This window comes from Salvelinus alpinus, chromosome 4, assembly GCF_045679555.1.
Source record: "Salvelinus alpinus chromosome 4, SLU_Salpinus.1, whole genome shotgun sequence".
NCBI lineage: Eukaryota > Metazoa > Chordata > Actinopteri > Salmoniformes > Salmonidae > Salvelinus > Salvelinus alpinus.
The window spans coordinates 35,269,266-35,541,600 of NC_092089.1; the positions used below are offsets into that span (position 1 = coordinate 35,269,266).

Here is a 272,335-nt window from a genome sequence, read left to right on the forward strand (position 1 = left end):
GAATAGGGGCGTGTTCGGCCATCCTTCTCCTGTAGTCCCCGATCATCTCCTTTGTCTTGCTCACGTTGAGGGACAGGTTGTTGTCCTGACACCACACTGCCAAGTCTCTGACCTCCTCCCTATAGACTGTCTCATCGTTGTCGTTGATCAGCCCTACCACTGTTGTGTCATCAGCAAACTTAATGATGGTGTTGGATTCGTGCTTGGCAACGCAGTCATGGGTGAATCTTGACCAGGACTCAGTCTACGGGGAGTGGACTACGCACGCACTTCTGATGGGCCCCCGTGTTGAGGATCAGCGTGGCAGATGTGTTGTTGCCTACCCTTACCACCTGGAGGGGGCCCGTTGGGAAGTCCAGGATCCAGCTGCAGAGGGAGGTGTTTAGTCCCAGGGTCCTTAGCTTAGTGAATAGCTTCGTAGGCACTATGGTGTTGAACGCTGAGCTGTAGTCAATGAACAACATTCTCACATAGGTGTTCCTTTTGTCCAGGTGGGAAAGGGCAATGTGAAGTGCGATTGAGATTGCATCATCTGTGGATCTGTTGGGGCGTTATACGAATTGGAAGGTGTCTAGTGTTTCCGGGATGATGGTGTTGATGTGAGCCATGACCAGCCTTTCAAAGCACTTCATGGCTACCGACGTGAATATAATTCGGCCTCACTGCTGTCCAAGGTGCTGAATCTGAATATGCAATCCTGCTACAGGAAGGCCCACACAGGAAGAACCTAATAAGAAGCCTGATAGACTGCTTCCGCCATACTTTATTTCAAACTGTTAGATTTAGTTTAGTAAATAATAAGTCACATATCTGTAAAAAACTCAAATAAACTTCTTCAGTGATTCCTTGAAACGACAATCCCGAGTGGTCGATGTATCAGGGTGGGGGTCAATTCAGTTTTCAAATCAGAAAGTGAATTAAATAAATAAAAAATGAATGAATACATGGAATTTTAATTCACTTACAAATTGACTGCATTCTATGATCAGAACCCTGGTAAGCTACAGAGTAGACTGAGTCCTGGTCAAGATGTTAACCTACAGAGTAGACTGGGTCCTGGTCAAGATGTTAACCTACAGAGTAGACTGAGTCCTGGTCAAGATGTTAACCTACAGAGTAGACTGAGTCCTGGTCAAGATGTTAACCTACAGAGTAGACTGGGTCCTGGTCAAGATGTTAACCTACAGAGTAGACTGGGTCCTGGTCAAGATGTTAACCTACAGAGTAGACTGGGTCCTGGTCAAGATGTTAACCTACAGAGTAGACTCGGTCCTGGTCAAGAGGTTAACCTACAGAGTAGACTGGGTCCTGGTCAAGATGTTAACCTACAGAGTAGACTGGGTCCTGGTCAAGATGTTAACCTACAGAGTAGACTCAGTCCTGGTCAAGATGTTAACCTACAGAGTAGACTGGGTCCTGGTCAAGATGTTAACCTACAGAGTAGACTGGGTCCTGGTCAAGATGTTAACCTACAGAGTAGACTGGGTCCTGGTCAAGATGTTAACCTACAGAGTAGACTGGGTCCTGGTCAAGATGTTAACCTACAGAGTAGACTGGGTCCTCGTCAAGATGTTAACCTACAGAGTAGACTGGGTCCTGGTCAAGATGTTAACCTACAGAGTAGACTGGGTCCTGGTCAAGATGTTAACCTACAGAGTAGACTGGGCCCTCGTCAAGATGTTGGTTTCCCTATAGAAGACCAAGCTCTTCACAACTGTCAATCATATTAAAGTCAGTATGTGTACCTGTGGTCTGTCTGTGTGTGTCTGTCTGTGTGTGTGTGTGTATGGCTCCCTTTACCCTAACCCTCCACCTATTCCTATAGCCAACGCTACCCCCACAAACACACAATAGCACACACTCCGATAAGTGGTGTGTGTTTACAGCTTGTTCATTTCCACTCTGCAACTCTCAGCTGAGAAAAGAGTGAGGGAGAGAGCGCAGGAAAGAGAGAGGGATAGAGAAAAGGAGAGCAGTAGAGAGAGAGGGATAGAGAAAAGGAGAGCAGGAGAGAGAGGGAGGGTTTATGGCAATGTTTTTGTCCTGGAGAGAAATAGCCCTCTAGATTGTAATTGGAGGCAGAGAAAGAGAGAAAGAGGAGGGAGGGAGAGACAGCAGAAATTGCTTGGCTGGGGCTGTGTGGGATGATAGTGTTTTTGACAGGTAAATAAGGCTGTGATTGTGGACAGTTACACTGCACCTCGCTGACCCTCACACACGCTGGCCTCCTCCATCTATATTTCACTCTGACACGCATGCTGACTCCCTCTCTCTACTACACACACCCTCACACACAACCTCACATACTGTACACACAGATACATATACACTCTCACACACAACCTCACATACTCTACACACTGATACATATACACACTCGGACACACAACCTCACATACACACAGACACAGATACACACTCGGACACACGACCTCACATACACACAGACACAGATACACATTCAGACACACAACCACACACACACACAAACGTACACATGTGATAACATAGACAAAAACATGCATGCCCACACACACCGTGTACACTATAGCACACTCATTGATTCTACCAATAGCTACAGCACATCATGCTCAGGTAAACACACCTGTTGTATAAATACATACATGTACCTTATAGGACAATCTGCCTTGGATATCAGGGTAACTTTCTAATGAAACTAGTCTGCAACTCCCACATGTACCAACCCCACTGCCTGACACAATCACATACTGTATAGCATATGCTAACATGACAGTGGGCTAAATACGTCATCCCTATAGGCCTATACTGCCCTACCAAGCAAAAAAGCAGAAACTGCTCATAGTTTGGAACTGAGAAAAATGGCTTTTATTTACCTTGGTTTCACAGTAACTTTATGCAGTTACTGCTAACATGTCCCCCATTTTCTCCAAAACACAATACAATAGAGGCAGAATACTTCTCCACATGATTAAGCATGTATTTAATGTAGCAAAAATGACATTAACTCATTTTCGACCAAATGTGCAGTATACTGCCTTTTTGCTTGGTAGGGCAGTATACTGCTCAAACATTCACTGACCACCATTCATTTACTAACCCTATTTATTTATTACTGTCCCCCTCAAACGATGTATTTTATTTTTGAATTTTTATTTTTGAAGATAGATTTTCTCTATAGGACTATAGTGGTATCTCTTCTTCCTACACGTTTTCCCCTTCCTTCCATCTTCCCATCCTCCTTTATCAAGTCAACAACCGTCTCCCCCCTCCCCTCCTGCCTGCCCTTGCCTCCCTCGCTCCCTCCCTCTCTCACTTCAATCTCAAGTGTTTTCAATTTTATTCTAGAGTGGAATTAACTACCCCCGATGTCAAATTGCCGACGAAATCGATAATAATATCTTTACAAAAGAGGATATTCCAGTCTCTCGCGTCGGCTTTTGAAAAATGGAAAATTTAGCCGAGATTGATTCATTAGTTGACACGTTATAGGACGGTATAAGTATTGATCGCGGCCTGTCATGTCCCATCTCGGCTAATCGAAGCTGAGGCGCTCTGTCGATGGGCGCATTTTTCATAATTCCAACGCCGGGGAGAGAGACTAGCCGGCGCAGGCGACTGCTCGGCTCTGAGAGAAAAGGGGAGAGTGTAAAGGGGGGGGGGGGGGGGGGGGCAGAAGGCAGAAGAACGATAGACGGGAAGAGATGACTGGGGGGAAATAGGTAGGGGGCAAAGAGTGGAAGACCGAGAAATAGAGTGAAAAATAGGCATTGGGTAAAAGGGAAAAATAAAGGGAAAAGAACGGGGATTTTTTCTGTGTGCACGGACACAGCTACACAGCTAGCCTGGAGGCCTGAGGGGTGAGAGGGCTATGGGGAAGGTATTGGGACGTAGATAATTAATGCATTAACAAATTAAATCCTAACGGTGAGATAACGAGGTGGAGGGAAGAACGGAGGGGAAGCCAGTGGGATGGCGAAAGAGAGAAATAGGGCGACAATGGGGAGGGATGGATTTTAATTGGGGACGAAGATGCGGAGAGGTGTGAAAACGGCTAGATCGGATGAGGAGAGAGAAAAGGTGGAGTGCTGAGGGGGGAGATTGGGGTGGGGGGGGGGGGTGAAATAAATAGAAATCGAATGACTTGGGTGCGAAGAGAAAGAAGTTCTGAGGCGGAAAAAAATATAAAGAGTAGCGAAAAGACACAACGACAATGATGGAGAAACTTTTGATAGCTGTGCAATTCGTTTGGAAAGTTGGTATTGCTCGCGCTCAAGAATTCAGTCCAACATAATGCCACCGCTCTCACATTCTTGTCACGAGTTCCATGAATCTAGGGGACACGTCAATCAACTAAAGAACGCTGTTGGAAGGGAATGGAGTCTACCTGTTTTTTGCCGCTCTTTTACTGGCCCCTGCATTGGCCCTTTAGGCCCTCTGGCCCATGTCCTAGATATACCTGTTTTCCTTCCTGTATATATAACATAATAGGCATACTGTAGTAGGCTACAGTGTGAAACCATAAATGTTGTCCAAATGAAGACAATGTTTAAGTTGGATGAAATGGGCCAATAGATCCACAGATCCCTTTCTAAAAGGGGACTATATTGTAAATATGGTGCTGTGTGTTCGCACTTGCAAGACAAGGTTGTGGTTTCGATTCCCACGGGGGAACAGTAAAAACAAATGTGAAAATGTATGCATGCTCTGGATAAGAGCACCTGCTAAATGACTCAGATCAAAATGTAGACATACTATAAGCGGTTTAGAGAGGGAGATGCTGAGCTGGAGATGGTCCCCTATGTTCTACTATTCATATGCCAAAATATAACCACTATTCCATGTGGCAACCTTTATGAATCTCAGTTCATTATATATGATTTGAATAAAGTCACAGGCATATTTTGTTGTGTTGAGAGAAAAGCAGAGGTTGGGCCAAGGGCTACCACCCAAAAACTATGATAAGAGTGCTGCAGCTGATGACAAATGGTGGGAGGAGGGATGGAAAGCATCAAGACAAATGAGATACACAAAATTAGAAGAGATTGAGTTGATGGAGTTGGATTAGAAGGAGAGAGGGATGACTAGAAAAGGAGCAGAGTGAGTGCATATGAGCAAGACGGAGAAATAGAGGGGAGGGGGTGCGCGCGGGGGTCTCGGTACTTGGCAGTCTCTGGGTATCTCAGGTTCTCTCCGGCCGGGAAAGCGGTCGATATTTAATTGTTATTGCTAGCATGAAACGCACGGAAGCGGGGCCTGTACGAAAATTTCTCATTTATTTGGTATTCTTGTTTTCTCCCCCCCCCCTCTTTGTGGAACGCCGGGGGTGTGCGGGGTTAGAAGCGAGGGTCTGTTACCGCGCTATGGGGGTAGAAATAGAGGGATGAGGATGGGATAAGCTCTAAGGGAAGAAATACACCGTTTTCTTCTCCCAAGTTTAGTTTCTGTCCCTAGACACATCGGATCCCCCCTCTATCACCTGCACGTAGTCTCACTCCCACTGTCACCCGCCCCTGGACCCCCCCCCCCTGTTCCTCCATCACCCCTCTCTACCCCCACCTGTCCAAAATGAAAAATCTGTCATTTTCATCAAACGTCCAACCAAATATTATCTACACTCCATTCCAAGAGATCGAATCTTATTTAAGGCGACGAGATTCGCCATCTGTTTTCAAATTTCATTCCTCCATGAACTTTATTTTCCCCGACTTTGGGCAAAATTATAACCTGATCGATCCTCTATCTGGCCACCGTCTACATATATTTTCATTTTCATTGGCGCTCTCCCACTTTGCTTTCAGTCGGCTGGTCAATTTTCTGTCTCGTGGACACACATGAACACGCGCAGAACACATTTTACAGAGTAGATAGAAACTCAAGTGCAGCCAGCTTGGGTGTAGAGGGCTAGACCCATGAGCTTCTCAATCTCTTTCTCTCCACCCCCTCTCTGCTCTGCTCTTTCCCCGCGTCCTGGACCTCTCTGTCATGCTCGCTTGCTCTCCCCCTAGCAAGCGCTGTCAACCTGCCTCGCCCTCTCATATAGCATTGTTTCTCGTGTTTCTCGTCATGTCTCCATCTGGTTCGCAGCTTCTTCATCCTGTCCCATCTCTTACGCACCGCGGACGCAGTTGGAAGTGACATAGGAAACGTTTAGAGCGGACAACTTTTTTTTGTTGCATTTGTCCTCTTTTCTTTTAGCAAACTAGCCTATTTATTTTTACGCAGGACATTTCAACAGAGTTTTGTTTGTTTTCTTTACCAGCCTGGTTGTCTACACTTTAGGCTACTCATACTAGGTCCGCTTTTCTTTAACCTAATACTCAATATTCAGATTATTTTCTGTTTATCAATAACTTTTCAATAGGCTGTAGCCTACCCTATTTATTAGCCTATTTATATTTCTTTGAGTTGCTTTAGCCTACTATTATGCACACGTGGAGGATGGGCAGTGAAACGTGTTCATGAGTTGATTCCCAGTCGTCAGAAAGCTCTGTCTATGTCAGTTACGTCGACCGGGCCCCGGAAACTCAAGTGGGACCTACTGCCAAGTCGATGAGAGCGCATCGGAGAAGGTAAGCATGCTCTCTTCCCATTGCCTCTGGATAGACACGTTAGACTAAGTGAGAGGACTACTAAAAGAAGACGTCGGAGTGCTCTGGAAACAGAGAGCTCAAGAGATTGAGGGGAAAACACGGGGGTCCTTCAGAAATGGATTGATCTACAGAATGCGCACGGGAGTGTATTGTACTGCGCTCAATGCGTCTCCAAATACATCTACGCTGGTTCCTTTGCTATTAAGCAGTATTGCGATGCTTATCTGACGAGAAATTGAGATGCTTCTTTGATGATAACGTGTTACGTTACATTTGTAATGTAGGCCTACACTGAGTGTACACAACATTATGGACACCTGCTCTTTCAATGACAGACTAACCAGTGGAATCCAGGTGAAAGCTATGATCCCTTATTGATGTCACTTGTTAAATCCACTTCAATCTCTGCAGATGAAGGGGAGGAGACAGGTTAAAGAAGGATTTTTGAGACAATTGAGACATGGATTGTGTATGTGTGCCATTCAGAGGGTGAATGGGCAAGACAAAAGATGTAAGTGCCTTTGAACAGGGTATGGTAGTAGGTTCCAGGCGCACGGTTTGTGTCAAGAAATGCAATGCTGCTGTTTTTTTAACGCTCAACAGTTTCCCCATGTGTATCAAGGATGGTCCATCACCCAAATGACATCCAGCCAACTTTGGGAAGCATTGGAGTCAATATGGGCCAGCATCCCTGTGGAACGCTTTCGACACCTTGTAGAGTCCATGCCCAGACGAATTGAGGCTGTTCTGAGGATAAAAGGGGGGGGGGGGCTGCAACTCAATATAAGGAAGGTGTCCTCAATGTTTAGTACATATATCTTCGCTTTAAAGAGCGGAAGGGTGAGATGTTAGCCGTGTATCTAAGTGGCGAGAGAGTGTGGAAGGAGAGGAAGTGAGGAGGCAAGGGAGCTTTAGTACATGGGTAAACAAATGGGGGATTCGCTTGAGAAGTTGTAGGTACAGAATGTGTGTGTGTGTGTGTGTGTGTGTGTGTGTGTGTGTGTGTGTGTGTGTGTGTGTGTGTGTGTGTGTGTGTGTGTGTGTGTGTGTGTGTGTGTGTGTGTGTGTGTGTCTGTGTGTGTGTGTGTGTCTGTGTGCATGAATGTGCAAGGAAAGCCTCAAACTCATACAGTGTGTGGCTGGCCTTCGTTAATGCTTGCAGCAGTTATAATGTCAGTAGGTTTAAATGGTGTATATTTGAGGGGGGAAGTTACCTGTAGAGTGTCAGGCCCCTGTGAGGTGTATCTCTGTAGCAGTGTCAGTGCTGTATCTAGATGGGCCACAGTGTGATCAGTCAGGCCCCTGTGAGGTGTATCTCTGTAGCAGTGTCAGTGCTGTATCTAGATGGGCCACAGTGTGATCAGTCAGGCCCCTGTGAGGTGTATCTCTGTAGCAGTGTCAGTGCTGTATCTAGATGGGCCACAGTGTGATCAGTCAGGGTAAAGCATTAGGCATGAGACACCGGCTGGGCCAGAGGTAAAGGCCAAGCAAGCATAGGATTTTTTTCCACTGATATCAGTGGTATCAATCACAGGTATATTTTTGTTATTCGGTATGTCTGGCTGGAAAAGCAACAAGCTCTCAGTCTCACTGCAGAATTAGATGTTCATCCACGTTCTCCAAACGTCACATTTTGATGCTCTTGCTGCTCTGTGTTGTTCCATTTTCCCGAAGGTCAAATGTCGAAGTTAAAGGTCAAGTTTAGTCACTCATTCTGAATGGTTAAGGTAAGGTTTATGGTTTGGGATAGGGTTAAAACATTAAGTTTGGTCACTCATTCTGAATGGTTAAAGTAAGGGTTATGGTTTGGGATAGGTTAAAACCAAAAATAAAAAACAGTGTCCACGACTGGGACTGAACACACAACCTTCTAATCCAGAGTCATGGGATTACGCACATGCCAGCACCCTGTCCACAACACCCCATCAAAACCCAAGCCTACTTGATGGTAATAGCGCTCACTGTTGCCCCTAGTGGCCGGTTTTGAAGGAATTTCCCAACGTTCTCAGGACACGGAAAGACGTACAATTTCGATGTCAATCTTGAATAACCTGGCTGGTTGATCAGTGGCTTTGAGACTCATCCATTGATTAGGTCGGCTACATCAACATCCACACCTCTCAGAAACACAGCCGTTCAGTTATTTGTCTTGTACGTTGGTCGACTGAGGTGATATTTATGTTGACTTTAACAGGTTGATTATTGTCAGGTTGAAGGGTTCCATGAGAGATAAACCAGTCATAAAGGCAGGTCCAGAGTCAGTCCCCCAGCACTGAGACGATGACAGTACAGTCAATGGCTCCAATCATTCCTCATCTGCTTTATGGCTCTTCCGACTTTTATAGCCGTTAGGCGGGCTTACGGAAATGCATTAACGGATGTGAAGGGCACGGGGGCTTTATTCAGCTGGGTACTACATTTAATCAAGGGTCACTCCCAGTTCATAAAGTCAGTAATCCACTCCATGTCAGCTAGATCCACTTCAGAGTTTGGCTGAGACATGGCAGAGGACTGTTGCATGGATGTTTGTCTATAGGTAATCTTATTAGATGACTGCACTCCATAAAGAGATCATGATACTAGATGTGTTATCTGTTTATTCATTCAACCAAATGATAGTAAAATAGATAGAAAAACATTGTTCCTGCTTTATACAGTCTTGCTTTATATTCCCTCTTATCAGTGCCTGTGAATCTGTCCTTACTGTTATCCTTCCCTTTTCCTCTGTCCTTACTGTTATCCTTCCCTCTTCCTCTGTCCTTACTGTTATCCTTCCCTTTTCCTCTGTCCTTACTGTTATCCTTCCCTTTTCCTCTGTCCTTGCTGTTATCCTTCCCTCTTCCTCTGTCCTTACTGTTATCCTTCCCTTTTCCTCTGTCCTTACTGTTATCCTTCCCACTTCCTCTGCCCTTACTGTTATCCTTCCCTTTTCCTCTGTCCTTGCTGTTATCCTTCCCTCTTCCTCTGTCCTTACTGTTATCCTTCCCTTTTCCTCTGTCCTTACTGTTATCCTTCCCACTTCCTCTGCCCTTACTGTTATCCTTCCCTTTTCCTCTGTCCTTACTGTTATCCTTCCCTTTCCTCTGTCCTTACTGTTATCCTTCCCTCTTCCTCCGTCCTTACTGTTATCCTTCCCTTTTCCTCCGTTCTTACTGTTATCCTTCCCTTGCTCTTCAGTAAATCATTATTTCTTCCTCCTCACTCAATTCTTCCTCAAACTTTTCCATCTCTTCCACATTGTCTCTCTGATTCACCCCTCTCTTTCTATCCACCCTCCCGTCCCACCTACCCTACCTACCCCCAAGTTGGCCTGCCCCATGTTTGGGAGTCGCTTACCCCCTCTCCTTCTCTCACTTAACCCCATATTTCACAGCTGAACTGAGGCTAATTTTCCCCTAGTCGGCCGAGCAGCGCTCCCTCCACCACACCACCACACTTAATTACCCACAATTAAAGACCAACGCTAACGAGTAAATTACTCTGTTATGAAATGACTTCAAAAGGGGACTGGAGGAAGTAGAATGGATTCGAGGAAAAGTTGGGCACTAGCCTTGGGGGAGACTGGGAGGGAAGAGGAGAGTTATCATGAAGTGTTTCCTTTTACCCCCAAGGATGTTTCCTTAGGCTGGATGTGCAAAGACCTATAGGCCACACCCGGGGCTGTAGACACTAAAATTGTGTCCAAAATAACACCCTATTCCCCATATAGTATCAGTCCCGTGTACAGCATGCAGTATGCAGTATGTGGCTCTGACCAAAATTACTATATTGTGAAAAGCCTGTCATTTGAGGTTTGCTCTACTATTTTATATTGAGTTCAATTTGATGTAGGTTCTTCAATTGAACATAGCTACCGCCCTAGCTAATTTTTTTATTTAACCAGGCAAGTCAGTAAAGAGCTAATTCTTAATTACAATGACGGCCTAGGAACAGTGGGTTAACTGCCTTGTTCAGGGGCAGAACGACAGATTTTTACCTTGACAGTTCGGGGATTCGATTTAGCAACCTTTCGGATACTGGCCCAACGCTCTAATCACTAGGCTACCTGCCACCCCTAATGAAACATATGGTGTGGCAGAGGGATAGTAAAGGCAAGTCTGATGTAGGGGGACTTCTTTGATGCTGGACCCCACAGAAAAGCCAGAATGTCGGTATAGTATATAGAATATTGTATTCTACTCACGGATCATTTTATAAGTTATTTTGTTAATTTTCTGGATTATGTGTGTATAGTTTTTTTATTGCTAGGTATTATTACACTGTTGGATCTAGAAACACTGCATTTCGCTGCACCTGCAATACCATATTCAAATCTGTGTATGCGACCAATAAACTTTGATTTGATTTTGTAAAATTATCTTGGATACTTAACATAACACAGTTTAGTATTTGTCAGTCTAAGGAAGAGCAGGCTTCCCAACCCCCCCCCCCCATCTAAAACCTGGAAAATGAAACAAATAAACTCTAATTCAGATTATTTTCGTCCAGTTTGCACCCTAATACACAGACTAATGGGGGAAAGAAGAGCTATATGCTGGGGATAATTGTAGCAGTGGTAGTAATAACGTCAGACCCGACACTGATAACAATTAGATTTGATTTCATTTGAGAATGCCTCCACAGCTGCTCCCTTCTCACCCCCTTAACCCCCCTGCCCCACTCCCCCAGACCTGTCTCCCCCCTCTAGATTAAAGTGGGTGTGTTAATTCCCTGGTGTAGCGATCGAAGGGCTCTGGCAACAATGGGAAATGGGCTATTGATTAGAACAGCTCAGATTAAGACTAGGCAGTGGAGCTCTTTCTTGCTCTCTTTCCCCCCCTTTTCTCTCCATTTCCCACCTTCTTCTTTCTGTCTTCCTGTCTGTCCTGCTTGTGTCACCTCCCTCTATCTATCCCCCTCTTTCTTTCTTTTTCCTACCTGACTCTTCCCCTCTCTCTCTCTCACACACACACACACACACACACACACACACACACACACACACACACACACACACACTTTGTCAATGTCTGAGGATTTCCGTGTCTGTCTGCCCCCCCCCTCTTCTCTCCCTACATCCTCTCTCTTCTTCTTTCCCTTTCCCAATCTCTGTCTGTACCTATTAGGCCTATCTATTTGCTCTCTCTCTCTCTCTCTCTCTCTCTCTCTCTCTCTCTCTCTCTCTCTCTCTCTCTCTCTCTCTCTCTCTCTCTCTCTCTCTCATGCACTCGTCTCCTTTGGAAACAAGGTAAAAATGTCTGCCAATACCACTGTTGATGTAGTAAAGTCTAGAAATGTAGAAATAGAACTGTATAGTAAATGTACAGTAGTATAGACTTAAACAACTAAATAACTAGATTCTAAACCACTCACTCCAAAGCAGTCTGACACCCACACTGCTGTGAGGTTATATATCAATCAATCAAGCCACGTCTTTGTTGTACCACAATTAAAACCTCCCCTATCAAAATCTCTCTTATACCAAATTAGCTGTCATGATCTGACGGGGGACAAAATACATTGGATTTGCATTGAAAAGACATAAAACATACAAAATATAAGGAGACAGCAAATCTATACAGTGAAAAGTGAGCTAAAATTTCCCTGCTCTACTTATATTAATTACCTCAATCAATGGGAATGCTGTAGGTCAGTTATCCATCCTCCCCCTCCACCACTACTCTCTGGCAGAATGCCTACCAGGCGCCGGAACCACATCCAAGCACAGATCTAGGATCTGTGGCCACACCACTGCTTCAACCTTGTTGGTGTTATAAGGCGCCTGGGATTGGTCTTGGGTCAGTGGTTAGGAGGTACTGTATTGTCCACTGCTTCCACCCTTTCGGCTGTGAAACACACGCACGCACACGCACACGCGTAGACAGACACAAACACACATGTGTCCACATCAATATTCCTATGATCCTTAGGGACTATGAGAGTATTGGCGGAGCTTTCATCTGCTGAGTATATGACCGTGTGTCTGATATCCCCTTCTCTAGGATACACACACACACACTTATCCCTCCCCCAGACACGTGTGTAAACACTATGATACACACACACTTAGTCCCCCTCCCAGACACGTGTGTAAACACTATGATACACACACACTTATCCCTCCCCCAGACACGTGTGTAAAAACTATGATACACACTAACTTATCCCCCCTCCCAGACACGTGTGTAAACACTAAGATACACACACACTTATCCCCCCTCCCAGACACGTGTGTAAACACTAAGATACACACACACTTATCCCCCCTCCCAGACAGGTGTGTAAACACTATGATACACACACACTTATCCCCCCTCCCAGACAGGTGTGTAAACACTATGATACACACACACTTAGTCCCCCTCCCAGACACGTGTGTAAACACTATGATACACACACACTTAGCCCCACTCCCAGACAGGTGTGTAAACACTATGATACACACACACTTAGTCCCCCTCCCAGACACGTGTGTAAACACTATGATACACACACACTTATCCCCCCTCCCAGACACGTGTGTAAACACTATGATACACACACACTTAGTTCCCCTCCCAGACAGGTGTGTAAACACTATGATACACACACACTTAGTCCCCCTCCCAGACAGGTGTGTAAACACTATGATACACACACACTTATCCCCCCTCCCAGACACGTGTGTAAACACTATGATACACACACACTTAGTGCCCCTCCCAGACACGTGTGTAAACACTATGATACACACACACTTAGTCCCCCTCCCAGACACGTGTGTAAACACTATGATACACACACACTTAGTCCCCCTCCCAGACACGTGTGTAAACACTATGATACACACACACTTATCCCCCCTCCCAGACACGTGTGTAAACACTATGATACACACACACTTAGTCCCCCTCCCAGACACGTGTGTAAACACTATGATACACACACACTTAGTCCCCCTCCCAGACACGTGTGTAAACACTATGATACACACACACTTAGTCCCCCTCCCAGACAGGTGTGTAAACACTATGATACACACACACTTAGTCCCCCTCCCAGACACGTGTGTAAACACTATGATACACACACACTTAGTCCCACTCCCAGACAGGTGTGTAAACACTATGATACACACACATCAAATCAAATTTTATTTGTCACATACACACGTAAAAAAACAAAATACTGCATAGTTTCCTAGGAACGCGAAGCGAGGCGGCCATCTCTGTCGGCGCCGGGAGAATGTAAACAGACATGGGTTAATGTCAAGGACTTATAATTGCATGCTTCAGCACAGTATCATGATAGGTTTGGTGTTATAGGGGAAACTTGACAGGAAACTCAAGGGAACATGGAGGGGGAAAATGAACAGAAAGATTAGATGGACATAGAAGGGGTCGTAGGGAGGAGAAAGGATGGGGACGGCATGCAGAATATGCACAAGTATCTTCAGAGGTTAATTAACAAGCCCAGACAGTCAGATCAGCACAGGACACACTAGAGGGCAGTAAAGAGGTATGTGTGCGTGTGTGCGCGTGTGCGTGCGAGTGTGTGCACGTGTGCGCGTGTGTGTGCACGCGTGTGCGTGCGTGTGTGTGCGCGTGTGTGTGTGTGTGTGTGTGTGTGTGTGTGTGTGTGTGTGTGTGTGTGTGTGTGTGTGCGCGTGTGTGTGCGCGTGTGTGTGCGTGTTTGTCTTGATGTCTTGTTCTTGTTTGACCCAAAAGTTCTTTATCTGAATATCCACTGTGGACTTACAGGTAACTGCCAAAATAAGGAAACACCAACATAAAGATTCTTAATAGGGTGTTGGGCCACCACAAGCCAAAACAGCTTCAATGCACCTTGGCATAGATTCTACAGGTGTCTGGAACTCTATTGGAGGGATGCGACATCATGGGGGCATAGCCATGGTAGCCAAAATAATGACCTGGCCAACATTTTTATACATGACCCCAACCATGATGGGACGTTAATTGCTTAATTAACTCAGGAACCACACCTGTGTGGAAGCACCTGCTTTCAATATACTTTGTATCTCTCATTTACTCAAGTGTTTCCTTTATTTTGACAATTACCTGTATCTCTCTCTATCCTCACTAACTGTATGGTGTTTTCTATCTCACCTGCCGTACTCCCATACTCCCATCTCTCTACTTCATCCCTGTCTATACGCCAGTGGAGGCTGCTGGGGGGAGGACGGCTCATAATAATGACTGCCATGGAGCGAATGGAATGGCATCAAACGCATCAAACACATGGAAACCATGGAAACCATGTGTTTGATGTATTTGATACTTATTCTGCACCAGCCATTACCACGAGCCCGTCCTCCCCAATTAAGGTGTCACCAACCTCCTGTGATACACACACTCTATCTCTTGCTACCCATGCATGCACCCCATCACCACATCCCTCTCCATCTTCTCCTCTGTCTCGGTGACTCCCTTGTCAGATACTGCACCTCTCTGCACTCGAGTGAGTTCCATAGGTTTACCTAATTGATTATTAAGTAGCTGATTGGGGATCAATTAAGTAATTAAAGTTGGTTAGGGCAGGGTCGATTGCTGGCATGGGACTGAGGACGTGCATTGAAGTGTGTGTGTGGTATAGCATAGCGCTACAGCCTTGCTTTTGCAGCCCTACATGTCTTTTTACTCTTGTTAGTAATTGTGGTGTATACAGTGATATTTAGGGAAGTATGTCCCATAGAGACATTTAACTACGCCCTTAATTGAATGTTGGATGTGCGGTAAGAGGAAATAAATGGCCCTTGACTGTGAAAGTGAATGATACTGTATCTTCTTAATATCTTCACCTTTTCTTTGACCTATTATGTTGAATTGCCTCTGGAAATATGGCAGTGGCTGTGGCGGTGGCTTATGCGTTTTTAACCTAGGCATCATCTGGCATGAAATCTATACAGGAGTAGTGAGGATTCAGTCTGAAAGAATAGTGAGGATTCAGTCTGAAAGAATAGTGAGGGGAGCGAATATGTGAAGGGATAGAATAACGACCGAGAACGATGATTGACGGTGTCACTTTGAGTGCACAATAGTACATTTGGGGGGTTTATTCTACGTCTTCCCACTGGGCACACACTGGTTGAATCAACGTTGTTTCCACGTAATTTCAAAGAAATTGCGTTGAACCAACGTGGAATAGATGTTGAATTGACGACAATGGGTTATGCCTATTCTGAAATATGTTAGCGGTGCAAAATGGCCCAATACTTTGTTAATTGAAGCATAATTGCACGGTTGAGTAGAAAAAATTGACAAAGATTTTGGTAAAACAGAGGAAGGGTGAGAAAGTATATGTGACTAACCAGTGAGGAGGCGAGACATAGGGGCTCCTCTTGTGGCGGCGCGACTGAAAAGAAGAGCGTGAAAGGAAAAACACACACATACACACAGTCAAACTCGTGCACACACACAAAGACACACACACACACACACAAACCTCATATACGAAACACAGGAGCGGAAACGGGTCGAATCCTACTTCAAATTCTCTTTCCTCTCGGCTTGTCGACCGGGGAAAACAAACCGACCCGAGGCACAGCGAATGGGGATTTACTAATTAACTACTTACACACAGAGAGATGCACACCTCCTCCGCTCCCTCCCTCCCTCTGTCAGTTCCCTCCGTCGAGGTTGTTAGTGTAGTGCTGCTTCCACGGTCCCCGGCTCGGTGCGCTACTGGAACAAACGCCTGGAGAGTGATCTCAGACCTAGGTAGACTGCTCACGCTTTGGCTGTTGAAAGAATACTGAACCACTGGACAAAGACACTTGAGGTATGTCATCGTCTTTATAACGCCATATCTTTGGCCGTCAAATGCTTTAGTTTTAGAAAAAGTATATGATTGTTTGTTAGATTTTGGATACGTGTTTTCTTTTATGAGTTTACTTTTTGTTATGTTATCAAGGGACTGAAACCAATATTATTGGGATTTTATTATTAGTATTATTATTGTTATTAGGCTGAGCTTTTAAATGCTACTTTAGATTCGATTCGATTAACTATCCTATATCACTTTTTATTTTAGTTTAGAAAATTAGTTGTTGGTTTCCAGTCTGCATATAGTAGCCTACCTGAAATAGTGAACAATCATAAATAGGCTAGATTTTGGGGGGTCATATTTGAGTCTCCCGTCTTGCCCAGCCCAGCATGCATGTTAGACCACTGCTGCTCTCCCGTCACGCGGACGGGGAAGTTGTCTCCCGCGCAGAGCTGTCTGTGCTGGCCCGGATTAGCCGTTAAGTGTCTCTATTTGTTAACGCTTTACGTCTAACCCTCACCTCCACACCACAGTATCAATCAGTCAATTAAACAGCCACTCACACGGCTAGCAAGAGGCGTCCAATGTCGGCTATGCGCCGCCTGGGCTGTGTGTGTGCATCTCTCTATCTGTCTGTATGAGTGACCCAGCCTAATTTACCTTCACAAAGTGTATGTAATGTTTGGCCGCGGATGCATTCATCTTTGTGTCATCTTTTTCACGCTCTGGTGAGCCAGGATGCAAATACATGTAACATGCAAGGGAAACAGTGCTTTTGGCAGACCCATTCATCATTGCGCGAGTAGAAGTTTGCGGATGATTGTAACAAAACGGTTGGGTATCCAAAATCAGACATAAAGTTTGTGTTTTAGGCTTTAGATAATACCCCCACATGTTTACAATGCGGTTATTTGTTGTGATAGGGACACCATACAGTTGGAAATAGGCTAGGCAAATTTGGATGTTCACATGATTTTTTTGAAAAAAAATAAAACATGTTTATTAGAATATAATCAACTATAATATTATTTTATGAGTATCACAGGTAGTTCAAAGTCGTCTTGTGCGGAAACACAAACAGTTTCAATAAGTGGTATTGTGACTTTATTTGCTTTTCTAATTCAGTTGTGAGTGTGTGTGAGTGTATGTGAGAGTTCTGTTTGTGTGTGTGTGTGCGCGCGCTTTCATGTTAGCCTAGATGGGAGTTGGAGATGCTGATCACGGGTGACCTGGCTGCGATATAGACGCAGAGAAAACCCTCAAATCTTTTGGAATAATCTAGCCTCTGCTTGACTTGACTTGGTCCCCCCCTCCAAAAAAAAGTTGTTTACCCTAGTGAAACGTTGATGCATATTTATGGGCGCCGTGTGTTACCTTATCAATTATTTGTGCCAGTACATTTCTAGATAAACAGTGTTTATAAATCAATAGATGCATGTAACTATTCCAGATTAAGAGATAGATCAATAGGTCCACCTAACCCGACCGAATGTTTATTTTTTTCTCTGTTCAATTATTCAGAATATCATCTAACTTTGCACAACTTTGCCACTGCTCACAAGCATCTACTGTGAGTTGCTGAGTTCAAGGCTTAAATTAAAGTTGTCTTCATTTTAATAGACTATAGGCCTACTCTTCTAATCGTCTATTCGTTTGCATTGCTATTACTATGATATAGACCTAACAATGGTGACGAGAATGACAATGCTCTGCATATTGAATAATCATAATAATAATGATAAGAGCTGAATAATAATAATCTATTTCATTTAATTCAGCGTCAATTACGAAATATAGTGTACAGAAAGAGTTATAACAGTGCAGATTTTTATCCATGAAAAAAGGAAGTCAGAAAGCTTTGTTAATGATATATTTTTGAAGGACTAAATGCCCGAAATTGTGAAACTAAAAAATAACAAAAAATTCCCCTGCACTTTCACTCACTGTATTCCACTTTTTTTTTTTAATATTCAATGTATATTGTTCACTTAGAAAGTTACATTCTTTCTGTACATTTTTGTTTTGTCTTGGTTTAGTTTTTGCAGTGCTTAGGTGGAAGTCTCAAACCTCATTTTCTCTCATCTCCAAAACTGACCATTCATTTAATTATTTCCGCGGTTTGTGCCGCCTCTTCCCGGCTGCCTCTATCTTTCTCTTATCAATATTTGGTAGAAATACTTTCGACATTAAATGGCATTTGGGGAAATCTCTCCCCACATCCCTCACCCTGCCCTCCCTCCCTCCCCCTCGTTTTGAATTTGGGCTAGAAGTTCTTCGCCAGTCCAATTAGGCTACATTTGTTATAAGCTATCGGTGATTTTAGTTTAGGTTGTTTCTAACTTAATTCGAATCGATTAAATAAATTAATAATAAATTAAAATTGCTCACATTTTGGTAGGCCTATTTGTGTGCCGTTTTGGCAAACACGTAGGCTATTATTATTATTATTATTATTGGTATTAGTAGAAGGCTAGTATTATTAGTAGTATTATTAGTATTATTCAATTTTAATATATTGCAATAATGACAGATGTAATTGTTACAACGTTAAAACGGTATCTTACAAAATAATCAATTCTAATCCCATAATTTTCTGGTACAAAACTAAAATGTAAAGGCATACAACAATATAATATGTCGACAATGAACTCCAAAATAAACTATTACATTTTAAATATATTATATTCTTCAATTATCAATTTAAAGTATGTCGCCTACAAAATGCCTGCACATGCAGTTGTCCAAGAAGTCTGTCATATCGAGCTGCCGTCTCGCCTGGCTTTAACGTGACCTGTTGAGGTCAATGTCGTCAAGTTAATCAATCCACTGAGGAAAATGCATAATCTGACATTTCTCCACTTCTAAAGGCTGAATTCTCCTCTAATATTCCTGGATAATCTCTTGATAATGTTTCCATACGCCCCGTAACACCTTACATATAGGAGCCATTTTACATATATGAACCTTTGGATACACAAAGGGGAAGGATAATATATTTAAATTCAGGAAATGCATTTGTAGAATTATAGCAAATTTTGAAGGTCAAACATTTGCCCATGCATGGCACCGCTATTCACCTTCTCATTTAGTTCAGGCTCGGTACCAGTGTTTTGAATGCCTCGTAGTTGAATGTTGCTTCTCAGCCACAATCAACGTTCTAATGCTAATAGCACCATCAAATATTCGAGGTAAAACGCCTAGGCCTACTTTGAAATGAGCACCGTGTGGTTTGATTTCTGAAAACGTTATTATCCTTAATGTCTTGCATCTGAAGCTAATTTGGTATGATCAAAGTGCAGCTAGTTAGTGCGGTCAATACAGTTTCAAGGAAGGCAAGCGCCCTATCGATAGTGTATGAGACGCTAGGAGGCCCACTTCAGTGATGATGCGCGGCATTCAATTCCAGGGAATACTCGTTGCCTGAGCCAGTAGTCTACCCCTGTCTCATCTCACCAGTCCACCCGTCTCCTCTCCTCTCGCCATGACAGTCAAGAGTAAATAAGGTGATTGATCGGATGGGTGGAGTGGTTCCACCTGTCATTGTGCTCTTCTGTGATGTAGAGGCTGAAGTGGCCCTCCCGGACACAAGTCAAGTCCCAGGGACGGTTCTGTTCAACTGGAAGAAAGCACGAATCTCTTCCACTTTGTCGTGTGTTTGATTATTTCTTCCCCAAGAGTGTCTTCTCTTTTGGGGAAGCACTAGGCCATGATGAGGCAAATTCATAGCCAACATGACGTGGGGTTGGTGTTGGACGTGGTTATAGGGCCAACAATAGGCTACATACGGAATTAGCCTTATCTCGTTTATTAACTAAAATACATGTATTATTTAAATGGGTTGAATCACAAATAAGTTGAACGAAACAATTTATTTTTTAGTGTACCATCACTTATAGTGCGACGCGGGACTTCCCTCGTCTCTCCGTCCAGAATCAGCGCGAGGTCCAGCGAGAGGTCCAGTTCAGTGCGGTGTTTGGAATTCGGGCTTCGGCCTCAGGTGCATCTCTGAGGTGGGGCGACGCGGGAGTCCAGGTTGGTGGCAGCCCGCTCCATTGATGACATTACCCCTTCTATCTTTTCAGTTAGGACTACTGTCTCTCACTAACTGAATGTATTTACCAATGTTTATCTGAAAGGAATCATGTTTTTGATGTTTCATCTTTTTGGTCTATTGTTAAACTATATGACCAAAATAGACCTATTGACAATACTTGTTATCATGTCAATAAAACATTATAGTTAAGCATTGCAAAAAGGGAAAGTACAATTATTTTCTCATTATAATTGAACCAATGTGACTGCACCTCATACTGAATGGGTTTCACAATGCCTTTTGAGCTTTGATCAGCACTGTCTGTCTCAAGTGATAAGCTCAATAGTGAATAAAAGCAAAGATATCGAAGCCATTTTGTTTCATATGTTATAAGAGAAAAACGTAGTTCTCTTGACCTGATTGTATAATGCAATTAGGGTAGCAAAGCTCAAAATACCTATAACCTCTCTTTAATGCATACAGTTATCCCTGTACATACTGCACCTATAGGACAATTGGAGGACTATTCAGTCCCTCTCCCTGTGTCTATCTCTTCCTACCCCCCCTGTCTCCTCTACCCCCTCCCTTTCCCTCATCTCTTTCTCCTCGCCCCCTACCCATGTCCCCTCTCCCCGGCACACCTGGTAACTACAAACTTGTACACAATAATAACAGCGAGATGTATCCATCTATCTCTCCATCTGGCCTGTCTGCAGTTAGTGGAGTGGCTGAGAGACTCGCAGGCGTGAAAGGTCAGTTAATCGATGGCGCACAATTTGACAAATCCCAGCGACTCTTATCATCCACACGGCGTTTAGGGCCAAAGGAGAGGAGAACCGCAGAGATAAATGTTTAATCCTGACTGGAGAAAGAGAGAAAGAAGAGAGCGAGGAGAGAGCGAGTGAGGGAGGCAGAGAGAAAGAAAGGGGGGAGGAGAGGGAGAGAGAAAGCAGGAGGCAGAAAGAGAGGGAGAGATAGGGAAGGAGGGATGTAGAGACAGAGAGAGAGAAAGAGAGAGGGGGAGAAAGAGAGAGGGAGAGAAAGAGAGGGGGAGAGAGAGAGGTAGAGATAAAGGGAGAGAGGGAGAGAGAGAGAGAAAATAGGAAAGTAAATGGGTTACAGCCAAATGAGCGTTGAAGTTGTAACTGGAGGGACATAGCAACATGGACATAGCAACATGGACATAGCATCATGGACATAGCAACAGGGCCATCTCTACTTCTACATTATATTCACTCAGAGAAAGATAATCGATTCATGCTCTTTCTATATGTTTCTTGGATTAATTCTGGACAGGAAGAGTATACTTAGCAGTTATGGTTTTGACCTTATTTTTGGCAGCTTGTGTAAACTTAGTAGAGAGTTAACGTGTAAAGTTGAGAAAAACAAACCTTGTATGATTGGCAGATTTCTGAAGCACTCATGAGGCAGTAGGATGTTAGTCCCACAATAAGACCAAGCAACAAAGAGGAAAATGAGCTTTAGAACACAAAGCTAGTCTGAGACTTTTCTTCATAAAAAAAAAGTGGCAGTGGTTTAGAAATGGACCCACTTTCTCTGTCCTCGCGCCCTTCAGAAGAATGTCTAAACTATAGCCTGGCCTCAGTTGATAAACCTTCTGCTCTTTGAAAGGACTTAATGACAATGCTCAACCCAAGTTCATTTTATTTAGTGGGTTTCTTTCGCTGAGTCATAATTATCGCTTTGACAGTGATGTCAAAAAATGTTAATGCTTTAGTGGACTTTTATAATGACTAATCCTTATGCGTGAAATGCATACTGCTCTTTCTATCCAGACATTGACACAGATGGACTGATGGTGGAGAGAATACAGTAAGAGACTGAGAGATGACATAGAAAGACAGATGGTTGGAAAGGAAAGAACAAGAGACAGTGGATAGAAAGACAGACGGACGGACACAGAGACAGACAAAGGGCAGACCATCCACCAGATAGAAGGACTTCCAGACTGTGCTACTGTGTGTGACTGCTGCTTGGCTGAGCATCCAGACACACGCTCATGTCCCTTCCCGCCGTCTCAATACGAGCTCAATGTAATTCGATTGAGATTAGTCGCACTGGCATGACAGCAGATCCCTAGTATTGCCAAAGCACTTAGGAGGCAATGACAGGCCCACATCGATGGGTGCTAACACACACACACACACACACACACACACACACACACACACACACACACACACACACACACACACACACACACACACACACACACACACACACACACACACACACACACACACACACACACACACACACACACACACACACACACACACACACACACACACACACACACACACACTCCAACATGCCATGCAGGCAAGACAGAGAGACAGTGAGAGAGAAGGAAAAAGAAGGAGAGAGGGAAAGAGGGAGAGAGAGCTCATAACTGGCAAAACATCAACGACTGTCAAGAAGAAGCAGTGGGCAAGAACTGTAAAGAGTGCAAAAGAAATGGTAAGGGTGTCTGGGGAAGAAAGAAAAGAAAGAGGAGTGGAGAAAATATGAGGTGGGTGGGGTAAGATGGGTGACTCAGACAGAGAGAGATGAGGTGGGTAGGGTAAGATGGGTGACTCAGACAGAGAGAGGTGAGGTGGGTTGGGTAAGATGGGTGACTCAGACAGAGAGAGATGAGGTGGGTTGGGTAAGATGGGTGACTCAGACAGAGAGAGGTGAGGTGGGTTGGGTAAGATGGGTGACTCAGACAGAGAGAGATGAGGTGGGTGGGGTAAGATGGGTGACTCAGACAGAGAGAGGTGAGATGGGTGGGGTAAGATGGGTGACTCAGACAGAGAGAGATGAGGTGAGTGGGGTAAGATGGGTGACTCAGACAGAGAGAGGTGAGGTGGGTGGGGTAAGATGGGTGACTCAGACAGAGAGAGATGAGGTGGGTGGGGTAAGATGGGTGACTCAGACAGAGAGAGGTGAGGTGGGTGGGGTAAGATGGATGACTCAGACAGAGAGAGATGAGGTGGGTGAGGTAAAATGGGTGACTCAGACAGAGAGATGAGGTGGGTGGGGTAAGATGGGTGACACAGACAGACAGACAGATAGAGTGACTCAGAGGGAGAGAGGATGAAGACGAGTGTATACAAGTGATGTACGGGAAGAGGGGAGATTTACTAGAAGAGAGATTGTTAAATCAACATGTCCTGGGTCAGTCATTAATCCGATTTAACAGCAATTAAGGTGAGACTGATTCCTTCCTAGAGAGGAGGGGGAATCAGAGAGAGAGAAAGGAAGAGAGGGAGGAGAATGAGAGGTGGTAGGTGGGAACCACCACACCCCACATAATACAGCTCTATTCTCAATAGCCAGCTATAATCAAAACTATGACCTTGTAAACAGGCGGTAGACATAGGCCGGGATTCAACCAGATCACGCTTTGTCATCAATGCACGTTGTAAAGGCAATGTCCCCGCGTAAGCAAAGACCACATTCACGGTAAACTCTGCATACGTTGAATCTCGGTCTTCCGTTGTCACGACTTCTACCGAAGTCGGTGCCTCTCCTTGTTCGGGCGGTGTTCGGCGGTCGACGTCGCCGGTCTTCTAGCCATCGCCGATCCATTTTTCATTTTCCATTTATCTTGTCTTGTTTTCCCACACATCTGGTTCTCATTTCCCTCATTATGTGTTGTGTATTTAACCCTCTGTTTCCTCCATGTCTTTGTGTGGTATTGTTTATTCAGTTTCATGTTATGCACACGTTAGTCTGTTGCGCTGGGTTATGTTAACCCGTATTGTTATTTCGTGTTCACTTTGCCGTGTGCTTTTGGTTCGCCTAAATAAAAGGCTCCGTTGGCTACCCAATATCTGCTCTCCTGCACCTGACTCTCTTACAGCCATTTACGCATACCTGACATCCATCTAATACAGTGATGTAGACTGTAGGAGGTGGAGGGGCAATCTCTTTCCACTGAAGGTGAGAAAGAGGAGAGGAGAGAGGAGGGTAACTCTGGTGCATTTAAATGAAAAGTAGGCCCTTTTCCCCCTCTCCTTCCTTCTTCCCCCTCTCCACCCTCAGCCCCCAGCCGCCGTGCTCTGCTCTCTGGGTTCGGTTGTTCCAGATGTGTATCGGGGTCCTGGGGTGGACAGAGGGCCCCGTCGTCCCTGTAGCATTGGTGCGTCTATTGGGAGATTGTGGTCCTGATAGCTCTCCCGCCTGACATGTACACAACAGAACATAAATCACACACACACAGAGACACATAGACGCACACTCACGCTTTATCTCTCACTCAGCACACCTCAGATAGGAGCCAGCTCTGCAGAGAGGGAGAGAGAGAACAGGGTTGGGTTTGAGATGATCTGTGTTGCTCGGCTCCTTGTTCTCCTTGTGTCTATCTACTGTAACTGGTGTTTACTCACAGTCTTAATGAGAAAATTGTTGGCTTGAATTGGATTCGGTTGCATGATGTTTGAGATTTAAATGAAGTTGTACCATTATTTACCATCCTTAAAACAACCGTAACACACCATTAGGGCTCCACAGAATGGCCAGCCCATTGAGATATACAGGGTTCTCATTCCCATTCTATGGGTATACATTCTATCCTATGGGTCAAGTCCATGTATGATACCCCCAGTAGCAGTGCGTGGGTAAAATCACTGGAGAAGCCAATCCAGAAAAAAAGTAATATTACAACCTATGTGTTGTGATAATTGTGTTGTTTGCTCTATAACCCGTTAGTTCATGTGCCTTGACACCGTGATATACAATATAGGCCTAAGGCCGAGACAATAGGAAGACACAGTGGCAGAATAAATTCAACCACACATTTGTCTCATCACAAAACCAGAGAGCAACATCTGTCTGGTGAGGTCCACGAAACAAATTGCATGCAACAAAGTTACATGACCTACAGCATGGTCAAGCAAGGTAATGTTTCCGACATTTTTGGACTACTGAACAACTATTGATTTAGAACAGGGGAGAGTTACTGCAGGTCCCAAAGAAAACAGGAGCTGCCTCCACTATTCCAGCACCATTTCAACTTAGACATTTCAACATCATCAAATCATCTCTGCTTAATCTAATACAGTTACAACTAAAAGATACCAAAAACAATTTAGTCCAATAACATAAGCTAAATATCATGTGGCTGTCCATGGTACTGATTTCTCTCTCTCTCTGTGTGTGTGTGCAAGTAGAAAAAAACATGTTGACTGACTCTACTTGTAGAGAAACACCAATGCCATCCTCCTCTTTCATGTTGCCTAAAGGGTCTATGACTGTCATACAGTACATGCTTTTAGTTGTTGTTGTTCTAGGCTACCTGGCTAAAATACTTGCTTGCTAGCCTAACTTCCTTTCATGGGCTACGATGTGGCAGGCCAGCTAGTTAACATTAGCATACAACATCTAGTTACATGTTGAATTTCCATCCTCTCAGGCCAGGAGTGCAATGTATGAATTTATGGTTGGATCAGAATCACCGTTATAATCATTAGCCAGTACGGATAATTTAAGTAAAACCACGAGTCCAAATACATATCTCCATCCATGGCTAATTTAGGAAAGGGTCGATTTTAGCTAGCTAGCTAGCTAGCCACCGGAGGACAACAACACAATGAGATGCAACAATTCAACTTTTTTCTGTCAATGCGGTCTAAGGCACTGCATCTCAGTGCAAGAGGCGTCACTACAGTCCCTGGCTGTATCACAGTCCTGGCTGTATCACATCCGGCCGTGATTGGGAGTCCCATAGATTGGGAGTCCCATAGGGCGGCGCGCAATTGGCCGAACGTCGTCCAGGTTTGGCCGGGGTAGGCTGTCATTGTAAATAAGAATTTGTTCTTAACTGACTTGCCTAGTTAAATAAAGGTTAAATAAAATAATAATAATTCCCTTGACACTTTTTTTCTGGTGCACCAGGACCATTCTCAGTTGAGCTCACTTAGTTTAGCTAAACGCTGGTTGGCCTAATATTTTATCTATTTTTTATCAAGGTTTACTGGCTTCCCTTTCTTGTTACAATGTCATAGTCTTTCTGACCAGACAGCATCAGATAGATACGCTACACATACTGAGACAGAGGAGCGCTGTTTCGTTCGCTCGGATGCTTTCTCTGGTGAGATACATTCAGTCTCTTGCGAATTGAAGGACATGTATGCAACACAGAGAGACGAAAGATAAATTATTATTTTGTATGTTTTTTCTTTTTTGGGGAAGCCTGGCTTCCCTTGACATCCATGAATACACGCCACTGGATACCCCAGATAGAGAGAGCATTACATTTGGCCTGTGTTGACAGAGGGAGGTTGTATTGACTGGCTCTTGCAGGGGAGGCGTGTCCCCAGCCCTGTCGCCAAACCATTTGTGGCGTTTAATACACTGTAGCAGAGGTCTCCCTAACCTGTACACTGCATGCAGCAGCTGTAGGAATCAATATGCACTAGTCTAGACTGAAACGGAGCATCTGACACAGAGTGAAAGAGGGAGTGAGGATGAGAAAGAACGAGGGAGGAAGAGGGAGAGAGAAATAGGAAAGGATATAGAGGGAAACATAGGAAAGGTCAGAATGAGGGATCCAGGGAGATACAGAAAGGAGACAAAAGGAGAGGAAATGATCAGAGACATGGTTTGAAAAGCATGGAACCAAAGAGAGGAGAGAGAGGGATGGAGAGAGGGGGGGTGGGGGGTGGAGTTAGAGAGAGGTAGATGGTGAAAGAGAGCACGCGATAGAGAGATAACAAGAGAGCGTGGTCAGTGGCTGAAAGAGACATTAAGCCAAGAGAAAACAGGGATGGAGACACCGAAAAGAGGAAGACATGGACACAGAAGAGGATACACACAGGGAGAAAAAAAGACATAAGAGAAAGAGAAGGGCGGGAGAGAAATAGAGACAGAGGGAGAGGAAGAGAGTGAGAGAGCAGAGGAAGAGAGCGAGAGAGAGGGAAGAAAAACAGAGAGGGGGGTAAAATTTCCATCAGGTTTTCAATTGGGGCGGATCAATAGTGTATTAGAGCTCACCTTGACCCTGTCTCTCCCCCTTCTCCCTGGCCCCCTTCTCCCTGGGCCAGCACACAGGCCAAGCTACTCTCCCTCACAGCAGGGGGCGGAGAAGGGGAGAGATTGCATTACGGCCTCCTTTTCTTGGACCAAAGTGGCAGAAAATGGCACAATAAAAAGAGGGATAGAGGACAGAACGAAAGAGAAATAGAAAGAGGAAAAGTGAGAGTGAGGGAGAGAGAAAGAGAGTTGTGAGGTGGAGGTGGTCCATACTGGATGTTGTGTTGTTGTGTGTGTTGGCAGATAGTGACTATACATGAGGAGATCTGACTGAGGGACATATAGGCAACAGAGACTATGCATGGGAAATGAAAGCACTGTGGCCCTATAGGCTGCAGCTGGTTCTATTTAGGAAAACAGATATATGTGTACTCTGATGCACTCTTCTTTACATTGGGACTGTACAACCTTCACTATATGGCACCATTCTGTTGTATAGGGGTCTGTCTTTACTCTTTTGGACCTCCTGTTGTATTGTGTCTCATAGGTTGATTTATTACATATGGTCTCCATGACATAAATGTAATGTTGAGCCAAAAAGCAGTTGATTTGTTGTCTAGACATTATTTTCTGTCTTTACATTGTGAGTTTCTGAATCTCGATAGGACACACTACATCACAACACGAGGACACAGTACTTCACACCATTTCAGGGGACAGAAGCAGGGGCAGAGGGAGCGAGGGGATGGGGAGCGATTGAATGAAAAAAATTGATCCGGGAATTTAGCATTTAGACACAGTTTACAAAGCGATATAGAGGGGAGGCGCGGGAGCAGAGGGGAATATAGGGGGAGGACACTTAACTTTACAATAGGTCAGCTTTGCCCAATTGACTAACTGTAACCCCGGCGTAGGTTAGGGTGTACTGTAAATACCTGCGTGGTGTAAATTAATTTCACAATAGTGTTTTTGTTTTATAGAATTTAACTAAAATTACAGAATTGTTGGAGGAAGTTGGCAGGTTTTTTTGTAGAATCTCAGATTATGTTCACGTTACCTTGCCCATATGGAAACTAGCCTTTTTCACTCGTTCCCGTTCAAACTATTCCATTATATATATGTGTTGTTATTGTAAATAGATGCACAACCACGTCTCAATAAAGGTTTATAAGGAGAAACACTAATGCCGCCACTAACCTCCCCACATTTCCTAATGTTGTTCCCATTGTCACCCATCCACACTTGGGCGCACATGTACATGCAGGGAATCTCAACAACACACTGTCCCTCTTGCTGAGGGGGAAAATAGAAGAAAAAAGGAGAGAAAAGAAATCGATCGCCGGGGATAGCGGTGCACGTCGGAGGATCGTATCTTGTCAAAATAATATATTACCCTCTTCCCCGGCTGATCGATGCGGTGGATTAGGGACGGAGGGCTCCCTCTCCCCTCTTTCTCCCTCTCTTCCTCCCTGGCGCTCCGTGCAGTTTAATATTTACCTTCGTGAAAGAGCGGCCGTGACGGCGCTCACTCCTAATTGATTCCGACACTTGGGGCTCTCTGTTTGGGCTGCGGATGAGAGAGGGAGGGGTTTGTGGAATGCAAAGAGAGAGAGAGAGAGAGAGAGAGAGAGAGAGAGGGAAAGAAGGAAACAGTGTCGAAGAAAAGTGTGTAAACAGCGAATGGACAAAAAATGAAATGAAAATGCCTACAACGAGACAAAAAACATTCTGAAGATTGTGAGCGCAGTGACCGAATGGAGAATGAGAAATGATGTATTTAGGGAGATGGATGAAGTGAGTAAGAGAAGGATAAAGGGCAGAAATGAAAAGGTTAGGATAAGTCTGTGTTAATGATGTGGAGGTAGATTGATAGAGAGATGGAGTAGCCTAACAGATGGATTGAAAAGAGAGAAGGAAAGTAAAAGGAAATAAGGGTGAGAAGTGTAAGAAGAGAGATGGCGTAATAGAAAAGGATGGATAGCACGGCATGGATAGAGGGATGAATAATACGACAAGGATGGAGGAAATTAATGTGGAAGAGAATGGGAAATGGAGAAAAGCAGGGGGAAATGGGAGAGAGTGGAAAATTGGACAGGAGGAGAGGAAGAGAAATAGAAGCATAGGGAACAAGGAGAGCAAACGAGAGGGATTAAGAGAGCGACAGAAAGATACATGACAGGAGGGGTGGACATAGAAAAACTATAAAATAGAGCGTAGGGGGAAAATAGGGGATGAGGGAAAAAAGCGAGAGAGGTGACAGGATGATATCGAGGGGGATAGACAGAAAACAGGAGTTATAGGGAAGGAGTGAGGGGGCAAGAGAGGGACATTTTTTTCAATGAAGGAACTGGCCTGTCATCTTGTTCTGCCAGCACAGAGCGCTCCTATAAAATACGGGGAGCAGGCAGGCCAAACAGGGTGACTTATGTGCATATGTAGGCTTTGTCAATATATCTTTCTGTCTTCCTTCCTCTGTGCTCCCCTTTTGCTCCCTTGCTGGCTCTTTCCAGCTCTCTCTCGCTCTCTCTCTCTCTCTCTCTCGCTCTCTCTCTCTCTCTCTCTCTCTCTCTCTCTCTCTCTCTCTCTCTCTCTCTCTCTCTCTCTCTCTGTTTCTCTCCAGCTCTCTCTCTCGCTCTCTCTCTCTCTCTGTTTCTCTCTCTGTTTCTCTCCAGCTCTCTCTCTCTCTCTCTCTCTCTCTCTCTCTCTCTCTCTTTCTCTCCAGCTCTCTCTCTCTCTCTCTCTCTCTCTCTCTCTCTCTCTCTCTCTCTCTCTCTCTCTCTCTCTCTCTCTCTCTCTCTCTCTCTCTCTCTCTCTCTCTCTCTCTCTCTCTCTCTCTCTCTCTCAGTCTTTCTCTCTCTCAGTCCCAGTTGAGTAATCTCCCTTTCACTCAGACCAGCACATCTCTTTATATCTCTCCTTGTCTCTCTGTGTAGTTCCCACACAGATTCACAGGCCATGGGAAGGTTTTAATCCCGTGAGGATTTATACATGAAAAATAACCAGAGGAACATTAACTTGAGCACACATTCAGTTGCCTCTGTAAATTCTCCAGGTCTGTATCCCACAATGATGACACAGTATTATTATGAGAGTCTGCAGGGGAGAGGGATAACCGAATGAACAGTGTAGTGTTCCAAGGTGTTTCTGTCCTGTATATCTCTATAGGAAGATCTAGATACAGTGCTCATCAGCCTCTATTACTTTCCATATTAGCCATTCTCACACAAGTAGTCACTGAACTTGAAGCGTTGATGATGAGCGTGTGTGTGTGTGTGTGTGTGTGTGTGTGTGTGTGTGTGTGTGTGTGTGTGTGTGTGTGTGTGTGTGTGTGTGTGTGTGTGTGTGTGTGTGTGTGTGTGTGTGTGTGTGTGTGTGTGTGTGTGTGTGTGTGTGTGTGTGTGTGTGTGTGTGTTAATTTGAATTGTAGGAGTTCATCATCACATCCTCATGGAGCATCTTTAGCTTGTTCAGCTGAGACCTGGTGTGGGGCTAGGCATGGGGCTGGGCGTGGGGCTGGGTTTGGGGCTGGGCGTGGGGAGCTATGGGGGGTTGGCGTCCTGCACTCTATGAGGTTGGAGGGGAAGCCTACTAAGAGCACTCATGAACTATTTCTAAACACATAGAGCTTTATTGAAGGGGTATTCTGAGTTATGACAGCTCATGCTTTCAGACAGGACAGGCCCCGTTTAGATCCATTTCTTCTGGATTCAGTCAATTCAAAATAAGTATTGAAATTAATTTAATGGATCATCAATTTTTTATTTTGTCTCTCTCTCACTTTTCAGTTCATAAATTGGATTTCAATGTATCTCATTTGAACTGACTGAATTCAAATGTAATTGACCCCCCAGCCCTGCAATATGGGACAACTCTTGCCTCACCCTCCTCCTCCACAAATGGCAGGCAGGTTTGGGGGGAGGATGGGTGAGTGCGAGACAGCGGGAGGAGAGTTCCCCTGGAACGAGCCATAACTTATTTATTTTACTGAACAACACAGAAATAGAATCCCAAATCCATCCGTGACTTCCTCTGTTCCTGTTTCATTCTGTCTTTCATTCCCTTTCCCTGTGTGTGTTATTTATTTATCTCTCTCTCTCTCTCTGTCCTCCCCCTCTCTCTCTGTCTCTCCCTCTCTCAGTCTGTGTATTTCTCCCTCTCTGCTCTCTGCTCTTTATTTACCTCTCTCTCCTGCTCTCTGCGGTGGCTCAGGGAGCGGTAACAGAAGTGTCAGTTGTCATTATTGGTCTAATTCAGTAATCCGTCATCGAGGCTCACTGTATGCAGCGGATTATACGCCGGCACAGCAGGTGTACTACGCACTGAGGTGGAGATTCCATTTGACACGCACAGAGGCGAGGGCCGACGGGGGCCAGGCTGGCGGGCACACTGTGTGTGTGTGTGTGTGTGTGTGTGTGTGTGTGTGTGTGTGTGTGTGTGTGTGTGTGTGTGTGTGTGTGTGTGTGTGTGTGTGTGTGTGTGTGTGTGTGTGTGTGTGTGTGTGTGTGTGTGTGTGTGTGTGTGTGTGTGTGTGTGTGTGTGAGAGTAGTAAAGGTCTTTTGATTTCACTGGAAACAAAGAGTTCTGAGCGGTATCAGTACAGAGAGTACACAGTCACATAGGAGTTCAGAGGGACAGGGTTAACACACACAGTTACACAAACACACTCAGTTACACAAACACACTCAGTTACACAAACACACACAGTTACACAAACACACACAGTTACACAACCACACTCAGTTACACAACCACACTCAGTTACACCAATACACACACAGTTACACGAACACACTTAGTTACACCAACACACTCACACAGTTACACAAACATACTCTGTTACACAAACACACACAGTTACACCAACACACACAGTTACACCAATACACACAGTTACACCAACACACACTCACAAAGTTACACAAACACACTCAGTTACACCACACCCACAGCCAGACACAAAGCCAGTTGGTCAATGAATAGTCAGTAGTGCACTGAGAGAAGGAAAGGCTATCATACCTATAGCTATCAAAATGACTTCTAACAGAGGTTTCATTTCTTTGCTGATATCGATGAATGAATATGCAATGTAGAAATGAATGATTTGTCTCCCATGATAGGATTATGAATATGATGAATGGTACTAGATTCATTGTGATAGTGATGATCTGGGTATTATACATCGTGATTGTATTAGGAATTTCTGCTCTCCACAACATTGATTGTGTTCCCATGTTTTTTTTTACTGTTCACGATGTTTCATCATTTATTGACGTTATGAATACACATGTTGTCATTTTTACATTACACGCTTTCCATGTTCATCAACGAGTTTGTCCTATTACCATATATTGAAGTCCATTTAGAAAGTGTCCAGGTTGAATCAAGATGACCCTAAAACTACAACTCCCATCTCATAGCACTGCAGTCCTAGTTCCCCCGGGGGGTCTCAAATGGAGCAAAAGAAGACTGCGTAAATCTTCTTTAGTAAGTGTATTGTGAATTGTGAGGACAGCGTATCTCTCCTTTCGCTCTCTTACTTTTATCAATTTGTATGGGAGCTCCCACCTCTCGGTTCCCCACGGGTATGGTGGGTTTGATCACGTTCTCAACCCCACAAGGCTGCAAATCCAGTAACCACTGTAAGTGTTTTAAACAGTTTAAACTATCAACATACTTCACGCTGTGTCTAGAACCCCTATACGTGTCTCAGACCACACCCTTTCGCTTCCCGTAGGCTACTTTACTTTGAGGTTGTTTATTAGGCACATGGTCACGTTCAATGGCATCAAGTACAGTCTTATGTGGATATTCAGCTGGTGAATTTTTCAATTGTTTTTAAATTAAGAAAGTTTTAAGAAACAATTTCGCAAGATTCGTACTTGCGTTTCTGTAGCCTACCAATTATAATGTATCCAATTTTATCTTCCCATGGTCGTTTTTCTAGTCTACTGTTTCGATAGAATTACGAATTGTACATGTCATTGTAATCCAGGCCAGTAAAATATAACCAAGAAGCAAACATATTTATGCCTGTAATATTGTCCATAGAATAACTGAATAGCTTAACCATCACTAGGCAGACAAGGAACGAAAATAAATTAGGGGTTGGCCTATAATAATAATAGTAATAAGAATTATTAATATTACTACTACTACTACTACTACTATTAATAATAATAACAACAGTAATAATGATAATAATAACAATAATAATAATAATGTCAAAAAAGAGAACATTTATTCATAAATGGTGAAAATGCACATGATTCGTTGACTAATTACTTTTCAGTAGGCTACTTATCAAACATCATGCCTATAAATCAAACACACACAAAAAAACGAAATGTTACCACTATTTTTGTATCCGTTCAATAATTGATATACTGATATACAAGCTCATACTGATGTTATGAGCTTGTTGTTTCAACATTCAGACATGTAGGCTATTCAAATTTCCCTTCTTATTCATCTGTAGAGTGCTACTTTCGGTAAACATGAACGATCGAGTCAAGGCGTAGAGACAGGAGGCGATGGAAGGGGGGGGGGGGGGGGGGGGTAATGAAGAGGAAAAGCACCTGTCTGCACGGTTCTGGGGGGAGTTCAACCCGCCGTTTCCGTTTTGCAAAAGCTGCGGTAGTGAGACAAGACTAAGAACTAAGAACAAACGGATAGCCCAAACCGGCGGCGGCCAATCCGGATGAGGACAGGAAGAAATGAACAACTAACGGTTCATTACCGTCCGACTCTCTTTCTGAAAAAAAACAACACTCTTTCCCTCTCTCGTACTTTTTTAGATCGAAATCTTTACGAATTTTAAAAGGACTGTTATATTCTAGATATTGTTTGCATTGCGACAAATCTCAACATTCGTCACATGTTTTACTATGAAATAATGGACACGAGAGGGATATGGATGGGCTGCGAATTAAATGAAGGAGTAATAGCCTAGAATTTAGAAAAAAACGTAGAAAAGTATACAGGAAACGAAGAGGCAACTTGAAATAAAGGAGGAGAGGAGTATGTATGGAGACCGACAGAGGGAGAGAAAGAGAGAGGACTTGGGCAGAAGGAGGGAGTGTGTTAGACAGAGTTGGGAGGTGATGGCAGAGAGATTAATGGTCTGTGTTGATGTTTGGGGCAGGGCACTCACTGCTTTGGCCCTCTTTGTAATTCTGTACTTAATCACCATCATTATGACACAGGGAGCGGACGGAGGAGAGAGGGAAGGAGGGAGATAGAGAGAAAGAGGAAAGGGGGGAAACCGAGGACAGATAGAGAACAAGGTGATCAAGGAGGTTGATGATGGAGAGGGGACACTCGGAGGGAAAGAGAGAGCAAAGTAGAGGAGGAAGAGAGGAGACAGAGGAGAGATGAAGGAAAAGAGTGGGTACTGGATGTGTGCTTGAAATATTACTGTATGCTTGAGTGAGCAGGAGATGGAAGATAAGAAAAAAAAGGAGGGAGAGAGGGGAAGAAAGAGCTATGACAGCAAGATGTAAAATAAAAGAGAGAGAGAGAGAGAGAGAGAGAGAGAGAGAGAGAGAGAGAGAGAGAGAGAGAGAGAGAGAGAGAGAGAGAGAGAGAGAGAGAGAGAGAGAGAGAGAGAGAGATGAATGGATAGAAAACAGGATGAGAGAGGGAGCAGCATGAAAGAGTACGTGTTGAAGAGTAGGGGGCTGATGATGAAACGCTAATTAAAGTAAACGAGCTACCTGAGCCCTTCGACTAACCCCTTGTCACACTCTGTCAAGAGCAGAAGAGAGTGAATGAACTAGGGAGGGTGGGAGGGGAAGATGTAGTGGGAAGACGAGACAGAGATTTATGGAAGACGGAAGTTCTTGATGTTCAATAGTTGTTCCTTTAGGTCCAAGTTTAGTTTCCCATGTTGACTTTTCATATGAACCATTATGAACTAAACAACTAAGTTTACCCAATAACTCTTGTTATGGGTATTTTCTATACTTTACATGGCATCGGCATTGTTTATGTGTAATCTGAATAATTTATGTTCTGTATGACCTTGTACCAGTGATGGACAGTTGTCACTGTTCATTTTGGTATCCAAGGATAAGAATTTGTTCTTAACTGACTTGCCTAGTTAAATAAAGGTTAAATAAAAAATAAATAAAAAATGTATTGAATGGGTGAAAGTACCACTGTTGAGAGCCAGTGGTCCAGTGTTGCACCGAGGTTGGGCTGTAGTACATATCCTCTCCTTTTCCAACATGTGCACAACATGGGCTTGAAAATGTCCACCACTATCCAAAGATGAGCTCTCATGTCAAGTAGAGAACAGTAACAGCAGTTGGCATGACTCGTGGACTTATTTGCCAAGTGCCCGAATTCAAATAACTTGGGTGATTTGGAAATAAATAGCTACCATTATCATATACTGTATGTTTGATGTCATGCCTCTTCCACTGTATGGGTTGGGGTGGTTTAACAACATGTCATTGTAACCACGGTGTTCTTTTTACGGACCAGTCATTTTCAGGGTTCACATGTTTTACCATAGCTAGTTTTTTGTATGTAGATAGCCATGAAAACATATCAGTGAACCGCGTTAATAAAGATACTTTGTTGTCATCCTGTCATTATTACAATTGGTCCCTTGGTTGTTACCCCTTCATGATATTTCCTTAGTCCATCAAGCATTTTGTTATCTAACTGGCGAGCTATATATAAATCCACCATTCTTTATTTCTTAATGCTCATATTCATTCAATTAATCCCGCGTCTAATTCGTTTATATATTTATTTAGCCCATCTCGCTATTCCTCTTTACTTTTTTCGTCTCTCTCTCCAACGATTATCCTGGCGTCTAATTAGAAATCGATGCTGTTGGGGCCGGCGGGTATTTGCGATGTGTTTGTGGACATTGAGAACAATTCCCCCGACAGAGACAGGGATAGAAAGAGCGAGAAGAAAGAAAGTAAATATGAGGAAAAAACACACACACCTCCTCAATTTACCATACTGACAAGCAACTTCACTCCTTCCAGCTATTCTTCTTTTTAAAAAGCAGTAAAAAGCATGTAACGGAGAAATGAAAATAATATCATTTTAACCACTGGCGCCAGGGATTTGAGCGGGGAGTGTTTTTAGAATAAATAAACGATGAGGGGTATTTCAAACGCTTGAAATGAATGAGCATAGCTCAACACTAAAATACAAACAAATGTTACCACCAACTATTTAGAAATAAATGGTATCGGCTGGGTCACCAAGGCAGTATGGAGGAGACCATTGGCCTTCTCAGTTTTAGTCTTTCTGCTTAATGTAGGTAATTATAGCCATAAAAAACTATTTTTGGGATACCGGTATTAGCCTATTTATTTACTTATAATTTCCTTATTATTTGTATTATTATATTAATAGCTTACTATTATCATTATTATTATTATCATTATCGTTATGATTGGTTATTATACCTGTATTTAATATTCATATAATTTGCTGAATGTAATTTTTAAATAGATATGTAATGCATTGCTGAATTTTTGTGTCTGTGCCTCTGCGCCTGTCTGCTCTATTCTGATACCGATCCAAAGTCTCTTCCGGTCGGCGCGTCCCGTGGAGAGGAGTCGGTAGAGGCGACGGGTTAGCACGATTACTGCCGGAGCAATCGAACCTAAACAAATTAGGAACCCCAGATGCCGGTCTGGGAGAACATTTTAAAACGAAGTGAAAAAGGAATGAGAGTGCGCCCTTTTATTAGTTAAGCTCACACCGGCACCGTCTGTGTTCAGCTTCATTTCTCTACCCATAATCAGTTTTAGCTGTTTTTTGTTGTTGTTGACCCTTACAACGAAATCTCTCTCTCCTGCTTTATTCGGACTTTGTTGAATTCAGTGTCAGGAAATGTCAAATTGGGGAATATATTGTCATCTTTTAGCGATAAGGAAAAATAAAATAAGTAGTTTTTCTCGGTGTTGCCTCACATTTCGTCAGCCCCTCTGATGCTTTACTTGGCAAAGGCAATCTGCTGGTGTGTGTGTGCCTCTGTTCGTTGGTTTGGTATTTGAGTCAGTCAGTGCATGTCTGTCAGTCCATCTCTCCATCTCGCGCGCTCATTAAACGTCCCTCTCTCCCCTTCCCGGCGTGTTTGTGCTCCCACTCCCGCCCTCCTTCCTCCTCGCCTCGCTCTCCACTTGCCCATGGCTATATGATCGTGAAAAATGTGTTTACAAAACTAGCTCTCTCACAGATCAAACCACACGCGAATCAAAGACTTGGAGAGAGAAAGAGAGAGGAGGGAAGAGAGGGGTGTGTGTAATTTAAAAATTCGTTGTTTTTTTTCCTTGTGCATGTGGATGTGTGCACATGGCTCCTTTGGCAATACAATATCTTTAAGCCCAAAACAACTGTTTGTGTTTCATAGTTAAACATGAGACATAATGTAATATTGATGGCTCCTTGACACACTAACACGGTGAAACACGGCCTGCCTCAGTTCAGTTGATCATTAGTGTGTATTACACTCCCGTACAATACTGTGCTAACAAGCACCGCACCTGAGATAAGTTGTCATCTGTAGTTGAGCTTTCAGAAGTGTGACACGAATTGGTTTAATTGACAGTTAGAGAAGCATTTGCTGTTGTGTTTTATTTCTTATGTTGCTTTTTCTCAAAGTCCATTTTAGGCCAGTCATTTTTGTGATGATGATGATGATGATGGTGGTGGTGTGTGTGTGTGTGTGTGTGTGTGTGTGTGTGTGTGTGTGTGTGTGTGTGTGTGTGTGTGTGTGTGTGTGTGTGTCTGTGTGTGGTGCTCAGGTATGTATCAGAATATGGTGGGAGATGGAGGGAGGGAGAGTAGGGGTCTTTAGATTCATCATAACAAATCAGGGGACTGAATATAGAAGTGGGTAATACAATACAGTATTGATGGAACAATAGAGAGAGGAAGAGGAGGAAGAGGAAGAAATAAAGAGAGTGACTTGGCGAGACACAGAAGGGGATGAGAAAGAGAAGAGTGCCAGAGGAGAGAGTGAAGGGGTAAAGAGAGGGGGATGAGAGACAGGGAGGGAGGGGCAGACAGACAAGTGGGGGAGTGATTATAGCAGGGTTTATGTATGAGCTATTGATTTAGTCGGTGGTGACTTCTTGAGTGGTTAATTCGGGAAGTGAGAGCGATAGAGAGAGTAACTCACTGACCAGGGAGGAGGAGGGATAAATAGAGAGGGGGGTAGAGAGCAGGGAAGGGAAGGATAAGGAGGAGAGAAGGGTCTGTAACAAGTGCATCTCCTCATGAGGTGAAATCATCGCTTTTATCACCATGCATCTAAAGACAGGTGTTGAAATCAGGGCGGTACAGTGTTGGTCTCCGCAGGATGAAGTTAAAGATGTCATTTTTCTGCTAACCTTTGACCTCTGAATCCCATAACCTCTGCGTCCAAAATGTGACAATTTTTCCTTTGAAGTGCACTACCTTCAACCAGGCACTGCTGAAACTAGTGCACACTATAGGAAATAGAATGCCATTTTAATCCCCTGATCTGACAAACCACCATGCAGGGTTTAAGTAGACTACATTCTGGTCAACGAAGAAAATATTATGTTCAAATGTCTGATTTTTCCATAAAACAGTTGTCTTTCATGAACAAGTTTGATAGCTTTTGGTATCTTTTAAATCTCATGCTCTCACTTTCTCTACAACTTTGCCTTTCTGAGCTCTCTCTTGTGCATCTGGTCTCTCTCTCTCTCTCTCTCACACACACACACACACACACACACACACACACACACACACACAGACACACACACACACACACACACACACACACACACACATTCCCTGTTTACCTTTATGATAGGGTGTTGAGCCCATATTCACGTATGTGTGTATTAGACGTGAATGTGTGTGTATTTTCCCACACACACAAACTCCTCCTCTCCTGTTACTGGGATGAAGGCTGTCTGAGGGTATTGACAGATGGATGATGGGACACACACACACACACACACACACACACACACACACACACACACACACACACACACACACACACACACACACACACACACACACACACACACACACACACACACACACACACACACACCTTCTCTGTTCACCTTTATGATAGGGTGAAGTTGAGCCCATAGGTCACTCATATGCTCCATAGAAACAACAGATGGTTCTCCCCTTCTCACTGTCTTACCCTGTCTGAAGGAGTCAACATCAACCCTAACCCCAAATCCCTAACCCTAAATTTAAACCTAACCGTAAACCTAACCTTTATTGTAACACTAACCCTAATTGTAACCCAGCGAAATGTTAGCTTTTGTCTGGTCCCCACAAGGATAGTAAAACAAAACCACACCCACACACCTTGCATCTGGAAGTAGTCATTTGCAGTTAATCAAACTCTGTGAAATTGCCTGATCATGAAATATATTTCGTATATATGTTTGTAGATGTAATCATGTATGTGCGTGTGTCTCTTTGTGTGTATTAGACGTGAATATGCGTGTCTCCGCTTGTGTGAAGTTTAAGGTCCGATCGCCAGAGCAGTTTCTTTTCCTCTTTCTCTTCCCCTCTCTTCCCTCTCGCGAAGGTTTTGATCTCTCAGCCGCGAGATCAAAGGCGCTCTCTGGCTATTAGTCAGCGCGAGCCATTGATCCCTCATCGATCCACGCGAGACACAGCCGCCCCGTGAACACCGTACTAGGCTCCCCAAAGCTCTCCCGCACGTCGGGAGAGAGAGAGAGCAAGCAAGGAGAGAGGGGAAACGCAAAGGGGGGCAATGTGTGTGTGCGTCTGTGTGGATTTTTCACTGGCACCGGTAGAGCCAAGCTCGAGCTTTTTCTTTGCCGCGGGACATGAAACAATGAGGCTCGAGCCGGTTTTAATAAAGCGCGCTTTCCCTCCTTTCAACTCTGGCGCTCGGCGGACGAGCCGGCAGCGGAGAGCGATCGATAATTAATGACGATGAATAATTTAACCCTATCGATTGATACTTTTTCTTCCTCTTTTTTTCTTCGTATTTTCCTCCTTATATCTTAAGGCCGGTATTCTGTAAGGTGGTGATACCATATCACATGCAACCCTCTCCCATCACCATCTCCTTAACTTGAGCAAGTTTTCCAAACATTCGCTTCCTCATTCACATGCCAATCTACTGTATATTTATTCATAATTTAGCTTCATAACTAAACACACTTTTCATAATAAAATCGTCATCATTAGGGTTCACATACAAAACGTTACCCCATTTATTTCCCCTGGTTGAGTCAACGTTGATTCCACGTAATTTCAATGAAATTAAGTTGAACCAATGTGAAATAGGGCCTAGACTTGACGTCTTTTCCCAGAATTGACGCCTTTTCCCAGTGGGATGGTTGTTTGGTGATGTCGATTCACATACACACATATCTCCAAAAGGCCCATAGTTTTCAAGCACCCAATGCTTATAGGCCTAAATTGTATGGTCTTTTTTGTTGTTGTTGATCAAATTACATGTTGTTTCTGAAGTGGTTTAGCAGTTTTGGGATTATAGTCAATTTTACAGGCTCATTTCAAGTTCTCCATAATTTTATCTTCTTGACCTGTTCCTCTTTTGACTTTTGTTTATTTATTTTCCTTCCCCATTTCTCCCACCATTGATCCTAGTAGTATTGTTGTCTGTTCCATAGACCTCTCCACCTTCCAGTTTAACATTTGGACAGCCAGCAGGTCCTGTCTTCCATCCCCCTGCACTTCTTCCCCCTGCCCCTCTGCCCCTCTGCCTCCCTCCCTCCCTCCTCTCATATCCCCCCTCCTTCTCCTCTTACAAACCCATACCACAGTCCCTCTGTTCTTCCACCCCGAGGCTGACCAGAGTGTCAGAGCTAACCAGAGAGGGAACAGAGAAAGAGGGAGAGGGGGTAGAAGGATAGGGAGAGGGTGTTCAGTTGGGCATTTTCAGGGGCAACCAAAAAAGAAAGATGAGATAGATGTACAGAGTTAGTTTCATCTGTTGGAGACAGAGAGCGAGAGAGGCCAGACTCATATCTCTTCTCTTTTTTTTGAGACCCTACACTTTTTCCATCTTTAGACACCACTGGAGACAAAATGTTGCCAGAATGTCAGTCTGTCCAACTTCCATATCTGGCTGTTACTCTTCACTCTGCTCCCTCTCTGTCCACAGTCTCTCCATTACCAGTCTTTCTTCTGTTCCAAGTCCTCACTCTACCGCAAGTCCCCACTTTACCCCTGTTCCAAGTCCCTGTTTTACCCCAAGTCCCCACTTTACCCCTGTTCCAAGTCCCCACTCTACCGCAAGTCCCCACTTTACCCCTTTCCAAAGTCCCCATTCTACCTCAAGTCCCCACTTTACCCCTGTTCCAAGTCCCCACTACCACAAGTCCCCACTTTACACCTTTCTCAAGTCCCCATTCTACTCCAAGTCCCCACTCTACCCCTGTTCCAAGTCCCCACTCAACCCCAAGTCCCCACTTTACCTCTGTTCCAAGTCCCCACTCTACCGCAAGTCCCCACTTTATCCCTTTCCCAAGTCCCCATTCTACTCCAAGTCCCCACTTTACCCCTGTTCCAAGTATCCACTCTACTGCATATCCCCACTCTACCCCTGTTACAAAGTCCCCACTTTACCCCTGTTCCAAGTATCCACTCTACTGCATATCCCCACTCTACCCCTGTTACAAAGTCCCCACTTTACCCCTGTTCCAAGTCCCCACTCATCTGTCAGACCTGATTTCGTGAACTGCAGTTCATTACCATATAGAATCTGATTCTACATTTCCATCCACAGAAAAGCTCAATAGTGAACTCCAAGGCAGGTGCAGGTGTACTATGGGGTTCCAGGACACATGTTATAGGTGTATTAGTGTAACAGTGGAACAATAGTTGCCAGTGTAAAACTGGGACAATATGTCTCGCACTCTGCCTTTTTTGTTATTGGTGATTAGAGTAATCCTTCATCTATACTGTTGTATTGGGTGGCCATCAGTTACTGTGTGAGACTGGTCTTTTCTTTGGTCCATTATAGGCTCGTCCCCAATGCTACGTGCAAACCTCTTTGTGAGTATCTTTTAGCCTTTGTTTATGCACTGTGTGTGTGTAGTCTGCATCTTTGGTAAACAATGAACATTACATTTTTCAGCCCTGCGATAAATATGTGTGTGTGTGTGTGTATTGATTCAGTTAGTATCCACGGTTTCAACAACGCCTCATTGTGTGTGCTATTACTATCACTATCAGTCTCTACCTGTACACTGGTGTTGGTATGTGTGAGTAGAGTATTTACCTGTGACTCGGTGTGTCTGTGTGTGTATACACTCCATTAGTCTATCAGTGTGCCTCTGTATCTGGCAGTGTGTGTGCATGAGGAGCAGTATTCCCTGTGCTGCTAGTTATAATGTTTCTGGGGGTGATAGGGGGAACTTGAAAGCCCTGTGCTGCCCAAATCAAAACTAACAAGGAAATGATGGGGGCTCCTTTATCTCTTCTCTGGCCTAGGGGGCCAGAGAGGAGGGAGGGAGATTGGGAGTCGGGTGGGGAGGGGGCCTGGCTTCCTCTTTGATTTGTAAAAAATGCATTACCTCCGAAATCAAACAGAAAATTACTGCGCCGAAGCATAACACACAGAGCAGGAGAGGGAGGGAGAGAGAGAAGACAGTGGACAGGTGGGAAAGGGAAGGGAGGAGTCAACTGTGGAGATAGGCTGGCAGATAGATAGGAGATGGGTGCGTATAGATTTTGAGGAGGTGCATAGAAGGAAAGAGAGGTAGACCTTGTCCGGTACTAAAGCACCCATATTGTGTATCCTCTGAGAGTACAGACTGGGGTTTAGGAGTCTATGGTAAATGATAGGATGATGTGCTATTGATGGCCCAAAGCTCAAGGGAATAGGGAGAGGCATAGATTGTTGCAAACATAGAATTACATATGGAATCATAGACATATAGGAGCTCTATGGCTGTAAAGATCAAATAAATAGACAAGTTGAAATTCAGTGCAGTGCCTGTCAGGTCTCAAATATGCTTAAATACTGCTGAAATATTGTACATATAGCCTCTAAATGTGTGGAAATAATTCCACAACAATCTCTGGAAAATTGTTTTGAATGTACAGCTTCCCAGAATGCATAGTTATCTTAGTAAATAATTGAACAGGGAGTAGTTACAGGTGAAGATAATTACTTGTGACAGACAGAGTTTGCACTCAAGGAGGGACAGTAAAAGAGGGACAGTAAACAAGGCACAGTAAAGGAGGAGCAGGGAGAACAGGAAAATGAGGAAGAGAGGAAAAAGAAGAAGGGATATATGCACTCAGACGATGGATTCTGAGAAAGAAACAGAGGTCTGAAAACACAAAGATGAAGCGAACGGGAGGAGCCACAGTCCAAAGACTAAAAAGAGCAAGAGGGTGAGAGTGGGTGAGTGAGAGGGTGAGAGTGGGTGAGTGAGAGGATGAGAGTGAGTGAGTGAGAGGGTGAGAGTGAGTGAGTAAGAGGGTGAGAGTGTGAGAGGGTGCGTGTGAGTGAGAGAGAAATGCCTGGAGTTAGTAATAATAATTTATACAAACACACCTCAATAATTCACGTACCATTTCAATGCTGGAGGGAAAATCCACATTTCACAGAGCATAATTAAATAGAGGCAGAGAGTGGAAAGAGAGAGAGAGAGAGAGATGGAGAGATAGATGGAGAGACCAGCATTAAAGATACTTTTGCAGTGGCAGGGTTTCTTTACCATTTGAGGTTTGTAAAGCAACCAAGATGAAATTGTAATATCCAAACTATATCCAATCTCTTGAACTCGTCTCACTTCTCTTCATCCTAACATTGACAGGTGCTCATCCTTAGTATTTCACCATTCACCTTCACAGTTGTCTAATATGCACAGTAGAATTACAACTCTGTCTTTAGTCATATTCACTCATATTACAGGGTCAGCCATAGTAGTATGGCACCCCTGGAGCAAATGAGAGTTAAGTGCCTTGCTCAAGGGCACGTCGACAGATTTTTCATCTTGTCAGCTCGGGTATTTAGAGCCCACCGCTCCAACCACTAGGCTACCTGCCGCCCTAATTCACAGTTTAATTTCTATTTTCAGAGGTTATTTTCTCAGAAATAAAATGATGTGAATGTTCAGACAGAAAGACTGTGCTGATCAACAGTTTGCTGGCCAATAAACATGTCTGGATCTATTTATTCTGTACATTTACCTGTTGTGCTTTTCACTAGCTAACCCAATTCCAATTTTGGGCATTTATTTGGCATATTCGATACAGATCTTATCTTAGGTATTGATAATGTGAAAATATGAAAATACTTCAGCTTTATTTGTTTTTACACACCTGGCCTTGGTTCTCATTTTAGTTTCTATTTTTGTAATTTTCTCCTCATTGTATTACAAAATATGAATTATTTTAAATGATTGTAAATTGAATATATCAGTCTTTCATGTAACATCTTTGTCAATAAAGCCGTTATAACCACTAAACCACTAACCATTTTGGAATGAATCACTACTCCCTACTCCCACTTTTTGATCAAAACAGCTTCTATCTATCACCTCATTATCCTGCGCCTTCTTCAAGTTTAAAGAGATTAATTTCTCATATTCTTTAAACATACTGTAGGGATGTCCTCCACATTGCATCAGTTACTGCTCTCTGACCCTGCTAGATCGCGCCATCAACACATGATCTACAAAAGCTCTTGATATATACTGTATGTAACGTTGATATGAGGGACTCAAAACCACGGTGAAAAAACATCCCCTGCCCTTTGCCCTGCAGGTCATCTCTCATCTCCGACTTGGTTAACTCATCCCTCTCTCCCACCTTTCTTTTTCTCCCAGGAAATAAAAGTAATTTGAATTCAATTATAATTTTTCCCTCTCTCCCCTTCTCTCCCTCTGTCTCCCCATCTCTCAGGTGTAGTGGAGGCATGGACTGTAACTGCGTCAGTGATCTGTTGCTCACCCCCCCTGTCCCTGCCCTCTGGACTCCAGGTGAGGCAAGCAGGATGGGGGCACTTTTTTGCGGAAGCCGGGGTACGTGGTTTGGGGAGTTGGGGATTTTATTAGGGTTGTGGAGGAACATTTGATTAACTTTTGGGGGAGGGCAGATACCAGTTATACACTAGGGGGAGATGTACAAAGTGCTTGTACCTGTGCAATGTTTGGTGTTAGATGTTATTATCAGCAGGAATAAAATAGACAACAAAAAACCTTGATGCTAATTTACCAAACTGTCTTTATTTACACTTCAACTAAATGCATTATTCCTACCTCTTAACCTTTATGTACCTATTTGTAGTAGGTTTACCTGTATTCCCTTGCATACTTTTCCCCTGTGTTACTGCTTAGTACACCAGGCCTTGATAGCTAGTGTTTTCTAATGGTCAGTATGTATACTCCAACAAGTCTGCATTATAAAGATAATTTGTTATTTATGAATAACCAAAAACTTACCACACACATCAGTGAACAAATAACGTTTCTAATTTGTTAGGATTCATGTTTCTTTACTTATTCTGCAAGGGCTAATTAGCCAGAATTTTTTGTTCAATTGATGAGCTATTAATTATATTAGAAGTGTATGGCAGCAGGCAGTTATAATTCAAGTATTATCAAATTGTAAGTAGCATCCATCAACTCTGAAAGAGAGCTGAAATCTAACTGACCAGCTAGTGGGTCCAAGCTAGAGGGCATTAGTAGTACCACAGAGCAACATTGCTGTAAGCATGCTCTATGATATTAAACACATCATCCCTGAACTGCATCACTCCATCAGTCATCCAGACAGCTAGCCCCTTTGGCCAGCACTCACCATTCACAGACCAATAGGCCTCAATCTCATCCTCCCACTCTCCTGCTCCTCCTCCTCAGGCATCGCCTTCCCAGACTGGGCCTACAAGCCTGAGTCGAGCCCCGGCTCGCGACAGATTCAGCTTTGGCACTTCATCCTGGAGCTGCTGCAGAAGGAGGAGTACCAGAGTGTGATTTCCTGGCAGGGGGAATATGGAGAGTTTGTCATCAAGGATCCTGACGAGGTGGCCAAATTGTGGGGCCTCCGGAAATGCAAACCCCACATGAACTACGATAAGCTGAGCAGGGCGCTAAGGTAGGAACTGTGCGTCTGTGGGTATGTGCCTGTGTGTGTGTGCGTCGTGTGTGTGTGTGTGTGTTTGTTTGTTTGTTTGTTTGTTTGTTTGTACTTTATCTGATATTTTTCAGTAAAAGAAGACAGAAAAAGTAGCAGTATTTATTTTTTGTGGATTTAAGTCCTATGTGTCTCATTCACCTTCTCCCTCCATGTCAGCAAAAATGGAAAGAAAAATATTATGTTTTTTCCTTAAAAATGTCAATACCTCGATTTCACCTTATTTTCCAATGTCCAAATGGAAAAGTTCACTCTTTAACCTCCGTATAAAAAATGAAATAAGAATTTTGCAATTAATCCCCCATATAAAATAGCTTGGATTTAGACCTACTGAGAATAAATCAACTCCTTCTGCCTTCTCAGAAATACTTGGCTCAAAACTCTACGCATTGCTATGTGATTTAAGCTATAGCCCTGCTACCTATTCTGCTATACATCATTCTATTGAGTTTACCCCGCACCCCACCGCTACTCGTTGCTTGCTTATGCAAATGACAACACACACACACACACACACACACACACCCTGTTACCGCCCTCCCTGGTTTCCCCTGCCCTCTCGTTAATGGGGGCTGTCGTAGGGGTCTAATTGTTATGAATTGGCTGGGGCCATAATTAGCCTTCTTGATTAGCCTAGCTTAATTGCTCAATTAAGGGCCACGGCACAATTGCCACGCAAAGCAAAAGTGTACAAATTATTGCGAGGGCCCCAACCGTTTGTGGTGGATACATACTGATATACATTGTATTTGGAAAGTATTCAGACCCCTTCACTTTTCCCACGTTATTCTAAAATTGATTTTTTTTTAAATTACCTCATCAATCTACACACAATAACCTATCATAATGACAAAGCGAAAACAGTTTTTTGGAAATTGTTGCTAACTTATAAAAAATATAAGTTGTCCCCAAGAACAAAGTGGCCTCCATCATTTTTAAATGGAAGAAGTTTGGATCCACTCTTCCTAGAGTTGTCCGCCTGGCCAAACTGAGCAATCAAGGGAGAAGGGCCTTGGTCAGGAAGGTGACCAAGAACCCAATGGTCATTCTGACAGAGTTCCAGAGTTCCTCTGTGGAGATGGGAGAACCTTCCAGAAGGACAACCATCTCTGCAGCAGTCCAACAATCATGTGCCTTTTACTCCTCAGTAAAATGCACATGACAGCCCGCTTGAAGTTTGTCAAAAGGCTCCTAAGGACTCTCAGTCCATGAGAAATAAGATTCTCTAGTCTGATTAAACCAAGATGGCTCTCTTTGGCCTGAATGCCAAGCATCACGTCTGGAGGAAACCTGGCACCATCCCTATGGTGAAGCATGGTGGTGGCAGCATCATGCTGTGGGGATGTTTTCAGAGGCAGGAACTGGAGGACTAGTCAAGATCGAGGGAAAGATGAATGGAGCAAAGTACAGAGAGATCCTTGATGAAAACTCAACTGCTCAGGACCTCAGACTGGGGTGAAGGTTCACCTTCCAACAGGACAACGACCCTAAGCACACAGCCAAGACAACGCAGGACTGGCTTCGGGACAAGTCTCTGAATGTCCTTGAGTGGCCCAGCCAGAGCCCGGACTTGAACCCGATCGAACAGCTCTGGAGAGACCTGAAAATAGCTGTGCAGTCCCATCCAACCTAACAGAGCTTGAGAGGATCTGCAGAGAAGAATGGGAGAAACTCCCCAAATACAGGTGTGCCAAGCTTGTATTGTCATACCCGAGATGACTCAAGGCTGTAATCGCTGCCAAAGGTGCTTCAACCAAGTACTGAGTAAGGGGTCTGAATACTTACGTAAATGTGATATTTCAGTTTGAGAATTTTTATAAATTTGCAAAAATTCTAAAAAAATGTTTTTGCTTTGTCATTATGGGGTATTGTGTGTAGATTGATGAGGAATAAAACAAATGTTATCAATTTTAGAATAAGGCTGTAACGTAACAACATATGGAAAAAGTGAAGGGGTCTGAATACTTTCCGAATGCACTGTATACAGGTCTGTATGCCTGTGAAGTTGTTACCTTAAATCTACAGTGTAGCTATACAGGATTTTTACTTTGTCACTGGCCTATTTTAAATGACTTACATGCTTAAAATAGTAAATTAAAGTCTAAGAATGTATCAGGACAGTCACCAGCTTAATATAATATGTTTTTTCTTTATTCAGTTTTGAGAACACCTCCCACCCCGCCTCACCTCTGTACCAACCCTCTCATCTGAACCATATGGCAGTATGTAGTATCTGACAGTGTAGGATTCTGACAGGTACTGTAGCCTGTGACACCTCAGTAGGTGGCACAGGAAACAAGCACTGTAAGGTTGGAGTGACTGGCACCTGAGGTTGTTTCCATAGAGACACCACTCACATTGTAGTCCCGCCCTCAAAGAGGCACTTCAGTTGTGAATGATGCCAGAAGCGCTGACAGCAAGAGTTGATGTATATCTATTATGCATATTTCTGTACATATACTGTACATGTCATAAATTATATTTATGTACGTATACTGTACATGTAATAAATAATATTTATGTACATATACTGTACATGTAATGAATAATATTTATGTACGTATACTGTACATGTAATAAATAATATTTCTGTACATATACTGTACATGTAATGAATAATATTTCTGTACATATACTGTACATGTAATGAATAATATTTCTGTACATATACTGTACATGTAATGGATAATATTTCTGTACATATACTGTACATGTAAGGAATTATATTTCTGTACATATACTGTACATGTAATTAATAATATTTCGGTACATATACTGTACATGTAATAAATACTATTTCGGTACATATACTGTACATGTAAGAAATCAAATGTATTCATCACATGCTTCGTAAACAACAGGTGTGGATAAACAGTGAAATGCTTACTTTACGGGCCCTTCCCAAATATATTTAATATTTACATAATAATTGCTGTATGTCAACGGTGCACAGCAGGTCAGATCAGGCTCTGGAGGGATGTTGTTTATGTGCTTGTTTTTGGTTTTACTCAGGGACCTAATTAGTCCTGCCTAACAAGGTGTGTGGAGACTTTATCAAATCAAAACATGAATTGATCAGTGAGATGCCAGGGAGAAACAAACCCAGCAGGAGTTCAGCCCTGGAGGACCAGTGTTGTCCCCCCTGCTGTTAAGGGAACACATTACTGTTGACCAGGGCTCTCCAACCTTGTTCCTGGAGAGCTACCCTCCTGTAGGTTTTTGCTCCAACCCCAGGTGTAACTAACCTGATTCATTTTACCAACCAGCTTATTATTAGAATCGGGTGTGCTAGATTAGGGTTGGAGGGAAAACCTACAGGATGATAGCTCTCCAGGAAGCAGGTTGGAGGGAAAACCTACAGGATGATAGCTCTCCAGGAAGCAGGTTGGAGGGAAAACCTACAGGATGATAGCTCTCCAGGATGCAGGTTGGAGGAAAACCTACAGGATGATAGCTCTCCAGGAACCAGGTTAAAGGGAAAACCTACAGGATGATAGCTCTCCAGGAAGCAGATTGGAGGGAAAACCTACAGGATGATAGCTCTCCAGGAAGTAGGTTAGAGGGAAAACCTACAGGATGATAGCTCTCCAGGAAGCAGGTTGGAGGGGAAACCTACAGGATGATAGCTCTCCAGGAAGCAGGTTGAAGGGAAAACCTACAGGATGATAGCTCTCCAGGAAGCAGGTTGGAGGGAAAACCTACAGGATGATAGCTCTCCAGGAAGCAGGTTGGAGGGAAAACCTACAGGATGATAGCTCTCCAGGACGCAGGTTGAAGGGAAAACCTACAGGATGATAGCTCTCCAGGAAGCAGGTTGGAGGGAAAACCTACGGGATGAGAGCTCTCCAGGAAGCAGATTGGAGGGAAAACCTACAGGATGAGAGCTCTCTAGGAAGCAGGTTGGAGGGAAAACCTACAGGATGAGAGCTCTCTAGGAAGCAGGTTGGAGAGCCCTGCTGTGAACCATCGATGAAAACATGGATATTTGTTTCTAACTCTTCCTATTTTTTTCTCTCCTTTCTCCATTCCCTCTTTCCTAATCTCTTCCCTTTCACCTTCTCTCCATCCTCCCCCACCCAGGTACTACTATAATAAGCGTATTTTGCACAAAACCAAAGGGAAGCGTTTCACCTACAAGTTTAACTTCAGTAAGGTGGTGCTGGTGAACTATCCTCTGCTGGACATGGCCAGCTCCCCCTTCCTGCTCCAGAACCACTTCAATGGGGGCTCCGCCGCGCCCGACTGCAGCCCTCTCACACCCGAGGTACGGAGGGAGGAACGGAGGAAGTGAGGGAGGGAAGGTGGGTGGGAGGGAGGGAGGGTGAGAGGAACGAATGGAGTTTAGGACAGAGGGAGGGACGGAGAGAAATGGTAATGGATGGAGGAGGGTATGAAGGGAAAAGAGAAAGAGAGGATTACTAGGATTGTAAGGACAGGAATTAAAGCTATTCCAGAATAGGCAGCTACTCCAAGTTATTCCCCGCTATTATCACAATCCATCACATTGTCTAAAGTGAGCTGTCATTTGAACAGTACATGTTTGAATTCACCAAAATTAAAGGACAAGTTGGATAGAAGACCAGCAGATTCCTGAGAACCATCAACAACAAACATTGGGGAAAAGAAGAGAGAAATAAAGGGAGGAAAATGAGACTGAGAGATGGAAATATGGTTGCCACAACTCCATACCTGATTGTTTATTAATGTTTATTTGATTCAGCGGGTCTAGCTAAAATCCATTTCGTCTCAGGGAACTGCAGATTGTACTGTACAGACTCCTGCTGTGTATTCATTCTTCAGTTACGGGAGGATCAATTGTATTCCGCGTGTCTTATCATACATATTTTATTCACTGTCTCTAATAGCAGCAGTCCTGATCATGATAAAATGGTCTTCACTTATTATTTGCCCAGAGACATCTTGAAATTTTTACAGAGATAAATGTTCTTGGACCCCCAGAGGGGTTGTATGAATAAAACTGTCCTGTTAGAGTTTGTAATGAAACAATAGATACACGTATTGAAGTAATGGTCTGTGTTCAGGGTGCATATTTCTGATGGATCCATTTAGGTGGGGATATATGCAAATGAAACACTAACTGGTTCATACTTTCTCATTTGCTTGGATATAGAAATTGCTATGACAATTATGTTTTACAGATTCTTTACAAATACAAAAAACTGACATTGCGATACTAGTGCAAATAGTATTTTATCTTTATTCATTTAATTCATGAAATGTATTTAAAAGGGAATAGAGTTAACTTTAAATGACTAGAAGAGTCGTTGATTGTCCTGAAAGATAGAAACAGAAACAGAGAGTCACAAAGAGAGTGAAGGAGAAACTGGAGAGATGGTTTTAACTTGTCCTTAAAACAAAAGAAGACGTTATCCACCCTTCTCACATTCCCGTCTCGGATGGCCTATCCCTCTGTCATCGATTGAAAATGAAAGAAATAAAAGACAAGTAGATACGTCAGATCAGATCAATGTTCGGTCATTAATGCAGGTTTGGTTAAGCAATCCAGATCATGCAGCTTGGAAGTACAGTCTCGCTTTTCAAACTTGGAGCTGAGGGGTGACAGAAATTATTGATCCCAGCTCTTCTAAAAAAAGAGAAATCCTCCCTCTGTCTCCCTCTCTCTCTCTCTGTCTCCCTCGACTCTGTGTGACTTAACCATTTCGTTTGTTTGGCCTCTTTTCTCTTTCCTGTTTTAAAGCACCTCTACACACACACACACACACACACACACACACACACACACACACACACACACACACACACACACACACACACACACACACACACACACACACACACACACACACACACACACACACACACACACACACACACACACACACACACACACACACACACACACACACACACACACACACACACACACACACACACACACACACACACACACACACACACACACACACACACACACACACACACACACACACACACACACACACACACACACACACACACACACACACACACACACACACACACACACACACACACACACACACACACACACACACACACACACACACACACACACACACACACACACACACACACACACACACACACACACACACACACACACACACACACACACACACACACACACACACACACACACACACACACACACACACACACACACACACACACACACACACACACACACACACACACACACACACACACACACACACACACACACACACACACACACACACACACACACACACACACACACACACACACACACACACACACACACACACACACACACACACACACACACACACACACACACACACACACACACACACACACACACACACACACACACACACACACACACACACACACACACACACACACACACACACACACACACACACACACACACACACACACACACACACACACACACACACACACACACACACACACACACACACACACACACACACACACACACACACACACACACACACACACACACACACACACACACACACACACACACACACACACACACACACACACACACACACACACACACACACACACACACACACACACACACACACACACACACACACACACCTCATGCACACACACACCTCATGCACACACACACCTCATGCACACACACACACGCATACATTCTCCTCTCTCTCTCTCTCTCTCTCTCTCTCTCTCTCTCTCTCTCTCTCTCTCTCTCTCTCTCTCTCTCTCTCTCTCTCTCTCTCTCTCTCACCCCACAGCTATTATGTTGTTTAGTCTCTCTCTCTCTCCCTTCCATCAATCCTTTCCCTCCTTTGTCCCCTCACACTCTTCCCTCCTTGAAGGGCGCCCAATCCCTCTATCTCTCGTCGTTTATCCTTTGTGCCCACTTAATCGTTGGCCTCCATTTGACTCTGTACTTCTCCTGGCTTTGAGTCTTTGAGCCTCTGCGTCCTCCTACCTCCTCTCCTCATCTTCTCCTCTCCTCTCCCTCTCAGTCCCCTGGCACTTCCTTTTATCCTGTCCTTGCTGTGACTGTTGGTGTGATTGCACCACACACTACAGGGTGCCATCTCCATCAAATGACTTACCCTAAATACATGCTGATTTAAAGAGGAGGTTGAGGATCCTATAGACAAGTCTAGTTTTTATTTGCTGATGAAATGAATTGCTATTGATTACTTAACTGACATGAGCAGATTCTAATGTTTTTTTCTGTCTCTCTCTCTTTCTCCCAGGCCCTGCAGTCACTGTTCCCTCGTTTGCCAGAGTCAGGGAGAGGAACCTCCCTGTTTGATCGAGTGGCCACAGCCCCGGGACCAGAGGGAGACAAACTGAGACTGGACACATTCCCATTCCTCAGCTCAGGTGAGAGAGAGAGAAGAGGAGAGATGAGAGGCGAGAGGGAGAGGGGTGACAGCGGTAAAAATAAGGTAGAAGATGATTGAGAAATGCGGGACGGTGAAGAACAGAGGAGAGAGGGAAGGTAAAGAACAGAAGAGAGAGGGAAGGTAAAGAACAGAGGAGAGAGGGAAGGTAAAGAACAGAGGAGAGAGTGAAGGTAAAGAACAGAGGAGAGAGGGAAGGTAAAGAACAGAGGAGAGAGGGGAGGTAAAGAACAGAGAGAGGGGAGGTAAAGAACAGAGGAGAGAGGGAAGGTAAAGAACAGAGGAGAGAGGGAAGGTAAAGAACAGAGGAGAGAGGGAAAAAGAGGCGAGGAGGAGAGAGGGAAGGTAAAGAACAGATGAGAGAGGGAAGGTAAAGAACAGAGGAGAGAGGGAAGGAAGGAAGGAAGGTGGAAAGTGGAGATTGAGGAAATGAGGAGAGCATAAGGAGAGAGATAACAAGATCAAATCCATGTTCACTGCAGTACTTTACACAGCAGAGATCTGTCCCTTTACTGCCTCCAATTCATACTCTCCTTCAGGTGACAGGAACGGTTAGACGGGAGTGATCTACAGTATATACTATCGTATTATTACAGTGATATGAGGCAGTTGCTCAATTAAGGTTTTTGGAATTAATGTCAGTGTAATCATGTGCATTTTCCCTTTATATAATCCCTCAGTTTGTATGTGTGTGTTTTATTTGTGTGCTTGCGTGCGCGAATGTGTGCATGTATGTGTGTGTTTTTTGTGTGTGCATTTGTGTGTGGGTGAGCGTGCGGGCGTATGTGTTTGTGCGTGTGTGTGTACAGATGCCTTTGTCTGTCTGGATACTCCATGTGTGCTTTTCAGCCCTGCTGCTGCATCAGAATGTGTTGCCTTACTGTACAGTGAATATGTGTGTGTGAGTTAGTGTGTGTTCACTGTGAATACACTCCCCTTCACATCACAACCTGGCCCCACTGTTTTGTTTGTCCTCAGGTCCTATTCCCCCCTCCTTCCCTCCTCACCCACCTCTCCCTCCCATGTGTCCCCCCTGTCCTAATCCCTTCCTAGGCAGGAAGGCCCTAATTGAGGGTGCAGGCTTCAGTTTGTGGCCTGTGGGCGCCCATTACTGTGTTTTCATAAGCAAGTGAGGCCTGCCTGACTGATTCAATATTCATGTGTCTGCCAGCTACTTCTGGCCCAGCACACAGAGACTCAAGCACTGTCAAATTAGCCCTGCATAGCAAATGAGAGAGAGAGAGAGAGAGAGAGAGAGAGAGAGAGAGAGAGAGAGAGAGAGAGAGAGAGAGAGAGAGAGAGAGAGAGAGAGAGAGAGAGAGAGAGAGAGAGAGAGAGAGAGAGAGAGAGAGAGAGAGAGAGAGAGAGAGAGAGAGAGAGAGAGAGAGAGAGAGAGCTGGAAAGAGAGAGAGAGAGCTGGAAAGAGAGAGAGAGAGCTGGAAAGAGAGAGAGAGAGATGTTTATGCTTTTGTCTAATAGAAGAAGAAAAAAAGTCCCACATTGGTTTTAAGTGATACAGTTGAAGTCGGAAGTTTACATACACTTAGGTTAGAGTCATTAAAACGTGTTTTTCATCCACTCCACAAATTTCTTGTTAATAAACTATAGTTTGGGCAAGTCGGTTAGGATATCTACTTTGTGCATGACACAAGTAACTTTTCCAACAATTGTTTACAGACAGATTATTTCACTTAGAATTCACTGTATCACAATTCCAGTGGGTCAGAAGTTTACATACACTAAGTTGACTGTGCCTTTAATGGGCTTGGAAAATTAGGTCATGGCTTCAGAAGCTTCTGATAGGCTAATTGACATAAGAGTTTGAGTCAATTGGAGGTGTACCTGGGGATGTATTTCAAGGCCTACCTTCAAACTCAGTGCCTCTTTGCTTGACATCATGGGAAAATCAAAAGAAATCAGCCAAGACCTCAGAATAAAAATTGTAGACATCCACAAGTCTGGTTCATCCTTGGGAGCAATTTCCAAATGCCTGAAGGTACCACGTTCATCTGTACAAACAATAGTACGCAAGTTTAAACACCATGGGACCACGCAGCCATCATACCGTTCAGGAAGGAGATGCGTTCTGTCTCCTAGAGATGAACGTGCTTTGGTGAAAAAAGTGCAAATCAATCCCAGAATAACAGCAAAGTACCTTGTGAAGATGCTGGAGGAAACAGGTACAAAAGTATCTATATCCACAGTAAAACGAGTCCTATATAGACATAATCTGAATGGCCGTTCAGCAAGGAAGAAGCCACTGCCCTGAACCCTGACCTGTCCACCGGACGTGCTACCTGTCCCAGACCTGCTGTTTTCAACTCTCTAGAGACCACAGGAGCGGTAGAGATACTCTTAATGATCGGCTATGAAAAGCCAACTGACATTTACTCCTGAGGTGGTGACTTGCTACACCCTCGATAACTACTGTGATTATTATTATTTGACCATGCTTGTCATTTATGAACATTTGAACATCTTGGCCATGTTCTGTTATAATCTCCACCCGGCACAGCCAGAAGAGGACTGGCCACCCCTCATAGCCTGGTTCCTCTCTAGGTTTCTTCCTAGGTTTTGGCCTTTCTAGGGAGTTTTTCCTAGCCACCGTGCTTCTACACCTGCATTGCTTGCTGTTTGGGGTTTTAGGCTGGGTTTCTGTACAGCACTTCGAGATATTAGCTGATGTACGAAGGGCTATATAAAATAAACTTGATTTGATTTGACTGATCCAAAACCGCCATAAAAAAGCCAGACTACGGTTTGCAACTGCACATGGGGACAAAGATCGTACTTTTTGGAGAAATGTCCTCTGGTCTGATGAAACAAAAATAGAACTGTTTTGCCATAATGACCATCGTTATGTTTGGAGGAAAAGGGGGAGGCTTGCAAGCCGAAGAACACCATCCCAACCGTGAAGCACAGTGGTGGCAGCATCATGTTGTGGGGGTGCTTTGCTGCAGGAGGGACTGGTGCACTTCACAAAATAGATGGCATCATGAGGCAGGAAAATTATGTGGATATATTGAAGCAACATCTCAAGACATCAGTCAGGAAGTTAAAGCTTGGTCGCAAATGGGTCTTCCAAATTGACAATGACCCCAAGCATACTTCCGCAAAATGGCTTAAGGACAACAAAGTCAAGTTATTGGAGTGGCCATCACAAAGCCCTGACCTCAATTCTATAGAAAATGTGTGGGCAGAAATGAAAAAGTGTGTGCGAGCAAGGAGGCCTACAAATCTGACTCGGTTACACCAGCTCTGTCAGGAGGAATGGGCCGAAATTCACCCAACTTATTGTTGAAGCTTGCTACCTGAAACGTTTGACCCAAGTTAAACAATTTAAAGGCAATGCTACCAAATACTAATTGAGTGTATGTAAACTTCTGACCCACTGGGAATGTGATGAAAGAAAGAAAAGCTGAAATAAATCATTCTCTCTACTAATATTCTGACATTTCACATTCTTAAAATAAAGTGGTGATCCTAACTGACCTAAGGGATTTTTTACTAGGATTAAATGTCAGGAATTGTGAATAACAGAGTTTAAATGTATTTGGCTAAGGCGTATGTAAACTTCCGAATTCAACTGTATATTCAAGTATGATGGAGCCAACTAGAGTACCAGGGTGTGCGGGTTGCGTTTTTCTATTATTTAGTTGACTTCACCAAGCACCTGGACTATACACACGGCCAAAACAGACATATTTTCTAAATAACTGGATTTCTCTTACCACAGTCCATTTCCTTTTTTCATGGACAGTATTATTTTATTACAGTGGCATAACTATTCTGTTATTAACAGGATATTTGAATTTGCCAGAGAGCATATCTCTCATCATGTTCATATTTGTTGTGAACCAGTTGAATGTGTGAATAGGTCTGGCAGGCATATAGTCTAAGATCAGGGTTCTATTCAAATCAACAGCGCTCTCATTTTGCCCCAGCGCATAGCTGTGGATTTGCATTGCTAATTATTGCAGAGCATAATTAGTGAACATGCTTAGATGTGGTTTGTCAGGAGACCTTTACCCCTTCAGAGAGCTAACCTCTGTCTCTGTGTCTCTGTTCTCTTCCAGCCGCTCCCTGTTACTCCAAGCCCCCGTCCCTGTTGGGTCCTTACCCCCGCAACCCTCCCTTCGATTACCCCTGGGGCTTCAATCCCTACCTCTCAGGGGCCTTCTCCCTCAACAACTGCCCCAAACTGCCCCCCGGCTCCCTCTACCCCTCCCACTTCTACCCCAACCCGCTGCAGACCAGCCTGGGCCAGCTGCCTCACCCCTTCTCCTCCCTACTCCCCCCGGGGGAGGTGGCAGGAGGGGGGGAGAGAGGAGCAGCAGGCCAGACCGGGGTTACTAACGGCACGGCAGGTGGGCAGCCCAGACTCTGCTTGCCTCCTTACCCTGGTGCTCTGTCGCTGGGCCGGACGGACATTGGCAACGGAGGCTCTGTGGGTGAGAGGGAGAGAAGGGAGACCAATACCCCAGGCACGGGGCTTGGGTTGGGGATAGGGCTAGGGTTAGGGCTGGGTCTGGGAGGGATGGGTCTTGGTGGTGGTGCTGGGGGGCGACAGAGCCCATTGGAGCGGCGAGGCGGGGTGAAGCAGGACCCAGAGTCAGACTCAGACCTGGAGATCACAGATCTGAGTGACTGCAGCTCAGACAACGAGCCTGACTTCAGCATCACCAAGGAGACCAGGCTGAGCGTCCGATCACAGATCCTGGTCCAGGGGAAGAAAGGGGGAGCACTGCCACCTCTCTCCTCCCTCCCTCCCCCCGTGTCCCCCCATCCCCTCAAGAGCCTGGTGCCCCTCACCCCTCCCCCTCCGTCCCTCCCTCTATCCCTCTCTCCCTCCATGGCTCTGGTTGAACGGCACAGGGAGACAGAGACTCTAAAATTGATCCACAGCTAATAGATTCTAATAGATAACTCTCTTTCTCGTTCCCTCCTCTCTCCTCTTCTCTCTTCTCTCTCCCTTCATGTTATGTTGTCCTTTATTTGAGCCATCTTGCCCCGTCTCTCTGTTTTTTCTTCCTCTCTCTCTCCACCCTTCTGCTCTCTCTTTACATGTTGACTTGTCCAACATAGCTGAGATGGTGAGCTTGCTGATTTTGACATTACTGAGAGTCTACCATGTTTCAGATGTATGTGTACTACTTATTCATCATGTGCTCCCACACATGTTATTGTCTCATGGTTTCAGTGATATTTTGAGCTTTAACAGCATTGCACGTTGTTCTGTGCTATTCATATGTTACCGTGTTACTGCAATGGGTCCATCAAACTGCATAAATATAACTCAATGTATAATGAATTACATGAAAATATAATACTAGAACAATAATAAACAACACTACAATACACACACATAAGATTAATTGCAATAATGGCCACATGAAATTATATCTGACAGAGATATTACTTTAGTTTTTTGGGGATTCCTTTTCTTGGGATCGGTATGTATTTTTCTGTTCAAAACATAGTCAAACATTGCCAGCTGGTGGTCTTTATAGGAGGCTGCTACAGTTCATTGTTTGTTGGGAAAAATGATCATCCCCAAATTCAAACAATTAGTCATTTTGCTCTGCTAATGTAATGCTCTGGTATTGTAATGTACATTTCTAACTCCATACTTGTTTGTTTGTTTTTGTTTAATGCCAAGTTCAATTGCTTAACTTTCTTCAGTGAGAGGGAGCGAAAGAGAGAGAGAAAGAGAGAGCAAAAGAGAGAGCTGGACAAATCTAGAATTTGTATCAATATTTCATTGTATATATTTTATTATGGTGTACATTACATTTAATTATTATCAACATTATAAAAGTTAGCTGTGTTGGTGTGATTTGATTATGTATTTAAATAATGTTGGGAAATTGACAAGTATAGGTGTATTAAAGTTTTAAATAATTAACAGCAGTCAGAGTATCTGCGCTGGAAAGGTGTTTTTTCTATGAGGAGGACTCATATATGGGGAATTGTCTCATATTTTCTCCACCCCAGATAATTGTGTCCCTTGGTCATTTTCCAAGATGCCCTTTGGGTTTAAATATTCTGGTCGTCTTATTTTTATAGTTAGCATTCACCCAGTGTAACTGTTCTGTAATTTCTCAAATGTGAGTAATATTGGTTTCAGCACATTCTTTCAACTACAACAAAAAAATATGTAGATTATTTTTGAGTCTAAGCTTTTTATCCATGGCAACAGTTAGGAAATAGGTCCCCTTGTAGAAATTAAAGCAAGAGGTACAAAGTATCTCAATACCAACTAGAGACACAGACCAACTTCTCCATTCCATGTTGCTCACTTTGAAGCACAGAGTGCATACTAACTACCCCACATTGTACAGATTCATATGGTATGGTTTGTAACAGGTGGCGGTATAACATTAGGTGTGAAAGCCCTATTGTAAAGGTCATGTAATTCTATATTTGTTGGATTCTACCAGAAATCTCTGTTTCATGATCTCTGTGTGGCATTCACCAACACCGCTGTAAATACTCTTTCCTTTGTGAATGTATGTGTAAACACATCCAAAATGATCATGCCGTGAAATATTAAGTCACATTTCTTTGTTTTATTGTAAAGAGAAAAAATGGAAAGAGCGAAAATAAGAAAAAAATATGAATAACTTCTAAAGCAATAAACATTATTCTGGAGATGGGACTGTTGTTGGCACTGAACTCATTGTGTGAATGTGTGCATTACACAGGAAGAGGCTCCTATAGGCCTGCTTGAGACCCCTGGTGTAGAGCATCCTTTCTCCACAGGGTGGCGAACCTGGACCTATATTACAATGTATTGACCTTATCTAGTCTACAAGAAAAGTTTGCATTATATCATGGAAGGGTTTGATTTCATGAGCATGAGTAAAAATTGGCCATGGTTTCCCTTAGTCTTATTTTCCTTGCATGTGTAATTGACTGATTGAGTTCAATGAGTTGTAATAGTCAGGGTAATGGGACAGCATATACCATATGGCCTCCTCTCCCAAGGATATGATGACATGAAAATCTGCCGCCTACCTTTATTAAACGTGTTGATTAAAAAGTCTGAAAATGGCATAGTTTTCCCTACATAGTGTGCACTACATTTGACCAGTGCACTATAACATGAATAGGGTGCAATTTCGGATGCAACTGGAAGCAGAGCCACAGTAGTAAAGGCCGGATATGAAGAAGGGAAATGAAGATGACAAACCAAGATAGGTGCATGCCCTAAAACCTTCACAAACAGCCAACACTACCTAAATCGGAATTACTTTGTGTGATAGCCTATTTGTGGATTGTGAAACATATGAGATCATATTTCTAAGTGAAACAGAAGTTTAAGGGAAAAAAGCATTGCCTCTACTGGATATACCTACATGTATTTATGGATGCACTAGTTCAGTGTTCCATACCAAACTGTTCAGTAATTAACATATTGTGTTCAATTCCATAAATAATATTTTAACACAGATTACCTTATGCGTGGAAAGATTAGCAGTGAACTAAAATGTTGCTACATAAACACATTGAAGATGCATTGAATAACTGTTGATACGGTTGACTCCCATGGGTGAACGAGGGGAACGAATACCGTGTAACACAATATTGTATGGAAGCCCAACAGGAAACAACTGGGGATGGAAAAAGTTACACGAAAACCAGATTTTGCATAACTAGATCATATTGAAAACTGTATGATTACATCAAAGTAATATATTTTGACATCGTCATGCATAACTTTGCCTGTGGTTTATGCAGATAAAAAAATAAGTCAAGGGGAAATTGTGCACTTGAATTTGTACTTCCGCGTACAATGTTTTTTTCCAGCGACATACGACAACTTTCGAACAGCAAACCATATTAGACGTTTGTCAGTCTTTTTTTGTTGTTGCTGTATTTTGAGGTGAGTACCACGTTAACATTTTTGCTAATCTATTTAACACGCACATACGTTCGATGCTTAGTTACTTATGAAAAAAACTTGGGAATTAATTAGGTTATTCCGCGAGTAAAGGCTTGTCTCTCGCTAGCCAGCTCACCAGACAGCCTTTAGTTAGCGTCTAGCTAAAGGAATGTTGTGTTTGGCTACAATCTAGCGGAACATCTCGTTCTCTCGAGTACCAAAATCAGGTGTTTTAGAGTTAATTAAAAACTATTTTATTACAAAGCAAGACTTGCTGAAGCATACTGGTATTTCAAGGGTACGTGTCAGGTCGCTAGCTAATTTTTTCAATCAAGTGATATCCGTAATGTTATAAAAATGTTGCAAGGAGCGGAATTTGTAAAATGACTCGCGACATTGTAGCCTATTATTTAATGTAACTCTGTAACTATAGCAGTTATTGCCAGCAATGCGGCCAGGCCTACGTGCGATAATTTGCTTGCCTATGTATTTTTTCCCTGGTATTTCAATGTGACATTTAAAACCTAAAAAGTATACTTTATCAAATAACATTAATAGCGGCATGTTTGATTTAGTTGTTAAACCAGCCTAAAGTCTGAGTGTTATTTAGACATAATTTCACACATTATAATGATTAGATTGTTAATCATTATCAAAAGTAGATAGCCTACTGTGAGATTGTACCAGTAGATTTATCATACACTGTAGCATATTTCTCCTGCACTCCAGTTGATCACACTATTTTGTATTTCTATATGAAAAGTACAGCAGCTATACAAACACACATCTGTCACTGGAGTCCATCCCACTTTTGGCCTCTCCCCTCCCCCTTTGTCTCACTCCCCCCCCCCCCCCCCCCCCCCCATCGTTCTGTTTTATCCTCTACAAATCAAATCAAAATGTATTGATTGCATACACAGATATGCAGATGTTATCGCAGGTGCAGCGAAATGCTTGTGTTTCTAGCTCCAACAATGTGGTATTAGTACCTAGCAATAATCCACAATATGTGCATAATCCAATAAGTACAAATAAATAAATAAAAAATATCAGAATGAGCAATGTCAAAGTCCGGAATATATATAAACTGGTATAGACAGTATGTTCATAGAAAAGGCTGGTACAGCAGTAGTTATATAGGATAAGCCATGACTAGAATACAGTATATACATATGAATTGGGTAAAACAGTATGTAAACATGATTAAGGTGACCAGTGTTCAATCACTATGTACATAGGGCAAAGCAGTCTGTAAGGTGCAGGGTAAAGTACCAGGTGTTAGCCAGCTGCTGTAGTAACAGTGACTAAGGTGACTTAGAAAGACCTAGAGGGTTTGGCCTATATAGTTTAGTTTCGCAGCCTCAGTTGAACTCCAAAAAGAATCTTGTCTATGTGTTACTAAGAGACTGAATAAGGCCTACAACACATCACCATCGTGAATGCTGAATCAGTAAAAATGTTGCTTTAGGTGCTATGTATGACCTTTGCTCAAAATATGAACAACACTGTCTCAAATTCAGCCACGGTCTGTTGTTATGGGCCTGTGGGTTGACCCGTAGTTGTTTTGGAATGGTTCTGTAGCTGAACTGATCAGATGAGACGTGATGCTGAAATGGCGGTTGGGCTTGGAGCGTTGTGATGTGTCAGCGGCGACCACTGAACTACAGAGGCTTCCTGTCTCTGTTAGAGGAACAACAACATTTTGCTGTCATCTTTCTTTCTTTCTTTCTTTCTTTCTTTCTTTCTTTCTTTCTTTCTCTACCTCTGCAAATGCAGTCTTGCCTGAAGCTCAAAGGGTTGTTCATTTGTTCAGTCGTTTCATTCTCAACCTGGATTTCTATGGAATGCCGTTTGGGTCTTTGCTTGTCAAAAAAGATGCACGGTAAATAACACTTTGACGTGGCAAATAACATTTTTGACGTGGCAAATAAGCTTGTTGACCAATCAGGACCTGAATATGACTGCATGTCACGTGGATGTTTTGGAGTCTGATAACTCTGAGGAGGACGTTGGGAAAAAATAGCTTGGGTATTGAGCAGACTGATACCCCATTTCATTGATCCCCGATCCTTTGGTAAAGCTGTACAGTGCAATATGAATGTCAATACACACAATAGCCTGACTGGGGAGGTGATTTCACACAGTCACAGTCCTGCGATAAGAGCTACAACGCTAATATTTGCATAAACTCTACACACTTGTGTTCTGTGGGTGTCACAGAGTAGACTGATACCCCATTTCATTGCTTCACATTCTAACCTTGTTTAACAGTCTCGTCTAAATATGGCATGATTCCACCAATTGCAACCTTCTGCATCACTTTCAAAGAGGTACTTTTATTTTGAAGGCAAACCACTATTGTTCCTAATCCTTATTGTGGCTAGCTTCACAACACATAACCCGGTCAGGTCGAGCCTCACTAGCCAGATGAAGCTAGCTGGCTGCTTATAACATTAGCTTTGAGCAACAGGGTTAAGTAGCTGGCTAGCTATTTATTTTCATGAACTGAAGTTCAATTTCAATAGGCGAACAACAAGTGGCTACCTAGCTAATACTCACAAGGATTCCTAAATCATTGCTAAGAATAATGAAAATGACTGCAGTTTCTACTGGTCATTGTTTTCATGAATGTTGTATTGGTGCTAGCTAGGTACCAAGCTAAAGCTAGCTAGCTACCCCGGAAGTTGCTGTCGAACAAATAATGCTTTATTACCAACGTGGTATTGTAAACACATTGTTTGTGGCCGGTGTTTGCAGACTTTTTTTTGTACAGCTTTGACTGTGCTACTGATAGTAGTGGTGGCGCTTGGCTTGCACGTGCAAATTCAGAACACACAACATTCTATAATAGAACTGTGTTATTTGACGTGTCAAGTGAAAAGCTTATTTAACGCATGAAATAGTGTTATTTGACGTATCTTTTTTGACACGCAAAAACCCAAACGGCATTCCATAGTATGTCGTAAAGCTAATAGCAGTGACGCTATTACTGTGTAACTCCGGTAGGGCAACATCTGAAAAATAGCGCACTTAGTAGTGTGTAACGGTGCTTGACCAGTCGCCGAAAGCCAACATCACCCACGACAGAGAAGGGTTGATTGTCAAGGGCAATGAATTCTATTATCTTGGCGTTAACGGATTTTGCCTTTGAGTTGTCTCGCTGAAATTTTCTTACTCTTTCAAATGACTGTTCGACTTGTTCATTGCTCGATCCACACAGCAGACATTGTGGGCTAGGTTAGGAAGGCTGTGTTGCGCAACATTTTACGTGGCGTCATTACTTCATGTACCTACGTTATATAGGTATGCACGGTAGCTTTGACATCGGTTTTGCACATCAGCGTTAAACTAGACATCGGGCTGATACCGATGTTGGCATTTTTAGCTGATATCGGCCGATTCCGATATATTGTGCATCCCTAGTATTTGACCTTTAATTGTACAACAAAGCCTATTTAGAGAAACTATATATTGTGAATCGCCCTTTAAGTTAGAAAAAATGTAAATGATTTTTAGGTCATATTGCCCAGCCCTAACGAATGCACACTCCCCACCCTCCGCCAATCCCTCTCTCAGGTACACAATCCTATTCTCTCAGGTACACAATCCTATTCTCTCAAGTACACAATCCTATTCTCTCAGGTACACAATCCTATTCTCTCAGGTACACAATCCTATTCTCTCAGGTACACAATCCTATTCTCTCAGGTACACAATCCTATTCTCTCAGGTACACAATCCTATTCTCTCAGGTACACAATCCTATTCTCTCAGGTACACAATCCTATTCTCTCAGGTACACAATCCTATTCTCTCAGGTACACAATCCTATTCTCTCAGGTACACAATCCTATTCTCTCAAGGCATTAATAGAGGAATCCCAGTGCTTTATTAGGCCTAGTGTAGTTGCAGCTGAGGTACACTGAGCTCAGTAACTAGGCTATAGGGTTACGACCAGACAACCAGCAGATGGTAGAATATAGCCTACTACCCACAATGCAACAGCCAGGGGGCTGTCCTTCTGGACAAAGGGTAAACTACTAGCGATTCCCTATAGGCCTACTTGTCTGGCTTACAAAATAAACATCTAAACATGTCAGCTATTCAGTTTTGCTATAAAGGCATGTTGAGAAGAGTAATCTGTGTAGATTCTTATGTTAATCAAGTGAAGTGAAGAGTGCCGTGTGTGTGTGTGTGTGTGTGTGTGTGTGTGTGTGTGTGTGTGTGTGTGTGTGCGCGTGCTAACCAAGAACCCTGTGTGTTCATCAGTGTGTGCATACTGTATGTCCGTTTGCAATTAGCCTAGTGTGCATTCCAGACGACAGTTAAATGAGCCGTATATTTGTAATAAGTGGAGATTGTAACGGCAGGGTGGGTGATGGTTCTCAGTTAGCCTAGCTCATGGGTATTCTCAGGTGAACACAGGTAACCCTGGTTTACTGTCAGCTTGTACAGTAGAAGTGCTTATCTCTCTCTCCTGTATGTCAGTGTGCTGTGTCAGCCCTGTAGCACAGCCATGTAGTTCAGAACAGTCCAGGACCAACCCACTGTCCTCTGATACACTATGTAGAGGCGGGAATGGAGCTGAACATGTGTGAAGGAGATGTGTGCAAGGTGGTGACATCCCCAAGCCCTGAAAGAGTATTTTAGTAGAGAGAAGATGTGTGTGCACATACAGTATGTACAATTGGACTGTGTTTGTGGTATACAGTTGTCTGTGTGTATTATGTCTTTGTGTTAGACCTTGTGTGTTGGCAGACAGACAGACAGGCAGGCAGACAGACCGGTGTGACATGGAAACAGCTCTGCCCCTCAGTCAGAATGTGAGTCAGACTGGTAGAGAACAGGAGAGAAGGAGCTCTTTCATTCCCGGGGTCAGGCTGGAAAAAACTAGACTGGGCTTCATGGACCGTGTTTACTCTTGGGGATGGATGGATGGATGGAGAGAGCGGGATAGGGGTGGGTGGGATAAGTGGAGGTTTAGACACACACACCACCATCACGAGAGCAAGCAGCCTCAAATGACCATCCATGTTGACAGTACAGCAGGGCTGATGAGGTTTCTAATGTAAACAACGAGAGGGGGCCCTAGGACACGACACTATCTTAACATTTACAACTCTGAATGAGTTGTATACACATTATTTTCTAAAAGTCTGGTTAGAAAAGGGGGAGACAGAGCTGTATGACTAAATCTGAAGATATTAATTATTAGGCCATTTTCACAGAGAAATTTAACAGAAATGTCCAATAATGATGCTAGCTGCAGTATGTGGTTTATGGTTCCTCAGTAATAGAGCTAAGTTAAGATGGAGGATATGAATGCAGCAGGACTGGGTTGCATGGTTGGTGCGTTATGTGGGCCGTAACGTCATGGAGGGGTGTGTCTGTTGGGCGGCGGTATTGCTACCTCCATGTTCAGAGCCAGCCCAGATTGGGATTCTGGGAAAGCTCTTTCAACTCTGGGCGGACATAGCTGCTTTATGTGCTGCAGTCCTCAAGTCATCATCAGCCACCACTAGACATGGTGGTAAAACGTGGCCTGTCAACACACACACACACACACACACACACACACACACACACACACACACACACACACACACACACACACACACACATCCCTTCTGAATGAATGAGAATGTTTCTCCACGACCCAAATGGTAATCAAAGGCCTCTGTGTTTGGCCTGCGCAATTACCCTACTATCCAGACACACACACACATTTGGAAGCAGTTAAATAGTCGGGAGGCTCACTGCGAACCCATTCCATGACAGTCGATTGGCCCTCGTCTATCCAATGTTTCCATAAAGCATGAAAGAGTGACCACTTACATGGAGAGTGCGAGAGAAAAAGAGGGGGTAGGGAAAGTAATGCCAAGGAGTTGTTAGGTATGGAAGTATATTTTGGCTCTAACGGATAGGCAATCGGGACAGAAAGAGATGCAGGGGATTTAACACACCACTGGTGTTCTAGGGGTTAGGACTTTTTTGAGTTGCTAGTCTTATGTTAGCCAGTGCATAATTGGCTCTACTGTTCAGGTCATGTGTGGCTTAGTTGTATTGGAGTGGCAATACCAACCAAGATTATTGAGTTGAAGGTGGAGAGAGAGGGGAGAACAGAGTACGGGGAGGGAAGGAAGAGAGCGAGAGAAGCGGACAAAGAGGGGTTGGTAGAGAGGATGGGGTATGAGGGCATATTCACACCACCTTCAGCACAGCTGTTTCTATCACACATCCTCCTGACACTTCTCCCCCCTCTCATTTTGCTCTTTCATTCTCATCTCCTTTGCCTCTCTAGGTTCTTTCTTCTGTCTTATATCTCTCTCTTTTGGAACGTCCATCCATTTAGGTCCAGAGTCTGCTACTATAGTATGTTGAGTTGTGAATGACAATCTCTGTTTACCCAATACTATTTTCTGCTATGTAAACAAATGTACTGATTAACCCTACAAATACTTACAAGGCCAGGCAGTAAACTGTTCTAGTAGCTAGCTATCTTAGGTGCCTGGCCGTGTAAGTATTTGTAGGGTTAATCAGTACATTTGTTTACATATACCCTTATATTGAGTAATATACACTACCGTTCAAAAGTTTGGGGTCACTTAGAAATGTCCTTGTTTTTGAAAGAAAATTACTTTTTTTGTCAATTAAAATAACATCAAATTGATCAGAAGTACCGTGTAGACATTGTTAATGTTGTAAATGACTATTGTAGCTGGAAACTGCTTTTAATTTTTTTTATTATGGGCCTCGTACAGAGGCAACCATCACTCCTGTGTTCCAATGGCACGTTGTGTTAGGAAATCCAAGTTTATCATTTTAAAAGGCTAATTGATCATTAGAAAATGCCTTTGCAATTATGTTAGCACAGCTGAAAACTGTTGTTCTGATTAAAGAAGCAAGAAAACTGTTCTTCTTTAGACTAGTTGAGTATCTGGAGCATCAGCATTTGTGGGTTCGATTACAGGCTCAAGATGGCCAGAAACAAAGAACGTTCTTCTGAAACTCCTGTCTACTCTTGTTCTGAGAATTGAAGTCTATTCCATGCGAGAAATTGCCAAGAAACTGAAGATCTCGTACAACGCTGTGTGCTAATCCCTTCACAGAACAGCGCAAACTGGCTCTAACCAGAATAGAAAGAGGAGTGGGAGGCCCTGGTGCCAACTGAGCAAGAGGACAAGTACATTAGTGTCTAGTTTGAGAAACAGATGCCTCACAAGTCCCCAACTGGCAGGTTCATTAAATAGTACCCACAAAACACCAGTCTCAACGTCAACAGTGAAGAGGCGACTCCGGGATGCTGGCCTTCTAGGCAGAGTTGCAAAGAAAAAGCCATATCTCAGACATTTGCCAATAAAAATAAAAGATTAAGATGGGAAAAAGAAAACAGACACTGGACAGAGGAACTCTTCCTAGAAGGCCAGCATCCCGGAGTCGCCTTTCCATCGTTGACGTTGCATTGTTGGGAAGGGCCCGTAAGTAAGCATTTCACTGTTAGTCTACACCTGTTGTTTGCGAAGCATGTGACAAATAACATTTGATTTGATACGCATACCCCCCCCCCCACACACATGATGGCAGTGAGCAGTACTAGGGTCTCACTGTGCTTCTCAGACCTTATCTCAGTTTTACCCACGTGACCTCGACTCTCTCTGTTTCTCAATCATCTTTCTTCGGTTGGTTTCGTTAATGTAATATTTGCCAACTTCCTCTTCTGAGTGACAGAGGTGATGAGCACAGGTCAAATAAAGAAAAGGGTGTCACTTCTTAATCGGACCCCTGACCTTGTTCTCCTCTGCCATGATCCATCCTTCTTTCTAGCTTTCTTTCTCTTTTTTTGTGCCCCATTCCTCCTCTCTCTCCCCCCCTCTTCTTCATCTCTCGTCTTCGATCTCTCGACGTGACTCTTGCAGACAGGTCAAACAGGAAATGGCTATGATCGCTTCCTGAGGAAATTACACCCACTTCCTGTCTGTGTGCCTCCTGCTACTCAGGCGCCTCTGGGGACACCCCCTCGGAGCCAGGCCAGGGCCGTAGGACCCCAGAGAAGCTCGGATTCATTCAGTGTAATGAAGCCTTGCCTGATGAGAAGGCCAGATAAAAAGAGCACAAACACAGCTAGCTTCCATTAGGGCTCTGCTCTATTTCAGGGCCATGCTGTCATAGTGGCACAGGAGACCAGACACAGGCTATTGTGTGGGACCGGGTGTTTGGGGTGAAGAGTGACCTAAGCTGACACAATGAATGGATGTTTGGTACTTAGAAATGAACCCTCGTTCTCTTTGTTGCTTTCATTTTTACAGTATTATATGACTCACCAGTCACATAAGGGCAGTGGTGTAAAGTACTTAAGTAAAAATACTTTAAAGTACTACTTAAGTAGTTTTTTGGAGGTATTTACTTTACTATTTAGATTTTTGCAACTTTTACTTCACCACATTCCTGAAGAAAATAATGTACTTTTCCCATACATTTTCCCTGACACCTAAAAGTACTCGCTACGTTTTGACAGGAAAATGGTCCAATTCACACACTTATCAAGAGAACATCCTTGGTTCCTGGTACTGCCTCTGATCTGGCGGATCAAATCAAATTTTATTTGTCACATACGCATGATTAGCTGATGTTAATGCGAGTGTAGCGAAATGCTTGTGCTTCTAGTTCCGACAGTGCAGTAATATCTAACAAGTAATCTAACAATTTCACAACTACCTAATACACACAAATCTAAAGGGATGGAATAAATATATGTACATATAAATATATGGATGAGCGATGGCTGTGCGGCATAGGCAAGATGCAGTAGATGGTATAGAATACAGTATTAACATATGAGATGAGTAATGTAGGATATGTAGACTTTTTTTAAAGTGCCGTTATTTAAAGTGACTAGTGATACCTTTTATTAAATCCATGTATTCCATTTTTTTAAGTGGCCAGAGATTTGAGTCTGTATGTAGGCAGCAGCCTCTCTATGTTAGTGATGGCTGTTTAACAGTCTGATGGCCTTGAGATAGAAGCTGTTTTTCAGTCTCTCGGGCCCCGCTTTGATGCACCTGTACTGACCTCGCCTTCTGGATGATAGCGGGGTGAACAGGCAGTGGCTCGGGTGGTTGTTGTCCTTGATAATCTTTTTGGCCTTCCTGTAGGTGCTGTAGGTGTCCTGGAGGGCAGGTAGTTTGCCCCGGTGATATGTTGTGCAGACCGCACCAGCCTCTGGAGAGCCTTGCAGTTTAGGGCGGAGCAGTTGCCATACCAGGCGGTGATGCAGCCTGACAGGATGCTCTCAATTGTGCATCTGTAAAAGTTTGTGACAGTTTTAGGTGACAAGCCTCATGTTTTTAAATGAATAGAAGGAATTTGAAATGATTTTTACTTTTGATACTTAAGTATATTTTAAACCAAATACTTTTAGACTTTTACTCAAGTAGTATTTTACTGGGTGACTTTGACTTGTCATTTTCTGTTACGGTATCTTTACTTTTACTCATGTTTGACAATTGAGTACTTTTTCCACCACTGCATAAGGGTCTGTCTAAGGCTTCATCAAGTGTTGTGCCAGTTGGCTCTGTTGACATTATTATAACTCCAGCCTTCTGTGATGCTCTAGTCTTACTGGGTATTGGCAGGCACCATACAACTAGAATTTCTATGATCCTTCCTATTCTGATTCTGACTGGCTGACATAAACTGCTCTGACTGACAGTCACTGTAATGGGACTGTCATTGAAGAAGCTTGATTGACAGGTATCAGCCCCTCCCACTGTGGTATGGACAGTGAAGAAGCTCACAGTGGGGTGAGGTCATCGTTTGGCCCCTCAGTGTCCTGCGTTCTTGTTGGTTGTGTAAATGGTGACACGGTGGGTGTTTGTTTGCTCAAACGGTTACACAATGGGGATTGTGGTCTTGGTGCTAGAGCTGGTGTAACAGTGACTCAGTGGTAATTAATACAACTCTCTCACACTGACCTGCCTGGTGGAACTAAGAAATGCTGTAAAACAAAACATGTTGAATAACCATATAATATGAATGTGTTTCAAGTGAAATATGGAGCTAGGAGTTGCAACAGGTGCTTTATAATACACACGTACAGAGGCACCTGCGCCTGATAGCTATCAATAGACTGATGCCAGCTGACACCTATTGAGTTATAATAACATGCTGAGTTATTGTTGGAATGTGACGAGAGGGAAGAATGGAGGGAGAGGAGGTGGAGGGGAGCGTGGAAGGAGTAGCACAGCTGCCTCCTCAGGAGCTCCAGGGCTCTCCTACTCTTCTGGGCCACGTCCCAAAAATGGCCTGAATCAACTTCCTCTCCTTGTCTCCTTTCCTCACCAAGTCACGTCCCAATAGTCTGTAATAGATTCTCACCCTTTCCTCACTGTCAGAACAGCCCATCCAGACCTTTTCATGTGTCTCGACGAGAAGGGAAGGGGAAGAGAAGTCAAGGAGATGAGAAGGGGAAGAGACTGGTGTAGTCTGGTGCCATGCTGTGGAATGTTCAGTATGTCAGGAGAGGAGAGTAGAAGGGACCCTCAGATTTAAGCTATAGTATCCCAACACTGTCTGTAACAGCAGACTCCCCATGTTTGCACTGTAGTGGGGATACTACTTTATGTGACAGCATTTCATAGTTCCACTAGGCACCAGGTACGTTCAGCCTCTGTGGTAGCCATGGTGATGTAACTGTACGGTTGGGTAAATGATGTATGATGGCTGCTGCAGCTGTGTTACTTTACATGCCCCCTCGTCCCCAGGCTAATTGCACATAGCATTGGGCAGAAGTGTGTGGTGAACAAGATTACTCTAAGTGCAGCCAGGGCTACTAACAGTGATGGTTGTTATGTGTGGTGCTGAGGGGAAGGTGTGTGGGATTATTTCACCCTACTCTGTGCGTGTGTTTGTGCACATTTGTGCATTCCACTCAGTTCCCTGGTTTACTTACTGGACTGGCCACCCCTCATAGCCTGCTTCCTCTCTAGGTTTTCTTTCTTTCTTTCTTCCTAGGGAGTTTTTCCTAGCCACCGTGCTTCTACACCTGCATTGCACGGTGGTTGGGGTTTTAGGCAGGGTTTCTGTACAGCACTTTGACTTCAGCTGATGTAAGAAGGGCTTTCTAAATACATTTGATTGACTTACCTCTACACATGACCGTGAATCACCACATGTTCTCTCCTCCTCCAACTTCATTTTTCCATCGCTCTCCTTCTTGACCTCTAAAACCTCTTTTGAACTCATACCAGCAACACCACTTCTCCTTACAAGACAATGTGCTATTTTAGTCTATGTCACTTACCTAACCTCACTCTCAAACCCAACACACATTTGCTACTATCGCGCCTCACGTCATCTAGATACGCTGCACTCTTTATACACTGTACTCTTTCTACAATTTGTTTTTACACTTTCACAGGCCCACACCCACCCGCTCACATCCTCATTCACACACAGGCCTTTATAAGATCTTCTCAGTAGTGATTTGACTCAGGGCTGGACAATGGTGCTGCTGTGACTGTCAGGGTGTTCCCCGGTGGCTTCTAGGAGCCTGACTTACTATGGCCTGGAGGATGAATGCAGGGCGTGGGTCCACCCCTTGATTTAAGGGCTATTGCACGGTAATGGAATTATGCTGAGACTCTCATTCTTCACTTAAAAATGTATGCCAAACAAAAACAAATGATTTCAAAGTTTAACAAACCGTACAACTCTATGCACAAGGACTACTTTGAACAATTGACACAATAAAAAAAAAAAAAAATGTATGCTTCCTGGGGAAAACTGTGCAGATACAAAGATCGGTAACATAATTACAGTAAAATCTCCCTCAGTTGTATTATTTTACCAAACTTTGTATCTGCACAGTTCTTCCTGTAAATGTGTTTTTGCACAATTTTATGTGGAAACTGTTAAAAGCAGTTCTTGTGCATTGAGTTGTACAGTTTGTTAAACTTTGAAATCAATTGTTTTTTGTTGGGTATACATTTTAAAGTGAAAAATCTGAGATCTCTGTTTAATTCCCTTACCATGGACTTGCCCCTAACTCACGACTCCTAACTCACTACTGCTGGGGAAGAGCGGGACTCTGCAGAGGTTCTGGTCTACAAACAATTCCTAGCCCCTACCCCTTCTGTGTTTGGAGATCTGAAGTTGTGTTGGGTATGTGTAAGCAAAATGTAATCTGGCTCTACTTTCGAAATGGGTTTAGGTTCTGAGCCTCTGCCAGATTTCTTAGATTACATCAATTCACATCAGATTTAATGGTCACATACACATATTTATAAGATGTTATTGTGGGTGTAGCGTATTCCATTCCTACAGTCTACAGCTGAAGGTGTAACCTAGGGTCTAAGGGTAGAGTCCAAGAGATGGGGTTGGGGTTGTTCCTGGACAGGCCTAGCCGTCACTGACTGTCATGAGTTCTCCCTCAGGGCATTATTGGCTCAGGCTTAGTTAAACTTTGTTGAATGCTCAGCTGTAAACTGGGTTTTGGCAAGGCATGTCCAACTGTTTCCCTTGGGTTAAAATATTTACCCCTCTAACTCCCTCCAAGCTACGATCCCAAATCTAAATGTTTCAGAGGAGCCTGGAGGAAGAGGAATTTGTGATTTGCAGAAAGCACCTTGATTCTACTTAATTAGTCAAACACTCCAGGATTTTAATGGCGCTAGATATTTAGCCATTCTCCAAAAATTGATTGGAGAATTCAAATTGGCCTGTTTATTTTCTTGCAGTCAATTGCATCAGTAATGCCCTGTCGTGATAAGCAAGCAAAGGCCCTAACCAGAGTTTACCCCCTCCCTAACCAGAGTTTACCCCCTCCCTAACCAGAGTTTACCCCCTCCCTAACCAGAGTTTACCCCCTCCCTAACCAGAGTTTACCCCCTCCCTAACCAGAGTTTACCCCCTCCCTAACCAGAGTTTACCCCCTCCCTAACCAGAGTTTACCCCCTCCCTAACCAGAGTTTACCCCCTCCCTAACCAGAGTTTACCCCCTCCCTAACCAGAGTTTACCCCCTCCCTAACCAGAGTTTACCCCCTCCCTAACCAGAGTTTACCCCCCCCCCTCCCTAACCAGAGTTTACCCCCCCCCCTCCCTAACCAGAGTTTACCCCCCCCCTCCCTAACCAGAGTTTACCCCCCCCCCTCCCTAACCAGAGTTTACCCCCCCCCTCCCTAACCAGAGTTTACCCCCCCCCTCCTAACCAGAGTTTACCCCCCCTCCCTCCCTAACCAGAGTTTACCCCCCCCCTCCCTAACCAGAGTTTACCCCCCCTCCCTAACCAGAGTTTACCCCCCCCTCCCTAACCAGAGTTTACCCCCCCCTCCCCTAACCAGAGTTTACCCCCCCCTTCCCTAACCAGAGTTTACCCCCCCCTCCCTAACCAGAGTTTACCTCCCCCCCTCCCTAACCAGAGTTTACCCCCCCCCTCCCTAACCAGAGTTTACCCCCCCCCCTCCCTAACCAGAGTTTACCCCCCCCCCTCCCTAACCAGAGTTTACCCCCCCCCTCCTAACCAGAGTTTACCCCCCCTCCCTCCCTAACCAGAGTTTACCCCCCCCCTCCCTAACCAGAGTTTACCCCCCCTCCCTAACCAGAGTTTACCCCCCCCTCCCTAACCAGAGTTTACCCCCCCCTCCCCTAACCAGAGTTTACCCCCCCCTTCCCTAACCAGAGTTTACCCCCCCCTCCCTAACCAGAGTTTACCCCCCCCCCTCCCTAACCAGAGTTTACCCCCCCCCCTCCCTAACCAGAGTTTACCCCCCCCCTCCCTAACCAGAGTTTACCCCCCCCTCCCTAACCAGAGTTTACCCCCCCCTCCCTAACCAGAGTTTACCCCCCCCTCCCTCCCTAACCAGAGTTTACCCCCCCTCCCTCCCTAACCAGAGTTTACCCCCCCCTCCCTCCCTAACCAGAGTTTACCCCCCCCTCCCTCCCTAACCAGAGTTTAACCCCCCCCCCCCCCCCTAACCAGAGTTTACCCCCCCCCCCCCCTCCCTAATCAGCGGGTATGTGTAAATACAATTTGTTTAATTGTCACATACACAGGATAGGTGCCCCCCCCCCCCCCCAATTTTTTTTTAAATTTCTTTAATTACCAAATACTCTATCCGAACACTCTAATCGCAGTAGACTCCCCCCAACTCCTTGCTTTGGACCTTGCCATATCTGAATCAAATCTGTTATTTTTCCTGCAATTTCAACAGCCAATTTCAAGCCACATTTCAAACCAGCTTCGTAGGTGCTATGGGTCTTGTGTCTGAACAGTCAAATCTGATTTATTTACCCTCAAGTGGTTTTTAGACTGTTATTTGGCATATCTTGACAGTTTGACAAAGAACATGTGGTAACTAACTAGCTTGTTAATTGTTTACAAATAAATTAAAGAATGTAATAGAAAGCTAACAGCTAACTAGCTAGTTAGTTGACTGCCAAAAAGGACTTGTTTTGAAAGCTGGACCGTCTTATCCTTTGAGGGCTTAAGTGTTCTTACACTATGATTTTGAACACTCAAAGCAACTGGGAAATGTCCATGGCAGGCATTGTTGTCACCTTGACTTGCTACATAACTTCTGAGTGATAGGAACCACGAGCACCACCACCAATCAGAGTACACCCACAGATAGAACAATGAGACAGATATTTCAGCAGATGTATAAATGTGAATCATCCACTTGGCGTTCCCACTCACTACCAAATATGGCAGTGAGAGGAAGCCCAGTGGCCGGCAGTGGAGAAGGTGGAACGAGATGGATTTTGGCTGACATTCTGCACATTTTCTCATTGATTAAACCTTTGATCTCAATAGAGTTTTCTGTTCCCGAAACTGTAATCTCTTGCAAACAGAGTGGACTAAGTTTTCTAGACTTTACCCTTTGCTAAAGTTTCCAAAAAATTGCATTGTTTAGAAGAAGTGAAAAGGTGAATTGAGTTATTGCACACACACACTTCAGAGTAGGCGTTCCGTAACGGAAATATGCAAATGTATGCTAGAACAAGCCAATAGGATCTTGCTAGCTTGTGCTTGGCTCTGCCCACCTCCTTGCTTGTTCTGCCCACTGTGACTCATTTGTTTCCATTTGAAACGACAGGCTGTGGTCTATCTTGGTTTAGTTATAAATATCTTTGCTACACCACTGCCACACACGTGGTTACTATGACAAATAGCTTGGCCATGTCAGCTAATGACTGCTGTCTGAACACACATCTGATTTGGTTGCTTGTGACTTGCTGTTTGGACAGTCAGTATTGTAAAATGGATTTGAGCATTAAGGCCTGCAGTGTGAACAAGGCTTTAGTAGTATGATTATGGGGTCCTATAGGCTAGGCCAGGGGTCGGCAACCCTGTTCCTGGAGTGCTGCAGGTACTGCAGGATTTTGTCCCAACTAGGCACCACACCTGACCAACTGAGCTCATTGATCAGTTCAGTGATTGTCTAACATCAACACACCTGGTCTACCAGGTCAGTTAAACTAAAACAGGACCAGGGTTGCCTAACCCTGGGATAGCCTATATATATTTCCTCCCTCATCTTCTTGTGGGTGGTGGGTGAGGCCGAGGTCGGTGTGGGTTGACTTTCGTAGTGTCACTCAGCAGGTTGTGGTGGTGTCAGATGATGTAATGTCCTCTCTCTTTTCTGTCTCCTCATGGTGCCAAAAATCCACATTGTAATAAATTGTCTGAATTGATGCGATAACAATAAATATAACTATACGTTTATAATATTAATGTGCACCACAGTTTACTAGTACTACTACTAGTACTACTAGTTTGATGGTTGTAGCCATCAACTGTCCCATTAACAATCACCCATATTAACACACTGGTTTAATTTCAAACTCCACATGTCTCTAGTATAGGCTACTGATTGTGATGAACCATATCAGAAAACTGCCGGCGATAAGTGATTGGTATGGTCGGTGTCCGTTAATTTTCGGTTTATTTACTCAATCATATTGTCTCTAGGTGGGAGCGTTTGGGGCTCAGTGGTCTAACTGTGTCTCTGTCTGTAGGGGGGAGCGTTTGGGGCCCAGTGGTCTAACTGTGTCTCTGTCTGTAGGGGGGAGCGTTTGGGGCTCAGTGGTCTAACTGTGTCTCTGTCTGTAGGGGGGAGCATTTGGGGCCCAGTGGTCTAACTGTGTCTCTGTCTGTAGGGGGGAGCGTTTGGGGCCCAGTGGTCTAACTGTGTCTCTGTCTGTAGGGGGGAGCGTTTGGGGCTCAGTGGTCTAACTGTGTCTCTGTCTGTAGGGGGGAGCGTTTGGGGCTCAGTGGTCTAACTGTGTCTCTGTCTGTAGGGGAGAGCGTTTGGGGCTCAGTGGTCTAACTGTGTCTCTGTCTGTAGGGGGGAGCGTTTGGGGCTCAGTGGTCTAACTGTGTCTCTGTCTGTAGGGGGGAGCGTTTGGGGCTCAGTGGTCTAACTGTGTCTCTGTCTGTAGGGGGGAGCGTTTGGGGCTCAGTGGTCTAACTGTGTCTCTGTCTGTAGGGGGGAGCGTTTGGGGCTCAGTGGTCTAACTGTGTCTCTGTCTGTAGGGGGGAGCGTTTGGGGCTCAGTGGTCTAACCCAGCCATGAGCATCATCGGAGCCGAGGATGAGGACTTTGAGAATGATCTGGACCCCGTGAGTAACTAGCTGATGACAATGAACTGTAGTGAACAATAGACTGAATGATCATATCTGTTCTGACCTTTCTCTCTGTCCCTCTCACATACTCCATTCTCTACCCTTCTCCTCCTCATTCCCTGTCTATCTAATCTGACCCTCTCACAATACTCCATTCTCTACCCATCATTCCCTGTCCACCAATGTCCTCTATCTAATCTGTCCTTCACTCTGTACTGTCTCCTTCTTCCCTCCTCTATTCCTCACCTCTCCCTCAATATATCTACTGTTTCTAACCCCCCCCCCCCCCCCCACTCTGTCCATCCCAGACGGTGGATGACCACAGCAGTCACTTCACCAGTATAGAGCTAGTGAAGAGCCGGCCAACCCACCTGCTGGTCTTCCTTCAGCACGTCATCCTGCAGTTCGACTGCTCCTCCCTGGTGAGAACTACAGTGTGTGTGTGTGTGTGTGTGTGTGTGTGTGTGTGTGTGTGTGTGTGTGTGTGTGTGTGTGTGTGTGTGTGTGTGTGTGTGTGTGTGTGTGTGTATGGTGATGTATTGTCTGGTGTGTGTGTGGGTGTTTATGTCCATGTTAGTGTGTGATGAGTGTCTGTCTGCTCCATGTGTACCTCTGTTTCTGTGTATCTCCAGTGATATTAAGCATGCCTGTCTCTCCCTTTTATTCTGCATGCAGACACCGTGATCCACCCAGGTACTGTTACCCCTCCACAGCCCAGACAGCCTCCCTCTCCTCACCCCTCTCCCAAACCCCCTACCTCCCCCTGCCTGTCCCTGTAGCTAAGGATGCACCTGTATTTTAATACACACCAGACCATCTGTCCTCCACATTGTCACAATGTGCTGTAGAAAGTCTGCATACGGCCGCGCAAATGACCTAATAGTGTTATAGAAAATGGTTTGTGTGTGTGGTACTTAGATCTTTTAGCTCCCTTCCTAATTTTTATCTTTCTTGTTCTCTCTCCCTCCCAGTTGTGTTACCTCCATGCTGACCTCTTCAAGAACCTCAGTACCAAAGAGACCAAGAAGCAGTTTGTGGAGTTCTACAACAGCTTCCTGGACAAGAGCGCTGTAAGTACAAGAAATACAGGGAGCTAAGAAGCCACTGTAGAGCCCAGAGCCAGAATGGCACGTCACTGTTCTGTACCGTACTTCCTCTGGTTTCTTGGTACTGGCCGTTTGTCCAGCTGTACCCTCTGTACCCCTCTTCCTCTCGCCGTGTGTGTGTGTGTGTGTCTCCCTCTACTCAGTGTGTCACACTTTCTCACGCTGACAAACTACTTCCTGTTCAGGTCGTGGGAATGACCTTTGGGAAGAATTGCTTTTTCTATTGCTCTATTTCTGTTTTACACTCCCTCTCTATTCTAAAAGGATACGTTTAGTGAAAGTTCATTGGAACATTCAGAGGTAGAGAGAGACTCATGGAGTAGAAATTGTACTTTTGTTTTCAAATTTTCCTCTTGCCTGCATTTTGTTTTATTGGTATTCAAGTGACATCTGGTGGTGACTGTGGTGTACTGCATTGTTTGAGATTTCTATACTTTATTTATTTTATTTATTTCACCTTTATTTAACCAGGTAGGCTAGTTGAGAACAAGTTCTCATTTGCAACTGCGACCTGGCCAAAATAAAGCAAAGCAGTTCGACACATACAACAACACAGAGTTACACATGGAGTAAACAAACATACAATCAATAATACAGTAGAAAAATCTATATACAGCATGGGCAAATGAGGTAGGATAAGAGAGGTAAGGCAATAAATAGACTATGGTGGCAAAGTAATTACAATATAGCAGTTAAACACTGGAATGATAGGATGTGCAGAAGATGAATGTGCAAGTTGAGATATTGGGGTGCAAAGGAGCAAGATAAATACAATATGGGGATGAGGAAGATTGGATGGGCTATTTACAGATGAGCTATGTACAGGTGCAGTGATCTGTGAGCTGCTCTGACAGCTGGTGCTTAAAGCTAGTGAGGGAGGTAAGAGTCTCTAGCTTCAGAGATTTTTGCAGTTCGTTCCAGTCATTGGCAGTTTTTGGGGGTGACCAGAGAGATATACCTGCTGGAGCGCGTGCTACGGGTGGGTGCTGCTATGGTGACCAGTGAGCTGAGATAAGGTGGGGCTTTACCTAGCAGAGACTTGTAGATGACCTGGAGCCAGTGGGTTTGGCGACGAGTATGAAGCGAGGGCTAGCCAACGAGATCATACAGGTCGCAGTGGTGGGTAGTATATGTGGCTTTCGTGAAAAAACGGATGGCACTGTGATAGACTGCATACAATTTGTTGAATAGAGTGTTGGAGCCTATTTTGTAAATGACATCGCCGAAGTCGAGGATCGGTAGGATGGTCAGTTTTACGAGGGTATGTTTGAAAGCATGAGTGAAGGATGCTTTGTTGCGAAATAGGAAGCCGATTCTAGATTTTATTTTGGATTGGAGATGTTTAATGTGAGTCTGGAAGGAGAGTTTACAGTCTAACCAGATACCTAGGTATTTGTAGTTGTCCACATATTCTAAGTCAGAACCGTCCAGAGTAGTGATGCTGGACGGGTGGGCAGGTGTGGGCAGCGACCGGTTGAAGAGCATGCATTTAGTTTTACTTGCATTTAAGAGCAGTTGGAGGCCACAGAAGGAGAGTTGTATGGCATTGAAGCTCATCCAGAGGTTAGTTAACACAGTGTCCAACGAAGAACTAGAGGTATACAGAATGGTGTCGTCTGCGTAGAGGTGAATCAAAGAATCACCAGCAGCGAGAGCGACATTGATGTATAGAGAGAAGAGAGTCAGCCCAGAACTGAACCCTGTGGCACACCCATAGAGACTGCCAGAGGTCCGGACAACAGGCCTTCCGATTTGACATACTGAACTCTATCGGAGAAGTAGTTGGTGAACCTACCGAGGCAATCATTTGAGAAACCAAGGCTGTTGAGTCAACCAATAAGAATCTTGTGATTGACAGTCGAAAGCCTTAGCCAGGTCGATGAATACAGCTGGACAGTAATGTCTATTATCGATAGCGGCTATGATATCATTTAGGACCTTGAGTGTGGCTGAGGTGCACCCATGACCAGCTCTGAAACCAGATTGCATAGCGGAGAAGGTACGGTGAGATTCGAAATGGTCGGTAATCTGTTTGTTAACTTGGCTTTCAAAGACGGATTGCCGGGGTGTTAAGCATGTCCCAGTTTAGGTCACCTAACAGCACGAGCTCAGAAGATAGATGGGAGGCAATCAATTCACATATGGTGTCCAGGGCACAGTTGAGGGCAGAGGGTGGTCTATAGCAAGCGGCAACGGTGAGAGACTTGTTTCTGGAAAGGTGAATTTTTAGAAGTAGAAGCTGGAATTGTTTTGGTACAGACCTGGATAGTAAGACAGAACTCTGCAGGCTATCTCTGCAGTAGATTGCAACACCGCCCCCTTCAGCAGTTCTATCTTGGCGGACAATGTTATAGTTAGGGATGGAAATTTCAGGGTTTTTGGTGGTTTTCCTAAGCCAGGATTCAGACACGGCTAAGACATCCGGGTTGGCAGAATGTGCTAAAGCAATGAATACAGCAAACTTAGGGAGTAGGCTTCTAATGTTAACATGCATGAAACCAAGGCTTTTATGGTTACAGAAGTCAACAAATGAGAGCATCTGGGGAGTAGGAGTGGAGCTAGGCACTGCAGGTCCTAGATTAACCTCTACATCACCAGAGGAACAGAGGAGAACATATAAATGTTGTTGTAGAAGTCAGTGTGATGCATATTATCATTATGTCAAATTTAAAATGTTCTCTCCTCCTCTTCAACCCACACAGATTCTCAGAGTGCAAATACCTCACAATGTATCGTTTGAGTTGGGTAAGCCCTCCTACGATCGTTCTCTTATCATTGTAGATAATGTAGCCGTCACACTGCTAATCCACCACTGGTCTACTCAGCATTATCTGGATAAAGCATGGTGTTTATGTAATCTCTCTGTCTCAGACCGTACCAGACCAGACCTGCTCAGTGAGGAGCAGCAGAAGAAGTTTGTCCAGGATGTCCAGTTGGCTCAGGCCCCAGAGGTGCTGCGACAGCTGGAAGACTTTAGGTGACACACCCACATCCATAGAACCAGCAGTGACCTCGTCAAAATCAGCCATATCTATGGAACCAGTGAAACAGCACCTATTGACTCATCAGTGATAACATTGGGTTAAAATAGTCTCTGCCCTAAACACAAACTCTCTTGTTGATCCCCATACATACGTGTGTACCAACTAGCCCTCAGCGATAATGTCAGACTGATGACAGTTATACAGTGTGAGATGTAAATACTTAAAGGGATACTTCCTGTTGTGCCTCCCTCTCAGGCAGAAGAGGATGATGGGTATGACCCCTAACGCGGCAGAGCTGCTGGAGGTGGAGTCTCACTACCCCACCGATCGTATCCCCATGGAGATGAAGGAGAAGGCCGTGGCAGAGACCCTGCTGGACAAAATGTCTGAGATCCAGTGAGTAGACGGCTGGGGGGGATTATTGACTGTCATAATGCAGTACTACATAACGTATAGCTTTTATGTAACTTTATAGATAAAGGTACAGTCTAATTAGCTAAGTTAAACCTCCCATGGCTTCGTTTGGGGGCAAGTTTAATTTGAATTCAATTAAATGCTGTGTAGTATCATCATGACATCACGGGCCTCTAGACATCACAGTTCCAGTCCCTCAGCGGACATTTCTAGAATATGGTGCAGAAATACACACATTGACACAACCAGTTCAACACACAGGGACCACTAGGGGGATAGATGGATGATTAAAGACATGGAGGAGAGAGAGTGATTTGGGGAGAAAAGAAAGAGGGACAACAGTGATTGGAACAGAGAGGGTGAAAGGGAGAAGGAGGAGAGGAAGCAGAGGGAGAAGGATAGACTCAGCAGTGCCACGTTGGCAGGAAGGCTCTCCCCTGGCATGTGGCCAACTGGGGGGAGGGGGAGGATGAAGAGGGGGGGGGGGAGAGAGTAGGGGCAGTGCAGTGTAGTCCGTTCATCTACCTCAGACCCAGTGGCCAGACACAATGAATTAACACTGGAACAAGTGAGGAGGAGAGCAGGAGACAAGCTCTTTAACCTGCAGTGTGAAGAGAGAGGATGAAAGAGTGACTAAGAGAGAGACCAACAAAGGGAAAGGGGATATGCCCATTGCATAAGTCCCTTTTCTCTGGATACTAGTTTTATTTGTATTTTTGATTTTTTTTTACAGGGACTGTGCACATTAATCAACGTTTCAGTGAAAGTACCGGTTTTAGCCAGCCGGCTAATTTTCAACCGCAGTCCCTGGGCAGGTTATTAAAACAATTACAATATAGACAATCATTGAGCAGTGAGCACACGCAGAGCAACATAGGACAAGCAAGACATAGCATACAGACAGAGCAACATAGGACAAGCAAGACATAGCATACAGACAGAGCAACATAGGACAAGCAAGACATAGCATACAGACAGAGCAACATAGAACAAAAAGCAGTAAGACAAAATTCCTAAAAGCAACAAAGTGTTTCCACACCTCACAAGCTACAGACAACAGACAACATGGAAAGCGGCAATACACAGCTAGGGATTATGTTCACAAATCTGATTGACCTTTACCCATGTCTTCATGCATTTTGTAAAAGTGTGATATGTGGTGCAGTTATGTGTGTCTGATGGCAGTGTACTCCAGACATGGGAAGCTCTCACAGAGAAAGCGGATTTACTAAAGGTGCTATACAGTCACCTCTCATGACAGACCTTGTGGATCTGCTGCCATATGTTTGGGTTTTCTGTTTAACAAAAATACTGAGTGGAGGGGGAGCCAGGCCATTTAGGATCTTGAATACAAGACATGCGTTGGTGTATTGCACAAGATTTCCCCAACTCAGGAGCTCATGCTTTCTGAGGATGTAACAGTGATGATGGCTATTGGGCTTCCTATCAAGCACTTTGAGAGCCTGTTTGTAGACAGACTGAATAGGTTTTAATGTTGTACAGCAAGCTTGGGCCCAACTAGTCAAGCAGTATGTTAAGTGGGGGAGTATCATAGATTTGAAGTACAGTTTTGCTACCTCTGTAGTCAAACAATTTCGTATAAATCGGAAATTAGCTCGGTTGAATTTGGTTATCTGAATTACCTTTTTTACATGCTTTTTAAAAGAGAGGTTGGAATCAAGTATGATGCCAAGGTACTTAAAATCAGATACCACCTGGAGCTTCTCCCCTGACACATAGACATCTGGCTCAGTAGCATATGTTGCCCTCTTTGTGAAGAACATGCAAACAGTTTTTTTCACATTGAGATGCAAACACGAGTCACTGAGCCACTTTGTAACCTGGACCATTACAGTAGTGAGTTCTTGTGCAGCTTGTTGTTTGCTCTTTGCATGCACATATATCACTGTATCATCTGCATACATTTGAACTTCAGACCCAGTACAGACAGAAGGCAGATCATTAATGTACAGGCTGAACAGGAGGGGCCCCAGTATTGACCCTTGGGGAACATCCACATCATAGCTAAGAGTGGGCAACAGCTCATTGCTCACTCCGACACACTGAGTTCTGCCTTCAAGGTATGATTTCATCCATCTCAAGGCATCGGGGGAAAAGTTGAACTTGGGCAATTTTGAAATGAGAATCTCATGGTTAACAGTATCAAAAGCCTTCCTTAGGTCCAGAAACACAGCCCCAACAACGCCCCCTTTGTCCATCTTGGACTTCACATTTTCCAGAAGAAAGCAGTTGGCCGTTTCTGTGGAGTGTTTCGTCTGAAGCCAAACTGCATGGAGTGTAATGTGAAGGGGCTGTTGTTGAGGTTGGCAATCAGTTGTTCTGCTACACACTTTCCAACAACCTTTGACACCACAGGTAGTATAATAATGGGCCTGTAGTTACTCACGTCAGCAGGGTCGCCCGATTTAAAGATGGACGTTATTATGGCCGACTTCCATACTCTTGGAAACACCCAGAGACCAATAGATGTGTTGGTGACCTTAGTAATGGGGTCAATGAGTGACTCTTCGTAGATTTTAAGAAAGGTAGAGTCCAGCCCAAACACATCTTTGGCTTTAGAGTTTTTTAGTGAGCTAATCACCTTGCTCACCTTTGACTCAGAAACCTCCCTTATGATGAAGACAGGTTGAGTGTCATTTACTAGCACTGAGCCCAAGAAACCAGTGGAGGGGTTCTGTGTCAGTACCCTGACAGAGTCAATAAAGTAGTAATTGAAGGCTATTGCTATTTCGACTGCATCCTGTGTTAGATTGTTATTCACCATGATTTCTAGTCTTTTTGCAGTGTTGCTATGGTCTTTCCCTGTTAACTTTTTTAGATTCTCCCAGATCAATTTAGAATTTCCCTTTGCTTCACCAATTATGTTAATAAAAAAGTTTGCCTTGGCCTGTCTGATTTCTTTCATCACCTTATTTCTCAACATGGTAAACCTACGTCTGTCATGCTCTAATTTGGATCTTCGGACTATTTTTAGAGCATAATCTCGTTCTTTCATCAATTTCCAGATTTCTCCATTTAGCCAAGGAAGAGTGCTCTTTTGGCCAGGTTTGGATTTGATTTTCTTTAGGAAACCATTTATTGTAGTCTGGATTGTGGATAGGAAAACCTGACAATCAGCTTCCACGTCTGTATAGGACAAGAGATCAGTCCAGTTAATTCCCTTAATTGCGTTTTCAAAATAGTTTAATTCACTCTTAGGTATTCTTAGTTGATCCGGCTTTCTAACAGTAGACAGGTTAAACCTGCTCTTAGAAAGCTTTCTGGCTATAAGTGTCAGATTATGATCAGATAGCCCAGTAACCATATTGAATGATTTAGTCACTCTCTCTGGTTTATTACTGAACACCAAATCAATCTGTGCTTTAGAGCAACAAGTCACCCTGGTTGGCCCTTTAACTAGCTGTCAAAGGTATTAGTGATCCGTTTGAGGGTTTTCCTACAAGACTTGTCTTCATAATTAATATTAAAATCTCCCATTTTAAGATGACCTCTTTCTGTACTACTGTATTGTCAGTGGAGGAAGTATGAAAAGCTTGTCAGCGGGCAGTGTCAAACACATCATGAATTTACTGACTCACAATCAACTCTCTCTGTCTCCTAACTACAAAAGAGTTATTCATTTATTCTGCCCATTTAGATTCACTTACACAATCCTCTGCTCTCCTTCGCAATCCCACACTCGCCCTCGTTCAGCCGCTCCCCCGTCTCTCCCCCTCTCTCCGCCACAACATGGTGACCTCACCACCTCTGTCTCCTATTGGTCAGTCAGTGGAATGGAGGGATGGGGCATCCTGATTGGCTTGAGGAATCCCGGGGAAACCCCTCCCTTTATGTTAATAGAAAAGAAAAACAGTAGGATCTAATTTCCATATTCTTGCCTGCTTGTTGCATCAGACTAAAACACAGTTAAATAGTCATTTCCGCTGTCCTGGAGCATTGTTAGATTTTCCCGCCCACCCTGCAGACAACTCCCAGAGAGCAGCTGTGCCTTGACTTCACACTTATCTTTTGCAGATAGTTAGACAGCTGATACCTTGCCTTGTGCAGAAAAGCAGATTGGATAGATTTGTACAGATTAGATTTTTGCAGTGTTTTAGTTTAAAAACAATTGTCAATAGTTTCTTGTGCATTGTTTTGGGTGCAGTTTTTAATGCATCTCTCATTGTTTTAGACCTTGTTTTATTTTGTCCCTTTTTTTGTTGGAAAGATCAGAATATGTTCAGTAGCCTCTGCTCTGAACACAATATCACTGCAGTCAGATTTGAGTTGGATCAGGAGAAGCTTAGTCACTTCAGATTCCACCGTCCCAAAACAGAGTTAAGAATCGGTCGAGAAAGAGCGTTGGAAAATGCCACTCAATCGACAGCGGCGGTAAGTCTACAAACTTGGCAATGTCTGCACTTATCTTTCTCTCTCCATCTCTTTAATATCTATTCATCTCCTCTCTTTCAGTCCCTCCATCGTCGCAGACGAGGAGAAATGGTGAGTTCTGTGTTTCACGGTGCTGTGTGTATCTGAACCACTTCTGTCAATGTGTGAATGCATGCTAGACATGCTTTGTCCAGCTCCCTGCTTAGATTCATTGATGTTTTAAAGTCCATAGATACATGCCTTATATTTATTTTACCTTCCTCCTCAATTAGTTTGTTTTGCTCTATAGTTGTACATTGTGCAGACTTCAGTACTGTTATTGTACGTTGTGCAGACTTCAGTACTGTTATTGTACGTTGTGCAGACTGCAGTCCTCTACGTTGTGCAGACTGCAGTCCTCTACGTTGTGCAGACTGCAGTCCTCTACGTTGTGCAGACTTCAGTACTGTTATTGTACGTTGTGCAGACTTCAGTACTGTTATTGTACGTTGTGCAGACTTCAGTACTGTTATTGTACGTTGCGCAGACTTCAGTACTGTTATTGTACGTTGCGCAGACTTCAGTACTGTTATTGTACGTTGCGCAGACTTCAGTACTGTTATTGTACGTTGCGCAGACTTCAGTACTGTTATTGTACGTTGCGCAGACTTCAGTACTGTTATTGTACGTTGCGCAGACTTCAGTACTGTTATTGTACGTTGCGCAGACTTCAGTACTGTTATTGTACGTTGCGCAGACTTCAGTACTGTTATTGTACGTTGCGCAGACTTCAGTACTGTTATTGTACGTTGCGCAGACTTCAGTACTGTTATTGTACGTTGCGCAGACTTCAGTACTGTTATTGTACGTTGTGCAGACTTCAGTACTGTTGTTGTACGTTGTGCAGACTTCAGTACTGTAGTTGTACGTTGTGCAGACTTCAGTACTGTAGTTGTACGTTGTGCAGACTTCAGTACTGTTAATGTACGTTGTGTAGACTTCAGTACTGTTAATGTACGTTGTGTAGACTTCAGTACTGTTAATGTACGTTGTGTAGACTTCAGTACTGTTATTGTACGTTGTGCAGACTTCAGTACTGTAGTTGTACGTTGTGCAGACTTCAGTACTGTTATTGTACGTTGTGCAGACTGCAGTCCTCTACGTTGTGCAGACTGCAGTCCTCTACGTTGTGCAGACTGCAGTCCTCTACGTTGTGCAGACTTCATTACTGTTATTGTACGTTGTGCAGACTTCAGTACTGTACGTTGTGTAGACTTCAGTACTGTTATTGTACGTTGTGCAGACTTCAGTACTGTAGTTGTACGTTGTGCAGACTTCAGTACTGTAGTTGTACGTTGTGCAGACTTCAGTACTGTAGTTGTACGTTGTGCAGACTTCAGTACTGTAGTTGTACGTTGTGCAGACTTCAGTACTGTTATTGTACGTTGTGCAGACTTCAGTACTGTTATTGTACGTTGTGCAGAATTCAGTACTGTACGTTGTGCAGACTTCAGTACTGTACGTTGTGCAGACTGCAGTCCTCTACGTTGTGCAGACTGCAGTCTTCTACGTTGTGCAGACTTCAGTACTCTTATTGTACGTTGTGCAGACTTCAGTACTGTAGTTGTACGTTGTGCAGACTTCAGTACTGTAGTTGTACGTTGTGCAGACTTCAGTACTGTAGTTGTACGTTGTGCAGACTTCAGTATTGTAGTTGTACGTTGTGCAGACTTCAGTGCTGTTATTGTACGTTGTGCAGACTTCAGTACTGTTATTGTACGTTGTGCAGACTTCAGTACTGTAGTTGTACGTTGTGCAGACTTCAGTGCTGTTATTGTACGTTGCGCAGACTTCAGTACTGTTATTGTACGTTGCGCAGACTTCAGTACTGTTATTGTACGTTGCGCAGACTTCAGTACTGTTATTGTACGTTGCGCAGACTTCAGTACTGTTATTGTACGTTGCGCAGACTTCAGTACTGTTGTTGTACGTTGCGCAGACTTCAGTACTGTTATTGTACGTTGTGCAGAATTCAGTACTGTACGTTGTGCAGACTTCAGTACTGTACGTTGTGCAGACTGCAGTCCTCTACGTTGTGCAGACTTCAGTACTGTACGTTGTGCAGACTGCAGTCCTCTACGTTGTGCAGACTGCAGTCTTCTACGTTGTGCAGACTTCAGTACTCTTATTGTACGTTGTGCAGACTTCAGTACTGTAGTTGTACGTTGTGCAGACTTCAGTACTGTAGTTGTACGTTGTGCAGACTTCAGTACTGTAGTTGTACGTTGTGCAGACTTCAGTATTGTAGTTGTACGTTGTGCAGACTTCAGTGCTGTTATTGTACGTTGTGCAGACTTCAGTACTGTTATTGTACGTTGTGCAGACTTCAGTACTGTAGTTGTACGTTGTGCAGACTTCAGTGCTGTTATTGTACGTTGCGCAGACTTCAGTACTGTTATTGTACGTTGCGCAGACTTCAGTACTGTTATTGTACGTTGCGCAGACTTCAGTACTGTTATTGTACGTTGCGCAGACTTCAGTACTGTTATTGTACGTTGCGCAGACTTCAGTACTGTTGTTGTACGTTGCGCAGACTTCAGTACTGTTGTTGTACGTTGCGCAGACTTCAGTACTGTTGTTGTACGTTGCGCAGACTTCAGTACTGTAGTTGTACGTTGCGCAGACTTCAGTACTGTTATTGTACGTTGCGCAGACTTCAGGACTGTTATTGTACGTTGCGCAGACTTCAGTACTGTAGTTGTACGTTGCGCAGACTTCAGTACTGTTGTTGTACGTTGCGCAGACTTCAGGACTGTTATTGTACGTTGCGCAGACTTCAGTACTGTAGTTGTACGTTGCGCAGACTTCAGTACTGTTATTGTACGTTGCGCAGACTTCAGTACTGTAGTTGTACGTTGCGCAGACTTCAGTACTGTTATTGTACGTTGCGCAGACTTCAGTACTGTTATTGTACGTTGCGCAGACTTCAGTACTGTTATTGTACGTTGTGCAGACTTCAGTACTGTTGTTGTACGTTGTGCAGACTTCAGTACTGTAGTTGTACGTTGCGCAGACTTCAGTACTGTAGTTGTACGTTGCGCAGACTTCAGTACTGTAGTTGTACGTTGCGCAGACTTCAGTACTGTTATTGTACGTTGTGCAGACTTCAGTACTGTTATTGTACGTTGTGCAGACTTCAGTACTGTTATTGTACGTTGTGCAGACTTCAGTACTGTTATTGTACGTTGTGCAGACTTCAGTACTGTTATTGTACGTTGTGCAGACTTCAGTACTGTTGTTGTACGTTGTGCAGACTTCAGTACTGTTGTTGTACGTTGTGCAGACTTCAGTACTGTTGTTGTACGTTGTGCAGACTTCAGTACTGTTATTGTACGTTGTGCAGACTGCAGTACTGTTATTGTACGTTGTGTAGACTGCAGTACTGTTATTGTACGTTGTGCAGACTGCAGGACTGTTATTGTACGTTGTGCAGACTGCAGGACTGTTATTGTACGTTGCGCAGACTGCAGTCCTATAGTTGCATTACTTTGCCATAAATGGCATTCTGTAGCTGATGTAGACTGACTTGGTTTATGGTCTTATGGCCTCAGTTTGAAAAGCTCTTGCATTTTCCCTCTCAAGCTCCTCTTTCTACTCCTCCTTTCCTCTCTGGTAAACTTCTAACTCTCCACCCAGCATCACCCCAGCCTTTCATCTCAACCCCACCCCTTTTCTCATCTCAACCCCAGCCTTTCATCTCAACCCCACCCCTTTTCTCATCTCAACCCCAGCCTTTCTCATCTCAACCCCACCCCTTTTCTCATCTCAACCCCACCCCTTTTCTCATCTCAACCCCACCCCTACTCTCCGTCTTTTTCACACCTATTCTTTTTATTTACAGCTCATGCTTTAGCATCCTCTATAATAGTGTATCATTACTGTTTCTATTGCAATGCCAATATATATGCATTTATACAGTATGTACTTTCATACTTTCATCACCACTAACTTTACAGAGATCTCGCTCTCCCTCTCTCTCGTCCTCCAGTTCGTCGATCTTTGCAGCAGTGGCCTTCTACATGAAGCACCTAGGAGTGAAGTCCAGAGTAGCTGACAGTAAGAAGTCCAGAGGGTTCTTCAGGAGACCCCTTGGGAAGGTGAGTCTGTCTGTCTGGTTGGCAGCTAGCTGGACTCCACGGTCCACAGTCCATACCACACCACCATCCACTATTATTAGACTGTTCCTGTCATAATGCGCTCTCTCTTTGTCTCTCTTCCTCCATCTCAGAATAAGAAGAGTGAGGAGTCCACTAAATCTAAACCGAAGGGGGGTTTTCCCAACATCCTCAGCGCCGCCGGTGGCTGGATTGCTGGCAGCAGTACGTACCTGTAGTATCATAATATGAGATGAGATTGTACTTTATCAATACCCAAGGGGAAATTAGTTTGTCTTCCCTACATCGTTAAAAAACAATACAATACATACTGTATACACTACTAAATACATACTGTATGCACTACTAAATACATACTGCATACTGAAGGTACAGAGAAACAGAATGGATGACATATAGTATAAGCTATGTCAGGTGTTTGATTATCGTTCGCCATCTAAAAGTGGGTCTACCAGAATGACCGTAGTGCCTGTATAAGCCAAAGTCTTTGTAGAATTAAAAAGAACCCGTTGTCTTGCCCTGTGTTCTTCTTTCAGCTGAGGTCAAACTTCCTAAAGTGGAGGCTGAAGGTACCACCGTCTGGCTCTTTCATCTCCTCTTCCCCACCCCTTTATCTCTAGAATGGTTTAGTCCTTACTAATCAACCCCAATGCATGTTTGCATGTACCAAATCAAACCCGGAAGGGGATCTGAGGGGAATGCCGAGTTTTTGATTTGTTGACTTGCTGTTTTGCGTCTAGGTGTAGATTATATGGCATGATCTGTAATCACTGGTGTTTTGATAGATGGACTGACCACACACGCTACAGCTGGGACGAAAAAACAAACATCTGTGATTTTGCTATACAATGTTCCTGTAGATTGTTCTAAAAGTGTTATTTGGTCAACGGTAATAGCCTATGCGTTAAGTTGATTCCTGCAGAAATGTGACGTTTGGTGCAACTTTGAAATTTGATGTTTGGAGAAACGCGGATAACCATCAGAATCTGACGTGAAATTGGTAAAACTGTGAGCTCTTGTTGTACTTTAAGTAGCCTAGGCCTAGCGCTGGAAAGTTGTTGTAGGATGTTAGCCTACATTTACTGATAGATGAATCAAATAGCCTACTTGTCTATATAGCAACAATATCACTAGCTTAGTGTTTTGAGTTCCCACTGCCATCTCTGTTGACTTCCTTGGCACTGGAACTAAATGGTCAAAAGCCCTCCCGCTAATGTAAAGTAGCCTAACTGTCCCTTTACAACGTTTCGTTTTATTGTTGTAGGCTATGTATTGTTATCGAGCAAAATAGTTACATTCATCACATTATCGTCCATCTCGCCCAGCTCTAGCACCTACCCCAGCTCTAGCACCTACCCCAAACATGATTTATTGCTGATTTATCATTATCGAAACAATTGGTCAATTTATCACAACATGGATTTTTGTCCATCTCGCCCAGCTCTCTCTCTCTCTCTCTCACACACACACACACACCCTGAGAATGATTAACCCTCCCCTCTCACCACAGATCCACTGATTACCCTATACTCATCCTGTCTGTCTGTGTCTGTCTGTTTCTCTCATAGTCTCTCATGGAAATGCCTCTGACTATTTTGACTCTTTTTTTCCCCCCTCCTCAATGTCATCCCTTTTACCATCTATTTCTCTTCTCTCTCTCTCTCAGTGGATAAAGAGAAGGTGAATCAGGAGCGTAAGGTTTCCAGCGTCTTCCCCCCCTCTCGAGGCTCTTCCGCCCCTGATGCTGCTCCTCCAGCATTAAACAGGAAGTCTGTTTCCACAGGATCCTCCCCCCATCAGGGTTTGGAGGTCAGTGAGGGCCCAGTAGTTCACATCAGTGTGACCTCCAGCCCAGACTTCTCCCACAGCGAGATAGGTAAGGCTGATTGGACGGATACATGGTAGCATAGCAACACCCAACCTAACTTAGGGTGTGTTCAGTGAGGTGAATCTGAAATGTGTGTTTCCTTTGCTCCTCTCCCAGGTCTGTTCAGCAGCCGTTCGGACCCCCATTTGGTGGCGGAGGGGGGCGAGCTGTCCCCCGCGGGGATGGCAGGGGGGCTGGCTATATGGGAGCTCCCCTCACCCAATGAACCCCCCCTGGAGGAAAACGTGGACAAAGACAGGTGAGGAAGAAATAGAGGAAGAGAGAGGTAAAAAAAAATGGAGTAGATGAGATGTATAAAACCAAAGACCAACATAGACCCAACACCATTAGGTAGAGTTGAACATACAGTCAAACATTTTAAAAAGGTTAGGGGTCAGTGGCTATGCTAAGGCTGAGGAAGCGTGGTAAAACTCCCTCAGTGTCTCCGTCCGTCCCTGCTGTGTACTGTGCTGCCTAGCCTACCTACCACACCTTAGCCCTGCCCTGCCAGAGCAACTCCATGTAGCAAACATCACTAAGACCTACCCAGCATTTGGAGATGGACCCTTACTGGGGTTACAGGGACCTGGTCTTCCCCTCCTCCTCCCTTCTCCTCTACCCCAAATTTCTTTCTTTTGTTTACCTGTTCTCCACTTTCTTTCACTCTGTGTGTGTCCATTTTTCATGTTTGTGTTTGCTCCTCTTCCAAAGCACCACTGCTGTCTCCTTGTTTGTGCGATGCTGACTCTGCTCAGTTATTCAGAGCAAGTTAAGTGTATAATAGTTAACATTGTACTGTAGTGTGTCATCTTGTCTGTGTGTCTGCAGGCTAGACTCAAGTACCAGAGCTGGGGAAAGCTGGTATATCGTTGTTGTTATGTTGTCTGTGGTTGTGCGCCTGTCTGATTTGGGCATTCATTGTGCTATATTTGATTTGTACAGCATTGTATCTCTACATGCTTAAGTTCATTAAGTTGGCTTATACTGTGCTTTAGATTTGTCTGTTGTTGGCTTTATCCCAGTCCTACTGTAATTCAAGCAGTGAGGTCTGGTTCGCTTTCATGTCTGTTGCTTGCATAAGGCATCAGTGTGTGTGGTTCTATAGGGTTCCGCTATGTTCTGTTGTCCAGTCTTCACAGGGCTTCATGTGGTACCATGTTCAGGACAGCAGACGTCTTGTGTTTGTGGGCGTGCTTTGCTTTCTGTGGTTTTACAGTGCGTTCAGTGCTGTTAGCTTTCGTCCGTGTGCTGCAGCGGTTGATGGGGGGAGTTGGAGGTTTGTAGAAAGGGGGTGTGTTACTGTTGAGTGGTTGTGGTGGTTATGTAACTGTGCTGTCCCGTGTTTTTACAGACGCAAGACAAGGTGGGTTTCTACTTCTCTGCGACAGGGATACGGACACACACTGGGCCTCATATTGATAACACACAGTCCATCCTGCGTTACTACACACACACACACACACTCACTGCATGGCTAAGTATTGTTTATCCTGTACCTTGAAGTGACGTGAGTGGGCTGTGATGTTAGAGAATAATAGTCTTTGTGTGTGTGTGTGTGTGATTGAAGGGTTGATAAGCCCAATTGATTGCCATTTAACACTGCGTAATTGAAAGGCGTAATTGAAAGGCCTACACAGACACACTGAGATGTTACTAGGGACCGCTTTCTTAACTAATAGTGTTGAGGTAGATGGGCTTCCAATGTGTTTCTAATAGGGCTAGTCATTAAGCAGTAACCCAGGACTGTGTGGAGTGTCTCTATGCTCCTGAGTCTAACCATCCATTCTCTGTCACATCTCTTGTGTGCTTTTCCTTTGATCCTCTACATTCCTTTGACATCACATTGACTTCCTCTGTAATGGTTCTCCTGCTTGGATCCACTTGATCCTAATATCTCCCCTGTCTTCGTTGTTCCACTCTGTACTCTTTGGTTTGGTCTTTTGGACCATTTCCTTGTGGTTCCTGTACTCCTCACTCCGTCTGTCTCTCTACTTCCTCTCCTCCCCTGCCTTCCTCCTTATACTACCATCCTTGTATTTTCCCACCCACTGGCTCTCTTCTCGCTCTCCTCTCTCCCTTCCCTCGATGTACTCTCCTCCTCCCTCCCTCCCTCCCCAGGCGTGTGGGACGCAGTGAGAGTGCTCGTGTGGACAGACATTCCTTCCGTCGCCGTGGCTCCTCCCGGGCCAAACAGTCGCGTTCCCGTAGCGACGTGGACCTGCAAGCCGCCGCCACGGCAGCACACTCCTCCCCGACCTCTCCCCACCCCTCGTAAGGCAGACCCCCTACCCCCCTTTCTCTCATGGGGGTCGAGAGAGGAGCACAGCCACAGACGGACATAGTCACTGATGGACAGGCAAACTGAGAGACTATACTAAATGATATACAGGCAGACACTGACTCACTATAGTAACTGATGGACAGGCAAACTGAGAGACTATACTAAATGATATACAGGCAGACACTGACTCACTATAGTAACTGATGGACAGGCAAACTGAGAGACTATACTAAATGATATACAGGCAGACACTGACTCACTATAGTAACTGATGGACAGGCAAACTGAGAGACTATACTAAATGATATACAGGCAGACACTGACTCACTATAGTAACTGATGGACAGGCAAACTGAGAGACTATACTAAATGATATACAGGCAGACACTGACTCACTATAGTAACTGATGGACAGGCAAACTGACTGACTATAGTAACTGATGGACAGGCTGACTGACTGACTATAGTAACTGATGGACAGGCTGACTGACTATAGTAACTGATGGACAGGCTGACTGACTGACTATAGTAACTAATGGACAGGCTGACTGATTATAGTAACTGATGGATGGACTGACTGACTATAGTAACTGATGGACAGGCTGACTGACTGACTATAGTAACTGATGGACAGGCTGACTGACTGACTATAGTAACTGATGGACAGGCTGACTGACTATAGTAACTGATGGAAAGGCTGATAGACTCACTGACATTACTGACCACCTAACTTTGCTTTACTGACTGTCTGATGTCTGACTATAAGACAGAAAGGCTGAGTGAGAGTGAATGGAAGCTTCTTCCACTGTGTCCCCAGCAGCTTCATTAAGACAGGAAGAGATCCATGCTGTGACACAGCTTGACTGGAGGAGGAGGGTCAGAGCCAGAGTTATTTTCTTAGAGTCAGGGCTACAGTATCAACTGTAACTATGTGTAATGTTAGTGCTGTGTGTGGATTATGTAGACTTTGAACCTGCCAATAGCGTACTGTCCCAATCCAAATGCTTCTCAACCCAAGCAGGTTTTCTAGCTTTGCGTTAGATTCTTTTCATATTATCGCCCATACCCTTTATCCCCATACCCTTATACCTGCCCCTCTCCTCCTCCTCTGTCGTCGTCCTCTCTTCCATCAGTGTTGATGAAGGGGTGTTACTCCCCGAGGGTGTGCTCCCAGGTCTTTCCCTCTCTGGCCCCACCCCCCAGCAGGAGGAACAGGACCCTCGCCTCCTGGAGCTGGAGCAGGACCCGCCCAACTGGAGAGAACACACCCCCCCAGACACCCTCAAAGACCTTAGCAAGAAGGAGACCAAGCGGCAGGAGGTCATCAACGGTGAGGAGAGACGGGGGAGGGGTGGGGGATGGAGGAATCCAGCCAACGAAGGAGGAAAGAAACTAATTGCGGTGTAAGATTGAGCTGCTGCTCATCTGACGCAAAATATTGTGAATAAATTGGCACTAGAGTAATCTCTCTCTCTCTCAGAGTTGTTTGCGACGGAGCACGCCCACGTGCGCATGCTGAGTGTTCTGCAGACAGTGTTCTGGAAGCCTCTGGAGAGAGAGGAACTCATGACCGCCACAGAGCTGGCCACCATCTTCCCCAGCCTGGATGAGATCATAGACATGCACTGTGAGTACAGTCCCACCGCTGCTTAACCGTAGTATCACCATAACCCCCGCTACAGTACAACCACATGACCAATGTACTGCCACTGGACGACCGTAACCCCCGCTACAGTACAACCACATGACCAATGTACTGCCACTGGACGACCGTAACCCCCGCTACAGTACAACCACATGACCAATGTACTGCCACTGGACGACCGTAACCCCCGCTACAGTACGACCGCCAAACCCCTGACATACAACCACGCTTACACAGTATGACTACATGACTGCCACTGCATGGCTGTGACCGTTACCCGACAACAGCACTTCTACAGTTCTGATACTGGCTGAAGTCAGTCTGACCACTGTAAATTGCAGGCAAGACCTCACGATACGATGTTACCATGATACTTGGGTTCTGATATGATATGTATTGCAATTCTCACAATTCTTTATGTATTGCGGTTCGATTCTGTAATTGTATTGCAATTCCATGTTCCAAACATTGCGGTGTTTGGAACATTGGTATTGCTCACCATATGTCTGCTGCAGAAGGACAAGAGAGAGCCATGAGAAAACAAGTTTTGGAAATAATCATGGAAATAAAAGTGCTGAAAAGAAATTGTCTCCTTATTTAAAAAGAAGATGGAGAACACGCTATGATGGGAAAATACTGGAACTTTGGTGCAACTACCGCACAAATAATATTGCGATACAGTCAAAATGATACCGGCATATCTTCCAAAATGATATCCTGATATTTAAATGTTTTGATATTTTTCCCTCGTCACTAGTAAATAAACCCTAGTGTAACTTTAACCCAACTGTAAATTGACCTCAGTCTGATCATAATAACCCAACCATAAGTCTACCCCAGTCCAACCGCTGTGCTCCCTGTGTGTTTCTGTGCAGATGCTTTCTATGAGCACCTGAAGAAGCTGCGTCAGCACAATTTCATCGTCAAGGCCATCGGAACCACGTTACTCAACAGGGTAAGGAACAGGTCACCTTCCATCACCCCTGTCTGTGCCCCTCACTGCCCTCTCTCTCTGCCCCTCACCCCATCTCAGCCTAACACCCTCATCCCTTATATGAAGTGGATACTTAGGGAAATGGATCCCTGAAGAAAGCTTTTAATGCTCCCTCTCTCACTTTCTCTGTCTAGTTTGGAGGGACGGAGGGTGAGTGGTTTCAGAAGCTGACGTCTAGGTTCTGTAGTCACCAGACGTGGGCCCTGGAACAGCTGAAGATGAGACAGAAGAAAGACCCTCGTTTCAACTCCTTCATACTGGAGGCAGAGAGTAGGCCTCAGTGTCGTAGGCTGCAGCTGAAGGACATCATCCCCACTGAGATGCAGAGGCTCACCAAATACCCCCTACTGCTGGAAAACATTGCCAAGTGCACAGGTCTGTGTATGTCCTTCCCTGTTCTCATTCAGAGAGAGTGTGTGTGTTGTGACGTGTTGTGTGTATTCCCGTAGAGGACACCTTGGAGAAGGAGAGTATTCAGCAGAGTGCAGAGTGCTGTAGGAAGATCCTCAACCACGTCAACGAGGAGGTCAAACAGATGGAGAACCTGCTGGTGAGACACACACTACTATTACAACTACTACTACAACAATAACAAGTGTCTGAGGTAAAGTATAAATGATTTCTCTCTCTCCCTCCAGACCCTGAAAGACTACCAGCGCAGGCTGGACACCTCAGGACTCAAACCCAGTAACGAGCTGTATCTGGAGTACAAGGTGACTGACAATAGTGAGGGCTTCTTGTAGTGTGGTCCAGTGCTCTTCATGCTATCCTTTCTACAGTTGTCATGTTCTCTCATTCTTTATCAGTCTCTATTGTTCTCTTCTCTCTCAGTACCTTGACCTGGCCCAGAGAAGGATGATCTATGAGGGGCCTCTGACCTGGAGAGTGACCAAGGAGAAAACATTAGGTGCACTATCAACTCTACAAACATTAGTTTGTTTTAATGTATCATGTCTGATTTCATTTTACACAAACCCAAGCTGTTGTTCTTCTGCTGTTCACTTCCTGCCCCACTCTCCTCCTCCTCTCCTCCCTGTTCCTGTCCCCCTCTCAGAAGTGCAGTGTGTGTTGCTGGGGGATCTGTTGGTGCTGTTACAGAAGCAGGATGATAAGATGGTGTTGAAGTGTCAGAGTAAGAGTAACATTGCTGTTCAGGAGGGCAAGCAGATGCTCAGCCCTATCATCAAACTAGACTCTGCCTTCCTCCGAGAGGTGGCCACAGGTGAGACACGCACATCTTTAAATACTTCATTTGAATGCACAAATCACATTACAGTCCCGAACGATTCAAACATTTCAAAGGTTCACAAATACATGGACACACGTAGTGTCAAAGCACCTTCTCCATACAACTAGGCTGTCCATGACAAAGAGCAAAGAGCAGTACCTTGCTAGCTGCTTTGCCTTTATCCCTATGCAGTCCTGCAATCTGATGGCCATGCACTGTCAGCCTATGTACACGGCCAAAGGCTGTTCAGGCATGACTCAAGAGGCTGGTATTTCAGAAACTTGACAGCACAGGGTTTGATCCATGTAAGAGTCAAAAGAGCAACCCACTTCCAAAAAGAGCATCTGTCTCCGGCCTCCCCCCACAACAACAACACCTGCCATATTTGGTATTCAAGAAAACACAACACCATCAACATGGAGCTACACACACACACACACACACACACACACACACACACACACACACACACACACACACACACACACACACACAAACACCTTGCAGGAATATGTCAGCTCAATCCCCCTCTCTTCTGTCCCTCTGTCAGACCGTAAGGCCTTCTACGTGATCTTCACCTGGGACAGCGGGGCTCAGATCTACGAACTGGTGGCTCAATCTGTCGGGGAGAGGAGGAAGTGAGTGTGGGAGAGAAGGGTTTGGGAAGGGGAGAGGAGAGAAGGGGATTGCGAGGGGAGAGGGAGAAGTGAGTGTGGGAGAGGAGAGATGTTTATGGGGAGGGAGGAGGAGAGGTGGAAGATATGAAGATAACGACGAAGCACCAAGTGTAGTGATGATGTGGCTTTGTTGTGTGAAGCTGGACAGATGTGATCAAGATGGCAGTAGATGAGCTTAAGAAGACAGGACCTCCATCTGACCTGAAGAGAGGAAACAGCATCTTAACTGGAGGAGGAAACCCATACAGCCCCACCACGTGAGTCAACACAGCTCTGAGTGTGCACTGTTATAAGCCAGTCCTCTGAGCACTGATCACATTTCACATTTTAGTCATTTAGCAGACGCTCTTATCCAGAGTGACTTAAAGGAGCAATTAGGGTTAAGCGCCTTGCTCAGGGTACATCGACAGATTTTTCACGTAGTCGGCGTGAGGATTCAACCCAGCGACCTTTCAGTTACTGGCCCAGCGCTCTTAACCGCTAGCCTACCTGCCGCCGATCACATTTCTTTCTCGCTTTCTCTTTCTTTCAGGTTTCCTCAACCCCCTCTCAGCCCCACTGAAAATGGAGGAGTCTTGTTGAAAAACAGCATTGGTGAGAACAGACAACAAAGCACCTCTTTCAAGCCATTGAACTTCTAGATGTTGATAATGTCATTGTTAATGGTGTTATTACTGATGTTTATTTAGTTTTTACTGTTACTGCATTACTACCAAGACTGTTCCTGTGTTGTTACTGTTACTGCATTACTACCAAGACTGTTACTGTGTTTTTACTGTTACTGCATTACTACCAAGACTGTTCCTGTGTGTTTACTGTTACTGCATTACTACCAAGACTGTTGCTGTGTTTTTACTGTTACTGCATTACTACCAAGACTGTTACTGTGTGTTTACTGTTACTGCATTACTACCAAGACTGTTCCTGTGTTTTTACTGTTACTGCATTACTACCAAGACTGTTCCTGTGTTTTTACTGTTACTGCATTACTACCAAGACTGTTACTGTGTCTTTACTGTTACTGCATTACTACCAAGACTGTTCCTGTGTTTTTACTGTTACTGCATTACTACCAAGACTGTTACTGTGTTTTTACTGTTACTGCATTACTACCAAGACTGTTCCTGTGTTTTTACTGTTACTGCATTACTACCAAGACTGTTCCTGTGTTTTTACTGTTACTGCATTACTACCAAGACTGTTACTGTGTTTTTACTGTTACTGCATTACTACCAAGACTGTTCCTGTGTGTTTACTGTTACTGCATTACTACCAAGACTGTTGCTGTGTTTTTACTGTTACTGCATTACTACCAAGACTGTTACTGTGTGTTTACTGTTACTGCATTACTACCAAGACTGTTCCTGTGTTTTTACTGTTACTGCATTACTACCAAGACTGTTCCTGTGTTTTTACTGTTACTGCATTACTACCAAGACTGTTACTGTGTCTTTACTGTTACTGCATTACTACCAAGACTGTTCCTGTGTTTTTACTGTTACTGCATTACTACCAAGACTGTTCCTGTGTTTTTACTGTTACTGCATTACTACCAAGACTGTTACTGTGTCTTTACTGTTACTGCCAAGACTGTTACTGTGTCTTTACTGTTACTGCCAAGACTGTTCCTGTGTCTTTACTGTTACTGCCAAGACTGTTCCTGTGTCTTTACTGTTACTGCCAAGACTGTTCCTGTGTCTTTACTGTTACTGCCAAGACTGTTCCTGTGTCTTTACTGTTACTGCCAAGACTGTTCCTGTGTCTTTACTGTTACTGCGTTACTACCAAGACTGTTCCTGTGTCTAGAACGAGATAAGAACAGCCTGACTGATGAGATGAAGTCTGTGGACTCTCGTCATTCTCTGATTTATTACCTCTCGGACAAAGGCTTCGACTTGATTGGCAACAGCGATCAGGTGAAAGTGGCCAATAGCGCGTTAAACGAAGGTTTGTGGGTTTATTTGATTGTTCCAAGCGGTTACCATTTTCACTGATGTTCCTCTTACTGTCATGTCATACATCAACTCTTCCTGTCTCCTCCCACAGTCATGTCCCTCAAGAGACTATTGGTTGGCAGCATCAGCCTATCAGATGACTCACAGCCTGATGAGCAGAATGGAAGGGAGGGGCCAGGGAGCCAGGACCAAGGACTGCAAGGGGAGGAGGAGGGAGGAGGAGAGGGTGGAGGGATGAAGATAGATGAGGAGGGAGGGATCAGTGCTCCTCTGGTTCTGTCCCAGGAGAGGATGGAGGAGGTGCGCCGGAAACTGCAGAGTCTCGAGGTACAGCTGAAGAGACTGCAGGTGAGAGAACGAGGGAAGGGTGGCAGAAAGAGAGTTGTAGAGGATTGAGTAACGGAGTTGCAAAGGATGACTGAAGCATAAAAGGAGTGAGCCAAGGAGGACAGATGGGGACAAACAGCAGCATAGAAGAGAAAGATAGAGAAAATCACTTCACCAGGGCTTGTGCTGCTCTGCTGCTATTGTCACTGAAATGGCTATGTGAAATTGGAGTTCTGGGACAATGGCCTTTGTCTGCAGCTAGCTGTGTGATGTCACAAGAGCACCCACAAAAGGGAAAGAAGATTATGAAAGGAAGGGATGGCGGAAACGGAGGGGTGAAGTGTGTGTGTGATTCAGCATTTAATTGTTGATCTTGCTCCATCAGAGTGTTGAGGAGGAGCACCACCGGCTGCAGCAGGCCCTGTCTAAGTTCTCCCTGGAGGGGGGCAACTTCTAGTGAGACACACAGCGCCACCTTCAGGACACCAGGTGAACCTTCATATTCAACCCTTTATACTGATGTCTTGTGGGAGGAGTTTTCCTTTACCACTGATACAGGGTCAGATCTTTTATTATCCCTCTAGTTAAGGGTTGGGGTTAGAGTAATCTGATTTAAGGTCTGTGGTTAAGGTCAACTTCTACCTCAGGCTCTGCAATGCCATGGGTATTAATACTAGAATTGTGTCAAGGATATGTTGTCTTCTCTAATCTCACCAACTCTTTTCTTTAACCTTGTCATCTCTTGGTCTTCCTCAGATCACTGTAAGTGCTGGATTGGAGTGCTCGAGTTGCTTTTGGAGGATTGATGAATGCGTCCTGGAATTTCCTATTTACTAAACACTCTCTGTGCTCCACTGCCATGCCTGAGCCCTTGTTAAACATTTCCAGGGGGTCGCAGTCAACCGTGAGGCTCTTGCAAGGCGGAGGAGCACGGCTTTACGCAAAGTAGTTCAGTAATGCAATGTGGGAGGTGTGTGTGTTTGTGCGTGTTTGTGAACATGCTCGTATGTACAAGTGCGTGAGCATGTGAGAGATGGGAGTTTTGCAAACAGGTGCCAAAGATTGGAGCAGTAGTTTGCTGTGAGAGAGATGCTGCCTGGGCTTATTGATTGTGAGCTTCTGCAACACACACACACACACACACACACACACACACACACACACACACACACACACACACACACACACACACACACACACACACAACAGATACTTCCCCCAGTGCATGTTCAATAAATATATCTATCATTGCCAACTGTAGGGGTTTGGACTGTATAATAAACCCCCATGTATGCATGTAGCGAGAGATACTAGTGTCAGCCCTATAGAGGGCGATGTAGAGCTGTAGAACCAGACAGGAACATGCTCAGAGTTGTGAAATTCTGGTAACCAAAATTCACAGGTTTTCCCCAAATCCTGGTAGGAAGATTCAGGAGGGAATAAGGAGGAATTCTGGGAGTCGTTCAACTGAGGTTTTCTGAAATACCTGGGATTTTTGGGAAACTTTCCAAACCTAGACATTTTACTGAACATTTAGTAGGCCTCTATATCCAGTACATGCCAAAGTACAGCAGAGATGCACTTTTAAGTTAGTATAATCCAATTCAAGTGACCACCCACACTGAATTCCCAACATTGAATTTGCTAATATTTATTACTATTATTATTATATTATATAATATATGCCATTTAGCAGATGCTTTTATCCTAAGCGACTTAGTCATGCATGCATACATTTTTACATTTTACCCCAATTGTTGAGAAGATCTGCATGTGTGTGTTTGTGTGTTACAGTGTTGTAGAAGCAAAATGGCCTTCTGGAGTTACTGTAATTAGTTCTGTTAGAACTGTAATTATGGCCCAAACATTCATCCAGTAGTATTGGAATTGATCATGTTGTTAGGGATATAGACGGTGTGTGTACGGCTTTTGACTTCAGCTGCCTCTCCTTTGGACCCTGCTACTGTGCTGGGCCGGGCGATAGTGGGATGGACAGAGATGTAAGGAGAGGAGGACCATTTTTATGACTGAAGTAGGATGTAGATTATAGATGGAGGGATACAGCAAGGAAGAGAGAGGAGTAAGGGAGGAGGGGAGGCAGAAGGGTTTTTCCTTGGAAGACCAACTTGATTAGCAGCGTATTAGATGGTGATGGAGGTAGATGTAGAGAGAAGACTTGAAGTTCAGTGTTCAATGTGCTGTGGAATCGGTTATAGGGGCCTCCCGAGTGGTGCAGTGGTCTAAGGCACTGCATCACAGTGCTAGCTGTGCTACTAGAGATTCTAGGTTCGAGTCCAGGCTCTGTCACAGCCGGCCGTGACCGGGAAACCCATGGGGCAGCGCACAATTGGCCCAGCGTCGTCCAGGTTATGGGAGGGTTTGGCCGACAGGGATGCTCTTGTCCCATCGCGCACCAGCGACTCCTGTGGCGGGCCGGGCGCAGTGCACACTGACACGGTCGCCAGGTGTACGGTGTTTCCTCCGACACGTTGGTGCGGCTGGCTATCGGGTTAGGTGGAAATTGTGTCAAGAAGCAGTGCGTCTTGGTTAGGTTGTGTTTCGGGGGATGCACGGCTCTCAACCTTCGGCCTCTCCCAAATCCGTACGGGTGTTGCAGCGATGAGACAAGACTGTAACTACCAATTGGATACCACGGAATTGGGGAGAAAAAGGAGTAAAAAAAAAAATCTATAATAAAATTAAGAATCGGTTATAGACACAGTCAGTCAGACCTATACACACACTGATACTCACATTGCGTGGGAGCCCAGTGCAGTAACAATGGTCACACAGGAGCACGGTCATCACGGGTGTGATGTGACTGGAGTCGACTTCCTGACTATAGGGCTAGTAGCTTCTCCGTAAAGAAAGGAGGGAGACACACAGTATTATATGCTGTATGATACATTTTATGGTAGCAATACCATTTTTGTGTGTATTTTTCTTCAGGAGTTGATTGTAATTAATGTTATTATTTTGATGATTTAGAGTAGTTGCATTGAACTGTTGACTGGGAAACAGGACCAAAGAGACACCCATGTACCTGTAGATCCTCATATGAGCTGTTTATATTGTCCCACTGCTTATTACTATAGAAGAAAGTCACTTTATGCTGATTGGAGAGTGATGCCTACAGCAGCCTTGGCTCTCTGCTTCTCTTCCATCCAAACTCCAGCGTCACATGTAGAGAAAGCAACACAGTGGGTAGAAACGTAGAGGGCCTGTGTAGAGGGAGATAATGATATCTAAACTTGTATGAAGACTGTATTGTGATACATCCATCCATGCCGCTGCCCCAGACTAATGAACAAGATTTAACTGGACACTTCACAATCACACTGCTATTAAAATCCTCTCTTCATTACTACCATGTGTGAGCAGGGCTGCACTGTATTGTTATAGACATGACTCACCAAGCGTCACTTTGATATTGACTGGACCACGTTTAGGGACAGCATGGGATGACGGTACAGTAAGATACAGAAGGGTACTGAGATAAGACCCATCATTACTGGATTATGCTACTGTTTCTATAGACCACTTCTGGAATGAAGAGAAACGGGTCTGGGGAGTTTGGATGGGGGAATTGCAGGCGCGACTAGTCGTCACTCACCAGTGCTGTAATGACAGTTATCTTTCACGATCACTTTTGAATTATGCATTCTCGTTGTGGCCATAGCAACCGCTCCCTTACACCCTCCCCCAAATATGTAATTATGCAAATGTTATTGATAGTTACTCTAAGAAGCAGAGGGCGGAGTTACAGGTTGTGTTGAAACTTCATTGCCTTTTTTTCTTTCACCTTCACCCCTTTATTTTCTCGTCTTCCCCTCTCCATCACCAAGTCCACAATAATAGTCTCCATCTCTCCTTCATCCTGTCTTCCTTCTAGAAGTCGTAGAAATGTAGTCCTTACTTCCTTACTACTCTCATCACCTTTTCTTATCTCACAATTTCAGTGTACGTTGCGGTGTATTTTATTTCATTTGCTTCAACGGGAGGTTTTGTTTTTGTTGGTGATGTTTTGTTGAGAGGAACTTTAGTAATTATGTACTATGCAATTGGCAACAATGAGAGGAAGAGACTTGGATAGCTTTTGTTTTCTCAGAGACCCCATATGTGAGACAGCTCACTTGTATTATACAATACTAGATGGCAACAAGATGAGGTTAAAGAGATTATCTCTAACTTGGGCTTTTTCACCATTGAAGCACAGTAATGAGCAGGTTAAATCCTGTTATACCAGCTTAGGTTAATACCTCCACCGCCACTGTAGTCTCAAGACTACCTGGCAAACGTGTGCTTACAATCCTCTCTCTTTCTCTCTCTCTTTCTTCCCTTTGCTTCCCCTCATGTATCCTATTTACAAATACATAGTGGTCTAGTTTTATATGTATAAAATGTATTTATAGAGAAGGGTGCCTTGTTCTGATGTTCAAGCTTATTTTTTCCCAAAGGGCTCTCTAGTAAACAAACACGGTTGGTTAGGGAGATGTTTGGCTGTTAAGGTAGAACCATGAAATGAACGTAGAAAGAGTTGGGTGACCAACATCAAGTCTCCAGTTTCAAGTTTTAATGTCACAAGTACAGTGAAATGCCTTTCTTGCAATCTCTAATGCAACATGCATTCTAGGTTGGGCCAGGAGGTTTTCCTAGTCAGGTCACATGGTCTGGAAACCCCCCTGGCCTTAATTCTAGGTAATCCAAGGTTTCAGATAGGTGGTTGTGGCGGATTGACTGTAGGGTGGCTGTGTAAATCCTGCAGTGTCCCCTGTAACTATGCTATCTCAGGGGTATGTATGTTACAAAGTGTATTGTGTGTGTTCCCTCAGCGACTACAAGGTTTGACCAGCGCCATGTTTGCTCCAGCTAGCCAGCGCTTTGTATAGAATAGGGTCTGGTCTGTCGCACATGGATCCGCCACATGTATATCTAAAAAAAACAAAAATGAATATGCAAGATCTATACTGTGTATTTTGGCTTTGATTTCATTGCGTAAGAGTTTTTAATTGTATACTTCAGAAGAAATGAGGTACGTTTTTTTTATTGTAATTTTCTGTTTTTTAATAAATGGGGAAGAAAAACCAACATTTTTGGGGTCTTTTACTGTTTTGAGTTCTAGAACACTGCAGTCACTCAAGCATACATCCTGACACCGAGAGACCAACGAAAGAGGAAGGAAGGTTTATTCACAAGACAACTGGGTAGAAGTGTATAGCTGTGTTGAAAGGCACAACACTCAAAATAACATAAAGGCTTTTTATTTTCTGCAATGACTGGCAACCAATATAAAACAGTGAAGAAGATGGTGGCCGTGACATTCTTGTTCCTCTGCTTCTGGGCTGGTGAGTAAGGGGTTGCTAGGATATGCTGATAAACAATGCAGGTTAGTTAGTCTTTCAGTGCATATTCACCTTTATTTGAGAAGTTACATTACAGGTGGAGGATGAAGATGAGACCGAAGTGTAAAACTGGCGTTTGAGGGAATTAATATGAATAGGTTCAACATCCTTTGAACAGATTTCAACCCTTTAAACCATGCACTGCAACATTAAAACAATTTTCCCCCATTGTATCCCTTGGAACATGAGATTATTTGGCTGTGAGTAATGCATCTGTTCTGCTCTAATGAACCGTATCTCCAACCAGAGCAGATGGTTGTGCAATCAAATCAAATTTTATTTGTCACATGCGCCGAATACAACAGTGAAATGCTTGCTTACAAGCCCTTAACCAACAATGCAGTTAAGAAAAATACTAAAAGAAAAATAAGAAATAAAAGTAACAAATAATTAAAGAGCAGCAGTAAAATAATAGCGAGGGTATATACAGGGGGTAATGGTTAGTCGAGGTAATGGAGGCAATATGTACATGTAGGTAGAGTTGTTAAAGTCTGGGTAGCCAATTGATTAGATGTTCAGTAGTCTTATGACTTAGGGGTAGAAGCTGTTTAGAAGCCTCTTGGACCTAGACTTGGCACTCTGATACCGCTTGCCCTGCGGTAGCAGAGAAAACAGTCTGACTAGGGTGGCTAGAGTCTTTTGACAATTTTTAGGGCCTTCCTCTGACACTGCTTGGTATAGAGGTCTTGGATGGCAGGAAGCTTGGCCCCGGTGATGTACTGGGCCGTATGCACTACACTCTGTAGTGCCTTACGGTCGGAGGCCGAGCAGTTGCCATACCAGGCAGTGATGCAACCAGTTAAGATGCTCTCGATGTTGCAGCTGTAGAACCTTTTGAGGATCTGAGGACCCATGCCAAATCTTTTCAGTCTCCTGAGGGGAATAGGTTTTGTCGTGCCCTCATCACGACTGTCTTGGTGTGCTTGGACCATGTTGGTGATGTGGACACCAAGGAACTTGAAGCTCTCAACTTGCTCTACTGCAGCCCCATCGATGAGAATGGGGTCGTGCTCGGTCCTCCTCTTCCTGTAGTCCACAATCATCACACACTAGAATCTATACCCTACACTTATAACTCCAAATAACCTGATGTTAAGAGACAATATTACAGCACTCTGGATTGTGTGGAGTTCTTCTACTTTGTAGGCTACTGTTTCTTTTTACCATCATTGTCTTGGGCCAATAGTTGGACAGATATGCTGTCAATAACTGACCTTTGATCAGTGTGTTATGGGTCAACCTCATCCTACTCCTGCTGCTCTGCCTTCTAGCAGGTGACCTCAGCCGTATCCAGGTTACTCTGGAGCCAGACAGGCCCTCTCTGAGGGTGCAGCTCTCTCACACCGCCTCCCTGCGCTGCTGCTACTCAGTCACAGGGGGAGCCGTGGACACCATCTGGGCCACCAGCCCCCACACGGTCAAAGGCACGGCCATCCTTCGGGGAGTGGACCGGAGAGACAACCGTGTGACGGTGGATGGGGGGAACCTGACGGCGGCAGGGGTCATGTGTCACACACTCATCCTGAGGGAGGCCCGTCTGAACGACTCGGGGTTGTACCAGTGTTTCCTCAACCACAGCGCCCTGCAGCCCTCTGTATACACGCACGGCACCTTCCTGCATGTCTACAGTGAGTGTGTGTGTGTGAAGCCCTCACAGTAAGCACCCATGTCACCTTCCTTCAGGTCTTGTGTGTGTGTAACCCTCAAAAGCTTCAGCCTGGTCTGCACTCACAGTACTTTGTTGTACAGTATTTCTATTATGTGTGTGTCTGTGTATGTACATGTGGGTGTCTGGGGGGTGGGGTCAAACCAGCTAAGCAATGCAGAATGCTTTGTGATACACAAATCCAGTTAACCACTGCCCAGTCCAGTAGAATGCAATCCACCTAAAGCACCCAGACTTAAGCCACCAGTGAATGGCTACATTGTGTAGTAATCCCTCTGATTTAATTCAAATGACCAATGTTGAAATGTTAAAGAAATGCTATGGTTCTAGTTTTTCCTGGGAAATTGTGTGACATAAGGAGCATTGTTTTTTTATTTTTATAATTGCACTGCTAAACATACACTGGCTGTTTGTCTAATTTATCTCAAACTATTCTCCTCTGTCTTGCTGCAATCTGATGCATGGTACTCTGTCCACCCCCCCACTATCTCTCTTTCATGAACATCTAGCCTGCATCTCTCCCATGAAAGAGCAGCAGGTGAGTTCTACTCTGATGACCTTTATCTGACCCCTCTCTCCTTGCTCAGGGCCGATGGTGAAGATTCTGGACATCAGTGAAAGCACCAAGAACAGCATCCTGACTGCTGAGGGAATGTTACTGATGGTGGCGGTGCTTCTGCATGGTACCATGATGCTCTGTAAGGTCAGAGAGCCAAGCAGGCCACCTTTTCTACTGCTAATGCTAGGCTACTAGATCTAATATTCCTAATTTGCTCTCATTCCAATAGTGAATTTTGTCATTTGAAAACTGCTGTAACCAGAAGGACTAGTATGTATGGTAATCTTACTGTATGATGACAATGGGCTTTTTCACACCATTGGCCAAGAGAATTACGTAATATGTCATCCACTTCCTCTACTTTTCAAGACGAAGAAACTCAATCAACTGAAGAAGAAAAGGGTCAAAGAGGAAGAGGAGAATATCTATGAGGTGGGACTTGAATGAGATCCTCTGTCTTTCTGTCATAGTCACTGTTTTCACCATTCTTCAGTCAATCAAACAAGTTACAGAAGAAGGGAAGAGGAAGTCAACCTGTCATAACTCCCTTACCTCAATCCATGTCCAGGGTCTAAATCTGGAGGAATGCTGTTCCACATATGATCAGATCCAGCGCTCTCTGGTGCAGGGCCCCTACCAAGACGTGGGAAACATGATTATGGAGGAGGAGGAAATCCAACTGGAGAAGCCTTAAATGAGAGGGGGAAGGAAGGAGGGGGAGGAAGAGAGAGGGTGGGAGAAGAGAAGTCATTTGATAGAACAGAATTGTGGTGAGGGTTTTGATAGGAATTTTCTTAACTGCCCCCCCCAACCCCCTTATGTTTGAATTTATAGAGGTGACCTGCATTTTCCTTGCAGCCTTTGCTTTATTTGAATCTAATTTCTTAGTGGACCAAAAAGACAGTAACCTACAATGTCAGAGGGCATTTTGCTTTCAATTTAGCCTTTCATTACCAATGCCAATACCTAACCACTTTATATTCATAAGAGATTTTTTTTCTGCATGTTTGCATTTTCTATGCTTTGTGTATGCATTGGCCAAATGTTTTTTTTCTCTCTCCAATCTCCATAATTCAAGGCCTGGATTGTGCGTTGTAAATAAAATTATAAAAATTATTGCCTTATGTTTTCATGTTTACATAGTTAGTATTTTAGCTTCATGAAATTGATGTATTTGTCATATGTCCCTCGCACCCATACCGATGTGACTCGCTTGATGGAGTCTCGGAAGCGTTATGATGTTGCTCTGACGATGTTGTAGCTTGTAGGCAGCTGTTAAGCCGTCACTAGCCTACAATACATTAAGGTTTACCTCCCTGTGATGGGAAGCCAACTGACAGACAACTGTGCTGTGTTTACCACAGATGATTATCTGGGGAAGCTTTTGGACATTGCAACGCAGCAAAGAGGGCGGCGTTTGTCGAACTGGAGCACGGTAATAGGCTCTAAGAATGCATTACCAGCGCTGACTGGCTGCAGTTTTGGTTGTGGGTGTGGCTCTTTTTATGACTACAAGATTTGAGAAGGCGCTGCGGAAATAGTGGGCGAAGATGGCGTCGGGAAAGAAGGGGGGCAACAACAGCAGCCTCGGAAAAGGTTTGAATGGAAGACGTTCGTCAAAACATAAAGAGGGGCCAATAGGTACGTTATTTGCAGCAATTAGACCTTTCGCTTTATTGGTTTTTAATGGCGGTTAAATTGTAAATTTAGGTTGCAAACTCCAACTCTTGCCTCTCTAGCTAATTAGGATGCCAACGTTAGCTAAATTACAGACAGATTTAAGCCGCTGAAGTGACAACAGTCTAACATGTAACTTTATAATTACGTTTTCTGCCAACTTGTATTATGTGATATGAGGTTTGCATTAAAATAGTTAAGTGTTTCGAAGTTAAGCTTAGTAGTTAACGTTAGCAAGGGTGAAACTTTCACAACTCGTTTTATTTCATAATGTAACAGCGCGTAACAGCGCGTCACATTACCCAACTATCTCGCTACAATGTACCAATGCAATGACTTGGAAATTGTAACAATTTCGCGCGAGTATTTGACGGTAACGTTAGTTAGAATGACCATTGTATCTAATCGAAACCTCTAGTCACCTGTTATATCGGCATCTTTCTTTAGCCCCTGTTGCTTACTCCCAGCTCATGTAGGCTGACGATGGCAACTGTCCACCTGATCAGGTTGTCAACTCAGATAACACAGCGGGGTATGTGGGGTCAGGGCTTGGTTGTGTGTGGAGAGGTGAGGGACGTTGAGAAACTGCACAATGCAACAGCAGCATCCTATTCTTCAGACAGTGTTGCCATCATTTACATTAGGAACTGTGTACTCAACAATGTGACACATGGGCAGCCTGTGGAAAATAACATGCTTGAGGGGGTGGCATTACATGGTCAGGGATATGCCATTCAGTCAGACAGTTCTCCCACTGTAGCAGACTTTACTAGTATTTATTTAAACTATCACTCTATTTAAAAACAACTGGGTTAAATATGTCCAAGAGCCTTTCACAATAGACTCTCACAAACAAACCATTTATCTGTAGGTATTTAATAATGAGGGTAACAAACATGATATTATCTTCAGCAAACGTGCCTATTGGATGAAAACTGGCACTAGACTGTTATTGTGGCGCAAAGAGACCTGTTATTATCTCTATCTGTAAGCCCCTTTTTGAATGATTCCAGATCATGAGTGAAGAGCCAGATGCATTCTGAGGGGTAGGATTTCCTGCTTCCCATAGACATTTCAATTGCAAAAATACCTGTGGATTGGATTGCCACAACATTAACCACACGTTTAGCCTATCCATCAAAATATGCAGGTAATGGTGAATGTAGCCTACTTGTCAACATGAGCTACAGATTCCGTCTGACATTAGCAATGACCTGTTGTATGAGATGTTGACTCAACTGTCAGTTGACTAGCCACCTGTAGTGCTAGACTTTCTTTTCTGGTCTTTCATCTGTCAGACAGTGTAGTAAAGGGCTGAGGGGAAAACGGTGAGGCCACCAGGCATGCTTGGTTGTGAGGGGTGGAGAGGGGCTCATTGTTACTAACGTCCTGTTGTGAAGTTTGGCCACAACTGAAGTAGTCTGGAGCAAGGGTCGCACCTTCCGACCCACCATGACAGGAAATACCCCCCCAGCCCGAGGACGATGTAGCCTAGCCTACACACTGTTTGAATGCTTCTTGACTTCAATTAGCAATGGAGCCTACTTCCTCAGGCTTAGCGTATTATTGGTACCATGGCATTTTGGATGAAAGTGAACTTCTATGCCATCTAAAGTTAAAGAGCAGTGCGGTGTGCACCACCCATCACATCTCTAGGCCTAGATGACATCATGCCATGATCAATTAGGGTAACTTACACTATAGGCTTTAGTATTCATATTAGTGGTTGAACTTTGCGCTTTGATGTTCTTCTTAGAATTCTGCACCCACACTCTGTAGAGCCTCTTTATTTTGTTCCATTATGTGAGTCCACAGTGTTTAAATTAATACCTGACTATTTGAATATCATTAACATGCAACGTATTCAAAGAGCATAGGCGACACTAAATGGATGTCAAGTAGCCAATTATCTCTGCTACGGATACTGAGGTAACAAGGTTGTAAATATGAGCAGACATGGTTATTAATTTTAATGAGACTTTATTTTCAAGATTAACTTGTAGGCCTCTCCTATCTAGAATGTAGAAAGTCATTTCACTCTCTTTGCCTGCTTCTTTACTTTTCTCATTGTAACTGGGCTGAGAATGTACCTTTTTCCTTGAAGATAAGCTTATCAGGGAGGGTGCTAAAACATTCAGTTAACCTGTCCTTACTCTGTATTCAGACGATTCATCATGTTTGTCCTGCAGTCTATGGGATCATTAGGATGCCACCTCACCTTGCATTTCAGTTGAAAATTGACTTAGCTAAGTATGTGGTTCCCAAAACATTCTGTCAGCCTCTATAACCCCTCAGACTTTAAGTGACTTGCTCAAGTTAAGGGCACAACGGCATCTAGGATTTGAAATATATTGAGACAAGTTAGACAGTAACCTGTCGCAAAATATAACTAAATTGATTGAACATTTAAATGGATTTCAATATATTTGAAATCACTATAGTCTACGGTTTATATTTTAATGCAGTCTAGGTTTTCATTTTGTCACTTGTTCGTATCAATTGCGTAGACATCGGAAACTTTGTATTTGTGGTCAACTTAGCCTTAAAATGCTTTTGGGGCGTGTCATTTAAATCATAACAAACAAAATCGCAGATATTTGGCTACAGAAGCTATTTCTTACTGATATCTACATCTTCTGTCCAAAAAACAAATCCTGTGAAATGACGTCAACACATACGGGGGGAGTTTCTGGCTAGCTATGTTGGCCGTGGCGTGCATGACCAGAATGACACATCGCTGAGAAGGAGGCATTGTTGGACCGTTGCCCAAAGTCTACCTTTTAATTAGTTTATCCTATAGCCTACTTTACCATACTTTTTAATGTACCGCCTGTAAATTCAGTGAATGAAATGTAGACCTACCCTTTGATCTAGAATAATATTACTTTAAAATTCCTTTACTACTGTCTTACCTCATCATAACTATAAAACGAAGGATCTAAAACCTAGAGCTTGAACGATAAACCGAAAATGATCGACAGCGACATTGCCTCTTACCAATGTGGCCTAGTGCTGCAAAGTTTTTATAGGACATTAGCCTACATTTTGCTGGTAGATTAATCAATTAGCCTACACGACTAAATAGCAACAATATCATATTCAGAGTTAGCAATCTCTTAAGTGTTTTTTAGTTTCCCACTTCCTCAGGTGGTGAATACTATAGCTAATACTCCAATATGCACAAAGATGTCGACAAATTCTCTGAAGAGCCAAAAAGAAATCTGATCATTCTGGATCCTATTTTGACAGGTTGAACATCAAAATATCAATCATGCATTTCCTGGATGTTAGATGAAATAGCTTACTTTTTTAATCATAGGCTACCATCTCAGTTGACTGACTAGGCACTGGAAAAAATGTCTAGAGCCCTGCCGCTAATGTAAATTAACTGTCTATTAAAACATTTTTTGCGCAAAATAGTTATTTATTGCAATATGACTTTTTGTCTATCAGCCAGCTCTAGCACCTCCCCAAGAATGATTTATTGATTTTATAGTTAGTGCTCTACTAGAACCTGACAAAAGGAATTTTCTCTCTCACATGCTCACACACAGTTGACTTTGACCATGATATCTGCCAATTTGGCTGAAGGTCACTGGGAGTTGCATGCTGAACAGCCAATAACAGCCAAGGTTACTAACTTCCAGGGGGGGGATGCAGAGGTTAGGCTACAGTATATCACCACTTGGAAAAGGGTATTATTTCAATCTGACATCAGGGCACATGCATGCACCCAATCCCCCTGCTCGGTTCTGTGTGTATACTGTGTGCATGCGTACGATGTCTGTTTTCCCCTGACTGGGTGAAGAGTCATGTCCCCAGAGTACAGCTCAGTGGGACTGCTGGCATGTGGCTAAAGAATCCCTGCCCTTTAAAACAGAGTGAGGGAGAGGAGAACAGAACAGAGTGAAAAGAAAAACAAGACTGGTTGAAAGTGGGTGAAGAATGACATACTGCCTGACACAAAAACAGACAGGGGAAGAGTCACAAAGTGAGGGAGCGAAGGTGAAGCGAGGGAGGATAAATCATAAAACACTTTCTGTCTGTCTCTTTTGCTTCACTCTTCTCTTCCCTCCTTCTCTTGTTGCTGTTGTTGAAGAGAGGTGACAGACAAGGACAGAACCATTAACCCGGACACGGGTAAAAACTATTTATACTCTTATGGCTTTAGACTAGTTGTGACCTACAGCATGCGTAATGCCTATGTGTATCTGCCTGCTCATACACATTATTTACCGTATCTTTTTCTCTCACCCATCCACACCATTCCCCCTGTAGGGCTCATTAGAAGCCTGTTGTGCTGCTGGTGGTAGTTGTTGTACATGATTTATTAATGCCGGTATTCATCCATCTTTAATGTCTTGGGACCAGGTGTCGCTTTTAGTTCAGTGTAGTTGTTTACACTTAACTGCCTGGTGTAAAAGTTGACTGGTCAGAATGGTTTTAGTGCGACTGAAACCAAGTTAGGTTCTTTCGGAGGTTTTAGATGGGTTATATGGACTGAACCGCTGTTGCTTGCGTAGGCTGCCACCATCTCTATAGACTTGAGGGAGAATATAGTGTGCTGCTGCTTTCACTAATTTGATTAGTTTAATTGATTGATGGTTGAGAGGTCTGAGTTGTCCTCTTGCCCTCTTAATGTCATGTTCTCAGGATAAATAGTGGGCCAGAAACCTCATTTATAAATGTTGCGTGAGTACAAAATAGACCCTGTACATATTCTCTAGTGGTTGAAGTATTTGTATTGCAAGTAGCCTAAGTATTTTGTGCACATGGGGGATACGAGACACTTATTCATAAAACAAGATCAGGCCAAATGGCCGTAGTGAAAAGAGCGAAAACCTGTTTTTATTTTTATGAATAATTAGACATAAGAATCTCTTTCATATTCACCACCATTGCAGAATAAATCCCTCACCTTTTCTAGGCAGCCGGTCTGTAGTCTAGTCAAATTTAAGGTGAACATGCAGACAGTTGATATTTTACTTTGAAGTATTTATGCTGCTAATGTTTGTAGCCAACTGTAAAATAAATCAAAAAAATTACTAGCCTCGACAATTTAAGAATTCGCGGGCAGTCCAGCATGTTAAGTTGCGGGGTAAGTCGATGCAAAACATTGTTGAATTCGAACGTTATGCTAAGTCCTCAACAGTTTGTGACCGACCACCTGGGTTCAGTCTTATGTTGCAAAATTTTAAATTGTGTTTTTACATTGGATGAAAGTAGACTCAGAGCTACGAAATGGTTTGTCATACACTGCAGTTGAGGAACAATGGCAAAGTAATTATGTGCAGTGAAATGGTTACTTGCATAGTAGTAATATCAAAAATAGAAAGTGTCCAGATAAAAATATTTACAAAATATTTAAGAATTGTTAGATGATTCTTACCCATACATACTTGTCTAAATTGTTGGTTCATGTGAAAGAAGTGCTATAACAACCCTCCAGCCACATCTTGCTAAGTGGATGAGTCACTTATCTAGACAAGTACAGTGGTTCCGCCTTTAAAAGTTGCAGCATATTGACGCAGCATTCTGTGGCACGTCATTTAATTGTCAGACGACATTTATTTTACTGCAAGTTATTGCTAGTTTGACCACCAGAGGGCATATTTAAGAAGCATTTGATAGTATTCCGTATTGGCATTACCAGAGATTTTAAACCTTTTGTAATAACGTAGTATATGGGATTGATTTTAAGAAATGTGGCTTAAATAATTTGATTAATATTATGTTTCTATTCGGAGAGAAACAAGAAACGAAACCGTCATGGTTTCTTTAGGATGGAATGGAAAATATGGCGCTGTGCAACACGACGGTCGGGAGTAGGCTACAGGATTGGAGGATTCTAAATGGTTTGCCTTCATTAGACAACTTTGTTCCAATATTTCTGTAAATCAATTATATTTCTTATAATTTTACTAATGAAATGTGTTTATTTGTTTGTTAGGCTACTGTGCAGTCTACAATAAATCAAATCAAATTTTATTTGTCACATACACATGGTTAGCAGATGTTAATGTGAGTGTAGCGAAATGCTTGTGTTTCTAGTTCCGACAATGCAGTAATAACCAACAAGTAATCTAACCTAACAATTCCACAACTACTACCTTATACACACAAGTGTAAAGGGATAAAGAATATGTACATAAAGATATATGAATGAGTGATGGTACAGAACGGCATAGGCAAGATGCAGTAGATGGTATAGAGTACAGTATATACATATGAGATGAGTAAAGTAGGGTATGTAAACATAAAGTGGCATAGTTTTTAAAGTGGCTAGTGATACATGTATTACATAAAGATGGCAAGATGCAGTAGATGATATAGAGTACAGTATATACCCTACATTACTCATCTCATATGTATATGTATGTAAACATTATATTAAGTGGCATTGTTTAAAGTGGCTAGTGGTACATTTTTACATAATTTCCATCAATTCCCATTATTAAAGTGGCTGGAGTTGAGTCAGTATGTTGGCAGCGGCCACTAAATGTTAGTGGTGGCTGTTTAACAGTCTGATGGCCTTGACATAGAAGCTGTTTTTCAGTCTCTCGGTCCCTGCTTTGATGCACCTGTACTGACCTCGCCTTCTGGATGATAGCGGGGTGAACAGGCAGTGGCTTGGGTGGTTGTTGTCCTTGATGATCTTTATGGCCTTCCTGTGACATCGGGTGGTGTAGGTGTCCTGGAGGGCAGGTAGTTTGCCCCCGGTGATGCGTTGTGCAGACCTCACTACCCTCTGGAGAGCCTTACGGTTGTGGGCGGAGCAGTTGCCGTACCAGGCGGTGATACAGCCCGACAGGATGCTCTCGATTGTGCATCTGTAGAAGTTTGTGTGCTTTTGGTGACAAGCCGAATTTCTTCAGCCTCCTGAGGTTGAAGAGACGCTGCTGCGCCTTCTTCACAACGTTGTCTGTGTGGGTGGACCAATTCAGTTTGTCCGTGATGTGTACACCGAGGAACTTAACTTTCCACCTTCTCCACTACTGTCCCGTAGATGTGGATAGGGGGGTGCTCCCTCTGCTGTTTCCTGAAGTCCACAATCATCTCCTTTGTTTTGTTGACGTTGAGTGTGAGGTTATTTTCCTGACACCACACTCCGAGGGCCCTCACCTCCTCCCTGTAGGCCGTCTCGTCGTTGTTGGTATTCAAGCCTACCACTGTAGTGTCGTCCGCAAACTTGATGATTGAGTTGGAGGCGTGCATGGCCACACAGTCGTGGGTGAACAGGGAGTACAGGAGAGGGCTCAGAACGCACCCTTGTGGGGCCCCGGGGTTGAGGATCAGCGGGGTGGAGATGTTACCTACCCTCACCACCTGGGGGCGGCCCGTCAGGAAGTCCAGGACCCAGTTGCACGGGGCGGGGTCGAGACCCAGGGTCTCGAGCTTGATGATGAGTTTGGAGGGTACTATGGTGTTAAATGCTGAGCTGTAGTCGATGAACAGCATTCTCACATAGGTATTCCTCTTGTCCAGATGGGTTAGGGCAGTGTGATTGCGATTGCGTCGTCTGTGGACCTATTGGGTCGGTAAGCAAATTGGAGTGGGTCTAGGGTGTCAGGTAGGGTGGAGGTGATATGGTCCTTGACTAGTCTCTCAAAGCACTTCATGATGACGGAATTGAGTGCTACGGGGCGGTAGTCGTTTAGCTCAGTTACCTTAGCTTTCTTGGGAAGAGGAACAATGGTGGCCTTCTTGAAGCATGTGGGAACAGCAGACTGGGATAAGGTATGATTGAATATGTCCTTAAACACACCAGCCAGCTGGTCTGCGCATGCTCTGAGGACGCGGCTGGGAATGCCGTCTGGGCCTGCAGCCTTGCGAGGGTTAACACGTTTACATTTTTTACTCACCTCGGCTGCAGTGAAGGAGAGCCCGCAGGTTTTGGTAGCGGGCCGTGTCAGTGGCACTGTATTGTCCTCAAAGCGAGCAAAGGAGTTGTTTAGTCTGTCTGGGAGCAAGACATCCTGGTCCGCGACGGGGCTGGTTTTCTTTTTGTAATCCGTGATTGACTGTAGACCCTGCCACATACCTCTTGTGTCTGAGCTGTTGAATTGCGACTCTACTTTTTCTCTATACTGGCACTTAGCTTGTTTGATTGCCTTGCGGAGGGAATAGCTACACTGTTTGTATTCGGTCATGTTTCCGGTCACCTTGCAGTGGTTCGCGCTTTCAGTTTCACGCGAATGCTGCCATCAATCCACGGTTTCTGGTTTGGGAATGTTTTAATCGTTGCTGTGGGTACGACATCGTCAATGCACTTTCTAATGAACTCGCTCACCGAATCAGCGTATTCGTCAATGTTGTTGTTGGATGCAATGTGGAACATATCCCAATCCACGTGATCGAAGCTGTCTTGAAGCGTGGAATCAGATTGGTCGGACCAGCGTTGAACAGACCTGAGCGAGGGAGCTTGTTGTTTTAGTTTCTGTTTGTAGGCTGGAAGCAACAAAATGGAGTCGTGGTCAGCTTTTCCGAAAGGAGGGCGGGGGAGGGCCTTATATGCGTCGCGGAAGTTAGTATAACAATGATCCAAGGTTTTACCAGCCCTGGTAGCACAATCGATATGCTGATAGAATTTAGGGAGTTTTGTTTTCAGATTAGCCTTGTTAAAATCCCCAGCTACGATGAATGCAGCCTCAGGGTGTGTGGTTTCCAGTTTACAAAGAGTCAGATAAAGTTCGTTCAGGGCCAGCGATGTGTCTGCTTGGGGGGAATATATACGGCTGTGATTATAATCGAAGAGAATTCCCTTGGTAGATAATGCGGTCGACATTTGATTGTGAGGAATTCTAAATCAGGTGAACAGAATGACTTGAGTTCCTGTATGTTATGATCACACCACGTCTCGTTAATCATAAGGCATACACCCCCGCCCCTCTTCTTACCAGAAAGATGTTTGTTTCTGTCGGCGTGATGTGTGAAGAAACCAGCTGGCTGCACCGACTCCGTTAGCGTCTCTCGAGTGAGCCATGTTTCCGTGAAGCAAAGAACGTTACAGTCTCTGTCTCTCTGGAATGTTACCCTTGCTCGGATTTCATCGACCTTGTTGTCAAGAGACTGGACATTGGCGAGTAGTATGATAGGGAGTGGAGCGCGATGTGCCCGTCTCCGAAGCCTGACCAGAAGACCGCTTCGTTTGCCCCTTTTACGGCGTCGTTGTTTAGGGTCGCCGGCTGGGATCAGATCCATTGTACTGGGTGGAAGGCAAAACACAGGATCCGCTTCGGGAGAGTCATATTCCTGGTTGTAATGATGGTGAGTTGACGCGAGTTGACGTTGCTCTTATATTCAGTAGGTCCTCCCGACTGTATGTAATGAAACCTAAGATTACCTGGGGTAGCAATGTAAGAAATAACACATAAAAAAACTAAATACTGCATAGTTTCCTAGGAACGCGAAGTGAGGCGGCCATCTCTGTCGGCGCCGGAAGTGTACCATACTGTAGTAAACATGGGAAAGTGCCTAATTCCTTACATAAGGAAGAGCAGGCCATGTCTGTACTACAGAATAGAGGTTGACCGACTAATCGTAATGGCCGATTTAAATAGGGCCGCTTTCAAGTTTTCATAACAATCGGAAATCGGTAATTTTGGATGCCGATTTTAATTTTTTAATTTTATTTATATTTTTTAAATATTTTTTAAATATATATTTTTTAAAAATTACACCTTTATTTAATTAGGGAAGTCAGTTAAGAACATATTCTTATTTTCAATGACGGCCTAGAAACGGTGGGTTAACCTCTCTTGGGTACGTGAGACGTTAGCCTCCCACTTCTTCAACAGCCAGTGAAACTGCTGGGCGCCAAATTCAAATACAGAAATACTCATTCTAAAAATTCAGAAAACAAAACGTATTTTACATAGGTTTAAAGATTAACTTCTTGTGAATCCAACCACGGTGTCGGTTTAAAAAAATGCTTTACGGCGAAAGCATACCTTACGATTATTTGAGAACATAGCCCAGCAGACAAATCATTACAAACAGTAACCAGCCAAGTAGAAGAGTTACACAAGTCAGAAATAGAGATAAAATTAATCCCTTACCTTTGATGATCTTCAAATGGTTGCACTCAGCAGACATTCATTTACTCAATAAATGTTCCTTTTGTTCGATAAAGTCTCTTTATATCCAAAAACCACCGTTTTGTTTGCGCGTTTTCTTCAGTAATCCACAGGCTCCAACGCAGTCAAAACAGGCAGACAAAAAATCAAAATTGTATCCGTAAAGTTCATAGAAACATGTCAAACGATGTTTATATTCAATCCTCAGGTTGTTTTTTAGCCTAAATAATCGATAATATTTCAACCGGACAATAACGTCGTCAATATAAAATGTAAAAAAGGCACTCTCTCGGTCACGCGCATGAAAAAGCTCTGTGACACTTTAGGGTCCACTCATTCAGATTGCTCTTACTTCCTCATTTTTCAGAATACAAGCCTGAAAAAATTTCTAAAGACTGTTGACATCTAGTGGAAGGCATAGGAACTGCAATTTGAGTCCCAAGTCAATGGATACTGTAATGGCATTGAATAGAAAACTAAAAAAAAAAAAAAAAATGACTTCCCGAATGGGTTTTTCTCAGGTTCTCGCCTGCCAAATCAGTTCTGTTATACTCAGACACTATTTTAACAGTTTTGGAAACTTTAGAATGTTTTCTATCCAAATATACCAGCATATCATATCTTCTGGGCCCGAGAAGCAGGCAGTTTCATTTGGGCATGCTTTTCATCCAAAATTTCGAATGCTGCCCCCTACCCTAGAGAAGTTAACTGCCTTGTTCAGGGGCAGAACGACAGATTTTTACCTTGTCAGCTCACGGATTCAATCTTGCAACCTTACGGTTAACTAGTCCAACGCTCTAACCACCTGCCTCACGAGGAGCCCGCCTGTTACGCGAATGCAGTAAGAATCCAAGGTAAGTTGCTAGCTAACATTAAACTTACCTTATAAAAAAACAATCAGTCAATCATAATCACTAGTTATAACTACACATGGTTGATGATATTTCTAGTTTATCTAGCGTGTCCTGCGTTGCATATAATCGATGCAGTGCGCATTTGCGAAAAAAGGACTGTCGTTGCTCCGTGTACCTAACCATAAACCTCAATACCTTTCTTAAAATCAATACACAGAAGTATATATTTTTAAACCTGCATATTTAGCTAAAAGAAATCCAGGTTAGCAGGCAATATTAACTAGGTGAAATTGTGTCACTTCTCTTGCGTTCATGGCACATATTGCACTTTTACTTTCTTCTCCAACACTTTGTTTTTGCATTATTTAAACCAAATTGAACATGGTTCATTATTTATTTGAGGCTAAATTGATTTTATTGATGTATTATATTAAGTTAAAAATAAGTGTTCATTCAGTATTGTTGTAATTGTCATTATTACAAATACATTAATAAAATCGGCCGATTTAATCGGTATCAGCTTTTTTGTCCTCCAATAATCGGTATCGGCGTTGTTAAATCATAATCGGTCGACATCTACTACAAGAATGCAGGGGACAGGGGAGACCGGTGTTATTTCATAGTTGTGATGGCTTCACTATTATTCTACAATGTAGAAAATAGTAAAAATTAAGAAATCCTGGAATGAGGTTTTTGATTTAATATTATGGTGTTTCTATTCCATGAAAAACAAAAACCCTCTAGGTTTCTGTTAGAATGGTAACGGAAAATATGGTGCTGTACAACATGCCTGTCGGCAGTACAGTACTAGGCTATTTAGCTAAAGAATCCCTGTGTCATGCAGACAGGAGACCGATGTTCAATCCCCTGATGGGGAGGAAGGAGTAGGCTGTCTTTGTTCTTAACTGATTCCATATGTTATTTCATAGTTGTGATGTCTTCACTATTATTCTACAATGTAGAACATTTGTAAAAATATAGAAAAATCCTGGAATGATTAGGTGTCTCCTGTTAGGTTCTTATTTTTCAGAGTAAATAACTCACGGACACTAGAGAAGCTTTAACCAAGTTGAATTCTTCCCAAAGGTTCTGTGCAGCTGAAATCAGACAGCAAAACATTTCAGACATCACAGTTTATATACATCCTACTTATGACACTCCTCTTCCTTACAGTTTATGGCTCCACAGGAAAGAAGGTAATCCGATAGCAACCCTGATTACTCCCTTTTAGAGGAACTGACCTCACCCCTCACCTCCTGACCCACAGATATCCATCTGTCTTCCCTATATCAACACATCGCTCTCCTCTCCTCCATCAAACACATTCCAAAGCCTTCTGGCTTTTAACAAACTCTTTTTATTCAAGGCTTTGTCTCATTTATTTAATATCTCAATGTTCGAAGTTTAGCCAATTCCAACAGTCCAAACTTTTGACTGGTACTTGCTGGATGGAAAATATAGCGCTGTACAATTTGACGGTCTGCAGTACAGTACTGGACTATTTAGCTAAAGATTCCCTGCAGGGCACGAGGAAGGAGTAGGCTGTCCTTGGAAATAAGAATTTGTTCTTAACTGACTTGCCTAGTTAAGTAAAGGTTACACTAAATGCATAACATTTCTGCACCCTAATTTTCAAATTCTTGTCTAACCAATACCCAAATGGCGATTTTAAGTGAAAATAAAAATCTCATTGATTTATCAAGACCATGCTTGCTTCAGAGCAGTGCGAAACGCTGCTAAAATAGTTGTAGGCTATTGCTTCTAACTTTTATATGCTCTTTAAATAAATAAGACCTACACCATTTTTAACAGCACATTACTCAACACTAGTGAGACTCATTTCCCCTATGGTAGGCCTACAGCGTATCGAAAAAAATATACTAATTACATTTAGATATTCATTTAGAGTCCTCCAATCCTCTAAGGGGCATTTTCTTTAGGATCTGTGAGAATATCAAAGGGGCTTTTATATAATTCTAAATGAATTAATAATAATCGCTTTGTTAAAAAGTAACAATATTTTGGAGATTTCGTTTTCATTTAACCTAGTGAGTGAGGAAAAAGGCAATTCTTGAACATTGTCTCACCCAATCTCACTAATTTGTAAACAAAGCCAGTTTGTTATTTAGAAAGGTTTCTCCAGAAATAAATCAAAGTTGATTATTTAGCAGACATCACTTGCTCATATTCAGTTAACACAGATCTTAAGAATATCATGGACTATTTGAAAATGTTTGTTTCTCCATGCTTGTTTCAGAGCAGCGCGAAACGGTCCACAGCGGGAAGGCTATGTATTCTGTGACCACTCGTGGTATCTCTTTGGTTACACATCCTTTGAATAGCAGAACAGCATAACGTTCCGGGCGGCCCTTGCTGTGCCTGGTGAGCAGTTGGTCAAGTTCTATTGTCAGAAGAGGAATGGAAATATCAGGGTGAACCTAAGACCTGATGAACCCGCCACGTATGTTGTCTCTGCCTGTCCGAGGTGGAGTTCCAGAGCTCACAGGTGTGCCTGGCATGGATTGTGACTCCATCTCGTTCCTCGCCCTTTTCAACACGTGAGTCAATGATTCGTCTGACAAACAAAGAACTTTGTGTCCTGTAGACCCAGGCATGGATCAAAGCAGGCGAGACATTCAATAACGTCATTTTCAAAGACAAATCAACCGTGGCCCTTGAGCAATTTGCTCAAAATTGCTACAGAAAAAGAGGAAGAAGATCAAGAAGATTAACGAAAGCATAAAGATGTTGGTGAAGAAATGCTGTTTTGAGTTAGAAATGTAACACTTTAGAGTACTTAATCCCTCAACTTACAATGTAGTCGATGCTTTTCACAACAGTAGCCGGGCTATAAAAAGTCTATTGTCCTGCTAATAGGAAACATTTGCATTCTGGGCTAAATTCTTTATTGTAACCACAATGTCACATAATTTGTATTTACCTTTCCAATTACTTTTAGAGTTTGGGATTTACAAATGTGTGCTTTTAATTATTAGTTACTTTGTTTTAGTTTGAATGTGCAGACTTTTTTTCTTTAAATGATTGTTTTATGTAGGATGCTACATTTGACCAGTTGCAATTGTAAGTAGGCCTAATAAATGTAAAAAATCCTGCTTCTATTACGCTGTTAAGCCTCATAGCCTACCTCAGCCAGTTAGGTTATTTTATATAGGTCTAGGCTCTGAAGAAATAGACTCGAATAGATTATTGTTGAAAGGAATTGCTCGACTGGTGTAGGTTTTCTCCATCTGTTGGTGTGCAACACTTGTGTGCATCTCTCATGTCGCACATCAAATTGAAACATATTGTCATTCTCTGCGGTGTAACGTTATTGTATTTGGTGCAGCGAAAGTGTCCACTTTAGGCCGGGGATTGTAGGACTGTTGAGGGCTAGCTCTAGTGTAAATCCCTGTAATATGGATATCTTCCATACAGGGTTCTAGCGTGATCTGCCCAGAAGAGTGTAGCCTACCGCCTATAGAAATATTATGACTGAGGGCAGCTTCTAATTAGCAAAGCTGGTCTCATGAATAGCAAAGAGTTATGGGATATTAGAACCCCGTTGTCTTAACGTTGTAATCTTCAACCTACACGTTAACTAGATGGTTTTTGTCTTTTTTTCCTGGCATTAGCTTAAAATTTAATTTAATTTCACTAAACTTATGATCTGCTTCAGACCGCTTGCGTTCTGCCTAAGCAGCGTAGCTACAATGCTTGAGCTGATCCCATGGTTGATTCAGAGCAGTAGACCCTTTGCATTATTGTGATTCCATTGTTTTAAGAAAGTCACCAGGGATTGGTGGCTCGCGTCAAATTATTCATTGGAACCACTCTATATGATTGATCATATAAAAACCTTGGGACCCAAATGCATAATGAGTGCTCTAACTCCCCCTTGTGGTGGTCTGGACCAGTGAAGCCGTGAAGCTGGGTACCTGCGGTGTAAGCTCGCAACTTTTAAAGGAGGAACCACTGTACACATGAAATACAATAGATGGCTGTAATCAACCCCAGACACACCTGGCTATCTTGATGGGTCATGTAATCATCTGGGAAAGTGGAGTCTTTTTTTTGTATAGACATGTAGATAGCTAGCTAAGCAATGAACCATAAATCCATGCAATACTGTAGTATAAATCTGCAGGTAGCTAAAGCTAACAAACTAGGTTCAATGTTAGCTAGCTAGCTAACTTTTGGCTGTAACTAGCAATGCAATTGCTTGATGACATAAGAATAATATTACTAGCTACTACACAGATCATACACGTAACATTAGCTAGTGATCCAGCTACCTAACGTTCACTAGCTAGCTAACAGTAAACTTTAAGTTGCAATGAAAATGACTTTCTGACAAATATTAACGTATAATATCTGATTGTAGCTAGACTCTTACCCGTATACACTAAACAACAATATAAACTTAACATGTAAAGTGTTGATCTCTAAAAGTTCCCAGAAATGTTCTATACGCACAAAAGGCTTATTTCTCAAATGTTGTGCACAAATTTGTTTGCATCCCTTTAGTGACATTTCTCCTTTGCCAAGATAGTCCATCCACCTGACAGGTGTAGCATATCAAGAAGCTTATTAAACAACATGATCATTACACAGGCACACCTTGTGCTGGGGACAATAAAAGGTCACTATAAAATGTTCAGTTGTGTCACACAACACAATTCCACAGATGTCTCAAGTTTTGAGGGAGCATGCAATTGGCATGCTGACTGCAGGAATGTCCACCAGAGCTGTTGCCAAATAATTGAATGTTCATTTCTCTACAATAAGCCACCTCCAACATCATTTTAGAGAATTTGGCAGTACGTCCAACTGGCCTCACAACCGCAGACCATGTGCAAGGCGTTGTGTGGGCGAGCGGTTTGCTGACGTAAATGTTGTGAACGAAGTGCCCCATGTGGCGGTGGGGTTATGTTAGGAGCAGGCATAAGCTACGGCCAATGAACACAATTGCATTTTATCGATGGGAATTTGAAGGCATTGCGATACCGTGGCGAGCTCTTGAGCCCCATTGTCTTGCCATTCATCCGCCACAATCACCTCATGTTTCAGCATTATAATGCATGGCCCCATGTTCCAAGGATCTGTACACAATTCCTAGAAGCTGAAAATGTCCCAGTTCTTCCATTGCCTGCATACTCACCAGATATGTCACCCATTGAGCTTGTTTGGGATGCTCTGGATCAACGTGGACGACAGGGTCTTCCAGTTCCCGCCAATATCCAGCAATTTCGAACACAACCATTGAAGAGGAGTGGGACAACATTCTACAGGTCACAATGAACAGGCTGATCAACTCTATGCGAAGGAGATGTTGCTCTGCATGAGGCAAATTGTGGTCACACCAAATACTGTGCTTTTCTGATCTACGCCCCTACTTTTTTTTTTTTTTAAGGTATCTGACCAACAAAAGTTTATCTGTATTCCCAGTCATGTGAAATGCATAGATAAGTACCTAATGAATTTATTTTAGTTGACTGATTTCCTTATGAACTCTAACTCAGTAAAATCTTTTGAAATTGTTGCTTTTATTTTTGTTCAGTATACATGGATGAACGCTTCACGGCAGACTGGAACTCCAGTTTAACGAAGACGTCCTGTGTCGTTTTTGTTTGTAGCTACAGCTTGTTGGGCCTGTTTTAAAGCCACTCCGGTTCAAGTTGACTGTACAGAAATTAGTCCAACTTTTTCCCACTGATTTTTGCAGCAATTGTGTTGAGCAGTAGCAACACTTTTGCAGTTCTCCATGGCTAACATGTCTCAAAAGCCACGGTAGCAAGTATCATCTACTGAGCACCTCATGTTATCGACAGAATTCTGCTACATGGCAGACCAATCCAAACTCCTCTCAGCATGTTCAGTCCATCCATTATCTTAGCCAATCATGGCTAGCGGGTAGGTTCCTGTCTATTTTTTTTAGGCTAAACCAACAATTTTATTTGTATTTACAGATGGCATACAAGTTTGGTTAAAGCTCATGTAAGTGCATATGTTCCAGAACGTATTTCTGCCCAAAAAAACGCGTTTTGTTAAAAAATTATAATAACTACATTGTAATGCTTCTGTGAAGTAGAGACGTGCGACATACGCCTAGCTTCCTGAAACGGGTCACATTTTCCATCGTTTTCTCTTTCAGAAACCGCCACAGTCCTTTGCCAAGTACAGCAAAAAATTCAAACATTCTGCAACGCAATAAATAGGCCGGTAGCTTATGTAAAAGATTTTACAGTATTGCTGTGCGATAGGTTAAGATGCTATGCTCCTATTTAATCTGTGCCGTTACCAAGTTAGGGCTTGGCCCTAAAGACAAGTCTATAGAAATGGAAACAGTCTAAGCAAGCTACATCTGTTCAGTCCTTAACACCCATCTAAAATCTTGGAAAGAACCTGACTGGGATCCAAACAGTCACATTACATTCCAACCATTCTGACCACAGTGAAAGTGGCATAAGTCAACTTTTACACCAGGGGCCTCATTTATAACGGTACATTTCACACTAAATATCTGCTTGCGCCATTTCTGAAAGTAGGTCTAAAATGTATAAACTTGGCAAATGCCATACCTACACATGTTTTCTGTTATAAATCAGACCTGTCGTAAAACTGCGCATATGAACTAGCATAACGCTGTCAACAAAAATACCCTCTTATGGTGACAACACCCTTTATCCCCAACGATAAAATCAGGGAGGGAACTGTGGATCTGTCTCTGTTCGTTGGTCACACGCAGTATCTCAGACAGCACTGGGACAAGTTTGACAACTTTGAATTGAGTCTTGCCATAGAGATCCGCCACTTACAAAATTACACTGATTGGCCCAAGGCTGGAGCTATAGTAATTAACTGAAATTTGTTAGTCACATTATCTCAATTGGCCCAAGGGTGGGCGCTGCATCATTCGTGGGTCACGACATGTTTGCTCTATAATTTCAAACCATTCGAGTTAGGCCACAGCAGTAAAAAAAATTTTTAAATTTGATCTCATTTCCTACTTCATCACCCTCCCGGATCCGGGATCCTCCTCATCAAAAAAGCTGACTAGCATAGCCTAGCCTAACAGGACAGGGATATAATATAATTTTCATGAAATCACAAGTCCAATACAGCAAATGAAAGATAAACATCTTGTGAATCCAGCCATCATTTCCGATTTTTAAAAATGTTTTACAGCGAAAACACTATGTATTTCTATTAGCTAACCACAATAGCCAAACACACAACTGCATATTTTCACCATGTTTCCACCGCATAGGTAGCTTTCACAAAACCGACAAAATAGAGAAAATTTGTCACTAACCAAGAAACAACTTCATCAGATGACAGTCTTATAACATGTTATACAATACATTTATGTTTTGTTCGAAAATGTGCATATTTTAGGTATAAATCATAGTTTTACATTGCAGCCACCATAAAAAAATAGCACTAAAGCAGCCAGAATAATTAGAGAGCAACGTGAAATACATAAATACTCATCATAAAACATTTATGAAAAATACATGGTGTACAGCAAATGAAAGATAAACATCTTGTGAATCCAGCCAATATTTCCGATAAAAATAAAATAAAAGTGTTTTACAGCGAAAACACAATATAGAAATATATTAGCTTACCACAATAGCCAAACACACAAAGATATTTATTCACCGCAAAGGTAGCTTTAGCAAAAACCAGCAATAGATATAAAATTAATCACTGACCTTTGGACAACTTCATCAGATGACAGTCTTATAACATCATGTTATACCATACATTTATGTTTTGTTCGAAAATGTGCATATTTAGAGCTGCAAATCGTGGTTATACATTGTGAATACGTAGCAACATTTCCCCAGAATGTCCGGAGATATTTTGGACACTCACCTAATCTGACCAAAGAACTCATCATAAACTTTACATAAAAATACTTGTTGTATGGCAAATTAAAGATACACTGGTTCTTAATGCAACCGCTGTGTTAGATTTTTAAAAATAACTTTACCACAACATACAGCTTGGGTTATTGTGAGACAGCACTCACCAACACGGCGGAGAATAGGCATCAACGTATTACACAGAAATACGAAATAACATCAAATGTTTTCTTACTTTTGCTGAGCTTCCATCAGAATGTTGTGCAAGGAGTCCTATTTCCAGAATAAATCGTTGTTTGGTTTTAGAATGTCCATTTCTTCTGTCGAATTAGCAACCTTGGCTAGCATTGTGGCGCGAACATTCTCATCCTCTCTTGGCGCAAAGAACGGAAAATTCCAAAAGTCCCATTTAAACGTTGAATAAACTGATCAAACTCGGTTAAATCCTACTTTATGATGTTTTTCTCATATGTATCAAATAAAATCAGAGCCGGAGATATTCGCCGTGTATACCGAACGCTTTTCAGAAGACAATGTCGAGCTCCCCCGCGCGCCGTCGAAGACAAAGAAAATACCGGACCTGTCACTCAAAGCTCTTATTCGGCCTCAGATCAAGCTAGACACCCCATTCCACCTTCCACTGCCTGTTGACATCTAGTGGAAGGCGTATGAAGTTCATACATATCGATAAATAAAAGCCAGTTGAATAGGCAGGCCCTGAAACAGAGCCTCGTTTTCAGATTTTTCACTTCCTGTATGGAAGTTTGCTGCCAAATGAGTTCTGTTTTACTCACAGATATAATTCAAACAGTTTTAGAAACTTCAGAGTGTTTTCTATCCAATAATAATATGCATATTGTATGATCTAGAACAGAGTACGAGGCCGTTTAAATTGGGCACGATTTTTTCCAAAGTGAAAACAGCGCCCCCCTATTGACAAAAAGTTAAGGTGTGGGCAGAATTTAAATCTCTTTTTAAAAGTAAACATACATGATGCCTATAGCGAGTGTCTATCACTTGATTCCATATTCTAAACAATTAAAGTAAAATGCTATAGCCCACACTTCTATGCAAAAGATGTTGTGATTCAATATTTTGTTTACCAATGGATTGTTTCTATCTGCTGCCTTGAGTTACGCACACGTGCATCATACATTAATGTAGATCTCTTCTGGGCCTTTAGTCAAGTGAATTATCGGTAGTTGGCTTTGCTATGTGTGGCTGATATTCTTTAGATTTAACGACGCAAAGCTGAATCTTACATTCGGTCTTGCTGCCTCCTTAACTGACACAGATAATAGGCTGAAGGAGAGAGATTAGAGTATTAGGCTAATCCTGGATTAATTTAGGTGTTCGACTTTGCCTTTTATTGATGAACAATGGTCTTCATTGTCATTTCAAAAAAATATGTGGCTAATGCATTAGGCATGACCCATAATCATTCACACATGATGCAGAGGAGAAGAGGTGGTAAGGCTCGTGAGAAGATATCTATCAAAAAATTGTGAGGGCCTATAATGCTGATTTTATTCTGGTTCAAATTGCAACAACTGCTGCTTATTCAGTATCAGCAGTTATCTTGTTCTGCAGGCAGTTATGCTCCTACTAATTCAGCAATGTCAGGTTATTTTAGACTATTTCCCAACACTGGCCCGGCAGCAGGGCTTAGGCTTGTGCTGCTGCCACACTCTGGACTTTACTTTGTTCTGGGAATTTAATTCTGGTCTTTATATTATTTAGCGCCTCCCAATACTGTATTATGTTGCAGTCGTCACATTAGATCAGATTGCTCTTCCAATGTTCACAGCTAAACTCTGTCTTGCGCGCTCTCGGTCTCTGTGTCTGTTGCAAATTGGTAAAAACTGACAATGAAAGATCCGTGAGCAAATTGCACAAGTTTAGGTAGTACATCTCTGAGAAGCTGTTCTGCTGACTTTATAAAATTACCTTTTTTCAAATTTATTTTTTAAATTTAATTTTACCACCTTTTCTCCCCAATTTTTGTGGTATCCAATTGTTAGTAATTACTATCTTGTCTCATCGCTACAACTCCTGTACGGGCTCGGGAGAGAAGAAGGTCGATAGCCATGCGTTCTCCGAAACACAACCCAACCAAGCCGCACTGCTTAACACAGCGCACCTCCAACCCGGAAGCCAGCCGCACCAATGTGTCGGAGGAAACACCGTGCACCCGGCTCCCTTGGCTAGCGCGCACTGCGCCAGGCCCGCCACAGGAGTCGCTGGTGCGCGATGAGACAAGGATATCCCTACCGGCCAAACCCTCCCTAACCCGGACGAAGCTAGGCCAATTGTGCGTCGCCCCACGGACCTCCCGGTCGCGGCCTGCTGCGACAGAGCCTGGGCGCGAACCCAGAGTCTCTGGTGGCGCAGCTAGCGCTGCGATGCAGTGCCCTAGACCACTGCGCCACCCGGGAGGCCCATAAAATGACATTCTATTCCAAAATGAATTAAAATAAAATTATGACACCATCTAAAATATAATTTCCACCTCCAGTACTGAGCCCAATAGTATTCGTAAAATGATTTCCAATCATTTTTACATATTGGACCTTGCATATAGGTTGGTCCATATTATCAGGTATGCTGTTAGCAATAAGAATGATCACCTGTAGCCCAACTGATGCAGCATAGTGGCTATAAATAAATGGGTAACCCCATGCTTCAGCATTTCTGCATTTACAATGGGCAAATCATGAGCTAGATCTCAAATGTGATGTTACTACTATTTAGCATGTATTGATGAATTGTCTCAAACTTGCATAAACACAGTGAATATACACTGAGTATACAAAACATTAAGAACACCTGCTCTTTCCATGATAGGCTGACCAGGTGAAAGCAATGATCCCTTATTAATGTCACTTGTTAAATTCACTTCAATCAGTGTAGATGAAGGGGAGGAGACAGGTTAAAGAAGGATTTTTAAGCCTTGAGACAATTGATGCATGGATTGTGTATGTGTGCCATTCAGAGGGTGAATGGGCAAGACAAAAGATGTAAGTGCCTTTGAACAGGGTATGGTAGTAGGTGCCAGGCGCACCAAATTTGTGCAAATTTGTGCAAATGCAATGCTGCTGTTTTTTTCACACAAGTTTCCCATGTGTATCAAGAATGGTCCATCACCCAAAGGACATCAAGCCAACTCAACATTAGGAAAGTGTTCATAATGTTTGGTGTACTCTGTGTTATGTGAGACACCTCGTGCCTGTACTTCTCACAGAAGACGTCGTCACTATTTTTTTCACTTATTGTTGACCGGCAGATCTAGCAGGGCAGACATTTTACAAACAGACTTGTTGGATAGTTGCATCCTATGATGGTGCCACTTTGAAAGTCACTGAACTCTTCAATAAGGCTATTCTTCTGGGAATGCTTTTCTATGGAGATTGCATGGCGTGTCTTCTAATTTGAAGGGGTGTCCACGTTTGTATTTATGGTGTTTCTTGCATAGAACACACAAGACTAGGTAAATAGATCATTTTTATTATACTATGGGGTTGTGATTTTTCTATTCATTAATCGTTTAGTTAGCAGAGAAATAGTAAATGAGGACTGTTCTAGCATCTTACCTTCAGTGTGCCTCGGCATACTTCAATTTTTATGTTACATATTTTTTGGGGGTGTGGCAGAAATGATTTTGCTGTGGCGTGCCACCACCGCTAAATGACTGAGGCGGAAACACTGAGCTGTACACCACCAGTGGTGAAGGAAAACGTGTGTGTGTGGTCTGCGAGTACATGTTTGGTCATCCTGCGTTTTTAGTATGTTCATAAGTGTGTGTGTTGTCCCCGAGAAGGTTGATCTGAAGAATTTGTCTGCCACTCGTCCTTTTGCCACATTCACTCAATCAGTATTCTTCTCCTCTTCGTGACTGTCCATATCACTTAATCCCTGTGCCATTCCTCGTTTTTATTTTATTTAACCATTATTTAACTAGGCAAGTCAGTTAAGAACAAATTCTTATTTTACATTGACTGCCTACCCCAGCCAAACCCTCCCCTAACCCGGAAGATGGGCCAATTGTGCGCCCCCCTATTTTTTAAAGCCTCTTACATCTCGCCCTTTGTATTCTTCCTTTTCAGTGTGGCAGTGTGCAAGTTGTGGGAATGTTGCATATATGCCAAGTAGACTATATTCCCAATAACTTGAACAAATAGGAAATTACATGCATAGAATTTCTAAAATAAAACAAGGCCTTACTCTTTCAAATGTATTTTGCTTTCTAATTCAGATACCAAGTTAATAGAATTCCATGCTGCTTTTAGGTTCTGTTTAGGTTTCTGATTTACTTAAGTACAAAACCTAATGAATTTTTCATGTAATGTGTAAGTATCTAGTTGTACTAAGCTCTTGCTAAGCCAGTGTCTGGTTCAGTGTTGCTATACTTGTGTGTCCAGTCACTGGTACTGGTGGCCCCTGGGCCCAGCATTGCAGACACAAACTCTTTTGGACACATTGCCACCAACTCTGTCCAGCAGCAATGCGCACACACACACCCTCCCTCTGTTTCTGGTTAACTATAGATACTTGGTTTGTGACACAGAGAGAGTGAGAAAATGAAATGGCATACGAAGAGCTAGGGGAAGTTAAGGAGTTTGGTCCCAAAGGGAGTGCTGCATTCTGGGATGCTTGGTGATGGAGGCTGAGAATTTGTGGAATTGGAGAGAGGGTGGTTGGGTAATGTAGGGCAAAGCATAGGGTGTACTCAATATAGCAGTAACTGAAGAATAGCAGGTAATTACACATTATTTGCTTCATGCTTTGGAGGAGGATAAGTAATTGGCAATGAATAAGCCTGATAATACATTTTTCTTCAATGCTGTGAGGTTTTGGACTCTCCCCCTCCAGCAAGTGGTAGACGCCACACGCCTAGTGTGTCATTCCATTGCTTTCTGAGGTGAGACACAAATGGAGACAGATCTAGTGATGGGGAGATTCACTGGTGTGTGTGACAAGTTGCTGCCTGGTTGTCAGGAGGTTGAGATTCCTCACAACAAAGTGATGGCCCCTATGACTGACTTGTACAGTACCATAAATGTCTGTGGCTGGCCCACCATTTCTCTGAGTCATTGTACTTGTAATGCCTTCCTTATTCCATTCCTTGTCGCTTTTCTTCATATACATTCATAATTGAAGCATTGTTGGATCTTAGAATCAGTGGCCTTGACTGTCTGAGAGAACATGAATCACCCTCCCTTGCATGCTCTTTATTTCCCTTGTGTGGTCATGCTCTCACTCTGACCATCTGCGTGCTCTGTCTCCCCATCTCTCTCCAGCTTCGTCATTCTATACAGTAAGTACCTGTGTCACCTGGGCTGCTCTGCCCTGTGCCTCTGCTGTGGAACCTGATCTCAGGTGGCTCACTAGAACTCAACACAGCTGGTAGCCTGGCTGGCAGGCAGCCTGGCTGGCAGGCAGAGTACAGGCTGAGTACTCCACAAGGAGTCCACCAGGGTGTTAGGTTTTAATTGCTTGGATGGCAGTTCAGTTCACTATTAATGCATGGTTACTCTGTTTGATGAACTCCTCAGAAATTGTTTCAGTCGTATCTCCCTTGGGGACCACGAGCGGAAAGACAGAGCGAGAGAAGACAGCAACACAGTGTGTTCCACCACTTGCTCTCTACTCCTGTTACATGACTGTCTTAGAGGAATGAAGCTTGGATTTCGTTTTCTCAGCTTGCGCAACATTTCACTCAATCAGCTTTTATACTTAAGCAATAATACATGAGGCCATGTATTAGGACATTTATCATGGCTGTGGCATGGTCTCTTTCTGACTGCCATGTAAAAGCACAACTACCCAAAAATGGTTGCTATGAAGGCTCTTCCCCCTTGCTAGCTATACACTTAACACAATCACTTCAGACTGAAGTTGAAAGACAGCAAACAGGCTGCATTTGTTTTCATTTGACCTGTTTTTCTATTGACATTTCTTTGCATATATCCAGAAAATTATGCTGATTCATGATTTCGACCGGCAGAGAAAAGCTTTGTCTCGTCCCGACTCCAGACACATTCATTATTACAGTACCCAGTGGAGATCGATTTCAATGTTGCAACAATGTTGCAAATGTCGGAACGTCTCAATGCTTTTTATAGTGGCAGATGAGACGGTGGATCTGTAACCGCTAGGGTTGCAAAGGGTCAAACTTGCCGGGAAATTTCCATGGGAAGTTAAACCTGGGAATTTGGAATTTTGCTTAAATTCATCAAAAAAGTTAGCTTATAACGGTGAACCTTTTTTGTGGGATACACAAGGCAATTCTAGGTCTTGTGGCATATTTTGGTTCTACTATTCCCAATTGAATTGCAACCCTCTGCATGCACAGTGTATTCTTCCATCACATGTACAGCTGATTCTCAAGATCTTGCACACTAATGAGATGCTATTGAGCCCACACTACTACACTGTCTGAGCCAAGGACTACATGCTTTCTGGTAATTTTTGACTAAAATACTGAGTGGGGTGAATATATTTTATATGATATACATGATTCTTTTGATAACTAGTAAATAGTAGCCTACAGCAAAGTGTTTAAATCATTTCTAACGTGTTAACAATTTCTGCTAGTCAGTTTTTGCTACCATTTAGGTTTTAGCTTGCTTGAGCCTGCTAACTGAGTGTTAATTCACCTGTTTCCATACAGGTTTAATTTTAAACCATTTATCTTACAAAGGAGTTGTTTAATCTGACTGCTCAACTATTTATCTCTACATGGAATTGTATTTTTAAAATATTTTTTTACTATTTTTTTACTATCTTTACAGGAAAATGCCACGGGCACTATCTGATGTGTGGAGACATTTCACTGCAGCTAATGTAGAAGGAAAAGCTGTGTACACTTGCAAATACTGTGCCAAATTTTATGTGAAGAATGCAACAAAGATGCAGAATCATCTGGCCAGGTGCATAAAGTTCCCTCAGCGCTCACAACAAGCAACCTCTGACCGAAGTCCCTATACTTCTATTATAAGTGAAAATTATGACTCAGACATCTTATCGAAGCAACAGCTCATGGTCCTCCTTGAATCAGTTTTTTTTTACTCAATGGAGGAACGTAGTCAGAGATGCTGATGAATGTCTTGCTCGAGCTGTGTATGCAACTGGTTCACCTCTGATGCTCACAGGCAATGTGTATTGGAAGAGATTTCTGAATGTTCTTCGCTGAGCATACACCCCTCCAACCAGAGTTCAGGTGAAGGTCAAGCAAATCATAGAGAAAGCAGACTGTATTGCAATCATCTCTAATGGGTGGTCGAATGTTCGTGTGCAAGGAATAATTAGCTATATCATCTCCCCTCAACCAGTATTCTACAAGGGACAACAGACACACCGGTCTCTACATTGCAGATGAGCTGAAGGCATTCATCAATGACCTTGGACCACAGAACGTATTTTCACGGGTGACAGTGCTGCAAACATGAAGGCTGCTTGGTCTAAAGTGGAGGAGTCTTACCCTCACATTACACGGCTCATGCATTGAATCTGCTCCTCAAGGACATCATGGTACTGAAAACAATGGATACACTCTGCAAGAGAGCCAAGGAAATGGTTCGGTGTGTGAAGGGTCAAGTTATAGTAGCAATCTACCTCACCAAGCAAAGTGAGAAGAATAAGAGCACCACATTGAAGCTGCCCAGCAACACCCGTTGGGGTGGTGTTGTGATCATGTTTGACAGGCTCCTGGATGGGAAGGAGTCTCCAATAAATGTCCATATCAATCTGTTGATATGGACAGCCCCATCAAGAGGATCCTCCCGGATGATGTATTTTAGGAGAGAGTGGTAAGCAGCCTGAAACTCCTGACAACCTATAGCAGTAGCCATTACACGGATTGAGGGAGACAATGCCATCCTGTCTGACGTTCAGACTCTGCTTGTAGATGTAAGAGAAATCTGTACTGCCCTGCCCACTTCACTGTTGCTCCAAGCAGAGGAAACTGCAGTTCTGAAATGTATCAAAAAGCGTGAAGACTTCTGCCTGAAGCCCCAAGTATGCTGGACCCCAAGTATGCAGGCAAGAGCATCCTGTCTGGTGCAGAGAACAACAAAACCTATGGTGTCATCACTACCGTGTCTCGCCACCTTGGCCTGGATGAGGGCAAGGTTCTTGGCAGTCTGGCAAAGTACACTTCCAAGCAAAGGCTTTGGGATGGAGATGCAATATGGCAGTCGTGCCAACATATCTCATCAGCCAGCTGGTGGAAGGGACTTTGTGAATCTGAGACTCGTTCCCCTGTTGCCTCCATCATCCTCCAAATCCCACCAACATCAGCCGCCTCAGAGCGCAACTGGTCCTTGTTTGGGAACACACACACCAAAGCACGCAACAGGCTGACCAATACAAGGGTTGAAAAATTGGTGGCCATCCAGGCAAATTTGAGGCTTTTTGAGCCTGACAACGATCCATCCTCAACAGGGTTGGAAAGTGACAGTGAAGATGAGGCCTCAGTCTGATGTTCAAGAGGTGGACATTGAGGAGGTCCAGGGAGAAGACTTGGGAGACAACCAAAGCTTTAGTTTCTGAACTATCATTTTACAGATGTATGTTAATGTTTTTGGGAGATGCGATGGATCATTCAATATTCCCTTTTTGTTCAGTGAAATCATCCCATGTGAAGTCAACTCGTTCAATTTGTAACAATGTTTTTATTTCTATTGCAAGCATTTAATCATTTGCAATTGTCTACTTTTATAAGGTAAAAGGTTTATGTTTCGGTCTCCATATGGTAAATATCTCCAAAGCAAAAAACATCTACATTTAAATGGTATTAATATTAATTCCTATATATTCCCACGGAATGTTTCCACCTCTGAATATTCCCCAAAATGTGCCACCCTAGTCACAGCAGTATTGCGTTGCTAGGTAATGATGCAAACAATGTCTGTTTTTCTGAATGTGGCTGTGTGTATGTTTGGTATGTCTTGGGATAGACTCTTACTCCAAATTAGAGGTCGACCGATTAATCGGAATGGCCGATTTCAAGTTTTCATAACAATCGAAAATCGGTTATTTTGGGCGCCGATTCGCCTTTTTATTTTATTTATTATTTTTTACTTTATTTCATCTTTATTTAACTAGGCAAGTCAGGTAAGAACACATTCTTATTTTCAATGACGGCCTAGGAACAGATTTTTTACCTTGTCAGCTCGGGGGATCCAATCTTGCAACCTTACAGTTAACTAGTCCAATGCTCTAACACCTGATTACATTGCACTCCACGAGGAGCCTAACTGTTACGCGAATGCAGTAAGCTAAGGTAAATTGCTAGCTAGCATTAAACTTATCTTATAAAAAAACAATCAATCAATGACTGTCACTGCTCCAATGTGTACTTAACCATAAACATCAATGCCTTTCTTAAAATCAATACACAAGTATATATTTTTAAACCTGCATATTTAGCTAAAATAAATCCAGGTTAGCAGGCAATATTAACCAGGTGAAATTGTGTCATTTCTCTTGCGTTCATTGCACGCAGAGTCAGGGTATATGCAACAGTTAGGGCCGCCTGGCTCATTGCGAACTAATTTGCCAGAATTTTACGTAATTATGATAACATTGAAGGTTGTGCAATGTAACAGGAATATTTAGACTCATGGATGCCACCCGTTAGATAAAATACGTAACGGAATAAACGTTTTGTTTTCGAGGTGATAGTTTCCGGATTAGTCAAAGGTATATGGTTTAGAGCGAAATAGTCGACGCGTTATAATTCCTGTAATAACTTGCGGCTGAACTTGAAAGGGGTTCCTTCGTTATTTTACCGTTCATGTCTTCCATAGAGAATGTCTTGATCTACTTCAAATAAGGTCTGTGTTTCGTGCAGGCTTAAACCGCCTCGACGTTTTGATACCCGTGTAAATCTCACTAGGATAAGGTAACGTTTGTTAACATATTTTCATAAATCCACTCTACAAAAAAGTTTATCTTCGCTTATATTTAGCCAATATTGATCAGAGTTACCTTGTCCTATGGATATCTACACAGTTATAAAATTGGCAAGGTGGTGTAAGCCTACACGAAACACAGACCTTATTTTAAGTGAATCTAAAAATTATCCTATGGAATAAATGAAGGAACCGCTTTTCAGATTTTGCTAGAAAGTGTCATGGGAATTATGACTCACACTTTGGTCGTCAATTCTTACCATGCCCATTATTAAAATAGGATTTCCTGCATATAGAAATGACAGTTTTTGTTTTCAACATTCACCACAGGTAACTTAAACTCTATTTTTATCAAACAGTTGAGAGTATTTGTCTCCTAAGCAGACTCTTCAGTATCATTGTCACTTCAGAGCTGTGTGTGTATTTATGTATTATATTAAGTTAAAATAGTGTTCATTCAGTATTGTTGCAATTGTCATTATTACAAAAATGTGTGTGTGTATTATATATAAAACATTATTTTATTTTTTAAATAAATCGGTATCGGCTTTTTTTGTCCTCCAATAATCGGTATCGGCGTTGAAAAATCATAATCGGTCGACCTCTACTCAATTACCTGTTGTATAAGGCTAGCTATAGTGGGTTAGCCATTTGAATGAAGTGAGTATTAAGTATAGACTATTTGGGGGGGGGGTGGATTAGACAGGATCAGTCTTTGTATGGTGTTGCATGCTGATTGTGTCTCTTCTCTCTCTTCCCCCCCAGTGATGGACACCAAGGCGGTGTTTACTGCCCTGTACAGTGTGTGTGAGGAGAATGCTACGTTCTTCTCTGAGGGTTCTAAGGGGGCCCAGGGGGGCGCGGCACAGCGGCTGGTGGACACCATGACCCTGATCCAGGAGCACGCCCGCAGCCTGGAACCTGTCATCTCAGGCTTTGCTGCTGTCTACCACCACTTTGACTTTGACCCGCACATACCAGCCAACGGATACCGCTCTCTAGTCAAGGTAGAATGACAGGGTTTGTGTCCGTATGTGTGACAACTCCCTAGTTAAGAGAGATTGAGGGAATGTGTGTTGTGTTTGTGAGCGTCCTTAGTGCATATGTGGGTGTGCCTGACGGTCTCAAAATTGGGGGAAACGCAACACCAGCATCGTATGCCTCAAGTTTATTTTTATTCCTCTTATTTATTAATTTTGCTACCAATTGATTGAGTGTCACGATAGAACCTTTTCAGGCTCCCTCTTTTATTGATGAGAAATCATGACCTTCTCTCTGCCAGCTGCTTACCTCTATTAAATAGTCTCTGAATTTCTGTCTCCACATTTTTTATGGTCTCTCTCCTTTTCTGTACCTGTTGTTTTTTGCTCTGACATTCTCTTTTATTAATGTTATTTCTATCTCTCTCAAGCACCTTTCCTCCTCCCCCCTATTTCTCTCACTCCCTTCTCTTTTTCCTCTCACCCCTCTCCTAGGTGGTGCGCTGCTGCATTCTCCACATCATCCACAAGGGGCGCTACATCTCCACCAACCGCCGCAGCATCTTCTTTCGGACGGCCCACAACGCAGGGGAGATGGAGGCCTACTGCTCTGCCCTATGTCAGCTGAGAGCCCTGCTCTACCTGGCCCAGCGACTGCTGCATGACAACAGCCACGGAAACCTCTTCTTCCACGAGGAGAGCGGCCTCAGCCAGAGCTTTGTCCGGGAGTACTCCTCCATGCACAAGGGCTGCTTCTACGGACGCTGCCTTGGATTCCAGGTAGGGGGGAGATTTGGAGGGAGGAATACTTTTGGAATGACCTTGAGGCCCTTTTGGTTAGCCTCAGGGGAAAGTATTTTGTAGTGATTTGTGTTTCATGTCTCTCTCCTCTTCCAGTTCACTCCAGCCATCCGTCCCTGTCTGCAGACCATAGCCATCGGCCTAGTGGCCTTTGGAGAGAACTACAGGCGCCACCAGTCAGGCATTGGTCAGTGGCTCCAGCAAACCTCCCTATTGATGGAAACAAAAGCCACTCAATCATTAATTCATTCTCCTTTACACCCTAAACCATTCTGACATGGCAACTCAATCAACGTGAAGGGATTGTGAGGGTGAATATCAATGCTAGATGCAATGCATCAAACCTTTCTCAACCACCCATCCGGGATAATTGTCATCAGCAACGCTGAAAAGCATAGCGCCACAGTCAAATAATATTACTAAAAATATTTATAATCATGCAATCACAAGTGAAATATACCAAAACACAGCTTAGCTTGTTGTTAATCCACCTATCGTGTCAGATTTTGAAAATATATTTTACAGCGAAAGAAATCCAAGCTTTTGTGAGTGTAGCTTTCAATGCTAAATCAGCTAACCCCAAATTAGCATGGTCACGAAAGTGTGAAAAGCAATAAAATTAATGGCTTACCTTAGATAATCTTCAGACGTGTCCACTCACTAGATTCCCAGTTACACAACAAATCTTTTTGTTCGATAAATATTACTTTTATCACAAAAAAACGCCATTTGGGTTGTGCGTCACAAAGAAAAAAGACAGCCTCATTCAGTTCCTGAAAGGAAGAGGGGAATTTCAATACGTATCAGATTAAAAAATATTCCTAAAAATATTTATAATCATGCAATCACAAGTGAAATATACCAAAACACAGCTTAGCTTGTTGTTAATCCACCTATCGTGTCAGATTTTGAAAATATATTTTACAGCGAAAGAAATCCAAGCTTTTGTGAGTGTAGCTTTCTATGCCACATTAGCTTAGCCTTATATTAGCTTGCTTAGCTTGGTCACGAAAGTAAGAAAAGCAATCAAATTAATCGCTTACCTTTGATAATCTTCGGGTGGTTCCACTCACGAGACTCCCAGTTACACAACAAATGTTCTTTTTGTTCGATAAATATTACTTTGATATCCAAATACCTCCGTTCGTTTGCTGCGTTTGGTTCCGAAATCCACCGGAAAGAGCGGTCACCAAAATGCATACGAAAATGCCAAATAATATCCATAATGTCCACAGAAACATGTCAAACGTTTTTTATAATCAATCCTCAGGATGTTTTTCAAATATATATTCGATAATATATCAACCGGGAGTGTTTATTCATTACGACCGGGAGAAACAATGGCCGCCTTTCTATGTTACGCAGAACTCACTCTGAGAGCCCCCACCTATCCACTTACGCAATGTGATCTTTCACGCTCATTTTTCAAAATAAAAGCCTGAAACTTTGTCTAATGACTGTTGACACCTTAGGGAAGCCATAGAAAAATAAATCTGGTTGATATCCCTTTAAATGCAGGTTAGGCAGGCATAAGAACAGAGGTTTCAAAAAAGAGACACTTCCTGATTGGATTTTCCTCCGGTTTTCGCCTGCAATATCAGTTCTGTTTAACTCACAGACAATATTAAGAAAGTTTTGGAAACTTTAGAGTTTTCTATCCTAATCGGACAATTATATGCATATTCTAGTTTCGGGGGCTGAGGGAATAGGCAGTTTCAATTGGGTACGTTTTTTTAGCCAAAAACAAAAACACCGCCCCCTAGTCTTAAGAAGTTAACCGCTCTAGGGTATGTGGGACACTAGCGTCCCACCTGGCCAACATCCGGTGAAATTGCATAGCGCCAGATTCAAAAACAGAATTACTCATAATAAAAATTCATAAAACATACAAGTGTTATACATCAGCTTAAAGATTTACTTCTTGTTAATTCAGCCACTGTGTCAGATTTCAAAAAGGCTTTACGGAGAAAGCATACCATGCGATTTATCTGAGGACAACGCCCAGCACACACACAAGCATATAAGCATTTTCCATCCAGGTAGACGAGCCACAAAAGTCAAAAATAGCGATAAAATTAATCACTTACTGTTGTGTATTGATATTCTAGTTTTGTCCCTTCAGGGCACCTGTAACCCCCCCTATGTTGAAATGCTTGGAATGTTCTTCCTGTGAAACGCATTAAACAATGCCCATGTTAATTTCTACTCCCATCTCATGTCCTGTCCTTATATTAGTTGTATAAGTAATAGTGTGCTATACAACACTTACCTTTGATCTTCATATGGTTGCACTCACAAGACTCCGTTACACAGTAAATGTTTGTTTTGTTTGATAAAGTCCCTCTTTATGTCCCAAAAACTCTGTTTTGTTGACGTGTTTTGTTCAGTAATCCAATGGCTCCAAGGCGGTCACAGCAGGCAGACGAATAGATACTAAAAGTACCGGTAAAGTTTGTCGAAACATGTCAAACGATGTTTATAATTAATCCTCAGGTTGTTTATTGTCTTTATAATCAATAATATTTCAACCGGACAATACCGTTTTCAATAGATAGGAAAAATAACAAACGAAGCGTGCCAATTCAGGTCTGCAAAGTTCCTCTGACCAAAATGGCTGTTTACTCGTCATTTTTCAAAATAAAAGCCTGAAACCATGTCTTAAGACTGTTGACATCTAGTGGAAGTCGTAGGAACTGCAATCTGATTCCTAACCCATTGGATTCTCTATAGGCATTGAGTTGAAAAAGAGACGCATGAAAATAATTCCAGTTCCTGGATGGATTTTTCTCAGGTTTTCGGCTGCCATATCAGTTCTGTTATACTCACAGACATTATTTTAACAGTTTTGGAAACTTTAGAGTTTTCTATCCAAATCTACCAATTATATGCATATCCTAGCTTCTGGGCCTGAGTAACAGGCAGTTTACTTTGGGCACGCTTTTCATCCGGAGGTGAAAATACTGCCCCCTAACCAAGAGAGGTTAAAGGGAGACTTACTTACATTACCCATTAACCCACACACACATTCGAAATTCTTTCTTAATCCCCAAATGACATAACAGTCTAGAAGGATTCCAGCATTTCATAGGTCATGGATATATGGACACTTATATGATCGAACACTGTCTTGTGCTCTATGCTGCATCCCAGTGGAGGAAGGAGGTATTGCACCGTATGGTGAGTATCTGTCCCACTGACCACTGCCATAGTCTCAGTCTGGGACATAGAGCCAGCCTTTGACATGGTCACTCTATCCCCGTGGTCACCTATTAACCAAGTCTTGGTGATTAATTAGATTAGGGGAATCTGTTTTAGTGCTGTGGCGGAACAAATAGCCATATAGTTCAGCTCTCCTGGACAACAGGTGACCACTCCTCCGTCTCATCCAGACTCTCCTGTAGCTACAGGGATTGAAAAAGTTCTGTTTAACAGTAGCGTGTACTGCCTCCCCTCATGGCCATCGCTCTGTCTCTGCCTCCCCCTCCCTGTGTTTCTGTCTCAGTGAGGTGATGTATTACCCACTCACTCCCGCTCTTCTTCCCTGTCACTTTTCTGTCATTCATCTTTATCCATACCTATACATTTTTCCCTCTCTTCCACTACCTTGACCCACTCTTTTTTTACCTGCAACTGTCTATCACCCTCTCCTTCTTGCATCCCTCCTACAACCATCCCTCCACTATCTTCTCTCCCCCCTTCCCTCTGTCTCCAGGTGTAGCAGCCAGCTCCTTCTTTACCTCCGGGAAGTACGCCATCGACCCGGAGTTTAGGGGGGCGGAGTTTGAACGCATCACTCAGAACCTGGACGTCCACTTCTGGAAGGCCTTCTGGAACATCACAGAGACTGAGGTTCTATCTGTGAGTCACTGACCACTCTGGACGGACCTTGTAACGGGTCGCTGGTAGAATACTCTCCCCTTGCGCTGTGATGTACAGCTTAGTGGTAGATTACTCTTCCCTTGTATGTGTTTGTCTCAGCCAACAGGACAAACGCTATCTTGACTCTCTTTCATGCCTCTCATAGTTATGTAGTTGCAGAGCTTGTAATACTGTCACTGTGTTTAGATTTTACTGGATGCTTTCCTGCCATGAGGAGATGCTCTCAGCTTTGTCTTTTGTCAAGTTTATTGACCTACATATGACCGGAAGATCAAAACAATATGATATGGTGAATTATGAATGTTTATCTGATTTGCCCTCTGCCTTCACTCTTTCTTTCTTGTCCCTCCTAAAGGAAAAGACTGAAACATTGCGGTGTATCTGTGACGGATGACAAAGTAATCTTCTTCCTCCTTGCCTTCCACTCTTCCCTTCAGAGTCTAGCCAGTATGACGTCCACCCAGGTGAAGGTGAACCGTGCCCTCTCGGTGCCCCCTGTTCCCTTTGACCTCCCGCTGGTGGCCGATCCGCACCTCACTGTCACCATAGAGGCCCCGTCGGCCCACACCGGCCCTGGCCCCGTGCAGATGAGGCTGATCTCCTACGAGCTGAGGGAGGGACAGGTAACTTGTTCATATTTGCATTTTGAAGTGACTCAAATCCTATTTTTTGAATATCCGATTCAAATTGTACTTTTCCTGCAGTCTGAACAGGCAAAAAGTACATGGGATCGATATTTCAAACCACCTTTATATGTGATGAAAAAGGAGGACCAAGGCAGTTTTTATATAATACATTTAAATGCCTTTATTTTAATGGCGCGTTCAATGGAAACAAAGATTAAAAACTAGTAAGCAATACTATACACAAAAAAAATGGAAATACTGTAGATATGTTATCAAAATGCAAATCAAGGCTAGAAGCATAATCCAAAACGTTTTGCAATGTAAACAAGTTTGTATTGGACAAATGCAGGTAGGTCCCGCTTGGTTCTTTGGCACCTAGTGAATAGAACCCTGGTCTCATACTGGTTACATTCCAGTCTCAGCTGATTCTACATCAAAGTTCACTGTTAGCCTTTCAAATCTCAGACACGCAGAACCTTTAACTGGTAGATCAAAATGTGCTGCTGTCGCTGTACTACCTTTGACAGCAGCAGTCTGACAGTGTGTATTTCTCATATTAATTTGCTTTAAGCTGTTGAGAAGCCTCTTCCTGCGTGAAATGCTCAAACATCAAGAGATTCTGTTAGTTTGCGTTTCCTTTGTCTGAGAGCAGCTGTTGTAAACAAAAGTGTCTTCTCTGCTCATCCGTGGCTCTTAATCCCTTTAAATCCTCACACACACACTCACACTCCCATTTATTTATTTGGGGAGGTATTGAACAGCAGAGCTGAGCATCTGTAGTCTGGCATTAAACCAGACATGATAGCAGCCAACACGTTCAACTCACTCATTGATCCTGCTCAGTCAAAGAGCTGTTGTCTTATGTGGAGAACACAAGCGAAAGCCTCTGCTGTTCCCTGCTAATGTTAATGAATGGGAATGAGGATGGTGTGTTTGTGGTGGAGCTGGAAGGACAGTCGGGAGCAGAGAAAAAACCACACAGCTAATCCTGACTGAAGGGATTGTTCAACAGAGCTGTAAAGCAAACGGACAAATCAACATCTGTAGCAATTGAAGTGAAAACAGAAATGTTCTACCTTTGATTATGATAGTGATTATTTGGCTGTCTCTGTCTCCCTCCCTCTGTAGGACAGTGAGGCGTTGCTGTCCCTGTCTCGTTCTGAGGGGGGTCCTATCTCCCTGTCTCTGGGAATGAAGACCAAGCAGAGCCCCCCTTCTCGCTGGCTCCTGGTTCACTACCACGGAGGAGGCTTTGTGGCCCAGACCTCCAAGTCTCACGAGGTAACAACACATTCTGTTCTCTCTCGTTTGTTCGTTGGGGAGGAATTGACATCATGTTTCACCTTTAACCTAACTAGTGTCTCTATGGTGGGAACCCATGGTGTGGCCTGGTTCTCTCCACAGCCTATCTGTGTTCAAGACATCAATGTCTTTTTAAATATATTATTATAGGTAACTGGAATCAAACCATTCTAATAAACAGTTTGGGAGTTGCGTTGTTAGAGGGGTACTTGGTGGTCTTGAGGATATGATTGTGTTTTCACTCCATGGCTTCCCTGTAGTGAGCCGTTCCTGCTAAAGACTGTTTAATTCATCCTGTAGGGTTGATGGACACAGACTTCGTTTGTGTCACTCTATTATCTAGTGATTGGTGCAGGCCAACACCCCTTACCCCCTCTTCCACTCCTGTCTCTTTCCTCCCTCATTCCATCTCCTCTCTCTCCTTCTCCCCCCCTCCCCCTGTCCTCTTGAAGTGGTCAGCTCAGAGCTCAGCCTCTGACAGATGAGACAGGGGGCTGTATTATATAACCAGCAGGCTACTTTAAACCACTGAGATGCGTCACCATGAAACCAGAGTGGACTGGCAGTCCCTTGATCTCCAATAGCCTTGCAACCAGAGGCTATAGGAAGTGATCTGAGGAGGAACAAGCCTGTCATGTTGAATTAGCCTGGAATTCTGCATGAAGTTATTATGGCTTTATATTACATAGGCCCTAATATGGAAGATGTCTATCTGTGTGTGATCTCTAGGCTCTCTCCTCTAAACCTGTCCTCTACGTGTTCCTCCTTTCTGATCATTATTCCCTTTGTTCTCTACTCTCCTTTGTCCTAATGACCTCTTCTGTCATTTTTGTAATCCACCCCTGCTCTTTGCTTTCTTTTCTCTCTCCTCCCTCCTGCACTGTACCCACTCTGTTCTTCCCCCTGGCCAGTGGGGAGATGGATAGAGTCTGTGAGGGAAGGAGTCTGTGGTGTCTCCATTCTTCACTTTTCCCCCTCCTGCCACCTTCACTCCTCCTCCTGGAGTGTTCAGGGAGATGGATAGTGTCTGAGGGCTGAAGCTCTCCCTCTCACAGAGGGAGCTGTGTAGTGTGAGGGCAGAAGTTTGTGGTGTCCCTCTCAGTACCCCATTGATCCAGACCCCCAGTAATGGATGGGCCACAACTTAATCACTCAAGTGTGTGTGTGTCAGAGGTGCTAGCCCAGAAGCAGATTAACCACAGTGCCTGTCTCTGCAGAGGAGTGGAACTACTACACCCTGTAACCCCGGCAGTAGGGGATGATCTGCAAGGTTATGGATAGGTGTGCCCCCCCCCCGTGGGCATACTTTCCACACACACTTCTCATCAGGACAGTTTAGACGCAGCCTGTTCTGTGAGCGTTCATCTCTCTATGGGGGCCGCTGGCAAACCTTGTGATTGTCAGATCTGGCCAGCGGCGCTGACGGGTGTCAAAACGCATCATGTACTGACAATGGCGATCGTTCAAATTGACACGCAGGCGCACACACGCCACACCACACCACACATGTCAGCGGTGCCAGACTGGGATCCATTATGACAGCGTGGCTTTAAGAGTGCAGGGCAGATTCCCAGGGATGGTGTTGAGGTGGTGTCTGGCAGTGTGATGTGGTCACATCCAGTCATGGGCCACTGAGGTGAGGCGTATTGTTTAGAGAGGCGGAGCTGTCACTACTGACACTGTCACTGATGTTTAGAGAGAAGAGGAGAGGTGTTCGAGGGACAGGAGAGAAAGTTCTGTAGAGGGCAGACTAATATTGTCAGATGAGATTTATTTTCAGATGTACACTCTCTGACTTAGCTAAGCACTTGATGACTGTACAAGGGTATAATAATAAAAGCAAATATTCTAAGGACGTTTGATCTGAAAAGTATGTTTATCACTTAGCTACCATGACATCAAATTGCATAGCAACAACAGGTTAACACCACCCCTGTGTAGTAGAGGTCGACCGATTAGGATTTTTCAACACCGATACCGATTATTGGTGGACAAAAAAAATCCGATGCCGATTCTTTTATTTATTTAATTTTTTAATTTAATTTATTTGTAATAATGACAATTACAACAATACTGAATGAACACTTATTTGAACCTAATATAATACATCAATCAAATCAATTTAGCCTCAAATAAATAATGAAACATGTTCAATTTGGTTTAAATAATGCAAAAACAGTGTTGGAGAAGAAAGTAAAAGTGCAATATGTGCCATGTAAGAAAGCTAACGTTTAAGTTCCTTGCTCAGAAAATGAGAACATATGAAAGCTGTTGGTTCCTTTTAACATGAGTCTTCAATATTCCCAGGTAAGAAGTTTTAGGTTGTAGTTATTTTAGGACTATTTCTTTCAATACGATTTGTATTTCATATACCTTTGACTATTGGATGTTCTTATAGGCACTTTAGTATTGCCAGTGTAACAGTATAGCTTCCGTCCCTACCTCCTACCTGGGCTCATCGACAACAGCCACCCTCGAAGCAGCGTTACCCATGCAGAGCAAGGGGAACAACTACTCCAAGTCTCAGAGCGAGTGACATTTGAAAAGCTATTAGCGCGCACCCAGCTAACTAGCTAGCCATTTCACATCGGTTACAGCCTAATCTCGTCAGTTGATAGGCTTGATGTCATAAACAGCTCAATGCTTGAAGCACAGCGACGAGCTCCTGGCAAAACCCACGAAAGTGCTGTTTGAATGAATGCTTACGAGCCTGCTGGTGCCTACCATCGCTCAGTCAGACTGCTCTATCAAATCATAGACTTAATTATAACATAATAAAACACAGAAATACGAGCCTTAAGTCATTAATATGGTCGAATCCGGAAACTATCATCTCGAAAACAAAACGTTTATTCTTTCAGTGAAATACGGAACCGTTCCGTATTTTATTTAACTTTTACTTGGTACTCATCCCGGATCCGGGAGCACCCCCCACAGTAAAAAAGCTGACTAGCATAGCCTAGCATAGCGTCACAAGTAAATACTAGCATCTAAATATCATTAAATCACAAGTCCAAGACATCAGATGAAAGATACAGATCTTGTGAATCCAGCCATTTCTGATTTTTAAAATGTTTTACAGGGAAGACACTATGTAAATCTATTAGCTAACCACGTTAGCAAAATACACTTTTTTTACTCCACCAGTTTTACTCCATCAGTAGCTATCACTAATTCGACTAAATAAAGATATATATAGCCACTAACCAAGAAACAACTTCATAAGATGACAGTCTGATAACATATTTATGGTATAGCATATGTTTTTTTTGAAAAATGTGCATATTTCAGGTATAAATCACAGTTCTACATTGCAGCTGCAATCTGAAATAGCGTTGGAAGCAGCCGGAATAATTACAGAGACCGACGTCAATTACCAAAATACTCATCCTAAAACATTTCTGAAAAATACACAGCCTACAGCAATTGAAAGACACAGATCTTGTGAATCCAGACAATATTTCAGATTTTCTAAGTGTTTTACAGCGAAAACACAATATATCGTTATATTAGCATACCACATGAGCTAACATCACCCCCGCATTGAATCAAGGCAAAAGGGGCGATAACGTTATCGCCACCAAAATATATTAATTTTTTCACTAACCTTCTCAGAATTCTTCAGATGACAGTCCTGTAACATCATATTACACAATGCATATAGAGTTTGTTCGAAAATGTGCATATTTAGCATCACAAATCGTGGTTATGCAATGTAATCTGTCAAAACATGGCATGCATTCTGGCCGGCGCCTTCTTGGAAAGGCACCTATGTTTACGATTATTTATCGATTAGATTGACTAAAAAAATACAGGTTGGACAGCTAATGAAAGATGCATTGGTTATTAATGCAACCGCTGATTTAGATTTTTAAAATTTACGTTACTAGACATACATTGTGAGTTACAGCCAGACTAGTGCCGCAAAAAATGGCCGACAACTGCGTTTACATTTTTCCACATAAATACGGAATAAAATCATAAATAACTCTTACTTTTGGACGAGCTTCCATCAGTATCGTGGGCAATGTGTCCTTTGTCCAAAAGAATCGTTGCTTTGTTGTAAAACGACCTCTTCAACTTCGGAACTAGCAGCTAACGATAGCTACACGGCACACACATGTCCAAATCCTCAAACGCAATACTAAGGAAATTCCGAAAAATAGCAATATACTCGCATAAACTGATATAAATCGGTTTCAAATATCTTCGTTATGATGTTTCTAACACCTATATCAAATGAAATCATAGACGGATATATCTTTGATCAATAACGAGAGCTTTTGAGCATGCCATTCCGATGTCCTCCCTTGCGTCCTGGCGAGCGTCCAAAAGAAGGGACATCTCACTCCATTGCGTTTTATAAACTCTGAGAAACACGTAGACGCCATTCCACTTCTCATTGGTTACTGACATCCAGGGGAAGGCGGGTGCAGTTCATTTCGATCCATAGGGCATACACAGAGCTTAAAACTGATCTGATTCTCTTAAAACTGATTCTCTTCCGGCGCCGAAAAAGAGATGGCCGCCTCGCTTCGCGTTCCTTGGAAAATATGCAGTATTTTGTTTTTTTATGTGTTATTTCTTACATCGGTACCCCAGGTAATCTTAGGTTTCATTACATACAGTCGGGAGGAACTACTGAATATACGATTAACGTCAACTCATCATCGTTCCTACCAGGAATATGACTTTCCCGAAACGGATCCAGTGTTTTGCCTTCCACCCAATACAATGGATCTGATCCCAGCCGGCGACCCTGTGCGACGCCGTAAAAGGGGCAAACGAGGCGGTCTCCTGGTCAGGCTTCGGAGACGGGCACATCGCGCTCCACTCCCTAGCATACTACTCGCCAATGTCCAGTCTCTTGACAATAAGGTTGATGAAATCCGAGCACGGGTAGCATTCCAGAGAGACATCAGGGATTGCAACGTGCTCTGCTTCACGGAAACATGGCTAACTCAAGAGACGCTAACGGAGTCGGTGCAGCCAGCTGGTTTCTTCATGCATCGCGCCGACAGAAACAAACATCTTTCTGGTAAGAAGAGGGGCGGGGGGGTATGCCTTATGATTAACGAGACGTGGTGTGATCATCATAACAACACACAGGAACTCAAGTCATTCTGTTCACCTGATCTAGAACTCCTCACAATCAAATGTCGACCGCATTATCTACCAAGGGAATTCTCTTCAATCATAATCACAGCCGTATATATTCCCCCCCAAGCAGACACATCGATGGCCCTGAACGAACTTTATCTGACTCTTTGTAAACTGGAAACCACACACCCTGAGGCTGCATTCATCGTAGCTGGGGATTTTAACAAGGCTAATCTAAAAACAAAACTCCCTAAATTCTATCAGCATATCGATTGTGCTACCAGGGCTGGAAAAACCCTAGATCATTGTTATACTAATTTCCGCGACGCATATAAGGCCCTCCCCCGCCCCCCTTTCGGAAAAGCTGACCACGACTCCATTTTGTTGATTCCAGCCTACAAACAGAAACTAAAACAACAAGCTCCCGCGCTCAGGTCTGTTCAACGCTGGTCCGACCAATCTGAATCCACGCTTCAAGACTGCTTCGATCACGCGGATTGGAATATGTTCCGCATTGCGTCCAACAACAATATTGACGAATATGCTGATTCGGTGAGCGAGTTCATTAGGAAGTGCATTGACGATGTCGTACCCACAGCAACGATTAAAACATTCCCAAACCAGAAACCGTGGATTGACGGCAGCATTCGCGTGAAACTGAAAGCGCGAACCACTGCTTTTAACCAGGGCAAGGTGACCGGAAGCATGACCGAATACAAACAGTGTAGCTATTCTCTCCGCAAGGCAATCAAACAGGCTAAGTCCCAGTACAGAGACAAAATCGAGTCGCAATTCAACAGCTCAGACACAAGAGGTATGTGGCAGGGTCTACAGTCAATCACGGATTACAAAAAGAAAACCAGCCCCGTCGCGGACCAGGATGTCTTGCTCCCAGACAGGCTAAACAACTTTTTTGCCCGCTTTGAGGACAATACAGTGCCACTGACACGGCCCCCTACCAAAACCTGCGGGCTCTCCTTCACTGCAGCCGAGGTGAGTAAAACATTTAAACGTGTTAACCCTCGCAAGGCTGCAGGCCCAGACGGCATTCCCAGCCGCGTCCTCAGAGCATGCGCAGACCAGCTGGCTGGTGTGTTTACGGACATATTCAATCAATCCTTATCCCAGTCTGCTGTTCCCACATGCTTCAAGAGGGCCACCATTGTTCCTGTTCCCAAGAAAGCTAAGTTAACTGAGCTAAACGACTACCGCCCCGTAGCACTCACTTCCGTCATCATGAAGTGCTTTGAGAGACTAGTCAAGGACCATATCACCTCCACCCTACCGGACACCCTAGACCCACTCCAATTTGCTTACTGACCCAATAGGTCCACAGACGACGCAATCGCAACCACACTGCACACTGCCCTAACCCATCTGGACAAGAGGAATACCCATGTGAGAATGCTGTTCATCGATTACAGCTCAGCATTTAACACCATAGTACCCTCCAAACTCGTCATCAAGCTCGAGACCCTGGGTCTCGACCCCGCCCTGTGCAACTGGGTCCTGGACTTCCTGACGGGCCGCCCCCAGGTGGTGAGGGTAGGTAACAACATCTCCACCCCGCTGATCCTCAACACTGGGGCCCCACAAGGGTGCGTTCTGAGCCCTCTCCTGTACTCCCTGTTCACCCACGACTGCGTGGCCATGCACGCCTCCAACTCAATCATCAAGTTTGCGGATGACACTACAGTGGTAGGCTTGATTACCAACAACGACGAGACGGCCTACAGGGAGGAGGTGAGGGCCCTCGGAGTGTGGTGTCAGGAAAATAACCTCACACTCAACGTCAACAAAACAAAGGAGATGATTGTGGACTTCAGGAAACAGCAGAGGGAGCACCCCCCTATCCACATCGACGGGTCAGTAGTGGAGAAGGTGGAAAGTTTTAAGTTCCTCGGTGTACACATCACGGACAAACTGAATTGGTCCACCCACACAGACAGCGTTGTGAAGAAGGCGCAGCAGCGCCTCTTCAACCTCAGGAGGCTGAAGAAATTCGGCTTGTCACCAAAAGCACTCACAAACTTCCACAGATGCACAATCGAGAGCATCCTGTCGGGCTGTATCACCGCCTGGTACGGCAACTGCTCCGCCCACAACCGTAAGGCTCTCCAGAGGGTAGTGAGGTCTGCAGAACGCATCACCGGGGGCAAACTACCTGCCCTCCAGGACACCTACACCACCCGATGTCACAGGAAGGCCATAAAGATCATCAAGGACAACAACCACCCAAGCCACTGCCTGTTCACCCCGCTATCATCCAGAAGGCGAGGTCAGTACAGGTGCATCAAAGCAGGGACCGAGAGACTGAAAAACAGCTTCTATCTCAAGGCCATCAGACTGTTAAACAGCCACCACTAACATTTAGCGGCCGCTGCCAACATACTGACTCAACTCCAGCCACTTTAAAAATGGGAATTGATGGAAATTATGTAAAAATGTACCACTAGCCACTTTAAACAATGCCACTTAATATAATGTTTACATACCCTACATTACCCATCTCATATGTATATACTGTACTCTATATCATCTACTGCATCTTGCCATCTTTATGTAATACATGTACCACTAGCCACTTTAAACTATGCCACTTTATGTTTACATACCCTACAGTACTCATCTCATATGTATATACCGTACTCTATACCATCTACTGCATCTTGCCATGCCGTTCTGTACCACCACTCATTCATATATCTTTATGTACATATTCTTTATCCCTTTACACTTGTGTGTGTGTATAAGGTAGTAGTTGTGGAATTGTTAGGTTAGATTACTTGTTGGTTATTACTGCATTGTCGGAACTAGAAGCACAAGCATTTCGCTACACTCGCATTAACATCTGCTAACCATGTGTATGTGACTAATAAGATTTGATTTGATTTGATCCGAGATCAGAGACTATTTTTCAGAGCTTCGCATGTCCTGTCATGATTTTCGCTGTAGAAAGAGTTCTGGTTCACCCACAGACATAATTCAAACGGTTTTAGAAACTAGAGATTGTTTTCTATCCAATAGTAATAATAATATGCATATTGTACGAGCAAGAATTGAGTACGAGGCAGTTTAATTTGGAAATGTAAAAAAAAAAATAATGCTAACAGCTCCCCCTATTGACAAAAGGTTAACGGGTGGCATCCATAAGTCTAAATATTCCTGTTACATTGCACAACCTTCAATGTTATGTCATAATTACGTAAAATTCTGGCAAATTAGTTAGCAAAGAGCCAGGCGGCCCAAACTGTTGCATATACCCTGACTCTGCGTGCAATGAACGCAAGAGAAGTGACACAATTTCACCAGGTTAATATTGCCTGCTAACCTGGATTTCTTTTAGCTAAATATGCAGGTTAAAAAATATATACTTCTGTGTATTGATTTTAAGAAAGGCATTGATGTTTATGCTTAGATACAGTCGTGCAACGATTGTTAAATCATCCCCCGTTTGGTGAAGTTGGCTGTCTTTGTTAGGAAGAAAGTCTTCACACAGTTTGCAATGAGCTAGGCGGCCCAAACTGCTGCATATACCCTGACTATGTTGCAAGAGAAGTGACACCATTTTTCCTAGTTAAAAGAAATTCATGTTAGCAGGCAATATTAACTAAATATGCAGGTTTAAAAAAGATATACTTGTGTATTGATTTTAAGAAAGGCATTGATGTTTATGGTTAGGTACACGTTGGAGCAACGACAGTCGTTTTTCGCGAACTCCAGCGCATCGATTATATGCAACGCAGGACATTCTAGATAAACTAGTAATATCATCAACCATGTGTAGTTAACTAGTGATTATGATTGTTTTTTATAAGATTAGTTTAATGCTAGCTAGAAACTTACCTTGGCTTCTTACTGCATTCGCGTAACAGGCTCCTCGTGGAGTGCAATGTAATCAGGTGGTTAGAGCGTTGGACTAGTTAACCTTAAGGTTGCAAGATCGAATCCCCGAGCTGACAAGGTAAAAATCTGTCGTTCTGCCCCTGAACAAGGCAGTTAACCCACCATTTCTAGGCCGTCATTGAAAATAAGAATGTGTTCTTAACTGATTTGCCTAGTTAAATAAAGGTTTAAAAAAAAAAAAAAAAAATCTGCTTGTTATGAAAACTTGAAAACGGCCCTAATTAATCGGCCATTCTGATTAATCGGTCGACCTCTACTGTGTAGTGAGAGCAAGGTTGTCATGTTGCATTTGTGAGCACAGTGCACATACCTGGTATTTTCATAACAGAATTACCACTGGAGTTCGGCAGTGTACGTTTGGGGTTGGGTTGGTAGTTCACCATTACAAAACCTGCAAGGTGGGAATATGATACCAGGACCTCTTCTCCTATCCTTCTCAACACCACCTCCTGTAAAGCTAGCTAGGGAGCACTAAGAAGCATTCAGAACTGCGAACAGCACTCTGCCTGCCCTGGTAGGGGGTTGCACCATCTACAGTAAACTCACTCCTTTCACCTCCATTCACCCCCTTTCTCTCTTCTCCAGCCGTACCTGAAGAGCTGGTCTCAGGACCTGGGTGTGCCCATCCTGTCTGTGGACTACTCTCTGGCCCCTGAAGCCCCCTTCCCCAGGGCCCTGGAGGACTGCTTTTACGCCTACTGCTGGGCCATCAAGAACCACCAGCTGCTGGGTAGGACAACACACCACTACCACTTTATCTAACCCTACTGCTGGGTAGGATAACACACTACTACCACTTTATCTTAGAATAGAATGATCTTTAATATCCCAGAGTGGAAAATGTCTTTGACAACATTTTGATGCTGTGTATATGTAAATAGACACGCCTGTTTTTTCGGGTGGGCTTTATTCGCAATGATCTCAATATTTACCATGGATACTTCCTGGTACTTAATAGATTATTATGACAGAAAGCTAAAGACTGGTTAGCGTGGAACTCACTCAACTGAAGGTCATAGTCTCAACTTATGTCTCAAATATAAAACATTGTGGGGACAAGATTAAACATGGCCCCATATAGACACAGGCATAGAGAGTGGGACTTGGAAATGTTATACAGACTCTCGCTTTTCTCCTTTCTCTCCCTCTTTCTGTTTCTCTCTCTCTCTCTTGCCTCAATCTACTGACTCTGACTCTCCTCTCTCTCAGGTTGGACGGGGGAGAATGTGTGTCTGGCCGGTGACAGTGCCGGTGGTAACCTGTGTATTACAACATCGATGCGCGCTGCGTCTCATGGTGTGCGAATGCCTGATGGCATTGTAGCTGCCTACCCTGCCATCCTGCTCACCGCCTACGCCTCGCCCTCCCGCCTGCTCACCCTCTTCGACCCCCTACTGCCCCTCAGTGTGCTCTCCAGGTGTCTCAGTGCCTACGCAGGTACGACTGTGTGAGAGGGAGCAGAGATGGTGTACTGCCCCTGAGTGTAGTGCGTGGTGTTTGTGCATGCCAATCAATGCTGGTGAGTGATGGGTACCGCATTTCCCCTCTCCCCATCCTCTACCTCAGGTGAGGAGCCCCAGGCAGAGAAGCAGGTGGAGAAGGTGAGCACTCTGAGCATGGTGAGGAGAGACACGGCCCTGCTGCTCAGAGACTTCAAACAGGGAGCTTCCAACTGGATCCACTCCCTACTGGACCCCAACAGAGCCGCTGCCACGGCACCAACGGGTAGGTACACCAGTGTGTGTGTTGGAGGGGTCTGGGGTGTGTGTCTCTGTATGTACTTGTGTTCACGCATCTTTGTGTCTGACTGAGGTGAAATAATATTTTCCTATTACCGGAAGGGCCATGTATGTACGATTTCTTTTTTTTATTGAAATTGATATACATAGTTAACATCTAATTAACCAACCAATCACCCACGGCCACCACTCTGTTACGTCACACCCTCATCCATACATATCAATTCACTGCTTAGTCTCAGGCCACAGGAGGCTCTCACCACTAATTGTGTTGAAACCCTGCAGTAAGCAGACTATTCCAGGCGTCACCATGTTACCTGACACCCAGCAGCTGTGGACCAGACTAATGACTGTGTCATTGAGGGGTGTACATTATTAAAGGCCATGATGGGGAGTTCATTATTAATAGAAGAGCTCAGTGAGTACAGCTTTGAGAACAGACAAGCCATGACACTGCTTACAGCTGTGTTGTGACGGGGAGATCATATCATAATGACACTATTATTGCTTAAAGCTAGAATCCGCAGTTGAAACGATAACAAAGCGGCCACCCCGCCTCTGTTTTGGTAAAAAGCTGAGGGATGGGCCTGGAGAAATGTAACCACTCAAATTCAAACTGTAGACTGCTATGGATGGAAGGAACCCATGTAATAAAAATTGTAGTTTTAACCATGTTTTAAAGCTTTACAGTGTTAGTTTACATTTATATCGTTTACAAACATTGGGGTGTAATAAGATAGTGGGGTTCTGATGGGGTGTGACAGTTGAACTAAGCTCACAAGCCATTTTTAAGTTATATTCTTCAATCAATGGTGTATATCAATAATTAGTCCAAAAATGAATGTAGTATCTAACGATTCTAGCTTTTATTATCCATCTCCCGATAACCACACGTCCCTCACTCCCGCCTCTTCTCACCGTTCTCCAATCATATGTCATCATTGATGTTTCCCTGTTCCATAATGGCCTCAGTCTTTGTCTCTCACTCTGCCAATGACTTTCTCTTTTCTCTCCAGACACGTCTTCGTCAGTGAGGAAGAGTGTGTCTGAGGCATCCATCAGCTCGCCCCACTCGGACCCCCCCGAGCCCCCTGAGCATCCCTCAGACTTCTCCCTGAGGAGAGAGTCTCTGAAGAGCCTGGCATGCCACGCCAACAATGCCATCGCCACCCCCGCTGCTGCCCCCACCACACCTGCCCACAATGCAATGGTGTTCCCCGAACCCACAGTATGATTCTCCCTGCGTTTCCCTTAACAGATGTAGGATCAGATTATCCTAACCCTGACCAGTTGGGGGGAGGGTTAAACTGACTTCAGATCAGTGTGGCAGCTTCATCCTTACTTCTTTTACAACAACTTCAGACACACTTGTCACTGAAGTGTTGGTGTTTGTCTTAACTAAGCCTCTCTGAATCATTTATGCAAATAGATGGTGACCAAGCTGCTTGTCTTGTTCCCTCCTCCACAGATTTAACTGGCGCAGGCAGGCAGAACTGTGTGTCTGAGTGTAACCTAGTGTGTCAGTATGGGGATAATCTCTGTGTTTCTATAAAGCCAGTCTGAATTAATGCCTCTGTCTACAGGGGGAATATGAAGAACTGTCACATGACGTCACAGTGAAACATGTCAATGTTTGTTCCTGTGATTTGAAATGTAAAAAATATACTTGAGGCTTGTAGATTCTTAGAAAAAGTGTCTGGTCCCAACGGAAAGACGCATCAGTATGATCCAGTATCATCAGGTTTCCACAGTCCTGGTCTTAGACTAGTGTTAACTTATGTATTGCCATGGTAATCTATTTTCCTGTACCCCTCCAGCCTGACAACGTGAGCTTCTTCCTCTCCAAAGAGGTGGTGTCCATGTCGGATGCTCTGTCTTCTGTAGCCATAGCGCCCCCTGAGGGGGAGGAGGGCGTGGTGCTGGAGCACCCTCGGGAGTTCCCCCTGGGCTTCGAACCGTTGCGCTCTGAGCGGCTGGCTGAGATGAAGCTGGCCACCTCGCCTGTCGTCAGGAACCCCTACATGTCTCCTCTACTGGCCCCCGACAGCATGCTGAGAGGACTGCCCCCCATACACCTTGTGGTGAGAGGGAGGAAGGTGGTGGGAGGGAAATGGAGTTGAGGACTGGCTTGTCCCAATCCTTTTTGGGTCTTGTCCACCAATTATTATTTTTTACTTGATCCTATAATATCCTCTTTGACTCTGTTTATCGCTCCTTCTCCCCCTAGGCCTGTGCGTTAGACCCCATGCTAGATGACTCTGTGATGTTTGCCAAGCGCCTGAGGAACGTAGATCAGCCAGTCACCCTGTGTGTGGTGGACGACCTTCCCCACGGCTTTCTCAGCCTATCACAGCTCTCCAGGGAGACGAGGGAAGCGGCTAACGTCTGCGTCAACAGAATCAGGGACGTCTTTGACCAGAAGGACTCGCCCCAGGAGCCGCGCATGCACCGCAAGCTGGAAAGGACCAATCGCCGTGCTTCCTCTGTCGCCACGGGTGACCCAGAGAAACTCTTTGCAGCACCCATTCAGGAGGAGGAGCTGCTGGTTGCCAGGGGAGGGACTCTAGTTCCAGATGGGGAGGGGCTAGTTGGCGTGGCTGCACAGAACAACAATGTCGTGGGATAAAGGCATAATCAGGGGTTTGCTGGATGAAGGGTACTGTTAGTCAATGGATTTAAAAGAGAGGGAGAAAGGGGGGGGGGGGGGGGGATTTGGGCCATATGAAGCCTGGGAGAAGAGAATAGAGCGAAGGAAAAACAGCAGGAGTATATGCAGAAGGAGTTGGTAGCGTGCCCATTTTTGGGGAGACAGAATGAAGCACCCATGGCTAGAGAGAAGGACAGCAAGTACTAAATGCAACCTCTTCAGCTTTCAAACTCTCAATTGCTGTTTAGCACCATGCACAGCGACATGTTGACCACACACACACACACACACACACACACACACTAAACCACTTTGCCTTTTGGGCTGCTGCATTGTGCTCGGTGTAGAACTGTGAGTTTGGAGCCTGTACATTATAAAACAGCACAGAGCGTTGTGGTGAATGGTCGATCCATCTCCCTATAGAAGACTATTCCAGTCCCTAATCAGATAGTGGTAGATGTGCAATGAGCTCCTACATAGTGCCATCACAACTTAATGGCCACTTGTCTTTTAGGGAGCCACTCTAAATCAAGCTTAATAACTGTAGAACTCTGAGGTCTGTTAAACTAGTTGGTTGTGAATACTGCCGCTGTTCGGTCACTTACTCTGCTGATTAGCCCATCAATAGGACGCTGCAGTGCTAAAAACAACAAACTTAGAAACTGGAAGGATTTCGTAGTACCTTGAAATTCCACAGAAATTGTTATCCATAATTGATCTTATTATGCCACTAGTATTCCTTGTTATTTGTATTTATTGTGTGTTTATACTCGTATTGTATTTTTTTTTTACCGTGGATTATAGTTATACCTGTTTGTTCAAGGCTTTTAAGAGCATATTGTGAGGTGGATGCTAAGTTAATTTCCTAGCTTTGTAGTGCCATATTCTATGGCTGCTCATTCCTAGTTGTTCAAAGTAGCCAAATGTTAACCTCTATCACTCTCACTGTAGTGACTAGTGGTCAGTTAGCCGTTACCCACCCAACCAGTCACCTCATAGTGAGATGTGGCTGAGGGTTGATATTATGAGGCCTCTATATATACACTGCTCAAAAAAATAAAGGGAACACATAAACAACACAATGTAACTCCAAGTCAATCACACTTCTGTGAAATCAAACTGTCCACTTATGAAGCAACACTGATTGACAATAAATTTCACATGCTGTTGTGCAAATGGAATAGACAAAAGGTGGAAATTATAGGCAATTAGCAAGACACCCCCAATAAAGGAGTGGTTCTGCAGGTGGTTACCACAGACCACTTCTCAGTTCCTATGCTTCCTGGCTGATGTTTTGGTCACTTGAATGCTGGCGGTGCTTTCACTCTAGTTGTAGCATGAGACGGAGTCTACAACCCACACAAGTGGCTCAGGTAGTGCAGCTCATCCAGGATGGCACATCAATGCGAGCTGTGGCAAGAAGGTTTGCTGTGTCTGTCAGCGTAGTGTCCAGAGCATGGAGGCGCTACCAGGAGACAGGCCAGTACATCAGGAGACGTGGAGGAGGCCGTAGGAGGGCAACAACCCAGCAGCAGGACCGCTACCTCCGCCTTTGTGCAAGGAGGAGCAGGAGGAGCACTGCCAGAGCCCTGCAAAATGACCTCCAGCAGGCCACAAATGTGCATGTGTCTGCTCAAACGGTCAGAAACAGACTCCATGAGGGTGGTATGAGGGCCCGACGTCCACGGGTGGGGGTTGTGCTTACAGCCCAACACCGTGCAGGACGTTTGGCATTTGCCAGAGAACACCAAGATTGGCAAATTCGCCACTGGCGCCCTGTGCTCTTCACAGATGAAAGCAGGTTCACACGCACATGTGACAGACGTGACAGAGTCTGGAGACGCCGTGGAGAACGTTCTGCTGCCTGCAACATCCTCCAGCATGACCGGTTTGGCGCTGGGTCAGTCATGGTGTGGGGTGGCATTTCTTTGGGGGGCCGCACAGCCCTCCATGTGCTCGCCAGAGGTAGCCTGACTGCCATTAGGTACCGAGATGAGATCCTCAGACCCCTTGTGAGACCATATGCTGGTGCGGTTGGCCCTGGGTTCCTCCTAATGCAAGACAATGCTAGACCTCATGTGGCTGGTGTGTGTCAGCAGTTCCTGCAAGAGGAAGGCATTGATGCAATGGACTGGCCCGCCCGTTCCCCAGACCTGAATCCAATTGAGCACATCTGGGACATCATGTCTCGCTCCATTTGAGTGTGACTCCAAATCTAGACCGCCATGGGTTGATAAATTTGATTTCCATTGATAATTTTTGTGTGATTTTGTTGTCAGCACATTCAACTATGTAAAGAAAAAAGTATTTAATAAGAATATTTCATTCATTCAGATCTAGGATGTGTTATTTTAGTGTTCCCTTTATTTTTTGGAGCAGTGTATAATCTCTATATGCTGGTCTTTTATACTGATATATTATAACTAGCCAATCATAAATAGCTAATGCAATATTATAGCTGCATTTTAATTGATCAGTGCAATCAACAGGTTTCAGTGGAGCCATGATGATATTGTGTTGGATTTCAGTCACTGTTGTGGGGGCAAAGCATCAAGTCAAGTCATTTTTGATTTGATAATTTTTATTGACGCCAAGTATTACGTCTTATGATTTTAAGTCTCTTGTGCTCAGCCTTTGTTGCCATCTAAAATAATCACTTAGCTTAGCTGTCTAGCTTGTTGAGAATGAATGATTCACATTGTCGTCGTCCCTCCCCCCAGAAGAGCAGGGTTTATCCAGCACAAGGGCATTATCTAGTATTATGATTCTCTGTCCTGTTTGCTGCCAATGCTTATTGCAGTGTTTTGAGGCAGGCTGATAGAAATTAAAAGAGCTGTTAAGTGATTCCCTTGAATACCTTCGCGGTTATCTAGTTTTTAGAAGTCTTGTGTTTAATGGTTGCTGGTTATGATCATTTCACACTTTTTCTTTTAAGTTAAGTGTAAATGTGTGTTTTGTGTTTAGTGTCTGGTAAGTGGATTCTGTATGTGTCTATCAATGACTCTAACATTGCACGTATTTGTCAGGGCTTGTGTGGGTGGAATATCTACCATCTTTGAAACATGATTGTGTGTTTCTAATTTCAGCAGTAAAGCAGCACGTGGGTGTATGGGGCCATGAGTTGCAACCCAAGCCCCTGAATCTCATGGGTGTTGTACAGTACACTATTGTTTAGCCAAGCAGGACTTCTGAGATCCCATTTAACACTATGCATTCTGTCAGCCATCCTTGCTATGATGCATTACAAGGTCCTTGATGAATACAGTTCTCATTGTGCGCTAGCAACATGACTGATCGTGCATATTGAGATTTAGTAGCCTGGTGTCTCCATTGCCAGAGTAGATATCATAACCACACACACACCCGACCAGCACCACTCCAGGCCCTATGGGATACCCTGAATGGCTCCTATGTACTACTAGCGCCCCCAATGAGCAAGGCTAGTACAGCCCTCTGACCTATCTATGGAAATGTGTAATGGTGGGATAGAACCGCTTGGTGGTTTATGCCCAAATACTTTTTTGGGGGTTGTGGCTTTAGACCAGGTCCTGGTCAGAAACATTGCTCTTGTTTTCTTGGTGGGTCACAATAAATAATTGTGTATATGGGTCACAGTGCAACAACTTTGGGAACCACTGCAATAAGCTGGTCTTTTAATGGCTACCAATCCTTCACCTGATCTGAGAGGAGGGCAACGCACAGGAGAAATCCATGACATGGTGCTAGCCCATCAGTTGGTCTCGTTAGGTTACCACCATCTTGTTTTCACCTTCCTAGTCCTATTGGTTTTCAGGAAAGGGAAGGAGCCATTTGAGAGCAGTGGAACATGGTCTCCTTCCATATGTGGGCCAACCACTGTTTCTATGCCTCTAGAGGATTGATGCATCATGTATTTGTGTGCGTGTTGCTGCGTTCAAAACAACTTGGATCTTGGAAAAAGTGTCAAATCATGACGTCAGGGATCTTCAGGTCGCAAAGTCGGCGTTCTAGAAAGAGGCCCAAGATTCCGAGTTGGATGAAGGTTCAGTCGGAGATCGCTTTTTTTCCCCTCGAGTTCCCAGTTTTGAATGCTCGGAAGTCAGAGAATTTCCGAGTTCCTAGTTGTTTTGGGCAGTATGCACCTCTTTTGGGTCTTGAAATGCAAAATGGCTGAAGTAGTGTGGCGTAATATAATGTGGCTTTGTGTGTTTTGATTGTACATCATACCCCAACCATTTCCCTCATGTATAGGCTATTTACACTGGATTCAACATCTCTTAGCCCGGGATATCTTTAGCTCTAGGCTAACATGAAACATGCAGTGTGAAAAGCCTATTAGTCAACATATTATTTAAAAGCTGTTTAGGTCAAGTACCCGGTCAAATGTTACCCTACACACAGCTATGTAGTAACACACCAGCATCCTTTAGTAGATTTTATCTCCTGTCTTTGGTTAGCCATGTCTGTTTTTCGATCTAAAATTTGGTCTTGGTTGAAATGCTTTCGATCAACCCTGAGGCTAGTTATGCAAGGCTATTTTCCATTTACATTTGGTCATTTAGCAGACGGCATACCACTTAGTTTGTGTAGATTCCACAATGCTCTAGGTAATCTGGTCACTTGAGAATCATTTCCTTGAATAGAAATGACCTCGACTGCCTGCTTCGCATAATGTGCTCTTCTTTATAGGAAATGTTTTTCTTTATTATTTTGTCCCACTTAGACCAGGGGTTCTCAGTGGGTTCTGTAGAGGTACTGCCGGGCATCCGCAGCCAGACAAAAATTTCACCAATTATACATTTTTCAACTCAGCTATATCCCCCCCTAATTTTTTGTTGTTGTACATAATGCACTTTAAGCTTTAGACTGCAGTTTTCGCTCTGCCTCATGGCAATGTGTCAATTGCAGGATATTACCTTTTAAAACAGAAATTTGCATGAGAACTGCAACATTTTCACTCCGATGCCAACAGACGGGCCTTTTTTATAAGTGTTATTTCCCCAGGCCCGTGACTTGGTTCATTCAGCCATAAACTGCAGAAGTCATAACTCCTTGTAGACTATTTTTTATCACACTCGAGTTATGACTGAGGGGGATCCTGATGAATTTGCTATCACAAAAGGGGTCCCCTCCCCAGACCCAAAACGTTTGCGAACCCCTGACTTAGACAATGCCACCTGTGTGATAAAGTGCATGTTAGATTAAGGCTTGAAACAGAACCAAAGATTGTGTCTAGTTTTATATGAAACTTGCTATCATTGACATTAGTAACAGACATCTTGGCCTGGGTTGATGTCCGTGCGTCCTGGTAGCTGTGTCATTGAGATCTACATGGTAGTTCTCTGTTTGCACTTTATGGAACAAGATACTGTGGTTAATATAGAGCTATTTAAGAGAACTATATTTTATTAAAACCTACACAAAGCCATAGACTGGAAGAAAATGTTTTGAAGTAGATTTTTATTTTACAACACCACAAGTGCAACCATGTGAATAAAAAAGATGAATCTATATTACAAAAATAAAATGCATTTCCTGTATAGATATTTCTTATTTTCACTAGTTATTCCATTTATCAATTTTTGACTCCTGTAATGTCTCTTTACAGGATTGGTTGAATGTTTCACATATGCATCGAGTATTTTGTCTCTTGTAACCCTTATTTTCCCTCTGTTCATTTTTTTGGAATAAATATATTCTCCCAAACGTGTTACATCTGTATTTATTTCGAAGCTGAAATACGGAATTGGGGCAACAGACATTTTGTGACCTATGGGTAAATCCATTACCTGTCAATCAAATCTTAAACATGATTACAAGGCTGTTTCAACAAGCTTATTCTGTTTATCAATCTGACTGACAGTCAGGTCTATAAATATTTGTACATTGACCAAGTTATTATAATTTTGGCTCTGTACGCCACCACACTGGATTTATTTGAATGGAAACAAGATGAGCTGAAGTTGCAGGCTTTCAAATTGGGTGAACGGTGTTGGAATTACAGCAAGTTTTTTTTAGCCCTAAACACTTCAGAATTCATCCTGCTGCTTTTGTCAGCAGTCACGTCAATAAATGCAAGGGAACCAGTTCTATTGGCAGCCATACATGCCCACGCCATAACACTACCTCCACCATGATTCACAGATGAGGTGGTATGCGTTGGATCATGAGCAGTTCCTTCCCTTCTCCATGCTCTTCTCTTCCCATCATAATGGTACTAGTTGATCTTTGTCTCATCTGTCCATAGGATGTTGTTCCAGAACTGTACAGGCTTATTTCGATGTTTGGCAAACTCTAATTTGGTCTTCCTGTTTTTGAGGCTTACCCATGGTTTACATCTTGTGGGTTAACCGTCTGTATTTACTCAGTCTTCTCTTGAATGTTGACTTTAAGACAGATACGCCTACTTCCTGGAGGGTGTTTTTGATCTGGCCAACTGTGAAGGGGTTTTTCTTCACCAGGGAAATAATTATTCTGTCAACAACCACAGTTGTTTTCCGTGGTCTTCCGGGCCTTTTGGTATTCCTGAGCTCACCAGTGTGTATTTTCTTTTTAAGAATGTACTAAATAGTTCATCTGGCCACACCTAATGTTTTTGCTATCTCTCGGATGGGTTTGTTTTGATTTCTCAGCCTAATGATGGCTTGCTTCACTGGCAGTGACTGCTCCTTGGACTTCATATTGAGGGTTAACAGCAACAGATTCCAAATGCAAATGCCACACTTGAAATCAACTCCTAGACCTGTTATCTGCTTACTTGTAAATTATCTAATAAGGGAATAACAAACCTGGCCATGGAACAGCTGAGCAGCCAATTGTCCAATTACTTTTGGTCCCTTAAAAAGGGGGGAACACAAAGTCCTGTAATTCCTACACCATTCACCCGATTTGGATATAAATACTCTCAAATTAAAGCTGAAAATCTGCACTTTCAGCTCATTATTTACTTTCAAATCCAATATGCTGTGGTAGAAGCTAAAATAACTTGGTCAATGTCCAAATATTTATGGACCTGACTATGTTGTGAACTTCTCAGATGACTTATGCCCAATGTCCACCAGATGGGTATGTGTTTTGTTTTGCCGGAGGTTTAGGCTGCATTTTCCATACAGGGCGCACGTGCTTCACTTTACAACTATACTGAACAAAAATATAAATGCAACATGCAACAATTTTGAAGATTTTACTGAGTTACAGTTCATATAAAGAAATCAGTCAATTAAAATGTATTAATTAGGCCCTAATCTTTGGATTTCGCATGACTGGACAGGGGTGACGCCATGGGTGTGCCTGGGAGGGCATAAGCCCACCCACTGGGTAGCCAGGCCCAGCCAATCAGAATTAGTATTTCCCCACAAAAGTGCTTTATTACAGACATAAATACTCCTGTTTCATCAGCTGTATGGGTGGCTGGCCTCAGACAATCCCGCATGGTTAAAAGTCGGATGTGGAGGTCCTGGGCTGGTGTGTGTGGTCAAATCAAATGTTATTGGTCACATACAAATGTTTAGCAGATGTTATTGTGAGTGTAGCGAAATGCTTACGCTTCTAGATCCGACAATGCAGCAGTATCTAACAATTCCCCAACAAAACCTAATATCTAACAAATTCCACAACAAAACAATCTAGTAAAGGAGTGGGATAAGAATATATAAGTATAAAATATATGGATGAGCAGTGACAGAGCGGCTAAGATGCAATAGATGGTAAAGAATAGATAGTGAAGGATACAGTATATTCATATGAGATGAGTAATGCAAGATATGTAAACATTCTTAGTGGCATTATTAAAGTGACTAGTGTTCCATTTGTTAAAGTGGCCAATGATATCAAGTCTGTAGGTAGGCAGCCGCCTCTCTGTGCTAGTGGTGGCTGTTTAACAATCTGATGGCATTGAGATTGAAAAACACTTTCTATCTCTCTGTCCCAGCTTTGATGCACCTGTACTGACTTCGCCTTCTGGATGGCAGTTTGGTGAACAGGCAGTGGCTCAGGTGATCCTTGTAGGTGTCCTGGAGGGCAGGTAGTTTTCCCCCGGTTTTGCAGACCGCACCACCCTCTGGAGAGCCCTGCGGTTGTGAGCGGTGCAGTTGCCGTACCAGGCGGTGATAGAGCCCGACAGGATGCTCTCAATTGTGCACCTGTAAAAGTTAGTGGGGGTTTTGGTGACAAGACACATTTTTTCAGCCTCCTGAGGTTGAAGAGGCCCTGTTGTGACTTCTTCACCACACTGTCTGTGTGTGTGGACCATTTCAAATCAAATCTAAGTGTATTTGTCACGTGCGCCGAATACAACAGGTGTGGACTTTACAGTGAAATGCTTACTTACAGGCTCTAACCAACAGCGCAATTTTTAAGTAAAAAAAAAGGTATTAGGTGAACAATAGATAAGTTAAGAAATAAAAACAACAGTAAAAAAGACTGAAAAATAACAGTAGCGAGGCTATAACAGTAGCGAGGCTATATACAGGCACCGGTTAGTCGGGCTGATTGAGGTAGTATGTACCTGTAGGTATGGTTAAAGTGACTATGCATATATGATAAACAGAGAGTAGCAGTAGCGTAAAAGAGGAGTTGGCGGGTGGTGGGTGGTGGGACACAATGCAGATAGTCCAGGTAGCCAATGTGCGGGGGCACCGGTTAGTCGGGCTAATTGAGGTAGTATGTACATGAATGTATAGTTAAAGTGACTATGCATATATGATCAACTGAGAGTAGCAGCAGCGTAAAAGAGGGATTGGGGGGGTCACACAATTCAAATTGTCCGGGTAGCCATTTGATTACCTGTTCAGGAGTCATGGCTTGGGGGTAAAAAACTGTTGAGAGCCTTTTGGTCCTAGACTTGGCATTCCAGTACCGCTTGCCATGCGGTAGCAGAGAGAACAGTCTATGACTGGGGTGGCTGGGGTCTTTGACAATTTTTAGGGCCTCCCTCTGACACAGCCTGGTGTAGAAGTCCTGGATGGCAGGCAGCTTAGCCCCAGTGATGTACTGGGCCATACGCACTACCCTCTGTAGTGCCTTGCAGTCGGAGGCCGAGCAGTTGCCGTACCAGGCAGTGATGCAACCAGTCAGGATGCTCTCGATGTTGCAGCTGTAGAACCTTTTCAGGATCTGAGGACCCATGCCAAATATTTTTTGTTTCCTGAGGGGGAAAATGCTTTGTCATGCCCTCATCACGACTGTCTTGGTGTGTTTGGACCATTCTAGTTTGTTGGTGATGTAGACACCAAGGAACTTGAAGCTCTCAACCTGCTCCACTACAGCCCTGTCGATGAGAATGGGGGCGTGCTTGGTCCTCCTTTTCCTGTAGTCTACAATCATCTTAGTCTTGGTTACGTTGAGGGATAGGTTGTTATTCTGGCACCACCCGGCTAGGTCTCTGACCTCCACCCTATAGGCTGTCTCGTCGTTGTCGGTGATCAGGCTTACCACTGTTGTGTCATCTGCAAACTTAATGATGGTGTTGGAGTCGTGCCTGGCCACGCAGTCGTGGGTGAACAGGGAAAACTATGGTGTTGAACACTGAGCTGTAGTCAATGAATAGCATTCTCACATAGGTGTTCATTTTGTCCAGGTGGGAAAGGTGTGGAGTGCAATAGAGATTGCATGATCTGTTTGGGTGGTATGCAAATTGGAGTGGGTCTAGAATTTCTGGGATAATGGTGTTGATGTGAGCCATTACCAGACTTTCAAAGCACTTCATGGCTATGGATGTGATTGCTACGGGTCTGTAGTCACTTAGGCAGGTTGCCTTAGTGTTCTTGGGCATAGGGACTATGGTGGTCTGTTTGAAACATGTTGGTATTACAGACTCAATTAGGGACATGTTGAAAATGTCAGTGAAGACACATGCCCGGAGCACACATTTCAGTTTGTTGGTGATATGTACACCGACAAACTTAAAGCTTTCCACCTTCTCCACTGCTGTCTCGTTGATGTGGATAGGGGTTGCTCCCTCTGCTGTTTCCTGAAGTCCACGATAATCTATTTTGTTTTGCTGACATTGAGTGAGAGGTTATTTTCCTGACACCACACTCCGAGGGCCCTCACCTCCTCCCTGTAGGCTGTCTCGTCGTTGTTGGTAATCAAGCCTACCACTGTATTGTTGTCTGCAAACTTGATGATTGAGTTGGAGGCGTGCATGGCCACGCATTCGTGGGTGAACAGGGAGTACTGGAGGGGGCTGAGAACGCACCCTTGTGGGGCCCCAGTGTTAAGGATCAGCGGAGTGGAGATGTTGTTTCCTACCTTCACCACCAGGGGGCGGCCTGTCAGGAAGTCCAGGACCCAGTTGCACAGGGCGGGGTCGTGACCCAGGGTCTCAAGCTTAATGATAAGTTTGGAGGGTACTATGGTATTGAATGCTGAGATGTAGTCAATGAACAGCATTCTTACATAGGTATTCCTCTTGTCCAGATGGGATTGGGCAGTGTGATTGCGTCGTCTGTGGACCTATTGGGGTGGTAAACAAATTGGAGTGGGTCTAGGGTGACCGGTAGGGTGGAGGTGATATGATCCTGGACTAGTCTCTCAAAGCACTTCATGATGACAGAAGTGAGTGCTACGGGGCGTTAGTCATTTAGTTCAGTTACCTTAGCTTTCTTGGGAACAGGAAAAATGGTTGTCATCTTGAAGCATGGGAGGACAGCAGACTGGGATAAGGATTGATTGAACATACTCTATACCATCTACTGCATCTTGCCTATGCCGTTCTATACCATCACTCATTCATATATTTTTTCTGTACATATTCTTATTCATTCCTTTACACTTGTGTGTATAAGGTAATTGTTGTGAAATTGTTAGGTTCGATTACTCGTTGGATATTACTGCATTGTCGGAACTAGAAGCACAAGCATTTCGCTACACTCGCATTAACATCTGCTAACCAGCGAGCTGGTCTGTGCATGCTCTGAGGATGCGGTTAGGGATGCCGTCTGGGCCGGCAGCTTTTAGAGGGTTACCACGTTTAAATGTTTTACTCATGTCGGCCACGGTGAAGGAGAGCCCACAGTCTTTGGTAGCGGGCCGCGTCAGAAGGACTGTATTGTCTTCAAAGCGCGCAAAGACGTTGTTTAATTTGTCTGGAAGCAAGACGTCGATGTCCGTGACGGGAATGGTTTCCTTTTTGTAATTCCTTTTTGTAGTTGAATTGCGACTCCACTTTGTCTCTATACTGACCCTTTGCTTGTTTGATTGCCTTACGGCGGGAATAACTACACTGTTTGTATTTGGCCATGTTTCCAGTCACCTTGCCATGATTAAATGCGGTGGTACGTGCTTTCAGTTTTGCGCAAATGTTTCCATCAATCCATGGTTTCTGGTTAGGGAAAGTTTTAGTTACAGTGGGTACATCTCCTATACACTTCCTTATAAACTCGCTCACCGAGTCAGCGTATACGTCAATGTTATTGTCTGAGGCTACCCGGAACATATCCCAGTCCACGTGATCGAAGCAATCTTGAAGCGTGGAATCCGATTGGTCAGACCAGCATTGGATAGACCTAAACATGGGCGCTTCCTGTTTTAGTTTCTGCCTGTAGGAGGGGAGCAACAAGATGGAGTTATGGTCGGATTTGCCAAAAGGAGGGCAGGGGAGGACCTTGTATGCATCGCAGAAGTTAGAGTAGCAATGGTCGAGCGTGTTACTCGCTCCTGTACTGCAATCGATATGCTGATAGAATTTCGGTAGCAGTGTTCTCAAATTAGCTTTGTTAAAATCCCCAGCTACAATGAAGGCAGCCTCAGGATATATGGTTTCCAGTTTGCATAAAGTCCAGTGAAGTTCTTTGATGGCCGTCTTGGTATCCACTTGCGGGGGATCTACACGGCTGTGACGATAACCCGAGGAGAGTTCTCTTGGGAGATAATACGGTCGGCATTTGATTGTGAGGAATTCTAGGTCAGGTGAACTAAAGAACTTCTGTTCCGGTATGTTGTTAAAATTACACCATGAATCGTTAATCATGAAACATACACCCCCCCACCCTTCTTCCCGGAGAGATGTTTATTTAAGAATCCAGGTGGCTGTACCGACTCTGACAGCATATCCCGAGAGAGACATGTTTCGTTGAAACAGAGTATGTTACAATCCCGGATATCTCTTTGGAAAGCAACTCTTGCCCTGATTTCGTCAACTTTGTATAACTCGGGACTGGACATTAGCGAGTAATATACTCGGAAGCAGTGGGTAGTGGGCGCTCATCCGAAGCCTCACTAGAAGACCGCTCCGGCACCCTCTCCTCCGGCGGTGTTGTTTTGAGTCGGCCTCTGGAAACGGATTCCTGGTCGTTGTGCTGGTAAGTTGACGTCTCACTGATATCCAATAGTTCTTCCCAGCTGTATGTAATAACAACACTTAAGGTTTTCGGGGCTGACAATGTAAGAAATAATATGGTCTGCAATTGTGAGGCCGGTAGTGCAAAAGTCTCTAAAATTACGGAGGTGGCTTGTGGTAGAGAAATTAACATTAAATTCTCTGGCAGCAGCTCTGGTGGACATTCCTGCAGCCAGCATGCCAATTGCACGCCCCCTCAACTTGAGACATCTGTAGCATTGTCTTGTGTGACAAAACTGCATATTTTAGAGTGGCCTTTTATTGTCTCCAGCACAAGGTGCACCTGTGTAATGATCATGCGGTTTAATCAGCTCCTTGATATGCCACACCTGTCAGGTGGATAGATTATCTTGGCAAAGGAGAAATGTTCACTAAAATGGATGTAAACAAATTTGTGCACAAAATTAGAGAGACAAGCTTTTTGTCCGTATGGAACATTTTGGGGATCTTTTATTTCAGCTCATGAAACATGGGACCAACACTTTACATGTTGCGTTTTATATTTTTGTTCAGTATAGCTAATAGCTAGCTAGTTGGAGTCTGTGTACTTCTGTTTGTACCACCGCACAGTAAAGCAACGAGTTGAAAATATTGAACGGATACGGTACACAGAACGCACCGCAGCCTAGTGCAGCACCCCCAACGTACAGTTGCGGACTGCTCCATTGACAATGAATGACTTCTGACGGAACGCAAAGAGTTTGATGCTTCTGGTGGACATGTGGCAATAGACCTTTTTTATTTTATTTTTTTTATTTTTTTAATCTTTATTTTAACAGGGAAAACAGACTGAGACCTAGATCTCTTTTACGGCTGTGCCCTGTGTAAACATGTTGACATGTACAGTTTTAGACATACAGACAAGAACATTTCAAAACATACACAATTCAACAGAAACAATCACAGACAACATCATATTGATCCTCCATAAACATTTTAAAATGGGCAAGGGACACCAGAGTGTTTAACTTAAGTTGGATCTGCAGTTTGTTCCATAAATAAGGTGCAAAGGAACTGAAGGCAGTCCTACCCAACTCTGTGGAGACCGCAGGAGTCTCTAATGTAATCCACATCTGTGATCTGGTTTTAAAATTAGTACATCTTGTGGAAATTAATGATGATATATATGGAGGTAGTTTTAAAAGAAGTGCTTTATAAATAAACAAGAGAGCATGTTGCTCTCGCCTCACAGATAGAGAGACCCAACCCACATGTTGATATAGGATACAGTGATGAGTTCTGTAACTATCACCTATTTGTATGAGGTATGCTAAACGTATGGATAGCACACAAGCTGTTAACCTCAAAGTATAAACTGTTGGGAATAAGGTTGTTTAGTGTCTGTCCTATATCTAGGAGATAAGAAAGCTCAGGAAATATTTTTGTTTTTTTTAACACATATTTAACCTCTTATTTTTGTTGGCTCATAACTGCCTCCATACTACCATTCATTTGTATAAGTTACCTTTAGACTAGTCCCATGACATGGTCTGACAAACACTGCTGTACCAGTGTAACATATCTTTAGCTTAAATTGACCGATTGTGATTTTTTTTATGTTACTCAGATTGACGCACCGGTTTTAACTGCATTACATCAAATGTAGTGTGCCAATTGTTTTTTATTTCGTGATGTAGGGAACATAACCCAGCATGAAGTTAATTTTAAATGGTTTAAAATTGGACTAGTGTTTGAAAAATCTTTAGCAATAGGAGGGAGCTGCCTAAATATAACTGAACAATGATCTTTGTATAATTAACTCATTAATAAGTAGGCATTCGTTAGCGTGCAGGGTCTGTCTGGACTAAGGCAGACACTTTATTTGTGGGCTATTATTGAATTGAATTTATTTTGTGTAACAGACATATACAACAAAATGTACAATGTGGACCCAGAGGATATCACTTGAAAGTATTCATTAAAATGCTTGTTTCCAAAGTGGTCCTCGATGGTAAAAAGAGTAACACATACCCTACCAGTCAAACGTTTTAGAACACCTACTCATTCAAGGGTTTTTCTTTATTTTTTACTATTTTCTACATTGAAGAATAATAGTGAAGACATCCGAACTATGAAATTACACACATGAAATCATGTAGTAAGCAACAAAAAAAAAAGTGTTTAAAAAATGAAAATATATAATATATAATATAATATAATATATATATAAAGCCACCCTTTGCCTTGATGACCGCTTTGCACGCTCTTGCCATTCTCTCAACCAGAAAAACAAATGATAGTCCCACTAAGCGCAAACCAGATGGGATGGCGTATCGCTGCAGTTATTTCATAGTTTTGATGTCTTCAACTATTATTATAGAATGTAGAAAATAGTAAAAAATAAAGAAAAACCCTTGAATGAGTAGGTGTTCTAAAACTTTTGACCGGTATTGTGTAATGATTAAAGACAAGACAAAATGACAAACAAACATAAATACATTCATTAAACTTTACATGCAACTTTTATCTGAACATGTGAAAATCATGTAGACTATCCTTTGTGTGATGATTTACATAGGCTAATTTGTGTAGTGATTTTAGAAGGTGTAGCCTACTACAGTCTTGTTCAATTCTATAGGTCTAGGCTAAGAGTGAACAATATACCTATATTGTGAGTGAAAACCCCAGCCATCGAAAATGTTTGATCAAATAGGTAACAAATTAATTTCAATGTGAATGATTGATGTATGTCTCTTGAATGTGTCGCAATCTGAGAGCGAGAACGCGCATTCTGCCTCTGTGAGTTGGAAAGGAGTAGGGGCGCGTATCCAAAGCGCGCTCACACCTGAATTATTGGGGCCACATGCATCGGCAAAAGACGAGAACGCGCGCCCTGTGTCTTCCCTGCTTCCCTCTCCGATACTGTCGTTTCCTGCATTCTAGTTGATTGGCAAGAGGGTCAGGGACGACCACTGAGTAGCGAAATACTGGGATAAGATGGAGGTTTGCGAGAGACTTTTGTGCCTGGCCGTGGTGTCCAGCGTTCTCTGCGTTGGCTCGGTTCTGGGGAAATACGTGAGAGGTATCGTCAATACCAAGGAGGTAAGGTGTTTGATACCTAATGTATCACTTGTGACAATGACACCATTATTAGACTCGTCAGCGCCTTCTCATGTAGCCTAAAGCCTTCCGTGTTTATATTCTATTGCGAGTGTGACGCGCTCCGAAATTGCATGATCATATTTATTCCAAACCAAGCAATTTCTCCAAGATGTTACAGGCTGTCCATACTGCCTTGTATTTGTGCGCATCTCTATGCGTGTCAGAGCAAGCGTATTTATATTTCTATCTTCATCGTTCTGGCTTTGTGGCTCTCACCGAACGGTAGAAGCAAACTGTGCATGTTTACGAGAATGTGACTTGCAAATCCATCTAGCATTTATTTTTCTTTGTGATAGCGCCAAGTGTTGGCGGTATCCTACACTGTAACCAAAATAACTCACATCCATCATTCGCATATAATAACGGTAACCCCGCCGTTACAGGTGTGCGTCAATTGTCGCTCACGTCGCATATAGTTTATTATTTGTCCTGCTCATCTCACATCAGCCATGCTCCAACACTTAACACTAGCCTATTAATATAAAACATAGTCTTCTGATATCAATCTATTATCAATATCAACGATACTATTATCTGATTTAATCTGTTTCCGCGTTTAGATGTTGTGCTCATATTGTTCCCATGTGCACCAGACAGATGTGCGCCAGCCGCGACTATCCCTATCCCGTGCACTGAGCTCTCTCATAACTCTTCACATCTCAGCTCTTTTAGGGTCCCACTTCTGCATAACATTTTGATGATCAGGTGTGATATTTAACCCATGACATTCATGTCTCATAAAGTAGGCTAACACCTGTCCTACACAATAGAATTCATTCCCTCTTCCCCCTTCCCTCTTCAAAAGGACCACAATGGAAATAAACTTTATTGTGTTATCCTTGATGATTTTCTTATTGTATGTGGAGGCGTCACGGGCTGGAGCGCCCTTATGTACGTATATATAAAAAATGGTCTAATAAAAGCAATCAGTATCATATGTAGAAACACTTAGGCTACTTATCAGATCATGTGGCTTCCAATCAAGAGCTATTGAAAATTGACAAACTATAATATAGTTAACTAGCTAAATACACTAGAGTTTGTGTGATATCAGAAATGCTTATGAATAACATAATCCATATTAGATCTCCAGCTCATTTCAGAGGTACTCTATACGCTCTTCTCTTATGCGGTGTGTGTTAGTCTGAACCAGGGTTGTGTCTTCCCTCAAACACCATGTCACTGCTCTGAATGGACTGAAACAACACTCATCTGGACATGTTGATATAGGGTGGGTGTGTGTGTGTTGTCCAGTGGGACTGTTCAACACATCAGTCTTGTCTGCGGACTCCCACCCAAGGTCACACACACACACAGCCTCACTCCTCCACCTCAAAGTCACAGTAGAGTACAACATATCAAATCAGCAGGCAAGGTATGATCAGGTTCAGTGATGGTGGGAGGATTATAGGTATGATCAGGTTCAGTGATGGTGGGAGGATTATAGGTATGATCAGGTTCAGTGATGGTGGGGAGGATTATAGGTATGATCAGGTTCAGTGATGGTGGGGAGGATTATAGGTATGATCAGGTTCAGTGATGGTGGGAGGATTATAGGTATGATCAGGTTCAGTGATGGTGGGGAGGATTATAGGTATGATCAGGTTCAGTGATGGTGGGAGGATTATAGGTATGATCAGGTTCAGTGATGGTGGGAGGATTATAGGTATGATCAGGTTCAGTGATGGTGGGGAGGATTATAGGTATGATCAGGTTCAGTGATGGTGGGGAGGATTATAGGTATGATCAGGTTCAGTGATGGTGGGAGGATTATAGGTATGATCAGGTTCAGTGATGGTGGGGAGGATTATAGGTATGATCAGGTTCAGTGATGGTGGGGAGGATTATAGGTATGATCAGGTTCAGTGATGGTGGGAGGATTATAGGTATGATCAGGTTCAGTGATGGTGGGGAGGATTATAGGTATGATCAGGTTCAGTGATGGTGGGAGGATTATAGGTATGATCAGGTTCAGTGATGGTGGGAGGATTATAGGTATGATCAGGTTCAGTGATGGTGGGGAGGATTATAGGTATGATCAGGTTCAGTGATGGTGGGGAGGATTATAGGTATGATCAGGTTCAGTGATGGTGGGAGGATTATAGGTATGATCAGGTTCAGTGATGGTGGGGAGGATTATAGGTATGATCAGGTTCAGTGATGGTGGGGAGGATTATAGGTATGTTCAGGTTCAGTGTTGGTGGGGAGGATTATAGGTATGATCAGGTTCAGTGATGGTGGGGAGGATTATAGGTATGATCAGGTTCAGTGATGGTGGGGAGGATTATAGGTATGATCAGGTTCAGTGATGGCGGAGAGGATTATAGGTATGATCAGGTTCAGTGATGGTGGGGAGGATTATAGGTATGATCAGGTTCAGTGATGGTGGGGAGGATTATAGGTATGATCAGGTTCAGTGATGGTGGGGAGGATTATAGGTATGATCAGGTTCAGTGATGGTGGGGAGGATTATAGGTATGATCAGGTTCAGTGATGGTGGGGAGGATTATAGATATGATCAGGTTCAGTGATGGTGGGGAGGATTATAGGTATGATCAGGTTCAGTGATGGTGGGGAGGATTATAGGTATGATCAGGTTCAGTGATGGTGGTGAGGATTATAGGTATGATCAGGTTCAGTGATGGTGGGAGGATTATAGGTATGATCAGGTTCAGTGATGGTGGGGAGGATTATAGGTATGATCAGGTTCAGTGATGGTGGAAGGATTATAGGTATGATCAGGTTCAGTGATGGTGGGGAGGATTATAGGTATGATCAGGTTCAGTGATGGTGGGGAGGATTATAGGTATGATCAGGTTCAGTGATGGTGGGAGGATTATAGGTATGATCAGGTTCAGTGATGGTGGGGAGGATTATAGGTATGATCAGGTTCAGTGATGGTGGGGAGGATTATAGGTATGATCAGGTTCAGTGATGGTGGGGAGGATTATAGGTATGATCAGGTTCAGTGATGGTGGGGAGGATTATAGGTATGATCAGGTTCAGTGATGGTGGGGAGGATTATAGGTATGATCAGGTTCAGTGATGGTGGGGAGGATTATAGGTATGATCAGGTTCAGTGATGGTGGGGAGGATTATAGGTATGATCAGGTTCAGTGATGGTGGGGAGGATTATAGGTATGATCAGGTTCAGTGATGGTGGGGAGGATTATAGGTATGATCAGGTTCAGTGATGGTGGGGAGGATTATAGGTATGATCAGGTTCAGTGATGGTGGGGAGGATTATAGGTATGATCAGGTTCAGTGATGGTGGGGAGAATTATAGGTTAGGTTAGGTTTTTGTGAGTTTATTTATGTTTGTGTGTGATTGTCATTTCATATGGCTGTGAGTATATTTAGGCAAGTGAGTGTGTTTGTGTTGCATCGTTGTGTAACCTTACCAATGAATCATTGAGAGGTCCAGGGGTGACTGGACTATAGCTGATTGGTAATTAATTGTTAATGAGGCTTAGCAAGCAAACCGGGTTCTGGAGAGAGGGGGAGAGACAGAGGGAAAGAGGAAAGGAGGGACAGCGAGAGCGGGTAGAGACGGAGAGGACAGGACAGGGAGAGAGAGGGAAAGAGGAAGGGAGAGCGAGAGATTGAGGAAAGAAGGGACAGACAGAGTGGCAAGAGAGGGAGAGAGAGGGAGTAGTAGTGACCGCTATAGTGACCGGATACTGCATCGAGGCCTAGCACTTGATTAATGGGCTGTCTAACGCACACACACCTTCTGACACCCTCTTTCACTCACTCACTCACACACACACACACACACACACACACACACTCTCTCTCTCTCTCTCTCTCTCTCTCTCTCTCTCTCTCTCTCTCTCTCTCTCAATTCAATTCAATTCAATTCAATTCAATTTCAATTCAATTCAAGGGGCTTTATTGGCATGGGAAACATGTGTTAACATTGCCAAAGCAAGTGAGGTAGGTAATATACAAAAGTCAAATAAACAATAAAAAATGAACAGTAAACATTACACATACAGAAGTTTCAAAACAATAAAGACATTACAAATGTCATATTATATATATGCAGTGTTGTAACAATGTACAAATGGTTAAAGCACACAAGTTAAAATAAATAAACATAAATATGGGTTGTATTTACAGTGGTGTTTGTTCTTCACTGGTTGCCCTTTTCTTGTGGCAACAGGTCACAAATCTTGCTGCTGTGATGGCACACTGTGGAATTTCACCCAGTAGATATGGGAGTTTATCAAAATTGGATTTGTTTTCGAATTCTTTGTGGATCTGTGTAATCTGAGGGAAATATGTCTCTCTAATATGGTCATACATTGGGCAGGAGGTTAGGAAGTGCAGCTCAGTTTCCACCTCATTTTGTGGGCAGTGTGCACATAGCCTGTCTTCTCTTGAGAGCCATGTCTGCCTACGGCGGCCTTTCTCAATAGCAAGGCTATGCTCACTGAGTCTGTACATAGTCAAAGCTTTCCTTAAGTTTGGGTCAGTCACAGTGGTCAGGTATTCTGCCACTGTGTACTCTCTGTTTAGGGCCAAATAGCATTCTAGTTTGCTCTGTTTTTTTGTTAATTCTTTCCAATGTGTCAAGTAATTATCTTTTTGTTTTCTCATGATTTGGTTGGGTCTAATTGTGCTGTTGTCCTGGGGCTCTGTGGGGTGTGTTTGTGTTTGTGAACAGAGCCCTAGGACCAGCTTGCTTAGGGGACTCTTCTCCAGGTTCATCTCTCTGTAGGTGATGGCTTTGTTATGGAAGGTTTGGGAATCGCTTCCTTTTAGGTGGTTGTAGAATTTAACGGCTCTTTTCTGGATTTTGATAATTAGTGGGTATCGGCCTAATTCTGCTCTGCATGCATTATTTGGTGTTCTACGTTGTACACGGAGGATATTTTTGCAGAATTCTGCATGCAGAGTCTCAATTTGGTGTTTGTCCCATTTTGTGAAATCTTGGTTGGTGAGCGGACCCCAGACCTCACAACCATAAAGGGCAATGGGCTCTATGACTGATTCAAGTATTTTTAGCCAGATCCTAATTGGTATGTTGAAATTTATGTTCCTTTTGATGGCATAGAAGGCCCTTCTTGCCTTGTCTCTCAGATCGTTCACAGCTTTGTGGAAGTTACCTGTGGTGCTGATGTTTAGGCCGAGGTATGTATAGTTTTTTGTGTGCTCTAGGGCAACGGTGTCTAGATGGAATTTGTGGTCCTGGTGACTGGACCTTTTTTGGAACACCATTATTTTGGTCTTACTGAGATTTACTGTCAGGGCCCAGGTCTGACAGAATCTGTGCAGAAGATCTAGGTGCTGCTGTAGGCCCTCCTTGGTTGGTGACAGAAGCACCAGATCATCAGCAAACAGTAGACATTTGACTTCGGATTCTAGTAGGGTGAGACCGGGTGCTGCAGACTGTTCTAGTGCCCGCGCCAATTCGTTGATATATATGTTGAAGAGGGTGGGGCTTAAGCTGCATCCCTGTCTCACCCCACGACCCTGTGTGAAGAAATGTGTGTGTTTTTTGCCAATTTTAACCGCACACTTGTTGTTTGTGTACATGGATTTTATAATGTCGTATGTTTTACCCCCAACACCACTTTCCATCAATTTGTATAGCAGACCCTCATGCCAAATTGAGTCGAAGGCTTTTTTGAAATCAACAAAGCATGAGAAGACTTTGCCTTTGTTTTGGTTTGTTTGGTTGTCAATTAGGGTGTGTAGGGTGAATACATGGTCTGTTGTACGGTAATTTGGTAAAAAGCCAATTTGACATTTGCTCAGTACATTGTTTTCATTGAGGAAATGTACGAGTCTGCTGTTAATGATAATGCAGAGTATTTTCCCAAGGTTACTGTTGACGCATATTCCACGGTAGTTATTGGGGTCAAATTTGTCTCCACTTTTGTGGATTGGGGTGATCAGTCCTTGGTTCCAAATATTGGGGAAGATGCCAGAGCTAAGGACGATGTTAAAGAGTTTTAGTATAGCCAATTGGAATTTGTTGTCTGTATATTTGATCATTTCATTAAGGATACCATCAACACCACAGGCCTTTTTGGGTTTGAGGGTTTTAATTTTGTCCTGTAACTCATTCAAGGTAATTGGAGAATCCAATGGGTTCTGGTAGTCTTTAATAGTTGATTCTAGGATTTGTATTTGATCATGTATATGTTTTTGTTCTTTATTCTTTGTTATAGAGCCAAAAAGATTAGAGAAGTGGTTTACCCATACATCTCCATTTTGGATAGATAATTCTTCGTGTTGTTGTTTGTTTAGTGTTTTCCAATTTTCCCAGAATTGGTTAGAGTCTATGGAGTCTTCAATTACATTGAGCTGATTTCTGACGTGCTGTTCCTTCTTTTTCCGTAGTGTATTTCTGTATTGTTTTAGTGATTCGCCATAGTGAAGGCGTAGACTCAGGTTTTCCGGGTCTCTATGTTTTTGGTTGGACAGGTTCCTCAATTTATTTCTTAGATTTTTGCATTCTTTATCAAACCATTTGTCATTGTTGTTCATTTTCTTCGGTTTTCTATTTGAGATTTTTAGATTTGATAGGGAAGCTGAGAGGTCAAATATACTGTTAAGATTTTCTACTGCCAAGTTTACACCTTCACTATTGCAGTGGAACATTTTACCCAGGAAGTTGTCTAAAAGGGATTGAATTTGCTGTTGCCTAATTGTTTTTTGGTAGGTTTCCAAACTGCATTCCTTCCATCTATAGCATTTCTTAATGTTACTCAGTTCCTTTGGCTTTGATGCCTCATGATTGAGTATTGCTCTGTTCAAGTAGACTGTGATTTTGCTGTGGTCTGATAGGGGTGTCAGTGGGCTGACTGTGAACGCTCTGAGAGACTCTGGGTTGAGGTCAGTGATAAAGTAGTCTACAGTGCTACTGCCAAGAGATGAGCTATAGGTGAACCTACCATAGGAGTCCCCTCGAAGCCTACCATTGACTATGTACATACCCAGCGTGCGACAGAGCTGCAGGAGTTGTGACCCGTTTTTGTTGGTTATGTTGTCATAGTTGTGCCTAGGGGGGCATATGGGGGAGGGAATGCTGTCACCTGCAGGCAGGTGTTTGTCCCCCTGTGTGCTGAGGGTGTCAGGTTCTTGTCCAGTTCTGGCATTTAGGTCGCCACAGACTAATACATGTCCCTGGGCCTGGAAATGATTGATTTCCCCCTCCAGGATGGAGAAGCTGTCTTTATTAAAGTATGGGGATTCTAGTGGGGGGATATAGGTAGCACACAGGAGGACATTTTTCTCTGTTAAGATAATTTCCTTTTGAATTTCTAGCCAAATGTAAAATGTTCCTGTTTTGATTAATTTAATGGAGTGAGTTAGGTCTGCTCTATACCAAATTAGCATTCCCCCTGAGTCCCTTCCCTGTTTCACACCTGGTAGTTTGGTGGATGGGACTACCAGCTCTCTGTAACCTAGAGGGCAACCAGTGGGTCCGTCTCCGCTATACCATGTTTCTTGCAGGATGACAATGTCTGCATTACCGATTTCTTTGGTGAAGTCCGTGTTCCTGCTCTTTAGGCCAAAGGCAGATGACCTCAGGCCTTGGATATTCCAGGATGATATAGTGAAGGCTTTTTGTTCCATAAAGTGTCCAATGTTGTTGGCCGTGTGGTTTGGCCTCAGGCCAGTAAGTGTGAGCAGAGCCTGCTGAGCATCTGGTACATGCCGTTGGCTTGGGCGAGTGTAAGAGTGGGGGTTGGGCCTGTTTGCCCGCTCACTACCTGGGCGTATGTGTGACTTCCATGTTGATGCTCTCTTTGCGGGGGTGGGGTGCATGGGGTGGGCAGGAGTGGCATAGGTCTGATCTGAGGGGGCCTAAATGGGGTGTGGGCATGGTTGATGTGGGGGGGTGTTGATTGGTTGGGGTGGGGATGTGTCTGGGGGTGCTGTGGTCTGGATGTAAGTCCTCTTGGCGTGGGTCCTCTATGTGTAGGTCCACGGGGGGGTCCTGCAGGTCTTGGAGGGTCTCTCTCTCTCTCTCTCTCTCTCTCTCTCTCTCTCTCTCTCTCTCTCTCTCTCTCTCTCTCTCTCTCTCTCTCTCTCTCTCTCTCTCTCTCTCTCTCTCTCTCTCTCTCTCTCTCTCTCTCTCTCTCTCTCTCTCTCTCTCTCTCTCTCTCTCTCTCTCTCTCTCACATACACACACTGGCTCAATGTCTCTGCATAACAATGCAGTGGCCGTGGGGTAATGAGAGGACTAAGGTTGACACCCCATCCACTGTTCCACTGCTCCTGTTTCCCTACTACTCTCCACTGAGACCGACTGGGCCTAGGGCAGGACTACAGGTGCCCTCTGAGCTAGGCTTACACTGAGCTGCATGGCCTGGGGCTAGATTGGACTGGCCTGCTCAGAAACACTGCTGTTAGACTAGGTTATATTTCCTTACTGTTCCTTAAGCGCATGCCCCGCCCACCTGAGGATCTTTTTTCAGCCATATATTTCCTGTTTGAGGAGTGCAAAATCCACTTGTCACTTAAATCTTGCTGCAGTGATTGCTTTAATTTGAATCCTGCAACTCGCTCGTTAACTTGACTCGTTAACGTTATGACCGAGGAAATGACGCCTCTAGCACTGAGATGCAGTGCCTTAGACCGCTGCTCCACTCGGGAGCCGAAGTGACAATAGTGGTAGGTGGATCGTTTGTCCAGATCTGTAATAGGCTATAGCAGTGGTCACCAGTGATCAATTTGAGTCAAAATGCAAGCCGAGATCTACCGTTCAAATTGGTTTTTTTACGCTACTTAAAAAATGTAAGCCTATGCAACATTAACCTATTAGAACAATAGTGTAGTAATGAGATTTGAGCAGTAGGCTATAGGCCCAAAACAGTATTACCGCATATTGGCTTTGCTTGAATTGCCTTGCCAATGCATTGTTGTTCTTCTCAGGCTGTTTTTGAAAATTATATTTCAACATTTGAGGAAGGCTCGCTATATGATCACATCGGTAATAAAATCAGTTGTTGTATTACTTGTGAGGCACAGCTGAGTGAGAATATGTAACCGGCTCTGTACCAGTACTTTTCTGCATTGTGTTCTGGTGAGGTGTAGGTGGAAGACAAAGCTCTGGACACAATTCTGCCAGTTGTCTCTCTTTTAATGACTGCATGGAATGGATACAAATACAAGGCGAAAGTTAATGCTGCAGTCTGGACTCCCATACAAGTATATTTGCCTCTCCTCATCATGGCTGAGCAAACTCAGGAGTAAAAGCATCAACAAAAAAATACATTGTACAAAATGTACATGTTCATATTTTCAAAAGACTCAGATTTCGTTTTATAAATGTTGTACACCAACAATCTGCTAATAAGTGCTCGATATTTCTTAGAGTGTACTATTGTACCATTATACCTGAGGCATACTAATGAAGTAACAACGCCATTTTTTAAATGACTGGACAGGTAACAAAAATAAACGACAGCTAACTAGGCACATTAAACATGAAATACAAAATCGTCACATTTCACAACATACCTGCATGGAATGGGTACAAATACAAGCAAAAGTTAATGCTGCCGTCTGGACTCCCATACAAGTATATTTGCCTGATAAAAGACAAAAGACCGTGCAGAATGCCCGTAAGAAAATCATCAGAAAACTCATGCTGCACCTGAAAGAGACCCTCTCCCGCAACACAGCTAACAGTAGCTGGGCTAGCCTTGCGAAGTTGCACTCAAACATGATTTCCATTCCCATTAATATATATTAATATAAACAGTAATGCAACACTAAATCAGTGACAATATAACTTTTGCCTGTCTTTTCTTGTGCATTTGTGTACATTTGCGAACATGTGCATTCAAAAGACCGGAGCATACATAACACCTACCCCTCCTCATCACGCTCTGAGCAAATTGAGGAGTAAAAAACATGGCTCCCGTTGATGGCATCACATAATTAACACAATTTAGAAAAGAAATACAATAAAATAATTCACTCTTGAAAGTAGTGTAATACATTTCAAAATAACCTTAAAATAATAAATTCAAATAAATGAGGGATTTTCAGTGAAATACATAAATTATATTTTACACCTGTTACATATACATTTTAATAATGTGCTTTTTTTTACTGGGCTGATGGAGCCTGCATCTATCTGATGGTCAGTCTCAGCAGAGGGTGAGGGCAGCAGACTGAGGATCTGCCTTTCAACGTCTCTCCGTTCTCCCTTTCCTCAGCTGACACGGACCCAAAAGGGACACACGTCTTCCAGCTGATGGCGAAACGCGAGTTGCACCGCATTATTTCTGCCTCATGCACAAATGTATTTTGTTACTCCTATGACCTAAGAAAGAAGACCCAAGCCACTAATAATTACAACACAAGCCTATCGATACATTTTCCTTCTCATTCATTGCAGCTGCAGTGCTGGTTGTAGTGTGAGTGGAAGTAGGGAAAACACACATTTTAAGGCTTATAAAAGTGTTGAATAGAAAGTGTTGACAGGGCTGAGTAAAAACTTGAACATGAACTCACTCATCAAAACAGCAGCTCTTTGCTGTATTCATTGACAGTCTCTCTCTGGTCATGGTTTTAAAGTTTATAAATCACACATGATCAACTTTGCTGTAGCTTTCTTTTACGCCTGCTACGTTACTGCAGACACAGTCATCTGAGCCATCCCATTGGCCAATTGTAGGCCTACAGTGCACTTGATTTGCTTCCCCCGGGCCCACCGGGAAGGCAGACTTTGTACCTTCAGAAAAAAATGTGAACACGTCGCCTACCCGGTGAGCAGGGCAGCTGAATCGGGTGCAACTACCGCCAACAGAGCGAGACCAATTCAAAAAATAGGAACGCAAGGCTTATCGTTGGGTTTTTTACATAAATGTTTGGTGATCGACTAGGAATGCCTTGGAAATGGACCAGATTTTAATTGATTGGACATTTGAGAAATCCATATGCATTGGGTGCTTAACCCATGAGGGCATCACCCACGCAACCAGCGGCCTCAATAAACAAGGGATATTGGCCAAATTAGCCACATTTACGTGTCCTTCAAAACAGCCTATAATTAATTACTAAATGTTTTTTCCTTGTGTATAGATGTGTAGCATTACAAAGCTTTATAGCCTATTGTTTTATTGGTTTTTACTTTCCTAAAATAATAATTGTCCACCTCACGGTTCAGATGCATCAGGTCAAAATGCATCAGGTCGTTGCATGCTTAGGCCTATAGGCTTAGGCGTTCACCATACAATATTAATATTAACAAATGTATATAAAGAAAGAGAAGCTTAGGCCTAGCCCCAGAGAGAGAGAGAGAGAGCGATATGCCGGCGGCATGCTATTTGGTATTTGGCATATTATTAGGATCCCGATTAGCTGTTGCAAAAGCAGCAGCTATTCTTCCTGGGGTCCAAACAAAACATGAAACAAGATACCAGAATGCAATTAATTATCCTTGTCAGATGGGCTAGCCTACTGCGTCTGCTATAGAGATATAGGCGTACAGAGGGAGGCTACTTCGTTAGTTTTTTATCCTAATATTTTTTAAATAAAGATAATCATTATATTATAAGAATATACACCATTTTAAAGATAAACTTGTTGTTAATCCCACCACAGTGTCCGATTTCAAAAAGGCTTTACGAAGAAAGCACACCAAAAGATTAGGTTAGGTCAGTACCTAGTCACAGAAAAACACAACCATTTTTCCAGCCAAAGAGAGGAGTCACAAAAAGCAGAAATAGAGATAAAATGAATCACTAACCTTTGATGATCTTCATCAGATGACACTCATATGACTTCATGTTACACAATACATGTATGTTTTGTTCGATAAAGTTCATATTTATATCCAAAAATCTTAGTTTACATTGGCGCGTTATGTTCAGTAATGTTTTGCCTCCAAAACATCCGGTGATTTTGCAGAGAACCACATCAATTTACAGAAATACTCATAATAAACATTGATAAAAGATACAGTATTATACAGTATTATACATGGAACTTTAGATAAACTTCACCTTAATGCAACCGCTGTGTCAGATTTCAAAAAAACTTTACGGAAAAAGCACACCATGCTATGATCTGAGTACATCGCTCAGAGCCCAAACAAGCCATACAGATATCCGCCATGTTGTGGAGTCAACAGAAGTCAGAAATAGTATTATAAATATTCACTTGAATGCACTCCCAGGAATCCCAGTTCCACAATAAATGTTTGTTTTGTTCGACAACGTCCATCATTTATGTCCAAATACCTCCTTTTTGTTCACGTGTTTAGTTCCAAAATCCAAATTGATGATGTGCAGGCCAGATGAAAAGTCAAACAGTTCCATTACAGTTCGTAGAAACATGTCAAACAATGTATAGAATCAATCTTTAGGATGTTTTTAACATAAATCTTCAATAATGTTTCAACCGGAGAATTCCTTTGTCTGTAGAAATGCGATGGAACGCAGCTAACTAACCCGTGGCACTCTGCCAGACCCATGACTCAATCAGCTCTCATTCCCTCACCATTCACAGTAGAAGCATCAAACAAGGTTCTAAAGACTTTTGACATCTAGTGGAAGCCCTAGGAAGTGCAATATGACCCCATAGACACTGTATATTGGATAGGCAAACCTACAAACCTCAGATTTCCTACTTCCTGGTTGGATTTTTCTCAGGTTTTTGCCTGCCAAATGAGTTCTGTTATACTCACAGACTTCAGAGTGTTTTCTATCCAAATCTACTAATAATATGCATATCTTAGCTTCTGGGACTGAGTAGCAGGCAGTTTACTCTGGGCACCTTATTCATCAAAGCTACTCAATACTGCCCCCAGCCATAAGAAGTTTTAACAAAACCTTTACGAACTGGTTTGAACCTTCATGGCTTTCAATACATTTTATTGGCCAAAAGCCGGCAATTACCAGCTAACCGATACATATATTCCAGGCAGGCCCAGTGATTCATGAAAGCTTAACGCTTTCTCTGCCTCCTCTCCAAACCGAGTTGCTATTCCTCACTCACCTAGAACCTAACGCTTCAATACAGACGTTGAATTGACGTGGGTACTGTGTGTATGTGTGTGTGTGTTTATATATATAAAAATTACTGACAAATAAAATCAATCAATCAATCCAATCAAGAGACATCTGTTGCAAAACACAAAAAAGTTTGATTGTCAAGCCAAACCTTCGATCCTAGGTAAGCCTACAAGGTAAGGAGGGATGCATTTTCTGTTTGTAGAGATTGACATAATCTACAGTTGAAGTCGGAAGTTTACATACACTTAGGTTGGAATCATTAAAACTCGTTTTTCAACCACTCCACAAATTCTTGTTAACAAACTATAGTTTTGTCAAGTCGGTTAGGACAACTACTTTGTGCACGACACAAGTCATTTTTCCAACAAATGTTTACAGACAGATTATTTCACTTATAATTCACTGTATCACAATTCCAGTGGGTCAGAAGTTGACATACACTAAGGTGACTGCCTTTAAACAGCTTGGAAAATTCCAGAAAATGATGTCATGGCTTTAGAAGCTTCTGTTAGGATAATTTATATTATTTGAGTTAATTGGAGGTGTACCTGTGGATAATTGACATTATTTGAGTTAATTGGAGGTGTACCTGTGGATGTATTTCAAGGCCTACCTTCAAACTCAGTGCCTCTTTGCTTGACATCATGGGAAAATCAAAAGAAATCAGCCAAGACCTCAGAAAAAAAATTGTAGACCTCCACAAGTCTGGTTTATCCTTGGGAGCCATTTCCAAATGCCTGAAGGTACCACGTTCATCTGTACAAACAATAGTACGCAAGTATAAACACCATGGGACCACTTAGCCATCATACCGCTCAGGAAGGAGACGCCTTCTGTCTCCTAGAGATGAACGTGCTTTGGTGCGAAAAGTGCAAATCAGTCCCAGAATAACAGCAAAGGACCTTGTGAATATGCTGGAGGAAACAGGTACAAAAATATCTATATCCACAGTAAAACGAGTCCTATTTTGACATAACCTGAAAGGCCGTTCAGCAAGGAAGAAGCCACTGCTCCCAAACCACCATAAAAAAACCTCAGACTACGGTTTGCAACTGCACATGGGGACAAAGATCGTACTTTTTGGAGAAATGTCCTCTGGTCTGATGAAACAAAAATAGAACTGTTTGGCCGTAATGACCATTGTTATGTTTGGAGGAAAAAGGGGAACGCTTGCAAGCCAAAGAACACCATCCCAATCATGAAGCACGGGGGTGGCAGCATCATGTTGTGGGGGTGCTTTGCTGCAGGAGGGACTGATGCACTTCACAAAATAGATGGCATCATGAGGAAGGGAAATTAAGTGAATATATTGAAGCAACATCTCAAGGCATCAGTCAGGAAGTTAAAGCTTGGTCGCAGATGGGTCTTCCAAATGGACAATGACCCCAAGCATACTTCCAAAGTTGTCCTTAAGCCATTTTGCCACAACAAAGTCAAGGTATTGGAGTGGCCATCACAAAGCCCTGACCTCAACCCTAGTGAAAATGTGTGGGCAGAACTGAAAAAGCGTGTGCTAGCAAGGAGGCCTACAAACCTGACTCAGTTACACCAGCTTTGTCAGGAGGAATGGGCCAAAATTCACCCAACTTGTTGTGAGAAGCTTGTGGAAGGCTACCCAAAACGTTTGACCCAAGTTAAACAATTTAAAGGCAATGCTACCAAATACTAATTGAGTGTATGTACACTTCTGACCCACTGGGAATATGATGAAAGAAATACAAGCTGAAATAAATCATTCTCTCTACTATTATTATGACTTTTCACATTCTTAAAATAAAGTGGTGATCCTAAGACAGGGATTTGTACTAGGATTAAATGTCAGGAATTGTGAAAAACTGAGTTTAAATGTATTTGGCTAAGGTGTATGTAAACTTCTGACTTCAACTGTATGTATTGTGGTATTGAAAACGCAAACCATGATATTGAAGTGCCCAACGTCGGTATACTTTATTTATTGGTTGTGTGGTGCATTGGCACAGAAACCTGTTGGTGGAAAATTAATTGCATATATTTTATAGTATTGTAAATATGGCATTCAAATTTTGAAAATCAGATTTCCCCCCTAGCTGATCATTGTCTGCAGCCAGCTCTGATCGTAGTGTAATGAAACAGCCAGGGAGAGTGAGCTCGTCTGTGGTGGTCAGCGAACCCTCAACCTTCTGGCCCATAGCCCCGCTGGCTTCGACTGTGCCACAAAGAATGCTGAAGTGGCAAAGTCGTTATCCACGTTTATAAACACAGGGTCGTTACAGTTATTGTTATTTGTGGGCGTAAACATTATTTAGAGTAAATGTTTTTTGGGGGATGCAATTTATTTTACAGTACAAGGAAGGGGCATGAAAATATTTGTATCATTGGGGAGGGGGGTACATTTATTTTTACACCATGTGTTGGACTTTTGAATCTGAGGATATCCTGCTATTAGCATTGTTTTTTAGTTAAGCAACGTGACAACAACAGTAATCATGAGGCTGTCTAGACAGCACAGGTAACTGCAGGTAGGGTAGACAGGACAGGTAGGGTGGACAGAGCAGGTGACTGCAGGTAGGGTAGACAGAGCAGGTGACTGCAGGTAGGGTGGACAGAGCAGGTGACTGCAGGTAGGGTGGACAGAGCAGGTGACTGCAGGTAGTGTAGACAGAGAAGGTGACTGCAGGTAGTGTAGACAGAGCAAGTTTTTGATGGTTGCAGCCCTGTTACTCTCCTTATGTTAATGTATTCATATATGCAAATATACATGGTGTATTTATGCAAATATGTCACGTATAATTGTCTTCATTTGAACACAAAATATATATAAAAAATACCTGATAGAGTAAGAAAATGTCTATATGAGTGCATTCTTAGAAAAACAATAATAAATTGAATAGCTGAATTCCCACCAAAATGCCAGAACTCATTCATGATGTGCTAAAGTTCAATATCTGATGGATTATAAAGATTTAAAAAGTTTGGAGTATCTTCATCCATTGTTCAACTGTTGCATTTAAGGGGAATATCATTTTTTGGGACTTTTTTAACAATTTTGATGACCATTTCTACCTTACTGGGTATGACCAGGGTAAAACAGGACTGCATGGCCGGAAGTGCTCAGCAACTGAAAACATCAGGCCCCAAACAGCCCAGCCAGATCGAAGAAGAAGTCATAGATACAGAAAGACAGCTAGAGCGAGAGAGATGGTCAATACAAATGGAAAGACGTTAAGGGAGGGTCTAAAATTAGATTAATTTGTCCGTGCAACACAGAAACACAGATTCATTTACGGGGTTGTGTGTGTGTGTGTGTGTGTGTGTGTGTGTGTGTGTGTGTGTGTGTGTGTGTGTGTGTGTGTGTGTGTGTGTGTGTGTGTGTGTGTGTGTGTGTGTGTGTGTGTGTGTGTGTGTGTGTGTGTGTGTGTGAAAGAGAGAAGGAAGTAGAAAGGAGTGTGTGTATTTCTGAGTGAGTGCGGTGACTTTCATGGTTTCTATGGCAGCTGCAAACTCAGGCAGCATGTGGCAGTTGCTATGACAATAATGGGGGAATGGAGGTTTGGTGTGTGTGTCTGAGCCTAACAAGGGGGTCTTTCACAGTCCTTGGGCAGTCATATGATATACCCCAGTCCTCCAGCCCCACCACCTCTGCTCTTTTGTGACTGCTCCGTAGTCATGGATACACCTTTAGCCTAGGACAATACAATCTAGGACAATAAAATACATTGAAGTGCAGTATGTAGTACTGTATGCTTCAGCAGGTCTGGAAGTTAGACCTCTTGATATACAGTACCAGTCAAAGGTTTGGACACACCAACTCATTCAAGGGTTGTTCTTTATTTTTACGATTTTTTACATTGCAGAATAATAGTGAAGACATCAAAACTATGAAATAACACAAAATATATTTTACATTTGAGATTCTTCAAAGTAGCCACTCTTTGCCTTGATGACAGCTTTTTCACACTCTTGGCATTCTCTCAACCAGCTTCATGAGGTAGTCACATGGAATGCATTTCAATTCACAGGTGTGCCTTGTTAAAAGTTCATTTGCGGAATTTCTTTCATTCTTAATGTGTTTGAGCCAATCAGTTGTGTTGTGACAAGGTAGGGGTGGTATACAGAAGATAGCCCTATTTGGTAAAAGACCAAGTCAATATTATGGCAAGAACAGCTCAAATAAGCAAAGAGGGCTATCATTATTACTTTTAAGACATGGTCAGTCAATTTCAAGAAATTTGAAGGTTTCTTCAAGTGTAGTCGCAAAAACCATCAAGCTCTATGATGAAACTGTCTCTCATGAGGACCTCCACAGGAAAGGAAGACCCAGAGTTACCTCTGCTGCAGAGAACAAGTTCATTAGAGTTAACTGCACCTCAGATTGGAACCCAAATAAATGCTTCAGAGTTCAAGTAACAGACACATCTGAACATCAACTGTTCAGAGGAAAGTACGTGAATCAGGCCTTCATGGTCGAATTGCTGCAAAGAAACCACTACTAAAGGACACTAATAATAATAAGAGACTTACTTGGGCTAAGAAACACGAGCAATGGACTTTAGACCGGTGGAAATCTGCCCATTGGCCTGATGAGTCCAAATTTGAGATGTTTGGTTCCAACCACCGTGACTTTGTGAGATGCAAAGTAGGTGAACGGATGATCTCCGCATGTGTGGTTCCCACCGTGAAGCATGGAGGAGGAGGTGTGATGGTGTGGGGATGCTTTGTTGGTGACACTGTCAGTGATTTATTTATAATTCAAGGCACACTTCACCAGCATGCCTACCATAGCATTCTGCAGCGATACGCCATCCCATCTGGTTTGCCCTTAGTGGGACTATTATTTGTTTTTCAACAGGACAATGACCCAACACACCTCTAGGCTGTGTAAGAGCTAATTGACCAAGAAGGAGAGTGATGGAGTGCCACATCAGATGACCTGGCCTCCATAATCACCCTACCTCAACCCAATTGAGATGGTTTGGGATGAGTAACAAGTGCTCAGCATATGTGGGAACTCCTTCAAGACTGTTGGAAAAGCATTCTTCATGAAGCTGGTTGAGAGAATGCCAAGAGTCTGCAAAGCTGTCATCAACGCAAAGGGTGGCTACTTTAAAGAATATAAAATATATTTTGATTTGTACAACCGTTTTTTGGTTACTACATGATTCCATATGTGTTTTTTCATAGTTTTGATGTCTTCACTATTATTCTACAATGTAGAAAATTGTAAAAAATAAAGAAAAACCCTTGAATGAGTTGGTGTGTCCAAACTTTTGACTGGGACTGTATGGCTGAATGTGTTAACTGTTAACTACAGATGGCTTGCTCTCTGACATATGCCTACGGATTTGCTCTCTATCTATGAGATATAGTGCAGTAAGTTCAATTTTTTTCTGTTTTGTTTATTAATGATCAATTCTATACAGCCTGTGTCTGTCTGTCAGCCTACATCTGCAGCACAGCCCATTGACTGATACCCTGCTGCAGTGCCTTATGGAAGGACAGTGAAGCACTGTATACAATCAGCACTATATCTTGGTATGATGCTGGTTGAATATTACAGCCAGGTTTTCCTGCTCTCTTCCCCATCTCACCTTCATCTCCCTCTCTTCTCTCCCCATTCTCTACCCTATGCCCCTCTCTCCCTCCTCCTCCTCGCCCCGTCTCTGGTTCCCCACTCTAAACAGGACTGGTTGTTCCTCACTCGCTTCTGTTTTCTCACTGATTTTGGACGTCTGGACTTCCGTTTCCGCTACCAAAAGGTCAGGTTATAGTACAACTGACCCCCTATCTATCATTCTCTTTTCTTATTTTGTTCCATCAATTGTTTTTTTTGTTGGCTTTCCTGTCTGTCTCTCTCGCTCTCTCTCTCTCTCTCATATTGTCCCCCTGTACCCTATTATTTTCTTATTTTCTGTCTGACAAACTTTGTTTTACAAGTCATCCTTCATCATCATTCCTCTATGTCCATCTTTTGCTTGTCTCTCTCCTCACTGACTCCCTCTCTCTCCTCTAAATTGAATTCATCACTATTTCTGTCTTTGGTAATTGTACCTACCTTTGTCTGTTCCTGTTATATTATCCATACATTTACCCTCTCCTGTCCTCTACTCTCCTCTCCTCCTCTCTATCCTCTCCTATCCTATCTTCTCCTCTTTTTGTGTCCTCCTTTCTGTCCTCCTTTCTGTGTTCCTCTGGTTGCTGTTAGTGGCCTGCAGACTTTGAGTCAGTCTTGTATTAATCTTAGGCCCCCTTTCCCACTCCCCTTTCCTCCCTCCTCATTTCCACTTCCTTCCCTCCTCCATTCTCTCTCTCCTCTCTAGTCGCGATGCTGTCAGAATATATTGCTCTACTTTGATGACAGCTCTCAGTGGCCAGCTGTGTACAAGAAGCCGGACAAGGTGAGAAACCACTACTCTGTGTCACGCCTGGCGTGTGTGTGTGTCTTTCTGTGTGTATATATATGTGTGTGTGTTTCCACCTGCTCTGTTTTACCTGACCATGCTCCTTCTGTGCTCTGGGCGACATTGTGTGTACAGGCATTTCTGTTTCTTTATATGGAGTTAGTTCCATAGAAATAGAATGAATAGAACGGGCTTGGACACTCTAACCCTGGCAATTTGACTAGTAAACTCATGGGTACACTCACAATCACTGCCTGGTATTGTGATGGAATAATTTCCATGGTATTTTGGAATGTTCTATCAACTGATAGATGCAGTAAAGAGGTCAATCGAACTCGACCAAATGGACTCGACCAATGGAAACGCGTGGGGGAAAGGGCCGTGGGCGAAAGATCCTGAGTCTTCTCATTGCCCTCCAGCAAAATTTGCCTACATTTAGGCTATTGTTTATATGTGTACATCTGAGTGTAATGCTTGTATGGATGTCAACCCCAATGCATGTTTATGTCATTGTTATCAACCAACTGCATTACAGTTAAAAATGACTGACTACCACCACCGATTTATGTATGCTAACTATGCCAACCAGCTTATATGAACAGGAGTTAGCATTTAGCAGTCTTCTAAACCTGAAACGGAACAACTTCTACATGTTAAACAGACAAATATTTTTTGTAATGTCAGTTGAGTTTACTCAACAAATCATAGCACAGATTGAAGGGTACACTTCCTGCTTTTACTTCCTGGCATACCCCGAGTTGATATTCAGATATTCACATCATATGAAGGAATTCCCCTCAACCACACCCACAAATTGGGGGAAACAAACATTCGTTCCCATTGACCTCCATTGTAAAAGAGCCAACTTCATGGTATATTTGTGTTTGTTATACAGAAATAACAAAACATTCCAAGAAGCTGCTGTGTTGTTCACTGCACATGTAACCAGGTCAAAGATCCCAACCTACGGCTCGCGATGCTCACACGTAGAAAAATAGAGCCTTCAAAAGAGTCCTGTGGCTTCAGGCTATTCGGCCCTAATGTATGGATTTCACATGACTGGGCAGCGGTGCACCCATTGGTGGACCTGGGAGGGCATAGACCCACCCACTTGGAAGCCAGACCCACTCACTGGGGAGCCAGGCCCAGCCAATCAGAATTAGTTTTTCCCCACAAAAGGGCTTTATTACAGACAGAAATACCCTTCAGTTTCATCAGCAGTCTGGGTGGCTGGTCTCAGACGATCCCACAGGTGAAGAAGTTGGATGTGGAGGTCCTGGGCTGGCGTGGTTACACGTGGTCTGCGGTTGTGAGGCCGGTTGGACGTACTGCCAAATTCTCTAAAACGACATTGGAGGTGGCTTATGGTAGAGAAATTAACATTAAATTCTCTGACAACAGCTCTGGTGGACATTCCTGCACTCAGCCTGCCAATTGTACACTCCCTCAAAACTTGAGACATCTCTGGCATTGTGTTGTGGCCTTTTATTGTCCCCAGCACAAGGTTCATCTGTGTAATTATCATGCTGTTTAGTCAGCTTCTTGATATGCCACACATGTCAGTTGGATCTATTGTCTTGGCAAAGGTGAAAGGCTCCCTAACAGGGATGTAAACAAATCTGTGCACAAAATTTGAGAAATAAGATTTTTGTACATATGGAACATTTTTAGGATCTTATATTTCAGCTCGTGAGACATGGGGCCAACACTTTACATGTCATGTTTATATTATAGTTCAATATACACTACCGTTCAAAAGTTTGGGATCACTTAGAAATGTCCTTTTGTCCATTAAAATAACATTACATTGATCAGAAATACAGTGTAGACATTGTCAATGTTGTAAATGGCTATTGTATCTGTAAACGGCAGATTTTTTATGGAATATCTACATAGGCGTACAGAGGCCCATTATCAGTAACCATCCCTCCCGTGTTCAAATGACACGTTGTGTTAGCTAATCCAAGTTTATCATTTTAAAAGGCTAATTGATTATTAGAAAACCCTTTTGCAATTATGTTAGCACAGCTGAAAACTGTTGTCCTGATTAAAGAAGCAATAAAACTGGCGTTCTTTAGACTAGTTGAGTATCTGGAGCATCAGCATTTGTGGGTTCGATTACAGGCTCAAAATGGCCAGAAACAAATAACTTTCTTCTGAAACTCGTCAGTCTATTCTTGTTCTGAGATTTGAAGGCTATTCTATGCGAGAAATTGCCAAGAAACTGAAGATCTCGTACAACGCTCTGTACTACTCCCTTCACAGAACAGCGCAAACTGTCTCTAACCAGAATAGAAAGAGGAGTGGGAGGCCCTGGTGCACAACTGAGCAAGAGGACAAGTACATTAGAGTGTCTAGTTTGAGAAACAGACGCCTCACAAGTCCTCAACTGACAGCTTCATTAAATAGTACCCACAAAACACCAGTCTCAACGTCAACAGTGAAGAGCCGACTCCGGGATGCTGGCCTTCTAGGCAGAGTTGCAAAGAAAAGCCATATCTCAGATTGGCCAATAAAAATAAAAGATTAAGATGGACTAAAGAACACAGACACTGGACAGAGGAAGATTGGAAAAAGGTGTTATGGACAGACGAATCTAAGTTTGAGGTGTTTGGATCACAAAGAAGAACATTCGTGAGACGCAGAAAAAATTTAAAGATGCTGGAGGAGTGCTTGACACCATCTGTCAAGCATGGTGGAGGCAATGTGATGGTCTGGGGGTGCTTTGGTGGTGGTAAAGTGGGAGATTTTTACAGGGTAAAGGGATCTTGAAGAAGGAAGGCTATCATTCCATTTTGCAACGCCATGCCATATCCTGTGGACGGTGCTTAATTGGAGCCAATTTCCTCCTTCAACAGGACAATGACCCAAAGCACAGTTCCAAACTATGCAAGAACTATTTAGGGAAGATGCAGTCAGCTGGTATTCTGTCTATAATGGAGTGGCCAGCACAGTCACCGGATCTCAACCCTATTGAGCTGTTGTGGGAGCTGCTTGACCGTATGGTAGGTATGAAGTGCCCATCAAGCCAATCCAACTTGTGGGAGGTGCTTCAGGAAGCATGGGGTGAAATCTCTTCAGATTACCTCAACAAATTGACAGCTAGAATGCCAAAGGTCTACAAGGCTGTAATTTCAGCAAATGGAGGATTCTTTGACAAAAGCAATGTTTGAAAGACACAATTATTATTTCAATTAAAAATCATTATTTATAACCTTGTCTATGTCTTGACTATATTTGCTATTCATTTTGAAACTCATTTCATGTATGTTTTCATGGAAAACAAGGACATTTCTAAGTGACCCCAAACCTTTGAACGGTAGTGTATATATCAAATTTAGCTAAAACATTGCTCTTTCCTTTAAAAGGCCTTTACTGTTAGTGATGGATCCTTGGCTGCAACGAGATGTTACAATTCCTCTCTTGAAGGCTTCATCATTACCTGACATACGTTGGCAACTGAGGTAAAGTAGTGACTGGCTACAACTGGAGCAAGGAGTGAGAGTGAGCCTAATCCTCCCCCCCAAAAAATCTGTTTAAAACTATTCCTGTACTGCCCGTTCTTGTGGACTGTCACTCCTGTTGCATCCTGTCCCAAACTTGACTCTTGAACATCACTTTGAGTCCTGCTGGAATCCCGCGGGACCCGCAAGACCCACAGGAGTCCTTTTCTTCTTGCGACGTTCTATCTAATACCAACTGGGACTATGAGTGCACTCAAAATGGCTGCCAGTCCACTGATTATGCCATCATTGACTCGAATGGCGATTCCCTTTCTATTCATTCTATTTCTATGGTTAGTTCGTCCAGTACCTGTTAGTGGTTAGTTCGTCCAGTACCTGTGCATAATGTGATGTGTGTATGACACAGTTTCTTTACTATTCTTGACCGTATTTCTTGACTGCAGGACTGCTACCAAAAGGAGGCAGTGTTGAGGCCAGAGAATAACCAGGTTATCAACCTGACCACGCGCTACACCTGGTCTGGCTGTGTGGTAAGAACATGGACAACCTCCTCTACAGCTCTCTGTCTTATACAGTGCCTTCAGAAAGTATTCATACCCATTGACTTATTCCACATTTTGTTGTGTTACAGCCTGAATTCAAAATGAAATTGATTAAATATACAAATACATACATACCACATAATGACAAAGTGAAAACATGTTTTGTAAATTTTTTGAAAATGAAATATCACACCCCTTTGCTATGACACTCCAAACTGAGTTCAGGTGCATTCCTTTTCCTTTGATCATACTTGAGATGTCGCTACAACTTGATTGGAGTCCACCTGTGGCCAATAAAATAGTTTGGACATGATTTAGAAATGCACCTTTCTGTATAAGATCCCACAGTTGATAGTGCATGTCAGAGCAGAAACTATACCATGAAGTCCAGGGAACTGTCCGTAGAGCTCCAAGAGAGAATTGTGATGAGGCATATATCTGGGGAAGGGTATAAAACAATTTCTAGTGTTGAAAGGTTCCAAGAGCACAGTGGTCTCCAATCATTGGGAATTGGGGAAAAATATGGATCTACCCAGACTCTGCCTAGAGCTGGCTGTCCAACCAAACTGAGCAACTGGGCAAGAAGGACCTTGGTCAGGGAGGTGACCAAGAACCCATTGACCACTCTGACAGAACTCCAGAGTTCCTTGGCTGAGATGGGAGAACCTGCCAGAAGGACAACAGTCTCTACAGCAGGGGTATTCAACTCTTTCCCTACGAGGTCCGGGGCCTGCTGGTTTTCTGTTCTACCTGATAATTCATTTTACCCGCTTGGTGTCCCAGGTCTAAATCAGTCCCTGATTAAAGGGCAATAAGGAAAAAATGCATTGGAACTGGCTTTTAGGTCCAGAGTTGAGTTTGAAGGTTCTACAGCACTTCACCAATCTGGGTTTATGGGAGAGTGGCCAGACGGAAGCCACTCCTGAGAAAAAGACACATGACAGCACACCTCTAGTTTACAAAAAGGCACATGAAAGACTGAGATCATAAGGCAAAAGATTCTATGAGACAAACATTTTTACTATTTGGCCTGATTGCAAAGTGCTATGTCTGGAGAAAACCAGGCACAGCTCCTCACCCGTCTAACACCTACTGTGAAGCATGGTGGTGTCAGAATCATACCATGGGGATGCTTTTCAGCGGCAGGGACTGGGAGACTGGTAAGGATAGAGGGAACAATGAATGGAGCCAAATACAAGCAAATCCTTGATTAAAACCTGCAAACGTGCAAACGACCTTCAAATGGGGCAAAGACTTATGTTCCAACAGGACAATGACCCCAAACATACAACCAAAGTAACTCTAGAATTGCTTCAGAACAAGAATGTGAAAGTCCTTGAGTGGCCCAGCCCAGACTTGAATCCCATTGAAAATCTTTGGAAAGACTTGAAGGTTGCTGTTCACCGCTGCTCCCCATCTAACTAAACAGAGCTTTAGAAAATCTGCAAGGAAGAATGGGAGAAAATCCCCAAATCCATATGGGCAAAGCTGACTTAAAGCGGTAATCGCAGCGAAAGGTGCATCTACAAAGTATTGACTCGGGTGTGAAAACGTATGTAAATGAGATATTTCTGTATTTCATTTTCAATAAATTTGCAAAAATGTCTAAACATGTTTTCACTTTGTCCATATGGGGTATTGTGTGTAGATGGGTGAGATTATTATTTTTTTTCAACCATTTTGAATTCAGGCTGTAACACAACAACATGTGGAATAAGTCAAGTGGTATTAACTCTTTCTGAAGGCCCTGTATATGTGGGCTTGTCTTGTATGTTTGTCTATGGGACTGTGGTTGTTTTTAGTTATTCAGTTATAACTAAAAGAGCCAGCTATTTTGAGGTGTGAGGAATATGTGTATGTGAGACAGAGGTGTCTGGGTGTAACTCCCTCTTTGGAATTGTGTTAGGATGTGTTGATTCAATGTGTTTTTGAGTGTGTGAGCGTCTTTTCTATTAATATATGAACTCTCTCTCTTCTGTTTCTGTTTCTGCTGTCTCTGTCTTTAAGGTGGAAGGAGAGGGAGATGAGGAGGTGCTGAGTTGTGTGGGAGGTCGTAGTTTCCGCTCGGTGAGGGAGAGATGGTGGTACATCGCTCTCAGCAAGTGTGGGGTGAGCACTGACCTTTCACTTCTCACTGATGGCTAGCGCACACCGACATTGTTACTCTGACACACACCGCCCGCACACGTATACACACAACCCCCACCCCCCACCCCACACCCCCCCCACACACACACACATAACAAATACACTCACAGATTGACATACACTGAGTGTACAAAACATTAAGAACACCTGCTCTTTCCATGACAGACTGACCAGGTGAATCCAGGTGAAAGCTATGATCCCTTATTGATGTCACTTGTTAAATCCACTTCAATCAGTGTAGAGGAAGCAGATGAGACGGGTTAAAGGATTTTTAAGCCTTGAGACAATTGAGACATGGATTGTGTGCCATTCAGAAGGCGAAAATTTATTGTGCAGGGTTTTTCACGCTCAACAGTTTCCCGTGTGTATCAAGAATGGTTCACCACCCTAAAGACATCCAGCCAACTTGACACAACTGTGGGAATCATTGGAGTCAACTTGGGCCTGCATCTCTGTGGAAAGCTTTCGACACCTTGTAGAGTCCATGCCTCAACGAATTGAGAGGGGGGGGGGTTGGCTGAGGGTGCAACTCAATATTAGGAAGGTGTTCCTAATGTTTGGTATACTCAGTGTAGACCTTGTCTGTATGCGTGCTTGCATGCTTTTGTGTGTGTATATAGATGCACAAGTGTGTGTCGCAAGTGTCTGCATCTGTATGTGTATGTGTGGTGGCAGGGCCAGTGTATCTACACACTGACTGGCAGTGTTGTGATGTTAGTAGAGAGTGAGTGTTTGTGAAGAGGGACAGACAGGATTAAAGCGGATTTTTCCTGGAGAGTGTGTTGTATTGTCACGGCAGCAAGTGGAGGGCTGTTGACGGACATGATGCCTAATGGTGTAGGACTGAAGCTAAAGCTCTGTCTCCGGCCCACATGGCCCCAGGGACTCTCCCCGTCTCGCCCAGCCTTACCTCGCCTGCACACTGCCAATATAATACACGCCTTCCACCCTCTCTCATTTCTTACTCTCTCTGGAGCGTCTGTCACTCTCTCTGTCTTTCTCTTCACCTCTTTCTCTCATTCTTACTCTTTCTTGTTCACCCACTTTGAATCTCTCCTTTACTCTGGCCTTCTTTCTCTGTGTCACTTCATCTCCTCTCACTGCTCTGTCTCTCTCCTTCTCTCCCAGTCCTGTCTGTCTCTTCTCACTGCTCTCTGTCTCTCTCCTTCTCTCCCAGTCCTGTCTGTCTCTTCTCACTGCTCTCTGTCTCTCTCCTTCTCTCCCAGTCCTGCCTGTCTCCTCTCACTGCTCTGTCTCTCTCCTTCTCTCCCAGTCCTGTCTGTCTCTTCTCACTGCTCTCTGTCTCTCTCCCAGTCCTGCCTGTCTCTTCTCACTGCTCTCTGTCTCTCTCCTTCTCTCCCAGTCCTGCCTGTCTCCTCTCACTGCTCTCTGTCTCTCTCCTTCTCTCCCAGTCCTGCCTGTCTCCTCTCACTGCTCTCTGTCTCTCTCCTTCTCTCCCAGTCCTGCCTGTCTCTTCTCACTGCTCTCTCTTTCTCCTTCTCTCCCAGTCCTGCCTGTCGCTTCTCACTGCTCTCTGTCTCTCTCCTTCTCTCCCAGTCCTGCCTGTCTCCTCTCACTGCTCTCTGTCTCTCTCCTTCTCTCCTAGTCCTGCCTGTCTCTTCTCACTGCTCTGTCTCTCTCCTTCTCTCCTAGTCCTGCCTGTCTCCTCTCACTGCTCTCTGTCTCTCTCCTTCTCTCCCAGTCCTGCCTGTCTCCTCTCACTGTTCTATCTCAAGTTCTCTCTCCTTCTCTCCCAGTCCTGCCTGTCTCTTCTCACTGCTCTCTGTCTCTCTCCTTCTCTCCCAGTCCTGCCTGTCTCCTCTCACTGCTCTCTGTCTCTCTCCTTCTCTCCTAGTCCTGCCTGTCTCTTCTCACTGCTCTCTGTCTCTCTCCTTCTCTCCCAGTCCTGCCTGTCTCCTCTCACTGCTCTCTGTCTCTCTCCTTCTCTCCCAGTCCTGCCTGTCTCCTCTCACTGTTCTATCTCAAGTTCTCTCTCCTTCTCTGCCAGTCCTGCCTGTCTCTTCTCACTGCTCTCTGTCTCTCTCCTTCTCTCATAGTCCTGCCTGTCTCCTCACACTGCTCTCTGTCTCTCTCCTTCTCTCCCAGTCCTGCCTGTCTCCTCTCACTGTTCTGTCTCAAGTTCTCTCTCCTTCTCTCCCAGTCCTGCCTGGCTAGCATTGATTTTGTGACAGTACACAGTTCATGCTCCTCATTCTTCTGATGAAGGTACTGAGATCGAGTCTTGGCTGGCAGATGATATCAAAGGTTTTTTTCTCTCACTTACAGCACAACAACACAAACTCCAGAGGCTTTGAACTCCTCTCTGTGAAATTAGCTCTTTGTGCGCTCACTGTCGCTCCATCTAACTCTCCACTCTCATCCTCTGTCTCTCCCTCTCCGTCTCTGTCTCACAGGGGGAAGGTTTGCAGCTGGAGTATGAGATGAAGCTGACCAATGGCCAGTCTTTCTGGACACAGCATTTCTCTGCAGACGAGTTTGGTGAGAACGACACAGATTACAGAATGAACGTTAATGGCTCGTCCAACACTATTTAACACGGCCAATAAAGCATATTAAAATGAACAAATTATTATAACGAAGGAAAGGATGAATGAATTAATGATGATGGATTAACATGAGCAGAATGGGTAAAAAGGAAAATGGACGCAGTTTAGAAAATGGCAATATTAAGCTACTCTTATTCTGATGTTCTAATGACCTCTCTCTTTCTGTCGCTCTCTCTGTTCCTCTCCCTCCCCCTCTCTCATCACCATCTCACACCCTCTATCTGCCTCTCACTCTCTTTCACTTTCGCTCCCCATTTCTCTCTCTCTCGCTCTTTCTCTCTCTCTCTCTTGCTTTCGCACTCCATTTCTCTACCTCTCTCTACCTCTCTCTACCTCTCCCTAACCGCATGCCTCTATTCTCAGGGATCCTGGAAACTGACATCACATTCCTGGTTATCTTCTCCCTGGTCTTCATCCTCTCATGTTATTTTGCCTGTAAGTGCCTGAGGAACAAGATCAGATCACGTCTTCCTGACACCAGAAAAGCACTTAGCAGCCAATCCTAACCTGAGATCTCTGCTCTTAACTCCCATCTTCACACAAATGTCACATTGGCATTAATGCATCAATGCACCAAACGTCAGAATTACACTAGCCTTAAGTGCTAGTCCTTTCTGGGAGGAGGGAAGGGGTGTGAAAAGTGCCTGCCTTTCTGGAATGAAGACAAAGAGTAGAGGAATAGAGCTTGTCATTATGGAGTCATGGGGGCATGTCTTTCTGGAATGAAGACAACGAGTAGAGGAATAGAGCTTGTCATTATGGAGTCATGGGGGCATGTCTTTCTGGAATGAAGACAACGAGTAGAGGAATAGAGCTTGTCATTATGGAGTCATGGGGGCATGTCTTTCTGGAATGAAGACAAAGAGTAGAGGAATAGAGCTTGTCATTATGGAGTCATGGGGGCATGTCTTTCTGGAATGAAGACAAAGAGTAGAGGAATAGAGCTTGTCATTATGGAGTCATGGGGGCATGTCTTTCTGTAATGAAGACAAAGAGTAGAGGAATAGAGCTTGTCATTATGGAGTCATGGGGGCATGTCTTTCTGGAATGAGGGAAGGTGGCCCCTCTCTGGTGGAGGAGTGGAGGAACTTGTCATTAGGGCTGAACATGTAGAAACCAGCTGGGGAAAGTAAAGTGGGGCAGATGAAGGGAAGGCAGATGTGACAGAGTTACAATATGGAGAGTATCTCCTCAGATAATACAGCCCATGTGTCTACAAACACACAGACTACTGCTGCACATACTAATGCCTAATACACCACTCCCCTCTCTCTCATTCTCTATCCTTCTCTTTACATTGCCATCTCTGTTTTTGTGTCTCTGTCACTGCATCTTTACCCTCTAACCCACCGCTCTCTTTTCCTTTTCATGTCTCTCTCTTTCCTCTTCATATCTCTCTCCTCTTCATCTGTCTCTCTCTCTCGCTCCTCTTCATATCTCTCTCTTCATCTGTCTCTCTCTTTCCTCTTCATCTGTCTCTCTCTTTCCTCTTCATATCTCTCTCCTCTTCATCTGTCTCTCTCTTTCCTCTTCATATCTCTCTCCTTTTCATCTCTCTCTCTTTCCTCTTCATATCTCTCTCCTCTTCATCTGTCTCTCTCTCTCGCTCCTCTTCATATCTCTCTCCTCTTCATCTGGCTCTCTCTCTCGCTCCTCTTCATATCTCTCTCATCTTCATCTGTCTCTCTCTCTCTCTCTCTTCATATCTCTCTCCTCGTCATATATCTCTTTATTTGTCTCTCGCTCTCTATCTTTCTCTATCTCTCCTAGATAATCTGAAGGGAAGGCAGCTTCTCCATACGACATATAAGATGTTTATGACTGCGGCTGGTGTAGAAGGTGAGTGTGGACCACACACACACACACACACACACACACACACACACACACACACACACACACACACACACACACACACACACACACACACACACACACACACACACACACACACACACACACACACACACACAGGCGGCCGATTGCAGCAGCATCACAATCTGACTCACACACTGCAGTTGTTGGCATCTCAGACATGGTAATGACTCCTTCTGATTATCATAGATATTAACCACTGCTTCAGCACCATACAGATAGCTCCCTATCTCTGTGTAGGGTAGGACTGCTGCTGCTATATGCAGCTCTGCAGTGCAGAACAGTGAAATATCCCTCTCTCTTTCTCTCCCTCTCCTCCCTCCTCCTCCCTCCTCCTCCCCTCAGTTGTCAGCCTTCTGTTCCACTGTATCTACTGGGGCCTGTATGCCAGAGATGGAGTGGGCAACGGCAGTCTCAAGATAATGGGTGAGCATGATCATCACAAACACCCTGATAAAGGATCTAATGCAGAAACACCCTGATAAAGGATTTAATCCAGAAACACCCTGATAAAGGATGTAATCTAGAAACACTCTGATAAAGGATGTAATCCAGAACCACCCTGATAAAGGATGTAATCCAGAACCACCCTGATAAAGGATGTAATCCAGAAACACCCTGATGAAAGGATGTAATCTAGAAACACCCTGATAAAGGATGTAATGTAGAAACACCCTGATAAAGGATGTAATCTAGAAACACCCTGATAAAGGATGTAATCCAGAAACACCCTGATAAAGGATGTAATCCAGAAACACCCTGATAAAGGATGTAATCCAGAAACACCCTGATAAAGGATGTAATCTAGAAACACCCTGATAAAGGATGTAATCCAGAAACACCCTGATAAAGGATGTAATCCAGAACCACCCTGATAAAGGATGTAATCCAGAACCACCCTGATAAAGGATGTAATCCAGAAACACCCTGATGAAAGGATGTAATCCAGAAACACCCTGATAAAGGATGTAATCCAGAAACACCCTGATAAAGGATATAATCTAGAAACACCCTGATAAAGGATGTAATCCAGAAACACCCTGATAAAGGATGTAATCCAGAAACACCCTGATAAAGGATGTAATCCAGAAACACCCTGATAAAGGATGTAATCCAGAAACACCCTGATAAAGGATGTAATCCAGAAACACCCTGATAAAGGATGTAATCCAGAAACACCCTGATAAAGGATGTAATCCAGAAACACCCTGATAAAGGATATAATCTAGAAACACCCTGATAAAGGATGTAATCCAGAAACACCCTGATAAAGGATGTAATCCAGAAACACCCTGATAAAGGATATAATCTAGAAACACCCTGATAAAGGATGTAATGCAGAAACACCCTGATAAAGGATGTAATGCAGAAACTTTCCCACACAACCCATGCAGTGGCACACGAGAGGATGAGTGTATCCTTATTTGGGTGTGTGTTGCAAGTGTGTGTGAGCGTGTGCTGGAGTGAGTGAGTGAGTGACCTGATTTCAGGTTCTGGTATGATGTTACAAATTCAGATACTATAACCTACTTACAGTAACCTTTCTTTCACTCTCTGTGGGGTTCTCATTTTCTTCTCTCTTTCTCTTTCTCTCTCTCTCTCTCTCTCTCTCTCTCTCTCTCTCTCTCTCTCTCTCTCTCTCTCTCTCTCTCTCTCTCTCTCTCTCTCTCTCTCTCTCTCTCTCTCTCTCTCTCTCTCTCTCTCTCTCTCTCTCTCTCTTTCTCTCTCTCTCTCTTTCTTTCTCTCTCTCTCCAGGGAAATTACTGTTCTCTGTCAGTTTCCTGGTGTTCCTGCTGATGCTGATCCTGCTGGGGAAAGGCTTCACTGTCACCAGGTAGGGAGTGTGTTTTTGTGTATGTCTCTCACACTGTGTCTGATCTCAGGCCGTCTCACCTATGGTCTCAGGGTCAGAGCTACAGTAGCTGACCCAGCCTTAATAACACCCTCTACCCTAGGGGACATGTCAGTCTAACTGCTTGTCTGGTTGATAGGTTCACTGCTTCATTACAGTGTGTCTCAGGATTAAATCCTCCAGCTACTCTCTGTGTCTTACTCCTTCTAACTTGCACCAGTAGCCCAGTCTCTCTCTGTCTTACTCCGTTTAACTCGTACCAGTAGCCCAGTCTCTCTCTGTCTTACTCCGTTTAACTCGTACCAGTAGCCCAGTCTCTCTCTGTCTTACTCCGTTTAACTCGTACCAGTAGCCCAGTCTCTTTCTGTCTTACTCCATTTAACTCGTACCAGTAGCCCAGTCTCTTTCTGTCTTACTCCGTTTAACTCGTACCAGTAGCCCAGTCTCTCTCTGTCTTACTCCATTTAACTCGTACCAGTAGCCCAGTCTCTTTCTGTCTTACTCCGTTTAACTCGTACCAGAAGCCCAGTCTCTTTCTGTCTTACTCCGTTTAACTCGTACCAGTAGCCCAGTCTCTTTCTGTCTTACTCCGTTTAACTCGTACCAGTAGCCCAGTCTCTTTCTGTCTTACTCCATTTAACTCGTACCAGTAGCCCAGTCTCTCTCTGTCTTACTCCGTTTAACTCGTACCAGTAGCCCAGTCTCTTTCTGTCTTACTCCGTTTAACTCGTACCAGTAGCCCAGTCTCTCTCTGTCTTACTCCGTTTAACTCGTACCAGTAGCCCAGTCTCTGTCTTACTCCGTTTAACTCGTACCAGTAGTCCAGTCTCTTTCTGTCTTACTCCGTTTAACTCGTACCAGTAGCCCAGTCTCTCTCTGTCTTACTCCGTTTAACTCGTACCAGTAGCCCAGTCTCTCTCTGTCTTACTCCTTCTAACTCGTACCAGTAGTCCAGTCTCTCTCTGTCTTACTCCTTCTAACTTGCACCAGTAGCCCAGTCTCTCTCTGTCTTACTCCTTCTAACTCGTACCAGTAGCCCAGTCTCTCTCTGTCTTACTCCTTCTAACTCGAACCTGTAGCCCAGTCTCTCTCTGTCTCACTCCTTCTAACTCGTACCAGTAGCCCAGTCTCTCTCTGTCTCACTCCTTCTAACTCGTACCAGTAGCCCAGTCTCTTTCTGTCTCACTCCTTCTAACTCGTACCAGTAGCTCAGTCTCTCTCTGTCTTTCTCACTTGCTCTCACTCTAGTTTCCCTGTTTCTCTTTCTCTTCCCATTCTGCTCCTCTCTCATTGCCCTCTGTCTTTCTCCCTTTCCCTCTCACTATCTCATACAGTATAGTAGCTATGACTTTATTAGAGCAGACTTTGTCATTATTGCTACATCTCTGAAATGTGGTGATGAATAGCCATTTAGATAAGCTGTCTGACTACACTGCACCATAAAGAGGGAATATGTGGCCAACCGTGTGTGTGAGTGTGTGTGTGTGTGTGTGCATACATGGGTGAGGAAATCCATCTCTGTTTGCAGGAGGAGAGTGTGAGTGTGTGTGTATTCATCTGTCTGTGTGAAAGCTAACCCCCCTGTGTGTATCCGTTTCTGTCAGGGCGAGGATCAGCCACAGTGGCTCTGTCAAGCTGTCCATCTACATGACAGTCTACACCGTCACCTATATCATCCTCTTCATATACGAGGCAGAGGTACTGCAGTCTACACTACAGAACTGCTGCTGCTACACTCCTACTGTCCATGCTATACGTGAAGGACCAGTGTATGACGGTCTAAGTTTCAACCGGGGATTCCTGTGTCCCACAACACTATGTTAGCCTACTGAGTTGAAGCCTAGGTATTAGCTCTAGGAGCTAGTCTTCAGGTCTCGGGCACGGTTACTCATCAGCCGAGCATGGATCACAGAATCAACTCCATTACAAGTGTAAAATGTGCTCTACTATAATTTAGGATGGGTCCCTCTTTGAAATGAGGTTCACATATCATGGGACTTCCTGGTAAGATAAAGGTGAAATTAAAGGGGCCTACTCCTGATGTACTGTAGTATACAGGGATAGGAGTATCTTACCCAGCCTGTCGGTGCCTAGCACTGGGCCTGTACATACATAATACAGGGGACGACCGAGGGTAACCCTGTTTGACCAATGATATCAAGTCTCTGGCCTGTGAAACTGAATACATAGCCCGCAAGCAGAGGCACTGTCAATGACCCAGTTGTAGAGAAGTGTCAATGATGCGGACACACACAAACACACATACATACATGTGTACACATACGCACACACTTGTAGACACACTCACCAACAAAAACGAGTAGATTTCACATCCCAACATGTCAGCAAACCACAGGCTGTTACAACACATGCTGGGGAACGTATTGTAATACACCTCTCTGCTATTTGAGGGTAAAGTTAGTAGGTTGATTAGTAGGGTGCGGTCCATTAGAGTGGTTGTATGACGTTGTAAGTGTGTTTGTGTCTCAGTTCTTTGACCCAGGTGAAGTTCTGTATGCATATGACAGCCCGGCGGGCTACGGTCTGATGGGTCTCCAGCTGCTGGCCTACGTGTGGTTCTGCTACGCCGTCCTGATCTCCCTCAAACACTACCCTGAGAAACAACCCTTCTACATCCCCTTCTTCACGGCATACACACTCTGGTGAGAGGACATCGCCCTACAACCCTTCACTCTCTGCATGCAGTTTGTCTCTGTCAGGTTCATCAACTTCATCCCCTAAAAATCATTGTACCCAATAAACTCCCCGTCTCCCTTATTTTTCCACTTCTCGCTTGCTCGTCTTAAATCTGTCCTCACTCTTCCGCCTCTCCCTCTCGTTTCCTTTTGTCACTATTCCACCATATTCCTTTTTTTCTCCTCCTTCATTTACATATCTCAATCTCCCCCTTCCCTATCTCTCTCTCCTCTCTCTCTCTTAATCTCTCTCCCTCATTAACTCTCTCTCCTCTCTCTCCCTCTGGCAGGTTTTTCGCGGTGCCCGTCATGGCTCTGATAGCTAACTTTGGCATCCCTCGCTGGGCACGGGAGAAGATCGTCAACGGCATCCAACTGGGAATCCACCTCTATGCTCACATCGTATTCCTCGTTAGTACCCTTCATCTCTCTACACACTCACACACAGGCATGCATGTGCGCACACATACACACACTGCCTCACTGTTGACGTTAATTATCTCGAAGACCTCCTCGCCCGCCTCGTTAGTAACCCCCTGCCCTCCACACGCAGGCACGCACACACTCGCCTCTCTTTTAATATCTGTGAGTCATATCTCTCTGTCCTCATTGGCCTCTGCGTTAGTATCCTCCCAAACCCAGACTTCTATACCAGACTGAGCCTCTCTGTCCCAGACTTCTGTACCAGAATGAGCCTCTCGGTCCCAGACTTCTGTACTAGACTGAGCCTCTCGGTCCCAGACTTCTGTACCAGACTGAGCCTCTCGGTCCCAGCTTCTATACCAGACTGAGCCTCTCGGTCCCAGACTTCTATACTAGACTGAGCCTCTGTCCCAGACTTCTGTACCAGACTGAGCCTCTCGGTCCCAGACTTCTGTACCAGACTGAGCCTCTCGGTCCCAGACTTCTGTACCAGACTGAGCCTCTCGGTCCCAGCTTCTATACCAGACTGAGCCTCTCGGTCCCAGACTTCTGTACATGACTGAGCCTCTCGGTCCCAGACTTCTATACTAGACTGAGCCTCTGTCCCAGACTTCTGTACCAGACTGAGCCTCTCTGTCCTTTGTCAGTGACACATTCACACACATACTGTTCTGTTCTTATATGTGCAGAAATGTGTATCAGTGTATGGAGAATACAGGGTAATATTTGTACAGGCAACAGGCAATATTCTGAATATGATACATTCCTCCCATCCATCCCCTTTCCCCCCCTCCTTGCCTCGCCACAGGCTATCACACGGCCCTCTGCGGCCAATAAGAACTTCCCGTACCACGTGCGGACCTCTCAGATCGGGATCCTGCTGTCTAGTCCGAAGGCGGGTGTGGCGAGTGAGAGTTTCCCCCACCACGCCTATGGGAACAGCTCCTTCCTGGGCGACTCCCAGCCCAACTTCACAGAACTGTTCTCCATCCAGTCGGTGAGTGGATGTATGGTCTGAGGAGGGAACTGATACTAAGGTCCGATATAGTCCCTGTAACCTGTAACACTCCAGAGGTGATATAGTCCCTGTAACCTGTAACACTCCAGAGGTGATATAGTCCCTGTAACCTGTAACACTCCAGAGGTGATATAGTCCCTGTAACCTGTAACACTCCAGAGGTGATATAGTCCCTGTAACCTGTAACACTCCAGAGGTGATATAGTCCCTGTAACCTGTAACACTCCAGAGGTGATATAGTCCCTGTAACCTGTAACACTCCAGAGGTGATATAGTCCCTGTAACCTGTAACACTCCAGAGGTGATATAGTCCCTGTAACCTGTAACACTCCAGAGGTGATATAGTCCCTGTAACCTGTAACACTCCAGAGGTGATATAGTCCCTGTAACCTGTAACACTCCAGAGGTGATATAGTCCCTGTAACCTGTAACACTCCAGAGGTGATATAGTCCCTGTAACCTGTAACACTCCAGAGGTGTTAGAGCACAGAGGAAGTTGTCAGAGAAGGATGTGGTAACTGATATTGTGACAAATACAACCCAGCTTGACCTTTAACCTTTCAACCTTTACCTCTCTCTCTCTCTTAGGGCCCAGTGAAGACGGTGGAGGAGACGGTGGCCCGGAAGGGACAGGAAGTGCAGAGGAACAGTGAGCATAAGATCATCACCACCACGGCCGACCTGTCGTTACCCACCTTCCCCCCACTCCCTCCCCCCATGCCCCCCTGCCTCTCCGCCCACTCCCCTCCTCCCCCTCCACGACTCCCCTCCCACTTCACCGAGTACTTTAGCATGCAGGGGGGAGGGGGCATGGGCACCAAGGCATGAGACAGACAGAGAGAAAGAAAGAGGGACACTGAGAGAAAGATCGAGAGGGAGGTGGAGGAAGATCAGGTAGTATAGAAAACAGGTCAAGCTATGTATAGCCACAAGGGAAGGAGGAATGGATACAAGGAGGAAGAGAAGGGGAAGTCATTATAAGCAGGCATGTGGAATGGAAGTCCTAAACGTCCCATTTTCACCTCTGAATGGGAAAAGAGCTGAATAAAGAAGAGGAAATGGCTGTGAGTTAAAGTGCTGAGCTTGTAAAAGAAAAAAGAAGCAATAAATATTTGAACATGAGCAGGGAGAGAGGCACCAGGAGGGAGAGATGACAGAGTGGATGTAGCCTGACCAATAGAATGATAGGAGTGCACAGTGGAGACTGAACAAAACTCCTATGAACACTTTTATTCAAGAATTTATAAGGCATCAATGGAGGGGCTGAGGGAAACGTGTAAATAGCTGAAGAGAATGAGTTACCATTACTCTAAAATAGTTGCAGAGTTTATATTACAAAAGGGATGTTTTTCCCCCCACATTGTCGAATTCCAAGTGATGCTGTGACCATTGTAATTCTCATGCCATTACATTGTACAAGAGTAAAATATTCACTCACACCCTGAAACATACATTCATGTTTTTTTTCTTCATGTTTGACAGATGTTAACACAAAATATAGAATTTCTCCATATAGAATATGTTGGGATGATTTATATTCTTATATATGTTGATTGCTCCAGGCTATAGGATTGATATACTGATGTTTAAGTGTACAATGTTCAGTTTACTGTGGACCCGAGGTACTGCTAAAACAAGCAGTGTACTCCCTGTCTCTAAACTGATTATACTCCATGTGCTCATACAGTGCGTGTGCCTGTTGTACCAAACTACTATACAATAACTGTGTATATTACATACCATATAGGCTTCCGAGGTGCTAATGTCACTTCTTCTGGATTTCTATTGGAACCTTATGTCATACTGTCCACAGACAACTGTTTTAACTCCGAATACTACTGTTCAGTTTTCAATGCAGTGCAAGATATTAGCTTGCTCTGAATGTTATTCCTTGATGTATGTAGACCTTGGTGAATGTATTAATGCAATAGAGCACAAGGAAAGGGGTGGTTTTAAAGTTTATTTTTATATTTATTTTACATAGAAATCATACTTATAGCTTGTTTTACTTTCAATTTCAGCCTCCATCCTTGACACATGATTTAAGGAGGGAAGGTTGTCCAGCGAGGATATGAACTAACTTCACAATCACCCCCCCCCCCCCCCCCGACTAGTATGTAATGATGTCATGTCAAACCTGTACATGTCTGTATGTATGGCCGTTTCCCTCAGTGAAGTTGTACATCTGATCTGATACTGTGTGAGGGCCTCATTGTTGTTTATCCATAAGTAGGAACAGTAGTTCTTCCTGAACATGAAAAGTCCTGCGCCCATAAACAACTTAAGCAAACCTTTTAAGAGTAACTGTGAAAGTAGTAGCACCAACGTCCTGTTTGTCCTGCATGAAGCACTTTAATGTTCCCCTTCTCTTAGTTTTTCTGTTCCGCCATTTATTTCAAAGTGACTTTGAATAGCGCTTTTATCTGAATTATACGTATCCACACTCTACATCCAATGATATTCCGGTATCAAATATACAAATGTTACCTGTAGATATGTTCATATTAATCAATGTCATCAACTGTCATTATCAGACATTTAAAAAATGTACATTATCTGAATAATATTAAGTTGATTAAATAGCCTAATGATATCAATGTAAGGGAGGGAGGGGCTATTCATAAGACTGTGTCAAGGCCAATTTACCACCTGTTCTAAGAAATGGAAGTCATCAATTACATATTTTTTTGAATAACTTGTTAATATCTGAATATGAAACATGCAAGTCTCTTTAATCATTTTTAATCCAATCTGTAAAAAAAAGGTGTGGGGTAAAGAATGGTGGTTAATTGACTGTTTCTAATGGTTTAATTAATAGCCCTTTACTACAGAAAGACAATGTCTGGAGTAGGCTTGGGTTGGTCAGACTGGTACCGCACATGTTATGTACATGAGAACATACAGTCAAAGGTATAATGTAGTCTGTAAAAAAGAATGATACTTGAATTAGATTGTTCTGGTGTTCTAAAGGTTGTCTCTGTAGGCGTATATATATGTGTCTCTATTGCCATTACAGTCCACTGTTGTCCATGGTTACGGATGCCATTACTTGACTGAATAGATGTTGACAGACAGGTTCCAGTCATCCTGTACAACAAGCTGCATGATCAACTTATCTATGGTATTTGTCTATTATACACAGACACAAGTGGAAGAGCAAAGGGAGAGGGGTGAGAGGGTTTTATATGCATGACAGACAACAGCACAGCTTCCTGGGTATTTAGAGAGGTCTGGTTAAGAGCACATTACTGAAGCACTGTTCGAAATGAATGCATTTTAATGGTGTCAAATTAGGATATTCTGAATATGCTGTACATACACTTTTTGCCAAATTAAAATGGTTGGTTTTACTAGAGGCCTTGTCTGTTTCTTTCATACCTTGGCCACAGTGTGAATGTGTATGAGTTATTTTTATGTGATGTAGAAGGGCAAGGGCATTCGTCCAAAACACCTACTCCATCTTGGTACAGTACAATTACTTTTCTGGAACCTCACAATTGGAGCGCTTACAGGCAAGTGGCAAAGGAGAACGGAGAGCCGGTCCAATTGAATGTAATTGCAATAGGTTTGGGGCAATTTTGGCAAGTAGTTACCAGTATGTAAAAACCAACCTCTACAGCAGCTCTTAATAACAAAACAGTTTGAATCTAAACAAATTGAATGGGGAAACTCATGATGAGTGTGATTATGCCTGGCTGAAGGTGGTTGCGTTCATAAAACACCTTGCCACTCTCTGTTTATTCTGAATCAGTAGAGATTAAACACAGGACATCAACCATGATGATAATGAAAAGTTTGGGGGACATGTTTCTGAACCGGTAGAGGGAATAATAATAGCATATCAAACCTGTTTCTGATTTAAGCACATCTGTTAAATTCACACTAGTGCCATAAACAGAACGCGTAACATTGTCAAACAATCACATTTATTTTGACACACAACATCATCTCATGTTCAGTGGGGTCCATAGAAAGTCAAATACAAATACAATACAGTAACACATGTAATGTCAGTGTGTGGCTGGTTGCATCATGCCTCAACCTTGGCTGCTGCCTGCTGTACCCGCTCTTCTCTGTAGCCTTTGAGGAGCTGGTTGATTAGTATGAGTTCATTGTCTCGTTTGGCGGTCTGGAGAGGTGGGAACGGGTTGCCTTTATACTCCAGCACAGCCATAGCAGCCTTGTCCAGGTTCTCCCTGTTGGGAATGCGGGCCATCCGGGTGTAGGCTTTGGGCTGGGTCTCAAACCTGGGAGCCAGGACCTTGAAGAGCTTTGGGATCAAATCCTTTTCCTTAAACCACAGGAGAGAGAGAGACGGGATGATGACTGACTGAAAGAACTAGGAACACACTCATACTAATCTGGTAGATAATAGTACAACAAAGCTGGGGACATTGGGACAGTCTGACTTGGTCGGAGTACATTAAAATACTAACAAAGATCATAAAGAACATTTACTGTGAGCCAGAAATTTGCCATTTTCATCGCTTTCTCGTCAGTGTCTCCCTTCTTGGCATAGTCAATCAACTGCAAAACAACATCACATTGGTCAACAACGTCACAAGCTGTCAAAAACTACAGCAGCCTACTAAACAGGGATGGTTGAGAAGTAGCTGACTAAATCAAACAAATATAACCATGGAGTTAAATTAAAAAGTATGGATTTCAGCAAACAAAGGCACACATCTACATAGGACAACCATAGGTACACGGTAAGCGTTTCATAATTTACTATTGATCTTGGGCAAATCAATGTAGTCAGAGCTGAATTTCACAAAGCCAGGACTCTGCTCAACTCCATAGTTCATCAGAAACTTCCTTCGCCATGGAGTTGAGTTTAGTCAACTAGTGTAGTAGCCCAAAGGCTGGCAGATGACAATAGAGTCGCTTCATCTTACTGTCCAAAGGGAATCTATGTAGCCAGCTATACACTCATATCCCCTATGGAACGGGTTGTACATAACATATTCTCCATTCAGGTTGCAAAGGAGTCAATTACCTCCTTAACTCAATTTAATTGCGAGGTGGAAAAAAACATACTTTCCTTATGAAACACAATGTTTGTGTTCCGGATGTTGCCAATCAGGTTGTTCCGGATGTTGCCAATCAGGTTGGAGCAGTCCATTTTTTTCACCCCTGGTTTGATTGGCTGAAGGGGTATACACGTGTATAGCCGGCTGCATACATTCCTTTTGGACGGTAAGATGAAACGACTCAATATCGCCATCAGCCAGCCTTTGAATTACTGGAGAAGCAACTTTGTTGAGCTGCGTAAAAGGGTAACGTTACCATGTAACATGTCCTCACCTTTTCAGCATAGAATCGAACTTCGTCTGCTCTGCCTCGGGTGGTCTCTATCCTCTCGTGTCGAACGAGGCCGGTAAGAATGTTCCGAAGCATGTTTATTCGGGACTCTGGACCGAGACCCATTTTACGGGCCACCCGGCCATGGGATATCAACATCTGAATGTTGAGGCGCATCTTGTCGAGTTCTGACGCCTACAAGAGGCTAGAAAGAAAAAAGGAATCAAGCCGGCCTTTAAAAATGTAAACCGATGTTTCTAACGAAGGTTATTCTCGTTTAAATTAGGTTTATGTGATCATTAATACATCCCCGAGGTCGCTTAACGTGACAACTTTGACATTGCCGGTGCATCAGTTATCACAGTCTGTGTGGGTGAAAAATAGTTCCACTTTAGGATTAAATGGTTCCGCCTCAAATGTATTCTATTTGTTTCTAGTTGTCATTAATTCATTAATTGTTGTTTTGTTATTAGATATCAGGTCTTTCTATGTTGCGTAGAGATATTTCAAAATGTAAAAAAAAAAAAAGTTAATTTCTGATTAGGAAATGTAATCGGAAATAAGTGTACATATTTAAATAACCTATTTATCTACGATATATGATGACAAATAGCATAGATATACAGTACCAGTCAAAATTTTGAACACACCTACTCATTATTTTATTTATATTTACAATTTTCTACGTTGTAGAATAATAGTTAAGACATCACAACTATGAAAAAAACCACATATGGAATAATGCAGTAACCAAAAAAGTGTTAAACGAATCAAATCAAGATATATTTTAGATTCTTCAAAGTAGCCACCCTTTGCCTTGATGGCAGCTTTGCACACTCTTGGTATTCTCTCAACCAGCTTCACGTGGAATGCTTTTCCAAAAGTCTTGAAGGAGTTCCCACATATGCTGAGCACTTTTTGGATGCTTTTCTTTCACTCTGCGTTCCAACTCATCCCAAACCATCTCAATTGGGTTGAGGTTGGGTGATTGTGGAGGCCAGGTTATCTGATGCAGCACTCCATCACTCTCCTTCTTTGTCAAATAGCCCTTACACAGCCTGGAAGTGTGTTTTGGGTCATTGTCCTGTTGAAAAACAAATGATAGTCCCACTAAGGGCAAACCAGATGGGATGGCGTATCGCTGCATAATGCTGTAGTAGCCATGCTGGTTAAGTGTGCCTTGAATTCTAAATAACTCACAGACAGTGTCACCAGCAAAGCACCCCCACATCATCACATCTCCTCCTCCATGCTTCACAGTGGGAACCATGAATGCGGAGATCATCCGTTCACCTACTCTGCATCTCACAAAGACATGCGGTTGGAACCAAAAATCTCACATTTTGACTCCTCAGACCAAAATACAGATTTCCACTGGTCTAATGTCCATTGCTCGTGTTTCTTGTCCCAACCAAGTATCTTCTTCTTATTGGTGTCCTTTAGTAGTGGTTTCTTTGCAGCAATTCGACCATGAAGGCCCGATTCAAACAGTCTCCTCTGAACAGTTGATGTTGAGATGTGTCTGTTACTTGAACTCTGTGAAGCATTTATTTGGGCTGCAATTTCTGAGGCTGGTAACTCTAACAAACTTGTCCTCTGCAGCAGAGGTAACTCTGGGTCTTCCTTTCCTGTGGCGGTCCTCCAGTTTCATCATAGCGCTTGATGGGTTTTGCAACTGCACTTGAAGAAACTTTCAAAGTTCTTGACATTTTCCGTATTGACCGGCCTTCATGTCTTAAAGTAATGATGGACTTTCATTTCTCTTTGCTTTTTTGAGCTGTTTTTGCCACAATATGGACTTGGTCTTTTACCAAATAGGGCTATCTTCTGTATACCACCCCTACCTGGTCATAACACAACTGTTTGACTGAAACGCATTAAGAAGGAAAGAAATTCCACAAATTAACAAGGCACACATGTTAATTGAAATGCATTCCAGGTGACTACCTCATGAAGCTGGTTGAGAGAATGCTAAGAGCATGCAAAGCTGTCAACAAGGCAAAGGGTGGCTACTTTGAATAATTGTTTTATTTAACTAGGTAAGTCAGTTAAGTACAAATTCTTCTTTACAATGACAGCCTAGGAACAGTGGGTTAACTGACTTGTTCAGGGGCAGAACGACAGATTTTTACCTTGTTAGCGCGGGGATTCGATCGAGCAACCTTTCGGTTACTGGCCACTAGGCTACCTGCCGCCCCCAGAATATCAAATATAAAATATTTTTAATTTGTTTAACACTTTTTTTGCTTACTACATGATTACATATGTGTTATTTCATAGTTTTGATGTTGTCACTATTATTCTGCATGTCTGGCAGACATATCAGTGTGGATGACGGATCACCACCTCAAGCTGAACCTCGGCAAGACGGAGCTGCTCTTCCTCCCGGGGAAGGACTGCCCGTTCCATGATCTCGCCATCACGGTTTACAACTCCATTGTGTCCTCCTCCCAGAGTGCTAAGAACCTTGGCGTGATCCTGGACAACACCCTGTCGTTCTTAACTAACATCAAGGCGGTGACCCGTTCCTGTAGGTTCATGCTCTACAACATTCGCAGAGTACGACCCTGCCTCACACAGGAAGCGGCGCAGGTCCTAATCCAGGCACTTGTCATCTCCCGTCTGGATTACTGCAACTCGCTGTTGGCTGGGCTCCCTGCCTGTGCCATTAAACCCCTACAACTCATCCAGAATGCCGCAGCCCGTCTGGTGTTCAACCTTCCCAAGTTCTCTCACGTCACCCCGCTCCTCCGCTCTCTCCACTGGCTTCCAGTTGAAGCTCGCATCCGCTACAAGACCATGGTGCTTGCCTACGGAGCTGTGAGGGGAACGGCACCTCCGTACCTTCAGGCTCTGATCAGGCCCTACACCCAAACAAGGGCACTGCGTTCATCCACCTCTGGCCTGCTCGCCTCCCTACCTCTGAGGAAGTACAGTTCCCGCTCAGCCCAGTCAAAACTGTTCGCTGCTCTGGCACCCCAATGGTGGAACAAACTCCCTCACGACGCCAGGTCAACGGAGTCAATCACCACCTTCCGGAGACACCTGAAACCCCACCTCTTTAAGGAATACCTAGGATAGGATAAAGTAATCCTTCTAACCCCCCCCCCCTTAAAAGAGTTAGATGCACTATTGTAAAGTGGTTGTTCCACTGGATATCATAAGGTGAATGCACCAATTTGTAAGTCGCTCTGGATAAGAGCGTCTGCTAAATGACTTAAATGTAAATGTAAATGTATTCTACAAAGTAGAAAATAGTAAAAATAAAGAATCTCTGTCCAAACTTTTGACTGGTACTGTATATATATATATATTTTATTGTATTCCGAATGGTCCCAGATGCATAACCAAAATAATCAGCAGTTTCTCAGCATCACTCCATCAAGGGAAATATAGTATCTATATTTAAATAAATAAATATCTACATATATTAATATCTACATATATTTCCGGATGTTATAATCATTTTAAAAAAGTGGTTTCTTGGCACAACTTACTTCAGGTATGGGGTAAGTTTAGCTGCAGGACAGGGTAAGTCAAGCTGGCTACACATTTCTGGACTGAATGAAATCTCACTAGTACCGTTTTTAAAAACACAATTCATCACAATCACGTTTTGTCTTTTAATAATTTTAAGCATCTTTCAACAAAGGCTTACCACCTAGTGTTTTTTAAAATACTTTGAACATAGGCCAGGCCCTTTTGATACCTCATATCCCAGCTATAATTCCTTGAAAGCGTCATGAAACCTCTAACACAATAAATACATTAGACTTTTTTGGACCTAACTTGCTTACCACTTTTTCCATGTGGTTTCTTACTTCACAGACTCAATGAAATGAAATGCTTTTTTGTAAATATTTGGTCAAATGATTAACATTGTGTATGGTTTCCTAGAAACGAGAGTGGCTCAACTTACCCCACTCTCCCCTAGTGTATGGCTTTCATATGTCCTGAAGTGAATTACAACCTTATAATAGATATTTATAGCCAAGCACCTCTTATTCATTAATATGCAGATATTGTCATGTGATGGCCCAGGGCTAAGCCCTGAATGTTGGGGAACTCTGATGCCTCTGATTGTCCCTCTCAATAATGGAGGTTATGAAATCTCTCACTGTGAATATTGAAGTACAGTATTTAGCATCTAGACTCAGTCTGACTGATGCATATTCAAGGGGTATTGACTCTAAATCATGCAACCCAATATACAAACATTATGTAAGATCTAACCATATTCATGTTGCACTACATAGTATTTCAGTAGCAACACAACTCTCACAGAGAGAATACTCTAAATGGGTATGAAGGAGGAGCAATTATGCCACACTTTTAACATCCCTACATCAGCTATTGTGAGCAGCAACGCATCAATACACAACTATAGAAACAAATCAATGTAATCAATAATGTACCTTGTTGTATCTTGCTGTATTGATACAAATCAAATTGTTAAGGTAGGGTACCATGACACAATGAATTTACCGCATGCATATTTTAGTAAGAAAAGATCCATACTTAAACAATTTGCTGGTGGTTACTGGTAAAACTACTTGACATGAGAAGATTGAAAGACCTTTACAAAGATTTCTAAGGAGAGTGAGAGTACAAACACAACAGAAAAAAGTATTTAGTGTTAAATGCTTTATTTGTCATGAAAACAAATGTGGATGTTGAACCGCACAGGATGTTGTAGAGGTGTGGGACTGTATTGAAGGACCAAAGCTAGGATCAGACTTAGTAGGTGGCTATGGTGCTGGTCAGCCAGTTACTAAATATGCACACCTGGAGAAGATGGGAGACATCAGTGGACACAGGGACAAGTCACTGTAGACCTGGGATAAAGTTGGTACTATTGAAGTTAGAAACATGTCGTTGTGACAGGGATGAGCCAATGGTCTAATATAAAGGAATGCTGTCACACAAACTACTTGATGCTTTATCCCACAAACTTAGCAGCAGAAGCCTATATTCTTACCTTGGCATAGACACCAGGGTTACCGGGCTCGGCACAGCCCTATCCCCAGAACACAACACCCTGGAGCTCACCGTTGCACACCACGGGGCCACCGGAGTCACCCTGAGAGAGAGACAATGAGAGATTTACTTCACTGCTTCTCTATACTGTATTTTCGGTCCTAATAGTTTTGATAAGCTGGTCAGTAGTACCTGGCAAGAGTCCTTGCCTCCCTCCAGGAATCCAGCACAGAACATGGCGTTAGTGATCTGGCCAGGGTAGGAGTTGTTACAGTCGCTGTAGGACAGGATGGGGATGTTCAGACACTGAAGCTTGTTGCTATCGGCGGCTGTAAGGATGGATGAAAAATTAAAGAATGAATAGAAAGAAAGAAGAGGAAATTAAAGGCAGAACATGTCAATTATGGATCATTTACATTTTAACACTGGCAATGGTTACCTGACCAAGTATATTTTTTAACATAGCCCCAAAATACATTAACATGTTGCCGTTATTGCTGTACTCACTGGAGCTCATGGTGTTGCCCCATCCAGAGACGGTACACATGGTGCCAGCGGGGGCACAGCTGCTGGGCAGAGCAACAGGCTGCACGTAGGTGTTGAGGGTGGCGGGCTTGCTCAGCTTGATCAGCATGATGTCATTGTCGATGTTGTAGGAGCTGTAGTTGGGGTGGGGGATGACATGGGAATAAGAGATTAATTGCTCCTTACCTTCAGTCCTGTCAACGTTGTGCTCACCCAGACACACCTCCACACAGCTCAGGGTGAAAGAGAAAGAGGGAAAGGAAAGTCTTTCATCACTTGACGGTGTTCTGTGCTGAGCCTTGGGGTGCAGGTGAAGTGAACTGCATGATATCATCTGGATGATCGGATGTTGTTAAGCCATGACAGACATGTAAATAACCTTGTACAAGCCTTGGCGTGTGCGAGCCGGAACGGCTCATAGGAACTGGAGCCTATCTCCTGTTTCTGTAGGGTGAGGCAGCTTGATTTACCAATACACATATTGAATGTATTCATTAAATGGAAGTCTTACTCATCTATAAGCACATAGGATACTTCAGGTACAGTTGAAGTCGGAAGTTTACATACACTTAGGTTGGAGTCATTAAAACTAGTTTTTCAACCACTCCACAAAATTCTTGTGAACAAACTATAGTTTTGGCAAGTCGGTTAGGACATCTACTTTGTGCATGACACAAGTAATTTGTCCAACAATTGTTTACAGACAGATTATTTCACTTATAACTCACTATCACAATTCCAGTGGGTCAGAAGTTGACATACACTAAGTTGACTGTGCCTTTAAACAGCTTGGAAAATTCCAGAAAATGATGTCATGGCTTTATAAGCATCTGTTAGGCTAATTGACATAATTTGAGTCAATTGGAGGCCTACCTTCAAACTCAGTGCCTCTTTGCTTGACATCATGGGAAAATCAATAGAAATCAGCCAAGACCTCAGAAAAAAATTGTAGACATCCACAAGTCTGGTTCATCCTTGGGAGCAATTTCCAAATGCCTGAAAGTACCACGTTCATCTGTACAAACAACAGTACGCAAATATAAACACCATGGGACCACGCAGCCGTCATACCGCTCAGGAAGGAGACGCGTTCTGTCTCCTAGAGATGAACGTGCTTTGGTGCAAAAAGTGCAAATCAATCCCAGAACAACAGCAAAGGACCTTGTGAAGACGCTGGAGGAAACAGGTACAAAAGTATCTATATCCACAGTAAAATTAGTCCTATATTGACATAACCTGAAAGGCCGCTCAGCAAGGAAGAAGCCACTTCTCCAAAACCGCCATAAAAAAGCCAGACTACGGTTTGCAACTGCACATGGGGACAAAGATCATACTTTTTGGAGAAATGTCCTCTGGTCTGATGAAACAAAAATAGAACTGTTTGGCCATAATGACCATTGTTATGTTTGGAGGAAAAAGGGGGAGGCTTGCAAGCCGAAGAACACCATCCCAACTGTGAAGCACGGGGTGGCAGCATCATGTTGTGGGGGTACTTTGCTGCAGGAGGGACTGGTGCACTTCACAAAATAGCTGGACAATGACAATGATAATGGACAATGACCTCAAGCATACCTTCAAAGGTGTGGCAAAATGGCTTAAGGACAACAAAGTCAAGGTATTGGAGTGGCCATCACAAAGCCCTGACCTCAATCCTATAGAAAGTTTGTGGGCAGATCTGAAAAAGTGTATGCGAGCAAGGAGTCCTACAAATCTGACTCAGTTACACCAGCTCTGTCAGGAGGAATGGGCCAAAATTCACCCAACTTATTGTGGGAACCTTGTGGAAGGCTACCCAAAATGTTTGACCCAAGTTAAACAATTTAAAGGCAATGCTACCAAATACTAATTGAGTGTATGTACACTTCTGAACCACTGGGAATGTGATGAAAAAAATAAAAGCTGAAATAAATAATTCTCTCTACTATTATTCTGACATTTCACATTCTTAATGAGTCGGACGGGAAGGATATACTCCAAACACCCGAACAGGCCCTCATCCCCATCATTCGCTGGAGAAAGAAACAGATTTCGTGGAAAGATATTGGGTGCCTTGTGAGGTTCAGGCGACGAGTGCCTAATCTGTCTTTGCCATATGTACTGTTAGCCAACGTTCAATTGCTGGAAAATAAATTGGCCGAACTGAAAGCACGTATATCCTACCAACGGGACTTGAAAAACGGTAATATCTAATATCGAGTCGTGGCTGAACAACGATATTAATAACAAACAGCTGGCGGGTTATACACTATCGGCAGGACAGAACAGCAGCCTCTGGTAAGACACGGGCGGGGGCCTATGTATATTTGTAAACAACAGCTGGTGCATGATATCTAAGGAAGTCTCAAAGTTTTGCTCGCCTGAGGTAGAGTATCTCATGGTAAGCTGTAGACCACACTATCTACCTAGAGGGTTTTCATCTGTATTTTTTGTAGCTGTCTACATACCACCACAGACCGACGCTGGCACTAAAACAGCACTCAATGAGCTGTATACCGCCATAAGCAAACATGAAAACCCTCATCCAGAGGCGGTGCTCCTAATGGCCAGGGACTTTAATGCAGGGAATCAGTATTACCTAATTTCTATCAGCATGTTAAATGTGCAACCAGAGGGAAAAAAATTCAAGACCACCTTCACTCCACACACAGAGATGCGTACAAAGCTCTCCCTCGCCCTCCATTTGGCAAAACTGACCATAATTCTATTCTCCTGATTCCTGCTTACAAGCTAAAATTTAAGCAGGAAGCACCAGTGACTCGGCCTATAAAAAAGTGGTCAGATGAAGCAGATGCTAAACTACAGGACTGTTTTGCCAGCACAGACTGGAATATGTTCCGGGATTCTTCCGATGGCATTGAGGAGTACACCACATCAGTCACTGGCTTCATCAATAAGTTAATTGATAACGTGTTGTCCCTACAGTGACTGTACGTACATACCCCAACCAGAAGCCATGGATTACAGGCAACATTTGGACTGAACAAAAGAGTAGAGCTGCCGCTTTCAAGGAGCGGGACTCTAACCCGGAAGCTTATAAGAAATCCCGCAATGCCTTCCGACGAACTATCAAACAGGCAAAGCATCAATATAGGGCTAAGATCGAATCGTACTACACCGGGTCCGACGCTCATCGGATATGCCAGGGCATGTAAACTATTACAGACTACAAAAGGAAGCACAGCCGTGAGCTGCCCAGTGACACGAGCCTACCAGACACGCTAAATAACTTCTATGCTTGCTTCGAGGCAAGTTACACTGAAACATGCATGAGAGCATCAGTTGTTCCGGATGATTGTGTGATCACGAGCTCCGCAGCCAATGTGAGTAAGATCTTTAAACAGGTCAACATTCACAAGGCCGCAGGGCCAGATGGATTACCAGGACGTTTACTCTGAGCATGTGCTGACTAACTGGCAAGTGTCTTCACTGACATTTTCAACCTCTCCCTGTCTGAGTATGTAATACCAACATGTTTCAAGCAGACCCCCATAGTCCCTGTGCCCAAGAATACTAAGGTAACCTGCCTAAATGTCTACCGACCCGTAGCACTCACGTCTGTAGCCATGAAATGTTTTGAAAGGCTGGTCATGGCTCACATCAACACCATTATCCAAGAAACCTAGACCCACTCCAATTTGCACACCGCCCCAACAGATCCACAAATTATGAAATCTCTATTGCATTCCACACTGCCCTTTCACAAAGGAACACTTATGTGAGAATGCTATTCATTGACTACAGCTCAGCGTTCAACACCATAGTACCCTCAAAGCTAATCACGAAGCTAAGGATCCTAGGACTAAACACCTCCCTCTGCAACTGGATCCTGGACTTCCTGACGGCTGCCCCCAGGTGGTAAGAGTAGGTAACAACACATCTGCCACGCTGATCCTCAACACAGGGGCCCCTCAGGGGTGCGTGCATAGTCCCCTCCTGCGCTCCCTGTTCACTCATGACTCTACGGCCAGGCACGACTCGAACAACATCTTTAAGTTTGCCGATGACAGAACTGGGGTAGGCCTGATCACCGACAATGATGAGACACCCTATAGGGAGGAGGTCAGAGACCTGACCATGGGGTGCAAAGACAACACACTCTCCCTCAACGTGATCAAGACTAAGGAGAAGGAGGACTGAGCCGGTTGAGAGCTTCAAGTTCCTTGGCGTCCACATCACCAACAAACTAACATGGTCCAAGCACACCAAGACAGTGGTGATGAGGACACAACAAAACGTATTCCCCCTCAGGAGTCTGAAAAGATTTGGCATGGGTCCTCAGATCCTCAAAAGGTTTTACAGCTGCACCATCGAGAGCATCCTGACGGGTTGCATCACTGCTTGTTATGGCAACTGCTCGGCCTCAGACCGCAAGGCACTACAGAGGGTGGTGCGTACAGCCTAGTATATCACCAGGGCCAAGCTTCCTGCCATTCAGGACCTCTATACCAGGCGGAGTCAGAGGAAGGCCCTAAAAATGTTCAAAGTCTCCATCCATCATAGTCATAGACTGTTCTCTCTGCTACCGCACGGCAAGCGGTACTGGAGCGCCAAGTCCTAGGTCCAAGAGGCTTCTAAACAGCTCCTGAACATCTAATCAAATGGCTACCCAGACTATTTGCATTGCCTTCTACGCTGCTGCTACTCTGTTATTATCTATGCATAGTAACTTTAATAACTCTACCTACATGTACATATTACCTCAATTACCTCGACACCGGTGCCCCTGCACATTGACGCTGTACCGGTACCCACTGTATATAGCTCCGCTATTTTTATTTTACTGCTTATTCTTGTCTCCTACTTTTTTTTAGGTATTTCTCTTAAAACTGCGTTGTTGGTTAAGGGCTTGTAAGTAAGCATTTCACTGTAAGGTCTACACCTATTGTATTCGGCGCATGTGACAAATACATTTTGATTTGAATATATAAAACAGACCGTTAGTATATGAACCATCAAGTTATATACAACTCATATCTTTGTATTAATTGAACTGAAAAAGTACATTTAAAGTCATCATTGTGGTACCACTGAATTGAGGTCAGTGTGGTATGTACCTGGCAAGAGTCCTTGCCTCCCTCCAGGTATCCAGCGCAGAACATGGCATCGCTGTAGGACAGGATGGGGATGTTCAGGCACTGCAGCTTGTTGCTGTGTGTGAGTGTGTGAGTGAGTGTGTGAGTGAGTGTGTGAGTGAGTGAGTGAGTGAGTGAGTGAGTGAGTGAGTGAGTGAGTGAGTGAGTGAGTGAGTGAGAGAGAAAAAACTCAGTCACCATGAAGATGACCAACTGGCGCATGTAACCTTTGACCCAGGTTCTGTACTCACCGGAGCGCATGGTGCTGTAGTTGGGGTGACAGATCACGCGGGATGAAGAGATGAACTGCTCGCTACCCTCAGTCACCTTGATGTTGTGCTCGCCCAGACGCACCTCCACATGAGAAGATCAGAAGATTCTATGAATACTCCTGAGTGGCGCAGCAGTCTAAGGCAATGCATCTCAGTGCTAGAGGTGTCACTACAGACCCTGGTTCGATCGCGGGCTGTATCACAACCGGCCGTGATCAGGAGTCACATAGGGCAGTGGACAATTGGGCCAATGTCGTCCGGGTTAGGGGAGGGTTTGGCCGGAGTAGGTCGTCATTGTAAAATAAGAATTTGTTCTTAACTGACTTGACTAGTTAAATTAAATAAACAAATGCAAGAGAGAGAGGTCCAATTAATTAACTTAGTTTTTGAGTTTGTATTTAACTATGTCCTTTAGTTTAGCCAAAGTTAGATTGTCACTAACCATGTTTCCATCCAAACATTATTTTGCAAGTAAAGTACCTGTCGGATAAAAAAACTCACAACAGGCCTGATGGAAACAGTATAATATTAGGTTAACTTTCCTAGATGTTGACAGAACAAAATACGCTAGACGGGTGTACACAATATATTGGAAGTAGTTCACATGATACTTACGACTTGTAGCAGTGAGCAGCAGACACCACCATGTGCTGGAGATCAGGGAGCCACCACAGAAGTGGTACCCAGACTGCAGAGACACCTGATTAACCTTTCTGAACCACCCATCCCGGATCCGGGATAATTGTCATCAGCAACGCTGAATAGCATAGCGCCACAGTCAAATAATATTAATAGAAAATATTAATATTCATGAAATCCCAAGTGCAATATTGCAAAACACAGTTTAGCCTTTTGTTAATCCACCTGTCGTCTCAGATTTTGAAATGATGCTTTACAGCGAAAGCAATACAAGCATTTGTGCAAGTTTATCGATCGCTCGACAAAACATTAAGTACACTTAGCATCAGGTAACTTGGTCACGAAAATCAGAAAAGCAATCAAATTAATCGTTTACCTTTGATGATCTTCGGATGTTTTCACTCACGAGACTCCCAGTTAGACAACAAATGTTCCTTTTGTTCCATAAAGATATTTTTATATCCAAATACCTCCGTTCGTTTTGCGCGTTATGCTGAGAAATCCACAGGAAAAAGCGTTCACGACAACGCTGACAAAAATTCCAGATAATATCCATAATGTCCACAGAAACATGTCAAACGTTTTTTATAATCAATCCTCAGGTTGTTTTTCAAATATCTATTCGATAATATATCAACTGGGAGTGTTGGTTTTTCAATAGGACCGGGAGTAACAATTTATTTTTTCAAAATAAAAGCCTGAAACTATGTCTAAAGGCTGTTGACACCTTAGGGAAGCCATAGAAAAAGGAATCTGGTTGATATCCTTTTAAATGGGTGATAGGGATGCATAAGAACAGAGAGGCACTTCCTCTCTCAAAAACAGAGGCACTTCCTGATTGGATTTTCCTCAGGTTTTAGCCTGCAATATCAGTTCTGTTAAACTCACAGACAAAATGTTGACAGTTTTGGAAACTTTAGAGTGTTTTCTATCCTAATCTGACAATTGTATGCATATTCTAGTTTCGGGGGCTGAGAAATAGGCAGTTTCAAATGGGTACGTTTTTTAGCCAAAAACGAAAATACTGCCCCCTACACTTAAAAAGTTTTTAAGGTTAAGATACGGGAAGGGTCAACTGATCCTAGCTCTGTGTCCAAGGCCAACGTCTATGCGAATGAGACTCAAACCTGTTAAATCCCCTTGCAAAATGTAGGCCTACCTTTTCATTAAGTATTGGTCAACGTTGTTTTATTAGTCCCAGTACATTGTTTATTAATTCCAGATTTAGGACTGGATTCAATCCGTATTGTGGAAGTATCATTCAAGGTCAGGGTTAATATGTGAAGGTAATTTCCGAATGAGCTGACATATGCATCATTTACCGTGAATGACGTCTCCGCGAACAGGGGAAAATGCCTTTAAATTTCAATTGAGTTATAACGCAGATTTTCTGCGATACGGATGAAATCCAGCCCTTCATTTCTACCAGAAGACAGTGATACAGTACACTAAAACTGCTAGTTTGAGATGACCAGTATTGTCTGCAGTTCAAACTGTATCTTGACCTCAACATGGCTGCAACACAGCTGTGTGTGAACACACACAATCTACCCAAGGCCTACTGTACCATAGCTTTGTAGATTAGATGTTTACTTAGTCACATGCACAGGGCCGCAGATGTTGTTGCAGTGTACAGTGAAGTACACAACTTCTTCGGGATCTATTCTGTGATATTCTCCCACATTCCTTCCACATTTCCACAAACTTCAAAGTGTTTCCTTTCAAATGGTACCTAGAATATGCATATCCTTGCTTCAGGGCCTGAGCTACAGGCAGTTAGATTTCGGCATGTAATTTTAGGCGAAAATTGAAAAAAAGGGTTGTATCCTTTTTAATGAGCATGGCCTTATTTCTATTACAGCATATTGGATGACTGTCATTCATATTCCATTCATCTATCTTAATGTAACAGCGATAGGTTAAGGCTACTACATGATACTCAAATTTGCCCTATACCCATCATGAGGTTGCTACAACCTAGCCTATAAATGAAAGTTTACATTGTAGGTGCATAGGTCGAGAGAAATTTGAGTTATCAAGGTGACAGACATAGACACATTCAATACTGCCTTGCCTGCATCTGTGGACATAAATGTAGGGTTAGGGTTGAGCCAGGATGTGGACATGAAGCTAGGGTTACGGTTAGAGTTATGGGTAAGGGTTGAGCCGGGGTGTAGACTTTAATCTAGTGTCAACCACAGGAGATTGTGGCACCTTAATTGGGGAGAACAGGCTGGTGGTAATGGCTGAAGCTCTGTTAGTGGAATGGCACCAATGTAACAGTTTTAATTCCGTCCCTCTCCTGGAAACCATGTGTTTGATCCCATTCCATTTGCTCTGTTCCAGCCATTATTATGAGCTGTCCTCCCCTCAGCAGCCTCCATTACTGTCAAGTAAAACTCTTTATTTTAATATTGTGTTAATACCAAATATAATACATTACACTACCCAAGTGTGTGCTTACTTTGAGTGTTTTACTGTATATTAACTGCATACAGTATAACTTATGTAATGAACTCATGGCCCTAAGGTATTCAAAGTCAGATTTTAAGAGAGCCATGTATGACTTTTCAACAAAACCCCTTAAACCCAGTTTACAAAGCTAAATTTGGCCTTGTGAGCTTCTGCAAGAGAATACCAACGTGTGAACCACACAGCTGTGTTGCTGACCTTGGCAATGCACCTTTTGCCTCTGATTGGCTTTCTCTTGACCAATCAAACAGTTCCATTAAACGGGGCGGCACACCCGATTCTGCATATATACCAGGGATGCAGATTAGCCCCTTTCATCGACAGGATCATACAGCAACCATGATTTCTCTGGTCTTCGTTCTGCTCATTGGAGCCGCTTGTGAGTATAGTAATGATCATAGAAAAAAGAACAGGACTGTGTAATGACACTAACATCACAAATGTGTTTCTTTGAAGTTATTAAGAAATATGTTGTTGTTGATTTATCATAGTGCTATGCTTTTCCATCTCAAAAGCTGAGGTAATATAGCTAAGAATGTGCCTGCTCTCTGTTTACAGTCGCCACGGAGGACGACAAGATTGTCGGAGGGTATGAGTGCAAGGCCAACTCCCAGCCCCACCAGGTGTCTCTGAACTCTGGGTACCACTTCTGTGGTGGCTCCCTGGTCAATGAGAACTGGGTTGTGTCTGCTGCTCACTGCTACAAGTCGTAAGTACACTCCCAAGTGAACTACTAGCAACATATTGAGTCAATAACACCTTGCAACAATTTGATAAGCTTAACTTTTGCCAAACTAAAGGACACAAGTGAACTCCACATTCACATGAACTCTCTCTCTTTCAGCCGTGTGGAGGTGCGTCTGGGCGAGCACAACATCAAGGTAACTGAGGGTAGCGAGCAGTTCATCTCTTCATCTCGCGTGATCCGTCACCCCAACTACAGCTCCTACAACATCGACAATGACATCATGCTGATCAAGCTGAGCAAGCCCGCCACCCTCAACACCTACGTGCAGCCTGTTGCTCTGCCCAGCAGCTGTGCCCCCGCTGGCACCATGTGTACCGTCTCTGGATGGGGCAACACCATGAGCTCCAGTGAGTGCAGAACCTGGGTCAAAGGTTACATGTGCCAGTTGGTCATCTTCATGGTGACTGAGTGTGTTTACAGGCATAGCAAATGTAGACCTACTATTAAAAACACTGTCATTATGTCTAACTATAACTATCCTCCTTCTACCATCCTCCCTCCCTCCATCCTTCTCTCTCTCGCTCTCTCTCTATCCCCCTCCTTACAGCCGCCGATGGCAACAAGCTGCAGTGTCTGAACATCCCCATCCTGTCCTACAGCGACTGTAACAACTCCTACCCTGGCATGATCACCAATGCCATGTTCTGCGCTGGATACCTGGAGGGAGGCAAGGATTCTTGCCAGGTACTTACCACGTACTTACCACACTGACCTCAATTCAGGGGTACCACAAGGATGACTTTAAATTGACTTATTCAATTGATTAGAAATAAATTGAGAATAAAATAACCAATTCATATCACTTGTCTCCCCTCTCTCTCTCTCTCTCTCTCTCTCTCAGGGTGACTCTGGTGGCCCTGTGGTGTGCAACGGTGAGCTCCAGGGTGTTGTGTCTTGGGGTTATGGCTGTGCCGAGCCCGGTAACCCTGGTGTCTATGCCAAGGTAAGACAGAAAAAAATAGTTTTCCTGTTGTGTTTAAGGAAAACATCAATATTCATACATCAATGTGACATCCTTAAGTTTCCTGAAGGAATAAGATATTGAGTCTATAAAACATAGATTGATGGTTCTCATGTTGCCTCCCATTGAGCGTGTCCAATAATGTCTCGCTTCTTCTTCTCTTCCTCCAGGTGTGCATCTTCAATAACTGGCTGACCAGCACCATGGCCACCTACTAAATCTGATCCTAGCTTTGGTCGTCCAGTACGTTCGCACAACTCTACAACATCCCGTTCCAGATCAACATCCACCTTTTGTACGGGAGATTAGACATTATTTATGTTTATGATAAATAAAGAATTTAACACTAAATACTTTTTTGCTGTTGTGTTTGTACTCTCACTGTCCTTAGAAATCTTTGTAAAGGTCTTTCTATCTCTTAATGTCAAGTAGTATTACTAGTAAACACCAGAGAAACTAGCAGAGAAACCACCAGCAAATTGTTAAAGTATGGATCAAGAATATACCGTTTTTCTTACTAAAAGATACAGGGGGTAAATTCATTGTGTCATGGTACCCTAGCGTAACCATTTTTTTTATCGATACAACAAGGAACATTATTGATTACATTGATTTGTTTCTATAGTTGTGTATTGATGCGTTGCTGCTCACAATAGCTGATGTAGGGATGTTAAAAGTGTGGCATAATTGCTCCTCCTTCATACCCATTTAGAGTATTCTCTCTGTGAGAGTTGTGTTGCTACTGAAATACTATGTAGTGCAACATGAATATGGTTAGATCTTACATAATGTTTTACACCGAGCAAAAATATAAACTGTGAAACACTGCTGATGCACAGCCACATTTTCTTTATTGCATCTGGTGTATTCTACTATTCTTACTCTCAATAGTCATTTGAGACCATGACTGAGTTACACCCAAAAAATCATAAATAAATAAAATGTGTTTGTTTTTGTGGTCGGCGGCCCCCTCGCGGTCGGGGGCTTTAAACGACCACTTACATTGCTTATGCCTAGAATCGGTCCTGAGTATAACTTAGAAATGCCTCTGGAGCTCAGATTCCTGAAGAAGAATGACCAAAGCTCCCTCTGGCGGCCTCATGGGTGGAATGCTATTAATATTTTTCAACATTCAATTTTTTTATATGCCGAATATCTGGTGTTTCTATGTCAAACAATTTTGTTATATTTCAGTCTTCTGTTGATGTATGTAAAGTGTAATATTGGGATTCAAACTCAAAATGGAATACATTTCAACTCTATATCTGACAACAGGTGTCTTCTTTTTTTAAGTCCATAACCATATGGAAGGGGTATGGAAGTCGGCCATAACAACGGCCATCTTTAAATCGGGCAACCCTGCTGACGTGAGTAACTACAGGCCCATTACTATACTACCTGTGGTGTCAAAGGTTGTTGAAAAGTGTGTAGCAGAACAACTGATTGCCCACCTCAACAGCCCCTTCACATTACACTCCATGCAGTTTGGCTTCAGAGCTAAACACTCCACAGAAACGGCCAACTGCTTTCATCCGGAAAATGTGAAGTCCAAGATGGACAAAGGGGGCGTTGTTGGGGCTGTGTTTCTGGACCTAAGGAAGGCTTTTGATACTGTTAACCATGAGATTCTCATTTCAAAATTGTCCAAGTTCAACTTTTCCCCCGATGCCTTGAGATGGATGAAATCATACCTTGAAGGCAGAACTGTGTGTCAGAGTGAGCAATGAGCTGTCGCCCACTCTTAGCTATGATGTGGACGTGCCCCAAGGGTCAATACTGGGGCCCCTCCTGTTCAGCCTGTACATTAATGATCTGCCTTCTGTCTGTACTGGGTCTGAAGTTCAAATGTATGCAGATGATACAGTGATATATGTGCATGCAAAGAGCAAACAAGCTGCACAAGAACTCACTACTGTAATGGTCCAGGTTACAAAGTGGCTCAGTGACTCGTGTTTGCATCTCAATGTGAAAAAAACTGTTTGCATGTTCTTCACAAAGAGGGCAACATATGCTACTGAGCCAGATGTCTATGTGTCAGGGGAGAAACTCCAGGTGGTATCTGATTTTAAGTACCTTGGCATCAGTGTCACGATTCTCTAAAGTAGAACCCAGAAGCAGACCAGGACAAGGAGAGTAAGACGAAGGTGAGTATTTATTTACAAGTGTAAATGTAGTGATAGAAAAATCCAAGTAGCGGAGCGGGCAGCGGAGGTGAGTTGATGGAATTGAGTAAGCAGATCCAAGGAAGTAACTGAAGTCACCGACGACCAGGTAGGGATGTGATGAGTGTTCCGGGTGAATGACTGTAGACAGAAAAAACGGAGGTAAGTTCAAGGCAAGCAAGACGTACAAAACAACAAAACAAACTCTATCAAACTGGAGGCTGATACGCTGGCACAACATACTGTTCATGGCTAACGATCCGGCAGGGAATGGATGTCAGGTCAGAGCTTATGAAGTGGAGGGGTGATGATCAGGACCAGGTGTGCAGATAGCTGATGGGATACAGGTGCGGGTAATCAGAGATCTCCCAACTAGCTACGTCGCCCGGCAACCAGACAGGGTGCGTTCCAGGACACCGGAAAAACACTCCAGGACAGAACACAGGCAAAAACAGACTCAGGAAGCGGGATTCGTGACAATCATACTTGATTCCAACCTCTCTTTTAAAAAGCATGTGAAAAAGGCAATTCAGATAACCAAATTCAACCGAGCTAATTTCCGATTTATACGAAATTGTTTGACTACAGAGGTAGCAAAACTGTACTTCAAATCTATGATACTCCCCCACTTAACATACTGCTTGACTAGTTGGGCCCAAGCTTGCTGTACAACATTAAAACCTATTCAGTCCGTCTACAAACAGGCTCTCAAAGTGCTTGATAGGAAGCCCAATAGCCATCATCACTGTTACATCCTCAGAAAGCATGAGCTCCTGAGTTGGGGAAATCTTGTGCAATACACCGACGCATGTCTTGTATTCAAGATCCTAAATGGCCTGGCTCCCACTCCACTCAATATTTTTGTTAAACAGGAAAAGCACATTTAGTCAATCTGCTTTCTCTGTGAGAGCTTCCCATGTCTGGAGTACACTGCCATCAGACACACATAACTGCACCACATATCACACTTTCACAAAATGCATGAAGACATGGCTAAAGGTCAATCAGATTTGTGAACATAATCCCTAGCTGCGTATTGCCGCTTTCCATGTTGTCTGTTGTCTGTAGCTTGTAAGGTGTGGAAACACTTTGTTGCTTTTAGGAATTTTGTCTTACTGCTTTTTGTTCTATGTTGCTCTGTCTGTATGCTATGTCTTGCTTGTCCTATGTTGCTCTGTCTGTATGCTATGTCTTGCTTGTCCTATGTTGCTCTGTCTGTATGCTATGTCTTGCTTGTCCTATGTTGCTCTGTCTGTATGCTATGTCTTGCTGCTTTTTGTTCCATGTTGCTCTGTCTGTATGCTACGTCTTGCTTGTCCTATGTTGCTCTGTCTGTATGCTATGTCTTGCTTGTCCTATGTTGCTCTGTCTGTATGCTATGTCTTGCTTGTTCTATGTTGCTCTGTCTGTATGCTACGTCTTGCTTGTTCTATGTTGCTCTGTCTGTATGCTATGTCTTGCTTGTTCTATGTTGCTCTGTCTGTATGCTACGTCTTGCTTGTTCTATGTTGCTCTGTCTGTATGCTACGTCTTGCTTGTTCTATGTTGCTCTGTCTGTATGCTATGTCTTGCTTGTCCTATGTTTCTCTGCGTGTGCTCACTGCTCAATGATTGTCTATATTGTAATTGTTTTTAATAACCTGCCCAGGGACTGCGGTTGAAAATTAGCCGGCTGGCTAAAACCGTCACTTTTACTGAAACGTTGATTAATGTGCACTGTCCCTGTAAAAATAAACTAAACTCAAAGTCAAATATGTGTGAGGTGTATACCTTTGTTTCAAAGTAGATTTGTTTAAGACTACCAAGAAACAGTCTGCTTGACACATTTTTATTTATTTATTTAACCTTTATTTAACATAAATTAATTTGACTCCATTGTTTGTAAACAATGTAACTGTAACACACTGCATATCCACAAAAGAAAGGCCGAGATTGTTGACAAGCGAATTGCTCTGTCGATAATTTAGTTTTTTAAAGGCAATTTACTACTTTCCATAGCAGTCATTAAGTTAAAGTTAATTTGGAACTTGTGTGAACTATTTCCTTTAACCTTTTAAACTCTTAAGAGGAATTTCACTATAAACATTGTTCTATTGGAATCTTCATATTATGATCATTCCAGAAATCGATACAGTGCCGTGAAAACGTACTTGCCCCCTTTGTAATTTTCTCTAATTTTGCATATTTTTGATACTGAATGTTATACATTTACATTTACATTTAAGTCATTTAGCAGACGCTCTTATCCAGAGCGACTTACAAATTGGAAAGTTCATACATATTCAGTTATCACATCTTTAACCACAAACCTAATATTAGATAAAGGGAACCTGAGTGAACAAATCACACACCAGTTACATACTTATTTCATTAACAATGTTATGCAACACCCAATGTCCCTGTGTGAAAAAGTAATTACCCCCTTACACTCAATAACTGGTTGTGCCACCTTTAGCTGCAATGACTCCAACCAAGCACTTCCTGTAGTTGTTGATCAGTCTCTCACATCGCTGTGGAAGAATTTTGGCCCACTCTTCCTTGCAGAACTGCTCTAACTCAGTGACAGGTCTGGACTTTGACAAGAAGATTCCAAAACTTCAAATCTGTTGATTTTTAGCCATTTTCATGTAGACTTGATTGTGTGTTTTGGCTCATGTCTCCCTAGAACATTATTCCAAGAGTCTTGATGATCATCCAGGTGCTTTTTGGCAAAGTTTTTGGATGACATGGGTCCCATTATGTCTGGCGGAAACCAAACACTACATTCCACAGTAAGAACGTCAGGCCATCCGTTTGTGAGCTGAAGCTGAAGCACAGCTGGGTTATGCAGCAAGACAATGATCCAAACACACAATCAAGTCTACATGAAAATGGTTAAAAAGCAACAAATTTGAAGTTTTGCAAGGGCCTAGTCAAAGTCTATACCTAATCCCAATTGAGATGCTGTGGCAAGACTTGAAACAAGCAGTTAAAACCCACACAAGTCACTGAATGAAAGCAGTTCTGTATGCAAGAGTGGGCCAAAATTCCTCCACAGCGATGTTAGAGACTGATCATTAACTACAGGAAGCATTTGGTTGCAGTCATTGCAGCTAAAGCACAACCAGTTATAGAGTGTAAGGGGCAATTACTTTTTCACACAGGCAAATTAGGAGTTGCATAACTTTGTGAATTAAATAAATACGTATATATTTTTTTGTTATTTGTAACTCAAGTTCCCTTTGTCTAATATTAGGTTTTGGTTGAAGAACTGATTACATTCAGTATCAAAAATATGCAAAAATAGAGAAAAATTAGAAAGGGGGAAAATACTTTTCCCAGGCACAGTAAGTATACACGTTAGTTATGTTTTCTATGTTGTTATATGCTTGAGTATATTTCAGAGAGAACTGATATGTTATAAGACTTAGTGTTACAACTGCTATGCTTTTTTCCCATCGCTCTATTAAATCTAAATGAACTCTTTATTGGGTGAGTCTTCTGTATAAAGCAGTTATACAGTTGAAGTCAGAAGTTTACATACACCTTACAAACGCCAAATACACTCAGCTTTTCACAATTCCTGACATTTATTCCTAGTAAAGAGTCTCTGTCTTAGGTCAGGATCACCACTTTATTTTAAGAATGTGAAATGTCAGAATAATAGTAGAGAGAATTATTTATTTCAGCTTTTATTTCTTTGATCACATTCCCAGTGGGTCAGAAGTGTACATACACTCAATTAGTATTTGGTAGCATTGCCTTTAAATTGTTTAACTTGGGTCAAACATTTCAGGTAGCCTTCCACAAGTTTCCACAATAAATTGGGTGAATTTTGGCCCACTCCTCCTGACAGAGCTGGTATAACTGAGTCAGGTTTGTAGGCCTCCTTGCTCAGACACGCTTTTTCAGTTCTGCCCACAAACTTTCTCTAGGATTGAGGTCAGGGCTTTGTGATGGCCACTCCAATACCTTGACTTTGTTGTCCTTAAGCCCTTTTGCCACAACTTTGGAAGTATGCTTGGGGTCATTGTCCATTTGGAAGACCCATTACAAAATATATATGTATATTTTACCTTTATTTAACTAGACAAGTCAGTTAAGAACAAATTCTCATTTTTAATGACGGCCTAGGAACAGTGGGTTAACTGCCTTGTTCAGGGGCAGAATGACAGATTTTTACCTTGTCAGCTCAGGGATTCGATCTTGCAATCTTTTCAGTTACTATTCCAACGCTCTAACCCATGGGTGTCAAACTCTGGCCCGCGGGCCAAATCTGGCCCGCGGGGTAATTATATTTGGCCCGCGAGACAATACCAAATTACTACTAGAGCTGGCCCGCCGGTATTATACAGCGCATTCACCGCTAATACTACGAATCCCATAATGCTCTGCTGTTGTTTTCGCGCGCCAATCAGGACAGGACCCAGAAACGCCCTCTCCTCTGTGACAGTAGTCATAGCAACATAGACGCTACAACTGTCAGCGCGCTATCCCTTCCCAAAAATGGCGAAAAGAAAGGCAGAAAACAGGAGCTTTCTGGACAAGTGGGAGGCAGAATATCTGTTTACATATGTAAAAGACAAACCTGTTTGTCTTGTTTGTGGAGTCAACGTGGCTGTAAGTAAGGAGTACAACATTAGACGACACTATGAAACGAAACACCATGACAAATACAAGGACCTGGACATGACTCAAAGGAGCCAGAAAGTAGAGGAGATGAAAAGAAGTTTGGTTTCACAACAGAATATGTTCAAAAAAGCCACATCACAAAGTGAGGCTGCTGTAAAGGCTAGTTATATAGTGGCAGCAGAGATCGCAAAATCAGCCCGGCCCTTTAATGGGCTTGAATGGTTGATTGATTTATTATCATTTTATTTGTAAAATTATTAGCCAGTGGAGAAAATGTTTATTTTGGTATTTAAATCAGAAGGCTGCAAATAGAAAAGAGGCATACGATTTTAATTTTAATTTTATTTATTTAATAAATGAACGCCATTGATGTGTTTTTTCATTTGAAATTCGATTTTGCATGTCTCCACTATTAAATTATATATTGTATGGTAATAAGCGATGCTTGTTCCATATTCAATGTTAAAGCAAAACTTGTTTGGGTCCATATTAAAAGGTTCATTTGTTCAATGTTGGCCCGCAACTTTGTTCAGGTTTTACATTTTGGCCCACTGGGTATTTGAGTTTGACACCCCTGCTCTAACCACTAGGCTACTTGCCACCCAATTTGCAACCAAGCTTTAACTTCCTGACTGATGTCTTGAGATGTTGCTTCAATATATCCAAACCATAGTCTGGCTTTTTATGGCGGCTTTGGAGCAGTGGCTTCTTCCTTGCTGAGTGGGCTTTCAGGTTATGTTGATATAGGACTCGTTTTACTGTGGATATAGATACTTTTGTACCTGTTTCCTCCAGCATCTTCACAAGGTCCTTTGCTGTTGTTCTGGGATTGATTTGCACTTTTCGCACCAAAGTACGTTCATCTCTAGGAGACAGAACGCGTCTCCTTCCTGAGCGGTATGACTGCTGCGTGGTCCCATGGTGTTTATGCTTGCTTGGTACCTTCAGGCTTTTTGGAAATTGCTCCCAAGGATGAACCAGACTTGTGGTCTACAATATTTTTTCTGAGGTCTTGGCTGATTTCTTTTGATTTTCCCATGATGTCAAGCAAAGAGGCACTGAGTTTGAAGGTAGGCCTTGAAATACATCCACAGGTGCACCTCCAATTGACTCAAATTATGTCAATTAGCCTATCAGAAGCTTCTAAAACCATAACATCATTTTCTGGAATTTTCCAAGCTGTTTAAAGGCACAGTCAACTTAGTGTATGTAACTTTCTGACCCACTGGAATTGTGATACAGTGAATTATAAGTGAAATAATCTGTCTCTAAACAATTGTTGGAAAAATTACTTGTGTCATGCACAAAGTAGATGTCCTAACCAACTTGCCAAAACTATAGTTTGTTAACAAGAAATTTGTGGAGTGGTTGAAAAATGAGTTTTAATGACTCCAACCTAAGTGTATGTAAACTTCCAACTTCAACTGTATATTGCTGCTACTGTATGCTATTGAACACATACTGTTATGTTCTAATGAGACAAAATCCTTTTGGCTACTGGTACATGGTAACATGCTAACAAAATGATGACTTTGACCAAATCCTGGGGTTAGAAGTGAGCCAGGTTGAGTTCAGTTTGCTTCAACAGTTGCTACGTTATGTGACTGTACTGAACCAGATGTTTCCTCAAAACGGTGCGCACCGTTTTTCAACAGCCTTTGAGGCACGTTTGTTCCTATTTGGTGGGTGTTGCCTGATTAATATCAGTGTGACCATTTATAGTCGCAAAACTCATGCAGCACAAATGATATATACGGTAATCGCCCTCTGGGGCACCGTAATCACAACTTTTTTAACTGGTCATTTAGTACAGTAGCATTTTTGTCGTACTTAACTCACGCCTGGGTTGAACATAAAGCTGGGGTTATGGTTAGTTTTAGTGTTAGTGTTGAGGCTACAGTTACGGTTGAGACAAATTGAGTTATTATGAGTACGTTAAATGTTTATTATGAGTTGGATAAACTGATTGATTGGTTGAATTATTTTCAGTTGGGTAAACTTGTTATTTTGAGAGATGGATAAATGTATTATTCTTGTATTATTCTGACTTAACTCAATATCTCTACTCAACAACAATATTTCAAATTGAGGTTGGTAAACGTATTGGGCTAGAGTTGAGCAGGGATGTGGACATGAAGCTAGGGTTAGTTAGGGTTGAGGGTTAGGGTTTGGGTTGAGCAGGGATGTGGACATGAAGCTAGGGTTAGTTAGGGTTGAGGGTTAGGGTTGAGCAGTGATGTGGAAGAGAAGGTTGGGTTAGATTTAGGGTTGAGGCTAGGGTTAGGGTTCGGGTTGAGCAGAGACTTGGACATGAAGCTAGGTTTAGGGTTGAATCTATGGTTATGGGTAAGATTGGAGTTGAGACAGGGTGTAGACTTTAATCTACTGTCAAGGTATATTCATAATAAATATAATAAGTTGCACTACCCAAGTGTGTGGTTATTTTGAGTGTTTTACTGTATATTAATTGCATACAGTATAACTTATGTAATGATTCAAAATCACATTTTAAGACAGCCTTGTATGACTTTTCAACAAAACCCCTTAAACCCAGTTTACTTGTTTACAAAGCTCAAATTGGCCTTGGTGGCAGCAAAGCTGTGTTTGTCGACTTCTCCAACAGAATAACAACGTGTGAACCACACAGCTGTGTTGCAGTCATGTTGAGGTCAAGATACAGTCTGAACTGCATAGAATACTGGTCATCTCAAACCGGCAGTTGTAGTGCACTGTACATGTATCACTGTCTCCTGTAAGAAATTCAATCAAATCTAGATGTCAATAACCTGGACTTAAAAGTACTGAGACTAATGACAACAGATATTTAGCTTTCTGCTACCTTCACGGTCAACTTCATACCACACCATGATGGAAACTGCTTCATCATAATGCTGACCTTGGCAGTGCACCTTTTGCCTCTGATTGGCTTTCTCTTGACCAATCAAACAGTTCCATTAAATGGGGCGGCACACCCGATTCTGCATATATACCAGGGGTGCAGATTAACCCCTTTCATCGACAGGATCATACAGCAACCATGATTTCTCTGGTCTTCGTTCTGCTCATTGGAGCCGCTTGTGAGTATAGTAATGATCATAGAAAAAAGAACAGGACTGTGTAATGACACTAACATCACAAATGTGTTTCTTTGAAGTTATTAAGAAATATATTGTTGTTGTTGTTTTATCATAGTGCTATGCTTTTCCATCTCAAAAGCTGAGGTAATATAGCTAAGAATGTGCCTGCTCTCTGTTTACAGTCGCCACGGAGGACGACAAGATTGTCGGAGGGTATGAGTGCAAGGCCAACTCCCAGCCCCACCAGGTGTCTCTGAACTCTGGGTACCACTTCTGTGGTGGCTCCTTGGTCAATGAGAACTGGGTTGTGTCTGCTGCTCACTGCTACAAGTCGTAAGTACACTCCCAAGTGAACTGCTAGCAATAACATATTGAGTCAATAACACCTTGCAACAATTTGATAAGCTTAACTTTTGCCAAACTAAAGGACACAAGTGAACTCCACATTCACATGAACTCTCTCTCTTTCAGCCGTGTGGAGGTGCGTCTGGGCGAGCACAACATCAAGGTAACTGAGGGTAGCGAGCAGTTCATATCTTCATCCCGCGTGATCCGTCACCCCAACTACAGCTCCTACAACATCGACAATGACATCATGCTGATCAAGCTGAGCAAGCCCGCCACCCTCAACACCTACGTGCAGCCTGTTGCTCTGCCCAGCAGCTGTGCCCCCGCTGGCACCATGTGTACCGTCTCTGGATGGGGCAACACCATGAGCTCCAGTGAGTGCAGAACCTGGGTCAAAGGTTACATGTTGGTCATCTTCATGGTGACTTAGTGTGTTTAAAGGCATTGAAAATATACTATTAGAAACGCAATGCCATTATATATAACCATAACTCTCCTCCTTCTCCCTCTCTCCATTCTTCCATTTCTCTCTGTCTGCTTTTCCTTACAGCTGCTGACAGCAACAAGCTGCAGTGTCTGAACATCCCCATCCTGTCCTACAGCGACTGTAACAACTCCTACCCTGGCCAGATCACCAACGCCATGTTCTGTGCTGGATACCTGGAGGGAGGCAAGGACTCTTGCCAGGTACTTACCACACTGATCTCAATTCAGTGGTACCAATGATGACTTAGAATGTACTTTTCAGTTCAATTAATACAGAAAGATGAGTTGTATATAACTCTTTCTTTTTCTATCTCTCTTTCTGCCTTCCTTCTTCCCTCTCTCGCTCTCTCTCTCTCTCTCTCTCTCTCTCTCTCTCTCTCCCTCTCTCTCTCTCTCTCTCTCTCTCTCTCTCTCTCTCTCAGGGTGACTCTGGTGGCCCTGTGGTGTGCAACGGTGAGCTCCAGGGTGTTGTGTCTTGGGGTTATGGCTGTGCCGAGCCCGGTAACCCTGGTGTCTATGCCAAGGTAAGACAGAAAAATAGTTTTCCTGTTGTGGAAACATCAACATTCATACATCACTGTGACATCACTTGGTTCCCCCCCCCAAAAAATACATTGTCTATAAAACATTGATTGATGGTTCTCATGTTGCCTCCCATTGAGCGTGTCCACTAATGTCTCCCTTCTTCTTCTCTTCCTCCAGGTGTGCATCTTCAATAACTGGCTGACCAGCACCATGGCCACCTACTAAGTCTGATCCTAGCTTCGGTCCTCCAGCATGGTCCCAGAACTCTACAACATCCTGTGCAGTTCAACATCTACCTTTTATACTGGAGATAAAATACTAATGACAAATAAAACATTTAACATCATTTCAGTCTACTGAGTATTTTTCCCAAAGATAAATTAAAAAGTGAATATACTCTCAAAGGTTCTTACATGCCTGCAGTATTGAGCACATATTCATGTATGACATAAAATATTTTGTTCTGTTTAGCATCAAGGGAGTGTTGATTGCAAGTGGAATGTCTTCATTTGTGACAGTTAATAAATGCTGGAATTATATCAGCTGAAAGCTATGGTCTGTGATTGGTACATATATTTCTTGACTTTTAAATAAATGCTGATTTTTTTAAGAGTATAATGTATAAATGCCTCAGGAGCTCAGGTAATCTGTCGTACCCCATCAGACACTCAAACTGGACAGATTTATCTCCATCTCTGCATTCAAAGACTCAATCATGGACACTCTTATAGACAGTTGTGGCTGCTTCGCGTGATGTATTGTTGTTGTCTCTACCTTCTTGCCCTTTGTGCTGTTGTCTGTGCCCAATAATGTTTGTACCATGTTTTGTGTTACTACCATGTTGTTGTCATGTTGTGTTGCTACCATGTTGTGTTGTCATGTGTTGCTGACATGCTATGCTGTTGTCTAAGGTCTCTCTTTACGTAGTGTTGTGGTGTCTCTCTTGTCGTCGTGTGTTTTGTCCTATATTTTTATTGCATTTTTAATTTTTAATCCCAGACCCCGTCCCCACAGGAGGCCTTTTGTCTTCTGGTAGACCGTCATTGTAAATAAGAATTTGTTCTTAACTGACTTGCCTAGTATAATCCATGTTAAATAAAAAAATTATAATAAAAGAACGCAACATTTTACTCCATTGTTTGTAAACAATGTAATTGTAAACAAACACTATAACTTCGAAACACGGGTCATGATTCAATCATATGTGCATTGTTGACAAGCGCATTGCTCTGTCGATAATTTTGCTTTATAAAGACAATTTACTACTCTCTGTAGCCCTCAACTCAACTCTAGAATAGAAAACTAGCAGGTTCCGGACATTGTAGGATAAGAGTTGAATACCGCTGCTCTATAGCAATCATTAAAACAAAATGTATTTTTAATTTGGTTGAGCTATCCCTTTAACAAATTAAACTGTTAGGAGGAATTATATATGGACATCCTTATATTGGAAATGTAATACTATATCACATTTTCTATTTGAGTGCAAACATTAGTTATGTATTCTATGGGGTTATGGTTGCATACAGTTCAGAGAGAAGTGATGTGTTACAACTGTAACCTGTGTGAGATGGCTAGCTAGTTAGCGGTGCGCGCTAGTAACATTTCAATTTGTGAAGTCACTCGCTCTGAGAACTTGAAGTAGTTGTTTCCCTTGCTCTGCAAGGGCTGTGGCTTTTGTGGAGCGATAGGTAGCTATGCTCCATGGGAGGCTAGTGTCGATGTGTTCAGAGGGTCCCTGGTTCAAGTCCAGGGGGTGGCGAGGAGAGGGACGGAAGCAAAACTGTTACATTGGTGCTGTGAGGTAACTTGCACAATAATTGAAGGCAGCCAGGGATGATGTAGTGGTAGGATCACTAGGATGCTGTGGGTTGAGTAGCTAGCTGTACTGACTAGTTTGTCTAGCCAGCAGGTTATTCGTCTGTCCCTCGAGGATGATGACAAATCCGGTGAACCACAACATTAAACAAGTATAGCGAGTGAAAAGGAGTTGGCTATACTCATACTGTCCCGGCCTATTAAAGAAAAGCAAATTGAACAATAAACTTCAGTGTCACAACACTCTAGCAAACTTTGTCACTGTTCTCCAAGATCACCTCCATCCAATTCTCGCGTACCCGCCCAATCTACTTCACGCCAAGCCGTACGTGGATGCGGACAGTTCTGTACGGGGTTCAAGAAAATAATAAACTAAATCCAGTTTTTACAGGGGGTTACATTCACCCCTCACTAGGAAAACTTGATGTCCTGACAAGTTATACATAAAACATAAGATTAGGCATCACAATGAATTTGACACATTACACAGTTTACGACACACCTTGAGCTATAACTTCTCTTAACACTATGCAACAGTAAAGAACAGGCATATAAAAACACACCTTCAAACCAAAAAACTGTCAGAAGTATGAGATGTGTGTGGTGCAAGAAAACACTGTAATGAGGTGAAGTGATGACATGGCGATGTACGTGACTTCTTCACCCAGCCAGCTGAAGGACCTCCCGGATTAGTCTACTTTCAAAGTTTCTGCCCTGATGCCCTGATCAGAGTTCATGCAGGAAGGCAGGCCATAATGGACAAAGAACTTCTCCCAAAGCACCCTGGCCACAGGGCTGGCTTCCTGGTCTTAAGTGGCGTAAGCTTGGGCGTAGCGAGTGAAGTGATCTGTCACGACGAGGAGGATGTTACTGATGTTCTTCGTGTCATTCTCCAGAGAGAGGAAGTCTACACACCAACTCTAGGGGGGCTACAGTGGTGATCGTCACTAAAGCTGCTGATCTAGCGGGCAGGGTCTTCAGCTGCACACACCTTGCACATGACTTGCAGTGAAACTCAATGTCTCTGAATATGAAGTGCCAGTAGAACCCAGCACTGGCTAGATCATGTCCACTCATAACCTAAATGTCCCATATCATTGTGGAAAGACTTCATGACCACGGCTCTGAATTATTTGGCGAGAACCAACTGCTTTCTTTTGACCTGACTGGGGCCTCTATGGAGTCTGTAGAGCACACCTTGTTCCATAGAGAGCCCCTCCTCTTCTTGTTCTTGATAGAGCACTTCTCCCAGGCCAATTAAGCTGGCGTTAATGTGAAGCAGGTACGGCTTGCTTTGGTCTGCAACGGCCAACACAGGAGAGGCTGTGAGGTGGTTCAGGATGTTAATGAAGGCCTCTTCACACTCTGAGGTCCAGTGATCTCCAAATGGCTCACAGTCCTTGAAGTAGGTAACTCCAGGAAGGGGGTTTGACTGGTCGACTGCTTTCTCTTTGGAGACTCTTCAGCAGAGTCTCACAACTCAATTGCTGGTTGAAAACTGTTTTCTGCCCCTCCCAAAATATAGAATTTGAAGATAATTGGCCCTCTTTCTGGGACTCACCAACAAAGAGTACCAAGCCTGGCCTGCTGAGGAGTGATGGACTCCATCCTAGCTGGAGGGGGTGCTCTCATCTTATCTATGAACATAGACAGGGCTCTAACTCCTCTAGCTCCACAATGAGGTAGGGTGCAGGCCAGGCAGCAGCCTGTTAGCCACCCTGCCAGCTTAGTGGAGTCTGCCACTAGCATAGTCAGTGTAGTCAGCTCAGCTATCCCCATTGAGACCGTGTCTGTGCCTCAATCTAGGTTGGGTAAAACTTAACATGACGGTGTTCGCCTTAGCAATCTCACTGGAATAAAGACCTTCTCCATTCTTGTCATTATTGAAAGAGATTGTGATATCTCACATCTCAAAATAGGGCTACTTAATGTTAGATCCCTCACTTCCAAGGCAGTTATAGTCAATAAACTAATCACTGATCATAATCTTGTTGTGATTGGCCTGACTGAAACATGGCTTAAGCCTGATGAATTTACTGTGTTAAATGAGGCCTCTCCTCCTGGTTACACTAGTGACCATATCCCCCGCGCTTCCCGCAAAGGCGGAGGTGTTGCTAACATTTACGATAGCAAATTTCAATTTACAAAAAACAAAATGACTGCGTTTTTGTCTTTTGAGCTTCTAGTCATGATATCTATGCTGCCTACTCAATCACTTTTGATATCTACTGTTTACAGGCCTCCTGGGCCATATACAGCGTTCCTCACTGAGTTCCCTGAATTCCTATCGGACCTTAGTAGTCATGGCAGATAATATTCACATTTTTGGTGACTTTAATATTCACATGGAAAAGTCCAAAGACCAACTCCAAAAGGCTTAACCACCTAACCGAGGAACTACATTTAACCTTGCGTAATACCCTAGATGCAGTCGCACCCCTAAAAACGAAAAACATTTGTCATAAGAAACTAGCTCCAAGGTATACAGAAATACCCAACTCCTGAAGCAAGCTTCCAGAAAATTGGAACGGAAATGGCGCTATACCAAACTGGAAGTCTTCCGACAAGCTTGGAAAGAGTACCGTGCAGTATCGAAGAGCCCTCACTGCTACTCGATCATCCTATTTTTCTAAATGAATTGAGGAGAATAAGAACAATCCTAAATGTATTTCTGATACTGTCGCAAAGCTAACTAAAAAGCAGCATTCCCCAAGAGAGGATGGCTTTCACTTCAGCAGTGATAAATTCCTGAACTTCTTTGACAAAAAGATCATGATCATTAGAAAGCAAATTACGGACTCCTCTTTAAATCTGTGTATTTCTCCAAAGCTCAGTTGTCCTGAGTCTGCACAACACTGCCAGGACCTAAGATCAGGAGAGACACTCAAGTTTTTTAATACTATATATCTCTTGCCACATTGATGAAAATAGTCTTGGACTCTTAACCTTCAAGCTGCATACTGGACCCTGTTCCAACTAAACTACTGAAAGAGCTGCTTCCTGTGCTTAGCCCTTCTATGTTGAACATAATAAACGACTCCCTATCCACCGGATGTGTACCAAACTCACTAAAAGTGACAGCAATAAAGCCTCTCTTGAAAAAGTCAAACCTTGACCCAGAAAATAAATAAAAAACACGGCCTATATCAAATCTCCCATTCCTCTCAAAACATTTTGAAAAAGCTGTTGCGCAGCAGCTCACTGCCTTCCAGAAGACAAACATTGTATACGAAACACTTCCGTCTGGTTTTAGACCCTATCATAGCACTGAGACTGCACTCGTGAAGGTGGTATATTACCTTTTAAAACTTCTTAAGGCTAGGGGGCGGTATTTTCACGTCCGGATGAAAAGCGTGCACAAAGTAAACTGCCTGCTACTCAGGCCCAGAAGCTAGGATATTCATATTATTAGTAGATTTGGATAGAAAACAATCTGACGTTTCTAAAACTGTTTGAATGATGTCTGTGGGTATAACATAACTTATTTGGCAGGTGAAACCCCGAGTACAAACCATCCAGGAAAACATTTTTTGAGGTCACTCTCTTTTCAATGGGTTCCAATGGGAATCTAGAATTCTAAGGCAGTTGCTTGCAGTTCCTATCGCTTCCACTGGATGTCAACAGTCTTTAGAAATTGGTTGATGTTTTTCCTTTGTGTAATGAAGAAGTTGGGCTGTCCAGAACGAGGGTCGAGTGAAGTGTACTGTTTGATAGAGGCGTGTGACCTGAAAAGCATGCTCCACTTTGTTTTCCTCCGGTATTGAACGCAGTTTACCCTGTCTTAAATTGCATCGATTATTTACGTAAAGAAATACCTAAAGTTCTATAAGGAAAGTTGTTTGAAATGTTTGGACAAAGATTACAGGCAAATTATGAGATATTTTGTAGTCATGTTGCGCGAGATGAAACCGGTGTTTTTCTGGATCAAACGCGCCAAATAAATGGACATTTTGGATATATAAAGACGGAATTAATTGAACAAAAGGACCATTTGTGATGTTTATGGGACATATTGGAGTGCTAACAGAAGAAGCTCGTCAAAGGTAAGGCATGAATCATATCTTTATTTCTGAGTTTCGCGTCGCGGCTGGCGGGTTGAATTATGATTGTCGGTCTTTGTTTGATGGGGTGCTGTCCTCAGATAATAGCATGGTTTGCTTTCGCCGTAAAGCCTTTTTGAAATCTGACACGTTGGCTGGATTAACAAGTGTAGGTTTAATTTGGTGTATTGCATGTGTGATTCCATGAAAGTTTAATATTTATAGTAATTTAATTTGAATTTGGCGCTCTGCCATTTCACCGGATGTTGTCAAATCGATCCAGTTAACGGGATTTGATCCATAAGAAGATAATGGCGTCCAAGGCTCTGCATCTGTCCTCATGCTCCTAGACCTTAGTGCTGCTTTTGATACCATCGATCACCACATCCTTTTGGAGAGATTGGAAACCCAAATTGGTCTACACGGACAAGTTCTGGCCTGCTTTAGATCTTATCTGTCAGGAAAGATATCAGTTTGTCTCTGTCTCTGAATTGTAAATTTTGGTGTTCCTCAAGGTTCTGTTTTAGGACCACTATTGTTTTCACTATATATTTTACCTCTTTGTGATGTCATTCGGAAACGTAATGTTAACTTTCACCGCTATGCGGACGATACACACTTTATATTTCGATTAAACATGGTGAAGCCCCAAAATTGCCCTCCCTGGAAGCCTGTGTTTCAGACATGAGGAAGTGGGTGGTGGAACATTTTTTACTTTTAAACTCGGACAAAACAGAGATGCTAGTTCTAGGTCCCAAGAAACAAAGAGATCTTCTGTTGGATCTGACAATTAATCTTGATGGTTGTACAGTAATCTCAAATAAAACTGTGAAGGACCTCGGCGTTACTCTGGACCCTGATCTCTCTTTGACGAACATATCAAGAATATTTCAAGGACAGATTTTTTTCCATCTACGTAACATTGCAAAAATCTGAACATTTCTGTCCATAAATTATGCAGAAAAATGTATCCATGCTTTTCTCACTTCTACATCAGACTACTGCAATGCTCTACTTTCCGGCTAACCAGATAAAGCACAAAATAAACTTCAGTTAGTGCTAAACACGGCTGCTAGAATCTTGACTAGAACCAAACAATTTGATCATACTACTCCAGTGTAGCCTCTGGCTTCCTGTTCAGGCTAGGGCTTACTTACTTAACGCAATATCTCCGCTCAATAAGAGTATTTCGAATTGAGATTGGTAACCATATTACGGTTAGCGTTGAGGTTAGGGTTGAGCTGGGATGTGGACATGAAGTTAGGGTTAAGGGTTAGGGTTGAGTCGTAATGTGGACATGAATCTAGGGTTAGGTTTGAGGTAAGGGTTTGGGTTGAGCAGGGATGTGGACAAGAGCTAGGGTTAGGGTTGAGGGTTAGGGTTTGGGTTGAGCAGGGATGTTGACATGAAGCTAGTGTTAGGGTTAGGATTGATTAGGGATTTGGAAGAGAAGCTAGGGTTAGGGTTGTGGCAAGGGTTCGGGTTGAGTTGGGATGTGAAATGAAGCTAGGGTTAGGGTTGAGAGTAATGGGGAAGGTTAGGGTTAAGCCGGAGTGTTGACTTTAATCTACTGTCAAAGTACAACTGTTTATTTGAATCTTGTGTATATATTACACTACCTAAGTGTGTGCTTACTTTGATTGTTTTACTGCATATTAACTGCATAGAGTTTAATGGTTTTTGGAGGAACTTATGATTATACAACTTATGTAATGAACTCATGGCCATATAAGGTATACAGAGCCTATTTTTACGACAGCCTTGAATAACTTTCCAACAAAACCCCTTAAACCCAGTTTACAAAGCTAAAATTGGCCTTGTGAGATGCAAAGTTGTGTTTGTCAACTTCTCCAAGAGAATACCAACGTGTGAACCACACAGCTGTGTTGCAGTCATGTTGAGGTCAAGATACAGTCTGAACTGCATAGAATACTGGTCATCTCAAACCGGCAGTTGTAGTGCACTGTACATGTATCACTGTCTCCTGTAAGAAATTCAATCAAATCTAGATGTCAATAACCTGGACTTAAAAGTACTGAGACTAATGACAACAGATATTTAGCTTTCTGCTACCTTCACAGTCAACTTCATACCACACCATGATGGAAACTGCTTCGTCATAATGCTGACCTTGGCAGTGCACCTTTTGCCTCTGATTGGCTTTCTCTTGACCAATCAAACAGTTCCATTAAACGGGGCGGCACACCCGATTCTGCATATATACCAGGGGTGCAGATTAACCCCTTTCATCGACAGGATCATACAGCAACCATGATTTCTCTGGTCTTCGTTCTGCTCATTGGAGCCGCTTGTGAGTATAGTAATGATCATAGAAAAAAGAACAGGACTGTGTAATGACACTAACATCACAAATGTGTTTCTTTGATGTTATTAAGAAATATATTGTTGTTGTTGTTTTATCATAGTGCTATGCTTTTCCATCTCAAAAGCTGAGGTAATATAGCTAAGAATGTGCCTGCTCTCTGTTTACAGTCGCCACGGAGGACGACAAGATTGTCGGAGGGTATGAGTGCAAGGCCAACTCCCAGCCCCACCAGGTGTCTCTGAACTCTGGGTACCACTTCTGTGGTGGCTCCTTGGTCAATGAGAACTGGGTTGTGTCTGCTGCTCACTGCTACAAGTCGTAAGTACACTCCCAAGTGAACTACTAGCAACATATTGAGTCAATAACACCTTGCAACAATTTGATAAGCTTAACTTTTGCCAAACTAAAGGACACAAGTGAACTCCACATTCACATGAACTCTCTCTCTTTCAGCCGTGTGGAGGTGCGTCTGGGCGAGCACAACATCAAGGTAACTGAGGGTAGCGAGCAGTTCATCTCTTCATCTCGCGTGATCCGTCACCCCAACTACAGCTCCTACAACATCGACAATGACATCATGCTGATCAAGCTGAGCAAGCCCGCCACCCTCAACACCTACGTGCAGCCTGTTGCTCTGCCCAGCAGCTGTGCCCCCGCTGGCACCATGTGTACCGTCTCTGGATGGGGCAACACCATGAGCTCCAGTGAGTGCAGAACCTGGGTCAAAGGTTACATGTGCCAGTTGGTCATCTTCATGGTGACTGAGTGTGTTTACAGGCATAGCAAATGTAGACCTACTATTAAAAACACTGTCATTATGTCTAACTATAACTCTCCTCCTTCTACCATCCTCCCTCCCTCCATCCTTCTCTCTCTCGCTCTCTCTCTATCCCCCTCCTTACAGCCGCCGATGGCAACAAGCTGCAGTGTCTGAACATCCCCATCCTGTCCTACAGCGACTGTAACAACTCCTACCCTGGCATGATCACCAATGCCATGTTCTGCGCTGGATACCTGGAGGGAGGCAAGGATTCTTGCCAGGTACTTACCACGTACTTACCACACTGACCTCAATTCAGGGGTACCACAAGGATGACTTTAAATTGACTTATTCAATTGATTAGAAATAAATTGAGAATAAAATAACCAATTCATATCACTTGTCTCCCTTCTCTCTCTCTCTCTCTCTCTCTCTCTCTCTCTCTCTCTCTCTCTCTCTCTCTCTCTCTCTCTCTCTCTCTCTCTCTCTCTCTCTCTCTCTCTCTCTCTCTCTCTCTCTCTCTCTCTCTCTCTCTCTCTCTCCCTTCCTATCTCAATCTCTCAATCTCTCTCAATCTCTCTCTCTCTCTCTCTCTCTCTCTCTCTCTCTCTCTCTCTCTCTCTCTCTCTCTCTCTCTCTCTCTCTCTCTCTCTCTCTCTCTCTCTCTCTCTCTCTCTCTCTCTCTCTCTCTCTCTCTCTCTCTCTCTCTCTCTCTCTCTCTCTCTCTCTCTCTCTCTCTCTCTCTCTCTCTCTCTCTCTCTCTCTCTCTCTCTCTCTCTCTCTCTCTCTCTCTCAGGGTGACTCTGGTGGCCCCGTGGTGTGCAATGGTGAGCTTCAGGGTGTTGTGTCCTGGGGTTACGGATGTGCTGAGCCCGGTAACCCCGGTGTCTACGCCAAGGTAAGACAGAAAACTGGTATTTCTGTTGTGTTTGAGGAAAACATCAAAATACATACATCACTGTGATATCCCTTGGTTTCCTGAAGGAAAAAGACATTGTCTATAAAACATTGATTGATGGTTCTTATGTTGCCTCCCATTGAGTGTGTCCAATAATGTCTTCTTCTCTTCCTCCAGGTGTGCATCTTCAATAACTGGCTGACCAGCACCATGGCCACCTACTAAGTCTGATCCTAGCTTCGGTCCTCCAGCATGGTCCCAGAACTCTACAACATCCTGTGCAGTTCAACATCTACCTTTTATACTGGAGATTAAATACTAATGACAAATAAAGCATTTAACATAATTTGAGTTACTGTGTCTATTCCCAAGGTATAAAACTATAAAAATTAATATACTGTAGAAGGTACTTCTTACATGCATGCAGCATAGAACACATGTTCATGAATGTAGTAGTGCAATAGTATGTTCTGTATGTCATCAAAGGAGTGTTGATTGCAAGTGGAATGTCTCAATTTGTGTTGGTTTATAAATGCTGTAACTATAACAGCTTAATAAAGCACTTCTAATGTACATGTACCGTAGGTGTTTTTAAGGCTTCAATAAACTATAAGGGATAAGTCCGAATACACAATGTATGGTGATGATGTCAAGAAAGTATTGATCTTCAGTTGACCAATTAGAGCATGTTAAAAGAGGGTCCTACCAGTCCCATTTATTATTGGCAATCAAGTATTCTAAGTGGGAACATATCAAACAAAACTTGGGTTGCTGATTCTCTGGCTCCACAGAATACAGATTCTGACTGCACAGACTACTCTCTCTACAAATCATTAGGATTATTTTAATTCTTAATTTTGGTGAACTATCCCTTTAACCTTGTAAACTGTTAGGAGGAATTATTTCTCACTATAAACATCTTTCTACTGGAAACGTCATAGACATGTTCATATTTTCCATGAATCCATGTGGCAACATTAATTATTGGTTTTATGGGGCTATGCCTGTGTAAATGTCAGAGAGAAGTGATCACTTGATGCATAAAAACGGTTACAACTTTGTATTTTCTCCAATGCTCCAATAAATCAAAATGAACTATATTCAGTGAAGAGTGTCTTTTGTATACACATTTTATATTGCTGCTACAGTATGCTATTAACACATACTGTTGTGTATGTGTTCAATAGTGTAAGGCGCCTTTAAGGGGGTTCGAAGGCTGGAACGTCAACTATAATGAAAGTTAAGATCAGACAGAGGCAGCGTACAGGAGCGAAATAAAACGTGACTTTAATCTCTATAAGCAACCACCATCTCAATCAGTTCACGTGACAGATAGGAATTTATAGACACAGGTCAGGCATTACCAATCAATGATAATCAATTGGTAATCACACTTACAATAGCATACTTGTAACCCATTTCACCAACAACTTAAAAACCCACTCATGTAGTAAAAACTCTAAGGGCTCTATTCAATCAGATCCGCTTTAGCAGACATCGGCATAGTGGTTGGTTGTTTTGGCGTTGTTGGAGGTGCAACTGCATTAAAGCTGTCAAATCCACAAGTGGCTCCCGGCCTAGTGGTTAGGATTTGGCTCTCTCACCGCCGCGTCCTGGGTCTGCTTCCTGGTCAGGGAACTGCTTTTTGGGGATCCCGAGTGGCGCAGCAGTCTAAAGCACTGCTTGATGTGTCACTACAGACACTCTGGTTTGAATCCAGGCTGTATCACAACCGGCCATGATTGGGAATCCCATAGGGCGGCGCACAATTGGCCCACATTTGGCCAGTGTAGGCTGTCATTGTAAATAAGAATTTGTTCTTATCTGACTTGCCTAGTTAAACCTGCATTTTTTAGACTACAGTAATTCCTTTTTCTTTAATTCTGTTACCGATTTGGTTTTAATCACCTAATAATTCTTAAAAATGTACCCGCTCACAACAGTATCGCTAATGTAATGACTTGAAAGAATAAGTTAATTCATAAAAAATATTATAGTAGAACGTGTTTAGAATTTCTACTCTTTGAGCTCAAAAAGTGCCATTGGTAACATGAGTTATCGTTAGATGACTGCTAATGAACTTAGCACTTGGCGACACCTTTTGAGTTTTTACACATTAATGATGTCGATGTACCTTGCTGCTGTAAAGGAATTTTGAAAAGCCACTTTCAAAAGGCCTCAAACTGCACACTATTACACACTACAAAAGGTAATACTTTACATTACATTGCCCTTATTACTGTGTAATTACTCATGTAATTACACTGTATTAAGTATGAATAATTATTCATTATAAATTACTAATAATGATTAAGTATTGAAATTGTTACAAGGAGTTACAATGCACTTACAGCAGTGAGCCTAACCCCAACTTTAGCTCTAACCCTAACCCTAACCCTAAATACAATGCAAAGTACGTACAATGCAACAATGGTTAGAAATTATAATACGTGTTACACTGTAATTACAGGAATAATTACACAGTAAGAAGGGCACTGTAATGTAAAGTGTAACCAACATGCAAAACATACTGCATGTGATTTGCATATGAGTTCACATATAAAACATACTACATGTGATTTGCATATGAGTTCACATATAAAACATACTGCATGTGATTTGCATATGAGTTCACATATAAAACATACCACATGTGATTTGCATATGAGTTCACATATAAACATAGTACATTTGATTTACATATGAGTTCACATATAAACATACTGCATGAGATTTGCATATGAGTTCACATATAAAACATAGTACATTTGATTTGCATATGAGTTCACATATAAAATATGCTACTTTTGTTTTGCATATGAGTTCACATATAAAACATACTGCATGTGTTTCACACATGTGTTCACATGCCATAACCTTCGATCACATGCCATATGTTGACTTTCCACTTAAACAGGCTTCTGTCAATTTTAAGGCCTGGCCCGAAATCAGAAAAAACTTCCCTTTAGTGAATCCATTAGCTGCTCCTCCCTGTGGCACGCTCTGCATGCGCTCTGCTCATGGCGGCTCTGTGTCTGTGACTATCAAGCAACAGCTCCGCTTGGGCTGCTCTGCACAATGAAGAGACATGAGAGAACAGTTAGCTGTTAGCTACTTTCGGTCACACTACATTCTTATTTTCCGTGAATAAATCTCTCCTGTCTTATATTTGACGAAGTTGTTATGATCTTAGTGATGTGTCACTACAGTTATGATCTTAGTGATGTGTCACTACAGTTATGATCTTAGTGAGATATGACAGTATTGCGCAGCACAGCGCGAGTAAATGACTCAGCTTCGAAATGTTAGTGATCAATTTATTGATAAACGAGCCCTGCCTGTACCCTAGCTTTGATGAAAAAACAACCCTATGTATAATGTCATGGCCTGTCCGGGTTGGAGTCAGGTAGCAGAGCTCTAGGTGTCATTCATCTGGCTAGTGTCGGACTTCTCACAGGCCTTATTTGACAGGATGGGGATGTCCTCACACTGGAGTTTAAACAGGTTGGACACTGACAGAGACAGCCACACTTTCAGGGCCCCCTTCAGACCCACAGTCTGAAGGGGGAAGTATACATACTTATACAGTGGGGAGAACAAGTATTTGATACACTGCCGATTTTGCAGGTTTTCCTACTTACAACGCATGTAGAGGTCTGTAATTTTTATCATAGGTACACTTCAACTGTGAGAGACGGAATCTAAAACAAAAATCCAGAAAATCACATTGTATAATTTTTAAGTAATTCATTTGCATTTTATTGCATGACATAAGTATTTGATACATCAGAAAAGCAGATCTTAATATTTGGTACAGAAACCTCTGTTTGCAAATACACAGATCAAACGTTTCCTGTAGTTCTTGACCAGGTTTGCACACACTGCAGCAGGGATTTTGGCCCACTCCTCCATACAGACCTTCTCCAGATCCTTCAGGTTTCGGTGCTGGCGCTGGGCAATACGGACTTTCAGCTCCCTCCAAAGATTTTCTATTGGGTTCAGGTCTGGAGACTGGCTAGGCCACTCCAGGACCTTGAGATGTTTCTTACGGAGCCACTCCTTAGTTGCCCTGGCTGTGTGTTTCGGGTTGTTGTCATGCTGGAAGACCCAGCCACGACCCATCTTCAATGTTCTTACTGAGGGAAGGAGGTTGTTGGCCAAGATCTCGCGATACATGGCCCCATCCATCCTCCCCTCAATACGGTGCAGTCGTCCTGTCCCCTTTGCAGAAAAGCATCCCCAAAGAATGATGTTTCCACCTCCATGCTTCACGGTTGGGATGGTGTTCTTGGGGTTGTACTCATCCTTCTTCTTCCTCCAAACACGGCGAGTGGAGTTTAGACCAAAAAGCTCTATTTTTGTCTCATCAGACCACATGACCTTCTCCCATTCCTCCTCTGGATCATCCAGATGGTCATTGGCAAACTTCAGACGGGCCTGGACATGCGCTGGCTTGAGCAGGAGGTCCTTGCGCGCACTGCAGGATTTTAATCCATGACGGCGTAGTGTGTTACTAATGGTTTTCTTTGAGACTGTGGTCCCAGCTCTCTTCAGGTCATTGACCAGGTCCTGCCATGTAGTTCTGGGCTGATCCCTCACCTTCCTCATGATCATTGATGCCCCACGAGGTGAGATCTTGCATGGAGCCCCAGACCGAGGGTGATTGACCGTCATCTTGAACTTCTTCCATTTTCTAATAATTGCGCCAACAGTTGTTGCCTTCTCACCAAGCTGCTTGCCTATTGTCCTGTAGCCCATCCCAGCCTTGTGCAGGTTTACAATTTTATCCCTGATGTCCTTACACAGCTCTCTGGTCTTGGCCATTGTGGAGAGGTTGGCGTCTGTTTGATTGAGTGTGTGGACAGGTGTCTTTTATACAGGTAACGAGTTCAAACAGGTGCAGTTAATACAGGTAATGAGTGGAGAACAGGAGGGCTTCTTAAAGAAAAACTAACAGGTCTGTGAGAGCCGGAATTCTTACTGGTTGGTAGGTGATCAAATACTTATGTCATGCAATAAAATGCAAATTAATTACTTAAAAATTATACAATGTGATTTTCTGGATTTTTGTTTTAGATTCCGTCTCTCACAGTTGAAGTGTACCTATGATAAAAATTACAGACCTCTACATGCTTTGTAAGTAGGAAAACTTGCAAAATCGTCAGTGTATCAAATACTTGTTCTCCCCACTGTACATACATACATACTTCCGGCGCCGACCGAGATGGCCTGCCTCGCTTCGCGTTCCTAGGAAAATATGCAGTATTTTGTTTTTTTATGTGTTATTCCTTACATTGGTACCCCAGGTAATCTTAGGTTTCATTACATACAGTCGGGAGGAACTACTGAATATAAGAGCAATGTCAACTCGCGTCAACTCACCATCATTACAACCAGGAATATGACTCTCCCGAAGCGGATCCAGTGTTTTGCCTTCCACCCAATACAATGGATCTGATCCCAGCCGGCGACCCTAAGCGACGCCGAAAAAGGGGCAAACGAAGCGGTCTCGTGGTCAGGCTTCGGAGACGGGCACATCGCGCTCCACTCCCTAGCATACTACTCGCCAATGTCCAGTCTCTTGACAATAAGGTTGATGAAATCCGAGCACGGGTAACATTCCAGAGAGACATCAGGGATTGTAACGTTCTCTGCTTCACGGAAACATGGCTCACTCAAGAGACGCTAACGAAGTCGGTGCAGCCAGCTGGTTTCTTCACGCATCGCGCCGACAGAAACAAACATCTTTCTGGTAAGAAGAGGGGCGGGGGTGTATGCCTTATGATTAACGAGACGTGGTGTGATCATAACAACATACAGGAACTCAAGTCATTCTGTTCACCTGATCTAGAATTCCTCACAATCAAATGTCGACCGCATTATCTACCAAGGGAATTCTCTTCGATTATAATCACAGCCGTATATATCCCCCCCCAAGCAGACACATCGATGGCCCTGAACGAACTTTATCTGACTCTTTGTAAACTGGAAACCACACACCCTGAGGCTGCATTCATCGTAGCTGGGGATTTTAACAAGGCTAATCTGAAAACAAAACTCCCTAAATTCTATCAGCATATCGATTGTGCTACCAGGGCTGGTAAAACCTTGGATCATTGTTATACTAACTTCCGCAACGCATATAAGGCCCTCCCCCGCCCTCCTTTCGGAAAAGCTGACCACGACTCCATTTTGTTGCTTCCAGCCTACAAACAGAAACTAAAACAACAAGCTCCCTCGCTCAGGTCTGTTCAACGCTGGTCCGACCAATTTAATTCCACGCTTCAAGACTGCTTCGCTCACGTGGATTGGGATATGTTCCGCATTGCGTCCAACAACAATATTGACGAATACGCTGATTCGGTGAGCGAGTTCATTAGAAAGTGCATTGACGATGTCGTACCCACAGCAACGATTAAAACATTCCCAAACCAGAAGCCGTGGATTGATGGCAGCATTCGCGTGAAACTGAAAGCGCGAACCACTGCTTTTAACCAGGGCAAGGTGACCGGAAACATGACCGAATACAAACAGTGTAGCTATTCTCTCCGCAAGGCAATCAAACAAGCTAAGTCCCAGTATAGAGACAAAGTAGAGTCGCAATTCAACAGCTCAGACACAAGAGGTATGTGGCAGGGTCTACAGTCAATCACGGATTACAAAAAGAAAACCAGCCCCGTTGCGGACCAGGATGTCTTGCTCCCAGACAGGCTAAATAACTTTTTTGCTCGCTTTGAGGACAATACAGTGCCACTGACACGGCCCGCTACCAAAACCTGCGGGCTCTCCTTCAATGCAGCCGAGGTGAGTAAAACATTTAAATGTGTTAACCCTCGCATGGCTGCAGGCCCAGACGGCATTCCCAGCCGCGTCCTCAGAGCATGCGCAGACCAGCTGGCTGGTGTGTTTAAGGACATATTCAATCAATCCTTATCCCAGTATGCTGTTCCCACATGCTTCAAGAGGGCCACCATTGTTCCTGTTCCCAAGAAAGCTAAGGTAACTGAGCTAAACGACTACCGCCCCGTAGCACTCACTTCCGTCATCATGAAGTGCTTTGAGAGACTAGTCAAGGACCATATCACTTCCACCCTACCTGACACCCTAGACCAGGGGTGGGCAAACTTTTTGACTCGCGGGCCACAATGGGTTCTAAAATTTGACAGAGGGGCCGGGCCAGGAGCATTTGGAGGGAGTGTTTGGGCCGGATATACTAAAGCATTAAATGTAGTGTGTGCAAACCTCATAGCACAGTAAGAACACTACAACCCAATTTATTAACTGTCTTTCAAATGTGAAAAATAGCCCTTATCAGTTAATAAATTTGTCTCAAGGAATATGCAAGATATGGCATTTACATACTATTTCGCAGATACCGGGATGAGGAAATGTAAATAGATTAAAATAACATACGCACTGTGATTTATCAAGATTGCGTCTGTTTTTAATAAGTTTCAATCGAAGGTGCAAAGTTAAAGAAATCAACATTTATTGAAAAATGGAATCACTTTCAACATTCAAAACATATTATTACACAACGAAATACTCAAGCTCAATAATATCTACTTGTGTTAAACTCCGCAAAATCATGGATGGATTGTCCTGACCGCGCGCTCTACAAACTCGCCACGGACTCGCCAAAATTAAAGTGAAATAAAGAGAAATACGCGCCACTCCAACAACGGTCAATGTGTTTTGAGTGCGCCATCTATTGGGGAAACGTGGGCATTGCAGGGAAAGGGGAAAAAAAGGAGGTTTTTACTATAATTTGGACAAGTTCGGCGGGCCGGATTAAAAAGCCTAACGGGCCGTATGTGGCCCGCGGGCCGTAGTTTGCCCATGTCTGCCCTAGACCCACTCCAATTTGCTTACCGACCCAATAGGTCCACAGACGACGCAATCGCAACCACACTGCACACTGCCCTAACCCATCTGGACAAGAGAAATACCTATGTGAGAATGCTGTTCATCGACTACAGCTCAGCATTTAACTCCATAGTACCCTCCAAACTCGTCATCAAGCTTGAGACCCTGGGTCTCGACCCCGCCCTGTGCAACTGGGTCCTGGACTTCCTGACGGGCCGCCCCCAGGTGGTGAGGGTAGGTAACAACATCTCCACCCCGCTGATCCTCAACACCGGGGCCCCAAAAGGGTGCGTTCTGAGCCCTCTCCTGTACTCCCTGTTCACCCACGACTGCGTGGCCATGCACGCCTCCAACTCAATCATCAAGTTTGCGGACGACACTACAGTGGTAGGCTTGATTACCAACAACGACGAGACGGCCTACAGGGAGGAGGTGAGGGCCCTCGGAGTGTGGTGTCAGGAAAATAACCTCACACTCAACGTCAACAAAACAAAGGAGATGATTGTGGACTTCAGGAAACAGCAGAGGGAGCACCCCCCTATCCACATCGACGGGACAGTAGTGGAGAAGGTGGAAAGTTTTAAGTTCCTCGGTGTACACATCACGGACAAACTGAATTGGTCCACCCACACAGACAGCGTTGTGAAGAAGGCGCAGCAGCGCCTCTTCAACCTCAGGAGGCTGAAGAAATTTGGCTTGTCACCAAAAGCAGTCACAAACTTCTACAGATGCACAATCGAGAGCATCCTGTCGGGCTGTATCACCGCCTGGTACGGCAACTGCTCCGCCCACAACCGTAAGGCTCTCCAGAGGGTAGTGAGGTCTGCACAACGCATCACCAGGGGAAAACTACCTGCCCTCCAGGACACCTACACCACCCGATGTCACAGGAAGGCCATAAAGATCATCAAGGACAACAACCACCCAAGCCACTGCCTGTTCACCCCGCTATCATCCAGAAGGCGAGGTCAGTACAGGTGCATCAAAGCAGGGACCGAGAGACTGAAAAACAGCTTCTATCTCAAGGCCATCAGACTGTTAAACAGCCACCACTAACATTTAGTGGTCGCTGCCAACATACTGACTCAACTCCAGCCACTTTAATAATGGGAATTGATGGAAATTATGTAAAAATGTACCACTAGTCACTTTAAACAATGCCACTTAATATAATGTTTACATACCCTACATTACTCATCTCATATGTATATGTATATACTGTACTCTATATCATCTACTGCATCTTGCCATCTTTATGTAATACATGTATCACTAGCCACTTTAAACTATGCCACTTTATGTTTACATACCCTACATTACTCATCTCATATGTATATACTGTACTCTATACCATCTACTGCATCTTGCCTATGCCGTTCTGTACCATCACTCATTCATATATCTTTATGTACATATTCTTTATCCCTTTACACTTGTGTGTATAAGGTAGTAGTTGTGGAATTGTTAGGTTAGATTACTTGTTGGTTATTACTGCATTGTCGGAACTAGAAGCACAAGCATTTCGCTACACTCGCATTAACATCTGCTAACCATGTGTATGTGACAAATAAAATTTGATTTGATTTGAGTACCATTTTACACCCAGTCTGCATTCCCACCAGAGTCGGTATCAATTTTACCCTATTCAGACACCCCACACATGTCCCCGGCCTTGGGGCAGGCTGTGGGCAGGGCGATGGGCTTGACAAACTTGTTGAGAGTGACAGGGTGGGCCAGCTTCAACAGCATAATGTCGTGGTCCAGGGTCTGGTAGTCATAGCTCTGGTACCAGTAGATGGCGTCCACAGACAGATGATTTGTGAGTGAAAACAGGAGAGAAAACATGAAACAGAAAGAAAATATAATGCACTTGTAACAGTATAACTTTAGTACGTCCCCTCGCCCCGACACGGGCGCGAACCAGGGACCCTCTGCACACATCAACAACTGACACCCACGAAGCATCGTTACCCATCGCTCCACAAAAGCCGCGGCCATTGCAGAGCAAGGGGAAACCCTACTTCAGGTCTCAGAGCAAGTGACGTAACCGATTGAAATGCTATTAGCGCGTACCCGCTAACTAGCTAGCCATTTCACATCCGTTACACTCACCCCCCCTTTCAACCTCCTCCTTTTCCGCAGCAACCAGTGATCCGGGTCAACAGCATCAATGTAACAGTATAACTTTAAACCGTCCCCTCGCCCCGACACGGGCGCGAACCAGGGACCCTCTGCACACATCAACAACGGTCGCCCACGAAGCATCGTTACCCATCGCTCCACAAAGGCCGCGGCCCTTGCAGAGCAAGGGGTAACACTACTAATACGTTTCAGAGCAAGTGACGTAACTGATTGAAACGCTACTAGCGCGTACCCGCTAACTAGCTAGCCATTTCACATCCGTTACACACTGACGGAGGAAGAGAGGCTTGAGGGAAAAGATAAGTGAATGTGACCTTAGTACTTACATAATCCAGCAGTGGGAGGCAACGATGATCCACTGGGCGTTGATGAGGGAGCCTCACACTCATAACCCCAACGATCCTATTATCCATAGGAGCTGCCACTGAGGGAATTAAGGATAGGGAGGGAGGGTGAGATGAGAAAGAGAGAAGGATGAAGAGAGGGAGTAGTGTTCAGAAAGCATGACAGGAGGAAGGTTATGCAGAGGTTAGAGTTAATGTTATATTATACAAGATGGGCAAATGGGGAGCACTAACCTTTCAGCATGACAATAATCTACAACACAAGGCCAAATCTACACTGGAGTTGTTTACCAATAAGACATTGAATGTTTCTGAGTGGCCAAGTTACAGTTTTGACTTTAATCTGCTTGAAAATCTATGGCAAGACTTGAAAATTGCTGTCTAGCCATGATCCCCAACATCTTGACAAAGCTTGAAGAATGTTGAAAATAATAATGGGCTAATATTGCACAGTCCAGGTGTGTAAAGCTCTTATAGACTTAACCAAGAAGATTCACAGCTGCTTCTAGATTGTTAACTCAGGGAGCTGAATGCTTATGCAACAACTATATTTTAGTTAAACAATTTCTGTGAATCTTTAAAAAACAAACATTTTCTTCCACTTTGACATTACATAGAATTTTGGGTAGATTGTTGACCAAAAAAATTCAATCCATTTTAATCCCACTTTGTAACACAATAAAATGTTCCAAAGGGTATGAATACTTTTTCAAGGCACTGTAAATGCACTGTAATTTTATCTCTAAAACTGCTACTTTTTCTCTCTGTCTCATGGCAAAATGTGTAGAATTCCAGGAAATGTGCTTTAAAACGGCAACAAAAATCTGTTCTATAGCAAAATGTGTAGAATTTGCTTGAAAACTGGAAAACTTTCTCTGCTGATGCCAAGAGGTAGACCTACCTTTAAACTGTTCTTTCCCAGGGCCCAAAACTTGATTAGTCTGGCCATGCATTGCAGAAGTCATAGTAAAAGTCCTTGTATGCTATTTTTATTGCATTCTAAAGAAGTTGTGTTCTGATTATGAGGGGGTCCCTGGTGAATTTGCTAACACAAAAGGGGTTCCCGGCCCCAAATAGTTTGAAAACCGCTGTACTTGACTACTGTACTGTGGTCGGCAATGTTGACATCAGAAAAATTAGACGGTAATTTCATTGAATCAAAACTTCTATGAAGATCCTGACGCCATCAATGAAATGAAGAACTATGACAAGTTTACCCAATTAGAGAATGCAGCCAAGGTCAAGGAGGACCTGGATCTCCTAGAGAATGTGACCTTTAACATCGCTGTGACAGGGGAAAGTGGGTCAGGAAAGTCCACTTTTGTTAACGCCTTACTTGGACTGGATGGGGACGAGGGAGCAGCAGAAACCGGAGTGATGGAGACCACCATGAAGGCCATCAGATGCTCCCACCCCACAATGCCTAACGTGAAAATCTGGGACCTGCCTGGTATCGGCACCCCAAACTTTAAAGCAAAGAAGTACCTGAAGGAGGTCAAGTTTGAAACCTACAACTTCTTCATCATCATCGGCACAGTGAGGTTCAAAGAGAACAACATCATGCTGGCCAAAGAGATCCAGAAGATGAAGATGTTTTACTTCGTCCGGTCGAAGATCGACAACGACAGCCGAGCCGAGGCATGGAAGAAGAACCATAGGGAGGAAGATTTGCTCTCCAAGATCAGACATAATTGTGAGGTGAACCTGAAGACCGTAGGGAGCCCAAAAGTCTTTCTCATCTCCACCTTTGAGCTGGGGAAGTGCTTGACTCTCTCTCTCTCTCGAAAAACCTCCCAGAGCACAAGCGGTCCACCTTGATCCAGTCTCTGCTGGTTTGCTCCAAAGTCATGAATGAAAAGAAGAGGAAGGAGCTTTTCAAAACTCCTTGCGTTGCAGCTGCTGCCACCTCAACCACAGCAGCCGTACCCATCCCTGGCTTCTCAGTGGGCTGTGAGGTTGGTATTATGCAGGCCTTCCTCTGCAGGGCCTTCATAGCCTTTGGACTAGATGAGACTCTCAGAACGTGTCCATAAGCCAGTGGATGAACCGAGCTCAGCGATGAAGTCTCGCTTCGCTGGGGGAGTCGATGAGAAGGTGGTGGCTGGAATGCTGAGAACAACAGCTATGGTGGCAGCCAAGACCATCGAGGTTGTGTTGACTAGCATACCTGCCATTGGTAGGTTTGGATCAGTGGGGATTGCCTTTGCCACTACATTACACCTTCTGGATAAGGGATTAAAAGAGATGGTGGAGGATGCTAAAGCAGTGCTCATGGTGGCAGGTGTAGAAGGATGTAAAATGATCAAACTGAAAACACCTTGTTCTTTATGGTGGATGCTATAATGGCTGCAGATACATATCCTACAGGTCAAATGTCAAATGTCTAATCACTTTTGTTACCATGACAACAAAGAGTCAGGAACCCAAGGTTTGAGTTTGTTAACTTAGTTATAGCGTTGTTATTAAAATTAGCATTATTATTAGCATTAGTATTTTGTTAGCTTTAGCATTGTTGACATCCCTTTTTATTTTAGATATTTTGTAATTGTATCTACACTGTCACATGCACAGGGTTGCAGATGTCGTTGCAGTGTTCAGTGAAGTACTTACGATCTGAGCTCCAACAGAGCAGGTGTGAATGAAACAATAAACACAATAAAAGACAAATTATACTGAACAAAAATATAAACGCAACATGCAACAATTTCAATGATTTTACTGAGTTACGGTTCATATAAGGAAATCAGTCAATTGAAATAAATTCATTAGGCCCAAATCTATGGATTTCACGTGACTGGGCAGGTGCGTAGCCATGGGTGGGCCTAGGAGGGCTTTATTACAGACAGAAATACTCCTCATAAATGAAATACTTTCATCAGCTGTCCGGGTGGTTGTTCTCAGATGATCCCGCAGGTAAAGAAGCCGGACGTGGAGGTCATGTGCCGGCGTGGTTACACGTTGTCGGGTGTGAGGCCGGTTGGATGTACCGCCAAATTCTCAAAAACGACATTGTAGAGAAATTAACATGAAATTATCTGGCAACAGCTCTGGTGGACATTCCTGCAGTCAGCATGCCAATTGCATGCTCCCTCAAAACTTGAAACTTGGAATTGTGGTGTGTGACAAAACTGTACATTTTATTGTCCCCAACACAATGTGCACCTGTGTAATGATCATGCTGTTTAATCAGCTTCTTGATATGCCACGCCTGTCAGGTGGATAGAATATCTTGGCAAAGGAGAAATGCTCACTAACAGGGATGTAAACAATAATACGCTTTTTGTGCATATGGAACATTTCTGGAATCGTTGGGAAAAATGGGACCAACACTTTACATGTTGCATTAAAATTTTTGTTTAGTATACATTTAGATGAGATGCATAGCACGCTGTGCAAGTGGATAAACCTTATGTAACCGCATGGGCTATCTTCACCTCTTCTCTGTTCACATTTAAACATTAGAATGGGGAACTGAATATGACTGAATATAGGCCTATAGTATGGGCATCTCTGTTTTCTCAGTGTTTTGTCAGTACAGAACCTATTTTATTTCTATATATTTATTTTAAATTTATGCAGTTCTGTCCTTGAGCTATTCTTATCTATTATTGTTCTGTATTATGTCATGGTTTATGTTTTCTTTGCGCCCCAGGAAGAGTAGCTGCAGCTTTTGCAACAACTAATGGGATCCTAATAAAATAACAATAACCACCACTCCAGACTGAGGTAGAGATGGGTCCGTAACTCAGAACAGATTATTATAACAATTCTACAGTACAGATTTACAGCAGTTATTTGGCTGGGTATGACATTACCAATTGCACATCAAATCAATCAAATGTATTTATAAAGCCCTTTTTACATCAGCAGATGTCACAAAGTGCTGTACAGAAACCCAGCCTAAACCCCAAACAGAAAGCAATGCAGGTGTAGAAGCACGGTGGCTAGGAAAAACACTAGAAAGGCCGGAACCTAGGAAGAAACCTATAGAGGATACCAGGCTCTGAGGGGTGGCCAGTCCTCTTCTGGCTGTACTGGGTGGAGATTATAACAGAACATGGCCAAGATGTTCAAACGTTCATAGATGACCAGCAGGGTCAGATAATAATAATCCCAGTGGTTGTAGAGGGTGCAAAAGGACAGCACCTCAGGAGTAAATGTCAGTTGGCTTTTCATAGCCGATCATTCAGAGTTAGAGACAGCAGGTGCGGTAGAGAGTGAGTCCAAAACAGCAGGTCCGGGACAAGGTAACACGTCCAGTGAACAGGTCAGGGTTCAATAGCAGCAGGCAGAACAGTTGAAATTGGAGCAGCAGCATGACCAGGTGGACTGGGGACAGCAAGGAGTCATCAGGCCAGGTAGTACTGAGGCATGGTCCTAGGGCTCCGGTCCTCCGAGAGAGAGAAAGAGAAAGTATTAGATGGAGCATACTTAAATTCACACAGGACACTGGATGAGACAGGAGAAATACTCCAGATATAACAGGCTGACCCTAGCTCCCCGACACAAACTATTGCAGCATAAATACTGGAGGCTGAGACAGGAGCGATCGGTAGACACTGTGGCTCTGGCCGACGATACCGCCGGACAGGGCCAACCAGGCAGGATAAAACCCCACCCACTTTGCCAAAGCACAGCCCCCACACCACTAGAGGGATATCTTCAACCACCAACCTACTACCCTGAGACAAGGCCGAGTATATCCCACAAAAATCTCCCCCACGGCACGAACCTGAGGCGGGCGCCAACCCAGACAGGAAGATCACGTCAGTTACTCAACCCACTCAAGTGACGATTGGAAGAGCACCAGTAAGCCAGTGACTCAGCCCCCGTAATAGGGTTAGAGGCAGAAAATCCCAATGGAGAGAGGGGAACCGGACAGGCAGAGACAGCAAGGGCGGTTCATCGCTCCAGTACCTTTCCATCCACCTTCACACCCCTGGGCCAGACTACACAAAATTATAGGGTCTACTGAAGAGATGAGTCTTCAATAAAGACTTAAAGGTCGAAACCGAGTCTGCGTCTCTCACGTGGAAAGGCAGACCATTCCATAAAAATGTAGCTCTATAGGAGAAAGCCCTGCCTCCAGCTGTTTGCTTAGAAATTCTAGGAACAGTAAGGAGGCCTGCGTCTTGTGACCGTAGCGTACGTGTAGGTATGTACGGCAAGACCAAATCGGAAAGATTGGTAGGCGCAAGCCCATGTAATGCTTTGTAGGTTAGCAGTAAAACCTTGAAAAAAGTCCTAGTCTTAACAGGAAGCCAGTGTAGAGAGGCTAGCACTGGAGTAATATGATCAAATTGTTTGGTTCTAGTCGAGATTCTAGCAGCCGTGTTTAGTACTAACTGAAGTTTTTTGTGTGCTTTATTCGGGTAGCCGGAAGGTAGAGCATTGCAGTAGTCTAATCTAGAAGTGACAAAAACATGGATATATTTTTCTGCATAATTTATGGACAGAAATGTTCAGATTTTTGCAATGTTACGAAGATGAAAAAAATATATAAAAAAATAAAAAATCGGTCCTTGAAATATTCTTGATATGTTCATCAAAGAGAGATCAGGGTCGAGAGTACGTTGAGGTCCTTCACAGCTTTATTTGAGATGACTGTACAACCATCAAGATTAATTGTGAAATCCAACAGAAGATCTTTGTTTCTTGAGACCTAGAGCTAGCATCTCTGTCATAAAAAATGTTCCGCCATCCCCTTCCTTATGTCTGAAACACAGGGTTCCAGGCAATTTTGGGGCTTCACCATGTTTCATTGAAATGTACAGCTGTGTATCGTCCGCATAGCAGTGAAAGTCAACATTATGTTTCCAAATGACATCACCAAGAGGTAAAATAGAGTGAAAACAATAGTGGACCTAAAACGGAACCTTGAGGAACACCAAAATGTACAGTTGATTTGTCAGAAGACAAACCACCCACAGAGACAAAATTATATCTTTCCGACAGATAAGATCTAAACCAGGCCAGAACTTCTCCGTGTAGAACAATTTGGGTTTCCAATCTCTCCAAAAGAATGTGGTGATCAATAGTATCAAAAGCAGCACTAAGGTCAAGGAGCACGAGGACAGATGCAGAGCCTTGGTCTGAGGCCAGTAAAAGGTAATTTACCACCTTCACAAGTGCAGTCTCAGTGCTATGATAGGGTCTAAAACCAGACTGAAGCGTATACATTGTCTTCAGGAAGGCAGTGAGTTCCTGCGCAACAGCTTTTTCATTTTTTTGAGAGAGGAATGGGAGATTCAACATAGTTTTTTATAATTTCTGGGTCAAGGTTTGGCTTTTTCAAGAGAGGCTTTATTACGGACACTTTTAGTGAGTTTGGTACACATCCGGTGGACAGGGAGCCGTTTATTATATTCAACATAGAAGGGCCAAGCACAGGAAGCAGCTCTTTCAGTAGTTTAGTTGGAATAGGGTCCAGCATGTAGCTTGAAGGTTTAGAGTCCACGACTATGTTCAATGTGTCAAGAGATATAGTATTAAAAAACTTGAGTGTCTCTCCTGATCTTAGGTCCTGGCAGTGTTGTGCATACTCAGGACAACTGAGCTTTGGAGAAATACGCAGATTTAAAGAGGAGTCCGTAATTTGCTTTCTAATGATCATGATTTTTTCATCAAAGAAGTTCATGAATTTATCACTGCTGAAGTGAAAGCCATCCTCTCTTGGGGAATGCTGCTTTTTAGTTAGCTGTCCAAAATACATTTTGGATTGTTCTTATTCTCCTCAATTAAGTTGGAAAAATAGGATGATCGAGCAGCAGTGAGGGCTCTTCGATACTGCACGGTACTGTCTTTCCAAGCTTGTCGGAAGACTTCCAGTTTGGTGTAGCACCATTTCCATTCCAATTTTCTGGAAGCTTGCTTCAGGGCAAGGGTATTTTCTGTATACCAGGGAGCTAGTTTCTTATGACAAATGTTTTTGTTTTTAGGGGTGCGACTGCATCTAGGGTATTACGCAAGGTTAAATGTAGTTCCTCAGTTAGGTGGTTAACCGATTTTTGTACTCTGATGTTCTTGGGTAGGTGGAGGGAGTCTGGAAGGGCATCTAGGAATCTTTGAGTTGTGCAAGAATTTATAGCACGGCTTTTGATGATCATTGGTTGGGGTCTGAGCAGATTATTTGTTGCGGTTGCAAACGTAATAAAATGGTGGTCTGATAGTCCAGGATAATGAAGAAAAACATTAAGATCCAC

The 272,335-nt window shown here is 43.4% G+C and overlaps 10 protein-coding genes and 2 pseudogenes across 19 annotated transcripts; 9 read left to right on the plus strand and 3 right to left on the minus strand.

Moving 5' to 3' along the window:
- The first annotated feature begins 5,716 nt into the window (after positions 1 to 5,716).
- Positions 5,717 to 60,520, plus strand: LOC139573412 (ETS domain-containing transcription factor ERF-like). 4 transcript variants are annotated; one of them, XM_071396819.1, is made up of 7 exons: positions 15,865 to 16,328; positions 20,193 to 20,345; positions 45,211 to 45,329; positions 46,167 to 46,401; positions 50,521 to 50,704; positions 53,715 to 53,844; positions 57,941 to 60,520. In XM_071396819.1, exons 3-7 carry the CDS (start codon positions 45,224 to 45,226, stop codon positions 58,771 to 58,773), a joined length of 1,488 nt encoding a protein of 495 aa, XP_071252920.1. In that variant the 5' UTR covers positions 15,865 to 16,328; positions 20,193 to 20,345; positions 45,211 to 45,223; the 3' UTR covers positions 58,774 to 60,520. The 4 variants fall into 4 exon arrangements, with proteins under 4 accessions (XP_071252919.1, XP_071252921.1, XP_071252920.1 ...); XM_071396821.1 differs by having other exon boundaries at positions 15,866 to 16,328; positions 45,211 to 45,287; XM_071396818.1 differs by lacking the exons at positions 15,865 to 16,328; positions 20,193 to 20,345 and adding an exon at positions 5,717 to 6,551.
- Positions 60,521 to 61,456: 936 nt separating this feature from the next.
- On the plus strand, positions 61,457 to 107,483 carry LOC139573413 (rho guanine nucleotide exchange factor 1-like). Of its 4 annotated transcripts, XM_071396823.1 has the most exons (30): positions 61,457 to 61,749; positions 78,282 to 78,368; positions 78,680 to 78,793; positions 79,343 to 79,441; positions 82,180 to 82,222; positions 82,349 to 82,454; positions 82,717 to 82,857; positions 87,349 to 87,378; positions 91,295 to 91,403; positions 91,535 to 91,625; positions 91,958 to 91,990; positions 93,088 to 93,297; positions 93,406 to 93,547; positions 94,640 to 94,651; positions 95,407 to 95,559; positions 96,703 to 96,899; positions 97,050 to 97,196; positions 98,090 to 98,169; positions 98,343 to 98,583; positions 98,658 to 98,758; positions 98,847 to 98,921; positions 99,040 to 99,115; positions 99,263 to 99,430; positions 99,987 to 100,074; positions 100,254 to 100,370; positions 100,646 to 100,707; positions 101,920 to 102,060; positions 102,160 to 102,416; positions 102,781 to 102,884; positions 103,152 to 107,483. In XM_071396823.1, the coding sequence occupies exons 2-29, from the start codon at positions 78,318 to 78,320 to the stop codon at positions 102,850 to 102,852; spliced, it is 3,156 nt and encodes a 1,051-aa protein (XP_071252924.1). In that variant the 5' UTR covers positions 61,457 to 61,749; positions 78,282 to 78,317; the 3' UTR covers positions 102,853 to 102,884; positions 103,152 to 107,483. The 4 variants fall into 4 exon arrangements, with proteins under 4 accessions (XP_071252924.1, XP_071252925.1, XP_071252926.1 ...); XM_071396824.1 differs by lacking the exon at positions 94,640 to 94,651; XM_071396825.1 differs by lacking the exon at positions 91,958 to 91,990.
- An 89-nt stretch (positions 107,484 to 107,572) lies between these two features.
- Positions 107,573 to 111,136, plus strand: LOC139573414 (B-cell antigen receptor complex-associated protein alpha chain-like). The gene is made up of 5 exons (XM_071396828.1): positions 107,573 to 107,740; positions 109,069 to 109,425; positions 110,051 to 110,166; positions 110,392 to 110,454; positions 110,591 to 111,136. Exons 1-5 carry the CDS (start codon positions 107,668 to 107,670, stop codon positions 110,714 to 110,716), a joined length of 735 nt encoding a protein of 244 aa, XP_071252929.1. The 5' UTR covers positions 107,573 to 107,667; the 3' UTR covers positions 110,717 to 111,136.
- Positions 111,137 to 111,528: 392 nt separating this feature from the next.
- LOC139573420 (hormone-sensitive lipase-like) lies at positions 111,529 to 167,080 on the plus strand. Of its 2 annotated transcripts, none has more exons than XM_071396838.1 (13): positions 111,529 to 111,663; positions 141,177 to 141,418; positions 141,887 to 142,171; positions 142,289 to 142,379; positions 145,905 to 146,050; positions 146,509 to 146,694; positions 147,826 to 147,978; positions 157,591 to 157,735; positions 158,215 to 158,442; positions 158,572 to 158,730; positions 159,761 to 159,972; positions 160,562 to 160,825; positions 160,972 to 167,080. In XM_071396838.1, the coding sequence occupies exons 1-13, from the start codon at positions 111,573 to 111,575 to the stop codon at positions 161,368 to 161,370; spliced, it is 2,601 nt and encodes an 866-aa protein (XP_071252939.1). In that variant the 5' UTR covers positions 111,529 to 111,572; the 3' UTR covers positions 161,371 to 167,080. The 2 variants fall into 2 exon arrangements, with proteins under 2 accessions (XP_071252939.1, XP_071252940.1); XM_071396839.1 differs by lacking the exon at positions 111,529 to 111,663 and adding an exon at positions 115,136 to 115,839.
- A 9,391-nt stretch (positions 167,081 to 176,471) lies between these two features.
- On the plus strand, positions 176,472 to 216,115 carry LOC139573425 (transmembrane protein 145-like). 2 transcript variants are annotated; one of them, XM_071396846.1, is made up of 16 exons: positions 176,474 to 176,752; positions 195,459 to 195,533; positions 196,095 to 196,172; positions 200,083 to 200,169; positions 202,189 to 202,290; positions 204,744 to 204,828; positions 205,260 to 205,331; positions 206,667 to 206,735; positions 207,117 to 207,197; positions 208,527 to 208,605; positions 210,228 to 210,321; positions 211,114 to 211,286; positions 211,610 to 211,730; positions 212,551 to 212,739; positions 213,349 to 213,409; positions 214,782 to 216,115. In XM_071396846.1, exons 1-16 carry the CDS (start codon positions 176,648 to 176,650, stop codon positions 214,799 to 214,801), a joined length of 1,491 nt encoding a protein of 496 aa, XP_071252947.1. In that variant the 5' UTR covers positions 176,474 to 176,647; the 3' UTR covers positions 214,802 to 216,115. The 2 variants fall into 2 exon arrangements, with proteins under 2 accessions (XP_071252946.1, XP_071252947.1); XM_071396845.1 differs by having other exon boundaries at positions 176,472 to 176,752; positions 213,349 to 216,115.
- Positions 216,116 to 216,667: 552 nt separating this feature from the next.
- On the minus strand, positions 216,668 to 218,457 carry LOC139573430 (large ribosomal subunit protein bL17m-like). 2 transcript variants are annotated; one of them, XM_071396851.1, is made up of 3 exons: positions 218,068 to 218,457; positions 217,219 to 217,287; positions 216,668 to 217,051 (listed from the first exon to the last, which is right to left on the minus strand). In XM_071396851.1, the coding sequence occupies exons 1-3, from the start codon at positions 218,239 to 218,241 to the stop codon at positions 216,791 to 216,793; spliced, it is 504 nt and encodes a 167-aa protein (XP_071252952.1). In that variant the 5' UTR covers positions 218,242 to 218,457; the 3' UTR covers positions 216,668 to 216,790. The 2 variants fall into 2 exon arrangements, with proteins under 2 accessions (XP_071252952.1, XP_071252954.1); XM_071396853.1 differs by lacking the exon at positions 217,219 to 217,287 and having other exon boundaries at positions 218,068 to 218,441.
- Positions 217,855 to 234,081, plus strand: LOC139573428 (trypsin-1-like). Its single transcript, XM_071396849.1, has 7 exons — positions 217,855 to 218,039; positions 232,273 to 232,400; positions 232,580 to 232,730; positions 232,866 to 233,116; positions 233,317 to 233,453; positions 233,611 to 233,712; positions 233,901 to 234,081. Exons 2-7 carry the CDS (start codon positions 232,319 to 232,321, stop codon positions 233,946 to 233,948), a joined length of 771 nt encoding a protein of 256 aa, XP_071252950.1. The 5' UTR covers positions 217,855 to 218,039; positions 232,273 to 232,318; the 3' UTR covers positions 233,949 to 234,081.
- On the minus strand, positions 222,466 to 223,915 carry LOC139573429 (trypsin-1-like). The gene is made up of 4 exons (XM_071396850.1): positions 223,549 to 223,915; positions 223,234 to 223,370; positions 223,043 to 223,144; positions 222,466 to 222,849 (listed from the first exon to the last, which is right to left on the minus strand). Exons 1-3 carry the CDS (start codon positions 223,898 to 223,900, stop codon positions 223,082 to 223,084), a joined length of 552 nt encoding a protein of 183 aa, XP_071252951.1. The 5' UTR covers positions 223,901 to 223,915; the 3' UTR covers positions 222,466 to 222,849; positions 223,043 to 223,081.
- On the minus strand, positions 228,126 to 230,716 carry LOC139572575 (trypsin-1-like; annotated as a pseudogene).
- Positions 234,082 to 243,478: 9,397 nt separating the features above from the next.
- Positions 243,479 to 245,285, plus strand: LOC139573422 (trypsin-1-like). The gene is made up of 6 exons (XM_071396840.1): positions 243,479 to 243,580; positions 243,763 to 243,913; positions 244,052 to 244,302; positions 244,479 to 244,615; positions 244,837 to 244,938; positions 245,117 to 245,285. Exons 1-6 carry the CDS (start codon positions 243,541 to 243,543, stop codon positions 245,162 to 245,164), a joined length of 729 nt encoding a protein of 242 aa, XP_071252941.1. The 5' UTR covers positions 243,479 to 243,540; the 3' UTR covers positions 245,165 to 245,285.
- A 7,695-nt stretch (positions 245,286 to 252,980) lies between these two features.
- Positions 252,981 to 255,127, plus strand: LOC139573423 (trypsin-1-like). Its single transcript, XM_071396841.1, has 6 exons — positions 252,981 to 253,108; positions 253,291 to 253,441; positions 253,577 to 253,827; positions 254,028 to 254,164; positions 254,680 to 254,781; positions 254,959 to 255,127. Exons 1-6 carry the CDS (start codon positions 253,069 to 253,071, stop codon positions 255,004 to 255,006), a joined length of 729 nt encoding a protein of 242 aa, XP_071252942.1. The 5' UTR covers positions 252,981 to 253,068; the 3' UTR covers positions 255,007 to 255,127.
- Positions 255,128 to 266,327: 11,200 nt separating this feature from the next.
- On the plus strand, positions 266,328 to 267,775 carry LOC139572576 (interferon-gamma-inducible GTPase 10-like; annotated as a pseudogene).
- The last annotated feature ends 4,560 nt before the right edge of the window (positions 267,776 to 272,335 follow it).

Coding starts and splice junctions, on each gene's coding strand:
- LOC139573412 (XM_071396818.1), top strand. CDS start 6,532: ATGAGAGCGCATCGGAGAAG. Junction 46,402..50,520: donor AAGCTGAGCAGGGCGCTAAG/GTAGGAACTGTG, acceptor TCCCCCACCCAG/GTACTACTATAATAAGCGTA. Junction 50,705..53,714: donor GCAGCCCTCTCACACCCGAG/GTACGGAGGGAG, acceptor TCTTTCTCCCAG/GCCCTGCAGTCACTGTTCCC.
- LOC139573413 (XM_071396823.1), top strand. CDS start 78,318: ATGAGCATCATCGGAGCCGAGGATGAGGACTTTGAGAATGATCTGGAC. Junction 82,223..82,348: donor CAATGTATCGTTTGAGTTGG/GTAAGCCCTCCT, acceptor TCTCTGTCTCAG/ACCGTACCAGACCAGACCTG. Junction 91,626..91,957: donor TGGCTGGATTGCTGGCAGCA/GTACGTACCTGT, acceptor TTCTTCTTTCAG/CTGAGGTCAAACTTCCTAAA.
- LOC139573414 (XM_071396828.1), top strand. CDS start 107,668: ATGACTGGCAACCAATATAAAACAGTGAAGAAGATGGTGGCCGTGACA. Junction 107,741..109,068: donor GTTCCTCTGCTTCTGGGCTG/GTGAGTAAGGGG, acceptor TCTGCCTTCTAG/CAGGTGACCTCAGCCGTATC. Junction 109,426..110,050: donor CACCTTCCTGCATGTCTACA/GTGAGTGTGTGT, acceptor CTCCTTGCTCAG/GGCCGATGGTGAAGATTCTG.
- LOC139573420 (XM_071396838.1), top strand. CDS start 111,573: ATGGCGTCGGGAAAGAAGGGGGGCAACAACAGCAGCCTCGGAAAAGGT. Junction 157,736..158,214: donor CAAGAACCACCAGCTGCTGG/GTAGGACAACAC, acceptor CCTCTCTCTCAG/GTTGGACGGGGGAGAATGTG. Junction 158,731..159,760: donor CGCTGCCACGGCACCAACGG/GTAGGTACACCA, acceptor TTTTCTCTCCAG/ACACGTCTTCGTCAGTGAGG.
- LOC139573425 (XM_071396845.1), top strand. CDS start 176,648: ATGGAGGTTTGCGAGAGACTTTTGTGCCTGGCCGTGGTGTCCAGCGTT. Junction 210,322..211,113: donor TCTTCATATACGAGGCAGAG/GTACTGCAGTCT, acceptor TTTGTGTCTCAG/TTCTTTGACCCAGGTGAAGT. Junction 211,287..211,609: donor TTCACGGCATACACACTCTG/GTGAGAGGACAT, acceptor TCCCTCTGGCAG/GTTTTTCGCGGTGCCCGTCA.
- LOC139573430 (XM_071396851.1), bottom strand. CDS start 218,241: ATGCGCCTCAACATTCAGATGTTGATATCCCATGGCCGGGTGGCCCGT. Junction 217,288..218,067: donor TTCGATTCTATGCTGAAAAG/GTGAGGACATGT, acceptor GTTGTTTTGCAG/TTGATTGACTATGCCAAGAA. Junction 217,052..217,218: donor TGGCAAATTTCTGGCTCACA/GTAAATGTTCTT, acceptor CTGTGGTTTAAG/GAAAAGGATTTGATCCCAAA.
- LOC139573429 (XM_071396850.1), bottom strand. CDS start 223,900: ATGATATCATGCAGTTCACTTCACCTGCACCCCAAGGCTCAGCACAGA. Junction 223,371..223,548: donor GGGCAACACCATGAGCTCCA/GTGAGTACAGCA, acceptor CCATCCTTACAG/CCGCCGATAGCAACAAGCTT. Junction 223,145..223,233: donor GAGGCAAGGACTCTTGCCAG/GTACTACTGACC, acceptor TCTCTCTCTCAG/GGTGACTCCGGTGGCCCCGT.
- LOC139573428 (XM_071396849.1), top strand. CDS start 232,319: ATGCAGATTAGCCCCTTTCATCGACAGGATCATACAGCAACCATGATT. Junction 233,454..233,610: donor GAGGCAAGGATTCTTGCCAG/GTACTTACCACG, acceptor TCTCTCTCTCAG/GGTGACTCTGGTGGCCCTGT. Junction 233,713..233,900: donor ACCCTGGTGTCTATGCCAAG/GTAAGACAGAAA, acceptor CTCTTCCTCCAG/GTGTGCATCTTCAATAACTG.
- LOC139573422 (XM_071396840.1), top strand. CDS start 243,541: ATGATTTCTCTGGTCTTCGTTCTGCTCATTGGAGCCGCTT. Junction 244,303..244,478: donor GGGCAACACCATGAGCTCCA/GTGAGTGCAGAA, acceptor TTTTCCTTACAG/CTGCTGACAGCAACAAGCTG. Junction 244,939..245,116: donor ACCCTGGTGTCTATGCCAAG/GTAAGACAGAAA, acceptor CTCTTCCTCCAG/GTGTGCATCTTCAATAACTG.
- LOC139573423 (XM_071396841.1), top strand. CDS start 253,069: ATGATTTCTCTGGTCTTCGTTCTGCTCATTGGAGCCGCTT. Junction 254,165..254,679: donor GAGGCAAGGATTCTTGCCAG/GTACTTACCACG, acceptor TCTCTCTCTCAG/GGTGACTCTGGTGGCCCCGT. Junction 254,782..254,958: donor ACCCCGGTGTCTACGCCAAG/GTAAGACAGAAA, acceptor CTCTTCCTCCAG/GTGTGCATCTTCAATAACTG.